We start from the raw sequence: 272,135 nt of genomic DNA on the forward strand, positions 1-272,135 counted from the left end.
CAATAATTTGACTTCAAATTAAGTTCACCTATAAACGTTTTTTTTTGTTTATTTTTAGATTCAACCTTAAGTTCTCACCCAAAAGACGAAACATGCTTGCCATACCCTTGATTGTTTGCATAGTGTATGTGTGACATCCTGCACATTGTTGGTTTGCCGGGCTTGTCCTCCTACACCCTCGCGGTGGCCAAGTGCTGACGTATCTGGAAGCCTCCTCACTCATTGACTCCACTGTCGCCTTCCTCCCACGGGCTCCCTTTGTAGAATCCCGCTATTGTCCCGTCAAGGACAGCCTGTGGCATGCACAAGCTCGAGCCTAGCCCTGCACGCACTATCACGCACCGCATGGCATGCAATGGCTGCTGCAGTTTGAACTACTATTTTTACTATAATATGGCGAAAATAAATCCTGGCAAAATCTCAACACTGCACATGACATTTTGGCAAATATCTTATGGAGCGCCATGGAAGTTGACAAACGCAATTTGCTTTTTTGGGACACATAAAATGATGTGGTGGGCCGAATCTGGCCCCCGAGGCTTATATTTGAGACCAGTGGCCTCTTGACCCAGCCAGCACCACTGTAATAAAAAAAAGCACTTCACAAATCATGACATCATTCGGATCAGACGATATCCCGTCCGATGTAACTACTCCACTCGGGAGCAGGAGTTCAGAAATGTGTCAGTCGAGAAATGTAGACCAAGTCCAGCCACAGATGAGCCATGACCAGGAATCAAGTGATTTTCACAGATTTTGCTGAAAGGGTATAGCATGAGCCAAGGAAGAAGAGCTCATCAACTTTTGTGAGTGATCCATAAATATCCTGCTTTTATAGGCTATGCACGCTTTGCCTGAAATGTGGCTTTCTCGGATGTTAAACATTCCTGCTTGGCCTGAGTGAGGCGTGGGATTATTGGTGAAATATAACGGGTGAGCAAGGAAAGATGAGAGCAATGGAGAGTTAAAAGAGACACCTGGGGGTTGAACAAAGCAGCAGCTGGTGAGGCTTTACTTCTCCAAAACGTCTTTGCAAGTCTTTGTCAGAGGTTCAACGTTGTTAGTCGATGAACTCCTTCATATGCAATCACACCTGGGAATTCACATGGACGCTCTTGCTTCCTTATGCTGGAGTAAAAAGGGGAGTAAATGCCCCTGTCATCTTAAAACGGAGACACTTTGTCTTCAGTGTAAAGTGCTGAATGGTAAACATAACTGACCACATATTCACCTTTTATTTATTGTTCAACTCTACAGTCCCATTTTTTTTGTCTCAAAGTATGACCAAAAGCAACATTTTCAAACTATCCTAATATCTCCTCTTACAAAGCTAAACATCAGCTTCAGCCAGAGGTAATTATGTAATTTTAATCAACTGGAAGGTAAACGAGTTAGCCCTTGTTAGCTTGTTTACCTGCTAGCTCGTTTGTTTGATTAAAAGCACCATTGGCATATTGTGGCAGGGTTTCTTCTTTCTTGACACCTCTGTCATCACGTTCCGTCACCCTTAAGATATCTAAATAACTTTACCTTAATTGTGATTGTAATAAATACTTTTTTTTTTTTTTTTTTAGTTACCGTATTTTCCGGACTATAAGTCGCTCCGGAGTATAAGTCGCACCAGCCATAAAATGCCCCAAAAAGTGAAAAAAAAGATATATAAGTCGCTCCGGAGTATAAGTCGCATTTTGGGGGCAGTTTATTCGACAAAATCCCACACCAAAAACAGTCATGAACGAGCAACAACAGGCTAAACGATAGCAACAACAGGCTAAACGATAGGTATGCTAACGTGACAAACACAAACAAAGAGCTGAGAACGGGCCTGACGTAACATATAGAGTGATTAAGGACAACTATTACATAAATAACATGTTTATAAAACCATCAGTGTCACTCCAATTCATTAAATAGCAACAACAGGCTAAACGATAGGTATGCTAACGTGACAAACTCAAACAAAGAGCTGAGAACGGGCCTGACGTAACATATAGAGTGATTAAGGACAACTATTACATGAATAACATGTTTATAAAACCATCGGTGTCACTCCAATTCATCAAATAGCAACAACAGGCTAAACGATAGGTATGCTAACGTGACAAACTCAAACAAAGAGCTGAGAACGGGCCTGACGTAACATATAGAGTGATTAAGGACAACTATTACATGAATAACATGTTTATAAAACCATCGGTGTCACTCCAATTCATTAAATAGCAACAACAGGCTAAACGATAGGTGTGCTAACGTGACAAACACAAACAAAGAGCTGAGAACGGGCCTGACGTAACATATAGAGTGATTAAGGACAACTATTACATGAATAACATGTTTATAAAACCATCGGTGTCACTTCAATTCATTAAATCCATCGATCGTTCTTTGTCAACAATGGGTGCGCACGGCTGAGGACGCTTGCATTTCAAAATATTCCACATATTCCACAGGCTCATATAACGATAGATAAACTATATTTCAAATAACTATAATACAAGCCAATAATATTATCAAACCATCCGTGCATTTTAATTCCATTAAATCCATCGATCAAATTCCTCGTCCTTTGTCAACATCGCCGCGCGTGCGCCCTGACGTCAGCCTCGTCTTTATTCCACAGATCTACTATATAACTAACTATATTGTAGCGTTAACAAAGTACAAGGATAGACGTGGGTTTGGTAAACGGCTCTTTATTAAACAAAACAAACTTCCAAGCGTGTGGCGGCGTGGACTTCCAGACAGATCGGGCGTGCGTAATGGCCATGTCCGAGCCCCGCGCACCGTTCGCGGACAACCACTCGGCCGAGCGCCGGCCCCCGACTCAGTAGAGTCGGACCGGGCGTGCGTAAAAGCCATAATAGTTTTTCAAACCTTCTATGTCACTCCAAATCCTTAATTCCTTCAAACTCTTTGTCCTCCGTGTCACTTAGAAATGATCACCGCTAATGATGTCCTTGTGTGGGCACGTTTGTATGTAAACAACCGCCGCGCCGCGCTACTGACGTCACTTGAAATAGTAATCCATTGGTACATCACGGTTCTCCAAACTTTCTTTCTGCTGCTCGATTACTGTTTTCAGCTGCATATTTTACAACTTGAAGTTTGGAACGTGCAAAATATGAGTTTCTTTTTGGTGCCATTTTTCTTAAGCCCACCCAGTTGATGAGTCACGGCCAACGGTGAAATTTAGAGCGCCCTCATCCAGTTTCGTCTGAAAATATAATTTTTTTTGGTTGTTTTATCAAAGCCCCTCCGCGAGTCGTCACCTTATCGTGGTGGAGGGGTTTGCGTGCCCCTATGATCCTAGGAGCCATGTTGTCGGGGGCTTCATGCCCCTGGTAGGGTCACCCATGGCAAACGGGTCCTAGGTGAGGGGTCAGACAAAGCACGGCTCACCCAAGCCCCTTATGAAGAAAACCATAAATGGACTTTGTTTTCCCTCGCCCGGACGCGGGTCACCGGGGCCCCCCTCTGGAGCCAGGCCTGGAGGCGGGGCTCGAAGGCGAGCGTCTGGTGGCCGGGTCTTCGCCCATGGGGCCCGGCCGGGCATAGCCCGAAATGGAAACGTGGGTCCCCCTTCTCATGGGCTCACCACCTGTGGGAGGGGCCGAAGGGGTCGGGTGCAATGTGAGCTGGGCGGCAGCCAAAGGCAGGGACCTTGGCGGTCTGATCCCCGGCTGCAGAAGCTGGCTCTTGGGACATGGAATGTCACCTCTCTGGCTGGAAAGGAGCCCGAGCTGGTGTGCGAGGCAGAAAGATTCCGACTAGATATAGTCGGACTAGCCTCCACACACAGTTTGGGTTCCGGTACAAGCCCTCTCGAGAGGGGCTGGACTCTCTTCCACTCTGGAGTTGCCCACGGTGAGAGGCGTCGAGCAGGTGTGGGTATACTTATTGCCCCCCGGCTGGGCGCCTGCACATTGGGGTTCACCCCGGTGAACGAGAGGGTAGCCTCCCTCCGCCTTCGGGTGGGGGGACGGGTCCTGACTGTTGTTTGTGTCTATGCACCAAACGGCAGCTCAGAGTACCCACCCTTCTTGGGGTCCCTGGTGCTGGAGAGCGCTCCTTCTGGGGACTCCATCGTTCTACTGGGTGACTTCAATGCTCACGTGGGCAATGACAGTGAGACCTGGAAGGGCGTGATTGGGAGGAACGGCCCCCCTGATCTGAACCCGAGCGGTGTTCTATTGTTGGACTTCTGTGCTCGACACGGATTTTCAATAATGAACACCATGTTCAAACATAAGGGTGTCCATGTGTGCACTTGGCACCAGGACACCCTAGGCCGCAGTTCGATGATCGACTTTGTAGTCGTGTCATCGGATTTGCGGCCGCATGTTTTGGACACTCGGGTGAAGAGAGGGGCGGAGCTGTCAACTGATCACCACCTGGTGGTGGGTTGGCTCCGATGGTGGGGGAAGATGCCGGTCCGACCTGGCAGACCCAAACGCTCTGTGAGGGTCTGCTGGGAACGTCTGGCAGAATCTCCTGTCAGGAAGAGCTTCAACTCCCACCTCCGGCAGAGCTTTTCCCACGTCCCGGGGGAGGCGGGGGACATTGAGTCTGAGTGGACCATGTTCCGCGCCTCCATTGTTGAGGCGGCCGACCGGAGCTGTGGCCGTAAGGTCGTTGGTGCCTGTCGTGGCGGCAATCCCCGAACCCGCTGGTGGACACCGGCGGTAAGGGATGCCGTCAAGCTGAAGAAGGAGTCCTATCGGGCCGTTTTGGCCTGCGGGACTCCGGAGGCAGCTGACAGGTACCGGATGGCCAAGCGGAACGCGGCTTCGGCGGTTGCTGAGGCAAAAACCCGGGCGTGGGAGGAGTTCGGTGAGGCCATGGAGAATGACTTTCGGACGGCTTCGAGGAAATTCTGGTCCACCATCCGGCGTCTCAGGAGGGGGAAGCAGTGCAACGTCAACACTGTTTACAGTGGGGATGGCGTGCTGCTGACCTCGACTCGGGACGTCGTGAGTCGGTGGGGAGAATACTTCGAAGACCTCCTCAATTCCACCTACACGCCTTCCATTGAGGAAGCAGGGCCTGGAGACTCTGAGGCGGATTCTCCAATCTCTGGGGCCGAAGTCACTGAGGTAGTCAAAAAACTCCTCGGTGGCAAGGCCCCGGGGGTGGATGAGATCCGCCCGGAGTTCTTAAAGGCTCTGGATGTTGTGGGGCTGTCATGGCTGACACGCCTCTACAACGTTGCGTGGACATCGGGGACAGTGCCTCTGGATTGGCAGACTGGGGTGGTGGTTCCCCTCTTTAAGAAGGGGGACCGGAGGGTGTGTTCCAATTACAGGGGAATCACACTCCTCAGCCTCCCTGGTAAGGTCTATTCAGGGGTGCTGGAGAGGAGGGTCCGTCGGGAGGTCGAACCTCGGATTCAGGAGGAGCAGTGTGGCTTTCGTCCTGGCCGTGGAACAGTGGACCAGCTCTACACCCTCGGCAGGATCCTCGAGGGTGCATGGGAGTTCGCCCAACCAGTCCACATGTGTTTTGTGGACTTGGAGAAGGCGTTCGACCGTGTCCCTCGGGAGGTTCTGTGGAGGGTGCTTCGGGAGTACGGGGTGCCGAGCCAACTGATAAGGGCGGTTCGGTCCCTGTATCACCGATGCCAGAGTCTGGTCCGCATTTCCGGCAGTAAGACGGATTCGTTCCCAGTGAGGGTTGGACTCCGCCAAGGCTGCCCTTTGTCACCGATTCTGTTCATAATTTTTATGGACAGAATTTCTAGGCGCAGCCGAGGCGTTGAGGGGGTCCGGTTTGGGGACCTCAGCATCGCGTCTCTGCTTTTTGCAGATGACGTGGTGCTGTTGGCTTCTTCAGGCCGTGATCTCCAGCTCTCGCTGGAACGATTCGCAGCCGAGTGTGAAGCGGTCGGGATGAGGGTCAGCACCTCCAAATCCGAGTCCATGGTCCTCGATCGGAAAAGGGTGGAATGCCCTCTCCGGATCGGGGATGAGATCCTGCCCCAAGTGGAGGAGTTCAAGTATCTTGGAGTCTTGTTCACGAGTGAGGGGAGGATGGAGCGTGAGATCGACAGGCGGATCGGTGCAGCGTCGGCAGTAATGCGGACCCTGTACCGGTCCGTTGTGGTGAAGAGAGAGCTGAGCCAAAAGGCAAAGCTCTCAATTTACCGGTCGATTTACGCTCCTACCCTCACCTATGGTCACGAGCTATGGGTCGTGACCGAAAGAACGAGATCTCGGATACAAGCGGCCGAAATGAGTTTTCTCCGCAGGATGTCCGGGCTCTCCCTTAGAGATAGGGTGAGAAGCTCGGTCATCCGGGAGAGACTCGGAGTAGAGTCGCTACTCCTCCACGTTGAGAGGAGCCAGATGAGGTGGCTCGGGCATCTTATCAGGATGCCTCCTGGACGCCTCCCTGGGGAGGTGTTCCGGGCATGTCCCACCGGTAGGAGACCCCGGGGACGACCCAGGACGCGCTGGAGAGACTATGTCTCTCAGCTGGCCTGGGAACGCCTTGGGATCCCCCGGGATGAGCTGGATGAAGTGGCTGGGGAGAGGGAAGTCTGGGAGTCCCTCCTAAAGCTGCTGCCCCCGCGACCCGACCCCGGATAAGCGGAAGAAGATGGATGGATGGATGGATGGATGTTTTATCAAAGTCAAAGTCTGCTTTATCGTTGATTTTTTTTTTTTTTATATACTAAGACACGCAAAGAGATTGAAATTACGTTTCCACTATCCCTTGGTGAGATAGTACACATGTGCATACAAGCAACACAAAAAAAACAAGAAGGCACAAACAATGAATAAATAAGAGTGTTGAATAAATGATAAATAAACAAATAATAATAAATAATAATAATAAATATAATAGGAGCAAAAATGGAGCAAGTGTACATACAGCAGACAGTGGACTTGGATATGGTGCTTTAAAGTGTTAATTGCTTTATTTGATGTTTTCTCTATTTTTTATGTTTTGAATATGTTCAAGATAAAGATATAAAAGCATGTGAAGTGATCAACTATACTAAAAATAACATGGGAAGTGGTCAACTATACTTGTAAGTGATGTCTTAATGATCAAGTAAAAATTTGTGAAAAAAACATATATAAGTCGCTCCTGAGTATAAGTCGCCCCCCCACCCAAACTATGAAAAAAACCGCGACTTATAGTCCGGAAATTACGGTAGCTCCCGCTAGTTTGTTTACTGGCTTGTTTGTTTGATTAAAAGCACCGTTGGCAAACTGTGGCAGGGTTTCTTCTTTCTTGACTTGGATTTGACACCTCTGTCATCACGTTACGTCACCTTTTAGATATCGATATTTTTACATTTATTGCGATTCATTCTAATTTAGACCCAGTGTTGAAAATGTTTTGGGAAAACCTAATCTAATGACTCAAAACAACAGCAAAAGTAACGAACCGCTAAATATTTAGAGAGAAGAAAGCATTATCAAAAGCTTTTATTGGCTTTTAGGCTCGTTCTTTTTCCTGAGCTGTCCTTTGATGTGCTTAGACTAATGGAGATCAATCTCCGAGTGAGTATGCACAAGGGATTAGATTAGAAAATAGCGTTGTCACATTCAACACGTCATGAAAATGAGCTCAGCCGGCTCGAGATTTCATGGGCCCGAGTGCATAAAAAAGGTTACACGTGAACTCTAACATGATCCACCTTGAGCGAACTCGTTTTTGTTGTTTACCTACCCGTAACCAAAACACACTGTTTCCTGGAAAAGGCCAAATGCAATGCAGTCATAAACAGAGACATGTAGAATATTCTGTAGAATTTTTCAGATGCTCATGTTGGGCCTGCTTTAGAAACATGCACTCGGAATTACTCTGGAGAGTCTCATAGCAACTTTTTTGGTTCAAATGGCTTTTGTTTGGTGCTGCACTGTATCATGAGCAAAAATCTTTATTTTGCCGCTTATCCTGGTCAGGGTGGTGTGTACGCTGGAGTCTAATGCTGTTGACTCTGGCCAAGAAGCAGCATAAACATTGGACTGCTCGCCAGACAACTCGATGTTTTTTTCCCAGCTAATCATCTTCAATTTTGACATGGAAAGGATTTGTTTGGACTGTGAGAGAAAACCAGAGCATTTACGGCCTGAACTACAACTGCTCAATGGAACACCTTAGAGCAAAAAGTTGAGGAAATGCAGAAAGAAAGAAAATGCGTATCGTATCGCCGGCTGACTGAGCTCATCACGTATATAAAGTCAAGAGATAACTTTAAGAGGGTTATTTATTTGGTCCATCCCGTGAGAGACATCTTCTTTGAATTTTATTGTATCTGGCACTTGACTTGACGCCACGGTAAGCTGTGGACAGATGTTCCCTTCACACATAATACAGTTCAGTCGTCTGGTTTTCTTTGGGGCAATTTGCTGTAGCGGACAGCACCAGTGAGCTTTCTCAAATGGCTGGAGTGAAGGTGAGTGAAACAAGTAATTGGAAAAAAATATGGGTGATGAGTGGGGAAGACCTTTCCAATCCGTGGGATATTGAATAAAGACATTTATGGCTCTAGGTTGATTACAGTCTGTCAACACTGACCATGTGTCACCAGATGAGCTTCGCCTTATTGAAAACCAGACAAAGTGAAGGAAATATCCCTTGTCTGGCCTGCAAGTATATTCTAGTATTCTGGAATTGTATTGAAAGATTGGTTAAAAATCTTCACGATAAGAAATAGAAATGTACAGTATGTATAAAAAGTCTACACACCCCAGTTTGAATACAAGGGTTTGTAATATTAAAATATGAGACGAGATCATTTATTATAAGTGGAAAAATGTTTTTAATTTTTTTTCTTTTACTTCCTAACAGGCGGCTCGGTGGCGCACTGGGTAGCACGTCCGCCTCACAGTTAGGAGGGTGCTTAGGACTTTACTTCTCTGTAACAAATTAGGTCCATAAATGCACAGTAGAGCTTTAGCAGTACATTTTACTACCTAACTGACCTGTGGTGTAAAACAAAACTGACCCTGTCCCCATGAAGGAACTTTTTGAATAAATGTATAAAAATTTCACCACAAATCAAAGCTCTAGTCAAAAGTCTTCCCAGAAGAATGAAAGGTGCGATAGCAACAGTGTCAAATAATTTAATTAACTCTTTGTCTGATTTGTAATCGTTCCCTGAAATATCAAATTAATTATCAAAATAGGAAACGTCACTGTAAAATGTGAAAATGATGTGAACATTTTTGCATGATCCCAGTTGAGACTTTAGTCATGAATTCTTCAAACTAAGGGTGTAACTGTATATTATGGGCCAAAATATATTTGTGTATTTGTGTGTGTGTCTGTGTGTGTGATTAGGACTGGGCAAACACACCCTTCCTCAGTACCAAACATTTCTCCAATCAGTGAAGGTCGCTGGAGTTCGATAGCTGCTGTGTAAGCCTCTCTAAGTGAGAAAAGATGTGGTGGCTTCGTGCTCGGCACAGCACTTTGGTCTAAGATGGAGACAATTCACAGTCATTTTTCGGGAAACACTACTGGATTCCAATGTCTGACAGAGTCTGACTCCTTGCAGTGAAGGTGACGCTTCTCAACTTACTCCGATGATGTTGGTTTATAAAACAGTTTGCGATTAAAGTAATTGCTGCAGAATTTTCTATTTGGCTTTTTTTCCACTATAAGGTGATATTCATTGATACAACTTATAGAATCAACTTAGCGATGGCTTATTTTTTTTCTTATTCTTATCAGAGGAGTTAAAAATAGTGGATGCGCTCACACATTAAAGTGCATATAAAGAACTGGGGGTGGTAGGTCCTGGTGGTCTGCTAGGCCAAGTTCTGCTGGTGTTTAGTGTTGTGACGTGAGCGCTGGCCTCAGAGTAATAAAGATGTCTCCCCAACTTCAAACTTAAAGGTCTGACTAACATAGTCTGACTTCAGACCACACAGGAAAGCCACTGGCGGAGCGGGCGGGTGGGTTGGGGTGGGGGGGGGCTGTGGGGTTACTGGCCCCCTATAAAATATTTCTTTCCAGGAATTTGTTTCCACATTTCCAGCCGTCCCCTGTCGGGGACACAAAATTTGTCTTTATTTATGTCTTTATATTTTTTTGAAGACTTAATTATTTTTTTTATTCTTGGCCCCCCAAGGAAAAATATCTAGCTCCGCCAATGACAACAAGATCACAGTAGGATTGGACTGCAAGTGATTGGACTGCAAGCCTTTCTGCTTATGGACAAGGTGGATACTTTTTGAATGACATCACATTTAACCATATCTCATAAAACTGAGTCTGTTTCACATATTTTATTGACGTCATCCACAGCAAGGGCCTTAATTTTTTTCCAAACTACTTTATCAGCTGGTACTTGTGGGCTCTATTACGGAAAATAACTGAGAAGCACTGATTTACAGTAACACAATTAATGACAAACACAGAGCAGAAGGACCAGAGGCAGAAAATTGGTGTATTTGTCTTAGTCACAATTATACAGCAGCCTCGTTTTTTACATAGTAGTTTTTATTGGCGATGCCGAAATGAGTGGTTTATGTCAGTGAACGTTTTCATCAAACACGATACACGACAACATTTTCCTCTTTGAGATTCCAAGACACTTTTGTGTACAAAGGAACATCTGGCTTGAAGTGGTTCACCCATTTTGGAAATCTGGTGCATGCCGATGCCCCACTTTATAGGGAGCAATCGAGACTCGGGCCAAGAAAGAAAATGTTGGAGGAAGTTCCGCAAATATTAACCGCACAAAACAGTGTCTGAATGATGGATGTCCTGTTTGCATTATGTCCAGCGACTCATTAATGATGTCACGTGTTGCCATTGCCACATCGCAGGTCTGCACAATGTTGGCCGAGGCTGAGGCAGTGACAGCACATAGCCTCGGTCTCGGAATCCGACAACAAACCAGGGAGCATCTTCCATGACACCACAACAATGACCCCAGTCAGTCTTGCTGTTTAATCTCATCCACATATTGCAGAGTCTCTGTCTGGCAGGTAAATGTTATGCAAAGACGGATCCGGTTGTTACTACTTCTCAACCTCATCCTGCTACTGACAGGAAATGGGCAAACCAAACTCAAATAATGGTTCGAGCTGTCAAACTGTTTAGAAGACTCACTTTGGCTTTAACAGATTCTAAAGCCTGCTCTTACTTGGAAACTGAAACGGACACGTTTAACTGTGCAGCACGTGCGCTAAGCAAGTTGGGTGACAACTCTATATGTTTATCTTTTTAGACTTCCTGTTGGTGTCATTTACAGCTACCCCCATGCTTTTGTCCAAATTGGGCATGATTTAAATTTGTGTTTGTCAAACTTTACGGACACGTTAAACTGTGCGGCACGTGCGCTAAGCAAGTTGGGTAACAGCTCTACATGTTTATCTTTTTGGACTTCCTGTTGGTGTCATTTCTAGCTACTCCCATGCTTTTGTCCAAATTGGCCATGATTTAAATGTGTGTTTGTCAAACTTTATTGAGCCAAGGGGCCCGTTTTTCACAAAGAAATTCTAACCTTACACGACCAAAAATAAGTAGCAATTAAAATTCTAACTGTTAATACAGCACAGAATAGTATAGATTTTTTGTCAAACACAAAATGTGAGAGGTAAAACCAGTCATTACCTTCCAAAACAAAACTAGGTCATCATTCCTTATGTAAACCGGCAGGTCCAAATCGCCTGGTAGTGATGGATGGAGTGACACAGGTCATGCTGCCAGGGTCTGAATGCCTTCACGTTATATTTGTGAAAGATTTGTGTTTATGTTTGTGCGTGTTTACAGGAATGTATAAATGGGACTTGCCTTTCAGCCAAAGGGCCGGCGGTTGTTTGGATTGACCTCCACAGTTGCCATCTTTGTTCTAGTGTCTGCTGCTGTCAGTGTCGGTCCGCTGGCTCGCTCTTCAAATTGTTTGATAGACAAAGAAAGTGAGAAGGAATTCCAAATGTTTGTATTTTACTATGTTAGCGGACAGCTGATGATGATTATCCGGAGATCCGGAGATCGGTCGTGCAAAGATCATATGAGGTGTGTGTGGCTTTAGCATTACATTCCAGAGTTAAAGGTCAGCTATAAGATGTCTTGCCAAGAGGCTGGGCATAGGATCACTTGAATTGATTTTGTGGCATAAAATGGCATCCTGATTACAAGATTTGTCTTTTTCTATTGTGTCATAAATCTCCGTAGTGTTTGGAATCCTTCTGGAATTTCCATCCATTTAATGCCCACCTGCACAAGTTGTATCAAGAGTAGTTTAGAGTTACACCGTATGTCCAAGTGTTTGCCTACAAAGTGTACACAAAAATGTGTTAGAAAAAAAATCACATCTGTGTGAGAAACTACATTTTTTAAAAGAAAAGCGAATTTGAGTCTATAATCAAAACCATAAATTCTGATGGTGATCTAATCTGAGCAATTTTTACTGGAAAGAGATTCAAGCTGTACTGGTATGACCACAACATTTCCCAGATGATCAATTAGGCCTTAAATACTATTGACTTGGCACCATCTGACGTTTGGACAAAAGGAAACGGTGATTCGATTCTTGTCTAAACATTCCAAACAAACTAATTTCCGACAAAAGGCATCGCGGCATTCCCAAAATTGCCTAGACTGTATTTCCAATCAGTCTTGTGGTCATTCAAAAAATTTTCTTTTCTATATTAGTCTCATATTATCCTGACATTTTAGTCACAGTAGTCAGCATTAATTAAGGAAAACTGTTTTAGAAAGTTCCAACCTTTTTATAATCCAAGTCCAGCTTCCTTCCTGCTTCCCTAGGCCCTCCAAGCAACGTTTTTTCCCCCCCACACTAAAGACAATCATTTTATCCCCTGGCCTTGACAGATTGCGACCAGGTGCTCTGCATCACCGTCTGACTGTAGCAGGCGTCGACTTTTCAGAGCGAGACCGCATGTGTGTGTGTATCTCACAGTGAAGTATTAACAGGTGTCCGTGGCTATTAGCAGGTGTTTATAGACGTGTCCCACACGGAGGTGGAAGTCTCCCAATGATCATGGAAAATTACTGAGACAAAATTCACGCTGGTGATTAACTAAATAAGACTTCGCTGCCAAGAGCCCTGAAAGAGACGAATCATATGCTCTAATAATGTATGTGCATGTTTATATACTAGTGTGTATCTATAGATGTCAGTGCTTCAATTATTTACTGTTCCCCCCCCCCATCGCAGAAAGAAGAAAATATGTTATGCCTCATCCAACTCAATGCCACAGCTATAAATAAGATCATTTGTCTTTAAAAGCTGTTATAAATACACCTTGTCATTAGATTTTTATTAACACTAAAGACAAACTGAAATATAAAACTGCTGAATAACTTTATTAACACCGTTCGTACTCCCTTCGCAAGTTCTGATGATGAGAGCACCACTGCCATCTACTGTTGTGGATGTGAAAGGACACTCTTCTAGTACAGGAAAAAATAAAAAATAAAAAAGATCATGTTCTCTGAGGTTGCACCTCAACCTCACAACCCTTCGACGTTTCACAAAAAAAGAAATATTTATATTCCAAAGAAATAGTTAGGGCTACTCAGCTTTTGGCTGAAATATCTGAAGATGAACCCAAAATATGCAATAATTTAGTTTTGACCTCTTAACGTTTGAATAAATTCCAACCTTTCAATGTTTTGTCTTGTTTTGTTTTGTTTTGTTTTGTTTTGTTTTGTTTTGTTTTGTTTTGTTCAACCAGCTAAATTTACAGCATGCGTTTGATCCATGAACGGACCAATATATTCCAAAGTTTGATGCCTTTCTCTAACTTTTCTGGTTTCTCTATTGCAACCTGCTCATGGAATTGTGAGGCTGACCACAGTCACAACTCCCCTCTCATTCAAAAGTTCAGAAAGGGTCAACTAAAGTTCACCTGTAAAGATGAATTTTCACCTGAATGCCAAATAGCCCTCCGTCTGTAAGTAGAGTACAAATATTCACCACGACTCCATAATGAGTGTTAAACATCTATCAGAGTTGTGAAGTGGATAGTGAGATAAACACAACAGAGTTGACAACCCAGGGAGATAAACTTGGCCCGATACCAGAGCACCGAGATCAAATTCTCTATTGGTTTCCTGATTATTGATGTCAACAGATTGGGTTGCACAACATACACTGCTCCAAAAAATTAAATGAACAGTTTTTTTTATCAGGGTATAGCAAGAATTAAATTAGACTTTTCTGATAAGGTTTTGGTCGGGTACGTGGCAGAGGGGGTTGTTAATCAGTTTCAGCTGCGTTGGTGTTGATGGAATTAACAACAGGTGCACTAGAAGGGCAACAACGAGATGGTCCCCAAAACAGGACTGGTTTTGCAGGTGGAGGCCATTTCAAGTTCCTCCCTCTTGATCTTTTTTAACTGGTTTTCCACAAGTGTTGGCTTTAGCTAGAGTCATTATCATGAGTGGGAGCATGAGGCAATTTGTTAACCCTCCTGCAGTTGAGCAGATTGTCCAACTCCTCCAGGATGGCACATCCATGCGTGCTGTTGCAAGAAGATTTGATGTATCTCCCAGTACAATCTCCAGAGCATGGAGGAGATTCCAGGAGACAGCCAGTTACTCTAGGAGAGCTGGACAGGGCCGTAGACGGGCCTCATCCCATCAGCAGGACCAATATCTGCTGCTTTGTGCAAGGAGGAACAGGTTGAGCACTGCCTGAGACCTACAGAATGACCTCCAGCAGGTTACTGGTGTGAATGTCTCTGCCCAAACAGTCAGAAACAGACTTCACGAGGGTGGCCTCAGGGCACGACGTCCTGTAGTGTGCCCTGTGCTCAATTGGCATTTGCCATAGTACACCAGAATTGGCAAGTCCGCCACTGGCGCCCTATGCTTTTCACAGATGAGAGCAGGTTTACCCTGAGCACCTGTGATAGACGTGAAAGGGTCTGGAGAAGCCAAGGAGAGCGCTATGCTGCCTGCAACATCATTCAGCATGACCGGTTTGGTGGTGGGTTAGTGATGGTCTCGGGAGGCATTTCCATGGAGGGACGAACAGACCTCTACAGGCTAGAGAACGGCAGTCTGACTGCCGTTAGGTATTGGGATGAAATCCTTGCACCCATGGTCAGACCCTACGCTGGTGCAGTAGGTCCTGGGTTCCTCCTGATCCACAACAATGCCCGGCCTATTGTGGCAAGAGTTTGCGGACAGTATCTGGAGGATGAAGGAATTGACACAATTGAATGGCCCTCACGATCACCTGATCTAAACCCGTTAGAACACCTCTGGGACAAAATGTTTTGGTCCCTCATACGCCGCCAGGTTGCTCCTCAGACTTTACAGCTCACTGATGCCCTTCCAAACCTGGGCAAATTACGGCCCGCGGGCCACATCCGGCCCTTTGTTCGTCCCTGTCCGGCCCGCATGAGGCCAATCGTAATTTAAAAAAATAATAATAATAAAATTGTGTCGTGCGTATAATACAACTGTTTCGCTTTTATTTTGAAAGGCGTCGCACTTCCGTGTAGCGTGCGTGCATGTGAGCTGTGCGTGTAAGTGAACAGCGCGAAGTAATGCTGCCCAAAATATGTGTGCTAACGCGAAGAAAAGAAAAGTTGACAAGGAGCGCCGTGTTTTCAACAAGACATGGACTGCCAAGTATTTCTTTACAGAAATGAAAGGTAAAGCCATGTGCCTGATTTGTGGTACACTGGTCGCTGTGTTTAAAGAATATAATTTGAGTCGCCACTACACGACCAAGCATGAGAAAAAATACATCTGTCTGGTAAACAGGGCGCATCAGAGACTGATGCATTGCTAGCAAAAACTGCAAGCCCAACAAGGACTTTTTTATCAAACTTCACACCCAGAGATGGAGTGGCTTTGTCATTTGAGGAAAAGTTAAAGAAGTTAAGAATAAATTGTACTGATTAATGATTGTTTTTTTTTAATTCACCTTTACATCACAATTTCACATAGCTTAATATAAATATAAACAGAATAATTGTATTCTTCTAATTAGCAGTACCAACTATTTAAAATAAATAATTTAGTGCATTTTACAATGGAAGAAAATTGAGCAGGTTTAAGTTATTGTAGGTGTGGCCCTCTGACACAACTCAGGTTTTTCATGTGGCCCCTTGTAAAAATTAATTGCCCACCCCTGCTTTAGACAGATCTGGGAGGATAACTCACAAGACACCATCTGTCGTCTCATTAGGAGCATGGCGCGACGTTGTCAAGCATGCATACAAGCACGTGGGGGCCACACAAGATATTGGAAATAATTTTGAGTTGCAGAAATTGAATATAGGCAAAATGGATGAGCCTCCCACATCATTTTTTCACTTTGATTTTTGGGGTGTCTGTATACTGAGCCCTCTGTAGGCTGAAAACTTTTATTTCCATCAAAAGATGTGGCATCCTTTTGTTCCTGAGACATTAAACTGTCCATATCAGTATAGATATCCTAAAAAAAAAAAAAAAATCACCACTGAAATCTGATGTATTTTCAAAGTGTTCCTTTAATTTTTTTGAGCAGTGTATTTACAACTTTACAACCAAATAAACATTTGTCCATATGTGTTTGCTTTCAAATGTCACTTGTGACTGGATATGCTCTGGCAAACACTCACAGCTCACTACATGTGACTGACGGAGGCCGACTCTGATAAGTAGTAATTGCCATGTTGCCTTTTCATTTTTAATGATGTCAGGGTTATTACAAGAGAGCCATTCAACCCTTTGGTGTCATGTTGCATCCTTGTTCAGATGAGTGTGACCGAGGCGGTGACATCTACTGAATAAGAGATCATGCATATGCACACGCTGATGTGCTCCATATGTTCATGCGTCATTATCAGATTTTGCCAAAAGTTTCTCAGTGACGTTCAGAATATTGTACATTGTCGATCCCTCTGTGGTTCTTTACAGACAGGGGTCAGTGCGTTTGTGACACACCCACACCCGCCACACAAGCGCTTTGACACGTGCTAAATAAAACATTGCGCTCGTAAACTAATCCAGCCCACATATGCGGAGCACAGCATGGGTAGTGTGCTGCTTTGTATGGCTGTATGACATTAGGAGGGATTGAGTTTCAATTTGGAAAGGCTAACAAAGCATTTGTATTTCCCAAAACCTCTGTTGATCGAAATCATGTGGGTTCTTCATTTCCGCCAGCAGGTGTACCATCCATCCACAAGAAATTTTGGGGGGTCTAAGAGTGAGAATAATAGTCTAAAACCAGGTTCTTTGATATGCCAGATGATGGACTGAAGATGAAAAAACTTGGAGAGCAGATGGAAAACATCTGGAAGGATGTGGCTGGAAATCAGGAGATATAGCAGAATCGTTTTTCAAAAGTGACTAAATTGACAGACTGGATTGTAGTCACTGGCGGCGAAAGAGGGGAGGCACAGGGGCACTGAAGCCCCCCCCCCCCCTTTGAAATATGCTTGGACTGTCTGGGTGCCAGGACAGATAATTGACTTAGGCATTTTCTAATTTTACCTGTGCCCCCTTAAATATGCTTGGGACTGTCTGGGTGGTTTGGTGGTGCACTGAGTAGCCCCTTCGCCTCACAGTTAGGAGGGTGCGGGTTCGATTCCTCTCTGTCTGGAGTTTGCATGTTCTCCCCGTGTCTGGTTAACCCCATGGCCTTGTCACCAGCGCAGCAAAACCCAAATTCTGCCTTTAGCTGACAGTGCAGAATCTATTGGGCCTCAAGGTGCTATACAGTCATATACAGCAACTGTAATGAATGGGAGAGGATGTCATAAAGTCACAACTCTGACTGCTGGACCACAGAAATGCCAGGCTACAGCAAGAGTCAAACGAGAAAAGATGTGTGGGATGTGTACCACAGCCACAATCCGCTGTACAGTACGTGACTGATATGCTACTAGCATTTTTAAAATTCATTTGTGGTGTTTAAATTGAATTAATTCCTTCTTGATAAAATTTTGTTATGTGTAGATTTGATGTCTGCGACTGACCGTCTCACATATGTGCACAAAGATTCTTGTGTCATATGTTTGATTCTCGGACGAAAGCATAGAATATTTACAAGTCAAGAGAATACAGTTTACGTACAGTCCACATAGCATCTGTGTTTGTGTGCGAGCAAACACGTAATCATCTGTTTACGGACGGCGTCGGGCAGACCATACAAGCACTTGAGATTACTGCGGCGAGGCCACAATCAGAGCCGCGGTAGTTTTTTGGAATTCATGAAGCTGGAGAGCAAAAAAAAAAAAAAGCCGCATCCGGTGATTGGAATTCCATATGCTTGGAAGTTTGTGTTAAAACTGTAAAAATTCCTACTGAACACATTTGGCCTCCGGGGTGCGTGAGTATTACATGGACCAACCTGACCTCACAGTGACTCATTAAAATGCTTTGTACATACCAAAAGAATGTAACCAAAAAAAGAGAGCAGAAGCAAAGAATAAAGCAAAGGGAACAACTTGAAACATATGACGGCGCTTTAGAGCCTGAGTATCATTTATACAACCCAAATCATCCAGTGTTGGCATTGATGAATTTTTTTCTTTTGTTTTGCAATGCGCTCAATAATAAATTCTATTTTTTTATGAAAAAAATACTGATGATGCCAAAACAAGACATTTCTAAGAAGTGTTAAATTTCCAAAGTTGTGAAATGAATGGCACAAAATATTTAAGAGGTTTGGCATGCTCAATCTTGGTAAGCAAAAACGCTAACCATATCAAAGCTGCAGTTAATAGCTTGGCTTTGATTCATCAAACTTCCATTTTTTTCATTACCGTATTTGCCGGTGTATAAGTCGACTCGGTGTATAAGTCGACCCCCTAAAATTCGACGGAAATTTACGATTTTATGATATATCCTTTGTATAAGTCGAGCTCAATTATTGCATTATATTAAACTTCAAAATTCAATCAGAAATATGCGAAATTTATTGACGAAATGTGTTCAAATTCCGGGAGGCCGTGCGCATGCGCAGTGGCCGGAAATAACTCCAGCCGAGCGGATCGGCTGTTTATAAGCACCGCGGAGGAGATCGCGGAGCCTCATTCGACTTCCAGCGGCCGGCGAGCTCGCGCACGCCGCCCGGCACCAACGGGAGGCCGGAAATAGCTCCAAGCCGAGCGGATCGGCACTTTATAAGCACCGCGGAGGAGATCGCGGAGCCTCATTCGACTTCCAGCGGCCAGCGCACTCGCGCACGCCGCCTGGCACCACCGGGAGGCCATGTGCACGCGCCAAGTGGCCGGAAATAGCTCCCGCCGAGCGGATCGGCTCTTTATAAGCACCGCGGAGGAGATCGCGGAGCCTCATTCGACTTCCAGCGGCCGGCGAGCTCGCGCACGCCGCCCGGCACATCCGGGAGGCCGTGCGCACGCGCCAAGTGGCCGAAAATAGCTCCCGCCGAGCGGATCGGCTGTTTATAAGCACCGCGGAGGAGATCGCGGAGCCTCATTCGACTTCCAGCGGCCGGCGAGCTCGCGCACCCGCCCGGCACATCCGGGAGGCCGTGCGCACGCGCCAAGTGGCCGAAAATAGCTCCCGCCCAGCGGATCGGCACTTTAGAAGCACCGCGGATGAAATCGCGGAGCCTCGTTCGACTTCCAGCGGCCGGCGAGCTCGCGCACGCCGCCCGGCACATCCGGGAGGCCGTGCGCACGCGCCAAGTGGCCGAAAATAGCTTCCGCCGAGCGGATCGGCTGTTTATAAGCACCGCAGAGGAGATCGCGGAGCCTCATTCGACTTCCAGCGGCCGGCGAGCTCGCGCACGCCGCCCGGCACATCCGGGAGGCCGTGCGCACGCGCCAAGTGGCCGAAAATGGCTCCCGCCGAGCGGATCGGCACTTTATAAGCACCGCGGATGAAATCGCGGAGCCTCATTCGACTTCCAGTGGGCCGCCCGGTTTTCTAAGTGCCAACGGCTCTTGCGCCATAAAGAGTCCGCCTCGGCTGGTTCCCCATGTCGGCCAGAACAAGTGAAAATTCGGCCTCTTCCCCTGGAAGTCTGGCCAAGTTTGGCGAATATTTTCTAAGTGCCAACGACTCAACCGCCGTAAAGTGTCCGCCTCGGCTGGTTCCCCATGTCGGCCACCACAAGTAAAAATTCGGCCTCTTCCCCTGGAAGTCTGGCCAAGTTTGGCAAATATTTTCAAAGTGCGAATGACTCAACCGCCGTAAAGTGTCCGCCTCGGCTGGTTCCCCGTGTCGGCCACCACAAGTGAAAATTCGGCCTCTTCCCCTGGAAGTCCGGCCAAGTTTGGCGAATATTTTCTAAGTGCCAACGACTCAACCGCCGTAAAGTGTCCGCCTCGGCTGGTTCCCCGTGTCGGCCACCACAAGTGAAAATTCGGCCTCTTCCCCTGGAAGTCCGGCCAAGTTTGGCGAATATTTTCTAAGTGCTAACGACTCAACCGCCGTAAAGTGTCCGCCTCGGCTGGTTCCTCCAGTCGGCCAGAACAAGTGAAAATTCGGCCTCTTCCCCTGGAAGTCTGGCCAAGTTTGGCAAATATTTTCTAAGTGCCAACGACATTCATTTAGACATGGCGATTGAATGTTTACGTACCGGTAGTTATTGTCGTTGCTTGACGCGCGATGACTCGCACATTCGCTCAATACCCAGTACTTCCCCCTAGCAGTCATCGTCGCTGCCTGGCTTTCGATGTCCGTTATTGAGGTGAGAATATTTGAAATTGTTGCTGAGGATGCGTGTTAATGCGACGAACGCTTTATAATGATTCAGTTTCTCGCTGTTTGATGAGCCTGACGGACGCACACCCACGCACAATGAGATGCATGAGAAACGGCCTTGGTTACCATCACATTTGAAGCGATGAATACGAAGTTAAATTTTATGACTCGGTGTATAAGTCAAGGTCGATTTTGGATCGAAAAAGGTCGACCAATACACCGGCAAATACGGTATTTTACAGCTTTGCTCACAGCTAACTTGACATATGAGAGGGCCACTCGCTCCACCTTGCCTTACCTGCATGAAGAAACAAGATCCTTGTGGTGGTGGTGGTGGGGAGGGGGGAGGGACGCAAGAAAAAAAAAGGGGCCGCAAAAAAACTGCACTGCCCACTGTCCTTCACCTGCCTCACCCGAAATGAGGATACGGTGTCCCCCTTTTGAAAGGGACAATCAAACAACACGCAGGCGCCTTCTTAACCGCACTGACCCTTTCTGGACCTGGGCCAAGACAAAACCAAATTTGCAGATCGGTGCTGCACAGTGGCGCATGAATGGTGTGTCAGGGGTGTGTTTGTTTGTCATCTGATAAGGAGGCTGCCATCTGCTCACTCACTACTCACACACACCAAAAAACTTAAGTTCTGGCAGAGCAAGGATTCTTTATAGGGCGGGGGGGGGGTTGTTGATATGTCCGGTGATCCGCCAAACTTTTTTTTTTTTTTTACCAACCCCTCAAATTCTTCAGAAATTTGAGACAAGAGAAAACGAAAAAAAAAAATCCAGAAAAATCTAAAAATACCCAAAAGTCAAGCATATTTTTTGGGGGGGCAGAGCTCCTTGGCTTACCCTCTAGCTCCGCCAATGAAGTCAAACTATGTTGGCTTTCTGCACTTCATGATGTTGTCCAGCAAAGTTAAAAGAAAAACTGGGTATTACCTTTCTTGTCTTTCTGCTGTCTTCTCAATTGTTTTCAAATTCCAAAATGTGAGAAAACATTTTTCAGTTTGTACAGTCAGTGCTTGAGTCTGCAAAAAATGCTGACACAGGCGAAATTAATTTTCTCTACTTTCAAGAATAACAGATTTGATGGATTCATTTTCTTCTTTTTTTCTTTTTTTCAAGCAGAAGAGAATGTGCAATGCATTTGAGTGCAAATAAAATAAGCCACTTCCTTACACACTCTGCCATTATTCTGGACACAACGTACTGCACTATATGCATGTTGTGATTTATACGCCCGCATGTTATTTGGCATTCTTCACTTGTATTGTTCCTTTCAAGCAGATGCCTACATCATTTTTTTTTATCCTTCAGCCTTGATTCTAAACCGCTAAAGTCGTGTTTATCTGCTTGCCAAGACACAATAGCATCGGACCGCACAGTGGCCAATTATATTCAAACTCTTTATTTGACATAGGAAAACATTTCCCTCGAACACACTGGGGAGTTGTTAGCGTGTTTTTGTAAACAACCAGTATGATTTTGTTGATATGGAGTTTTGCTGATGAGAGACTCAGATATTGTGGATCCTTATTTTTATACCCGTTAGTATAAATAAGCAAAAACTACCACATGCATGAAAAAGATTCTTAGAGAGTAAGCTAAGGAGCGTCAAATATAAATCGCCGCGTTGTGGTCAATTAAGGTCTTAAACCTGACTGATCTGGCGGTGGCGGTGACCAAGACAACAGAAATCTTGCAAGCAGTTCAAAACAAGCACAGGCCAACTTCCCAAATGCTCACATTCCATTTCTGGTGTACACTGTGCTGGTGTCGGCCTGCACAGTTGACATATTCACACCAAGTTGGGATTACAAAGGAACATCCAAGATATACACTGGTTTGAATCAGATGCCCCCCTTCCCCTCCCACCCCTCCCAATTGTCTCACTTGGGTTCTGTTTCAGTTATTTCTTTACATGCCCTTGAATAACCTTGTGAAACCTGAATTGTATTGACAACAGAACTGCACATGCTGTTTTTTTTTTTTTCAAGCATAAATTCGAAAAGCTCTGCATGAGATGAGTGCTTGCAAGGGAGCATTTCATCACTTCCCTGCTGGCAGAGTACCGCTGAGTACCGACAGCTTCCTAATTCATTATACAAAACACATAAGCGCACATGTTAGGGACAGTGAATCTCTCATCGCCATGCTATTACTGTTTTCAGTCTGTCAAAAACAACATGCATATGTTTTTTGTGTTATTGTTGAGAAGACGAATTCATGGAGAAGTAATTAGTGTGAAGGCGAAGGCCTTCATACTTATGTTATTCTACACCATTCATTTTATTAGTGTGAAGGCGAAGGCCTTCACACTTGTTATTCTACACCATTTACTTTCTTCTTCTTCTATTTTATTCTCCTCACTGTTTTGTGCTGCTACTACTTCCACATCCCGTAATATTCGGACTATAAGTCGCTCCGGAGTATAAATCGCACCAGCCATAAAATGCCCCAAAAAGTGAAAAAAAACATATATAAGTCGCTCCGGAGTATAAGTCGCATTTTGGGGGGCAATTTATTCGACAAAATCCCACACCAAGAACAGTCATGAACGAGCAACAACAGGCTAAGCGATAGCAACAACAGGCTAAACGATAGGTATGCTAATGTGACAAAAACAAACAAAGAGCTGAGAACGGGCCTGATGTAGTTATTAAAGACAACTATTGCATAAATAACATGTTTATAAAACCATCTGTGTCACTCCAATTCATTAAATCCATCGATCATTCGATGAGATAGCAACAACAGGCTAAACGATAGGTATGCTAACGTGACAAACACAAACAAAGAGCTGAGAATGGGCCTGACGTAACATATAGAGTTATTAAAGAGAACTATTACATAAATAACACATTTATAAAACCATCGGTGTCACTCCAATTCATTAACCTTCTGCCCTCTGGAGCCTGCGCTACCGCACCACCAGACTCGCCAACAGCTTTTTTCTCCAGGCTGTTAGGACCCTGAACTACCCCCTTCTGCGTAGCGTGCGGCACTGACAGCGCTTGCAATTCAAAATATTCCACAGGCCCTTATAACGATATATAAATTATATTTCAAATAACTATTATATAAGCAATATTATCAAACCATCTGTGCACTTTAAATCATGAAATTCATCGATCAAATTCCTCGTCCTTTGTCAACAACGCCGCGCGTGCGTCCTGACGTCAGCCTCGTCGTTATTCCACAGATCTACTATATAACTATATTGTAGCGTTAACAAAGTACAAGGAAAGACGTGAGTTTGGTAAACGGCTCTTTATTTAACAAAACAAACTTCCAAGCGTGTGGCGGCGTGGACTTCCAGCCACCGATGTGGAAGAGAGCTCCATACAATAGGAACAGGCGTGCGTAAAAGCCATGTCCGAGCCCCATGCACCGTCCGCGGACAGCCACCCGGCCGAGCGCCGGCCCCCAACTTCGATCCACGGAGGTGAACGAGAGCTCAGAGGAGGAGGACCGGGCGTTCGTAAAAGCCATCATAGTTTTTCAAATCTTCTATGTCACTCCAAATCCTTAATTCCTTCAATCTCTGCGTCCTCCGTGTCACTTAGAAACAAAGCCGCTAATGATGCCGGTACGTTTGTCCTTTATGTAAACAACCGCCGCGCCGCGCCATGCCACTGACGTCACTTGAAATTCAAATTACAGTAATGCTTTGGTACATCACGGTTCTCCAAACTTTCTTTCTGCTGCTTGATTACTGTTTTCGGCTGTATATTTTACAACTTGAAGTTTGTTACCTGCAAAATATGAGTTACTTTTTGGTGCCATTTTTCTTACATAAGCCCTTCCCATTTAGAGCGCCCTCATCCAGTTTCGTCTGAAAATATATATTTTTTCATATGTAGTTTTTTTGTTTTGTGTATTTGGTTGTTTCATCAAAGTCAAAGTCTGCTTTATTGTCGATTTCTTCATATGCCAAGACACACAAAGAGATTGAAATTACGTTTCCACTATCCCATGGTGACAAGACATAGTACACAATAGGCATACTAGTAAACAACACAAAAAAAAACAAGAAGGCACAAACAATGAATAAATAAGAGTGATGAATAAATAAAAAATAAACAAATAACATAATAAATATAAGAGGAGCAAAAATGGAGCAAGTGTGCATACAGCAGACAGTGGACTTGGATATGGTGCTTCAAAGTGTTAATTGCTTTATTTGATTTTTTCTCTATTTTTTATGTTTTGAATATGTTCAAGATAAAGACATAAAAGCATGTGAAGTGATCAACTATACTAAAAATAACATGTGAAGTGGTCAACTATACTTGTTAGTAAGTGATGTGTTAATGATCAAGTAAAAATTTGTGAAAAAAAACATACCGTAATTTCCGGACTATAAGTCGCGGTTTTTTTCATAGTTTGGGTGGGGGGGCGACTTATACTCAGGAGCGACTTATATATGTTTTTTTTCACAAATTTTTACTTGATCATTAACACATCACTTACTTACAAGTATAGTTGACCACTTCCCATTTTTGCTCCTATTATATTTATTATTATTATTTATTATTATTTGTTTATTTATCATTTATTCAACACTCTTATTTATTCATTGTTTGTGCCTTCTTGTTTTTTTTTGTGTTGCTTGTATGCACATGTGTACTATCTCACCAAGGGATAGTGGAAACGTAATTTCAATCTCTTTGCGTATCTTAGTATATAAAAAAAAAAAATCAATGATAAAGCAGACTTTGACTTTGATAAAACAACCAAAAAAAATTATATTTTCAGACGAAACTGGATGAGGGCGCTCTAAATTTCACCGTTGGCCGTGACTCATCAACTGGGTGGGCTTGAGAAAAATGGCACCAAAAAGAAACTCATATTTTGCACGTTCCAAACTTCAAGTTGTAAAATATGCAGCTGAAAACAGTAATCGAGCAGCAGAAAGAAAGTTTGGAGAACCGTGATGTACCAATGGATTACTATTTCAAGTGACGTCAGTAGCGCGGCGCGGCGGTTGTTTACATACAAACGTGCCCACACAAGGACATCATTAGCGGTGATCATTTCTAAGTGACACGGAGGACAAAGAGTTTGAAGGAATTAAGGATTTGGAGTGACATAGAAGGTTTGAAAAACTATTATGGCTTTTACGCACGCCCGGTCCGACTCTACTGAGTCGGGGGCCGGCGCTCGGCCGAGTGGTTGTCCGCGAACGGTGCGCGGGGCTCGGACATGGCCATTACGCACGCCCGGTCTGTCTGGAAGTCCACGCCGCCACACGCTTGGAAGTTTGTTTTGTTTAATAAAGAGCCGTTTACCAAACCCACGTCTATCCTTGTACTTTGTTAACGCTACAATATAGTTAGTTATATAGTAGATCTGTGGAATAAAGACGAGGCTGACGTCAGGGCACACGCGCGGCGATGTTGACAAAGGACGAGGAATTTCATCGATGGATTTAATGGAATTAAAATGCACGGATGGTTTGATAATATTATTGGCTTGTATTATAGTTATTTGAAATATAGTTTATCTATCGTTATATGAGCCTGTGGAATATGTGGAATATTTTGAAATGCAAGCGTCCTCAGCCGTGCGCACCCATTGTTGACAAAGAACGATCGATGGATTTAATGAATTGAAGTGACACCGATGGTTTTATAAACATGTTATTCATGTAATAGTTGTCCTTAATCACTCTATATGTTACGTCAGGCCCGTTCTCAGCTCTTTGTTTGTGTTTGTCACGTTAGCACACCTATCGTTTAGCCTGTTGTTGCTATTTAATGAATTGGAGTGACACCGATGGTTTTATAAACATGTTATTCATGTAATAGTTGTCCTTAATCACTCTATATGTTACGTCAGGCCCGTTCTCAGCTCTTTGTTTGAGTTTGTCACGTTAGCATACCTATCGTTTAGCCTGTTGTTGCTATTTAATGAATTGGAGTGACACCGATGGTTTTATAAACATGTTATTCATGTAATAGTTGTCCTTAATCACTCTATATGTTACGTCAGGCCCGTTCTCAGCTCTTTGTTTGAGTTTGTCACGTTAGCATACCTATCGTTTAGCCTGTTGTTGCTATTTAATGAATTGGAGTGACACTGATGGTTTTATAAACATGTTATTTATGTAATAGTTGTCCTTAATCACTCTATATGTTACGTCAGGCCCATTCTCAGCTCTTTGTTTGTGTTTGTCACGTTAGCATACCTATCGTTTAGCCTGTTGTTGCTATCGTTTAGCCTGTTGTTGCTCGTTCATGACTGTTTTTGGTGTTGGATTTTGTCGAATAAATTGCCCCCAAAATGCGACTTATACTCCGGAGCGACTTATATATCTTTTTTTTTCACTTTTTGGGGCATTTTATGGCTTGTGCGACTTATACTCCGGAGCGACTTATAGTCCGGAAAATACGGTATATAAGTCGCTCCTGAGTATAAGTTGCCCCCCCCACCCAAACTGTGAAAAAAAACGCGACCTATAGTCCGAAAATTACGGTAATTCAACCGATTCACTCCATTCCATTTTTGACGTATTTTAAATATTCACGAGATTTTTCTCATTTCGAAAATTTTCCGTTTTCGCAAAATTCGCAAATTTACGACAAATTTACGACAAAATTTTCCCCGTTCATTCTTAATGGTACATTCAACATTTCACATTTATGTCGTTCCAGCTGAAAATTCACATCATTCAGCACATTCAAATCACATTCGGGAAGATTTTTGACACGCCCAAAATTGCTAAATTCAAAAACCTAACCTTTTAATCGTGTAGTTTTCGTTTCGTTCCAACTTCCCAAAAATTATGGCGCAATTTTTTTTTTTTAAATTCCCATTCATTCTCTACGGGGCATTCAACATTTGCTCTAATTTCTACATTTTTCAACCGATTCCACCCATTCCAACTTTAAACTTTTGCCTACCTATTCCACAACTTCCCACTTACCATAAATTCCAAATCTTCAATTTTGAAATTCGCACCAAATTCTCCAAAGTTAGTTTTTTCCCTTCTAATTTCGAAATATTTTCACCAATTCAACCCGTTCAAACTTTCAACTGTTCATCTTTTGCCTACCTATTCCACAACTTCCCACTTACCAAAAGTTCCACAATTTCAATTTTGAAATTCATGCCAAATTCTCCAAAATTTGGTTTTTCCTTTCTAATTTCTAAATTTTTTAACCAATTCAACCCGTTCCAACTTTGAACTGTTCACCTTATGCTTACCATATTCACCCCTTCACCCCCACTTCCACAGTGGGGCGGCCATCTTGGATTGACCCAGAAGTGCCCCAAAAGGAACACAAACTGAACCTGAAATGCCCCAAAACAAACAGGAAGGGCCCCAAAATGAACAGTATGTGCCCCAACATGAACAGGAAGTGAACCGGAAGTGCTCCAATTTTAACAGAAAGTGAACCGGAAATGCCCCAAATCAAACCGGAAGTGACCTATATTGAACCAGAAGTGCCTCAAATCAAACCAGAAGTGATCTAAATTAATCTGAAAGTGACCCAATTAAACAGGAAATGACCTAAAATAAACCGGATTTGCCCCAAATAAACCGGAAGTGACCTAAATTAAACCGTAAGTGCCCCAAATCAAACCAGAAGTGACCTAAATCAAACCAGAAGTGACCCAATTAAACCAGAAATGACCTACAATAAACCGGATGTGCCCCAAATAAACCAGAAGTTTTTGCACCTCAATCGTTACAGCAAATCTTTACAACACCCATCGTATGGCATTCGGAAACTGCAAGCCTAGTTTTAACTTCGACATTGAAACTATAACACGAGTTTCAAAGCTATATTGTCTGGTGTCATCCATACCACTGTAGTTCCGTCTTTTACCGCTAGAGTGCTGACCATGTACAGTGAATAAAGAGGCTGGCTCCGTGTGAAATCAAAGCAGCAGTCATTATTTGTAAAAGAACCCAACACAACACATTGCGCTTCCATGTAGGCGTTTTCCCCCTTCTAACCCTGACATTTACTTTGATACAGCAAAATGTAGGTCGCAATGGCAAATTCAGGCTAGCACGTAAAAAGCTGTCAAACACTTTTTTCTTTTTGTCACTTACACACACATTCACACCATCACTCACACACACTCACATGTGGGAATCAAACTCAATAACTTTTCATAATAGCCATGTTTCCATGAAACGCCAAAAGTCTTGGGAAAAAAAGCTGAGTTTTTAGGGGCGATTTCATCTATAAAATGCAAAGTTTTCACAACCACTGTAGCTACTCCCGGTCGAAAGATCCACGCCTCGTATTGATGTTGAAAATATTTAATCTTCTCATACATGAACAGACTTTGACTTTGACTTTAGACACCATGAAAACTAGACAAATGAAATGAAACAAATTAATATTTGACATTACAGAACTTTCACATATACATCACCGTGTACTTCACAAACACGTTACAAGCACACATTGCACAATAGACGTTACAATCAACAACTTGAGTCAACAACACAAAGTTATTCTTCAAAACACAGCTACCGTGTGCGCCGTTGACCAGGTATAGCCAAATTAACTTTCGTCGTTCAATCGCTCCTCTCGCTATTTCGCTCGTCACTCTCGCTCCTATCGCTCCTCAACTTCTTTGTTCCTTGTTCCGCGCGTGCTACGCAATCTCCCATACATAACATCCGGTTATGAACAAAACACAAATTAGAGAAAAACAGCAGAATAAATAATGACAAATTAGAGGAAACAGCAAAATAAATTATATTTCTTCTGCAAATGTATGCAGTCATTTATACTCCCACCAAATTAGCCATTGATTTAACAACATACCAATGATGAGCAACACACTTCTCGGTAACTAAATCAATGGTAATTTTAACGCTACATCTAAACGATTGTCAAATTTGAAAGGCAGGAAGTTGTGTTTTCCACTAAAACAACTAATTTCTAGATGGGACGTTCAACAACAGATGGCTTGTTAGGACGTTCGCCTCTTCTGCCGAGTCTTCGTTCACCTATCTGCACAGTTGCTTTGCGAACAAGTCCATCTGCATCCTCACACACGACTACCACCCTTGCAAGCTTCCATTCGTTGCGAGGATCATCTTTTCATTTCAATATTTTCTATGCTCTTAAGGTCACTGACCCAGCACTCTCACCTTGGCTTTATCTCATCTGGAAGTGGCTCATCCCAGCTGATGCCTTTCTCACACATTTTCTGAAGGACCTGTTGCCTGAGAGAATAAATGAGGCTAAAAACCCCAAAGGGTCATACATGGAGGCTACAATTGAGAGAATTGCACGTCGTGTCCATGGTTTCTCTTCGAGTATGACCTTGAAGAAGAAAGTGTCCATTTCTACATTCCATCTCACTCCAAGAACTGGCTGAACTGGTAGCTCAACATGGCTAATCTGTACATCTTTCACTCCCTTGGCTCTTTCACTCTCCCAGATTGATTCTAGAACTGCTCGATCATTGGAGATGAATTTGTGGAGACGGAGTTGTGCTTTGGCACACAGAGCATGGGCTTCCTTCACCAGTTTAATGGCTGCGTCCACAGATTCAACACTTGTAAAGCCATCATCAACATAAATCATCTTTATGATGAATTCAGCGGCCAGGGGCTATTTCACCTTATTCTGCTTCGCAAGATACTTCAAGCCATACTTTGCACAGCCTGGAAATGACAATGCGCCGAACAGGTGAACCCTCATGCGATACTCTTTTTGCTCTGATTTTGTATCCCCACCTTTCCACCACAAAAAAAACACAGCAGACCTTTCGCGGTCTTCCTTGCTGACGTGGAATCGGTGGAACATTTTTTGTATGTCACACATGACAGCTATAGGGTGCTTACGAAATCGACATAGCACACCGCGCAAACAGTTGGTGAGATCAGGTCCGGTCAGAAGATGATCGTTTAACGCACTTCCTTCATACTTAGCAGAGCAGTCGAAAACGACTTTGATATTATCTGGTTTCCTTTGTGATAGACCCCTTGATGCGGGATATACCACACATTTCCTAGCTCAGGGTTGCTATCTGCCTCTTCGGCCTCTCCATTTTTTAAAACACCTTCCATGAAATTCACATAATCACATTTAAACTTGATATTTCTTCCAAACTTGTTCTTCAAGTGCCTCAGTCGGACCATTGCAAGCTTCTTGTTGTCTGGGAGACACAGTTGTGCTTTGAAAGGTAAAGGCATCTCAATGTGATTACGTTCATTTCTCTGAATTCTTCCTTTCATAATTTGGAGAAATTGGATATCTTCCTGAGATGCGTTCTTTTCACCTCGGTCGGTGTCGGCAAAATCAGACTCAAGTGCCTTAATCACGGCAGTTGGTGTCACAAGAGGCATCTCTCTGATCGCTATGCGATTACAAAGGCCTGTCACATCTTTGGAGTTTGCACTCTGACATTCGCTACCTACGATGCTCCAGCCCAAGTCAGTCCTTATAGCAAAAGGCTCGCTGTCATTTCCTGTAATAACTTGGCGTGGTGCTAGTGCTCTAGAGCAGTCATAGCCAATCAGTAATCCGACCCCACAATCCAACAATGGGGGCATTTCATGGGCGATGGCTGCAAGGTGATTCCACTTGTTTGCAGTTGTGCAGGTAGGAATGTGTGCTCGCTCAAGTGGAATGAAGTCCCTTGAATAGGCAGGGGGTAGGCTGATGATGGTCTCTGATATATAGCCTCTGATTTTAAGTCCACTAATTTTTCCACTTTTAATTGTTGATTCCTTTCCCATCATGGTGGAAACGTTGAGTTTCACCGTTTCTCCTGCTGCTTGCAGCTTTCCGCACACCTCTTGGTCGACAAATGTTTTACTGCTCTGGGTGTCAAGCAAAGCATATGCCAGGATCTCTGGTCCAGTAGTGGTCAATGAGGAGATCCAGACTGGAACTATCATTGATGTGCTACTGTTAGCACCTCCACTCACAGTGCATGATTGTACAGCTGTATCCTTTTCTGCATTGTGCGCAACTTGTGAAGGTGATCTTCATGTAACATAGTGGAATGGCTTCTTTTACATTTGCTGCACGTAGCTTTTACTTTACAGTCTTTTGACAGATGACCTCTCCTCAGGCATGCGAAACACAACTTATTGTCTCTTACGAACTTTTGCTTTTCTTCTACAGATTTTTCCATTAGATTATGGCATTTTTGAATGGAATGATCTTCTTACAGAACATACACTTGAAAGGACCCACTTTCTGTGTGGTTGCAATCTCTTTTTTGGGTTCGGGTTCAACACTACTGTGTGTTTTGTCTTTGATGCTTGCAGCTTGTGAGGACTGCGCGTTCGTGACACAGGGTTGACCCCATTTTCTCTCGTCTGCTTTTTTTCGCTGGGTTTCAGGGCATAGAGTGAAGAAACTGGGTTGCACGCTATACGTGCTTCTTTTGAGATGAAGGCCGCAAACCCCTTAAAGCCGGGGTAGTCATTACCATGGTCCAGCTGTTAGGTAACATGACGATTCCACATTACCGTTATCCACTCAGGCCGGCAACTTTTGATTCTCTTCACAGTCATTAAGTACCTGCAGACCTTTGACATGGGGCATAGCCGAGTCACATGCTTCTAGGAAGTCACCAATTCTCTAAATTTTATGTACTCTCTTGTTCCAATCTTGGGCCATCCCTTCAGCTTCTCTCTGTATGCTCTCTGGACAACAAAGGAGTGCCCATATCTTGCGTTTAGCTTATCGCATGCTTGCTGATAGGCCTCTGTATCTGTTATGTAAAAAAAAACACCTTCTAGAACTGACCTTGCCTCTCCAGCTACATACCTTTGTAGGTAAAACAGCTTGCCGGCCGGATTGGGACAGCACTGGTCTATAAGCGCTTTAAAACTAGTGCTCCATTGTAGTAATGCTAATGGGTCGCCAGAAAATACTCCAGGTTCTGGAACTGGGAGTCGATTGAGTATTATTGAATCATTCAATGCTTGCTGTAATGATGGTTCTATTTTGGGGGAATGTTGACTTTGCTGTCCATCACAAGCAGAGCTTTGCTCACTCTGAAGAAGCCATCCGGACGCCTAGTGTAGCACTTCGGAAGCCACAAGTTCATCATTTCTTGATCCATCCACCCTTTCTCATTTACGGCGACAGTAACTGAGGGGGATTGGATTTTTGGCATAGTGTTTAGTTTAAAAATGACCATTGGTGGCAATCTCCGCAACATGCCAGCACCATTGTCAAGTGTGATTTTTCATGACCAGTTGTTAGTATATTAACACGCTTCTGCCCTTTTTCTGCTACACTTCGGCCCATGGGAATGTCAAACGTGAAAGGGATCTCGTTCATGTTAATAATATGATCCAGTGTCACGTTGTGCTCACTTACATGCTTCTTAATGAACTCACAGAAACGGTCGATCTTTACTTGGAAGTCTGCTGCGAGTGTTTCGGACATCGATGTTCTTGTTCTGATAGAGAGGCGATTACGTTGCATGAAACGATAACACCAAGAAGGTCCTCCTTGAAAATCTTTTCAATTCATCTCCTTGCCAAGCACCCGGGCATGGATTGAGAGGCGATTGCGTTGCATGAAGCGATAACAACAAGAAGATCCTCCCACTACAAAGTCATTTACTGCACTGTTGATAAGCCTCTCCCAGCAGCATGTTGTTCAAGCACCCATTTACGAACTCGTTCTTCGAGCTGTGGCCACCTAGCTTTTAGCCCGTGATTAGTTTTTTTGTTTTCTTCATTTCGCTAAGAGTAACCTCCGCTTTTCGCCAATTCCATACAAGTTTCTCACTAACTCCAAACTTTCTTTCTGCTGCTCGATTACTGTTTTCGGCTGCATGTTATACTACTTGCAGTTTGTAACTTGCAGAGTATGTGTTTCCTTTTGGTGCCATTTTTGTTAAGCCCTTCCCAGTTGTTGAGTTACGCCAATGGTGAAATTTAGCGCACTCTCATCCGGTTTAGTCTGAAAATAACTTTATGTATTTCTTTTTTCAGTTGTTTTTTGTTTTGTTTTGTTTGTTTGTTTCATGGCGCTTTAAAGTGTCAGTTGCTTTATTTGTTTATTTCTCTATTTTTCATGTTTTGAATATGTTCAAGATAAAGATAAAATAACATGTGAAGTGATCAACTATACTAAAAATAACGTGAAGTGATCAACTATACTAGTAAGTAATGTGTTAATGATCAAGTAAATATTTGTGAATAATTTCACATATAAGTCACTCCTGAGTATAAGTAGCCCCCCATCCAAACTATGAAAAAAAAAAAAACGTGATTTATAGTCTGAAAAATGCGGTAAATTTGCTGTTGGGGAGAATATTTTTCCATAATCTTTCCCATGTTTTGACTGTGACCTTTTGCCAAAAATCTTGCTTTGAATTTGTCTTTACCTTCCATGTCAGTCTTTACAGCATAGACCCATTTTCCCCCCACTGTTTTTGTGCCATTTGGCAGATTACCGTATTTTTCGCACCAAAAGGCGCACTGGATTATAAGGCGCACCCTCATTGAATTTATTATTTTAGAAATTATTTCATATATAGGGTGCACCAGATTAAAAGGCGCATAAAATAGAAGCTATACTGCAACAAACTGAGGTTGACTAGGGTTGCGGTATGCATCCACTAGCCAATAACCAATGAGCTCTCTGTAAACAATCGCTTTTCTCAAACTATCGCCTATAAAATGATCGGAACTGACTAAAGTTCGATCTAACACCTTGGTACTACTTACTTATGTTTCTCTTCCATATCGATTCGTAAATTTACTCGAAACATTAACAGAGCAGCCTATTTTGAAATGAAATAGCCTCGTGCATATAGCAGCTATCATTATAGCATTAGCCATCCGCAAACTCCCATGAGCCTCTGCTCACAGACTCCCATGAGCCTCAGCAGAGTGTCGTGGCAGCCCTCTGTAAACAATGGCATTTCTCAAACTATCTCCTATAAAATGATCGGAACTGACTAAAGTTTGATCTAACACATTGGTACTGCTTACCTATGTTTCCCTTCCATATCGATCCGTAAATTTACTTGAAACATTAACGGAGCAGCCTATTTTGAAATGAAATAGCCTCGTGCGTATAGCAGCTATCATTATAGCATTAGCCACCCGCAAACTTCTATGAGCCTCAGCTCGCAGACTCCCATGAGCCTCAGCAAAGTGTCGTGGCAGTCCCCTGTAAACAATCACGTTTCTCAAACTCTCTCCCATAAGACTGATTTAACACATTGGTGCTGCTTATTTATGTTTCCGTTGAATATTGATCCATAAACGTGCTCGAAAACATCAACGGAAAAGCCTATTTTGAAATGAAATAGCCTCGCGGGTGCAACAGCTATTCAGTGACGCCCCCTTACCATGGTTGCCGTAATGCTGGGAAGCGATGCGACCTTGTAATTTACTCGTCGTACTAAAACAGGGGTGCCCAAACATTTTCAGCTCGCGAGCTACTTTTGAAATGACCAAGTCACAAAGATCTACCCACTAAAAGAATATATATATATATATATATATATATATATATATATATATATATATATATATATATATATATATATATAGTATACATATATGCTATCATGAAAAAAAAGTCCTCCCATTCCCTATGAAAGTGATACTTTTTTTTTTATCTATGTCCAGCTGCCCCACACATTTTTATACCCTTTCTTAAGTTTAAGAGAAAAAACAGGGTTCTGACAATTGGAGGGAACTCGCGAGCTAGTGTGTTAGTGTTGTGTTGTTAGCGCCGTTGTTTGCGCACGCGTCAAGTGCGAAAAAACCCCCAAAACATTTTAATGTCACACGATCGACCAGTAGTGGCCAGGCGATCGACCGGTCGATCGCGATCGATGTATTGGGCACCCCTGTACTAAAACGTACTGAAACATTTTGGCAGAGCGCTGTGTACAACCAGTATGGATCAACAAATTCATCCGTTGATCCATATATAAGGTGCTCTGCATTATAAGGCGCACTGTGGGGTTTTTCAGCAAATTTTAAGTTTTTAAGTGCGCCTAATAGTGCAGAAAATACGGTAGTTAGAGTAAATGTGTTGTTTTCTCTTCATGACTGTATTTCTTCATCCATAGCTTTAACCCAGTGTTTTAAGTTAGCTGACCTCATTCCTTCTGCGTATGTGTTTGGGATACCACACATTGCTCTGGAGCAGTAATCAATTGTGAGTTTAACCTCATCACTATCATTGCTGTCTGTTACGAAATCTTTTAAGAGACTGGGCTTTCTCCTCTCTCTTCCAGGATATCTCCCACTGACAGGTTCACTACTTGTCTCTTTTTGATCACATACATCAGATGTACCACCTTGTGGATTTTTGTCTTTTACACTTGACTCCTGAGACTTCTCCCTGTTCTTGTTAGTCTCTTGTGTACTTATGTCCTCCATCGGGTGTCTCCATCTGCCCTCATCGTTTGGTTGTATTAGCGTTGGCTGGTGAGTGAACGATTCGTTCAAAAGAACGAATCGTTTCAGTGAACGAGAGTAAACGAATCACTTCCTAAAGTGATTCGTTCTTTTTTCCTTTCATATATAACTTCAACCAGTAGATGTCAGTAATGTCCGTTGAAGCTGGTGCTACCCCGCTGTAAAACAAAACGAAGAAGAAAATCATCCAATCAGCAGCGCCAGCGAGCGTTACGTCATCTGATGGCGCCGTGGATGGCTGCCACGGTGATTCGCTCTCTGTTTCTTTGTCTTATTTTGTGTGTTTTCTGTGTCTTCTGCTGTCCATCCCGGATCACTTTTACTAGAGAAGCACTGTTAAACATCGGTCAGTCTTCTTCTGGTATTTTCTCCCCTGTTCTCTCTGATTCAGACTGTTTGTCGGAGATTTTAGCCGGAGCGGCGGTGCTATACAAGCTAGCGCGACGGCGGCGACGCGGAAAACGAGCCGGAGCCCTCGTAAAGCTGAGGCAGAGAGGGTTCCGTTCTACCCTACCGTCAATTCATCTGGCGAATGTCCGCTCCCTGGCGAACAAGACGGACGAACTGCTGCTCCTCACTTCAAGGAACACGGACTTCAGCAGATCTGCCGCGCTGTGTTTTGTTGAAACGTGGCTTAGCGAACGAACCCCCCACAACGCCATGGAGTTAGCTGGGTTTCGGCTAACGCGTGCAGATCGCAGCGCGGAGCTCTCCGGAAAATCAAAGGGAGGTGGTCTCTGTTTCTACATTAATGAACGTTGGTGTACCGATGTCATGGTGTTGAAAGAGTTTTGCAGCCCTCTCCTAGAAACACTTTTCATAAACTGCCGGCCGTTGTATTCACCACGGGAGTTCTCCTCGATCGTCATGGCGGCTGTTTACATTCCACCACACGCACGTGCGAGTGAAGCCACGCAGATGCTGGCTGACCAGGTGACAGACATGGAGAAACTTCTACCAAATTCACTAATCATTGTTCTGGGTGATCTTAACAGGGCGAACCTCGCACACGAACTCCCCAGATACAGACAGCACATAACGTGTCCCACCAGAGGGGCACAGACACTGGACCACTGCTACACCGTAATTAAGGATGCATACCACTCTGTGGCTCGTGCAGCTTTAGGACTCTCGGACCACTGTCTAGTTCATCTGATCCCTGCCTACAGACAGAAACTAGAAACTTCTAAGCCTGTGGTGAGGACTGTAAGGAAGTGGACAGTGGAGTCAAGGCAGGACCTCCAAGCCTGCTTTGACTGCACCGATTGGAGAGTTTTTGAAGCTGCAACTTCAGACCTGCATGAACTCACTGACACTGTCACATCATACATCAGTTTTTGTGAGGATCTGTGTGTGCAGACTAAGACCTTCTGCACGTACAACAACGACAAACCTTGGTTTACACCGAACCTTAGGAGGCTGCGCAAAGTCAAGGAGGAGGCCTACAGGAGCGGCGACCGGGACCTGTTCAAGCAGACCAGAAACACACTGAACCGAGAGGTCAGGAAAGCCAGGAGGTGTTACGGGGAGAGCCTGGAGAGACACCTCTCTGCCAATCCTGATCACTCATCAGTGTGGAAAGGTCTGCAGAGCATCACGGGCTTCAAGAAACGAACCCCCCGTCCTGTGGAGAGCCCAAGGCTCGCTAACCAGCTAAATAGGTTCTACTGCAGGTTTGATCGGTCCTCCCACACAACGGGACCTCCTGCAGCACAATCCACATACTCACCTCCCCCCACAACTGCTCTGTCCACACCTCCATCACCGTGGTCACCGACTCTCTCTCTTGCAGAGGCCGCGCCCGCACTCCAGATTCGCGAGGAGGAAGTGCGCCAGATGTTCCGGAGACAAAAGATCAGGAAGGCACCGGTCCCAGACGGCGTGTCACCTTCCTGCTTGAAAGTCTGCGCTGAGCAGCTGGCGCCCACCTTTGCACGGATCTTCAACCGTTCCCTGGAGCTGTGTGAGGTGCCCTCGTGCTTCAAGAGCCCCACCATCATTCCAGTGGCCAAGAAGCCCGCCATCACAGGTCTGAATGACTATAGACCTGTTGCACTGACATCTGTGGTCATGAAATCTTTCGAGAGGTTAGTGCTGAACCACCTGAAGGATGTTACGGGCCCCCTGCTGGACCCCCTCCAGTTTGCCGCACCAGTGGATGATGCGGTCAACATGGGACTGCACTACATCCTGCAACACCTGGACACCCCAGGAAAGTACGCCAGGATCCTGTTTGTGGACTTCAGCTCGGCGTTCAACACCATCGCTCCTGACATCCTCCAACAGAAGCTCATCCAGCTCGCGGTGCCTGCCTCCACCTGTCAGTGGATCACCAGCTTCCTGACCAACAGGAGACAGCGTGTGAGGCTGGGGAGCATCACATCTGACACCCTGACCACCAATACTGGAGCCCCTCAGGGGTGCGTCCTCTCCCCACTGCTCTTCTCCCTCTACACCAACGATTTCTCCGCAAGTGACTCTTCTGTGAAGCTCCTGAAGTATGCAGACGACACCACTCTCATCGGACTGATCCAGAACGGTGATGAGACTGCGTACAGACAGGAGGTGGAGCGGCTGGTCCACTGGTGCAGCCAAAACCACCTGAACCCGCTCAAGACCGTGGAGATGACAGTGGACTTCAGGCGAGGCCCTTCACCACTTTCACCCCTCACTATCCGCAGTAATACTATTCTCTCATCAGACACCTTCAAGTTCCTGGGAACCACAATCTCTCGGGACCTGAAATGGACCGGCCACATAGACTCTGTCCGGAAGAAGGCCCAGCAGAGGCTGTACTTCCTGAGACAGCTCAAGAAGTTCAACCTGCTCCAGGAGCTGCTGAAGACCTTCTACACTGCCATCATCCAGTCTGTCCTCTGCACCTCCATCACTGTCTGGTTTGGATCGGCCTCCAAACAAGACAAGCACAGACTGCAACGGACAATAAGGACGGCAGAAAAGATAACTGGAATCAACCTCCCATCTATCCAAGACTTGTACCTGTCCAGGACCAGGAAACGTGCAAGTAACATCTCAACAGACCCTTCGCACCCAGGTTGCAGCTTGTTTGAACTACTCCCCTCCGGACGCCGTTATAGAGCTCTGTACACTAAAACCAGCAGACACAGAGACAGCTTCTTCCCCCAGGCTGTCGCTCTGATGAACTCACACCACTCTTAGAGTCTCAGCGTCATTACTGTGCAATAACATCCCGCTTTCCACACCTTTTTTGTCTACACTGTTTGTACTATGTGTCCTCTCTGCATCCATTGCAGCCTGGTCATCCTAGAAGAGGGACCCTCCCATCTGTGGTCTCTTCTCAAGGTTTCTCATTTCCCCTAGCTGGAGTTTTGAGTTTTTCCTTGCCCTCTTGGGAGTTTAAGATCAGTTTAAGATCAGGGGATGTTTGAGAATATCTTTCATTTTTCACATATACTGAGTGTTGTTTTTAGTCACCTAAATGTTTAACAGAGGCTGTGATTTACCCAAGTCAAATTCCTTGTTTGGCACGCTCAAACATGGCGAATAAAAAAACTCTTGAATCTTGAATGGAGGAGGGACTTTACGAGTCAGTGACGTAACTTCCCGTTCACGAACGAGTCGTGAATTTATTATTATTTTTAATAAACATTTATTTTAAAATTTATCTAGTTTTTTATTTCTTGTTTTTATACTCGCCTATTAAAACATAAAAATCAGACATTTGGTTAACAGGTTTATCTGACTATGGATGTGTTTTACGTTGTTATGAGTTGGTGCCCCCCAAAATAACAAATGTCGGCAAAACGGGCTTTTTTTCAGCTTTTTATTAAAACACAAACACATTCGGGATAATAACACCATCAACTACAAGCCAACAAACACAAAATTAAAACATCAATGTCGGCATAACGTGTGTCGGCTGTAAATGGTTTTAGCAGCAATGCTGTCACTCACTCGTGCAGACCAATCAGCAGCGCCAGCGAGCGCTAGATGGAGGAGGGACTTTACGAGTCATTGACGTAACTTCCCGTTCACGAACGAATCGTCAATTGCATTTCCCGTTCACCAACGAACGAATCTGTGAGTGAACGAATCACTCACTAAGTGAATCGCTCACTGAGTGAATCACTCACTGAGTGAATCACTCACTGAGTGAATCACTCACTGAGTGAATCACTCACTGAGTGAATCGTATTTCCAGTTCACCGCGAGAATGGATGAGTGAGGGAAAGAATCATGGCTTTCCCGTATGCGAGACAATAAGTGAACTGCCTTCCTGTGCATCAACGGATCAGTCAGTGAATATGTTCCGTCTCTTGGCGTAAACTATGGAAGCCAGAATGTAGATTTACTTATAGTAGGTTTTAAATAACGTGTATGCATATATATGCCTATATGTTGTTATTCAATATATCGACTGCAGTTTCGCATTAGATTGCTGGTTTGAGATGTACTTTTATTATTATTATTATTATTTTAATAAACATATGTTTATTAAAATAATATATGTTATAACTTGTCTGGTGTTTTATTCCTTGTTTTTATATTCGCCAATCAAAACATAAAAATCAGACATTTGGTTAACTGCTTTATATGACAATATGTGTTTTACGTTGTTATATGAGTTGGTGTCCCCCAAAATAACAAATGTCGGCATAAGTTTTTTTTTCAACCTTTTATTCAAACACCAACACATTTGGTGTAATAACACCATCAACTACAAGCCAACAAATACAAAATTAAAATATCAATGTCGGCATAACGTCTTTCGGGTGGCAATTGCATAGCAGCAATGCTGTCTGTCACTCACTCGTGAATCTACGCGAACGACCAATCAGCAGCGCCAGCGAGGGTTAGATGGAGGAGGGACTTTACGAGTCAGTGACGTAATTTCCCGTTCACGAACGAGTCAGGGACGCAACTTCCCGTTCGCGACCGGGTGAGAGACTATTGCCAACGAGTCAGTGTGTAAGTGTTGTATTATAGAAAGAAATGTGTTAATTACCCGAGACAATTATTATCATATATAATAATTTTGGGGTAGTTATATTGTTTGATGTGTATGGGTTATTTCCACTGGATGTTATTAAAAAAAAAAAGCCGTACCATTGCGTGTGTGTGTGTGTGGGGGGGGGGGGGGGGGGGGGGGGGGGGGGGGGGGGTAGATGTTAACATCTGGTAAGGGGTTTTCCCTGTACGCTTCTTAAAACACCTGTTTCTCACTATGGCTGCTGTTTGAACTGCATAGTTCCTTAGACATTTAGGTACATTACGTTCAACTAGCACGCATCTGCTCGTCTCAATAAGTGTATGCCAGCCCCTTTCAGCAGTCCCGATTTGGTGGGGTGAGTATGGCGCTGATGTCTCATGTCTGATACAGTTCTTCCTCAACAGAGTTTGAAACTCTCTGCACATGAATTCTGTACCATTGTCTGACATCATACACTTTACTTTTCTATAAGGTGCTGTATCCGCAGTTGCCTGCACAGTATGAGTTTTGCTTTAAGAAAGTATACAAACACTGCGTTTGAATAGTTATCTGTGAATGACTGCACATATGTGTAACCATCAATAGAATTCATTAGCAATTGGACCTGCTAGGTCTGTATGCACCATTTGTAAAGGAGCCTCTGCTCTTGTATCAGGGTTTCTATTTCGCGTTTGTGCAAACTTTCCCTGGATACATACTTTACACTCTCGATTTGGCTTTACAGTATCTCGCTTAATTTTCATACCATTCACCACATTCTGTAGTCTGAGCACATCCTCGTAGTTGCAGTGGCCTAATAATTCGTGCCATGTCTGCATGTCATGACAAGTATTACATTGGTCAACATCATCACTCTGTGTGTAGATAATACAACTTGCCGTATACATAGATGTTGAATTTTGTACCGTCTTTATAGATCAGCACGCTCTGTCCTTACTTGAAAATGACTGTTCATGACTGAGGCTTCACAGGCGGCGGCTGAATTGACCGAAAATATGTCTTGCGGGTAGGAGGGTATGAACAACGCATCCCTCAGTGTTGCCCTGTGTTGTCCACCAGGATCACCTCTGCAATCCCCTTGCGCTGAGCAACACCTCTGCACAAGGTGCCATCTGCCTGCTCAACACAGCGCGTATCCGGCTTGAATGAGTCATCAAAACTTTTAAACTTGGATATATCCGTGACAATATGGGAAGTAGCTCCAGTATCGACCATCATCCTTTTCTTCGTGATGATGCGCGCTGGGTGCTGGTCTCTCCCGATGTCCGCGTCCTTGATCCTAAAGGCGTAGTCCGCTGCTTCCGATCCTGATCCGTTGCCGCTCTCATCTGCGACTTTCCTTGGCCATCTTGCTTCTCCTTACGTCTACATGTGGCGTCGTTGTGGGTGTCTTTCTTGCAATGGCAGGTAAAAGACGGAACTACAATTGATTGGATGACACCACACAATATAGCTTTGAAACTCGGGTTATAGTTTCAATGTCGAAGTTAAAACTAGGCTTGCAGTTTCCAAATGCCATACATGATGGGTATAAAATTTGCTTTAACAATTAAAGTGCAAACAAATAAAAAAGCTTACAGCACCTGGTATTCCCAGGCAGTCTCCGTTCCAAGTACTAACCAGACACGACCCTGCTTAGATTACAAGATCGGACGAGATCGGGCGTTTTCAGGGTAGTATGGCCCTAAGCAGTGGTCAATGTAAAAATTTTCATGTAAACATGGTGAAGGAATGGGGTCGAAATACAAAAAGTCCTGCCTCGCTACAAAAACAGATATGCTCAAACTTCATTGAATAAAGTACATAAGCAGACAAGTATATTCACATATTAAGTAAATAAAAGAAACATTTTAAGCATATAATTATACCTACACACCAAATCAATAAAGAAGACATAACTAGACATTTTTGATAAGTGGTGATGAGAAAGGTTTTTATAACTTTATGATCTGATATATATTTCTGAGCACTTTGAAATAACAAATGACTTTTGATATATTGCCTAAATAGCTTAATGACCCTTAAGGAACTGTGTAATGCATGCCTGATGTTTTTTCTCTAAATTATGGACACGGCCAGAGTTGTCTTGACCGTTCAGTACTTGATTGTATCTTATGTTTTGACTAATGCTAGACGCCAGTTTTTGATTACTACTGAACGCTCTGCACAGAGGGAAATATTTTGCCTAACAAAGAAAAGATACGGTTGGAAGCATGATTAAACTAAGAATAAGCAAGGACATGAAGTATCAAAAGAACAGCAATAGATTAATGATGTCACAGCCAAAAGCTAACATAATTTCGTACAAAATGACAAAATTGAAAGAATGAGGTACGACAGTGTATGTCCAAGATTAGAGAAGAATGTTCACAGGAAGGTCACGTGGAGATAATACCAGCAGGTGCCAGAGGGAGCCAGCCAAGGACTCGGCCAAAGATGATCGCCAAGGCCGAAAGACGGGATGGAAGACAACAGCCCCCACACACACTGAATCGCCCATAACCAGCACCCACTCCCATGGCGAACTTGCCCCACCCCAAAGACTCGTCACCCATCAAACTCGGCCCACACTGGCATGTGCAACTGATATAAGCTAACCAAAGAACCTTGAACGTTGCCTTTTCTGAATGGAGACTTTCCGCTCTTGAAGGGCCCAGCGCTGTATTGTACTCTCCTGAAAACAGAGCTCTCTGAACAAGAATTGTGATTGAACTCAACCAACCTGTGTAAGTCTAATTTGTGCTTCAGTGTCTTAGCATTTTCCTAAATCTGAAGAAATCAAACGAGCATGCATTGAGTAAATTGGATAACAGGTGATTGGCAATGGCTTTTGCCGTGAGGCGCAGATAACGCGCTCCCTAAATTGTGGACAAAATCCAACAATGGCCATGATAAAAAGTTCTTGAGGGAGTGGCTGATGGTGTAGGGGTACATTTGCTTGTCTTGTGTGTTGACATCGTGAGTTTGATTCCTACATGTGAATGCGTGTGTGAATGTGTGTGTGACTGACAAAAAGAAAAGTTTTTGACAGCTTTTTATGTGGTAGCCTGAATTTGCCATTGCGACCTGCATTTTTCTGTATCAAAGTAAATGTCAGGGTTAAAAGGGGGAAAATGCCTACATGGAACTGCAATGTGTTGTGTTGGATTCTTTTACAAATAATGCCTGCTGCTTTGAGTTCACAGGGAGCCAGCCTCTGTATTCACTGTACATAGTCTGTCCTCTAGCGGCAAAAGACAGCACTACAATGCTATGGATGACACCACGCAATATAGGTTTGAAACTCGGGTTATAGTTTCAATGTTGGAGTTAAAACTAGGCTTGCAATTTCCGAATGCCATACGTGATGGGTGTTGTAAATATTAGCTTTAACGATTGAGGTGCAAAAAAAAATGCTTACAGCATCTGGCATTTCCAGGCGGTCTCCCATCAAAGTATTAAGCAGGCTCGACCCTGCTTTGCTTCCAAGACGGAACGAGATGTGGTAGTCTCAGGGTAGTATGGCCATAAGCGGTGACAGATAAGATCATTATAGATAAAATCGCCCTGAAAACCCAGTTTTTTTCTAAGACTTTTCGTGTTTCATGGAAACATGGCTATCATGAAAAGTTATTCAGGGAGTGACTGATGGTGTAGGGGTACACTTGCTTGTCTTGTGTGCTGACACCGTGAGTTTGATTCCCACATCTGAGTGTGTGAATGTGTGTGCATTCAACATTTGTTCTAACTTTATCAATTTTTGTTCAATTCAACCCGTTTCAACTTTAGAATTCCAAAGTGAATCTTTTAAACCTGTAGTTTTCGTTTTTTTCCAAATTCCCAAAATCTTGACGCAATTTTTTTTTTTTTAATTCCAATTCATTCTCTATGGGACATTCAACATTTGCTCTAACTTCTACGTTTTTCAACCGATTCAACCCATTTCAACTTTCAACTGTTCATCATTTGCCTACCTATTCCACAACTTCCCACTTACCAAAAATTCACGCCAAATTCTCCAAAATTTCCCTTTGTACTTCTCATTTCTACATTTCTCAAGTAGTTCAACTCGTTCCAACATCAATCTGCAGCATTTCCCAAGAATTTATTCAGCTTCTTCGCCTTCACACGCAATTTCTCCAGAAATTGCAGGGGGGGGGGGGGGCTTAATTGTAAAACTGTCCACAGTGTACAAATGATACATTTCTCACTTTGTCTCCTTGTCAGTGGGAAACTCGACTAATACTTTTTAGCTCCCCAGTATTGCCAGAAACCTTGATGCAGAACAGTTTCATGCTGCCCTCTGGCCTCTAGTGGGTAATAACAATATTACATGTTCACGTGCAAAAACAACTAAACAAAGTCCATTTCTCAAAACCATATTTGAGTCATACAAATACACTGCTCAAAAAAAATTAAAGGAACACTTTGAAAACACATCTGATTTCAATGTTGAAATTTTTTGGGCGGGGTATCTATACTGATATGGACAGTTTAATGTCTCAGGAACAAAAGGATGCCACATCTTTTGATGGAAATAAAGGTTTTCAGCCTACAGGGGGCTCAGTAAATAGACACACCAAAAATCCAAGTGAAAAAATGATGTGGCAGGCTCATCCATTTTGCCTATATTCAATTTCTGCAACTCAAAAGTCTTTTCAATATGTTATGTGGCCCCCACGTGCTTGTATGCATGCTTGACAATGTCTCGGCATGCTCCTAATGAGACAACGGAGGGTGTCTTGTGGCATGTCCTCCCAGATCTGTCCTGTAAAGTCTGAGGAGCAACCTGGCGGCGTCTGATGGACCGAAACATTATGTCCCAGAGGTGTTCTATCCGGTTTAGATCAGGTGATCGTGAGGGCCATTCAATTGTGTCAATTCCTTCATCCTCCAGATACTGTCTGCATATTCTTGCCACATGAGGCCGGGCATTGTCGTGGATCAGGAGGAACCCAGGACCTACTGCACCAGCGTAGGGTCTGACCATGAGTGCAAGGATTTCATCCCAATACCTAATGGCAGTCAGACTATAGCCTGTAGAGGTATGTTCGTCGCTCCATGGAAATGCCTCCCCAGACCATCACCGACCCACCACCGAACCGGTCATGCTGAATGATGTTGCCCTGTCCAGCTCTCCTAGAGTAACTGCCTGTCTTCTGGAATCTCTTCCATGCTCTGGAGATTGTACTGGGAGACACATCAAATCTTCTTGCAACAGCACGCATGGATGTGCCATCCTGGAGGAGTTGGACAATCTGCGCAACTTCATTAAGGTTAAGAAATCGCCTTATGCTCCCAGTCGTGATAATGACTCTTGCTAAAGCCAACAGTTGTGGAAAACCAGTTAAAAATTATCAAGAGAGAGGAACTTGAAATGGCCTCCACCTGCAAACCCAGTCCTGTTTTGGAGACCATCTTGTTGTTGCCCCTCTCGTGCACCTATTGTTAATTCCATCAACACCAAGGCAGCTGAAACTGATTAACAACCCCCTCTGCCACGTACCTGACCAAAACCTTATCAGAAAAGTCGAATTGAATTCATGCCATACCCTGATAGAAAAAAAACAGTTCCTTTAATTTTTTGGAGCAGTGTAGTATGGTTAGTGTGGAATCACTAGCTCCCCTCCACCGGGCCACCGCACACGCAACAGGCAGCTCTGGAAACCCAAAGCCTCATTCCAGCCGTCATCCGTAAAAGCTGCACAATGGGGACCTGCTCACCATTGCTCTCACAGTCCCCAGATAGAACGTGCAGACACACATGCACTTCATGCCCTCGTGGCTGTCTCTCTCTCTGGGCTGATCAGGTGTCTGAGGCTCTTTCTATTCTCTTTTGTAGTGTGATACAAAGAGCAGTTCTTTACCTCTCGCCGTTTATCTTTTTACATTATCCGCTCATCTTACCTGCATGCATCTCCTATTTAAATCTCCTTGCCCTCATATGAAGAGCAGATTTTTCTCAGTTTACTTTAAAGACCACCGGGGAGCAGCAGCGGCTGGCTGTCATTTGAATGGAAAATTAAAGATGTAATGAAAAAAAGGGGGCGCGGGGCAACAGTTCGTCTGAGTGCCTCGTTTAGCACCAGTGAAGCTCTGCCATGCTGCTAAATGATTAATTGAGATTACTAGATTGACTGAAGTTGCATTTGGAGTATAGCTTTCAAATGATGGCTGCATGATTAGAAGCAGTACAAAAAGTAGAACATTCCTTCCTTCCTTCCTTCCTTCCTTCCTTCCTTCCTTCCTTCCTTCCTTCCTGCCTTCCTTCCTTCCTTCCTTCCTTCCTTCCTTCCTTCCTTCCTTCCTTCCTTCCTTCCTTCCTTCCTTCCTTCCTTCCTTCCTTCCTTCCTTCCTTCCTTCCTTCCTTCCTTCCTTCATTATATTGCGCAATGATGTACAGAACATTGTTCTGGTATGTTAGCAATGAATAAACAATAGACAGTGAAGAGGAATTGAATCGTTAAGCTCTCACAGCGAGAGTCTCCATCTGGTTTCCTGAGGCGCAATTCCATCATGTGGCAAAAAAACTCAACAAAGCGCAGCAACGTCTTGCCGTTCTAAACACACACACAAGCACCACACTCATTCGTGCACACTTATATTCACATTCACAATTATTACTTTCCCTTGAAAAAGAACACTGCACTATCTGTAAAGACCCTGTTATGTTTCGGGCCTACTGTGCTGCATCCGGAGCAGATTGTCTTGAATCTGTGCAAGGTCCAATAAAATCCCAAGACTACAAAGGCATTTTGGAGCAAATTGTGTTGCCCAGGGTCACACAGCTACTATTATTATTGTTATCATTATTATTATTATTATTATTATTAGTGATTTGGGGTAAAAGTGCAAACTCGCCTTTTAACGGAAGGATGCCAAAGATTTTATCCTCAGGTGTTGATGATGCACATGTGCAAAGAGGATGTTTGATCACCCACAACGATGGGAAGAAAAAAAAACAAGTGGGTCATGATGGAAAGACTGCAGAGTGTGTTTACAGTCCCAGCACATATCGACTGCTGCGTTTTCACACTCGCTACAGCGACCAATTGAAATATTTGCACTTTGAAAAATGTGTTAATGACATTTTCATCAGTTTTCTTTCCAAAGAAACATGCTATACAGCACATACAAAAAGAAACCACAGGCCTGTTCCAACATTCCCCACTGATGACTGGAAAGAACATTCTTGACCTCTTACCGTGGAAAAGCCCCTTGTGCGCACAACCTGCATGTCAAGAGCCTGCACGTGCTGATGATGTGGCTTTCCATTGCTGCAGCGCATTTACAGACACAAAGCATATTGAGGCAACACTTTACTCAATGACTCATAATGACTCGCACTTTCCCAGGAAATGAACAAACCACGTTTCTTTGCTAAATGAAATAACAGGAAATGGTAGCAAAGACAAGAACTGTGCCTCAGTAAGCAGTTGCAGTGCACTTTTTACAGTGTATTTTATGTCTGCCAACACACAGACACACACACACACACACACACACACACACACACAACCTTTCACTTGTATTTTGTCATGTCATGAGCTGTTTGCAACCTGCAGCTCGCTCCTTCCTCTTGTGCATTACATAACAAGCAAATACCTTTCTTTCCTCCACACATTTTTTCTGGCTCACTCGCATGCAGTGAATGACATCAGCCTCAGCTTTGTCATGCTCTTTCCACACTTTTTTTGTCATTGGCTTTCTCCACCCTATCTTTCCTGTTCCAATCAGTGCCTGTGATGAATAATTCACCGGGAGTCGCGGCGATCGGAGCGCTATGATTGGCAGTTTTATTCTCTTGTCTGTTTTATTATTAATGCACTTCTAATAGGCCTTCGTTCTACGGTGGACGCCATTTCAGACAAGAGGACAGTGGGCTGTGAGGAGAGCAACCCCCACCATCTCCGATCACACACCTATTTTCTCCCCTACCTTCCGGCCCACCATCCTTCACGTCGTTCCATATTTAGTTCTCCTGAAGGTCAGTGGCGTACAGAGAGTCCTGTGGCCTTTTTGTCTGTGCTGCCTAATCGACATGGAAGTCATGAATATTTGGGAGCCTCGATGAAGGAAGAGCACTGACATTTAAAATGAACCAGTTAACCTGAAAAGTAATGCATGTTAATATTAGAAGTGGCCAGGAAACCGGTTATTGATTGTTGAAAGATTAACTTAAAGCACACACACACACACACACACACACACACACACACACACACACACACACACACACACACACACACACACACACACACACACACACACACACACTCACACACTCACACACTCACACACTCACACACTCACACACAAACACGTGTACACTCCGAGTAGTGGTTTCATTTTTAGCTCCGTCTTCATCATGACACACTGATACAGGGATCCACTATAAAATGAAAAAAAAATGAAAATGAAAAAAAAAACAATAAACAAATGCAGATTACAGAAAAGACGACAAAATGAAATAACTGGAGGAAGGAAAATTCCTCTCAAGCAAAAAAATTAAGTCTATTTCACACTACCGTGAACTAGCAAATTGCTCGTCAAGAGCAGTTGCACCCACTTTGTGGCGATTTGTTGCTGCTGAGATTTCAAACCTCAAGCCTAAGAACTATGAACCAAAGGTGCTAACCGCTAGCCCACACACTCATGCCACAAAGGAGCTACAACTTCTGTTACTCTTCTGGTTGGTTACACAAGCTAAAAAATTTGGCTGCCGAACATGATGCAACATTTGGCAGCTAACGTGCTAAATATTTTCCTCAGCAGCTGTTCAAGATGTGTTATTTCTGCCACTGTGACAGAAAAGCACCCGACTTTAAAATAAATATTTTCCCTTCAAAAATGTGAAAAATAAACGAAGAGAATAATAACTTAAAATACAATTTCCCAGATGTATTTCCACCTTAAAGTCACCACACACTGGCTGTCACTTTAGCTGCTGTCTGATGTTATAAATAAGGTCAGGCATAGGTGGGACGCTGGGAATTGCATTTATTTCTCCTCCAAGGTTCAGAAATAAGTTCCCCAAGAACAATATTGCTCACTTAGCCTGAGCCACAGATTGCTTTTTCCCCCCCTCCATAGAGTATTTCAAATGCAGCTCTTCCCCGAAGACACATTATCACATGCGCGTAAAATACACGTACACAAAAAAAATAGGCGAGGTGAAGGGCATACTGTAGCTTCAATATCTTCTGTATCTACATTTGCAGTCAAGGTGAGCCCACGCTGAATTGCATTCCGAGTCATCAGTCAAAGTTTGGAGCTACAGAGGGAGGTCGCCGGCTAGCGTGTGAGACTTGATATATTTATGTGCTTCAATTTCTTTGGTGGTTATCATTAATTTTATTCTGAAGCGATGACAGAATCCGCGTGGTAGCACTATTTGATAGAAATATTGTGATGTACTTGAAACAATCAGGTGATGAATGCTTCAGCAGCAATGGAGATGGCAGATCGTCAGAATGGAATTTTATGTAACCGCCTTATGTTACGGGTTACATTCAAGTATTGGTACTTGATATGGCTAAAAGAAAAAATGGTATCCCTGACATTAACGTTGGATGTACATGTTTCCCCTTCTGCTCTTCTGTCCTCCTTTCTCCAAGAATAGAATGAGCATGGGGTCCCAGCAGCGGGCAGCAGAGGTGAGTGAAAAGCACAGATGTACTCACTTTGTAGTCTCAGACAGGGGAGGGAGGAGGACTTGAGGACACTGTATATGAAGTTGTTGTGATTTTTTAAAGAAAAAGAAAAAACAATGATTACAATTCGGCGGCGCACTGGTTAGCACGTCTGCCTCACAGTGAGGAGGGTGCCGGATCGATTCCACCTCCGACCCTCCCTGTGTGGAGTTTGCAGGTTTTCCCCTTGCCCATGTGCGTTTTCTCCAGGCACTCCTGTTCCCTCCCACATCCCAAAAACATGCTTGGTAGGCCGATTGAGCACTCCTAATTGCTCGTAGGTGTGAGTGCGAGTGCGTAAATGTTGTTCGTCTCTGTGTGCGAAATGTTGTTCGTCTCTGTGTGCCCTGCGATCAATTGTCAACCGATTCAGGGTGTCCCACGCCTACTGCCCGATGACTGCTGGGATAGGCTCCAGCACGCCCGCGACCCCCGTGGAGACAAGCAGTATAGAAAATAGATGGATGGATGATTCCAATTCATTTGTCAATCCAATTATTTAATTTTTGTTCTCAAGTCTGTGCTGTGATTTTATTTTTCAATCTAATAATGTCAACAATGCCATAAAATAGCCAAATTTGTATCATTCCTGTTGAAGTAGATTGGGGAGAAGGAAAGGGCGGCTGCTTGAGGCATCGAGCCTCACTTGGTGCCTCAAGTGACGGCGTACACATTAAAGCAAGCAGGCATTTATTAACAGGAGCCCTCAAACAAGATACTTTTACAGTCAGTCTAATATACCGTATTTATTCTGATTATCGCCCATATTCTAATAATCGCCCAATGTGTGTTAGCGGTGACATAAATAAAAAACATTGATACCTCTAACTATCGTCCATGCTGCTAAAAATTCCCCCCAAAACTTACGTTTTCCTCCGCGACCGCATGCCGACGTCATTGCCCAAGTTTAAATATGACTGATTTGACAGCATGTCGAATGTCCCTTTTGAATTGTTTTTCTCCATAAACTATGATACAATTACACTCGTCACTCCGCTACAATATCTTCACACAATTACGTTATCGGGCGTGGGCTCGAACAAGACGATCACGATAACGACGTGCGCAACAAGTGATGTGCGACGGTAACGTGTCGCATCGATGGAGCGTCAATTGACGCACCCCGCTCTTAGTTGTAGATCAAAACAGCCGCTGTTCTAGTGTTAAGAACACCAGTGAGATGCAGGTATTGCATACTACATAAGATAAATGTAGTACATATTATCGCCCATTTCAGTGCCCCTTGGCGATCGGACAAAAAGTGTTCTCTATTAATCGCCCACCACCCCTGTTGGACATAAACCTTCTCTAATTATCGCCCTGGGCGATAATTAGAATAAATACCGTATTTGATGAATGCGTGTGATATTATTTAGCCTTTCTGATTAGCCAAAAAAGCGAGTGAATGTTCTGAACATCTGGAAAGTACAATGCCGCTTTGACAGTGGGCAAAACACAAAGAAGAAGCAAAGGGCTCTTCCACTATAGTTGGTGCTTTCCTTCTTCCTCTTTTATTATTTGGGATTTGCGCACCAGTCCAATTGACCTCACTTGTCTGTGGCAAAGCCCGAACTGCAATCGGCGGCAACTCTGGAGACACGAACCGCAATCGGCGGCAACTCTGGAAACACGAACCGCAATCGGCGGCAACTCTGGAGACACGAACCGTAATCGGCGGCAACTCTGGAGACACGAACCGCAATCGGCGGCAACTCTGGAGACACGAACTGCAATCGGCGGAAACTCTGAACCACGAACCGCAATCGGCGGAAACTCGGGAGCAACGAACCGCAATCGGCGGAAACTCTGGAACCACGAACCGCAATCGGCGCCAACTCTGGAACCACGAACCGCAATCGGCGGCAACTCTGGAACCACGAACCGCAATCGGCGGCAACTCTGGAACCACAAACCCCAATCGGCGGCAACTCTGGAACCACGAACCGCAATGGGCGGCAACTCTGGAACACGAACCGCAATCGGCGGCAACTCTGGAACACGAACCGTAATCTGCAGCAACTCTGGAACACGAACCGTAATCGGCAGCAACTCTGGAACACGAACCGTAATCGGCGGCAACTCTGGAAGTCCGTACCGCAATCGGCGGAAACTCTGGAACACGAACCGTAATCGGCGGCAACTCTGGAAGTCCGTACCGCAATCGGCGGCAACTCTGAAAGTCCGTACCGCAATCGGCGGCAACTCTGAAAGTCCGTACCGCAATCGGCGGCAACTCTGGAAGTCCGTACCGCAATCGGCGGGGCTGTGCGCAGCAGCAAGAGCCATCACGCGCTACAGCAGTGGGAGTGGGGCCAGGGACGATCGCTGGTCCGGCGCAGCTGGGTCGAAGTCTGACGACGGTCACGGGTCCAGCGACGCTGGGGTGGGGCCCGATGGTGGCCGCGAGTCCTGATGGCGCTGGCAGGAACTCCGATTGCGGCCGCAGGTACGGCGTCGCGGGTGCGAAGTCCGATGACGGTCGCGGAGCCGATGGCGCCGGGAGGAACTCCGATGGCGGCCGTGGAGCCCATGGCGCTGGAACAGGCTCGGAAGACGGACGTTGATCGGACGTCGCAGACGGGAGCTGGTGGTGGAGGGGGTCCAAGCGCTGGTCCCTGTAGTGGTCGGATCATTCTGTCACGGGTCGGATGGAGCAGGGCGACCAAGTGCAGCTTGGACCAGGGTTTATTGAAGCAAACTCAAAAGGCAAACTGACATGATTTAACAAACAATAACTTGACTGACCGACCGGGACGTGAAACAAGAAGACAGCAGGACATGACGACTTCAAGACAGTACGACAACAACAATCTGACGGGGCATGAGGGGCAGACTGGACTTAAATACACGACAGGTAACAAGAGGCAGGCGAGAATGATCACAATCATGGGCAAACAGGAGGGGAAGGGCGAGCACATAGGCACACGGACAAAAACTAAGACAATATGCACATAATAAACAAACCGGGGACGAGACGTGACAACTGATGTCAAAATAATGCCAGAATTCCAAACTCATAATCTTCAAGTTCTTATATAGTTTGGAAAGTTTTGTAATAGAAGTGTCCTGCTCTCTAAGTACTCAAGCTATCAACCCTATTAAAATGAGAGATAAATCATCAGTGTGCTTGGGTGAGGGTGTGTGTCCTTTTACGGGATGCTGTGAGAAAATTGGGTTAGAACTCTTATCACATTACCCTCCTTTACAACAGGGACCCAAAAGCTAATTAACAAGGAGAGCATCACGAACCTAAATTGTTCCAAGGAATTATAAAAAAAAAAAATGCAGCTATGAAAAATACAGTACAGTAAGAGCTTGAATGTTTTTTTTTCTTCTTTCTAAAATTGAAATGGTGCGTGTCATTCATGCACCAGTTTCCCGACATCCGAGGACACGGTGTTAAGATCGCCTTCTGCGTCTTGTAGTAGGTGATAAAAGTTTGCCAGCACAATCATGTGGTTGGATTGGATTTCCATGTATGAAGGTTCTGGATCTGAAAGTGAGCACAGGTGTTTCGTTTAGTCTTGTCACCTGTCTGGTGTTTGTGTCCTGTCTCAATCCTTGGACGGCGCAACGAGGGAGGTTACATTCATTGTAATGGTTTGATCTTAGCCTGTTAGCAACTGGTTTGAAGGCATAATGTGTTTTTGCTAACAGGTGGTGCCCACGCATGACTCCAATCTAAATGGGAGCCCACCCTAATGTGGGTAATGTTGCCGACGGCAACCACAAGCTGACCCACTTACCAAGATGCGCGCAAGCCGGCTCCCGAGGATCTCCGGCCGTATATATAGCATATATATTTGTAGGTCTCAGCTGGAGTCTTTCAGTGCTGAGTTAGCACTGAGCAGTGCCGAGTTAGCAGAGCTTGTGCTCTTTGAGTACTCTGTCGACGACCACAGGGAATGTTAGGTCACTTACCGTATTTGCCCGAATAAAAGATGACCCTGATTATAAGACGACCCCCTCTTTTTCAATTTTGAAAAAAGACTTTTTGAACACCAAATTTAATTTTTATACAGAAAATAATTACAGTGCATTTGAAACAAATGATTATAACAATATATTCGAGAGAAAAAGTATGTTATTTTGCCTCATTCAAATCATGCACATACTGTCTATCACATCTTAATATCTGAACATTTAAATATGTAAACTAAAGTGCAATCACATTTGTAAATGAATGGTTTCTGGTTTTTGAAATGTAAAAATACACCGTCTTATATTCGGGCCGATACGGCATTTGAACACTGTAACGTGGCAAGGTGTGAATGGGAGTGTAAATGGTTTTCTGTCTATGTGCCAACAGTGCGTTGGACCGCTGTCGTCTATGAGGCAATCCGCCATTCAAAATGCCACTCACCACTGTTATTGACGCTTTTACCTTGGTTAAAAGTTGACGCTATCCTTTCATTTATTTACTGTGAAACTTGAATGTTTCGGGTTATCACCAACTTGTACTTTGAAAGAGGGTATCTGTTTGTGTTCTTTGTGTCTGCATCTAGAGTTGCCTCCATGCAGATCTGAGTCCTTTAAGAGAAAAGCTGTTTTTGATTCGCATTGAATGGCTGTGTTCACGCCCTCAATGCTCAAGCCACCTATTTTTTTCTTTAAAAGAAAAAAGAAAAGAGGCCAACATTTTTTCACAATTAAACGGATAGACTTGAATGGCTATTTTATATCTTGTTGTGAAAAGCTCACTTCTTCATTTGTATAATTATTTTTCCAAGTTGCCTTTAAAGTGATAACTGAAATTTTGAGGTGAGATCAAAGAAGAAAGACAGAAGAAGACAAGAGAACCTGAGATTTTTTTATTTTTATTTTTTTTTTACTCCTGGATCATCCATCCATTTTCTTGACTTATCCTCATAAGTGGGTGAACTGGAGCCTTTCCCATTAGAGGATGAGGCTGGGTATGCTTGGCTAATCGCCCGCCAATCGCAAAGCACCCAGACCAGCAACTATTCACACTCACAAGACAGTTTAGACTGTTGAACGAACCGAAGAAGCACTTTCAGGTGGAGCATTCAAACTCCATCACAGAAATTTGAACCCAAGCCTCAGAAAAGTGACGCAGCTGAGCTAGCCACTTTGCTGCCTCTTTACAATTAAAATCATGATGTATTTTTACTTCTTGCATTAGTCTTCTGAATGTGTCTGATATGTGTGATTAATTACTGTTCCTCCTCCATTTTGTCCTCATGTGCTCCGACACCACAAACAAAACAAACTGGGTCAGCCATTGTGTCTAATGGATAATTAAGAGGTTTTATGATTCATCAAAGTCTTCTAGTGTCCGAATGGCCACATTATCAGCCACACTGTCTTGTCCTGATGGCTCCTTCATATGGCGATTTTTTTTTTTTCGGCTGTCATTCGGTGTATGAATGGAATCGGCAGGTTGAAATAGGGTCATGCCTCTCTGTCTTGTCCTGCTTCAGCTGAAATATTCTGGCAGGATGTCATTTATTATGCACACATATAACGGCCTAATGTTCATATTCATTACAGTCAAAGTCAGTCTGAAGCTCTTGATAAGCAAGGACGTCGTCAGTACTTGCATGGCCGCTCTTTGTTTATGTCCAGCCCAAACAATAATAGTAGTGTCACAGCCTGGCCGACTTCCTCCTCCCCATCCCCCGTTGCCGGGGTTACAGCAGGATGTGATGCAGCTCCTGTCCAGTCGGGCTTTTGTTCTACATATGTCTCGGTCCTTTCTGATTTTCTTCCGCTTCATCTTTGCCTCTTCTGTCATGTGCAGCTGGATGACACATGAGATGGCCTGGCGAATAGTTGAGCGGTTGATTCATTATTAGTCCAGGTGGTTTTTTTTGTTTGTTTTTTTTTTGTTTTTTATCATTATGACATCATGAGGAGAATGCTGGGTGGTGAAAGCATGTCACGGCAAAGATGTTGTAATTAAAATCTGGATCTGATTATGACATTCAGCCTTTTGGGTAATATTAAATGAAACATATAATTCAGACACCCACTCATAAGTGTGGACCACAACACCGAGATGCCTTGTTATCCACCTTATTAACATCCTGTAAATTAACTGGAACCTCATCCTTTTCCAGGAATTGTCTGAGTGAACTCAGGAGGGATCCAAAGCAAGGCATTTTCCCAAGTGCAACCAGATGTCCATGACCTCAGCCAGCTGGAGTTATCCTTCCTACATAATGAGCCCCCCCCCCCCCCCCCCCCCATATATGATTCCAGGCCTGTTTTTTTTGTCATTCAAGTTGAACGAGCCAGAGTACGGCACAGCTTTGTAGGCCGGCTTAGGAGTTGAAGTTGTTCTATATTTATCGTGGAAAGTAGAAGCCACGTTTTGAGGGCCTTTAGCTGTCTCTGAGCTCCGTCCCAGTGGAGCAACTGGCCCTTTAATGCAAGACTTATTCAGTGTGGCCTCAATCGGCAAATGGTCTCTTTCACTGTCCCAGTCTCACTTATCAGCAGAATGAGCATTTTGAGGTGACACTTGAAATGCCCTCATTTGAAATTCATAAACACGCTATGAATTAAATGGAACATATAAAACATTTTAGTGAAATGTTGATTGGCGCACGGAGTTACTCAGTTAAATTACAATTCTGCTCACTGCCGCAATTGGGTTGGCAATCTAATACAATCCAACGCAAGAGCTGCTTAAGAAAGCAGCTGTCGAAAAAAATATTTTCTTCATGAAGTTGTTGCCAGACGTCATACGATGCTCATCTGGTAAAAGCAGACCAAGGTCAAGGTCGTTTTGCTTCCTTTCTCCATTAGAAAATTATTTTCACTTGTTGCTCTCTGTGTGTATGAACACAGAATGTGATGATGAAATTTTGAAGAGAGCTACAGATTCGGCATGCTTCAATGTTTTTATTCTCCGCTCACAAATCTACAACCACCCACTTGACTACACCCACACACACGCAGGGGTGCACACAGAAGGGGTCAGCATTGTGACACTTATACTTTCTGTTATGCCCGTTTCCCACGTGAGGAAAAGCCATACAGAAAATGGATGGATGAACTTTCTATTCTTGTTTTCTTCACGTGAGGATTAGCATTTATTGCGTTTTCTTTGTGATCTCACCGGGGATGATCATCCGGTGCACATTACACAGCCAGCAAATATTTTTCAAAACAGCCTCAGTAAAAACCGAGTTGAATAAAAACATATATACATATACGTATTTTTAGAGCACTTTTGCAGTTTCCCTTTTTCCCTTTTCATTTCAGAACCCTGGACAGCAACTGTTCTGAACATTTCTGCAACCAGACTGGAAAAATCCAAATAATGTGTTATTTGGATCAATACATACGTACGCTCTGAGGAAGGGATTTTTTTTTTTACTTTTTACCAGCCTATAACTGCTCGTTGTCTGTCGAAGTGAATGGGACTGTTTTATTTAAAATTGCTTTCCATTCAGCATTTAGCTTTTCACGTCCAAAGCAATTACGTCTTAAATCATCATCTAATAACTGGGAACGATTGGTATATTTGTGGGCACCACCGCCTCGGGTTCTATCTATGAGCAACGACCTTGTTTGAAAAGCAGATTGATGCGTGCGTGCATGCAGGCGTGCGTTGGGGCGTCCGGCGTAACAAAGACGAGAGCGCGACGGGGAGGTGGGCACGCCCAAAAAACGGAGCTTGTTGAATGACGGCTGACTGTTGCTTTCGACGTGCGTCCTTGCGCGCCGCTATTGGCCGAAGAGGAGAGACATGCACCCATGCGCTTCGTGCTGTGGGCGGGTAGAAAGCTTGTTTATAACCTCCACGTCTCCGAGGATGGGCGGGAACAGCAGCCACGGAGTGGAGTGAGAGTGAAGGAGGACGAAGAAGACGCCAGGCACCAAGCTGTAGTGGCGGCGGGGTTCGCGGAGGGGGCGAGGCGGCCGTCCCTGGATGCGTAGTGAGCCGCGCATGGACGACCACCTGAGCCTCCTGCGATCACCCCCACCGAGCGTGTGCAAAACACGGGACGACAACCTGGTGAACCACGGCTACACCGAGACGGAGCAGGACGTCATGACCGTTGCGGCATGTGACAACATGTTGGAGGAGTCGGTGGCTCTCCCCGGCCACCACTCTCTGGATCGATACGAGCCGGACCACGAGTGCTGCGAGAGGGTGGTCATCAACATATCTGGCTTGCGCTTCGAGACGCAGCTCAAGACACTCTCGCAGTTCCCAGAGACCCTGCTGGGGGACCCCAAGAAGAGGATGAGGTACTTTGATCCCCTCAGGAACGAGTACTTCTTCGATCGGAACCGACCCAGTTTTGATGCCATTCTGTATTACTACCAGTCAGGAGGGCGCATCAGGAGACCCGTCAATGTCCCCATTGATATCTTCTCAGAGGAGATTCGCTTCTACGAGCTGGGCGAGGAGGCTATGGAGAAGTTCCGGGAGGATGAGGGCTTCATTAAGGAGGAGGAGCGGCCCTTGCCGGAGAATGAGTTCCAGAGACAGGTGTGGCTGCTGTTTGAGTACCCGGAGAGCTCGGGGCCAGCGCGGGGCATCGCCATAGTCTCCGTCCTAGTCATCCTCATCTCCATCGTCATCTTCTGCTTGGAGACGCTGCCTGAATTCAGAGATGAGAACCGCGATTCAATTCCTGTGGCGCCGGTGATTAACGGCACCCTGCCCTATTTCATCAGCCCCTTCTCAGACCCCTTCTTTGTGGTGGAGACACTGTGCATCATCTGGTTCTCCTTCGAGCTCCTGGTGCGCTTCTTTGCGTGTCCGAGCAAAGCCACGTTCTCCAAGAACATCATGAATATTATTGACATTGTGGCCATCATCCCGTACTTCATCACTCTGGGGACGGAGCTGGCGGAGCGACAAGGCAATGGACAGCAGGCCATGTCACTGGCCATCCTGCGCGTCATTCGCCTTGTGCGCGTCTTCCGCATCTTCAAACTCTCGCGTCATTCCAAAGGCTTGCAGATTTTGGGTCAGACCCTCAAGGCCAGCATGCGAGAATTGGGCCTGCTCATCTTCTTCCTCTTCATCGGCGTCATCCTCTTCTCCAGCGCCGTGTACTTCGCGGAGGCCGACGACCCAGACTCGGGATTCAACAGCATCCCGGACGCTTTCTGGTGGGCCGTTGTCACCATGACCACCGTTGGCTACGGGGACATGCATCCTGTCACCATAGGGGGCAAGATCGTGGGCTCTTTGTGCGCCATCGCCGGCGTGCTGACCATCGCGCTGCCTGTGCCAGTCATCGTGTCCAATTTCAACTACTTCTACCACCGGGAGACAGAAGGTGAAGAGCAGGCCCAGTATCTGCACGTGGGCAGCTGTCAGCCTCTGCCCGAGCCCGAGGAACTGAGGAAGACGCGCTCGTCTTCATCACTCAGCAAGAGCGAGTACATGGTGATAGAGGAGCATGGCATCAACAGCGCCTTCAAGCAGCAGCCAAACTTTCCCACCAGCACTCTGAACAACTCGCAGAACTGCATCAACATCAACAAGAAGATCTTCACCGACGTGTAGTCGGTTCTGGTGTCACGCGCGTCAAGAGAGGACGCGCCAAGGGTCGGATGTCATGGAAGCGATGCAAGATCAGTGAGGGGTTAAAAAAAAACAAGAGAGAGAGAGAGAGAGAGAGAGAGAGAGAGAGAGAGAGAGAGAGAGAGAGAGAGAGAGCAAGTCCCGTCGACTCAGAAAATTAGTTTGTTTCAGTCCTTACAATTAAAAAAAAAACCAAATTAAATAAAATCACGTATCCGGAGGAAAGGCACTCCATAAAAGCCTGCAATAGAAAGCGAACCCGTTGTAGCCGTTAAGGGAAGCTTTAAAACTGTGAAAGACTACAAATGTATACTCCAATGACTTTCACCTTGTATTAACCAGAGTTGTGATTCGTCAGTCGTAGCCGATGTGCATTATCCAGGATCGTTTCGATGTGTTCAATGTGTCTTTAAACACACGTAGTGTCTGAAAAAAACAACCAAGTTGACATAAATCTATTAGACTGTGCTATGCCTTTATTATGCGTTAAAGTCTAGTCCAAAGTGCTACATGTGTTAAAAATCAACCCCCGTGTAGAGTAGAGGCTTTTAGCCGTGCCGCGTGGGGCCAGTGGACCACCACGCTGTCTCATCACCCACTCAAGACACATGTAAGATAAAGAGAGGCAGAGCTCTTCCACGCGCGCTTCTCTTTGGATGCCTCAAATATAGCCTGCTGTGATGCAATCTCCATGGCGACGGCCGTTTCCAGGGCAACCCCAACCACCGTTGCCATGGCGCCCCTGTTTCCACAGAAACCTCCCAGATGGCTTGGAAAGCTATATTAAAGATTAGCATCTGAATAGCATGTCCTTAAGGACAGCTGTTGATGACGTTAGGTGTGTTTGCGCGTAAACACCAACGCGTTCATCAAAATTCGACTGTGATTCTCCAAATGGTGCCAACTTTAATTATTGGACCAGTCTCAAAACAAGGAAGTGGATGGAGAGGGAGGCGGCCTTCAAGGAATTCTGAATGGACTGTCTGGCTATCCTGGTTGCAATACTGATAGCACCCAGCAGGAGTTGCTCTTTACCCACCGATGGCACCCGTAAGTACTCGCGCGTTTCCTTTCCATAATTGCACGTTTCCCTTTCACCACTAAAAATGTCGGCGGATTTGCCACTGCTCTGTGGACCTGCCAATGCTGACATCCTGTTTGTTTGGACTGGTCCCAAAGAGGACGCGTTCAACACTTGGTGTCGTTTACTGGTGTTTTTTGTTTCTTTGTCTATGGCGTGTTTTCACCTTCAGTTGACTTTGTGTATGAACAACATGCCCACTTTGCTGCTCTCGCCAGTGCCCCCTGGCGGCCATCATCGCTAGCCAGCAGAACAGGTGGCTCGTTTCCATTTGTGACCTTGTTGTTTTCCAAGAGAGAGACGTGACTGAAAAGGGAGAGCTCCCCACACATGCATAAGCTAGGGTTTTTATTCTGAATAGAATATAGTTGGCATCCTTAGAGACCGTACCTTGTCAAATGGTATCAGCTAAAATGTGAGATAGTTCTACAGGTCCATAAATATTGGGACATCAACTGAATTCTCATCTTTTTGCTTTCAAACGCCACCATATTAGATTTAAAATGAAACAAGGTGTGCTTTACCTGCAAATATTCATCTTTAATTTGAGGGGATTTGTTTCCAAATTATTATGAAATTAGCACAGTTGTTTATATTCATGCCTTACATATTTTTAGGAAACTAAAGGAATGAGACAGTTTAGCTGGTCAGTTGTTCCATGGACGGATTCCCTTGTATTTATTGCTGACAAAGCATCAGGATGAATTCTGAAATAGGCAATGAGATCATCTTATATTCGGCCAAATGCTTCACACTGCAGATGGACACTGACACAAAGCATAATGTGGAAACAACCAAAGAGTTTGTGAAGTCACAGAAGTGGAATGACCACTGGCAATGGCCAAGAAGCCCATCTTTTGTCCGTGTCCCAATATTTATGGCCCTGGCTGTATGCAGCCAGGTCACTTTCACTAAGACAAATGAGAGGGAGTCTCACAGAATGACCCACATTACTGATTATTCTTTTGTGACCTTGCTTTTCAAATCTTCTTGTGAAAACCTCATCAGCAAAATGGCATCCTCACTTCTCAGGTCACATAAAAGCTCCACTGAGGGGCAATTGTACTTGTTTACCCTCTAATCTGATTGGTCAGGCTGTTGAAATGGGAATCAGCTGGATGGCTTGGCCAGAATACAAATCCAGTGGCGCTCACAGGTCTTCTCCCTTGCCTTTTCTTTTCTTTCCTTTCTTTTTTTTTTTTTGCAACAGTCATGCACTTGCTATGAGTGAACAGGGCGTCTGCTTTTCTGAATGGCAACTTGGCAAGCGAGCTTCGCCTCTCATCTTCTCTTTTGACACATTTGGGAGACACAATTTGGTGACAGTGTCTGTGTTTTTTTTTCTCTCTAGTCTGGGGAAACACTGCGAAATACTTGTCTCAGTTGTTCAAGACCAACATTTCTTTCTTTGCTCCAGCAGTTAGCAACTATTATTATTATTATTGTTATCGTTATTATTATTATTATTATTATTATTATTATAATATTTCATTTATTTATTTACAGAAAATGATCAGTGTCTTACAAGCAGCACTCATTTTACATTCACAAAGGCAAAAATTTGTATGAGCATATGCCTTTGCATCAGGATTGTAAATTCAGGGTTTGGGTTTGTTCATGTTCAGAAGGAGAAAGTGGAATTTCTTACTACCACCACATGACTATTAACAATATTGCCTTCCATGTCAGTTTCTCAGGTGGAAGCTGTCCAGGCCGCCTGGAAGACTTGATGCTCCCTCGTGGACTGTCTCTCGTGCAGGTATATTCCAAAATCAACCTGAGAACATAAAGATAGTGACTGAATGGTATTTTGCTTGCCTTTTTAAAAATCATCTTTTTCTCTCTGCAGGGATCTAAGACAGTATTTCTGCAGACCAAATGGAGTAAACTTGATTGACAAAGAATTCCCCCTGGAGGAGAATTTCCGTCTCTGCCTTCTCGCTGGCATCCTCTTACTCGGTGCCTATATAGAAGCTCCACCCTGCCGCTTGATCATCTTGCAGACCAAGAGTCAGGAAAATCGCAAGAATTATAAAAACAAACAAACAAACAAACAAACAAACAAACAAACAAACAAACAAACAAAAAAAAAACATCAGTACAATTGATGACATTTTTTTCCTATTGAACGCTGCAACAAAATAAGAGGCCAAACTTTTTGAGTGATAAGAAACTGTGATACAAATGAAAGACTGTTAACCACATGCCTTTGTTAGCTCTGTGTGCTCTGTATTGCTAACATTTAAACTACATGTATGTTACATGTGATGTCTGCTGCTATTCCCCAGGCCTGAATGATTTAAAAAAAAAAAGTGCACGCAGCACAGACATGCAAGCACACAAAGCTTGCATCTGTCCTTGAGTGCTCTGCTGCAGAATGTTGACAAGGGGAGGCTGCGTATGTCACTATTTGTTCTATGTTACTCTGTGCTGTCTTTAAACATGACCCATTTAACCAGATCATAACTAGCACTGTCTTTATTTCAAACAACACATCGTCAGTGAATGATTTATGGACCATATTAACACACTTAAAATGTTACAAATCAAATTGAAGGTCAGAGCTGACATTGTTTTGAATTTGTTACAGAATATTCTATACTGCCAAAAACTATTGTGACAGCCATATGCAATGATACCAAACTGTGGAAAAATATGCATGATGCCAATAAAATGCACAGCTTGCCAAAGGAGTACAGCAGGAAATCACCATAGCAACAAGAGCGAGCTCTTGCTCACGACGAATATATGCACAGAAGGAGAAACCACCGAACGTCTCACATTCTGACCTGTTTGCACTTTCTGACATGAAGATGGTTGACTGCGTGTGTGTGGGTGAATGTGTGTGCGTATGTGTTTACCTCCTGGCAGAGAAACAGTGCGTGATCCCGCAAGCAGACATCGACTCCATTTGAACGGGAGTTAAACACCATCCATGGACCACATTGGTGAGCCAGAATTGAGCAGGTTGTTCAGCTTGCGGTAAATTATGAAACCGTAACTGACAGTGTTTAGAGATAGCAAGAGAAATTAGGTCATTGTAAAATAAAATACAAAATATGTATTTTAAGGCGCAATGCAAACAAATCAAATCAACAGCCGTCCATCCATTTTCTCACTGGGGTGAGTTGGAGCCTGTCCGAGGTGATATCAGGTAAGAGGCAAGAAAGACTTTGCCATCCAATCAGATGGCACGATAAGCAGTCATACTCACATTTACGCCTAAGGAGTCATAGAATCAAATCATACATGCCGTGTGACATAAAGATGACCGGATTTATGTCAGATTAAACTGATTCTTGTTTTCTATATGGACCAATAGAGCTCTGAGTGATTTATTGTTTCCAGGAAAGATGATGCTGTTGCGCATGTTATGATGCATGTTAGCTCAGTACCGCATTGTTACAAAAAAAAAGCGCTGTCACTTGAAACACAAACAATCACGCTTGATTAATGCGGTTGTCAGACCACAGCGAGGGTGCATTAACTGTTGATTTGATTGTACTGTCCAGACGGAGAGCACTTAAGTACTACCCACAGCCTGAGGAGCAAACATTTGCCGTGGGAATGATTTCTTCACTTCATACTTGATTCAGAGTCACATTAAGTCCAGTGACTATTTTGTAAATAGTGCAAAGATTGGCTTGCTAACATGTGACCCTTCTTGGCCTTTTCTGGCACTATCTGAAGTATGCACTGGGGGAGGTAGGGGGGGCATGGGGGCAGTGGCCCTCCCTGAAATATGCTTGGACAGCCCCAGGTGCCAGGCTAGATTTTTGAAAAAGGTTTACTTTTGCGGACCCACCAAAAATATATTTCAGTAACTGATAGGTGAATGAGCTTTGCAAATATTGCACCATCTCGCGTGTAACACATCAGCCAATTCAACAAAGACGATACAAAATACACAAACAACTTTTAATCCTACCTGTAGAATTCTTTTAAACGGGGTTTCTGTTTAAGGCAGGAAAGATGACTAAAAGGTAATTAAAAATATTTTTTTCAACATATTATTACATGTGCTAATATTGTTTCTCTATATGACAGTATCCGCTAAGTTTCTTTTTCGACCTCCACAGCAGTTGACGCATCGATTGCTCTGTCTGAGTCCAGGACTAACAACTGCCAGTGAAAGCGCATCCAGAATCAATAAAGTGCCTTGCCTGTGATGGTAAGGACATATCTCACCATGAGAGCAATGATGGCTGTTCTCAACAGTAGTAGACTGGACTTGTACTTCCAAGGACAGTGTCTAAATATATGGAGCTGAGGTCTTGATGATAAACATATTAAGCATTGTTTTGAAATGAAATGAAAAAGCAACATTAAACAAATTCCAAGGTAATAATAATAATCAATAATTGGACAGTGTGTGCATGTCTTGTTATTTAATGTTCACCTGCTGCAGCAGCAGTAGAGGTCATCCAGAACTCCTCCCCAGCAGTGTGCTGTCATAAGTTGGATCAGCGCCCTCTTCTCACCTTTTCCATGTCTCCCTCCTCCTCCTCCTCCTCCTCCTCCTCCTCCTCCTCCTCTCCTCCAAATGTCCTCCTCTGTTAATGAAGGAGGAGAGGAACTGCACAACCATCATTAAGATTATTTATTACTCATGCTATACTCTTAGCATGTGTAACGCCCTCATATGCCCGCAACAGCAACATTAAATAAATGTGCAACATTAAAGACATAAAACAGTATTTAGACAATCTGTCAAAAGACAAAATTGGACGGCTGCCAAAAATAAGAGTCTGAGCCATCATCATTAATTTTCTACTGCCTCTCCTTGTCAGGGTACAAACAGGTGTGGCCAAATAACCATTCACACTCACATTCAGAATTTAGACTCAAATGAGGCTAAAATGTATTTTTGGATAGGAAATTGGAGGAAAGGACATTCAAAGTCCACACAAAAGAATTTCACCTCGGTCCTCATGCATAGTGGGCCATCGATCATCTCAATGACCCTTTTGAAAGGACAATGAATTGGACATTGGCATGCAGGCTCCATTGACCCTCCATTTAAAGATGAGCTTTTTATTCATTGACATTCAAGGATGGTGCTGGTTTAAGAGTTTCTGCACATCAATCAGTCCTCATATGTGAAGTGGCACCTGCTCTCCACATACACCTTCAGTCTTAGTGCAAAACTGATTGCTAGTGATCAATGAGCTAATGTTACATCTTTGCCGGTCCTATATGTCATCATCCTGATCAGGGTAATGACACGTTGATTGAAGCAGGGTTGCCTGTGCTTGGATTGTGCAGAACAGCAGAGCAAGGAAGAAGGCAGGAACATGATGTAGCCCTCGAGGGAAACTATAATTGCAATGTGGCCCACAACAACAATGATCTTGAGTTTTGAGAAACACTTTAAAAAAAACTAACTACATATTCTATGTTCCTTCTTTTATATTAAGTAAAGTTGAGTACTAAGCCCACAAATAATTGTATTTAAATTGGTTGATACATTATCAGGGCTGTCAAACTCATTTTTGTCCCAGGCCGCATCATAGTTATAGTTTCCTTCAGAGGGCCATTATGGCTGTCAACCCAAATAAATTTATGACTGTCTAATATTATATACAGCAGGGGCTCTCGAGGACCAGACTTGGGCTCCGCTGATATACAGTACACAACAAACAAATACGTAGTTTTGAAATCAGAGATTAGTAAAAACTGCTCAATTCCCCCCCCCACCCCCCAAAAAAATATAATGGCAATAAAACGTGCTAGTGTTAGAGAAGACAATTTGTAATTATAATATTGACACATCAATGCAAATTTGTCTATCCATCCATCTTCTTTAGGAGGTACTCCCAGACTTCCCTCTCCCCAGCCACTTCATCCAGCTCATCCCGGGGGATCCCAAGGCGTTCCCAGGCCAGCTGAGAGACATAGTCTCTCCAGCGCGTCCTGGGTCATCACCGGGGTCTCGTACCGGTGGGACATGCCCGGAACACCTCCCAGGGAGGCGTCCAGGAGGCATTCTGATGAGATGCCCGAGCCACCTCATCTGGCTCCTCTCAACGTGGACGAGTAGCGACTCTACTCCGAGTCTCTCCCGGATGACCGAGCTTCTCACCCTATCTCTAAGGGAGAGCCCGGACATCCTGCAGAGAAAACTCATTTCAGCCGCTTGTATCCGGGATCTCGTTCTTTCGGTCATGACCCATAGCTCGTGACCATAGGTGAGGGTAGGAGTGTAAATCGACCGGTAAATTGAGAGCTTTGCCTTTTGGCTCAGCTCTCTCTTCACCACGACGGAACGGTACAGAGTCCGCATTACTGCCATTATTGCGCTCCATCCTCGCCTCACTCGTGAACAAGACTCCAAGATACTTGAACTCCTCCACTTGGGGCAGGATCTCATCCCCGATCTGGAGAGGGCATTCCACCCTTTTCCGACCGAGGACCATGGACTCGGATTTGGAGGTGCTGACCCTCATCCCGACCGCTTCACACTCGGCTGCGAACCGTTCCAGTGAGAGCTGGAGATTACGGCCTGAAGAAGCCAACAGCACCATGTCACCTGCAAAAAGAAGAGACAAGATGCTGAGGTCCCCAAACCGACTTACTGCCAGAAATGCGGACCAAACTCTGGCATCGGTGATACAGGGACCGAACCGCCCTTATCAGTTGGCTCGGCACCCCGTACTCCCGAAGCACCCTCCACAGAACCTCCCGAGGGACATGGTCGAACGCCTTCTCCAAGTTCACAAAACACATGCGGACTGGTCGGGCGAACTCCCATGCACCCTCGAGGATCCTGCCGAGGGTGTAGAGCTGGTCCACTGTTCCACGGCCAGGACGAAAGCCACACTGCTCCTCTTGAATCCGAGGTTCAACCTCCCGACGGACCCTCCTCTCCAGCACCCCTGAATAGACCTTACCAGGGAGGCTGAGGAGTGTGATTCCCCTGTAATTGGAACACACCCTCCGGTCCCCCTTCTTAAAGAGGGGAACCACCACCCCAGTCTGCCAATCCAGAGGCACTGTCCCCGATGTCCACGCAACGTTGTAGAGGCGTGTCAGCCATGACAGCCCCACAACATCCAGAGCCTTTAAGAACTCCGGGCGGATCTCATCCACCCCCGGGGCCTTGCCACCGAGGAATTTTTTCAACTACCTCAGTGACTTCGACCCCAGAGATTGGAGACTCCGCCTCAGAGTCTCCAGGCCCTGCTTCCTCAATGGAAGGCGTGTAGGTGGAATTGAGGAGGTCTTCGACGTATTCTCCCCACCGACTCACGACGTCTTGAGTCGAGGTCAGCAGCACACCATCCCCACTGTAAACAGTGTTGACGTTGCACTGCTTCCCCCTCCTGAGACGCCGGATGGTGGACCAGAATTTCCTCGAAGCCTTCCGGAAGTCATTCTCCATGGCCTCACCAAACTCCCACGCCCGGGTTTTTGCCTCAGCAACCGCCGAAGCCGCGTTCCGCTTGGCCATCCGGTACCTGTCAGCTGCCTCCGGAGTCCCGCAGACCAAAACAGCCCGACAGGACTCCTTCTTCAGCCGGTGTCCACCAGTGGGTTCAGGGATTGCCGCCACGACAGGCACCAACGACCTTACGACCATAGCTCCGGTCGGCCGCCTCAACAATGGAGGCGCAGAACATGATCCACTCAGACTCAATGTCCCGCGCCTCCCCCGGGACGTGGGAAAAGCTCTGCCGGAGGTGGGAGTTGAAGCTCTTCCTGACAGGGAATTCTGCCAGACGTTCCCAGCAGACCCTCACAGAGCGTTTGGGTCTGCCAGGTCGGACCGGCATCCTCCCCCACCATCTGAGCCGACCCACTACCAGGTGGTGATCAGTTGACAGCTCCGCCCCTCTCTTCGCCCGAGTGTCCAAAACATGCGGCTGCAAATCCAATGACACGACTACAAAGTCGATCATAGAACTGCGGCCTAGGGTGTCCTGGTGCCTAGTGCACACATGGACTCCCTTATGCTTGAACATGGTGTTCATTAAAGAAAATCCGTGTCGAGCACAGAAGTCCAATAATAGAACACTGCTCGGGTTCAGATCGGGGGGGCTGTTCCTCCCAATCACGCCCTTCCAGGTCTCACTGTCATTGCCCACGTGAGCATTGAAGTCACCCAGTAGAACGATGGAGTCCCCAGAAGGAGCGCTCTCCAGCACTTCCTCCAGGGACCCCAAGAAGGGTGGGTACCCTGAGCTGCTGTTTGGTGCATAGACACAAACAACAGTCAGGACCCGTCCCCCCACCCGAGGGCGGAGGGAGGCTACCCTCTCGTTCATCGGGGTGAACCCCAATGTACAGGCGTCCAGCTGGGGGGCAATAAGTATACCCACACCTGCTCGACGCATCTCACCGTGGGCAACTCCAGAGTGGAAGAGAGTCCAGCCCCTCTCGAGAGGGTTAGTACCGGAACCCAAACTGTGTGTGGAGGCAAGTCTGACTATATCTAGTCGGAACTTTTCTGCCCCACACACCAGTTCGGGCTCCTTTCCAGCCAGAGAGGTGACATTCCATGTCCCAAGAGCCAGCTTCTGCAGCCGGGGATCGGACCGCCAAGGTCCCTGCCTTTGGCCGCTGCCCAGCTCACAATGCACTCGACCCCTTTGGCCCCTCCCACAGGTGGTGAGCCCATGGAAAGGGGGACCCACGTTTCCTTTTCGGGCTGTGCCCGGCCGGGCCCCATTTTGTCTTTGTGGCCAAATATAATTACACTGTTATGTGGCATAACATTTGTTCTTAATTTATAATTTAGATGTAGTAATTTTGCCTTAAACGTGACTCAATGCCACCATGTACATTTTGAGTAAAATACCCAGAGGTTATACTCTCATTTTACTCTGAACAATGCAATTTGCTGAGTTGCTGACAATGTTCTGATTATTTACAGACCTCCTCACTGTATCACAGTCCACTAATTACTGGCCAGACCTGTAAGGCACATGCAGGCATACACACAAGTCTCTAATGCAATCATGAAGTACAGTTGCTGGAATTCATGTGCACATGCAGCGATTGCATCTTTCATCCCCTGCTTGGAAATGCGGCAACTGGAAATCCGAATACACTACAAGTCAAAGTGCTATTAAATGAGAATGTGTTTGTCCAAAAACTAAGATTTAATTGGCTCATTAATCTGACATCCAATTTAATCCAGCCAATACTACCTTTTTCATATTTGTGAAAATCTGAGAGAGCGAGAGAGAGAGAGAGAGAGAGAGAGAGAGAGAGAGAGAGAGAGAAAGAGAGAGAGAGAGACAGACAGAGAGAGAGAGAGAGAGAGAGAGAGAGAGACAGACAGAGAGAGAGAGAGAGAGAGAGAGAGAGAGAGAGAGAGAGAGAGAGAGAGAGAGAGAGAGAGAGAGAGAGAGAGAGAGAGAGAGAGAGAGCGAAACCTTGAGAAAGGACTGCAGATGGGGGAATCCCCGTTCCAATATGTCGCTATAAAATGTTAGTTGCAATAATGTAAGAGCCCATTTAATGAAATTGTTGAAACAGTAATCCAAAAAAAGTAATTTTCCAGCCTGCACATTGTACTTAGAAATGGCGTGGATGAAAACATAAAATGATTAATGTTATATCAGTTTTTGTGCATACAGTACAGAATAAAATCAACAATTTGTTTCCCCTCTGGATTTAGCGACGCTTCCCCTTTAACTTGAGCCACTTGAGTGTCGGGAAAGCGGGGTGGGTAAGTGGGTGGGGGCGCAGCAGTGTGGGGCGAGGCGCGCCATGCAGAAGCTCTTAGTATGCGCCGCGATGCCCAACTGCAGCCCACGCAATTCCATGGTGGTGGATGTAAATGACAGATGAGAGACGCGGGTCGAGCAGGCAACTCCACACGACTGCGACAAGATGGCACAATCGATGGACATGCGAATCAAATAAGGAAAGAAAAGAAAAGAGATGACCACTCACCGCCGTCACTTTAAGAGGAGTCAAACTGGATACAATCTCGTTCATCTGCGCATCAAGCGAATCACGGTGAATTCCTGCATGCGTTTAAGCTGAAACGATAACAAATAAAGCTTAGCTCTGCTTTGATTAGTGCACGGACATGGCTGGATCAATAGAAAAGGGCTGCAAATGGCTTAAGCATGTTGGGCACCTGTCACTTCCAACTCATTCTCCCTGCTTCCGTGTGCCAATAATCAACTATCACATTTGGCATTTAATGTGGAAGTGACCCAGTGCATGAACTTGGGTAGTAAACATTTTAACCTTAGTGACGTGCAACCATATGTGTTGTCATACGGACATCCACATGCAGAAAATTTCAGCGGAGGATACAGTTTATGGATTTGCTCTCGATTGCAATCACAGGTATCCATAATGACATCAGCATGGGGGGGGGGGGGGTTCAAGTCTGCCGGTATGATGCTTGAAGAGTAGTTCTGCCGCTGCACCTTTCGCCACGCTGAATAATAAACTCTCTGAAGTGACATGCCTGAATTTGAATGTCACCATCAGCACTCCAACCTGTAGACTGCATCTCGGCATGTATCCGTGAAAAGAGGTGAGGGCGGTAATTCCTGCGTCCTCATCCCTCATTCCCCTCACTGCCTTGCTGCAGAGTGCAAGATTTGGGTGATGTATGGCTGGAAGAAAAGGGAAGCTGCTGGCTGGACGGCGAGGGGTGACTTTGGACACTTCTGCTGGTCCTGTTGTGTTTCGCCACCGTCGATTGTAAGCCAGTCTTACAAAGGCACAGATATTGGACTTTTTTATAGCACACAAAATGCAGATAAAATTAAAACTGATACACATGAGCAGAGAGGGGAAAATAATCTGAGAGATTGTATGGAGCACTCAGCATATAATCGGATCTATTGGTTGTAATTGCAGCCTGTGAAAGCTGATACGATATTACTGGCTGGCATATTGATCCAACTGCACGCTCATGCAAGAGAGAACTCATAACCCAATACTCAGAGACAAAGTGGAGCCGATGTGCTCAAATGGTTAGGCCCCACCTTGCTTGTGTCTTTCAAATGTCCCCACAGACTTGCTTGCCTGCAGGAATGTTTGACAAATGCCGTCTTTCGGGGCGTTACTGTCAATATTAGCTGGCAACTATCAAACCAAAATGACATTTGTTTTCTTTTTCCTACCTTCTAGATCTTTATAGGTGTATCTCCTGTGGCCAAACGTGGCCCCGCCCCATTTAAAAGCTGCAGGTTCCATCGACCTCCAGCATGACGGTTGCGACCAGCGACCCGGCAGACGAAGCGGCCGCGCATCTCGGTCAGCCGCACGACCATTATGACCCGGAGCCAGATCATGAGTGCTGCGAGAGGGTCGTTATCAACATCTCGGGCTTACGCTTTGAGACGCAGCTCAAGACCCTGTCTCAGTTTCCAGAGACGCTTCTCGGCGATCCTAAGAAACGGATGAGGTACTTTGATCCACTTCGGAACGAGTACTTTTTTGACCGCAATCGTCCAAGCTTTGATGCCATTCTTTACTATTACCAATCTGGAGGGAGGCTGCGCAGGCCCGTTAACGTCACTCTTGATATTTTTTCCGAAGAGATTCGCTTCTATGAACTGGGTGAGGAAGCTATGGAAATCTTCAGGGAGGATGAAGGTTTCATAAAGGAAGAGGAGCGACCGTTGCCAGAGAATGAGTTTCAGCGACAGGTGTGGCTGCTCTTTGAGTACCCCGAGAGCTCAGGTCCAGCTCGGATCATCGCCATCATCTCCGTCATGGTGATTCTCATCTCTATCGTTAGCTTCTGTCTAGAAACACTGCCAGTTTTCCGAAATGAAGACGAGGAGTACAATTATCCCTTCCAACCCAATTCCAACATCAGCACCACCTACGAGACCTCGCCGTATTTTACTGATCCTTTCTTCATTGTGGAGACCCTGTGTATCATCTGGTTCTCGTTTGAGTTCCTTGTTAGATTCTTTGCTTGTCCCAGCAAAGCTGGATTTTTTGGCAACATAATGAACATCATCGACATCGTGGCAATTATTCCTTACTTCATTACCCTTGGCACAGAGCTGGCGGAGAGGCCGGAGGATCGAGAGGCGGGACAGCAGGCTATGTCCTTGGCTATCCTCCGTGTTATTCGTTTGGTCAGAGTCTTTCGCATTTTCAAACTCTCCCGCCACTCCAAGGGGCTGCAGATTTTGGGACAGACTCTGAAGGCCAGTATGCGTGAGCTGGGACTCCTCATCTTCTTCCTCTTCATTGGCGTCATCCTTTTCTCCAGCGCTGTTTACTTTGCTGAAGCAGATGAGCCCCAATCCCAGTTCAGCAGCATCCCAGAGGCCTTTTGGTGGGCAGTGGTATCCATGACGACCGTGGGCTATGGAGACATGGTCCCGACAACCATCGGAGGAAAGATCGTGGGCTCTCTTTGCGCTATCGCCGGCGTTTTGACCATCGCGCTACCAGTGCCGGTCATCGTGTCAAACTTCAACTACTTCTACCACAGAGAGACGGAGGGCGAAGAACAGGCTCAGTATCTAAATATCCCGAGTGTGCCTAAAGCCAGCTCAGTTGATGACCTGAAGAAGACCGGTCGGAGTGGCAGCGGGTCAACGCTCAGTAAGTCTGACTATGTGGAGATTCAGGAAGCTGTCAACCACAGCGCTGAGGACTTCCGACCCGAAGGCATGAAAACGGGCAACTGCACTCTCGCCAACACCAACTATGTCAACATCACCAAGATGGGCACGGATGTATAATGTCAGTTATAGGTGTTGATTCGCCTGATGTGGAGTCTGCAGAGACTGGGAATGGGAGAAAAAGTATGGCCATAGATGACCGGTATTTGGAAGGCCAGAGCAGATGATTTGGCGCAAAGGTCAACAGGAGAAGACCTCACGATCGCCCGTATCGAAGGGACCTGGACCACATCGGGATATCATCGGCTTCTGCATGGTGATAGTCTTACTTTCCTGACAGTAGTTATCCAGCTGGCAAAAGTAGCCAAATAGTAGCCTAAGAAGTAATAATCATTAGAAACCATCGAATGAGACGAAGACGACAACGCTCAATCAGATCATCGTAATGTTAATTTCAATGTAAATTAGGGATTACTTGAGTCCAAACTGGTTGTTCCGACTGGCCAGAGCACAGCAACCCTGTCATGGGAACAACCGAGAAAGATCCTCATACCTGATTACTTGACGATTAAAATCTGTAGGGCACTAACATTCCCCCTTGGTCTCGTCCAGACCACTGGCCTCTGCTGAGCCCAACACAATGGACCACAAGGAAGTGCTGAATCTGCGAACCGCAACAACGCATTACCTTTCCCCACTTTTCCTCAGTGCTGCGTTAGTGGGTATGCAGTCGTGATGCATTACCAAGCCTGGTTTGATTTTTAGTCAATGCAAACGTCTCTTCTAAGAGTGAATGTCTCATACGTGAATCACATTTCATCAGGTGATATTTTGGCCTGATTCTATGAAATGAACAATACGGAATACAAAAGTATGTAAAGCGCATTCAACATTAGTGCCTATTTGCGTATTTTGTGTTTTGTTTGTTTATCGTTGTACCTTTAAGTGTCTCTTTAACTGCCACACAGATCAATTGCTACAGAAATACTGCGTAGTTTAACACCACTGCCCAACAAAAACAAAGCTGTTCTTAACTTCATAGCATTCCATCCTTGTAGAAATGGACACAATGTGAAATTGCAACAATGTGGTGATATTTTTGCATTTTTTTTAGTAATGCTTGCGGCAGCTGAGGTAACTACTTAAATGTATCACTCGTTAAGACGCTCAGTGTATTAACCCTACAAGCCCAAGGACGATGAGTGACAAATGATTAATAATAGAAGAAAAATTAGCAAGCTTTGTAGTAGTATGCTTTGGCATTCAATACAGAATAATGAAATTATTTGATTTGCTCGCTGTTATATATTGGAAGAACGCATATGTCCATAAATTGGTCATATAAAGTATAAAGCGCTGGAAAAATTTACAAGATGAGATTTGGCTATATATAAATAAATGTTTGAGTAAAACGAAATTTTTCTGAGTGATTTTAAAAAGTTATGATGACCTAGCTCCCAAATTCACTCCAAATAATCTGATTATTTGCAGAAAATTTGAAATGGTGAAAAAAGAGAAAAACATTCTTTTGATCTCTCAATTTTTCTACAGCATATATACTGTATACATACTACATAAGGATTAACAAGAAACCAAAGACAATCATAGCGCCACCTAGATTGGCATCTTGGGTTGTAAAATAGATGCAAGTTCAGCACTTCTAAAGTACACTTCAATGTTTGTACCCGTGCACTTTGAACAATCGTTCCGATGGTGCCCATGAGCTTTTGCAAAACTAACTTACATTTTTCATCAGCGTTGATCAAATTTATGCTTTCCTGCTTTTGTAGTGCTGCATGTCTTTGGACGTTATCATTGTAGCATGCATCAATAGGAATAATATTAGCAGATGGACTCAAATATACTCCAATGTATTTATGGGCACCGGCGTAATATGCAGAATGTGGAAGACATGAATGTTTTGTTTCATGATTTCAGTGTGGAATGCGTCTTTGCTTTCGTTCAGTGACATGAGCTTCGAACCACGTGAAAGCACTCATTTTGCCAATTCAGGAAGACAAAGGTCGACGAGCATTATGGCAGAAAACACAATTGCCGATGTCATTGTTTTTCTTCAGTCAGGTGTGTCTCCATCAAAAAGAGTCTGTCAATGAGGGGAAAATATTGCGCAGCTTGCATACGGCGGTACAAAATGCCCAATGCTGTTCTTTACTCTTCAAATTCATCGCAGCGCACTGTTGACAGCGCGAATGTCATCATTTGGCACAAGTACACATACAGAGCACAATAAAGTAGTGGTGCAATGGTTAGCTAACTGGGGATCAGGTGCGGATTCATCAAAATGAAGTACCAGGAATTAATATGAGGATAAATGAATGAGACTAACTGCCCATATACGTTTTTCTGCCCGATCGGCATTTTTATAGCATTATGCTCCTGTGTGTCTCTATGTTAACATTTGCTGTCGAGACTGACACTAAAATTGAGTGGCAATCAAAGATCAACACTCACAAGATGGCGGCGCGTGCACACGCAGCGGCCACTCTCTGTCCCGTTCGGTGTTTTGTGAGTGTTTACTGAGTGTTTGTCCGGCAGTTTTGTGTGTGTTCGTTTCGTGTGATACGTCGTGCTACTAGTGCAGCGGGCATGTTCTGCTCAACATCGGCGGAAGTGGGTTTTATGGCGTTCTGGACTTTGGTGCGGAGAGATTAAGGGCGCTCGGACTGCTTCGTCATGGAGCGACGCCGGACTGGCCTGCTCTTCCTCCCCCGGTTGGACTGCGTCGTGAGCTCGTACTGCTCCGTCCTGGAGCATTGTTGGGATGCGTCGGCAGCGAGTCTGCGAGGCAGCGGAAGAGGGGCCAGCGCGAAGACGTCGGGCCAGGCTTGCGGCCAACCCAGCTCGCCCAGCCGTGCCTTCCATTCTCCTGGCGTACGTTCGTTCGCGGGACGACAAGATGGGTTGCGTTCGCCTGATAGGATCCACGAACCGGACAGTGCGTGCCTGCTGTGTGCTCGTGTTCGCAGTGGCCTGGTTGACTGTCATCTTTCCGGACTCTGCTGTGCATCGGGAGCGGCTAGCGTGCTATCACTCTTATATGTTCATCTTCTTGTTTTATTTTTCCTGTGTTGTTTACTTGTATGCGCGTTGTGAACTCTGTCTTGTCACCCTGGGATAGTGAGAAACGTAATTTCGATCTCTTTGTGTGTCTTGACATGCGGAGGAATTGACAATAAAGGAGACTTTGACTTTGACATACACAATTGTTGCTTTCAATGATATCAAAATGTCCTAAGCTTCAAATTTACATTGATTTCTTCTATGTAAATAAGGGATTGAAGTGGGTGCTCTCACAACTTTATCCAACATATAGTACATGCGGTTAAAGTGTATTTTGTACATTTAGAATGCTCTGTTATAGGAACCTCTTGAAAAAAAATATTTGGGAGGCATAGCTTCAAGGGGAATATACATATTCATGAGGCACTGCATTGTTTTGCACAATTTGTTATTGTTTGCTTTTCTGTGTGTGCGTGCGTGTGTGTGTGTGTGATGTGCGTGTGTGTGTGTGTGTATGTGAGTGTGTGTGTGTGTGTGATGTGCAGACTGTTGATTATATGTGAATCAGCATTCATCATGCCCTTCACAAGGACTTCCAGTGAATAACTACAAACGCACTATACATATGTCTAGAAAAATATTCAGTCATTCAAAATGAAAATCGACCTTTTAAATGTATTATTGGTCTTGATGATAAAACAATAACAATATCCTCAAGCTATTGTGTCTTTTTTTTTCTTCTGACGTTTCACACCCTCTGATGTGACGAAATTGTTAGCGTTATTAAGAAGTGAATTATTCCAATGGTCAAGATCTAAATATAGTGTCTTGTCATCAATTCGATTTATTTTCCTACAAGATGGACGAATCTTTCAGTACAGTATTGATGAAATCCCCACTGTCCATTAGAGAAGGATCGTTTTAGTCAACTGGAGAACTTCACCTTGGCTTTGTCATGCACTTTTTTTAAATGAGTCTTTATGCTGCTTGTCTGTGATTTACAGCAAACACAAAGTGCTCTATTTATAAACTGCAATACAGTAAACCAAAAAAGGAAGGTTTGGTATAGGGGAGAGCAAAATGTTCAGGTGTGTCTGCGGTAAATGGGACAAGTACAAACAAGTTCACAACCTGTGTGAACCGGTGGTCGGCTTCCTGTAGTGACCAAAAAAGCTTGTTTATTTTGTTGACGCTTGCTAAGTACGACGCTCTTCCGCTCTGTCCGTCCTTCTCACATTTCATTAAGCACACATTTCCTCTCATGTTTCTCTTTGTGGCAGCTTCCTAAACACAAGAGTAGACGCGCATGCACATTATCCGGAGTGATGCACCCCCTGTCCATCACATTTGGCTGCTTTCCAAAAAGTCAGCTAAAGAGAGCTGTCAGGGCAGTAAGTGGAAGTTGACTCAATCCGTTTTCAAATGTCCTTGAGCAAGACATTGGACACGACGTGGCCCCACTGACTTTTACACATCTTGCTGGCGGGACAATATGGTGCGAGAACCACAAATCACTATATGACTTTGAATTGGAGTAAATAAAAATAGAAAAAATATATGTCTATTTTCCTTTTATTTCCATCAAGGTTGACTTAGTTGTGATGTGTTCCCCCATGTTGGGCCACAGAGCTGCATACCACAGGTTGAGCTGAGAAGTTGGAGAAAAATTGATAAAAATGTAAATGTATATATATATATATATATATATATATATATATATATATATGTATGTACTGGAGACTAATTTTAATATGTGCAAGCAGACCATCAAATCGGAATAAATATGGAAATATGGTGTACATCTTCTGTCTTTTTTAATGGACACAAGTGTGCCGGTGATTGCGTGTTCCATGAGGCAATCCCCAATGGACCCAGCAAATGCCTCACATGTTGGCAACATTAGATCAGTGTCGTAAATGCTGATTTATAACCTCATACGTGAGCCTTTTAATGAGCTGTCAAGATTTACTTTCTTTACAGCAGAGCTGGTTCCAAGGGGGAGACCTGTACCATTTATGTGTGTCCACATGGAGGAGAGCGATGGAGAGGGGGGCATTTGTCATCATTCCTGTCGCAACAGTGGAAGCCCCCTTGCAGTTATGTTCTATTTATAGCGCATTCTGCTAATTCCCCCCCTACCTTGCTTGAAATAGATTAAAGACTGTGATGTATTCTATATCAATTTGGTCAAGTGACCTGAAAAACATTGGAGTAGCCTATTTCTTTTTTCAAACTAGTTATGCAGAAAGGATACACTGATAAAAGAGCCAAGGAGTGATAAGATGCAGCGATGGACTGGAGAAGTAGGTGGGCAATGAAAAAAAGAAAAATGTCGCACGGGAATTCCAACCTGACACTTCGTATAATGAGCCCAATTGATTAATGGGTTTGGTCTACATTCTTATGACTGCTTGCAATTATACACATATACTTACATCTTAACACAGGAGTGTATCTGAGATTAGACTGAGCTGGTGTGTTTTTTTTTGTCTGTTTGGCGTGTGTTTGGCATGTGTCTGACTGTGCGCATGGGTGACGTTTTCCTACTTTTGATACTTTTATAGACAGCCGCAATTAGAAAGAAGTGTTTGCGCCATTGTGGGAATGAACACAGCCGATTTGTTTCCGGGACAATCAAAGCTGCTCGTCTCATTTGCTTTATATTCAGTGTAGTTGAGAAGCTTTTGCCTTTGACATTGTGGATTATTATTATTTTATTATTATTATTATTATTATTATTTATTGTTATTATTATAACAAAAAAGTGCTCTTTTGCAGTTAGACTGTGGTTATGTACAAGTATATGACAGTGTTGGGCTTTCCTCAAGGATTCCTGGTCCGTGAATCTTAATTCGCATTTCATTCCATGGATCATAAACTCAACAAGGGAATAAATCACGTATCATGGTCTTTCTTCTGAACGTAATCTATTCTGCCCTCTGGCGGCCATGAGTAAGTCTAAGCATTTAAGTATGTGTTGCTTTACTTCATATTAATGTTTGTATATCATTCCACATACAATATTATTTCCAACAAAGGCATCCTCATAATTAGCACTGCCATGGCAGTTAATGTACATTTTAATGAAGTTTCAATGAAATATAAATGAGCTATTCAATCTGAGCATGTTCAATTGCATCTGTGTGTTTTGTTCCATGTGTTCCGGGAGTCATTACAGACACAAGTCCTTCTTTTGCACCCGGCTTGCCTTCTCCCACTCACGCCTCCCAAACATGATATAGAGAGCTTTAAATATCTGAGGCACATGAATAATTCATGAGCTCTAAAATCGTGTTGCATGAGGCCCCTCAGGTCTCTCGTGCTCTTTCCATCTTTTTAACCTACTCTATACTGTTGGCAGGTGTGCTTTATTGTTTATAGTGTACCCGCATCAGCCTTTATACTCTTACGTAGAGTATTGATCAAGTAGGCATTACATAATGGATCGGTGACTGCATACAGCATTAGTAGTCAGTATAATTGTATCTCAAACTCAAGTGCTCAATGTCTTGCACTCCATTAGCTTCCTCCATCCCAAAGAGCATTCCCTCACCTCACCCAATGTCAATAATAATCATAACATTGATTAATAATAATAATAATAATAATAATAATAATAATAATAATAATAATAATAATAATAATATGAAAAAAATGTGGAAATTATACCAGTATATGTGCTTAATGTATATCTCTTTATTTCTTCATCCAATTAATTAAATTTAAAGTTGAACAATGTCAAAGTGGCCCTTTTATCCTCAGGGTCACAAATGGTTTGGACAGCCCTGGGTTAGAGAGTCATGCAATTCATCACTATCGGGGTGAGGCCCCAACAAACGTCAGCAGAGAGCAGCATCTCCTCACTCTACAGTGTCGTCTGATCAGGCTGAGGCTTCAAGTATGGCTCATTAGTGTTACTATAAACACGTACTTGACAATGAAGTGAATGGCTCTTCCTGACTTACAAATACTGGGCGCGTGGGGGCCGCGGGGCACTGCCCCCCTCCCCTTCTGAAATATGCCTCGATTCCATATTCTGCCATTTTGTTATCAAGTCAAGTCAAGTTTATTTGTATAGCCCTAAATCACAAACAGTCTCAAAGGGCTTCACATAGACAAAAATTGACAATTATTCTCAAAGCATCCCCTGATCTTAAGCTCCCAAAAGGGCAAGGAAAAACTCAAAAACCCCTACCAGGGGAAAATGAGAAACCTTGAGAAGGGACCACAGATGGAAGGATCCCCCTTTCAGGATCACCAGGTTAATTGTTGTTATGTTGTTGGTTGCTTTGGTTTGGCATCACAGACTACTGACAAAAACAGACTAAGAAATGACGATAACAGAACAAAGCTAGGTCTCACGTTCAAGCAGTTTTTCTTTGGGGGGGGTCCATATCTCATTCACCCTGTTCGTAGAAATGGTATTAAACTCACAAATGAGTTTTTTGCGTGCACGTGGCCACAATAAAATATTTCCAACCTATATCACGTCTAACAAATGACTTTTTGTCTTAATTAGAGATGTGAATGAGGAGAGAGTCATCATGATGGAGTGCAGCCAAGAGAGCAGGGGGCAGCTTATGACCGAGGTTAGGAAAGAACCTTTTTTTTAATCTCCTTAGTCTCTCTCTCTCTCTCTCTCTCTCTCTCTCTCACTCACTCACTCTCTCTTCATCTCTCTCACTTGCTCACTATTGACCACAGTTGTTGTTGTTGTTTTTTTTTTTTTTTGTTTAACGTGGGTGAAGAGGAGTGGAGAATCGGCCAAATAATACGTCATTATGTTCTCGTTATATCACTATGACATCTGGCCCCGTCGTGACCTCCACCTGTACGCGGGGGGTGAAGTTGTGCCACTGGTGCAACAATGCAAGCTGTGGATGTGCTGGCTGGGTGCAGTGTGCACTCAATGTGCCTCCGGTTCGGCCCGGAGAGCCAGGAGAGCTGGACCTATGCTAGCCAGGTGGAGGAATTTTAAAGGTCTCTGCGGAAATTAAGGTGAGTTGTTGAGTAGTGACTTTTCCATCCTGACACGCAATCTGTATGACAAGTGCAACAAACTCTGTAAGTGAGGGGAATGTGCAATAAGATTAGCAACTTGATGAAAATGAAAACACACCAGTGGATGACATCATTATCAGATACATCATCAATTAACTCTCCACAACGTGATGCTTGACCAAAATATCTTTCAATCGCAACAAATTTGCAAAATTTTATCTGCCTTTATTCTCATTTGTTTGTCTTGTTTTTGTGATTTATTACCAGGTTTATAATTATGACATACAGATAATATTTGAATAATCATATATGTACAGTATATAACTATAATGTTGGAATGTTGTTATCTTATAATATAATTTCAGGAAAAAACAATTTCAAATGACCATTCAAGGATCGCACAAGACTGCTGAATAAGAAAACGACATTAAGTGCCAGAGCTCATTGAATTATTTTTGTTTCCGCCAAAATACACTCAAACTGTTCCAAAGCAGCCCAGAAATATTTATCCCTACCTACGTTCTGATTTGGGCATGAGACCTACTGTAAGTGCAACTGAGACTTTTTTGCTGTCTAATGGTATAATTGAAACTTAAAACTGTTTGGCGTCATGGATTTGCATATTTTTTCCCCCTCCACATTTCCCACATATTTGAATGGAAAATGTATACTGAATGTTTTTCGGGAGTTTTCTTTTTTTATTTTCAAAATTAATCAAGGAGCCAATCAGTGTGGTCGTCATTTGCCCATTCCTGTTGTAGGCGAGTAATTATCGGAACCCAAGGTGACTGTTTACATTTGGATCTATTTGAGTGCCAAAACAATGCAACTACAATTTACTGTTCATGAAAGTAAAGATTGATGGGTACAAATAATACTTTATGATTACCAATCACACGTGTGTTGAGTTATTATGTCCTTAACGTTAGATTTTCTTTTGAGCGTGCACTCCAATTGTACAGTACTTAAGAAGAAGTGACAGCATGGGGAAAAAAGCAGTAAAAGTCCTTAATCTTTTAAGTAGTGTTAAACAACTTGATTTGTTGCGGGTTTGTTGAGTTAATGAATGTTTTATTCAGTCCTATCATGTTAGCATCTTTGTGTGTGTGTGTGTGTGTGTGTGTGTGTGTGTGTGTGTGTGTGTGCGTGTGTGCGTATGTGCGTGTTTGTGTGTGTGTGTGTGTGTGTGTGTGTGTGTGTGTGTGTGTGTGTGTGCGTGTGTGTGTGTGTGTGTGTGTGTGCGTGCGCGTGTGTGCGCGTGTGTGTGTGTGCGTGTGTGTGTGTGTGTGCGTGCATGCGTGTGTTTGTGGGTGTTTGTGTGTGCGGCTGGCTACTTTATACGATTCTGGGGCACCTGGGATTAGTGTAATAGTCAGTCCAGATGGCTAGATTTCCCTGTCTGGCATAAAAAGTAGAGTTCTGGAAAATAATGTAACATTTCTGTAAATGAGACAGACTTAATCTCCTTTGGAGGAGGGCGGGGGGTTGTTGTTGGCAGTCGGGTTGGTGTGTTTTGTAGTTAGGGAAATGCATCCAGATTAACTAATTTTGCCTTTTGACTTTTGTGCAAATGTTTTCTTCGAGATTACAATAGATTTGTGTTGTACATTGATCACAAAAAGGAAGTGATATGGCAAAAAGATTTACGCTAAATGGGGTTACGTCATGATACACTATTATTCTAGTATTATCCTCATTTAGAAATGTAATATACCGTAATTTCCGTACTATAAACCGCACCGGACTACAAACTGCACCAGCTAAAATTCAGGGATATTTTAGTTTTTTTCTTACATAAACCGCACCGGACTACAAAGCCGCACGTGCACACAAGTTTTTTTTGCAAAGAAAGACAGTACAAAGAAAGCCTTTTTAAAGTTTGAATAACATAACATGTCTTTCTAAACATTGCCTGTGACGCAGCAGTAGTACCGCAGCAACACGGAAGTGTGCACGCGAGTTATTAACAAAGAAAGACTGGACACAGAAAGCTTTTTTAAAGTTTTAATAACATACCTTAACATTTCTTTCCAAACGCTGCCTGTGACGCGGCAGTAATACCGCAGCAACACGGAAGTAACACAGCACTAATAGGGTTTGATTAAATAAAACATACCGGTAAAAGTCACTGAGACGCAGCGGTAACACGGCAGCACCACGGTAGCACAGCACTAACAGGGCTGATTAATAAAAGTAAAAGTAAAATAAAGAGCTTCATCGTCTTCATCTTCCTCCTGTGCACTGAAACCATCGAAGTCTTCCTCAGTGTCCGATTGGAATAGCGTTAGATATCCTTGGCCTCACACTTTCTCAGTCTCTCTTTTGTCGTCGCTTTTATGCATTTCTTCGAGTGTGATGAGGGTCTGTTCATGCTAATCTTATTCATGCACGAAGCGCTAAATTACATTAAACTAGCGAGCGACACGTATAGCTCCAGAGTAGACGGGACCACGAAATAAAGAAAAGGGTGCCGCAACACAATGTCATCAACATCGACTGCCTTTAGCTTAAAAGCGGCATCATATGCATTTCTTTTGTCCCCCATAATGACGGTTTGTGTATAAAAGCTTCCTTTCAGTAATGTCCGTCTTGATCGCGTTCTGTGTGATGCGCAAAATGTTCAAAACACAAACTAGCACGTCTTCTTCGGCGCATTATCTCTTCTTCGTCTGTCTTGCTCTTGCTTCCTGCTGGAGGCTGTAAAAATCCATAAATACACCGCGCCACCATTTAAGCCTCAGGGTTCAAAGTAACCTTCTGAATAAAATGCATTAAAAGTTCACATTCATTACAACTTGTTTTTGGTGAGCGAAATCACGAAAAAAATCTTATATAAGCTGCACCTGACTATAAGCCGCAGGGTTCAAAATTTTGGGAAAAAATCGCGGCTTATAGTCCGGAAATTACGGTAGTCGTTTATCCATCCGGCCAATCGGTCCATCCGGCCAATCGGTCCATCCGTCCATCCATCCATCCATCCATCCATCCATCCATCCATCCATCCATCCATCCATCCATCCATCCATCCATCCATCCATCCATCCATCCATCCATCCATCCATCCATCCTTTATTGCAACTCTGATGATTGACAAATTAATAACCACAGTACGCTTCCTACACTGTTTAGGGTGTTTTAACAGGGAGTTTTTGATTAATTGGAAAAAGGATTTCGTTTTGCTCTGGTTGTTGTTTCTGTGTTTGCAAACGCGCGTGCATGTGTGCGTGTGTGTGTGTGTTTGTGTGTGTTTGTGTGTGTGTGTGTGTGTGTGTGTGTGTGTGTGTGTGTGTGTGTGTGTGTGTGTGTGTGTGTGTGTGTGTGTGTGTGTGTGTGTGTGTGTGTGTGTGTGTGTGTGTGTGTGTGTAAAGGCCAAAGACGGATTTTGGACCCAGCTGCTGTGCACAGGATCTTGGCCTGGAGCCTGCTGACACACCCCTGTCAGCTTGGATCTTCTAAATACCTCGCGGGGACTGCACATCAACAACACATGTGCACCACACGTGGATGGGGGGGAAGCAGTGAGGTGCAGTGTGTTATCCGTGAAAGATAGCTAAGGTCTTTCACAAATGGAAGTTTGGTTCCATTTTCTTTTAATTGCGGTTGTGGTGGTGTGAACGAGCCGCATGCAAGTTTTGGGCTGTATTGTACTTTGTTCAGATACGTATGTTGCTCATATGTCATATGTTTATATGCTCATGTCATATGTTTACATCCATTGTCAATTTAGTGTCCCCATTGAACCAGTCTGCATGTTTGCAAATCTTGCAAACAGAACTTGACTCAAGATTTTAAATCTGAAATCCCTAACTGTGAGGCAGACTCGCTAACCGCATGTGCTGTGCACACGGATACTTCTCTCCTTATTTGCTCAATTTTGAAAACGATTATATTTTTTTATCACCATCACAACTATTTATATCTACAGTATTGAGGTAGTGTGCATTGAAAATAAGCATCTAAACGGTCTTTATTTTGGCATAGTTTAGGAGGGCCCTCCCTCTAGCTCCACCACTGCCTTCTGGTGAAAATAGAAAGTTTTTGGTTCATTTGAATAATTTCGTTCAGTGCTGTGGTGATTCGTGATACAAGTGTTTTTTAGATTCGAGCGTTACTGTGTTATTATTAAATTATTAAATTACCTCAAGCCATTGTATTTGATTCATTTAAACATGTCTTGGTTCCTTTAAAAACTAAACAAGTGGTGTGTCTCCTGGTCAGGTTTTGTATAATTACAAGTTTTATTCATGCTTTTGTGTGTATGTGCATGTGTGTGGGAGGCTACTTTCTGTATCTATGACAGCTAGCTGGCATCTGGCACGATCTGACACAAATGATCCCTCGGCTTATGGCACTGCGCTGCCCAGCCTGCATTAATCCCAAAAAGCTTGTCCAAAAATATCACCTCTACCAACGAAGCCCCTCCCACAACCAAAAACACCCCTGCCGCCAAATCATAACAAAGAGTGGACAATGTTCAAGGTCGCGCATCTGAGTTGACATTAGCTCATTGCGCGCAAAAGATACCGTACATATAATAATGACCAATATTTAGTATGCTCATACAAGCCCGGCAAAATGCAAACCCAAAATGAGTTTCAAGAGGAATTGGCTTTCTTTGATTAAACTCAGCGGGTACAACCTCGACGATACATGTTCAGCATATGTAGGTCAGGACCGCCCTTGTGCGCCATCTGTTATTTGTTGTTCCAACAGTATATGAACACTCATTTATTCCTTTGCCCTAATCCACTCCACATAGCATATAAACTATAACTATGGGTAACAAGTTGACATTTGACAGTTCAGTGGCCTAGTGGTAGAGTGTCCGCCCTGAGACTGAGAAGGTTGTAGGTTCAAACCCTGGCGGGTCATACCAAAGACTATAAAAATGGGACCCATTGCCTCCCTGCTTGGCACTCAGCATTAAGGGTTGGAATTGGGGGGTTAGATCACCAAATAATTCCCGGGCGCGGCACCGCTGCTGCCCACTGCTCCCTTCGGGGATGGGTTAAATGCAGAGACAAAATTTCACCGCACCCAGTTGTGTGTGTGACAATCTTTGGGACTTCAACTTTTTGACATTTTATCTACCCTGTGAAGCAAAACCAGATCTAGCTGAACATCTGTTGATGTTTACACACATCTGGTGAAGTCACAGGGGTTAGCTCACGACAAATGTGACGTTTCGCAAATCAGCTGGCCACACCGTATTTCCGTTGCTACATCCAATATTTCACTTTCTATTTTTTTCTGTATATTTGTGTCACATGTGGTCGCATGCTATGAACCTGCGTCTTTCTCTTTCAATGTTGTGTATTATTAGAATGGCAGGAATAGACAGAGTGCCAGGCGTTCACATGGGCCCCATGTGACACCTCTGTTTTAAGCTGTCAAGGTCATGCGCTTTCTTTACAATGAAATTCAACTCCATCACATTTATTGTATGGCAACAAACTTAACTATTAGTTTGTTCTCAATATTCTAGTTTTGTGATTCACAATTCTGGCAACCCTGAAATAAATTTGACCGACTTTTCCTTTTTTTTCTCTGATGCACGTTTTAACCTGGGAAGGGGAACGATTATAAAATGAGAGTGACAAAAAGACACAGCAATTAAAAGCTTGCAGAGGTTGTTCAGGCATGCGCTTGTAACAACCTTCTTCACATGCCAAAGTGTTTTACAGTGTGTGGACAAAATGGTATGCCAATGTGATTTGTGCATTCCGGAATGTGACATTTGATCATCCATAAGCTCTGCCGTTACGTTGTAATGAGGGAAGATTGTTTGGACAGGACAGCTAAGAGCGATAAAGGGTCAATCTCATTTCTCATAAGACTGCATGGAGATGACTATAAAATATGGGGATGTAATGAATGGATCATGAAAAATGTATGGCAAGTTGAAAATAGAGGATAGGAAACATGAGGTGAAAAAGTGTACATACGTTCATCTCCCTTTGTCATAATGTGTATATAAATATGCTCAGTCTTACTTAACAAAGCACAAATCAAATTTGCATAAAAAAATGACATTTAATCAAAATGAGTGTCGATTCAATCTTGTTTCCCTTGATCTCGTCCTTGTCGGTAATTGAGCTTGTCATAACAATTAGGACCAAGCCTTTGCGCTATTATTAGTGTTCACGTGTTACATTATGTGAGTGTGTACTGTTGTTTACTGCAGGTCGCTGTAGGCACAAAAGAACAGAAAGTAAAAATGAATTGATATTTCACAACCATTTCATGAGGTTCGATGCACACAGTTGATGATTTAAATCAGTAGATTTGTGAAAATCAACATTAATGTCGGCGGCTCGGTGGCGCACTGGGTAGCACGTCCGCCTCACAGTTAGGAGGGTGCGGGTTCGATTCCACCTCCAGCCCTCCCTGTGTGGAGTTTGCATGTTCTCCCCGGGCCCGCGTGGGTTTTCTCCGGGCACTCCGGTTTCCTCCCACATTCCAAAAACATGCTTGGTAGGCCGATTGAAGACTCCAAATTGTCCCTAGGTGTGAGTGTGAGTGCGATTGGTTGTCTGTCTCTGTGTGCCCTGTGATTGGCTGGCAACCAGTTCAGGGTGGTCCCCGCCTACTGCCCGATGACGGCTGGGATAGGCTCCAGCACGTCCGCGACCCCTGTGGGGACTAAGCGGTTCAGAAAATGGATGGATGGAACATTAATGTCCGCTCCAAAATAGTCACAATTACCTCGATCAAAAGAGATAAAAATTTCCGTAAGCACTATTTTACGATAATAATAACAGTGTGAAGAAAGAAACATAAGTGGGGAGTCTTTTTTGGTCTTTCAATCTCTCTTTTGGGTCTAACATACTACTTTATACCTTGCTGAGGATTTTCAAATAATTGTTATCATTTGTTTGTCAACGTGACTAACTTCTTGTGTCTCTCATTTCACAGGTGTAGAAGAAAAAAGAAAAAAGGGTCTGTCTACTCCAGCTCTGCATGGTGATTTTTATCCTGGGTTCTGTTGATCTGCTTTGGCTGAACTGGAGCCATGAACATGGCTTTGGTAGACTTTGGGAGCCTAGATGAGTTGGGCCTTGAGGATGAGGACACTTCTGCGGATGAGACCACGGCTCTTAGCATGGACATACCCGCAATAGCGGACATGCCTGTCGGCAACCGTCGATTTCAAGCCCCACCATACCACAACAGTCCTGTTCCGTCGTGCATGTGGGAATCCACATCGTCAACACCCCTCCGACTTCTACAGACACTGGATGTACCTCATTCCCCAATGATAACTCAAAGCGTTGAGCACACAGGTAGTCATTCGAGTATGATCTCCAACTGGAAGCTGCTCCTAAGCAGCGAAGGCACGAAGGAAAGCGAGACAATCTTCAGCCAACTCGCTAAGGAGTGTTGCGAGGACCTTTTTGTCGATAAAAGAGGACTGGAGGACGGGGATCAAAAAGTTATTATAAACATTGCTGGTCTTCGCTTTGAGACTCAGCTCAAAACCTTAGACCAGTTTCCCGATACACTGCTAGGAGACCCTCAGAAAAGGATGGACTATTTCGATCCCATGAGGAACGAATATTTCTTCGACCGGAACCGACCCAGCTTTGACGGGATTTTGTATTACTACCAGTCCGGGGGCAAGGTCAGACGTCCAGCAAATGTTCCTCTGGATGTGTTTGCCGATGAAATAATATTCTACCAGCTTGGGAACGAAGCTATGGAGCAGTTTCGGGATGAAGAAGGATTTCTTAGAGATGTCGACATACCGCTACCAAATAACGACATCTCCAGACAATTCTGGCTGCTGATGGAGTACCCAGAGAGCTCCAACGCGGCTCGATGTGTTGCGCTAGTGTCCGTGCTTGTTATCGTCATATCCATTATTATTTTCTGCATGGAGACGTTGCCGGAATTTAGAGATGACACCGATATTGTCTTGCCTTCGACCCTAAAGCCCGTCAACCTATCTGACATTCACAGTTCTGTGGCTACTCCTGATGTCACACTATTTTCCGATCCCTTCTTCGTGATTGAGACCGCCTGTATCGGCTGGTTCTTCTTCGAGCTATGTACAAGATTCCTAGTCTGCCCAAGCAAAAGAGAATTTTTCCACAATCTTATGAATATTATTGATATTATATCCATCATCCCCTATTTTGTCACCGTGGTGACAGAACTGGTCACGAAACCCGAAGAGAGCTCCGGACAAAACATGTCTTTGGCTATCCTTCGCATTATACGTTTGGTCAGAGTGTTTCGTATCTTTAAATTGTCACGCCACTCCAAGGGACTGCAGATCCTGGGGCAGACCCTCAAGGCCAGCATGAGAGAGCTTGGCCTGCTCATCTTCTTCCTGTTTATTGGAGTTATCCTTTTCTCCAGCGCTATTTACTTTGCGGAGGTCGACGAGCCCAACACGCAGTTTGTCAGCATTCCTGATGGCTTCTGGTGGGCGGTGGTAACCATGACGACCGTGGGCTACGGGGACATGTGTCCCATTACCTTGGCGGGCAAAATGGTTGGGACCTTATGCGCCATTGCAGGCGTATTGACCATTGCTCTACCTGTTCCTGTCATAGTCTCCAATTTCAACTACTTCTATCACAGAGAAACAGAAGCGGAGGACAAGCTGACCTTGTCAGATGCTGTCGAGCAAGCCATCATGGCGGACATGGGTGTGAAACAAAAAAGCAGCTCCTCGCTCAATAAGGTCAATGGCATTTGACTTATTTTCACATATAAATGGTAAAAAAAAATTGGACGAACTGCCTTCCTACTCGCACATGTTCAGAATGAGCTGAAGTGTCTTGTGTATTCTTTCAAATTACGTTGCAGTTTTTCCAAAGCTAACTCAATTCCTGTTTGGAAAATATATTTGATTTCATTTATTCAGTTCTGATATTTAATTCTCTATCGGCCTCGTACCGCATGATAAAGATTGTTCATGTTGTTCTTATTCTGGATCTTCTCAGGTGTTGCAAACGTGGCTAATATGGGCTAACTTCTGTAACGTTTGGCCAAAAGTGATACATCGAGGTTTCAGATTGAATGTGAACCCATGCTAATGCTATAATCCCCCCCCCCCGACACCCTAAAATAACAACCTACGAGAACTAGCAGTAGAGAGTTCAGACTAGTTTTAATACCATGTACACAAACAAAAAGCATTCAAACAAAACAATAAACTGATGGAAATAATTTGTAGGTGGAGCATTCCTTGAATTCATCCATCCATCCATCCATCCATCCATCCATCCATCCATCCATCCATCCATCCATCCATCCATCCATCCATCCATCCATCCATCCATCCATCCATCCACTGCTTACCACTAAACCTAAACCTTTAAGACTTTGACCCCCCCCCAAAAAAAATGGACGCAACTTTTTTTTAAATGTTAAATAAATTACCTTTCAACCCTGGATTCTAATGTATTTATAAAATGGAAAACTGTAACAAGAAAGCCATTGATAATACCAATCAAAGAATACCAACGATTTGTTCCAGATTAAAAAAGAAAAAAAAATTCTCTGAAAGCAAAGTCATGTTTCTTCGTGAACGGGAACAAAAAAAAATATGATTACCCTTTTCCGTCACCACACAAATGTCCTGAAGCACCGGATCCATCTGTGGGTACACAGTATGAATCTGTACTACTTTCAGAATATTGGCTATTAATTGAAGGAGTCAAAAAATAGTTACCAAACCTGTCTGAGCAGTAAAAAAAAAAAACACTCAACTCAATTGTGCATTGGGACTTTTATTATAAATATACTGAATATATAACTTCCCAACATGAAGAGAACTTTTACACAGAAGTAGCAGTTACAATGAATCCTTGTGAGACCAATTCGTAGCAAAACTGCAATTCATCTCATGAAGTCATCGGAAATACTACACATAGAAAGTGACTGAAGACCCCAAATACAACCCAATATTGGAAAAGTACAGTATGTGAAAAACATCTGTTTGAAAATGGACTCTAATTGGATGATAGTCCGGATCAGCTCATCAAAGCTGAAACATATCATTATTGAGCAAGAAGAGGAGAATATTCCTTAAAAAACGTATAAGGTCAAATGAGGTATTTTTTTGTACTATTTAGGCTGTTGCCATGTTTGATAAATTTGCCCAGCCCGGTAGGCTGGGCAAATTTGTTTGGCCTCTATTCCAAACCCCGAAGCAAATTTTTAGAATGCTGAGAATCTGAAGCATCAATGACACAAAAACTCATAATCTTGCCAAAGAAGCCACAAATTGATTTATTCTTTAAAAGGAATGGGTTCATCTTTATTATGCAAATTGAGTAATTAGCATGGCCTTGGCTCTGAGAAATACTGGACAAACTGAGAATTACTGTTTTGAATGAGTCCACACGCACACACACAGTGTATTCTCTTCAAGGACTTAATTGAACTTCTCCAAAGTGAATGGCTCATCTGTTTGATAACTGCGTGACTCTTGAGGCAGGTTGGTTTCCGAATTGTGTGACCTTTGGAGTTCCAAGGATGCAGTGGCGGGCTGTGCATTTCACACGTAGGTGTGTAGGGGTAGTGTGTTTCAGTTCCATCAAGAAGTCCTTTTCTATCGCCATCGAAACTAATGCTGAAAGTCGAGCCTGCCCTGTCGTATTTCTGGCATAAGTTTTAATTCGCTTTAGGGCTGAGAATGTCCTTTCAACAGAAGCATGCTTTTCTTGAAAAGTCCATCTTGAAAATGGCTTTGACAGTAAATCTGCAACCAAATCCATTTCTTCTCTTCCTTCAGCCATTGTGGGTTGACAAAACAGCTATTAAATCAACACAACAATATCTTTGCTTGTGGAGATGCAGTTTGGTAGCTCTGGCTAGTACACTCTCTGACTATCCAACCAATCAGAATCAGCTTTCTTGGCCAAGGTTGTGCATGCCAAACAAGGAATTTGTCTCCGGTTGAGCTCAGCCTCTGTACAACATTTAAGTGACATTCAGGTGACTAACAACAAAGCGTGTAAATACGCTGAAACAACAGTTTGATCAACATGTATTTTATGCTACAGGGCCTGCAGAACTGATTGTGAAGGCCTCCAGGCAGATTTCTTTGACCCTTGCAACAAATAGTGGCTGAAATGTGATTGGTTAAATGCTTAAATATGAAAATACACATCTGGAAGCAGCGCAACCAGGGGGCTCGCAATGAAAGGAAGCGGACAGATCATTTGGTATATTTAATTCGTATTCATGGACAAAATATAATGCAGCCATAAGGGGGTACAAGCCAGTGTCTTTCCTGTGCCGGTCCCAAGCTCGGGTAAATGCAGAGGGTTGCGTCACGGGGGGCATCCGGCGTATAAATCTGCCAAAATTACATATGACGCAAACTCAGTCTGTTAATTCCATACCGGATCGGTCGAGGCCTGGGTTAACAACGGCCGCCATCAGTGCTGTTAACCTACAGGGCATTGGTGGAAATTTGACTACTCTAGGTCGAAAAAGGAGGAGGAAGGCGTGCCAAAACAGGAAAGAGACTAAGACTGAGAGTTGGGACTTTGAATGTTGGGACTGTGACAGGAAAAGCTAGAGAGTTAATGGACATGATGCAAAGGAGGAAGGTGGACATACTGTGTGTTCAAGAGACCAGGTGGGAAGGTAGCAAGGCCAGAAGCATAGGAGCAGGATTCACGCTGTTCTACCATGGTGTGGATGGAAAGAGAAATGGAGTAGGAGTTATCCTGAAAGAGAGGTTTGTGAGGAATGTTCTGGAGGTGAAAAGAATGTCAGACAGAGTAATGAGTTTGAAGCTGGAAATCCAAGGTGTGATGCTCAATGTTGTCAGTGGTTATGCCCCACATGAAGGGTGTGAAATAGAAGAAAAGGAGAAATTCTGGAGTGAGCTGAATGAAGTGATGCAGAGTATCCCCAGAGATGAGAGGGTAGTGATTGGTGCAGACTTGAACGGACATGTTGGTGCAGGCATCAGAGGTGATGAGGAAGTGGTATCTGTCAGGGTTTTCCAGGTTATCTTTATCGTAGGATTATGTTGGAATGCAACCTGTAATAAATAACCTACCTAGATTACTTTTATGCTTATGTTGGAATGCAACAGTTAATAAATAACCTACCTTGTCCTCTCCTACACAAGGTCGTAAAACATCCCCTGATATGTTTGGACTAGAGGCCAAGGGCTTTCTATTCAGCCTACTCATACCCCCACTCTGTTTCTCTTAATAAATATGCCCTTGCAGGGTGGAGAGTTCAGACCTCCATTCGAACATTGCTGCACGCACAGCGACGAATGGACTCTCCACCTGCAGGTGTCTAAAAGGACTTACTTGTCTCCCGTGTGGTTCTTGCAAAATAAATTGGAGTGAGCAAATCTCTAACAGTATCCAGTATCGGGACGCAGAAGGACAGATGATGGTTGACTTTGCAAAAAGAATGAATACGGCTGTAGTGAATACTTTCTTTCAGAACAGGCAGGAACATTTGGGGACATACAAGAGCGGAGGTAGGAGCACACAGGTGGATTACATGTTGTGTAGACGATATAATCTGAAGGATATCAGAGACTGCAAAGTGGTGGCAGGTGAAAGTGTAGCTAGACAGCATAGATTGGTGGTGTGTAGCATGACCCTGGTGGTGAGGAAGAGGAAGATGAAGACAGCAAAGGCGCAACAGAGGACGAAGTGGCGGAAACTAAAAAAGGAAGCGTTTTGTGTAACTTTCAGGGAGGGGTTGAGACAGGCTCTGGGTTGGCAGGAGTCGCTTTCAAATGACTGGAGGACGACAGCTAAGGTGATCAGGGAGGCAGGAGAGTACTTGGTGTGTCTTCTGGACGGAAAGTCGATAAGGAGACTTGGTGGTGGAACGAGGAAGTGCAGGAGTGCATACGTGGCAAGAAGTTAGCTAAGAGGAAATGGGACAGACTGAAGAGCGTAAACAGGGATGCACGGAAATACAGCTTGAGGCGAAAGCAGAAGTGGCAAAGGCCAAACAAAGAGCATACGATGACCTGTATGCCAGGTTGGATGGTGAAGAACGAGAGAAGGATTTATACAGGATGGCGAGACAGAGAGACAGAGATGGGAAGGATGTGCAGCAGGTTAGGATGATTAAAGATAGAGATGGAAATGTTTTTACAGATAATGGAAGTGTGATAGGAAGTTGGAAGGAGTACTTTGAAGAGTTGATGAATGAGGAAAACGAGAGTGAGCGAAGCGTGGAAGAGGTGGCCAGTGTGAACCAGGATGTTGTGATGATCAGTAGGAGTGAAGTAAGGAGGGTACTGACGAGGATGAAGAGTGGAAAGGCAGTTGGGCCGGATGGTACCTGTGGAGGTATTGAAGTGTCTTGGAGAGGTGTCTGTAAAGTTTTTGACCAGACAGTTCAATGACATCATAGAGAATGAGAGGATGCCGGAGGAATGGAGGAGAAGTGTGTTGATACCAATCTATAAGAACAAGGGGGGTGCGCAGAGTTGTGGCAACTACAGAGGAATAAAGTTAATGAGCTACACAATGAAGTTATGGGAAAGAGTGGTGGAAGCTCGACTAAGACCAGAAGTATCTGCGAGCAGCAGTATGGTTTCATATCCAGAAAGAGTACTACAGATGCAGTTTGCTTTGATGATTCTGATGGAGAAGTACAGAGAGGGGCAGAAGGAGCGGCATTGTGTCTTTGTAGATCTGCAGAAAGCATATGACAGGGTGCCCAGAGAGAAACTGTGGTATTGTATGAAGAAATCTGGAGTGGCAGAGAAGTATGTGAGAGTGGTACAGGATATGTATGAAAGTTGCAGGACAGGAGTGAGATGTGCTGTAGGAATGACAGAGGAGTTCAAGGTGGAGGTGGGCCTGCATCAAGGATCAGCTCTGAGCCCCTTCTTATCTGCTATGGTGATGGACAGGCTGACAGATGAGGTCACACAGGAATCTCCATGGACCACGATGCTCGCGGATGACATTGTGATCTGTAGTGAGAGCAGGGAGCAGGTGGAAGGAAATCTAGAGAGGTGGAGGTATGCCCTGGAAAGGAGGGGAATGAGGATTAACCGAAAGAAGACAATACATGTGTGTAAATGAGAGGGATCCAAGTGGAATAGTGAGGCTACAGGGAGTAGAGCTCCAGAAGGTAGAGGATTTTAAGTTCTTAGGGTCAACAGTCCAGAGCAACGGAGAGAGCGGAAAAGAGGTGAAGAGGCAAATCCAAGCAGGGTGGAACGGGTGGAGAAAAGTATCTGGAGTGATGTGTGATAAAAGAGTATCAGCAAAAATGAAGGGAAAGATGTACCTACAAGATAGTGGTGAGACCAGCGATGCTGTATGGTTTAGAAACAGTAGCACTGGGGAAAAGACAGAAGGCAGAGCTGAAGGTGGCAGAGATGAAGATGCTGAAGTTCTCTTTGGAAGTGACGCGCTTAGATAAGATCAGGAACAAGTGCATCAGAGGGACAGCGCATGTTAGGTGTTTCGGGTATAAAGCCAGAGAGGCCAGACTGGGATGGTTCGGACATGTTCAGAGGAGGGATACTGAATATGTTGGAAGAAGGATGCTCGGGATGGAACCACCAGGCAGGAGGTCAAGAGGAAGACCAAAGAGGAGATTTATGGATGGAGTGAAAGAGGACATGAAGTTAGTTGGGGTGAGAGAAGAGGATTCACAAGATAGGGTGAGATGGAAACAGATGGTTTGCTGTGGTTCGGAAATGACGAAAGGAAAAGAAGATTCATGGACAAAATAAGTTTTTAGGCCAGTAGAGAAGGCCTTGCAGGCCCTGACGGCCCACCACTGCAGGAATGATATGCTACTAACGGGAAAACAACAAAAGACCGTGGACTCATAACTGGAAAGAGTTGCCACGTGAGGAGGACATCTGCCATGATGATTTACTATTGGTATCACCTAATTAATATTTTTTTATTAGGATTTTGGATTGATGATGATGAAGATGATGATGTCGAGGGGGACCAGAAGGGGGAATGTCCATCCATCCATCCATCCATCTTCTTCCGCTTATCCGGGGTCGGGTCGAGGGGGCAGCAGCTTTAGGAGGGACTCCCAGGCTTCCCTCTCCCCAGCCACTTCATCCAGCTCATCCCGGGGGATCCCAAGGCGTTCCCAGGCCAGCTGAGAGACATAGTCTCTCCAGCGCGTCCGGGGTCGTCCCCCGAGGGGGAATGTCAAGTACTTTTTATTTTTCAGCCTCACACCATCCTGAATCAAATCTAAAAGATCCATACACATCCTAAAAAAAAAAACCAACAACAACACTTAATCATGAAAATGTTAATGGTGCCCCCCCCCCGGTAAAATCTGACATCTGTTTCACTCTGGTGATTGCGTGAACAGGATTAATGAGAATTATCCCCATCGGACCTCACAGATTACCCAACTTCAAGATAGATAAACATTCAGGGTAGGTCACATACATTCTGAGACTCCTAAAGCGGCACAGTTTTGACCACATTTCCCTTTTTTTTAGTATTAATTCACTTTCTGCAGTCCAAGGTCACTTACTTCATAAATGAAACCAAAATCAAACGTAAACTTTGAATTGATCAAACAATTCACCCAAACGAGAAACTGTTGCCAAATTTTCCATCAGGTTAAAACTTGTTGATGCTCACCAAGCTCGCCACACAAATCCTCACATGCAAAGAAGCACTTGTATGTATAATGTTGCACATCTCCTGCCATAAATGAAGTGAGCTAATGGTATATGTAAGGCTTTACACAACATCAGGCACACAACATGGCGTTAATGCCTCTCAAGTGGAATCAGAGGATAAAGTTTACACAAACACAAGCTTGCATGTATGAGAACAGAAATGTAGCTTTGGGTGAAGAGCAAGAAAAACCTCCATCTGATTTTAAGGTGTCTTTTGGGCCCACAAAGTAGCATAGTACATTCATCTTAATTCAGTATTATCACAATATTGATTGATTAATTCAATATACAGAGGCCGAGATCTACCGGAGTCAAATTCCTTGTTTGGCATGCTCAAACTTGGCAAATAAAAGATTGATTGATTGATTGATTGGTTGATTGATTGATTGATTGATTGATTGATTGATTGATTGATTGATTGATTGATTGATTGATTGATTGATTGATTGATTGATTGATTGATATTATTTATAAACATGTTTGCTCCAGCATGTTACTAATGGTGTGTGTTGCTGTACTGAGGTGGCCATATTGTAAAATCACACAATCCATCCATTATCATGGGTTTATCTAGCTTCAGGTCACAAGGGCAGCAGCTTGAGCAAGGAAGCCCAGACTACCTTATATTTATGGGGTACTTTTTTGTTTTAATAGTATACTCTAGTGGCTGTGTCCCTGAAGGATGATTATGAATGAATTTAGTGCCACGTTATTTATTTTTTTTATCATGTTTTCCAGTGGGGTATGTGGGTATGGATATGATTGCGTCTTTTAAAATCTTTTTTCCATTCACAATATGTGTGCATAGATTGAGCAATAAAAATACACTCAACTTACAACTCAATCCTCTCTCTCTCTCTCTTTCTCTCTCTCTCTCTCTCTCTCTCTCTCTCTCTCTCTCTCTCTCTCTCTCTCTCTCTCTCTCTCTCTCTCTCTCTCTCTCTCTCTCTCTCTCTCTCTCTCTCTCTCTCTCCTCTGTTTTTCCAAAAGCAGCTGCTTTCCGGCTGAATGGCTGGATCAATGGCTTGCATAGAAGAGCAGCAGATGTGTGTGTTATCCGTATGATCCGCCCACACATTATATAAAAGGATACAGCAGCAGGTAATAGACCATCTGTGTGACATGAGACCAGATCTCAAACAGTTGGTTGCCGACCAATGCCAACACAGTCATTCAGGCAGGGCTTAAAAGGTAACTAGTGGGACAGGAAATCCTTGCAAAAAATCCACAGGTCAACGACCACACAGTCGAGTTATGATGTTTGCAAAAAACAATGGGGTATAAAAACAAATCATTTTCATTTTTATATTGTATGCTTTAAGTCCAGGCGGCTCGGTGGTGCACTGGTTTGCACGTCCGCCTCACAGTTAGGAGGGTGCGGGTTCGATTCCACCTCCGGCCCTCCCTGGGTGGAGTTTGCATGTTCTCCCCGGGCCTGCGTGGGTTTTCTCAGGGCACTCCAGTTTCCTCCCACATCCCAAAAACATGCTTGGTAGGCCGATTGGGCACTCCATATTGTCCCTAGGTGCGAGTGTGAGTGCGTATGGTTGTTTGTCTCTGTGTACCCTGCGATTGGCTGGCAACCGGTTCAGGGTGTCCCCCGCCTACTGCCCGATGACGGCTGGGATAGGCTCCAACACGCCCGCGACCCCCGTGGGGACTAAGCGGTACAGAAAATGGATGGATGGATGCTTTAAGTCCACCCCTGTCAAGGTTTTGAAAGAAATATATAAATTATAATTAAATGTATATTTTTTTTAATACACATTTACTGCATATGTATTTCATAGGCATGTATTTCATAGGCTTTGAAGTGGGTGCTTCCTTTGTGCTCAATACTCCACTCAGTGGTTCTCTCATGAAACTACATCCAAAAGAATTTTATACAGGAAGTCATTCTAGAAAAACGCAAGAAAACAAGCAAAGAGGAGATGGATGCATTTGAGCGTGGGGCTACTAGCCATTGCTTTATTGGTGACTAATAAGTGTAAGAAGCTAAAAGAAACAACAGCTCATGGGATGACAAGATGCACAAACAGTCCATTTTCTTGACACAGTTCTCCTAATTGTAAAATCAGGAAGCAAATGTTTTTTGTGCCAAATAAGCCATAACATACTCAAGTTCAATATAATGACAAGAATCTTAAGACATTTCTGAAAGGAATTGCTTTAACTTGTGAGGTCAGCACTGATTTATTTTTATTTTGTGGCAGCACGTTTGTTGTGCAAATTATATCTCCACATGGCTTGGCAAAACTACGAGAGACACACACACACACACACATAGGCATGAGGAGCATTTACGAGGTTGGAAAGCTGGTGGTGAGCAGAAAAGAGACTTCTTACTACAGAGACTACAGTGACAAAGATTTTCTGCATAATTTGCTTAAATAAGGCCTGCCTTCCTTCACTGAACTGTAAACTCAAACACGAGGCTGCTGGTTGAGAATACGCACACAACGGCCTGCGTCATTACTCTTTCCATGTCAAGCACAGATTTTCAAACATGCTAGGCTTTGTTAAAAAAAATAAAAATCTCCATTTTACAAGCCTCGTAATGGAAGTATGGGCCGCGAACTCGCAAACGTGATATTTTCAGAGAGAGCAGGACGAGATGACTCTTTGTGACTTGGAGGGATGGTGTGCTTCAGCGGAACCTCATTTTGAGCTTCTTCCAACAACTGCAACTTAAGCATGATGGGCAACAGCCTAGATGTTAAAAAAAAAAGCAGAAGGAAGGAAGGAAGGAAGGAAGGAAGGAAGGAAGGAAGGAAGGAAGGAAGGAAGGAAGGAAGGAAGGAAGGAAGGATAAGTCCACACTCAATTGAAAAGCAAAAACCTTAAATATCATTTGTAAAAATTCAAAAAAAGATGTCAAACCTGTTCTTTACGTTCTTCATGAAGGTACAGAGCAGTATACCAAAAAAGAAAACTGCCAACTGTCTCAGGCTACACCAAGTCCAAAACATCAACCCTGGAGACCCTCGGGACACTGACTCGATTCTGTGTGGGACAGCATGGGCGGGTCGGATAATTCAAGTGTATCAGGTGGCGTCAAAGCACAAAGCTCTTATCGATACATTTTGCAGTTAAAATATCACATGATGCGAGAGCCATTTTAAAATAGCATTCACATGTCAGCCCTCAGGCATTACACTCAAGTTCACAAAATTGCAGTACCACAACATTCTTACATTTCTTTGGTCTCAAGCAGAGTCTGGAACAACAGCATCATAGGTAGCACCAAGTAGGTCAAGAATCCAGAAGGTCCCATCATGCTCCCATACATCGTCACATTGCCGGTCAGAACTGGAACGCAAACGCTCACATTTGACTGAAGGGCTCTTGAATGGATTTTAGCAAAGTGCTAAGTAAGGAAGAGAAATGCACACTGTTTTTTGCCGTTTCAAAAGTGAAAGGAAGATCCGCAACCGTCAGCTTTAAGGACTGAAGTTCAGTCGAAGTGTTTGTCTGCGCGTTTTGGTTGCCTCGAAGAAAACACAATATTGTTGTTTCCATTTCATCATCATCCTCTTCTTCCTCTGGAGTGGTCTCTTGGAATGTCAGCATTTTAGTGCGACAGTTGAGCGTGCTCTTGAGTTTTTGAATTGTCATCATTTTCATGTTTGGCACAAGCTCTGCATATAAGGGGACAAAAAAGGATAACATTTACATTAAATAAAAGCTTCGTTTGGTGTGTGCTTTCCTTCAAGGTGTAGTTGACCAACCGTTGTTGAGAAGAAAATAAAAGGCGTCTTTGTAGCCATTGTGGTAAGCTTGCTCCACAATCTGAATAAAGAACACACGCTTATAAAAGGAATTGCCAGTTAACTGAGCTACTGGCTGAGTTTAAATATAAAGTCCAAAGTAAAAGAAATTGTCATACACAGGCAGAAAGGAATCTGCTCGGGGCATTGAAATGGATAACTTGCTGATTCAGCAAAAAATACAAATAATAATTTTAAAAAAATAAAAAATATTTTAAAAAAAAAACTCACCTCTGGCTTTATTGGGTAGAGCGCATTCCAGAACCTGAGCCCATTGGCCAAATTGCCCTTCAAGGTAACCCCGGTCACCACCATGTCCAGCATGCTGGGTTGGTCTCGTGGACATATGTCCATCTCGCCGGAGAAAGGAGACACTGTTAATGTGCGACTGGGTAGCTCCAGAACTGGCTGCATCTGACTGAAACCGCCATCCATGTAGTGCTACAAGATGGGACGACAGATATCAGAGAGGGAGACGCCACATGTGTTTCCTCAATGCTGAAAAATACTCACCACGCCGTTGAGGGATGGCGGAAGCATACCGCAATATCCTGGAACAAAGCAGCTACAAAGCAGAGCCTGAGAATTTGAATTAAAAATGCTTAGATAAAAAATTCTCTAATTGCTTAGAATCAACTCATCTGCCTCACCTGCACGACATCATCTTTGGACCGGTATTTTGTTATAATTGTGGGTTCACCATCATCCAGACGGGTTGCGGCCACGGCGAGACGTCCGTTTGCAAGGAGATGCGCATCAGAAGGAAGATATTTGTTCAAAACAAACTTTAACCAGTTGAGAATTTCAACAGAGGGGTTGAATGGTCCAAATGTAAAGGCCTTCATCGCTTTGGAGAAGTTTAGCATCTCATTTTGCATGGTAACTGAGCATGAGGTTAAGGGGGGGCGGGGAGAAATAATCAGAAATTACTTCCAAACACAAAAACAACAGATTTCTAAAAAGTGAGAAAGATACTTACTCAGGTTTACTTCACAAGCAACAGCGGCAGCTACCAAAGACCCCGCAGACGCACCGAGAATAAACGGTGCCTTGCGAAGAAGCCATGGTGCGTTATGTACAAAACATTGGGCAACCCCTAACTGGTAGGTGGCCAGAAAGCCCGATCCAGAGAAGGAAATAGATGAAGGAGCTTCACGAAAATGAACGCAGGACTCCTCGAGAACCATGGTAAGACTGTCAGGACAAGAACTCAATTTCAGTGGCGCCTCACACAAAAAACATGAATTCGCTAAGAGGTGTTATCCAGTGACAAGTGAGAGAAGGTTTTATAATGAAACCTTCTAAAAAGATCTCAATTAGCCACAGCATGTTAGTCAAGCACATGTGATGAGAGCATACAACACTCTTACTGTCCGTCTGCTCCAGTTTGATTGATTTTTTTGAAACCACATTTCCATGTGATAATGTGAGAGGAAATGCTTGTATTTGAGTCAAAGGAAGGTGTACAAATATACCAAAACATGTTTACTTCTTTGCCAGAGCAAAAGACACCTTGGCAATGTGGCTTGTTGCTCTAGTTGCACTGGGCGATACACAAATGAAAAAAAGAATAATAATAATCAACCACTTTATACACAAATGAATTGTTTTATGTATTTATGATAGCTTCACCTGTATTTTGGATTTTTGCTTTAAATCCACCAATGCAACGTTCTAAAAAAGTTCCACAAATCTGGAAAGATTCTGATCTTTTGATACTAAACCTTTTAGTGATCTTCCTCTTTGGCCATTGTTTAATGCTAGTTTGTTATAAGATAGTTTAACTTTCTATTTTCATTTGTAAACTCTTCTCCATATAGTTGTCTTATATTAGTAAAGATTCAATATTATTTCACAGGCTAATTTTAGAGCATTTTTAGAGAATTTTCTTTTCTTTTTGTTTACCTGCAATTATTATAGATCTACAGCAGAGGTCACACTTGAGTGACCAACGCAGTTCAGTGTCAAATGTCAATACAATCGTTAAGGTATCAACACATCACTAGAGCAAGGCACTTTGTAACCAGAAAAACAGCTAAAGTCATGAAAGTTCCCCAAATATTGATTCAAAGAAACAAAAACAACAACAAACAGAACTCACCATAAGAGGACAACAGACCGGAAAGGAGGCAAATAATTTAACAAAGAGTGAAAGGAGGCGGGCAACTAAATACAAGGAAACTGACGGTGACAATCAGGAACACCTGGAGAAGACCCAAGTGGCTGAGGGAGCTAAAACCGGTTGGACGAGAAAGGTCAAGTCACGAAACACACACACACACACACACACACACACACACACACACACACACACACACACACACACACACACACACACACACACACACACACACACACACACACACACACACACACATGAAATTGCATGAAATGCAAATGCAAATCTAAACCAAAACAAGTATCATATGAGTAGTAACGCAGAGATTTAGTTTTTGTTGCAACGTGCGTCTAAGTAGATACATAGCAACAAGTAGCTTAACTAAAAATACTAATAACAAAATGAATAAACCATTGTGATAGGCTTGAGAAATATACCAAAATAATGGAGATACACTGTTGGTGCTGTTCAAATTATAATATTTATTTTAAAGAAAACAGGGATTGCATTTAATGATTAAAATGAGCATTATTGATGAAAAGGGGTTGTGTAGTGTATAAAATGTATCACACAACAAACATTCAATATAATTCTCGTACAATATAGTTACAAATTTAATACATTCAAAAAAAATAGATTGTTATTTTTCTCAACAGTGTTTGGTCTAATTAAAATAAAAGTATTGATTCACAATAAAGGTCAAAGAAGAGGAAGCATAAAGTAAAAAAGTCAACTATGATTGACAATCATAGTTAGAACCAAGATGATTCTTGTTGCACAACACTTGTTTCATCTCAGCGGTGGGGCAGATGGCGAGCATTCAGGAGAGGTACGATAAGGGGAAACCTCAAAATGTTCCTTGTTCCGTTCAGATAAAGGACTACTGTCTGAAACGTTCCTGTCCTGAAGGGGAGAGTGTGCCGGAGACTCCAGAGTGTCATCCAGCTGTTTGCTGATGTCTTGTGGTGTTTTCAGAAACCTGATAAGCGACAAAAATAAGACGATAATGAACAATGAGACTCAAATAAAAGAAAGATGGCAAAAAATTGTGACAAATAGAAGTAAAATGAGACCTGAAGAGGAGTTTTTGTCCGTGCTCCTTTTTGATGATGTTGAGTTTGTAATAGTGTCTTAAAGCACGAGACATTTTTTCATAGGTCATATTGTCTCGATTCTATAGAGGACATGTGTCATCATTAGTGCGGGCGGCAGTGTGCAACTTGTCAATATTTAATTGGCACAGAACTTGGTGCTAACCTTGTGATGTCCCCACAGACGTGCGAGGCCGTTGGGATCCACCACCCTGAACACCAGGCTGCCACGGTTTTCCCATCGGATGTATTCTTGATATTGGTCATCACACAGCAGGTTGTAGACATAATCTGACAGAAACCTGCATTCTGCTCATACAAAGGGATTAAAAAAACAAAGTCAATTAAATATGCGCAAGTATCATCACTGCAGGCAAAACAGTTTGGACGGGGTATTTATTTATTTACTTAAATTTGTATTGTTTCTGTATTGAGGTTATGACTTACAAGTGAACTTCAGCGGAACAGGTTAGATATCAACATACACCAACGTACATATTACGATTATCATCTGTTATCATCATAAAGCTGACTTTGACTTTGACTTTTCTGTTTGGTCATGTGACATTCGCAAGCTGACACGTGGTTGGCTGTTACCTGAGCCCTGAGCAACTGTGTTGTCATTTTCAACCAAGCGGCAAAATTGAGGTCTTCTGGGATGGAACAAAAAAGGTGGATTTTGTGGTTTAATTTATATTCCACAAAAGCAATATTAATCTGAAGACTGTTTAGACTACAAAAAAATGTGTTGACTTTTTTTTTTTAATTATAGTGGTGTAGTAGTTCTGTGTTCATAAAATTTAAGTAGAGGTTTTATTCCTAAAAAAAAAAAAAATATATATATATATATATATATATATATATATATATATATATATATATATATATATATATATATATATATATATATATATACCGCATAATATTACTGTTTAGCATCTTAAAAATATATATATATACGTATATATATACTATATATATATATATATATATATATATATACGTATATATATATTTTTTAAACATTTCCTATGAATATAAATCCACTGTAATAAAAAAATATTACTAATTTTGTATTTAGAATGCTATTTTTAAAATTTCAACAGGCCTGTATATATGCACGTAGCTAAGAGTAAAAATTTTCATTGTATCCAATACATCAATGACTGCTTTCTAAAAACGAAACATACGCAAGTGAAAACAAATCTTTCTTTCACAGCTAAACTGAAAACAAGTGAAACCAAACATGGTGGTGTCTTACGACGACCCACCCATCCCCCACGTACTGTACAATGCTGTCCTTTCATCCTTTCCAAAGAGACTCTATAATTTTGCCTTGGTGAAATAAAATGATGACAATTTCTAAAATACCCGATTTAAAACATGTTTTCGTATGAGCAAGTTAAGCTTCACCTGGCAAGCGGCCGTCGGGCGTGTGCGTTTGTTGTTGAGGTTTCTCTTGGCAGGTCAAATCAAGAGGTTCCTCCTTGAGTGTTTCAGGTTCATCTTGTTTTTGTGGAGCTACAGAAACAGAGCGGGACAAAAGTCACAAACATGTCACAAGCGCTGCTGAAATTGAAACTGTGAAAGTGCTGAGTGTGTGAGAAATGTGAACAGATGGAGAGTAAAACTGAAAACAAAAGTGTGTTGAATAACGATGAGCAGTTTTTTTTGGGGGGGGGGTGAAAAAGGGTACAGCACTATTAGCTCTGAAGTCAATTCTGTCTTGTAAAGTTGCAACAATACTGGTTTCAAAACCATAGGCCAATTCCACTACCTACAATGGAAACCACATTTTCGATTTTTTTTTTACAGACCATTGATAGTGAATGTGTAAAAGTCAACATGTGAGTGTGTACGGACGTGCAGGTTTATGGTGAGTTATAAAGACAAGACCATTTAGACAGTTTGCCATCCTGACAGTTTTACTTGTTAATAATCAAACGGCAACCATATTCCTTAAGCCACTAAGACAATAACAAGCTTGGGTTTTGCGTGTTAAGGGTATGACTTAAATTTAGCAAAAGTGCACAACATACCATTTAAAAACACAGATTTTTTTTTTCTGCTTGCTCAGGAAGTACTTTATAAACCTTTCGAGTTCAAAGGGGACATTTTGCTGTCATGATTGTACCGTATTAATACTATGTGTGTTTTTGGAGGTAAATAAAATGTATGTCTGACCTCGCGTGTTGTCAAAGGAAGGAGACAGGGACTCTTCAATTTTTGGGACTTGCATCTGAGGCCTGTCTGTGCTTTGGATGTGAGACCTCTTTGGGGGTTGACATACAACATTCCTCCGTTGCTTTATCACACACTGCAGGATCTCATACAGAACGTCACCTACAGACAACCAAGATAATGTAAGAGATGTCAGTATTGCCTGGAGTTCCTGGGTACAGCTATACCTGAGCTAGGGCAGCGGTGTCTGAAGTCCTCCTTGGTCAGCAGGCACAGGGCCCGGCCATTCATCTCAAAGTGAGCCTTCTCAGGTCGCCGAAGTGAGTATTCCTTGTGAGCCCAGTGAAGCCAGAGGGAAACATCGTTCCTATCCCACAAAGATGGATTTATTCCTGGAAGCATAAGATGTACAAAAGAGTTGATTCAAAACAGTTGCTTGACTTCTTGTCTATGAAAAACGGACCATTTTGTCTTTTTTTTGTGCTGTCATAACAAAATAGGTAAGAAAATCATTATGTAATGATTTGATTTGTTCAGGTTTCCTCAGGGAACAATCCCAAGGAATGAATAAAGTTGAGTCTAAGCCTATTCGGGAATATTTTTTACTATAGCTTCATTTTGTTTTAGGATATTATAATGTATACAAGTGTCTGTTTCTGTAATTTGTGCATGGTTTTTATTCATGTAGAGGAGGTGTTGGAAGAGACAGAAAACGTTCTCACGATTCTGAAATAGGCATGTAAGTAAAGTAAAGTAAAAATAACTCACGTAGCTGTCCAGGAAGATGCCACAGGTCATCTTGTGAAGGAGTGCTGACTTTTGGTATCTTGTCTGGTGGGAGGTGATGCCCACTGATTTGTGTTTCAAGCATTAAAGTAGGAGCACGTCTTTTTTGACGCTCTCCCTAAAACAAAATTCACATGTCCATAAATACACACAATGACACAGGTAATTTACCAAAATCAACACGTTGCCATATGTGTCCCCTGAGAGGATCTTACTCACCTTCACCAACATTGACATATCCGTTTGCGGCTCTCCCCAAATAATAAAAAATATATATTTGCCTTAAAGTGAACAAGTACACAGATGAAAAGACCGAACGCAACTTATTTGTTTCTAGTGTTTTCGTATTCAACTCTTCCGGGAAATGAAAAACGAAAGAAAGCTCATCCTGTGGCGTGTGCGCAAAACATCCTGATTGGACAATTCATTGCGTCCGAGCAATATGATAATGGACGAAAAACATGACGGATGCTTTCTTTTATCCCACCATCCATGTGAATAATAACTTTCACCACGCTGGAATACACAGTTTAGAGCAGATTAGTGGTTTTTTGTTTTGTTTTTTTAAACGACGGTGAAGACGACTTTGACCAGAGGAAGGCGCTCTTGTTCATCCAGCTGACAACCATTCCTCCCAATCAGAAATCGAAGAAGTGATGACCTTTTTGTGGGAAATATAAACAGAGCATCGCTTGTCCTCTTCATACAATCGTCAAAACGAGACAAAGAATTGAGGAAAAGGAGGGATCAAAGTAATAATTTATTGTCGCAAGGAGTTTTATTCCCAATCTCGTTATTTGTGGCGGGATAACAAATTAATGTGACTTCGGTCACGTCATTAGCAAGCAGCGCTTTGCTAGCTAGTTAAAGTATGCAACCTGTCTGCAGCTGAATATTAATTCTAAGCAACTTTTCTTAGTGTCTTTCAGGAGTGATTTTGTCTCTAAGAAGCAACAGTCGTCGATTTAATACTGAAACGCATATACAATACACATTTGATCAGATTGACCCCCATTATGAATCCCAATATTTAGTGTACGGTAAACCTGATGTTTTTATCAACATTTACCCACAATTAGTGCATAAATCCTTCCAATGGTGACTGAATGACGGCAAAAACAGGAAATGTGTGTTGAGGGCTTACACTCCCTTAACCACCAGGTGGCTTCAACGACTTTTCCATGCACCGCCATGACTGCACATTACAACAATTTTACGCCATGAAAAAGGGTCTGATTGCTAGAAGGTGCGTGTGCGTGCGCAGCAAAGTTATCTTGTATTAGCATAAAAATGGTAATGTCCACAAATGGCATCAAAAGTAATTAAACAATTGAAAAACTATACATTGTGGATGGGTCTGATGCCACTGAACAGTTGGACTGATTGAAAGTATAACAATATTTAGAAATGACATATCACACCTCAAAAGCACTGCCCAACTTGGGACAAATTTTGCGTTTAGGGTTTTTTTTTTCCTCAAAAGCTACCGTCGTCACAAAAACAGGTATTCACAAAAACAATTCATGATTCAATTCAACAATTCAACATTCAAAATCAATTCTGTTGCTACGACATATTGACTTATTTAATGTTGTAACTATGTCATAGGAAATATTCCATTGTATTTTGTTTTAATACAGCATAGTTAAGTTTTATGTTAGCATAAAAATGCTAGTATTGCTCTCAGATGGCATAAAAATAATTAAATAATTCAAACTATACATATATGGATAGGTCTGATGCCATTGAAATTTCTAGTGGTTGAAAGTAAAAAAATATCCAGAAATTACCAAATTATTACATATTACATTATATGTATGTATATAAATAAATAAAAGGGCATTAAAAAAATCCTATTGCCATGACTTATTGACTTATTCAATGCTCTAATTATGTCATGAAATATTAAAATTAGACTTTAGTTTAGTGTGCATGTATATTTTATATGTATATATATTTATATATATATATATATATAAATAAAGAACTGGGGCAACAACTTGGCAGTTTATAACCAACTTGACTGTTGAGAAACAACTTGAGAATTACTTGCACCTCTCTAACAATGATGCTTTGGTCATGATGCCTTTGTCTGTATTGAATGACTTGAGGCTGCCTGACTAACTTTTGTGATAAATAAAAGGTATGCAAAAGACTGTGTTTCAATCCTTTTATTCGTTCTCAGTATAGTACACACTAAGCTCTGTTGTCCAAGGTGAAAAGCTAGCATCAAGATCCAGAATGCAGGACTTGGTGAAACTTGCACTAGGAAATAAACTAGTTTCATTAAAGCTTAAGTGTCGTGTGATGCAATTTCTTGTTTCTGAACCTACTGTTTCATGCTTAATGATTTTGAGCATTTTGTTGTCTATGTTGCTTGTCACATTTTCCACTCCAGTTATCAAGATATTGGGCATGAACAAAACTTTGCAGATTTTTTTTCATTCTTTGATCTTCCGAACCTCATGCCTACGTGGGTTGCGGGTGTTCCTATCCCAACCGTCTTTGGGTGGTAGGCAGGAGACACCTTGAACTGGTCGCCAGCCAATTACCGCGCACACATCGACAAACAAGCATTCACACTCACGATCACACTTACGGACAGTTTGGAGTGCTCAATAGGCATCTCGTTATTTAATATTTGGGATGTGGGGGGAATCCGGAGTACCTGGAGAAAACTCACGCTGCCCCGGCGAGAAAATGCAAATTCCACACAGGAAGGCCAGAACTGGAATCATACCCTGCACCTCTGAACTGTGAAGTGGATGCGCGAACCAGTGTGTCACCGTGCCGCCCTACTTTGCAGATGTATACCGGCTCATGAATAATCACATTAAAAACCCTGTCCGAAGCATTTTAACAATTAAGCTCCTCCTTTAAAGATACAAGTAAAATATAAAAACACCGCAACCTAAAATGGCACTTCTGAATCTTCCACTCAACATCTGAATCGGACTGAAACAAAAGAAAGACAGCTTTTCACTCGGTCTCTGCACCGTTGTATAAAAGAATACAAGAGTATTTGATTAGCCCAGACTTACAATTACAAATACAGAAAGTGCTATGGAGTGCCGTGAATAGAATCAGCGATAGCCCAATTAAAGGAAAATCAAGAATGATCACTGTTGGCAACATTTGACATGTGTTTAAAGGATGGTGCCCGCAGGCCTTTACACATATCTCTTGCGCGGGGCAATTTTTTTAGTTTGGTGTCACCTCAGTAACCAAACTTGTTTGTTTGACCAACTAAGTGTTGAGGGGTGACTAATGTTGTCCAGCCATATCATTCAAAAAGAACTTGGTAAACTTAAAAAATATGTCAACACGCAAATGGTGCATGTTCTCTCCAGCAACCCCAGGGCCATCAGAGGTATTTTAACTGCTGATGTTGCCCACTCAACTAATCAGATGCTGCCAACCAAGTAAGTCGTGGCACTGCTACATACTAATGATTGAAAAAAATTATACAAAAGGTGAGTGAACTATTCTTGCACACATTTTTAGTGAAGCAAAAATACAAATCTTTTTTTTTTTTTTTTTTTTTAAATAGCATTTTTCCCCCCCCTACAGGTTCCTATTGATAAACAGTTGAACTAGAGGCCAGAGGGGCTTCTCTAGGAGGCTGGTTTCTTAAGATCCCTGATCTGTTTGATAAGGTAGGTTTTCTCGTCATTGAACTGCTCGTCGTCCGTGCGGTCCTTCTGGAAATTGCTCAGGAAGTCAATCAATTTGGTCTGGTTCTTGAGGAGGATGTCAACGATGGGCTGCGTCTTGTTTGGATTGGCCACAAACACCTGAGGACGAGCACATATGCACAGTCAACTTTGAACACGCAAGTTTTGATGGACATATGGAACGGTTCCAGGTTCCAATGGAACCTCAGAAGTCCAACGGCCCTGTGGTTAAAACAAAAGTGGTCGAAAAAATAATCCCAAACAAGACTACGCCGTGTATAAATGTTACATGTCCAGTTGTGCCACATATAGCATAAACCCAGGCTTCCTGGCTACCTACTGGGCAGGGAATGAGTGGGCATGGGTGACCAGCTACCCATGTCTGTTGACCATAAAGCAGAGGTAGGCGATTTACAGTACGAAATGTTGCCAGTCCGTCATACATCAGCGGCTTGGGCACCTATTCGTCATCATCAGTCCCTCATTTTTCAAGATGTACCAAACTATAATCTGTAATGTTATTTTCACCACGTTTCCGTCATTGCGTCCATTTTTTTAGTGCATAGGTTAAGGGTTGTTCTGATTCGCGAATGACCCCGGTTCTCAAATATAATTGAAGACAGGATGTCTGTTTGTAAGAATCTTCTCGCCCAGAAGAGCACCAACAACTAACTACCCATAAGCATTGTTCTTTACTGACTACATTAGTCATTAAGAACCAGCGCCTTATAATCAGCGAGTATTTTGAGTAGAATAATTATTTTTAAACTGTTTATATAGTATATGTGTTATACTATTGCGGGGGTGCCAGAGCCTATCCCAGCAGTCATCGGCCAGTAGGCGGGTGACACCCTGAACTGGTTGCCAGCCAATCACAGGGCACACAGAGACAAACAACCGTTCACACTCACACCTGAGGGCAATTTAGAGTGCTCAATTGGCCTACCAAGCATGTTTTTGGGACATGGGAGAGAACCTTCTTTTGCACTATACGTATTTGTTGACATGTCTGTCTGACACATCTCACGAAAGCATACATTTCTTTACGATATTTCAGAGGTTTTTCAACAGATCTAGGTTTCCATTAGCAGTTTTCTATTGCATAGTTTGCATTTTGCGCAATTAGCCCGACTTCATCCAATTCTTCATCTTCTAACAATTGCATTTTCCAGATGCCCTCAGTCACTGTGATGCTCTTCACCAGTCAGCGTTGAAGGAACTATTTGTCGAGAGAGCCAACTCTCTCTGGTGTGTTGTGTGGGGCTTCTCGAGTACACCACACACTATAGGGGCAGTATGAACACATTTTTCATTATCGAGAGTGGGTTCTCTCACATGTTCAAAATATAAGATATTAACAATTGCTACAGGTGTGCCTAGCTTTAAAGGGACGCTTCGACAAATACCATAATTTCCGCACTATAAGCCGCGACTTTTTTCCAAAATTTTGAACCCTGCGGCTTATAGTCAGGTGCGGCTTATATAAGATTTTTTTTCGTGATTTTTGTGATGACTTGATCACTTTTATACACTCGTAAAAAGGCCGTGGACCACTGTTGTGCGGTATCTTGAAGGAAAAAACAACAACAAAAATACTATTTTGAAACACTACTATGACTGCTGCTTATTCTGGCTGTCTTGCTTGTGACTATTATGAGCTTTAGTAGGAATGCACGCTAGGTGACCTGCGTCAAAGGGCTCTAAACCAGGGGTGTCAAACTCATTTCTTTCGCGGACCGCATTGTAGTCATAGCTTCTTTCGGAGGGCCATTATGACTGTATTATATATTATATACAGTAAAAGCTACAAAACAAACTGACAAATAACTCGTTTTCAAATCAGATGAGTAAAAACTGGTCAAATATTTTTAAAAAAAGATATTAAAAGTGAAGACAATTTGCAATTCTAGTAATGACACACGAATCTGATGCACAATTTGTCTTTGCGGGCCACATAGAATGATGTGGCGGGCCGTATCTGACCCCGGGCCTTGACTTTGACACCTGTGCTCTAAACCCTTTCTCTTAGTCAGCCATGTGACTCAGAGATTACACAAAGCAGTGGCGCTGTTTGGACCATCTGCATTGTATTAAAACCCAATCAATCAGCATTTAAATTCAATTCTTCTGACATTTTGCTCACCAAAAACAAGTTGTAATGAATGTGAACTTTTAATGCATTTTATTCAGAAGGTTACTTTGAACCCTGAGGCTTAAATGGCGGCGCAGTGTATTTATGGATTTTTGCGGCCTCCAGGGGGCGCTCTAGCAGGAAGCAAGAGCGAGACAGACGAAGAAGAGATAATGCACCGAAGAAGACGTGCTAGTTTGTGTTTTGAACATTTCGCGCATCACGCAGAACGCGATCAAGACGGACATTACTGAAAGGAAGCTTTTATACACAAACCGTCATTATGGGGGACAAAAGAAATGCATATGATGCCGCTTTTAAGCTAAAGGCAGTCGATGTTGATGACATTGTGTTGCGGCACCCTTTCCTTTATTTCGTGGTCCCGTCTACTCTGGAACTATACGTGTTGCTCACTAGTTTAATGTAATTTAGCGCTTCGTGCATGAATAAGATTAGCATGAACAGACCCTCATCACACTCGAAGAAATGCATAAAAGCGACGACGAAAGAGAGACTGAGAAAGTGTGAGGCCAAGGATATCTAACGCTATTCCAATCGGACACTGAGGAAGACTTCGATGGTTTCAGTGCACAGGAGGAAGATGAAGACGATGAAGCTCTTTATTTTACTTTTACTTTTTTTAATCAGCCCTGTTAGTGCTGTGCTACCGTGTTGCTGCTGTGTTACTGCTGCGTTTCAGTGACTTTTACCGGTATGTTTTATTTAATCAAACCCTATGAGTGCTGTGTTACTTCCGTGTTGCTGCGGTATTACTGCTGCGTCACAGGCAGTGTTTGGAAAGAAATGTTAAGGTATGTTATTAAAACTTTAAAAAAGCTTTGTGTGTCCAGTCTTTCTTTGTTAATAACTCGTTAATAACACTTCCGTGTTGCTGCGGTACTACTGCTGCGTCACAGCCAATGTTTAGAAAGACATGTTAAAGTATGTTATTGAAACTTTAATAAGGCAGTCTGTGTACTGTCTTTCTTTGTAAAAAACTCTTGTGCACGTGCGGCTTATGTGAGAAAAAAACTAAAATATCCCCGAATTTTAGCTGGTGCGCCTTATAGTCCGGTGCGGCTTATAGTACGGAAATTACGGTATATCTATACTTAGTGTATTGTGGTCTTAATTTTACCTTAAAGACATGGAAGGCCTCAAACTGGATGTTGGCACTCTTGTCTCTTAGCAGGTTCATCATCATCTTGAGATTTTCCGGCTTGCTGATGTACCGCGTCATCACCGTAAAGTTGTGTCGGTCCAGCAATAGCTCGCCCAGAAGCTGCAGGGGAGGCCCACGTGTCACACGATGACCCGCAGCCACTAGGAAGACTGGGTTGCCCGACCACCCGTGAGTTTACAAACCTTGAGCGACTGCCTCTTGGTGACGTAGTTCTCAGAGTGCAGAAGCTTCTCGTAGTTTGTAAACACCTGCAGTGACACAAAAGTTCAACGCAGGTCATATTTAGCCCCAAAACAGTCTCCATCCGTCGGACGGCGCTGGTGCACAATCACTCACTGCATCGTAGTTCTCTTCGAGATACTTCGCTACAAGTACTTTGTGCCTTGTCAGGAGATCCTACAACAACACAGTAACTTTGACGTTTGGTTAGGTATAAACAAGCCACTGAATTGACTTTAGGAAAGGCCAGGGGTACCTTGAAGGTGGCAAAGGCGTCAGAGGCGATGTCGAAGGTGGACATCTCTACATAGCCGAAGAACGTGTGGAAATGATCCGAATACAGAACAGCCTTGGCAAGCGGCTCGTGGCGGATGCACTCCCTCAGCATGATCCCACAGTTGAGAGCCACCTGGGGTGCCTCGTACCTTTAAAACCAATGTGGACATGAGTCACTGAAGGCCATTGAAGACCCAGGCTGCGTGTGCGTGCGCATGTGTGTGTGTGAGAAAGAGAGAGAGTTACCCTTTCAACAGAATAAAGAGAACTTCTTGATGGGAGCAGAAGTACTCCACAGTGGGGCTCCTGGTTCCGATCTGCCTCCTTAAGATGTTGTTAAAGATTTGACACACGTCCTTCTTGCCCTGAAAGTGCATGCATCAAATCAGACTCAAGCGAGCATCTATTTTTAAAAATAAAAGATATTGCTAGCAATTTTTCTTATCATTTATCTTTTTAAACTATTTGAACAGTTTTTACTCATCTCTGATTTCAAACCTAGTTATTCATCACTGATGAACTAACTGATGAATCATCAGTTTGTTGTGTGGCCTATATTGTATGCATATCGAAGACGTTGACAGTCATAATGGCCTCCCGAGGGAAACTATGACTACAATGCGGCCCGCGACAAAAAGGAGTTTGACACCCCTGATCTATGCTGTCTAATTTTATGTTTGACACTTTATTCCCTTCTACTACGCACCAAAGGAGCCATATTTTGTTATATGACAAATAAAGGCATTCTAACTAACTGCATCCTGTATCCTTTTCTCACCTCAAAGTCAATGACCTGCAGGTTTTCCACCAGCGTGATCAGTAGGCCGCTGTTGTAGAGCTCCTGAGCCAACTGGGCCACCGTCTCTGTGTGCGGCTCCTTATCGTTGCTCCCGTATAGAATCTCCTTCATGGATACCAGACACTTGGACACCTCCTCAGATGCCTGCAGAACAGAGCAGGGGGAGATGGCCAAATGGAACTTCAACCTGGACAGCCAGTTGTAAGGGTGGGGCATCAAATTGGCTCACAATTGCCTGCACCTACCTTTTCTGTTTTCTTGTCCTGTTTAACCAGCACAGCCAAGTTCTCCTTGAGGGTCTTGACGAGTTCCACCGGAGTCTTGTGGGATTTACCAAACAGAGGCATGATGTCTGCACACTCGCCTCAAGTCCTAAGAGGTGTGCATGTACGTTAATTCCAAGAAAAAGCTAATTTTAAACTTGTACTAAATACATATAGCGGTGCCTTGAGATACGAGTGGAGATGGCATGGGTTGTCCCCACCCAAAAGGGACCATATTTGTACAATTTTGCTTACATGTAAGGGTACAAACAAGTGCTCAACTTATGTGTATGCTTTTCAAAGTAGCTGTTGTACGGAATGCAGTTTTGAGACAAACAGTAGTAGAACACCAGGGATGCACATCAATGCATTGATACACAAACTGTCAACAGTTCTTGCTGTTGTCAGAACTTATTCTATCATGAGGTAGTCAATAAGGATGCAATAATAAAATTTTTACAGATACTTATGAAATAAGGCGTAGATTTGACGCAAAGCAATATTTTGCCTTTTGGTAATGATACAATTTAATGAGATAAGATTATTTTGATACACCAATGGCATTTCTGCAAATAATTCTACAATAAGAATCACCCACGAAAAACAGAATTCTGCAACATACAAAAGGTATATATGGTAAATTTCTAATTATAGTATATACTATAATTAGAAATTTAAACACCACTAGATGGACGCACGCACACACGCAAAGTAGTTACCCAAGGGAAAAAAAAGAATCCCCTTTACATTTCCTCCCGTCTTCCAGAGAAAACACAAGGAATATTTGTCAGTGTTTTCTTAAGAATTTTGAGGGTTTTTTTTACAATTTTTTTTAGATTTAGTGACATCCATGTGTAACAGCGTCTAGTTCAGTGGTTCTTAACCTGGGTTCGGTCGAACCCTAGGGGTTCGGTGAATCAGGGGTTCGGCAGAGCCTTCACTGCGGAGATCTGAACACACCTGAATTATTGTGTAAATTTGTGACAACGCATATCTGAACTGGTCTCGCAAAGGCAACAGCAGAAGTCACGCAGATTTGCAGGTATGTAATTTGTTTTGAGTTCATGCATTGTATTGGTTATGTTCTTTGAACAAGGTGATGTTCTGCAAAGCTCATTTAGTGCACCTGTAATAAATAAACAATGATGTCTTGAATTTGAAAAAAATAATTTGTTCACTAAAGAGGGGTTCGGTGAACGCGCACATGAAACTGGTGGGGTTCGATACCTCCAATACGGTTAAGAATCACTGGTCGAGTCGATGTCACGCTCTGGACATCATTATGGAATTGTGAATACAAGTACCGTAATTTATATAGGTCGCACCAGAGTATAAGTCGCACCAGCCATAAAATGCACAATACAGTGAAAAAAACATATATAAGTCGCACCGGAGTATAAGTCGCACTTTTGGGGCAAATTTGTCAAAATCCAACACCAAGAACAGACATGAACCAGCAACAACAGGCTAAATGATACGGTATGCTAACGTGACATATACACAAACGAGGAGCTGAGAACGGGCCTGAGTAACATTCAGAGTTATTCAAATAAGTATTACATAAATAACACGCTTATCAAACCATCTGTGTCACTCCAATTCATTAAATCCATCGATCGTCCTTTATGTAAACAATGCCGCGTATGCGCCACATATGCGCCGCTGATGTCGGACTCGTAAGTTGCATTTCTAATTATTCCACAGACCCATATAACGATATATAAAGTATATTTCAAATAATTATCAAATAACAACAATATTATCAAACCATCTGTGTCACTCCTAATCATTAAATCCATCGATCAAATTCCTCGTCCTTTATGTCAACAACGCCGCGTGCACACCGCACAGATCTAGTATACAACTATATTGTAGCGTTAACAAAGTACCAGGAAACACGTGGGTTTGGTAAACGGCTCTTTATTTAACAAAACAAGAGTTCAACGAACCAACAACTACTGAACTGTAACGATGAAAACATATACAAGTTGCTACACAAAATAAAATATATCAAATAACTATAACATAATTAAGTTTTTCAAACTTTGTGTCACTCCAAATCATTAAATCCTTCAAACGTGGGGCCCTTCGTCATCTTCGTCATCCCGTGATAGAATCCTTTGTCCTTATGTAAACAACCGCCGCGCTGCTGACGTCACTTGCAGGTCAAATGACAGTAATCCCTTGCTATATCGCGGTTTCACTCCATCATGGATTTTTGAATTTTGAAAATTTGAGAAAGAAATTCACATACAAGTCGCCCCCCCCACCTAAACTATGAAAAAACCTGCGACTTACAGTCCGAAAATTACAGTAGTCGCTACTACAATCAAGTATGATGATAGCGATAACCGAGTGTGCCTTCTTGTGCAGCACAACCCCGTATATTTACACTGCGTTGCCATTCGTGATTTTTAAATGTTGCTTGCTGGGTCCAACATGAATGAAGTAACAAGTGTATTCTTGGGGATGTCATATACGAGGATAGACTGAAAAGACAGATTTATTTTTAAGGCATATTTTCTTTCCAGAAAATTTCCCACAAACCAGTCAGTTTCCATAGTGTAAGGTGGATCTTGTGACCTTCCATTCCTCCATTCCACATCAGCTTACATTGTGATCAATAGCAACGTCAGCCAAGATGATAACAGCTGGCCAAAGATAACTCAGCCGTTCGTATGCAGGTTTTCAGGGCGACTGTGCAGTCCTTTAAAGTTAAAGTTAAAGTCCCAATGATTGTCACACACACACAACTGGGTGCAGTGAAATTTGTCTCTGCATTTAACCCATCCCCGAAGGGAACAGTGAGCAGCAGCAGTGCCGCGCCCGGGAATCATTTGGTGATCTAACCCCCCAATTCCAACCCTTAATGCTGAGTGCCAAGCAGGGAGGCAATGGGTCCCATTTTTATAGTCTTTGGTATGACCCGGCCAGGGTTTGAACCCACAACCTTCCAGTCTCAGGGCGGACACTCTACCACTAGGCCACTGAGCTGGTGCACCTGCAAGAGACATTCCAGAACCGCCTGCGCAACGGAGCTAAGCTTCTGACACACGGCTGCCTTCACAGAAGGGGGCATCGTGGAAGCTTGTTACACTACCATTGCGGCCTTAATGTGTCAGACTGGTCAACATGGGAGCGCCTGCTTTTCATGTGAGGACAAGAGACACGCTGAATTACACACAGGTGAGTGATTGATGAAAGGCTTGAGCACTTGCTCCTTTTTTTTTTTGCTCCTCTTATTTATTTATTTATTTATTTATTTATTTATATATTTATTTATTTATTTGTTGTGTTATTTATTCATTATTTATTCAGCGCGCTTTTGTTATACTTGTTTACTTGTTTGTCTGTTGTGGGCCATGTCTTGTCACCGTGGGATAGGGGGGAACGAAATTTCGGTTTCTTTGTGTGTCTTTGGCATGTGGAGAAATTGACAATAAAGCTGACTTTGACTTGACTTTGACTTTGACTTAAGAGAATACAAAGTTTGAGGTCCATGAAGAGCATCCCATGCACTTGTCTGTCAACAGCATTGCCATAGAATCAGAGCATAGTGTGATATGTATGTAACAGTGCTCCCCAGTGCGGTTGTGATTTCACCTGTGTGCCAGTTATTTTGGAACGTATCCTCAAAACAACTACTGTTTTGTGTCCAAGCAAAAATGAAAGTTTTGTCTTTGATGCCATCATCTTGCAGCAACTTAGTGCCAACAGACTATGTTGCAGTCAGGGGAGGAGCTTCATTCAGCCAGGTCATAGCTTGATGTAACACAAAAGATCTATGGGTAGTTTTCCAAAGGTCTGGTCCAATTACATGAACAAACACTGACTCACTTTGAGAGTGATTCTTTCCTTCCCTTTACAACCAATCGCCAGATTTCATTGCTACATTGCTATTGCAGAGATAAAATAAAGAACTTTGACAAACCTGTCGTTTGTGTGTGAATAAATTTGAGTGACGAAAAATAGCCGTCGCGGCCACTTCCTGTTCATAACCTAACACAGCCATTCAATTAAGACCTCATTCTATTCTTAAAATGCTAAGATGGCAGAATGATGTCAATACAACAAAATACCGTTTAATCGAGTGCAATTCTGTCCGTAATTCATGATACGTTGTCATTATAAAAAAGGTTCTGCTTGTTAACACATTGCTTCCACAAGGTGCCATTCACCACCTACGACACTAACTCTGTATCCTTGCAGTCGGAGTGCATCAGTATGCTTACCCAGAATTTCAATTTGTTCATAGCAAAACAATGTAATTTTTTTTTATATTTTTTATTGTATAATGGCTAAAAAGCTGTATGTCAAGCATGGGATCTTTTTTTATTATTATTGGTAATGAGCATAACATCAACCGGTTAGATCACTTATTTCACACTAGTTGTACCCACATTTAATTGCCGTTCTGAGCGTGGTTACGCAGAAAGGCAAGCAGGTAAGCTGCTGACATGTAGTCATTGGCGAAGGCATGCAGGTAAGTTGCGGACATGTAGTCATTGGCGAAGGGAACAATGGAAATTTTATGGTGTTAACTGTGCCTTCAAAGTTATAAGCAAGCTTCAACCACTTCAGAGATTGGGGGCTCAGCGATAGCCTGAAATTCATATCATGTTATTAATTGAATCTGTTGGTCCTGACAGCAATGGCAAGTGTAAAAGCGTAAAATTCATAATGGAATATTGCTTACTGTGTTATTCAAATGTGGTAAGGTAAATATTTCCAGGTAAAAGGGTCAGAAAGTATCATATTCATTATTCACTCTGCTTCTTTTCATTAAAACTTTGTATTTTCATGGAAAGATGTCGGTTTTTCTTTTATGTGTAGAAATCTAGTTAACAAATAAAAAATAGCCCCTTAGCAAAGCTAAATTGAATGGTAATAATTTTCTGAGATTAAAAGTACATTAATAGTATGATAATAATCAGTAATGTTATTTGTTTGTTTTCACAATTGAATCCGGAGTTTTGAATTGGACCTTTGAGGTCTGCACAATAAATGTTCTCAAAATTACAATACAGCACATTTGGCGTTGCTTCTAGACAATAAAATAAAATGTTTTCTGCTATAAACAAAGAGAATTTAAGAAATAAAAACTGCTGATTCAAGAAAATTAAACCAATTATTCATTCATTATATTGTCATATTCTTACTCTGAAAGAAATGCAGTAACAAAAGAAACAATGGATCAATACTTAATGAAGACATTTTTGAAAAAAGTAAAACATCAAAAAGGGCTCAACATGCAAATGCTTCATTTATGTTTTTCATTTATGTTCGACATTACCCCTTGGCTTCTCTCTAAAACTGAAAACATGATTACAACTTCCGGGTTTTACATTGGAAATGACCGGAAGCTGTTTTATGTCATGGTGGTTAACCTGACAACTGACGTCTAAAGTAAGAGCAGGTTGGAAACGAGCAAAACAAAATAAACAGCCGTCGCACATCAACTAATTGATATTTAAATGTGCCAACGGCGTCTCAAATGAATCGTGCTTGTGAGACATTTGGGAAGCAGACCGTATATACAAAGAGTGCCAGACAACATGATTTGACAAGGCTACACCCCTCTCACCCTGTGGCTCAAGTCGCTTTCTGTCGGACGGATTTCCAAAGCTAAGCACAGTTGTCTCCATGTACCACAAACAGGTGATGAAAGGATAGGAACAAATCCACGAGTTGACCCCGAGTGACGCTACACAAGACGGCCAAGGGCCATAAAGCATACAATTACGTTTACAAGCAGCTATTCTCGAAAGGATACTTACAGTGTAAAGAATCGGTATCGTTGAGTTTCGGTCTCGCTTCACAGCCGCTCTGGTGGACTTTGGTTTTCACACCAGGGCTGTTAGTCCACTGGGCCGCCAGTTAAAAAGTGTGCCAAACAATTTAAAACGAGAGAAATCAGTGAAGAAAGGAGCGCAGAATTCCATCTGGTTACGTTCCAGCCCTTTGTCGAGCTAGCAAGGGCAAACCACGCGACTTCCGGTGTAAACCGGTTTAAAGGTTTTCATATAAAAATGAATTTTCAGTCCAAACGCTAACCTATTGCTGAAGTATTGGAAAGAAAAGAACAAAAATGGAAACCCGTTGAAAACGCGAACATTTTCTGGGTCAAATTAAAAACAATAACTACAAGTATGATTTGCTATGCTATTACAATATAATGATACAAAATAATTTTACTGTGCGCCACTTTTGGTTACATTTTGCATGGCAGCAGTAGCTTTCCAACCGTATAGGTCTCATGCAATTAAGCTCAGCAGTACACCTTTTCTGCACTTGTGCAGATTTTTATTGTCTTAGTTACACATAGGAAATACAGTTTAAAAATAATTTATTTATTTTCCATTTTTGCAAGCTTTCTTGATTCGTATCTTCCATGTGGACCAGTATACGCTATCGAGATGATTAGGTTTCGCATGTAGAAAGTACTGTACTTTAAGTTGATTTAACGTCTGTTCCATTTAATGTAATGCCTGTTCTATGGTGATAGTTCAACACACACGCGAACACACAGATATCATAGTTATACTGTACGTTCTGTTAATCTTTTTTTAGTCATTAAGCAAATGTTGACTGTGGTCGGTCATACAGCATGTTGTGGCCAGCGGTAGGGGTTTGGATCCAGGCTCCTGTTTGGAGTTTGCATGTTGTCCTGCTTTCTCCCACATTCCAAACACGTTTCTAAGTTAAGTGAAGGCACTATACTGTCCTTGGATGCAAAAATCAATGTTAAAGTGAATGCCAGTCCTGTACCCTGCATTTCATGCAAAGCCAGTTGAGGTAGTTTCCAGCTCAACCACAAACCAAATAAAAGTAATAATAAATTTAAAAAAATATGATGGATGGATGGATGGATGGATGGATGGATGGATGGATGGATGGATGGATGGATGGATGGATGGATGGATGGATGGATGGATGGATGGATGGATGGATGGATGGGTAATTGTGGTTAGCTGGCATCAATGGTGATTCTCCAGTAACAAAATAAATGTAAAAGAGGAAACCATCTGACTATTAAAGCTGCTTCTGATTTTACATATACAATACACAATTACATATTTACAAATATACAGAGATAATAGCTTTATATCAATGCCATAACCCGTAGCTATACAGTAGGAAAATAAAGATTGTGGGGGCTGCAATGTGCTGTGTAAAAAGAAAGTACAAAATATAAACCAAATCTTCGCCCTCCATGTTGACAGTACAAATTGCCTGACTGTGATCAAACACTAACAACTAGTGCATGTGACAGCATTCATATGAGGGCAGAAAATAAACACGCACAACAATGGCTGGTAACATGTTTTCCTGGGGGAGACACTCACAAAAATATTCTCGACTATTCACGCCTAGCAATTGAGGTGAGGTATTTGTCAGAAGACAGTACAAGAGCGACATTTCTGCATTAGAATTACCAACACACAGTGACAGCCACAGATTAGCATGTGAGACGTCAACAAGTCCATATACAGAGAAGACATGCATTCTGTGGTGGACAATTACATTGGACTGAGGAAAAAAATCACTTTATGTGATTCTCAACAAAAACAGGGAGACTACATTATCAAGAACGCTGATTAACTGTCACACGGGCTTGTCACAAGACAGATAGACCTGATTCCAAGCAAGAAACAGGTGGGGCTGCTTTTACTGCCAGTGAGCTGCATTGGATTTGGGTGCCTCACATAACACGGATGGTAAACAAACGTGCGAGTACAATAAATGTAGCGGGTTGGGGGAAAAAATGGTTGTCAAACAAGGTAGGAGGCATTTTCATTGTTGAGACTAGGAAAGTTTCCTTTCTCACAATGGTTGTCCCAAGTTGAGGTGCATCGTAACCGACCTCCTCAGAACCAACCGTGTTTGTATGTAGTATGTATATCTCATATTGTTTGCACCTTCCTGTCTGTGACATGACAGGACTGTAGTAAAGAAATAAGATGTTTGTCAGGCTGATGGGACAAACAAGCTGAGCCGGTCTGGGTCTCGTTGCTTTAAGAGAAGTGACGACTATCACATGCCTGAGTTGGGCTGGGAGCAGCACAATGTGAGAAAGCCTGTTATTTTGATAAGTAGTGCAAACCGGAGATGGATAAGCAGTATTTGAAACAAATCCTTGAGTGTTCCTAATGAAGCTATACATTTAAATCCGATACCAAGCATGTACGATTTGTTCTGAAAAGCAAATTGCATGTAGATGTGCAAGAACGTGCACACATAAGTCCAAGCGGGGCTGGAATGTAGTCACACCTGCCAGCCCTGTGCTGCCTCAGAGGTTAATCCAGAGCAGCTGAGAGGTGAGCCCGGCAAGCTCTCTCCAAGGAACAATGTCCACATCCTCTCAGATTACTTTGTGGAAAGTAGAGAAGTGTCTGACCACTAGATGGTGCTGGTGATTCCAGCAGCGTAGCATTCAGTATTGATAGGAACAGCTGCAAATGTATCAGAGAAGCCTATTCGGATACGTTTTGCGGACTCTTCGTGCCCTTGAGCTGCAAGTCAGTAGATGCTAGTTGCAGCTCATTGGCAGTTTTCCCAGTGCAGATCAAAATGGAACACTAAATGCCACCTCTGCTATTCTCAGGAGAATTGTGTTTGCCATGACTCACTGTCAGCAGTAAGTTTTAAATATCCAGCGCAGACATTCTTGAGACGTGTCCATGTCAATGCTACATAATTGAACAGATAGAGACTGTAATGAGCATATAACACTCAGCAAAAACACTGGTGACGATCGTTGATGTCGCAGCACTTGGTTGCCTGTGGTGCTGGATAGGTCAAGGTTTGATGTCTGAGAAGCTGGTGTAGGTCTCACTGCAGCTGGAGGAAGTGCTCAGGTTTCCAGAGACACTGTCATCTGCGGGACAAATTAAACTTGAACTCAGAATGCACAATGAAATGTGCAAACTCATTGCTGAGCCTGACCTGAGCTGCTGATTGACTGAGATGACTTGGAGTCAGAAATTAGGCTGAGTAGGTTTGCATGGGCCATCCAGCCCTCCTTGCTGCTGCGAAGGTTCCTCACAAACCTGTACAAGAGCGCATTTGCTGTGACGGTGTGACAAAAAAAAAAAAAAACTCTATTCTGTGAGCATAACAAGACTTTTACCACTGGCCCTCCTCTCCCTCTCTGATGAGCTGCACCATGTCTCCGCTCTTGACTGACAGCTCCTGAGGTCCTGCCTTCTCAGAGTGTGCCACCGCCGTGTACTTTCCTGGAATCTAAAAGCCAAACCACTTTGAGCATTACTTGACTCAAATGCTAATAAGCAAGTCTTTGTCCATTTCATACAGTGGAACCTCTCAATTAAAAAAACCCTGAGGCCTTTGAAGTACAGTACAACCAAAATCTTTAGTGAAACACAAAAGTGCTCTATGAGCATCAGAGGTTCCCCTGTTGGGCAATTAATTTTTGCAACTCTCACCAGCTTCTGTCCTGCATCTTCCTCCGTGTCAGAGTTCAATGGCTCCTCACCACTGGAGTATCCATCATTCTCTTCAGAGGCATCCACCGAGAGCGACACTTTAGTCCAGCCTGTAAGACGACATGAGCATTAGAGATGTGTATGGGGGGGGGGTGACAGAATTGAAAGAAGTGACAGAATGGCACACAGATGTGTGTGGAGCATTTGCCAGAAGCCAGCAGTATGCCTCTTGGAACCAAAAAACTATGATCCACACAAGAGCCCAAAATCTGGACTACCATTTACCAAGCCAACCCAAAGAACAAGCACAGCAAACTACAGTAAAAGCCCACAATGGTTGCGCTGTACCTCGCCGCTTGTTCTGTAACAGACTAGAGGCGCTGGCCCATTTGACTTTGCTCAGACTGATGTGAGAGGCTGGATAAGGACAAAAAGCCAGCAATCATTGAGAGAGACATTCTCTGTGGAAAAGGGACAAACTCCACAAATAGCAGAAGACCCGATGAGGATGATGATGATTACGACTTGTGGATAATACTAGGTAGTTCCACCAATGACAATGTCAACTGTAATGCTCAGGATCGCTCCCTCTAGTATTAATGAATGGATATCCATTCCATCAGCTCAGCCTGTCACCACTGCACTGTGTTAATAACACACAAAGCAAGAAGACGTTGGGATGGTTGAAGAATGGAAAGACAGATGAGAAATGGTAGGTAGACTGACACCCTGTTGAATAATGAAGACAACATTACGTATACCTTTGAACCCAAATGGAGTCGGGTCACTCTTGACCAAGTGGCGCTTGGCAATGTGCTCTGGGCTCATGTCCGAGCCTGGCCACACGGGCAAGGAGAGTCAAGAGAGGGGGAGGAGGGGGGGAGAACAGACATAGAGGCAAACAAGATTCACACGCTTTTCTTAAGAGCTCCACAGACTCGTGCAATTCTGCACTATGGCCGCTAGGAGACAGTGTTCACATCACATATGAGCAAGGCATGACTAACTACGCTGCCAAATAGGTCATTTTAGTTATCTTTGAAGATTCAATACATCTATTATTTGTTTTTAAATTTCAATGAGGGTTTTGTCATTTTCATGATACAGTCAAGCCACGCCATTTGCGATGGATATGGACCGGGCCCGCCAGCGAATTGCAAAAATCAACATAATCTTCTTTCTTTCAAATGCACGCGTGTTCCACATACAAATAACATTGTAAATATCGAGAACCAAATGTCTTTTTTTATTCTAGCATACGTGTCAAATCAGAACAGATTCGAACAAGTGTACTGTATACGGATGGTCAGAAAGTGTAATGTCAAACCAATATCCATCTGGATCCGATCCAGACTGAACCCTTGAAATCAAAATAGATTTAACACCATAACAGATATCGTTATTGCATTTTTCTTGTTGCTGATTTATTGTTTGCTTTCTGCCTCAGCATGATTTCTAGTTGAAATGCTAGATGGCAGCAATACTGCATGTTCCTGTTTCTCAGTTCTGATCTCCCAATGAGACTAACTTCATGAGGTGGGCCAGGGCCAGAATGTTCCATTTCGGAGAGTCGCCCATTTTGCAGATGAAGGAAGAGGAACAAGTAGAAAAAAAATGACGGATTGAAGACAGATGGAAGTGGTTTTTGGTCTGTGTAATTGTCCCTATCGGGTCAAGTGCCAGCTAAACTCTCAGCCCGTCCGACCGACCATTTCGGCACGCTAACATGGAAGTCTTCCAAAGATAGGGGTTTCGTTTCCGTTTTGTTTTGGGTGTGCAATCCATATGTTCAGAACAAATGTGAACGTGACAGAGAAAGAAAAGCATTTGCCTCAAGAGATGACGTCTGCTCAGCTTTAGGATGCCCCCCCAGATAACAATTTGCACGACAACACAATAACTAGCTTGGATTTGATTCTACGCTTGGTTAGTGAGGGATCCTGGTTAAAGTGAGCCATTTTTTGGGGCGTTTTAAGGTTGCAAAATAAGTGAAAGTGAGGCTTTGTAAAGCACTTTGGCAGCCACCGTATGGTGTAGATATACAATCTGCCATTTCAATTCATTTGGGTTTCTCATCTTTTGGACTGGGACACTGACTGACAATGAGCGAGGGGCGGACTGGTGATGGAAGGCCTGTCAAGTGAAAATAGTGGACGGAGACAGAGGGATGATTATATGAATAGGACTGAGGATGAGGACGCCTCTCTCTCCTCCTAATAGTAGGAGGCGGCCGTGCTTGGAAAGGTGCAGCCCAAAAATTGGCACCTCTGTCTCTCAAGTGATGGAGGCAGACAAGCGCCCCAAACTGAGCCTCGGTTTTGCTTGAGCTTCCTTCTTAAAAAAGATTAATTTTTCCTTGTGTTTGCTGCTTAATGCTTGTTCATGTGAGGTTCTGTTTGAATAAGTGAAGTGTGTGGTCTTAGAATTGCTCTATGTGAAAGGTGCTGAGACAACTTCTGTTGTGATTTGGCACTATATAACTAAAACAGAATTTTTACAGCTTCTGCAGCACTTCTGTGAATAGTCCTGTCAAGATTGATCATGTTACCTTTTGGACTCTTGAGATTGCTGAAGCCCTGCAAAGTAAAACGCTTTTTAGCCACTGAGGACCTGTCCGCGGTTGGGCTTGTCACCGTCTCATCTAGAAGCAATGAGTTGATATGTGGGAAACAAGAAGAGTAGACACCGGTCGTAAAGGCACAAAAAAGTGCCCAAAAGATGACAGATGAGGGTGGTGAAGAGAAGAGCAGGATAACAGGATCAGTGACAGATTATAAAGCATCTTTAAAGTGGAACCTTGACGCTTGAAAGCGTATTCACCTTTGTGTTTGGCAAGCATAGAATTGCTGTCGGACACGGGGATGGCCTCTGCCTTCTTTTCCTCCTGCTTTTTCTGGTTCTTTTGACTGCTGCTCCGAAAAGGACTGCGTTTAGACAACAAAACAGTCACCACCGCAATATATAAAGGTCTAATGGTTTGTCATGAAGAGAACTGCCCAAAAGAGCAACCTGAGGGAGATGGAGCAGTTGGCGGTGTGGTTTGGGGAATCGCTCTTCTGCTGGCTGGCATCTACAAATGTTTCAACCAAAAGGTTACAAACCAACAGCTTTTGCCATTGGCTGAAGTGTTGATGATTACCTCTGCAGGCTTTGAGCTGTTGGGTGAGAACTTTGCGAATCTCATTCACCCACAATGTTTTGATATCAGATGTTGGAGCCTAAACAAAAATAAAACATAAGAGCCGAGTGAAACATGTATGGTCATAAAGTGATGATCCATCTGTTTGCATCATTTATTAATGGTTTAAAAAGAGTTTGATTGAAACTTTTACTTTTTCTAATGTAAAATGTATTATTGTTGTGAATAACACATAATAAAATTGTATGCATGCACGCCCCCCACACATATATGCGCATTGACTGCAAGTTAAGTCACAAGGGTTTCCAGATCTTACTAGAGCAATAAAGCATACCTGGACAATAAAAACTTCCTCTCGTGAATTGCACCAAACCTCAAACTTCTTGCTGTCTCCTTTAGCACTCTCTGTAATTCCTACTGCACTCATCTGATGGGGAAATCACAGCAGGAGTTTTACAACATTGAATATGTGGTATCGTGTAGCAAAGATGGCTGTGCCTCACGTTGAGAGAGTGTTTGAAACTGTAAGATGGAGCTTTTTCATATCCCTCGCCGTTCTCTTCCCTCTTCTTGCAGAAGAGCAGAGCCTTCTCATGCAAGAACAGATGCCGCTGCATGGGCTTGAACCTGGCTAGGTCCTTGACCTTGGCATGTCCTTTCTTGTGCTCCGTCCACACGCTAAAGGAGCCTTGCATCAGCAAGCGACCCAGCTCTGACAGGTTACCCTGTCAGCAAAAAGCAAAAAGATTCACGGCACAGAAAGTCAAAGGCAAAATAAGAAAAACTGTAGATACAAAAACAAGTGCAATCGGACCTCGTATCCTGTGATGGCAATGAGGTGCATGGAGTCATTGACAGCTTTCAGGATGCCCAAAATGGAGGAGAGAGCTTCCTGAAGGTCATCACAGCCATCACAACCTTTACTGTATTTTAACAATTCCTGAAAGGTAAAACGGGGGAAAAAAGCCAGTCTACTCTGTCCTCACACATTGACTCCACGCCATCACGTCCACTTGAATGCAGCATACCTTTAGCAACAGCTGGTATTTGGTGATTCTCTGGACAGGTTTAAGGAGGTAGGAGTCCAATCCAAGCTTATGTTCCAACTTCTTCTGACACTCCTGATGAAACAAAAAAAGAAAATAAATCGTAAAACTGTGCCAAAATCAATTATTTATTTGTTGCTGTTATAGAACGTTAGAATGTTCTGATTCATCATTGTGAAAATGGATCCACAGACAAAGATGGACACTAGCACCGTCTAGAGGACATTTTCCTAAGTGCCCCTTTTTTGTAAAGATAGAACTTCATGTCTATGGTACTGTACATTACAGTAAGCAAGTAAAATGACAACATCAGACTTTGGTTTCAATAACTGAAAGAACCTGGAAGAAGGCACAATCCGAGCACTGCCGCCATAAACTCTCAGAGCGAGGTTTATTCTGGCAGTAAGCCTCGTAGATCTGTAGGTCCTTCATCTGAAAAGAGAAAACATTCAGTTTGCTTTTGCGCAACAACGATCATTGAATCAACCTTCTTGGTGAAACACAAAGCGCTTACTCGTTCTAAAAAGCAGTGCCCCACAAGTTCAGGACAGTTTGTGTAAGCCTCAAGTTCTTTCAAAAATGTCCTGAAAGTTGAATTTAGTCAAGGTTAAGATATATATATAGATATATATATCTATATAGATATATATATAGATATATATATCTATATATATATAGATATATATATATACAAAATACACGAATACCAGTTCTTTTCTCTAGAATAGAACATACCTCTTGTGAAACTGGTAGATTTCTGACATGTTCCCAAACAGGATGTCCTTCTTACTCAGCAGCATACTAGGAATGAGGTGCGCCATGGAGGGATTGTCCATTTCTGCCGCGTAGCCCTGGAGCGACATGACCGCCGTCATTCAAAGACTGTGTCTGTGTGTGTGTGTGTGTGTGTGTGTGTGTGTGTGTGTGTGTGTGTGTGTGTGTGTGTGTGTGTGTGTGTGTGTGTGTGTGTGTGCCATCAGCAAACGTGTGAAGACTGTGGTGAAGGCGCACCAGTAACAAACCAGACCATAAGTAAACTTACCTCTAAAACGCACAGGAGCTCCTCCACATATGCTCTCTCAGTCTCCAGCAGTTCGTTCATCACGTGACTAGAAAATACAAGCGCACAAATATGATTTATTTTTTTAGTCACCTGTCGTTATATGTAAATGAAAGAGCGAAGGCCCTCACCGTCGCAGCACTGCCAAGTTTTCGTCTTCCTCGGAGAGGGAGGCATGTCTCGTGCCACCGTTGGGTATGGGAGACTCCACCTGGACAAATATACTTTCTTAGTTGCGTGTCAAAAGTTTCCAACATGTAACGTTGAGTCTTGATGGGACAACAGCATTTACCTTTCTGCAGAGGGCATTATCTGCCGAGTATCTCCTCTCTTTTCTCTGTTGATCTGACACACAGAAAGGTTTGAAGGTCTTAGCAAAATGGATCCGTGTCTTTGATCACATTTGCTTGAAAACATACTGGGAGATGCCTGTGGAGATTTGACTTCCGGTCTTGGAGCCACTGGCTGAACTGGTCGTGTCTGTTTGGCAGCAAGCTTTTTCAGACTGACGCGTCTCTTCTCAAACATCTCCTGGACAGAACCTTGCTTCTGGAAAACTCTCTCTACCTGGTCCTGATGGAAGACATCAAAATGCGTCACAGTGATCACAATAAAGATTTTTTTTATTCTGATTTCTTTTCAAGTTCATTTGTCTTTTTTTTTTTTTTTTTTTTTAGTGTCACCGCATTCTTGGAATAACACCAAGTATATAATTGACCGACCCTGAGCTGAGTGGTGAGCACCGCTTCATACTGGCAGCAGATAGCGCTGCAGTCGATGAGGGTGTGCAGCGGTGCAGTTTCCAGGTAGCGTTCTAATTCTCGGAGAGCAGCCTCAGCTCCATCTTGAGACTGACATCGGTCCACTGGCTGGCTCGCCAGCAGATAAATTCCCTCTTCGCACCAATGGGAGGCCTGATAAAACAAACCTGTTAAACACTTTGATATGTTTGCATAGAAATACATCTTGTATGCCATAAAGACGAACACCTTCTCCAAGGCATGGTGGAGTTCCATGGCCGTTAGAAGAAAGCTCTTCTTGTCCCTCAGAGTCGAACTGATCACCTCACATACTGCCCTTAATTCACAGCACTTGGGCCGTATGGAGTCCTCCGCATAGTGAGCATTCTCGATCAATCCGTCGCCTTCGCTGGCAAGCGACAAGGCATAATCCAGAACATCCTGTTGGAGCATCGCATTAGCATCTGACTCTCACATGTCAAAAACATATTTGTTAGGTTCATTGAACAGTTTGGCTATACACTACTGTATGTATCCTGCAATTGACTAGTTACCAGTCCAGTGTGTGTGTGTGTGTGTGTGTGTGTACTATGTGTGTGCATGTGAGTGTGTGAGTGTGTCCTTACACAGGCCTTTTCTTCATGACTACTGAGCTCATGGAGGACGTGCTCAGCATGGGAGGGATTTACGCTGACCTCTGAGAAACCACATAACCGTTCTGACGTTGCATCAAGTTGGGAGCGCACCTGTGAGTGACATCACAACAACAAAGCATAGTTTTAGAGAATATGTCCTTGCCAAGCAAGCATGGGCTTGAATTTTGCTCAACTCACTTCACGGAAGTGCTGCTCAAATCGTCGAAGTTGCAAACATTGTTCCAGCTTGGAACGGTGGCGTTCCCAGAAATCGTCAAATGCCGTCTCTGTCTCGTCCAGTTGACCCAAGAGTCTGAGAGTGGAAAGAGGAACATGTTGCAGACAATCCGACTTGCATACCTAGTGCACAAGCCCTTACCGCTGTACAGTGGCTAAGTTTTCCAGTTCATCATGGGTCATAAGGTATTCCGTATCAGTCTGAAAAGGCTCATTAATATAATCCAAGAGACTGGCGCCTTGTGACTGCGACACCCGTAGGTCCTCCTGGAAAATACAAATGATACAAAATGAGTCATTTCCTCTTACTATATCAATCACGTGACCATATGACAACAGGTCTCTTTAATAGTGTATAAACATCGGAAATTCACCTTAGGGAAAGTTCCGACCAGCATGGTGTAGATTTAGGCAGATAATTCATGTTTCTTGAGTATTTTTGGCCAAAACTGCTTTGTGGTTCTGGATTATTGCACTAGCTCTCGTTTAATCTTGGCTCGTCTTTCTCTGTTTTTAGTTCTTAAAATTATACAACATACACAACAGAAAACAAATCAAAAAGCCCCCAAAACATAGATGTACCTACGTATTTGATGATCACAATGAGTAACCAAATGATCAAAAATCTTAAATAAGTGCTTGCCCTAAGTATGAGACAAGCTTTACTTCCCATAACAGAGCAAGAAAGAGACCTTCATTTGGTCTTTTTTGAGAGAATGTGAGTGCAGCAGACTGGTGGTAGCCTCAGCATCATTGGGCAATTCGGTTTCTGCAAGCTCGGTGCCAAAGTTCTGTAGAGTGTGAGCCGTCGTTTTCACCATCAGTGCAAATGCTTCAATTGCCTGTATCGGAAATGCAGAAACACAGACACGATCAGTCCCTAAAACCGATAAGGTGTGTTTCATAAAAGATGTAATCCTGATGAGTGTGTGTGTGTGTGTGTGTGTGTGTGTGTGTGTGTGTGTGCGCATGTGTGTGTGTGTGCGTGCGTGCGTGCATGCTTACAGTGCGGTGTGATATCCAGCTTTCATGGCAGTATTCTTGTGCGCCCCCCAATTCTGTGGTTAGTTGTCCTGGGTCGATATAGGCATGGAGCTCGGTCACCGAACTCAGCATGACCACCTGTGATGACACGTAATGGATTTTGGAACAGGGGGGGGGGGGGGGGGGGTGTTGCGGCATGTGAGTCAAGCAGTAGAAATAAATTGACCCAATTAATATGAGGGAAGCCACGGAAATAACAATTACAGGAAGGAAAACCCCACCTTCATTTTGAACTCATCCTTGTTGAACTTCAAGAGGAAGTCTGACAGTGCCCGCTGCAGCAAAGTAGTGGGACGCAACACCAGAACCAAGTTTACAGTCGCTGGGAAGGATCCCTGGAGGAGCATTGTTATTATTATTAGGTCTCACAATGTAAAATTCATCACAATTACATTACATTATATGATCATTTTCTCATGTATCTACTATTTAAGTGAACCTGTTCAAAGTAATTGCATTTTATGAGTTCAACAACAATATTGAGGCGATCCAACCTCATCATAATTTTTTGTTTACTAAAATCCAGATGCAGTTAGCATGTCTGCCTCACAGTTAGGAGGGTACGGGTTCCATTCCACCTCCCTGTGTGGCGTTTGCGTGTTCTCCCTGTGCCTGCATGAGTTTTACCCGGAGCTCCGATTTCCTCCCACATTCCAAAAACATGCTTTGTAGGCCAATTGAGCACTCCAAATTGCTCATAGGTGTTAGTGCGAGTATGGATAGTTGTTCATCTCTGTGTGCCATGCAATTGGCTGGCAACCAGTTCACTACTGCCCGATGACTGCTGGGACAGGCACATGACAGGAGAGGGGGACAAGTGGTACAGAAAATGGATGTATGTATAAACGTACCGTAATTTTCGGATTACAAGTCGCTCCGGAGTATAAATCGCACCAGACATAAAATGCCCCAAAAAGTGAAAAAAACATATATGTCGCTCCGGAGTATGAGTCGCATTTTGGGGGGCAATTTATTCGACAAAATCCCACACTATGAACGAGCAACAACAGGCTAAACGATAGCAACAACATGCTAAACGATAGGTATGCTAACATGACAAACACAAACAAAGACCTGAGAACGGGCCTGACGTAACATATAAAGTTATTAAAGACAACTATTACATAAATAACATGTTTATAAAACCATCTGTGTCACTCCAATTCATTAAATCCATCGATCGTTCGATACGATAGCAACAACAGGCTAAACGATAGGTATGCTAACGTGACAAACACAAACGAAGAGCTGAGAATGGGCCTGATGTAACAGAGTTATTAAAGAGAACTATTACATAAATAACACGTTTATAAAACCATCGGTGTCACTCCAATTCATTAAATCCATCGATCGTTCTTTGTCAACAATGGGTGCGCGCGGCTGACGGCGCTTGCAATTCAAAATATTCCACAGGCCCTTATAATGATATATAAATTATATTTCAAATAACTATTATATAAGCAATATTATCAAACCATCTGTGCACTTTAAATCATTAAATCCATCGATCAAATTCCTCGTCCTTTGTCAACAACGTCGCGCGTGCGTCCTGACGTCAGCCTCGTCGTTATTCCACAGATCTACTATATAACTATATTGTAGCGTTATCAAAGTACAAGGAAAGACGTGGGTTTGGTAAACGGCTCTTTATTTAACAAAACAAACTTCCAAGCGTGTGGCGGCGTGGACTTCCAGCCACCGATGTGGAAGAGAGCTCCATACAATAGGCCCAGGCGTGCGTAAAAGCCATGTCCGAGCCCCATGCACCGTCCGCGGACAGCCACCCGGCCGAGCACCGCCCCCGACTTCGACCCACAGAGGTGAACGAGAGCTCAGTAGAGTAGGACCGGGCGTCCGTAAAAGCCATAATACTTTTTCAAACCTTCTATGTCACTCCAAATCCTTAATTCCTTCAATCTCTGTGTCCTCCGTGTCACTTAGAAACAAAGCCGCTAATGATGCCTGTACGTTTGTCCTTTATGTAAACAACCGCCGCGTCGCGCCGCGCCGCGCCACTGACGTCACTTGAAATTCAAATTACAGTAATGCTTTGGTACATCACGGTTCTCCAAACTTTCTTTCTGCTGCTCGATTACTGTTTTCGGCTGCATATTTTACAACTTGAAGTTTGTTACCTGCAAAATATGAGTTTCTTTTTAGTGCAATTTTTCTTACATAAGCCCTTCCCATTTAGAGCGCCCTCATCCAGTTTCGTCTGAAAATATATTTTTTTCAGATGTAGTTTTTTGTTTAGTTTATTTGGTTGTTTCATCAAAGTCAAAGTCTGCTTTATTGTCGATTTCTTCATATGCCAAGACACACAAAGAGATCGAAATTACGTTCCCACTATCCCACGGTGACAAGACATAGTACACAATATGCATACAAGTAAACAACACAAAAAAAACAAGAAGGCACAAACAATGAATAAATAAGAGTGATGAATAAATAATAAATAAACAAATAACATAATAAATATAAGAGGAGCAAAAATAGAGCAAGATATGCATACAGCAGACAGTGGACTTGGATATGGCGCTTTAAAGTGTTAATTGCTTGATTTGATTTGTTTTGAATATGTTCAAGATAAAGATATAAAAGCATGTGAAGTGATCAACTATACTAAAAATAACATGTGAAGTGGTCAACTATACTTGTAAGTAAGTGATGTGTTAATGATCAAGTAAAAATGTGTGAAAAAAAAAACATACGTCGCTCCTGAGTATAAGTCGCCCCCCCACCCAAACTATGAAAAAAACGCGATTTATAGTCCGAAAATTACGGTATATAATATATAACCATATGTAAATAAAATACAGTAAACGCTTGTTGAAAATACACATGTAATGAGACAACATTGGAAATAATGCTAGCATTTGTCTGGAGTAAAGTAGACACTGAGAGTGGCCATTGGGCTGGAGTGCTTTCTTTAGTACTATTGCTTCCTTGAAAAAGAAAAGACATACATCTTCGACACATTGCCGAGAATAGCACTCGTGTGCTACCACAGGAGCACACGTAGCTGCAACTGAGTCAAAAAGATGACCAACACATTCATAGACATGAAATGCATGAAGTTGCCATGGAAACCAATCTCCATGTGAAAAAAGGGGTACAGAGTGGGGGATAACAGAGAGCGTTACACACACAAAAAAAACAAAAAATATTGGTTTGTCATTTTGCGAAGATGAACTAAGCGTTACAATAACCCTAAAGCACAGTTCACAATACGGTTTAGGCAAGTGGAATTGCTTCAAAGTAATAAATACTGAGTGGCCTTGTTGCATTAGCATGACAATGCAAAGTGTGTGCCACAACATGCTAATGAAGACCCATAGAGTACATCCCTTGATACACACTTTCACAGTCAAATGATGTGCACAACTCACAAGACAAACAATCAGATTACCAGATCAAAGGTGCTTATAAATAAATGATAAGATTTAGAATAGCATTCTCTACAGGCCAGGCCGATTTATATTCATCCAGGGACAAGATCTAGTCCCGTCTTCCAAACAATGTGCTTGTCGCTCTCCAAGGAGCAGTATAGCTACGAGCTAATCCACAAGCTAGCCTTTGTGACAAAGGGGGCTGCGATTTCTGAGCTCCCCAAAATACATGACACACACTTCCATCTTTAATATTGATGTACTTCCCAATCAGGCATCCTTTGATTGTTCCTTTCACCTAATGATTTTGAAATTCTTATCTTACCAAGACCTTTTGGACAAATCTGTGCTTTCAGCTTTGTAGTGATAGCGGGGAAGGCCATTTTTTGTTCTAACGTGACAAAACAAGATATGGTTATATGGAGTAGTGGAAGTTCTTAACAGCCTCGAACGCAACCACATCTATCAGTTTTCAGATGAACTACAACAGTCAATATACTGTAAATTCATTTTCTCCTTTCCGTGAATTGATCTTCAGTTGTGATTCCTGTCTGACCCAGACTTTCCTGTCTTTTCCTGTCAGCTCCCTTCATCCTCTCCCCTGGCCACAAGGTTCACCTTGGAATGTTTTCATGTGCTCATGGCTGGTGTTTGTCTGCTCAAAAGTGAATTTCAACCATTTCTGTAGTCCACCACACCTGTACAGTACTGCATTTAGGCTCTACACATGCCTGTGTCAGCGTGTCCAACTTGTGCCCTGGGACTTGGGACTTACTTGAGACTTGAAGGTTAAGACTTGAAACTTACTTGAGACTTGCACATGTGTGACTTGGTCTCATCTCTGGTAAAGGGAACAGAAAAGTTCCTGTTGCTTTTAAGATTCTAATCCGCACAGTCTTTGATAAATGGAAGCTATTCAGGACTTCCCGGACTCTTGTTAGAGCTCGCTGTTGAGGATAGCGACCTCTAATGCTGGACTTTAACGTGATTGACCACTACAGGGCTTCTGTCAAAAAGCACGCTGGACATCAAGGAAAATTTGTTGGTTTAATTTAGAATGATGCACTCCAGTACAAGGCCATGCAGTTATGCAGTGGAGTTGAACGAAAGATTATTTAGGTAAGCAACAAGCAGTTTATCGTCAATGACTGCTGTACCACTGTAACCGACATGTATGTGCAAGAACGTGAAACAGGAACTGGTATCGCCTGAAAACGGCCTTCAAAATAAAGCACCCTACCTCAAATCAAAGCACGGCTGAATGACATAAATGACATGGAGAATTCTTAACACTTGCTGTCCAAACTGAGGGTGTTTAGTCAGAGGGTGGCCAAGAACCTGATGGAGTTCTAGCATTACACCATCTCTGGACCAATCCACCAATGAATCTTGTGTGGGCCAGTGGCCAAACCGAAACACTCTTGCGTAACAGGCACATGGGAGCCCACCAGAAGTTTGGCCAAAGGCACATGAAGGACCCTCACAAAATGAAATAGTTTGATGAGACAAAGATTGAATTCTTTGATGGTGGTGTCAGATGTCATGTTACAGCTCATAGTCTGGTCTATAGTCAAAGTCAAAGTCAAAGTCTCCTTTATTGTCAATTCCTCCGCATGTCAAGACACACAAAGAGATCGAAATTACGTTTCTCACTATCCCAGGGTGACAAGACAGAGTTCACAACGCACATACAAGTAAACAACACAGGAAAAATAAAACAAGAAGATGAACAATAAGAGTGATAGCACGCTAGCTGCTCCCGATGCACAGCAGAGTCTGGAAAGATGACAGTCAACCAGGCCACTGTGAACACGAGCACACAGCAGGCACGCACTGTCCGGTTCGTGGATCCTATCAGGCGAACGCAACCCATCTTGTCGTCCCGCGAACGAACGTACGCCAGGACAATGGAAGGCACGGCTGGGCGAGCTGGGTTGGCCGCAAGCCTGGCCCGACGTCTCCGCGCTGGCCCCTCTTCCGCTGCCTCGCAGACCCGCTGCCGATGCATCCCAACAATGCTCCAGGACGAAGCAGTCCGAGCTCACAACGCAGTCCAACCGGGGGAGGAAGAGCAGGCCAGTCCTGCGTCGCTCCATGACGAAGTAGTCTGAGCGCACTTAATCTCTCCGCAGCAAAGTCCAGAACGCCATAAAACCCACTTCCGCCGATGTTGAGCAGAACATGCCCGCCGCACTAGTAGCACGACGTATCACACGAGACGAACACACACAAAACTGCCGGACAAACACTCAGTAAACACTCACAAAACACCGAACGGGACAGAGAGTGGCCGCTGCGTGTGCACGCGCCGCCATCTTGAACCAAGCTATAGCACACCTATCCTAGTGAAGGATGGTGGTGGCAGCATCGTGCTATGGGGATGTTTTTCAGCAGTAAGAACTGGGAGATCATTTAGCAATATACAGACACCCAGCATGAAAACAAGGCCCAGAATGCTCATGGGGTTACGGTTCATATTTCAGCAGGACAATGACCCGAAACACATTGTTCAAATATGAAAGGAGCGGCTTCAGATCTACTGCGATTGTCCTGGAGTGGGATTGCAGGGACCATATCCACTCTCAAGACATGGACTTCAATGGCAAGCATTTTCCTTGAGCTTCATCATCTTTGGTTTGAACAAAAATTGGCATATTGTGACACAAGCAACATGGCAGAAAGAAGTCATTAGCGTTTTCACGCTGTTGCCTATATCTACATGTCAACACTGGGCTCTCCTGATTTTTTACCTCCAGCCGGATAGCAGCAGGTGACCTTGAGGAGTGGAGGTTCTCATGGGACAACGACAGACCTTCCCTTAGCAATAAATCGCCTTGCTCTTGGCTAATTGGTCAAACAGCACGCACGCATGCACACACACGCGCACACACACGTATACACATTCACACACATACACATTCACATACACATACACACACATACACATTCACATACACACACATACACCTACACACACGCATACACAAACACACGCATACACAAACACACACACACATACACACACACACACACACACACTCACACACACACACACACACACACACACACACACACACACACACACACACACACACACACACACTTAAAGATATCATCAGGACACTGATGAAATCTTACAAAAAAATAATCTGATTACTATTTTATACACAAACATAATAGACCAGTAAAAATCCTCCTATGTGCAGACTGAGGGCCTGATGAGCCTGGTGTCCAATTAGCATATATTAGCATACATTATGCACACACCTATCAAGCTCAAGAGTGTTGCACAGGATAAACATATTGGCAACAGATGTATTGGATGTGCTATGCTAAAGATGCATCTCTTGAGGGGCGGGTGCTGCTTAACGATAGCTAACACAGTCAAGCAGACTTTGACTTTGATACATCTCCCTATTGGTTCTCTATTCTAGTGCCCACTGAAGGTTGGGGATCTGCAGATGAAGTAGGCTAGCAGGCTAAAGGAATGCATGCAGATACAAGAGACAAGTGAGAAGAGCAAAGACTGCTGACTATTTCTCAGCTAACACACATGCTGAGACTGACAGATGAAACAGCATGTGTAGGCCTGCCCTATGACATGAACATGACTTGCATATAGTGTCTTACTGCGATTCGAAGCAGGGTAGCCCTTACAGCAGCCCATCGGTCCAGTCGCCTGTCGATGACTAGAATGAATCCTATTCCTGATCCGGCAATGCTAGAAGAGAGAAGAGCATGATGATTGGTTATTTGTTTCTTCCTTCATTTTGTATAAAAGAGAGTCCTTTTACAAGTACACAAGATTCTAAATATTTTATGTGGTCATTTTATTTTGGCTTTTTGTTCGTGCGTGCGTGCGTGCGTGCGTGTGTGTGTTGGGAGTCAAGGCTTTAAGAGCAGTGGTTTTAATAACTTGCTATCAGCAATGTTTGCAGTGAGTGAGAGCACCCAAATAACCTTGGCAACCTTGGCTCTGCCTTTTTGTGTATGCAACAATATCTCATATCAGTTGCAGGGACAGTGCCATATGCAGAAATCTCATTAAGATAATGCATGTGTCAGTGTGTGCGTGAGTGCATGCATGTGTGCATGTAAAAGTCTGGCTGGACCTTGGCATTTCTGCTTCCATCCCACATGCACAAAACAAGGAAAAACAAAACACAGCACACAATGCGAACATGAAATGTGAATATTATTGGTTTCTTGTAGGGTGCCTGATGAATTTGAAATGAGCACATAAAGAGATGTTAGCGAAATGCTACCTAGCGAATGTAGCAGCAGCGGCAAATCTTCAATCCATCCCAACAATGATAAAAATTCAAACCAGCTAGATGAATTACAATAATCCATCTAATTACAGTCTTTTAAAAAAAATCATATAACTTCAATATCCCAACGTTATCATCCGTATATATTCCTTTAATTTTCGTTATTCCATTTTGTCCTGCATCACTGATCATCCGTTTGCTGCCAGCAGATGAAGAGGGGACTGCTTTCATCCTTAAAGAGACCCCCACCGCCCCCTCCAACTCCTCCTCCACCAGCATCCCATCTCAGCCAATTAGAGACACGCTCTGCATCTTACCGTTCTCCCACAGCCAATCGGTGCTCGAGAGAGGAGCCAGATCGGCAGTTGGGTGTAAAGAGCAAGTGAGAAAAAGGGAGGGGACTCGGAGAGGGGTGCAGGATATAAAAAAAAACAACAGCCGCAAGAAAAAAAAAAAAAAAAACATACATAGAAAGTGTGCCATGAAACACACAAACGCATATGTGTGTACTACGTTGTTGTTTTACGCTTCTTACGCAAAATTCTTTCATGTCTATGTTCTCCTTTCTTATGCTAGCGCTAGGATCTATTTTTAAATCATGAGTGATGTCATCCGTCAGGCAGCACTGTGGTTTTGTGCTGTCCTCTGCTGTTGACAAAGAGTATTAACGGCGGACAAAATTTGAACCTGACCTGGACACAGTAGTGAGGTAGTTAAGCACATTTTTGATTTCGTCCTCTTCCAGTTCGCTGAAAGTTGGGAATTCTGGGAAGATGATGATAGGGCTGCCATCAGTCCCGCGGCCTCCTGCGGGCAGAGTAAACTCAGTAACACTTGCATTCACAATGAACGTTTGCTGGACAGAAAGTTGAGCATTCAGCAGGTGGAGAGGCAAGAGCAAACGTACAATAAAAGATCCCACCTTTTCCCTGTACGCAACTAAAGGATATCATTAGACTTGATTGTGACACAATTCATACTTCTATCACCTATACCTACAGTATCACTAGTGCGCATAAAGGAAAATTGCAAAATCAAGAAAAGCCAAGTACACAGATGGATTCTTCATTTCCTGGTCGCTCAAGTTGCAAAGCAGATAATCACAGTGATTAATTATTCACATAGTGTCACGAAGCAGCCATTATCGTCATGGCAACCCAATGCACAGTGTCATTGTGTGGTGCTTGTGCACGTCTTGAGTGCAAAAGTTTGAAACATTGTGCAAGAGGAAGACCTTTGTCTGGATGAGACAATATGATTGTGCAGTGTAGAAGACCAAGAAAACAGACAAACCTGGCAGGGTGGCAAACTGCTTCTGGAGTTCGGTGCCAATTTGTGCAGCACACAGAGGAAAATCGTCTGTCTGCAAAATTTTATCTGGGAAGAGACATTTATACACTTGTTTTTATGGATTGAAGGCTTCAACATGCATGTCAGGCATTAGAACTGCTGTATTATGCATTTTAAATAAATGGCGTGATTAATTGGGATTTCACTAATTTGTTGTCTATTTTTTATGATGGCTTTGTGAGAATGAATAGCACACCTAGCTTTTGCTTTCTCTGTGCAGAAGGCTGTGTCAGGTTGAAATCAGACTTTTATCATAGTTTTTCAAACACACTGCAGGGATTCAAACATGAAAGTACGGATATTCAATGTGTTTACTGTATTTACTCTAAACATTAAAACAAACAGAAAACAGTTTCATGCCCCCCCCCAATCATTTCTGGGCGGTATATGGGAATTAGAATTACAATTTGGGGCAGGGCGTCACATGCCGAAACATAATTGCGATGCTAGTTGCCATTGCGCTGCTAAATGAAATCGTAGACGGAGAGTTGCGGGCAGCTCTACGTCTTCGTTCTCGTAATTTCATTCTGCCTTCTTTCCAGTTTACTTGTGTCTTCACTCAGGCTGTTGGCAAAGTGAACTACAGTAATTATCTCCGTTTTCTACTGTGAAAGTGTGGAAGTTGCAGAATAGTCTTCTTGTTTTGGAAGGAGTTTGCAAGTTGATTATTTAGAAATTGAGTCTATGTAGTGAGTTGTGTTCGCAAGTCTGCAAAATGAGTGCTGGGTACTCAAAGTGTGTGTTACAAAATTGCAAATTAAGCAGTGTTTGTGCTTGGAGTTTTGTAAACTGCGAGTGGTTTTGCGAGAGTTATTAACATTTTTAGAAATTGTGGCTCACGAATCACTCTTAGAGTTTAAGGTTTTTAATAATGGCAAGACCATTACTGTTTCTTTTATTAGAACAATGGAGCTATTTTTATCAGCCCTGCAGGATCTCTGAACTGGGAGGCTTTTTTTGTTTTGTTTTTAATTATAACAGTTTTGTCTTTCACGGCCATAAACACAGAATGAGATGAAAACTGTGCCATACAACCAAAACAAATGAAGCTTGATTCTGAGATTCTGCAGCCTTTAAGACCAAGGTTAATAAATTGGCAGCACATGTATAATATAGGAGACATGCTTTCATTGACCTCCTGTGAGTCAGACTCATCACCATGCCAAACTACTGGGCAGAGTAGGGTTACTATGCATGTCCTCAAAATACAACATGCAAATGCTCAATAAAGTGCAAATAAGATCAAAAGTCCCTAAACATCTATTGTGTCATTTTTTATTGATGTGGTTTGTAAACATAGTCATTTTATCTGCTGTATTAGCACATTTAGGCTGCACTCACATTGGATATCGATATCAGCAACATATCAGATTTTGATCTTTACGCTGCCATGACACATGTTCCATTTGTGCCACTTAAGACTACAAAATCTGAATTGTGTCACTCAATCCACAGTGTCATCCAGCTAAGGATTCAAATTTGCAACCTAACCCTGCACAGTGTGGAATTATAGTGTACTCAGCAAGCCACTCTGTAATCCCACATCTCCCGGCCCCCTGACGTCAATATGGAACATACCTCCCACGAGTTCGGGAATCAACCCAAAGGGTATACTAGGGCGGTGAAGGAATGAGGTCGAAATACAAAAAGTCCTGCCTAGCTACAAAAACAGATATGCTCAAACCTCATTGAATAAAGTACATAAGCAGACAAGTATATTCACATATTAAATAAATACAAGAAACATTTTAAGCATATAATTATACCTACACACCAAATCAATAAAGAAGACATAACTAGACATTTTTGATAAGTGGTAATGAGAAACGTTTTTATAACTTTATGATCTGATATATATTTCTGAGCACTTTGAAATAACAAATGTCTTTTGATATGTTGCCTAAATAGCTTAATGACCCTTAAGGAACTTTGTAATGCATGCCTGATGATTTTCTAAATCACGGACACTGCCAAAGTCGTCTAAAAATGTTCAGTACTTGACTGTATCTTATGTTTTGACTAATGCTAGACGCCAGTTTTCGATTACTACTGAACGTTCTGGACAGAGGGAAATATTTTGCCTAACAAAGAAAAGATATGGTTGAAAGCATGAATAAACTAAGAATATGATGATGTAAGCAAGTACATGGAGATCAAAAGAACGAACTTTGCATAGTCAGGGAACAGTAATAGATTAATGATGTCACTGCCAAAAGCTCACATAATTTCGTACAAAATGACAAAATTGAAAGAATGATGAAAGAATTAGGTGAGACAGTGTATGTGCAAAAATGGAGGAGAATGTTTACAGGAAGGTCACTGGAGACAGCCCATCCAAAGATGATCGTCAAGGCTGAAAGACGGAAAGGAAAACAACAGCCCCCACACATCGAATCGCCCATAATCAGCACCCAACCCCACGGAACCAGCTCTCACCGAACCAGCACCCACTCCCATGGAATCGGACTCTCCTGCGAACTTGCCCCGCCCCAAAGACTCATCACCCATGAAACTCGGCCCACACTGGCATGTGCAACTAAATATAAGCTGACCAAAAAACATTGAATGTTGCCTTTTCTGAATGGAGACTTTCCGCTCTTGAAAGGCCTAGCGCTGTATTGTACTTTCCTGAAGACAGAGCTTTTTGAACAAGAATTGTGATTGAACTCAACCAACCTGTGTAAGTCTAATTTCTGCTTTAGTGTCTTAGCATTTTCCTAAATCTGAAGAAATCAAATGAACATGCAGTGAGTAAATTGGATAACAGGTGATTGGCAATGGCTTTTGCCGTGAGGCGCAGATAACGCGCTCCCTAAACTGTGGACAAAATCCAACAGCGGATTGCACCTTGAGGGACACAAATAATAACTCTTGTACATTTCTGATTTTGTAGAGGGCTGAAGAACCTGCAATTTTCAAGTCAACGGGGCCAAACAGAGGTACTACCTGTCTCTTTTTTAGAAAATAAATTATAGCGTGCTGAAACCCTTTAGAAGGCAAAGGAGAAACAGAAGGAAAAACATGCAGCAAAACGTATGGACAATGGTAAAATGGAGACGTGGCATAGCCGCAGGGCCACTCGGCAGAGTTAGACCTCAAGCATTCCAGCAAAGCCCAGAAGCCTCTAATTTGACCAAAAACAACCATTCTGTTATAATTATCTGCTACTACATGAGTGAAACAAATTTCCACAACGAAGAGCAACTTATGAAGATTTTTTTTTTTTAAATTCCAACACAAGCTTTGCATGCATGCATTTGTTTGTTGGCTACATGTTAGCTCAAAGCAGCTGTTAGCGAGTCTGTTCGACATGCTCCCAGTGTGGTGGGCAACCACACATGTCTTGTCTCACACATGTACCAAGTACGCATATGAATTTTTGCTGGTTGTGACTTTCAGTTTGACTTTTACATGCACTGATTGGTGTTTAAGGTGACTTTGTTTTTTTGGGACAGCTTACTTGGCTCTCTGAAGTTACTTAAAATATTTTGAAGAGACCAACACCAATACAGGTCAAATACAGCATTCTGCAGAAAGAATTCAGACGTAAAGGTTGATCCGTGTGAGGAAAGATGTCAGCCATGCTGGCGTCTTTTTTAACTGCTGCTTAACTGTCTGCTTTCAGCCCAATGAATGACAAACTGACTGCTCTGCTCTGCTGTGAGTTAAACCCTTTAGAGAACACACATTCACAGTGGAAGTGGGGCACACACAAATAGTGAGGAAAGAATGTCCTTCACCTTATTCATACCCTTACCCCCCAACCGGACACCCCTTCCTCCTTTCATGCTTTTTCATAGACTTAGTAGCAAGAAATAGGCATGCGTAAAAAGGAAATTGATCCTCATACCTAAATAACCCATCATGTCATGTTAATTCAACAAGGATGTGGAGAATGTCGGGCCATTAATTGTTTTTCTTTTTTGTTGTTGTTTTGCCGGAGACTGTGTGGTATTACGGCTGAGAAAGTGAAGCGGAGGAGGAGAGCACGAAGGTGCTTGTCTCAACTGGGTGACCCAGGAAGGGATTTCTTTACACATACCTACATATTTAATGTGTTGGCCCACTGCTTGTCCACACTTGTGATGTGTTCCCACTATATATGGCTCAACAACACCATAAATTTGTACCAGCTCAGTGGCCTAGTAGTAGCGTGTCCGCCCTGAGACCTGGAAGGTTGTGGGTTCAAACCCCGGCCGGGTCATATCAAAGACTATAAAAATGGGACCCATTGCCTCCCTGCTTGGCACTCAGCATTTAAGGGTCGAAACTGGGGGGTTAGATCACCAATTGATTCCCGAGCGCGGCACCGCTGCTGCTCACTGCTCCCCTCTCCCCCAGGGGATGGATCAAAATCACATGGGGATGGGTTAAATGCAGAGGACAAATTTCACCACACCCAGATGTGTGTGTGACAATGATCATTGGGGGGGACTTTTAAAACTTTCCAACACACTTGTGATGTGTTCCCACTACGTATGGCTCAACAACACTATCAAACTTTCCAACACTCGACAAGCATCTACCCTCAACTGACAGAAAAAACACTAAAATCCATGTTTTGGCAGTGATTAGAACTAAAACATAGGCTACTTGACACCATAGTTTTTTTTTGTGATTTTTATACAGTTGTAAATCTTTTTCCAACCGAATCATTTATTCAAGATCAATTTGTTGTATCCGGCAATAAAGGCCCAGTTAATACTTTTAATTACAGCATCAAACCACATGGACACACACCCAACTCTCTGTTACCCGCAGCATTTATTTTTGCTAAACACACACTGCCAGTTCAAACATAACAGCCAGCTGTTAATGGCTCCAACCACTTATGGCCAGTCAAAGTTCAAAGACCCAGGAAGCAGGAGTGTGTCGAGCACTGTGTACGCATGCACAGACGAGCAAAAAACCCTGCTTGAGGGCAATGCAAACAAACAAATGCATGTAAGTTCGTGTGGATGATGTGTACACCCCACCGGAGTTGGCTCATTGAGTTCCAACAGAGAAATGGACAGTTGTAGTTCAACACACACGTGCATGCATGAAGAGATGCCAGGATTTACCCGCCACTGTGCAGCTTGTGTATGTGTGCGTGTGCGTGTCATAAGTGAAGCAGAGCTCTATTATCGGGCATTATAGTGAGGCTTTACCAAAATGCCATCTGTCACTGATACATGAACACATGCACACACAAAATGCTTGACAAAAAAATTAGGTCACCCAGTGATCTGGAATGTGTATGTGTTGTCCAGTCCTCATCCCAAAGATAGAATTAGGGATCAAGGAAAACTGCATCTAAAAAGGCTGGTCACAAAAGAACAAAAAAACATGCAGAGTATCAAGCTGCAATTTCGATTTTGGTTGAGTTAAATAATTTGGCTGCTGTTGGTGGAAGTACTTCTCGTCAAACCATTAAGGAGGAGGGAAAAAAATACAAAAATAGAACACAAAGGCTTTAAACTTTGGCTTAGGCCTTTTTAAGTATACTGGGCTTTGAATGTATATTTTCATGTACAAGCGTGCACTTCGAAGAAAATGATGGTTATAACAATGCGAAAACTGATGTTAACTGCAGTCGAAAGCCAAATATGCCAACTGAGAAGGAACTGGACAAGAGCTGACTATTGGTACACAGGGCTGATCTGTAGCCATTAAAAAAAGGATATCCAAATATTACCTTCCACATGCGGCTGACACCATGTGGGGTAGTGCTAAAGTTAACTGGGTCCCAATCAAAAGGGCAACTATTGCCTGAGGGAGGGAAGGAGATCCGTTGGCTGAAAGGTCACTACCTTAATGTGAAATTCATTCTGACTCTAAAAAAATCAGAGCTATCCGATGCACTTTATGCTTGAATTGTTTTCAATTTGTCATCTTTAATTCAAATTCCTTCCTATTTTGTTCTCATCCACATAGCAGGCGTCTCTATTTTTCCTCACTCCTAAACAAGAACTTGTTCCTGCTTCCATGTCTAAGAATCATGGGAAATGTAGTCCTGCTAGCCTAATGCTGCTACCAAACCGGACACAAACAGTGTTTTTTGGGCTGTGTGTTCTTACTGTTACAATGCGAGATAATATCATTACGGTATGTGGCACCGGAAGGTAAACCTAAATTTATATTCTTTTCTATTTACTTTCAAATTCATGTACCGCATCTAATCGTTACAATCCTCAATGAAGTCTACACTCGGTGGAAGTGCGCTTAGTGTTCAAGCTCATGCCAGTTTAGCAGTTCATAATCTTGACTTGGCTAAACTAAGTGGTAATTTAACTGTCTTTATGTGTGAGTGAGGGTTAGGCCACCTGCCTGCACAGCAAACCCCCCCCCACACACACAAACGAGAACTTGACATCCAAACACAAAGTGGAGTGTGCTCTAACCTTTTCCCCAAGAGAACAATTGGAAGCACTCTAGGTTAATAGGACAAAAAAAAATCTGCACACAGTCTAAGACACACACACGCGCGCACGCACGCACGCACGCACGCACAAACACACACACTTCTTCAATATGCGCATCTAACCTCGGGACAAAATGCATGTCTTGCATTATGTAAGGCAGATGAACAGTGAGTGATGCTTTCAGAAGGAGAAGCATCTTGCTTTCATCAGACACAATCGATGATGATGACAAAGTCAAACCATGATATTTCATTCATGTCATACAGAACATCCTTGAGCCTTAAGGGAAGAGTGAGCAGTGATCAGCTGATTCAAGAAGATGACAATGTCTCATGGAACAACATGACCTCATTTGTGGCTCTATCTAATCCATTTCCCTACAAATAATCTGTATAAGGTGTTTAAGTAGGAAGATGTTCCTCTCAACAACTTTAGCAAGTACAGTCAAACCTCTACATTACGATTTGGAACCAAAGAGTCATGGTTTGAGTCCGGGCAACTAGATTACTAGACTAGCCTGCTTCCTTACAACTGCATCAACATAATAGCCTGTAATGTCATCTCTAGAAATGTTCTACATTTACGCAATGAAACATTCATTTCAATTAATCAGCTTGGTTTAATGCTAGCCACAATTGTTTTTCCCCTCCAAAATATTAAACAAAGAAACTGTGACTATGACACTACTATTTGTGGACACATTCAATATTGTTGCTAATATTCATTCCTTTGCTAGTTATTCCAGGGAAACACGCACTTTTATCAGAAGCACAACTAAAACTATCAAAAAGGCTTACACAAACATAATCCAACAAACCACATCATAGAACACTGATGTTACAGCGGTGCACTTAATAGGACGAAAAGAAGCTGCAAAACAACAAACAACAAATGAACGCTTGAGAAGTCACTCTACCTGTCATCATCTTCAGCTGCAGCCAAAGCCTGGTGATGTCAAAGCACAGTTGAGACACTCGGTTGACAGCCATGATTGCCGTTACCTATTTGACCCTCTCTCCGATGCATATACACACAAACGCACGCTCGTGCACACATACTAGAACACGCTCACACACAGCCGCATGTTGTCAGAGAGCATCCCAATGGAAGTTCCGGCATTGGCAGTCCATTTCTGCACAGCTGAGGACTGAGGCGGCTCACTGACCTGTCACCACACAGTGGTGAACACACTCACACATGCACGCACACACTTGAATACATAGTCTCCCCATGGTAGGAGGAGCTTTAGAAGTTCCGCCCCCAGTTTCACATTTCACACTGTTTCTGCACAAAGGATATCTCTAATGCTTGACAAGCTCCACACAAGTCTGTAACTGCTTCTATCACACTCAGTGGGCACCAAGCACAGGCATAAATCGTACATACATACACATGATGTAAAAAAATTAGACAGCAGGGGGAACCATTGTGCCAAAATTACGTGGTAAGAAACCTCATTTGAAAACTAAAGGGGGGTGGAGGGGGCGGAACTAAGGACATCAATTAATTAAAGTGATTATCATTGCTTGAATTATGCAACAATGATAAAAAAAAACGTTCTTTGAACCAATTTATATGATCGTTCAGCAAATAATATACGTATATATATATATACACACATACATACATATATATACACACTGCTCAAAAAATTAAAGGAACACTTTGAAAATACATCAGATTTCAATGGTGAAATTTTTTGGGGGGGATATCTATACTGACATGGACAGTTTAATGTCTCAGGAACAAAAGGATGCCACATCTTTTGATGGAAATAAAAGTTTTCAGCCTACAGAGGGCTCAGTATATAGACACCCCAAAAATCAAAGTGAAAAAATGATATGGCAGGCTTGTCCATTTTGCCTAAATTCAATTTCTGCAACTCAAAATTCTATTAAATATCTTGTGTGGCCCCCACGAGCTTGTATGCATGCTTGACAATGTCGCGGTATGCTCCTAATGAGACGACGGATGGTGTCTTGTGAGATGTCCTCCCAGATCTGTCTAAGGCAGGGGTGGGTAATTAATTTTTACAAGGGGTCACATGAAAAACCTGAGTTGTGTCAGAGGGCCACACCCACGATAACTTAAACCTCCTCAATTTTCTTCCATTGTAAAATGCACTAAATTATTTATTTTAAATAGCTGGTACTGGTAATTAGAAGAATACAATTATTCTGTTTATATTTATATTAAGCTATGTGAAATTGTGGTGTATAGGTCAAATAAAAAAACAATCATTAATCCGTACAATTTATTCTTAACTTCTTTAACTTTTCCTCAAATGACAAAGCCGCTGTATCTCTAGGTGTGAAGTTTGATAAAAAGTCCTTGTCGGGCTTGCAGTTTTGCTAGCAATGCATCAGCCTCTGTTGCGCGCTGTTTATCAGACAGATGTATTTTTTCTCATGCTTGGTCGTGTAGTGACGACTCAAATATATTTTTTAAACACAGCGACCACACGGCTTGACCCTTTCATTTCTGTAAAGAAATACTTGGCAGTCCATGTCTTGTTGAAAACACGGCACTCCTTGTGGACTTTTCTTTTCTGAGGGTCAGCACACATTTCAAGGGCAGCATTACATCGCACTGTTCACCTTCACGCACAGCTCACATACACGTACGCTACACGGAAGTGCGATGCCTTTCAAAATAAAAGCAAAACAGTTGTATTGCACGCACGACAGTTTTTTTTTTTTTGTTTGTTTTTTTAATTAAGTTGTAATCAAATATAATTTACGATTGGCCTCATGCGGGCCGGACAGGGACGCACAAAGGGCCGGATGTGGCCCGCGGGCCGTATTTTGCCAGGTCTGGTCTAAGGGTATCAGTGAGCTCCTGTAAAGTCTGAGGAGCAACCTGGCGGCATATGATGGATCGAAACATTATGTCCCAGAGGTGTTCTATCTGGTTTAGATCAGGTGATCGTGGGGGCCATTCATTTGTGTCAATTCCTTCATCCTCCAGATACTGTCTGCATACTCTTGCCACAATAGGTCGGGCATTGTTGTGGATCAGGAGCAACCCAGGACCTACTGCACCAACGTAGGGTCTGACCATGGATGCAAGGATTTCATCCCGATACCTAATGGCAGTCAGACTGCCGTTCTCTAGCCTGTAGAGGTCTGTTCGTCCCTCCATGCAAATGCCTCCCCAGACCATCACCGACCCACCACCGAACCGGTCATGCTGAATGATGTTGCAGGCAGCATAGCGCTCTCCTTGGCTTCTCCAGACCCTTTCACGTCTATCACAGGTGCTCAGGGTAAACCTGCTCTCATCTGTGAAAAGCACAGGGTGCCAGTGGCGGACTTGCCAATTGTGGTGTTCTATGGCAAATGCCACTCGAGCCCCACGGTGCTGAGCAATGAGCACAGGGCACACTACAGGACGTCCTGCCCTGAGGCCACCCTCGTGAAGTCTGTTTCTGACTGACATTCACACCAGTAGCCTGCTGTAGGTCATTCTGTAGGGCTCGGGCAGTGCTCAACCTGTTCCTCCTTGCACAAACAGCAGATATCGGTCCTGCTGAAGGAATGAGGACCGTCGACGGCCCTGTCCAGCTCTCCTAGAGTAACTGCCTGTCTCCTGGATTCTCCTCCATGCTCTGGAGATCATACTGGGAGACATATCAAATCTTCTTGCAACAGTACGCATGAATGTGCCATCCTGGAGGAGTTGGACAATCTGTGCAACTTCAGGAGGGTTAAAAAATTGCCTCATGCTCCTAGTCGTGATAATGACTCCAGCTAAAGCCAACACTTGTGGAAAAAACTGTTAAAAAAGATCAAGAGGAGGAACTTGAAATGGCCTCCACCTGCAAAACCAGTCTTGTTTTGGGGACCATCTTGTTGCCTCTCTAGTGCACCTGTTGTTAATTCCATCAACACCAATGCAGCTGAAACTGATTAACAACCCCCTCTGCCACGTACCTGACCAAAACCTTATCAGAAAAGTCTAATTGAATTCATGCCATACCCTGATAAAAAACTGTTCCTTTAATTTTTTGAGCAGTGTATATATATATATACTATATATATACACATCTATATATACATATGTGTATACATATATATACATCTATATATACATATATACACATATATATATATATACATATATATATATATATATATATATATATATACATACATACATATATACACAGGGTATCTGATTACTGGTAGGGCGTAGCTGTTCTACCACACCAGACAAGACCCCAGGTGCAGATTGTGCAAAGAAGGTCCTGAGACAATCCAGCACATAACTGCAGGGTGTAAGATGCTGGCAGGTAAAGCATACATGGAGCGCAATAACCAAGTAGCTGGAATAGTGTACAGGAACATCTGTGCAGAGTATGGACTGGAAGTCCCAAGATCCAAGTGGGAAACACCTCCAAAGGTGGTAGAGAATGACCAAGCCAAGATCCTCTGGGACTTCCAGATCCAGACAGACAGAATGGTAATGGCGAACCAACCGGACATTGTGGTGGTGGACAAAGAGCAGAGGAAAGCCGTTGTGGTTGACATAGCCATCCCAAATGATGGTAACATTAGGAAAAAGGAACATGAGAAACTTGAGAAATATCAAGGGCTCAGAGAAGAGCTGGAGAAGGCCTGGAGAGTGAAGACTTCAGTGGTACCTGTGGTCATTGGAGCACTAGGGGCAGTAACCCCCAAACTGGAGGAGTGGCTGAAACAGATCCCAGGAAAAACATCTGACATCTCAGTCCAGAAAAGTGCAGTACTAGGAACAGCAAAGATACTGCGTAGAACCCTCAAGCTCCCAGGCCTCTGGTAGAGGACCCGAGCTTGAAGGGAAAAAGAGACCACCCACGGGGGGTGAGGAGTTAATTATTATTTACACATATATATACATATATACATATGCATATATACATATATATATACATATATACATATATACATATATACATATATATATATATATATATATATATATATATATATATATATATATATATATATATATATATATACATACATATGCATACCGTATTTGCCGGTGTATATGTCGACTCGGTGTATAAGTCGACCCCCTAAAATTCGAGGGAAATTTACGATTTTATGATATATCCTTTGTATAAGTCGAGCTCAATTGTTGCATTATATTAAACTTCAAAATTCGATCAGAAATATGCGAAATTTATTGACGAAATGTGTTCAAATTCCGGGAGGCCGTGCACATGCGCAGTGGCCGGAAATAGCTCCAGCCGAGCGGATCGGCTGTTTATAAGCACCGCGGAGGAGATCGCGGAGCCTCATTCGACTTCCAGGGGCCAGCGAGCTCGCGCACGCCGCCCGGCACCACCGGGAGGCCGGAAATGGCTCCAAGCCGAGCGGATCGGCACTTTATAAGCACCGCGGAGGAGATCGCGGAGCCTCATTCGACTTCCAGCGGCCAGCGCACTCGCGCACGCCGCCCAGCTCCACCGGGAGGCCGTGCACACGCGCCAAGTGGCCGGAAATAGCTCCCGCCGAGGGGATCGGCTCTTTATAAGCACCGCGGAGGGGATCGCAGAGCCTCATTCGACTTCCAGCAGCCGGCGAGCTCGCGCACGCCGGCCAGTTCAAATTTTCTAAGTGCCAACGGCTCTTGCGCCATAAAGAGTCCGCCTCGGCTGGTTCCCCATGTCGGCCAGAACAAGTAAAAATTTGGCCTCTTCCCCTGGAAGTCCGGCCAAGTTTGGCGAATATTTTCTAAGTGCCAACGACTCAACCGCTGTAAAGTGTCCGCCTCGGCTGGTTCCCCAGGTCGGCCACCACAAGTGAAAATTCGGCCTCTTACGCTGGAAGTCCGGCCAAGTTTGGCGAATATATTCTAAGTGCCAACGACTCAACCGCCGTAAAGTGTCCGCCTCGGCTGGTTCCTCCGGTCGGCCAGAACAAGTGAAAATTCGGCCTCTTCCCCTGAAAGTCCGGCCAAGTTTGGCGAATATATTCTAAGTGCCAACGACTCAACCGCCGTAAAGTGTCCGCCTCGGCTGGTTCCTCCGGTCGGCCAGAACAAGTGAAAATTCGGCCTCTTCCCCTGGAAGTCTGGCCAAGTTTGGCGAATATTTTCTAAGTGCCAACGACATTCATTTAGACATGGCGATTGAATGTTTACGTACCGGTAGTTATTGTCGTTGCTTGACGCGCGATGACTCGCACATTCGCTCAATACCCAGTATTTCTCCCTAGCAGTCATCATCGCTGCCTGGCTTTCGATGTCCGTTATTGAGGTGAGAATATTTGAAATTGTTACTGAGGATGCGTGTTAATGCGACGAACGCTTTATAATGATTCAGTTTCTCGCTGTTTGATGAGCCTGACGGACGCACACCCACGCACAATGAGATGCATGAGAAACGGCCTTGGTTACCATCACATTTGAAGCGATGAATACGAAGTTAAATTTTATGACTCGGTGTATAAGTCGAGGTCGATTTTTTTCGGTCGATTTTGGATCGAAAAAGGTCGACTAATACACCGGCAAATACGGTATATACATATACATAGTATATACATATATACATATACATATATACATATATATATATAATATTTATATATACATATATACGTATATATACTATATATACATATATATATTAAAGGAAAATGTGTTTTTGGGAGTTTGCAAACATATTTTTTAAGGTTGTGTTAAACTTACAATCATATTAATATCTAGTATTGAAGTGCTCGTGTGGATTGGTGGGGGCCGAGGAATGTGCAGGCAAACTGCATGAACTTGTTTTCTTCGAAGTGTTGTGTATAGGCCCAGACAGGGAGTACCGGACGAGATAATCTCAAGGTCGGTGAGAAACGAGAACAACAGCACATCTATGGGACTGGGCATCGAGGGGAAAACCCAACCGCCTGACCTCACCGACACCTGGACGGGGAGGAGATGGCCATCCACCAATCATCTCACAATATTTTGCATGCTTTAATATTCATATTGTGTTTCTTTAAAACTGGGCAACCCGGAAGAATGTGTCGTCTTTTGGTGGTCACAAAAACGCACGAGTTTTAGTGTGAGGGACCCGGGACCCAGGCCTGTATTAGTGCGCTTTGTCAGGAATAAATAATTGGTAAATTTGGTCTGATTGATCTACTGGTCTTCTCTTTGACAGAACGAACTCGCAAAATTGTTAGGTGCGCCAGTGTGTGGATTAGGACATAGCAATTTATGTGTTAAGTGTTGATCGCAATTTGGAGTCAGATCAATAACTAGAATCCGTAACCTAACAATATACACATATATACATATATACGTATATATACTATAATTACACATATACGTATATATACTATATATACATATATACATATATACACATATATACATATATATATATACATACATATATATACATATATATACATACATATATACATATATATACATATATATACATACATACATACATACATACATTAGTTGTATAGCCTACTAGTATACTTTTTCACGATATTCTAATATTTTGAGATAGGATATTTGAGTTTTCTTAAGCTGTATGCCTTAATCAGCATTATTAAAATAATAAAAAGCATGTTTCAATTGCATTACAGAAAATAAAGAACTTTATCACAATATTCTAATATTCCGAGACAGTCCTGTATATGTATATATATATATATATATATATATATATATATATATATATATATATATATATATATATATACATACAGTATTTTCCAGACTATAAGTCGCTTCGGAGTATAAGTCGCACCACCAGTAAAATGCCCCAAAAAGTGAAAAAAAACATATATAATTCGCTCCGGAGTATAAGTCGCATTTTGGGGGCAATTTATTCGACAAAATCCCACACCAAAAACAGTCATGAACGAGCAACAACAGGCTAAACGATAGCAACAACAGGCTAAACGATAGGTATGCTAACATGACAAACACAAACAAAGAGCTGAGAACGGGCCTGACGTAACATATAGAGTGATTAAGGACAACTATTACATGAATAACATGTTTATAAAACCATCGGTGTCACTCCAATTCATTAAATAGCAACAACAGGCTAAACGACAGGTATGCTAACGTGACAAACTGAAACAAAGAGCTGAGAACGGGCCTGACGTAACATATAGAGTGATTAAGGACAACTATTACATGAATAACATGTTTATAGAACCATCGGTGTCACTCTAATTCATTAAATAGCAACAACAGGCTAAACAATAGGTATGCTAACGTGACAAACACAAACAAAGAGCTGAGAACGGGCCTGACGTAACATATACAGTGATTAAGGACAACTATTACATGAATAACATGTTTATAAAACCATCGGTGTCACTCCAATTCATTAAATAGCAACAACAGGCTAAACGATAGGTATGCTAATGTGACAAACACAAACAAAGAGCTGAGAACGGGCCTGACGTAACATATAGAGCAGGGGTGTCAAACTCATTTTGGTCTGGGGGCTGCATACAACTTAATTGGATCTCAAGGGGGCCAGACCAGTAAACTCATTCCAAAATTACATAGAACTAACAATAAGTCCACTTTTTTTCTTTGTATTAGTGCAAAGAAGAAGACATAAATTATAAAAATCTTTATATGAAATGAATTGTCCCTTTTACTAAATATATTATGAACAACCTAAGAGTTTTTAAGAAAAGTATGTGCAATATCAACAACACTTTTACTCACTTTAACATTTATTCAAGTGCATTATGCATAAAAATTGATCATTGTACAATGTTGCAAAACATCTATTCGCAGTTTTGTGGAACTTAAAAACACTGTCCTGCATGTTAAACTACATCAAACACATATAAATTTAGAAATTATTTAAACTTATCTAAATTATGTATTATTTATTTCCACATCTGGGAAGCAATTCTGAACACATGAACTGACTCCACACACTTGAAATCTTAAGTGGCAGTTCTTTTAAACAGACATTTGATGAAGTAAATTTTCCTATTCCTTGTTAATGCATAAAATGTATACATGTACAAAAAACTCACAACATATATGGCATGCATAAGAAATAATGCAAAGAAAACTGACTAACACTGACTTTTCCAGCAATTACAACAGCAAATATTCAGAGCTGTTTATTTTTATAGTGCAATGTTGAAAGCAGCATTCCATAGGATTTAGTCTTGCTCAATATTTGCCCCTGAAACTTGGCATCTTTTAGCCTGCACAAGTCCATCAATGTCAGGCATCATATCCTGAGAAGCAGCCAGTTTCAGAATCTCATTTAAGTGCTTATGTGTGAGCTTTGAGCGAAGCTTTGTTTTATTAATGTTCATTACTGAGAAGACCTGCTCACAAATGTAGGTAGTCCCAAACATGGACAAAATGTTTGCAGCCAGTGCTGTCAATTTAGGATAGCCTGGTAGGAGATACTTGTAAAATGTGTCCAAGCCCACAGAAGCAAATTTGTCCTTCAATTCTACATCACACTGCAAATCAATGATTTCAAGTTGCATTTCAACAGGCACATCAGAAGCTCTGACTGTGAATGGTGAGCGAAAAATTGCAAATTCTGTCTCAAGTTCGCTAAAGACCTGAAATCGCTTCTCAAACTCCCTCAGCAACCCTGAAATCTTGTCTTTGTACTGCGTCACTTCAGGATTAACGCTTGCAGCGCACACATCTCTGAGACAGGGAAAATGAGCAGGGTCACCACTTGCCATCTGCGTCTCCCATAACGCGAGCTTCAACTTGAATGCACATATGCTGTCATAATACTGTGTTACAATTTTTTTGCGTCCTTGCAACATTTTGTTCAGATTATTCAAGTGCTCTGTAATATCAACCATAAATGCAAGGTCCTGCAGCCAAAGTGGGCAAGTCAATTCCTTAACAGGTTTTCCTTTTTTCTCCATGAATTGTCCGATTTCCCCACGTAGATCAAAGAAGCGCTTCAGCACAGCACCTCTGCTTAATCATCTTACTTCAGTGTGGTATGGCAGACCATGGGTAATGTTACAGCCACTGAGAAAGTTGTCAAACTGACGATGATTGAGACCTCTGGCTCGGATGAAATTAACAGTTCGGACAATCACCTCCATGACGTGATCCATTTTTAGCGACTTGCAACATAATGCCTCCTGATGCAAAATGCAATGAAATGTCCAAAAATCACCTCTTCCATTTGCGGCTTGTACTTTCTCTCTGAACTTTGTCACAACACCTGCCTTTTTCCCGATCATTGACGGCGCACCATCAGTAGCCAGGCTTACGGCGCAGGACCAGTCTGCCCCGACTCTGTCCAGCGCTCCAACAACGGAGCGGAAAATGTCATCAGCTGTTGTGGTGTCGGTCATAGGCACCAACTCGAGAAACTCTTCTGTGACAGTCAAAGTCTCGTCAACTCCACAAATGAATATGGCCAGTTGAGCAACGTCCGTAATATCAGTACTCTCATCAATTGCAATGGAAAATGCCAGAAATGACTCCCCTTTACGTTTCAGTTGGCTGTCCAAGTCTGCCGATAGTTCCGAAATCCTGTCTGCCACGGTATTTCTCGTCAAGCTAATATTGGCAAACGCTTGTCGCTTTTCAGGACACACGATTTCGGCAGCCTTCAGCATACAGTTTTTGACGAACTCCCCGTCACAGTACAGCTTTGACGCTAGTGCTATTTGGCTAGCAATTACGTAGCTGGCCTTCACCGCAGCATCACTGACCTCTCGGCTCCGGGTGAAAACAGATTGCTGTTTCCTCAGACCCACCAGCATTTCATTTACATTTTGTTTTCTCAGTTCTCCGTGCAAGCTGTTGTATTTTCATCCATGCTGAGTTTCATAGTGGCGCCGAATATTGTATTCCTTAAGCACCAAAACTTGCTGCATGCACACCAGGCACACGGGTTTCCCATTCACCTCCGTGAACATATAGGAAGAGGTCCATTTTTCTTGAAAAATCCGACACTCTGTGTCCACTTTTCTCTTTTTTGACAAAGACATTTCACTGAAGAGGGTGCCAGTGTCAACAGAAATAGCGGGTAAAGCGATAGAACTGACTAAAACAGCGCCCCCAGCGGACAATATAGGAACTGCAAATTTTAATGAAAACTAAGTTTATTCTTCCCTAATAATGCAGATTTAACCTGCGGGCCAGACTGAACCCACCGGCGGGCCGGTTCCGGCCCGCGGGCCGTACGTTTGACACCCCTGATATAGAGTGATAAAGGACAACTATTACATGAATAACATGTTTATAAAACCATCGGTGTCACTCCAATTCATTAAATCCATCGATCGTTCTTTGTCAACAATGGGTGCGCGCGGCTGAGGGCGCTTGCACTTCAAAATATTCCACAGGCTCATATAACGATAGATAAACTATATTTCAAATAACTATAATATAAGCCAATAATATTATCAAACCATCCGTGCACTTTAAATCCATTAAATCCATCGACCAAATTCCTCGTCCTTTGTCAACAACGCCGCGCGTGCGCCCTGACGTCAGCCTCGTCTTTATTCCACAGAGCTAGTATATAACTATATTGTAGCGTTAACAAAGTACAAGGATAGACGTGGGTTTGGTAAACGGCTCTTTATTAAACAAAACAAACTTCCAAGCGTGTGGCGGCGTGGACTTCCACACACGAGAGCTCCATGGCATAGGACCGGGCGTGCGTAGTGGCCATGTCCGAGCCCCATGCACCGTTCGCGGACAGCCACTCGGCCGAGCGCCGGCCCCCGACTCAGTAGAGTAGGACCTTTTAGGACGTGCGTAAAAGCCATAATAGTTTTTCAAACCTTCTATGTCACTCCAAATCCTTAATTCCTTCAAACTCTCCGTGTCACTTAGAAATGATCACCGCTAATGATGCCGGGAGTCCTTACGTGGGTACGTTTGTCCTTTATGTAAACAACCGCTGCGCCGCGCCGTGCCGTGCCACTGACGTCATTTGAAATAGTAATGCATTGGTACATCACGGTTCTCCAAACTTTCTTTCTGCTGCTCGATTACTGTTTTCAGCTGCATATTTTACAACTTGAAGTTTGTAACCTGCAAAATATGAGTTTCTTTTTGGTGCCATTTTTCTTAAGCCCACCCAGTTGATGAGTCACGGCCAACGGTGAAATTTAGAGCGCCCTCATCCGATTTCGTCTGAAAATATAATTTTTTTCAGATGTAGTTTTTTGTTTTGTTTATTTGGTTGTTTTATCAAAGTCTGCTTTATCGTCGATTTTTTTTCATATACTAAGACACATAAAGAGATTGAAATTACGTTCCCACTATCCCTCGGTGAGATAGTACACGTATGCATACAAGCAACACAAAAAAACCCAAGAAGGCACAAACAATGAATAAATAAGAGTGTTGAATAAATGATAAATAAACAAATAATAATAAATAATAATAATAAATATAAGAGGAGCAAAAATTGAGCAAGTGTACACACAGCAGACAGTGGACTTGGATATGGTGCTTTAAAGTGTTAATTGCTTTATTTGATGTTTTCTCTATTTTTATGTTTTGAATATGTTCAAGATAAAGATATAAAAGCATGTGAAGTGATCAACTATACTAAAAATAACATGGGAACTATAGTTGTAAGTAAGTGATGTCTTAATGATCAAGTAAAAATTTGTGAAGTCGCTCCTGAGTATAAGTCGCCCCCCCCCACCCAAACTATGAAAAACAACGCAACTTATAGTCCGGAAATTACGGTATATATATAGATAGATTTATGTATATATCTATATATATATAGAGAGAGAGAGAGAGAGCGAGAGAGAGAGAAAGAGGGAGAGAGAGAGAGAGAGAGAGAGAGAGAGAGAGAGAGAGAGAGAGAGAGAGAGAGAGAGAGAGAGAGAGATAGTATGTATATATAGTATGTAGATAGATAGATAGATAGATAGATAGATAGATAGATAGATAGATAGATAGATAGATAGATAGATAGATAGATAGATAGATAGATAGATAGATAGATAGATAGATAGATAGATAGATAGATAGATAGATAGACAGACACTGTTACTTTTTTGCCAATAATTCAGTAAAGCAATCAAAACCGAACCACATCTTCCCTCCTGTGTTCTGACTGACACCCGGGGGCGAAAAGAGCATAACCATCCGAGCCAACCCCCTATACAGTCCTCAGGCTCCCCAATATAATAGCGGTAGCAATTTGCATTATTTTATTGCAATGTTTTTGCTTATTCAGATTTGTTTCAAGACTACAGTTACAGTTAGACTTCACTTTGATGGTTAATGCAGTTATTGCAATTTTGTTGTTTTATCACAGTAGATTTGTTTATTTACATTTCAAAAATCAGAAGCCATTCATTTACAAATGTGATTGCACTTTAGTTTACACATTTAAATGTTCAGATATTAAGATGTGATAGACATTTTTTGCATGATTTGAATGAGGCAAAATAACATGCTTTTTCTCTTGAATATATTGTCATAATCATTTGTTTTAGATGTACTGCAATTATTTTCTGTATAAGATGTACTGTAATTATTTTCTGTATAAAAATTAAATTTGGTGTTCAAAAAGTCTTTTTTCAAACTTGAGTCTTGAAAAAGAGGGGGTCGTCTTATAATCAGGGTCATCTTATATTCGGGCCAATACGGTAATATATATACATTTATTATATGTAATTTATGTGTATATATAAATGTATGTGTATATATATATACACACACACATATGCATATATACATCCATCCATTTTCCATACATTATATATATATATATATATATATATATATATATATATATATATATATATATATATATATATATATATATATAGACACATACAGTCGTATGCAAAAGTTTGAGCACCATGATCATTTTCAAGATTTTTATTCATAAATCATTGGTTGTTCGAATCAGCAATTTCAGTTAAATATACCATATAGCAGACAAACAGTGATATTTGAGAAGTGAAATGAAGTTTATAGGATTTAAAGAAAGTGTGCAATCATTACTTAAACAAAAGTAGGCAGGTGCACACAGATATGCATCGACAGGATGTAAATGAGACGCGTGTGTGTGCGTGTACGTGTGCATATGTGCATATGTGTGTGTTGGGTGGGTAGCAGACGAGACAAAATGTATTTATTTGTTGCACTATCGACTCTTTCCGTTGCTGGTAGATGGAGAGTAAACAGGAAGACGCCAATTGAGAGGCGACTCAGGAAGAAAGAAGTGACAGTAGGATATACACTCATGGCACTTTTATTACTCACTTGCTTTTTACATCTGCCAAGTGCAGAACCAGAAAGAGCAGGTTAAGTTTTGCGTTCCTTGGTTTGCTGCTGTGTTTTCACTTAATCACCTGCCAAACTGACACACAAAACATTTTGGAATGGCGTGGTGTGGTAATGGGAGAAACCTTCACAGAGGCGCTCGCTTGATATTAGTGTTGACTGTGTTATTTCAAAATAACTAATGTAGGGGGGGGGGGGGAAATAATTAAAACAAAGCACTTGAAGATCGTCAAAGCCTTTTGCACCTTACGGAACATAATAAAACCACATCAGATTACATAACTGAAATAATGAATAACAGTGTGATAAATCTTGTGATTTTCTTTTTGGTTAAAGAGGAAGTATCCCCCCCCCCCCACACACACACACACACACCACAAATGAACACACATGCTGATTTGTTATGAGCAGCTGATCAACACGCTTTGTTTGTGCAAATCCCACGCAATTAAAATATCCTGTTGCAATTTTAATTTAACCAGGTGACTGCATGTGGAAAAGAATTAGTTTGTATTATTTGAGATTTAAAGAATAAGGACAATTGATTTTTCTTCAACGGCATGTGTATAAGAAATGTTATTGACTTTCAAGCCATTGTGGCAAATACAAAGAGGCAAAGAAAGTGAAAGGTTTAACACCTTCGCAAAAAAATGTTGAACATATATCATTTAATGTTCTACGTTCTAACCAGGGTTGTAGTAGATGTGGTTAAGTCCGGATTTGACACGTCTTTTGTTGTTATTGCCTTGACTCCAACTCCTTGGCATTTGATTTATTGTTAGAGTTCAACCATGACATTGACACTTGCAGAGACACCACAAAAACAGCTGTTCTTTAAGTGGCAAGCTCTGTCTTCACATTTTGCACTTATACTAGGGCAGTGGCTCTTAACCTGGGTTGGATCGAACCCTAGGGGTTCGGTGGGTCGGGCTCAAGGGTTCGGTAGAGCCCCCACTGCGGAGGGCCAAACACACCTGATTTATCATTTAAATTTGTGATGACGTATATCTGAACTGGTCTCACAAAGGCAACAGCAGAAGTCACACTGATTTGCAGGTATGTCATTTGTCGTGAGTTCATTCACTGTTGTTCTTTGAACAAGGTGATGTTCATGCACGGCTCATTTTGTGTACTAGTAAAAAAAAAAACATCAACGTCTTGAATTTGAAAAAAAGAATTTTATTTTTCACTAAAGAGGGGTTCGGTGAATGCGCATATGAAACTGGTGGGGTTCAGTACCTCCAACAAGGTTAAGAACCACTGTACTAGGGGAAAAAAAGTATACCACCCGTTTTCCTCTCACCTTTTCAGTCTGGCTGCTCCATAACATGTTTTCCATGTATTGACAGAATCAATCATTTTTTATCTAAGTGTGAATTGGATACAGCAAACACTGCCATGGAAACACGTTGCTGTTAATTCATTGGCATTGAGTTCGGCACTGTTTTGTAATCGCTTAAGTTTGCTGCTCCCCGGTGCCCGAGCTCCTCCTTGTCTCTCCCCTGAGGTCGAGCACATTTAATAAAGCAACATTGTTTTTCAAATTGTTTTTGTTGTTTATTGGCACACACTGAGTATTAAGCAAAGAAGAGTGGTGAACATAATGACATTTTCTGATCGTAAAAATTGAAAATTGTCCCTAAGTGTGATTGTGAGTGCGGACGGTTATATGTCTCTGTATGCCCTGTGATTGGCTGGCAACCAGTTCAGGGTCTCCCCTGCCTACCACCCAGAGACCGCTGAGATAGGCTCCAGCACCCCCGCACCCCTATGAAAATAAACGGTTCAGAAAATGAATGGATGGATGGTCGGACAGACGGACTAAATTGGAATTTGGCATTTGAGCCTGCACTACTCTGGCCAGCCAGCGCACTATACAGTATGGTAGCAACAGAGATGCCAGTGCACCACTAAAATGAGTCAGAAGCCGTTATCTTTAGGTTAATTTACTACATGTTGCTTCAATTCAAATTAATACCAAACTAATTAGGGTAAATGCAATAATCAGTAAGAGGGAGATATGTAATGACAACTGTCTGAAAGGCAACACATGTAGTAGAGTAGTATTACTGCCGTAGTCTTCTTCTTCTTTTCCTTTCAGCTTTTAAATACTAAAAATAAACGGATTGGCTCTAAATAAAGACCAAAGAAAATGGATCAGAACCAGGCAATAAGGTCCAAAAATATACTCATCAATCGTCACGTGCGTGCGTGCACACACGCACGCTATTTATGCAAATGTCATTGCGAACCACCTTGAATAAATAAGGATATGGCACTTTCGCCGAACCAGCTGCTCTCTTCCCTGGATGTAAAATTATGTAAAGTAATCTGTGGCACAGAAGCAACACCTTCACAAAACAAAATTGTTCACTTTAAAGGCCACAGCAATGTCTCACATTGAGGAGTAGCACACAAAAAGGGCCGACAGAGTTTTTAAGGGTGCCCGCACTTTGGCAAATTGTTTTTCAAATTCAATAAGCACATCCTAAAGACCTTTAAAACCGGACAAGTAAAGCTTCTCAAACCACCGGGTGACAGATTATGTCAGTAATTCCAAGAAAGTAGCTCATAACTTCGCCAATATTGTTCACTTGTCAATGCTTCTTCTATGCTTGCATGCATGCCAAGCACATTGAGGTAACAGTGGAAGTAGGCGAAATAAGACAAAAGGTAAACACACACACTTACAATGCAGCTGTTGACAGCACTGGGTGTATCTGTAGTAGCGCTCCATCTCTGGCAGTGAGATACAGACAAAACGCTCACCTTCATGCTCCTTCCAACCCTTCTCCTGTTTATTCTCCATCTCCACAGGTAAAGAAACAAGTACCAGCAACCTTAACCTGCACTTCTCATTTTATTTGATTCGTCTGGATGTCTCTCCCTCTCCATACACATGTACACCTGTCAATTCACATGATCACTCCTCCTTTTCCTGCCCCTCCCCTCTGCTGCTCTACAGATAGGTATCGGTCTGACAAAGACACACACACGCGCGCGCGTGTGCACGCACACACACACACACACACACACCACAGACACACAATCTGAATTGCTCATTGCACAGCCAATGACAAGCATTCATTATTTCCATGTAATCTTGTGCTCAACTCACAGAAATTGAACAGGGACAAGCAAATGTTAAGTATTAGCATTAGCATTAGCATAGCTCCACAAAGTTGGCTCTCTAACTAATAATACTGGTACAGAATCAGCCGCCTGCGCCTTCAAAAGACACATATCAGTGCCCCAAGGGGCTCACACAGTTTGCTTAGAAATGCTCAAATACAAAATGTTCACAAAACAAGGCAAGTCCTCTGACCTTTCATGTTCTTTGAGTGAAAATGGATTAGGTGCAATAAACGTTCCGACGTAAACACAATTCAGCTTCTGTTGAAGTCATAAACTACCAAAAACAACTGTAAGTCAACACTCACCTGTGTTGTCTATCTGTGAATACTTAAGGTTCTTTTTTTGACCTACTCCTCGACAGTAAAGACAGGTAGCCATGACAAAGTACAAACACTCTTGCCTGTGCGGCTGGATTGATAATTTGCTGACCTTGTTCTTCTCTTATAGTCAGTTCATTGCTCAACCTGTGGTGGCAAGTCAGTGGAGCCACAAATTTGCATGCGGGCGTATGGAGGCATAAAGTCTGTTAGAAATTACCCACATGCAAAAGCTAATCAGTTACTAGGGTCAAGCTGCCACGTACTACTGCAGTCAGTAAAAGTATTACATACTGTAAGAAGCCTAATTTGTAGGTGTTCATTTATGTTCATTACTGTACAGTATGAACAGTACATGCTAAAGAGAACACTGACCTGAGGTGGGACGATGGCCGCCACTGATATTTGATGCACATCGAGGGGGGGTGCCAAAAGACAAATTATGAAACAATTGACTCAACAAAGTTTGAACTTCTTGAATCAAGTCCACCAGAGACATGATCCGAGCCGACTGATGTTGTATGAATACGACTCAGCTGGCCCAATACAACCCCACCGCTTGCTGTTTGCGCATGTTTATTTTTCGTAATGTCTGGGTTGCTTTATCAGAGGAAGAAAGAGGAGGAGGTTGTCCTCTGACATCACCCTCTCCTTTCAACTTAACGTGCTGAATGAATTTACAAAGCAAGCTTGAGTATCCACTTATTTACAACACGCCCTTCTGGGTTTGACTCAAAATTAACTGGCACCTTCAAAAAAAGGCAAATTACCGCCTAGTTCCACTCGATTCCTGTGTGTATGTTTACTGACACTACTTGTGTTCGCCAAGGTAATAAAACATACCAACTCTATCATGGAAGTATTAATAATGTGATTATCATTAGAATTATTATTACTTTAATTGATTTTGTTAAATCAAAAGCGTATGACTTCTTATATTGTCTTTTACAAACATGAGCGCATGTCTGAGCAATAGACTTGACTTCAGATGCTCATAATTGAGTAACCAAGTGAAGCGCAAAACACTCCACGACGAGAAAGGAAGAAGAGTGGCCAGCATGTCAGTCAGTGTAGGAGGTTTAACGCTTAAATCTTAATTTTTAAGCAGCTTCATAATAGCAGCAATTTAGTTTGGGAAATAGACTTTACTGAACCAACAATTCAACATTCAGATTCCACTCACTGATTTCTGCCTTTATAAACTTTCAGCAGGTATGTTTTGTTTTGCTACTACTATCCGGTTTCCCAGTCTACTGACCAATCAGTGGAAAGGCCTTGTATAATCGTCAATGAATAGCATTGTTTTTATGAAACTACCAGCTAAGGGAAATCATTAAAGGTGCCATGTTTGAGCAGTTGACACCTGTCAGAAGTGGTTGGCAAGACATTTGTTCCCATGTTTTTCACCCAGTGAGATACAAATACACGCAAAAGCAAACCGAATAAACGATGCTACCTTAATTATGTATATTTACAGTATACACATATGTAAGTGAAGTGTAAAAGTCAATTCATTGCGTAGTTTGGTTTCATATCACCAGTGTCGGGCAGAGTACTGACATCTACCAAACCATCACTTTTAAAGACAAAAAAGCTGCATGCTTCTTTAGACTTTCAGACTGATTAGTTTGTCGAACACAGCAAGCCATCTTCAATATTTGGTTAATAATTTGTAAAAATAACAGACAGACATGTGAACTGACCATCCATCCATCCATTTTCTGAACCGCTTAGTCCCCACGGGGGTCGCGGGCGTGCTGGAGCCTATCCCAGCCGTCATCGGGCAGTAGGCGGGGGACACCCTGAACTGGTTGCCAGCCAATCGCAGGGCACACAGAGACAGACAACCAATCGCACTCACACTCACACCTAGGGACAATTTGGAGTCTTCAATCGGCCTACCAAGCATGTTTTTGGAATGTGGGAGGAAACCGGAGTGCCCGGAGAAAACCCACGCGGGCCCGGGGAGAACATGCAAACTCCACACAGGGAGGGCCGGAGGTGGAATCGAACCCGCACCCTCCTAACTGTGAGGCAGACGTGGTACCCAGTGTACCACCGAGCCGCATGTGAACTGACCAATTGTACAAATTTGCGACAAAAAAAATAACGCATGCTAACGCGCGCTCGCGCGCGCACATACACGCACACGTACACATGTACACACGTACACACACACAAACAGTAGTTGAGGTCTTTGAACCTTCATTTGTATTTATTTATTCTAGTCGCTTTTTTGCAACAGCTGATGACAATGTGACAGTCTGACCCCAGTGGCCACTTCCCTCTGAGAAGATCCTGTTTCGTAATGTTGGTCATTTGTCAGAAGTTGTCTTGGTCTTGTGAGGTCAAAATGCAAAAAGCATGATGAAGATGAGATTTTAATGCCAACTGTAACTGCACCAGGTATGTATCAAACGCACGCTGTGAATTTGGTTGTTCAGCACCTTGTTTGTGAACTGCCAGTTTTGCAAAAAAAAAAAATACTGAAGCACTGAAAGAGTCTAAAAAGTCCATTCAAAAGTTTAAAGACAGTCAAATTAAACTTACCTGCAAAGAAAGAAAAGAAAACAAGAAAGAAAACAAGAAAGAAAGAAACCAAGAATGAAACAAAAAAGAAAGAAAACATCAAAAAAGAAAGAAACACAGACACAAAGAAAGAGAAATAAAATAAGACCGTAAGCAGGAAAGAAATAAAAGCAAAACAAAGAACAAAAGAAAACTTGTTTTGAGGATTGTGCGTCTGCCCACCCATCAATTATTAAAACATTCTTTTATTTACCAACCTATTTCCTAAAATTTGCCCAAGCCACCCGTTCAGCACTTCCACTGAACAGCTGAAACAATAGGGTGACCAGACATCCTCTTTTTTTCAGCCATATCCTACTTTTGAGCCCTAATAAAACGTCCAGGGTCAATTTTAAAATTGTTTGGGATTTTGTTGGACTGCCTCAAACATAATACATGTACAGTACTTTGTCAATAGAATTGCCACTCCGTTCCATTTCACTCAGAAACCCAAATCTGGTGACCCTAAAAAAACAATGTGGCATAACTACTTGCACACCGGCTGGCCGTAGTCACAGAGCAAAAGAGAAGCATGGCGAAAGGTAAATAGATCTTAGTACAGATTATATTTAGCTAACAGTCGCAGCAGCATTAGCTTCTGATAACCAAGACACACTTGCTCGGCTAAGTTGTAGACAGACGGGTGGGGATGCAAGGGGATTTGTGTTTGGCAAAGACATGTGGCACACTTGTTTTTTTCCCCACATCCTGCCAGGCCACCATTCATCGTCTAAGGTAGGCAGCAGCATGCCAGCAAGATTCAGTCAACTGGTCATTCGAGTGAAACCTGCGCTCACCATTGACCCGGCAAAGCATAGGGTGAGTGAGATAAGATTACTTACATGAGACTGCCCCTAAAACAGCTTAATAGGTAAGAGGATGAATAAAATGTGATGATATTCCAGATCCGCTTGGTTTGACAAAAGCATGTAATAGATGCAATTTTGAAGGAGACACTTTTTTTTCCCACACTTTAAAAGAAATCATTTGCTTTGATAATGAATGTCAACTAATGGAATGGATCTTACCAGCCCACAATGTAGAAAACAAATGTGCAAGCTTAAACGAAAAGGTTAGCTGGATGTTAGAGACACCTCGTAGAAGTAATCTCATCAGACGTTTGCAATGCAATGAAGCAATGAGGTTTCCTACCACTGATTGTTGACAGCACCTCCGGCGTTTGCTCCAGCTCATCTTCCACAGACAGCGTTGCTCCCATCCCGGTGCTATGAAAAGGACCTAACCTAGTGGACCGTCTTCCTCATATGCGTCTCACGGCCTGAAAGAGGCAAACCGCAGCGACAGCAGTAAACAACTACAAGAAACGCTCAACTTCTGCTTCATTTGGGGGACAGCATCATTAACCCCCCTATGGGGTTTGTCTCTTAGGTACACCCAAAACGCTAGTGGGTAAAAATGACTGCATTTACTTTTAACCCTAATTTTCTTTAAGGAATATACGGACAAGTCTGTGGCATGCTCAGCTTTGAAGCCAAAATGATTATCAGTGGAGGAAATAGTCTCCACAACTCTGTCGCTTTCAAAAACCTTACAGTACACCGGCAAGGGTTGCTGGTGTATAGTTATCGGAACAACAAACTTTATCTTATTTATCCTTGATCACCGGAACTGGTATCACGTACCATATTAACTGGCAAAAATCCGTGAAGTAGGAAAGCATTATAGCAGATGACAAAAATAAGGAATAAGCTCCCACACGGTCGTCAAAATTAGACAAGCGGTATTTACAGCGCGAGTGTATCTGTGAATTTAAATATATAGACTATTTATTTACTTACATGAGGAGGGTTTAACTGACTGACATGTGTCACAGATGGGCTTCGGCCTTTGTGTGACAATAGATGCGCTACGCGGCAGCCTTGTCAGAGTTGGAGCACTTTGGCTGATGATTATGTTTTCATTTTTTAGTGTTTTAAAGGGCCGGTGTTTGGGAATTATGGTATTGTGTCATTTTTACCAGCTGAAATTCAGACTACTGGTGCAACACTACACTATACATAAGGTGCATTGTAAATAAGCCACATGTTCTTACTACAGCAAATCTCCTGAAACCCAAGGAAAAAATTCTGTGATATGGCTGTGAGTGGAAGGCAAATAAAACCTGGTGGTAATTTCTGTCCCTGACAGGGTTGTGGTTTCTTAAAATTTCTCATATAAGTAGCACAGGATGGAGCCTGAAAGTGATGTTTTTTTTTCCTTCTATTGTATTGTTATTTTATGTTCTGTAAGGCGCTTTGCTACTGTGAAACCTAATGTGAAAGCGCTATATCGATGTATTTTTCAGAGACCTTTTCACTAATTATACTCATGTAAGGTTTCTACTGACCAGTTCAACAAACCTTACATAAAGACTGTATTTTAGGGTAAAGAAGAACCTGATGGTCACTTTGTTAGAGCTCCACCCTTCCCATAAGGAAAGAGGGAAAACTTCCAGAAGTCATTCTTGCAAGTCTCTTATCAGGCCTTTAGGGTAGAGTGGCCTTCAAAAAGACACATAGCCACCAGCCTGGAGTTGGCCAAAAGTCACTTGAAGGACTCAGACGATGAGATTGAATTCGATGGTCTGATGAACAAAGACTGAATTCTTTGGCTTTAATGCTAGACGTCATGTATGTGGGGAACCAAGCAACACGCATCACCTGGCGAACAACACCCCTACAGTAAAAAATGGTGGCAGTTAGCAGCAACTGAGAGACTAGACAGGATTAAGGGAAAGACAAATAAAGCAAAGTACAGAAACATCCTGGAGGAAAGCTTGATCCAGCGCTCTTGACCTTAGACTGGTTCATCTTTCAGCAGGACAACGACCCTATACACACAGCCAAGATATTTAGGGATGACTTCAAGGCAAATCTGTGAATGTCCAGACAGAGCCAGGAATTGAATTCAACTGAACATCTTGATGGAGATCTGAAAATGTTTGTACACTGATATTTCCCATCCAACATTAAGGGGCTTGACATTGCTGCAACTTTGTCATATCTATTTCCCCCCACTGCATCCAAAGATTAGCTTAACTGTTACCTTTCATCTTAACACATCCAAGAAAATTGGAACATTTAGAACATAGGTGAATTACCTGATTTGAATTACCGTAATTTCCGGACTATAAGTCGCGGTTTTTTTTCATAGTTTGGGTGGGGGGGGCGACTTATACTCAGGAGCGACTTATATATGTTTTTTTTCACAAATTTTTACTTGATCATTAAGACATCACTTACAAGTATAGTTGACTTTATAGATCACTTCACATGCTTTTTATATCTATATCTTGAACATATTCAAAACATAAAAAATAGAGAAACCATCAAATAAAGCAATTAACATTTTAAAGCACCATATCCAAGCCCACTGTCTGCTGTATGTACACTTGCTCCATTTTTGCTCCTCTTATATTTATTATTATTATTTATTTATTTATCATTTATTCAACACTCTTATTTATTCATTGTTTATGCCTTCTTGGGTTTTTTTGTGTTGCTTGTATGCATATGTGTACTATCTCACCGAGGGATGGTGGGAACGTAATTTCAATCTCTTTGTGTGTCTTGGTATATGAAAAAAACTCGACAATAAAGCAGACTTTGACTTGGATAAAACAACCAAATAAACAAAACAAAAAACTACATCTGAAAAAAATTATATTTTCAGACGAAACTGGATGAGGGCGCTCTAAATTTCACCGTTGACCGTGACTCATCAACTGGGTGGGCTTAAGAAAAATGGCACCAAAAAGAAACTCATATTTTGCAGGTTACAAACTTCAAGTTGTAAAATGTGCAACTGAAAACAGTAATCGAGCAGCAGAAAGAAAGTTTGGAGAACCGTGATGTACCGATGGATTACTATTTCAAGTGACGTCAGTGGCACGGCGCGGCGCGGCACAGCGCGGCGCGGCGGTTGTTTACAAAAAGAACAAACGTACCCACGAAAGGACTACCGGCATCATTAGCGGTGATCATTTCTAAGTGACACGGAGGACAAAAAGTTTGAAGGAATTAAGGATTTGGAGTGACATAGACGGTTTGAAAAACTATTATGGCTTTTACGCACGCCCGGTCCTACTCTACTGAGTCGGGGGCCGGCGCTCGGCCGAGTGGCTGTCCGCGAACGGTGCATGGGGCTCGGACATGGCCATTACGCACGCCCGGTCCTATGCCATGGAGCTCTCGTGTCTGGAAGTCCACGCCACCACACGCTTGGAAGTTTGTTTTGTTTAATAAAGAGCCGTTTACCAAACCCACGCCTATCCTTGTACTTTGTTAACGCTACAATATAGTTATATACTAGACCTGTGGAATAAAGATGAGGCTGACGTCAGGGCGCACGCGCGACGATGTTGACAAAGGACGAGGAATTTGATTGATGGATTTAATGGATTTAAAGTGCACCGATGGTTTGATAATATTATTGCTTATATATTAGTTATTTTAAATATAGTTTATCTATCGTTATATGAGCCTGTGGAATATTTTGAAGTGCAAGCGGCCTCAGCCGCGCGCACCCATTGTTGACAAAGAACGATCGATGGATTTAATGAATTGGAGTGACACCGATGATTTTATAAACGTGTTATTCATGTAATCGTTTTCTTTAATAACTCTATATGTTACATCAGGCCCATTCTTAGCTCTCCATTTGTGTTTGTCACGTTAGCATACCTATCGTTTAGCCTGTTGTTATCGTATCAAACGATCGATGGATTTAATGAATTGGAGTGACACCGATGGTTTTATAAACATGTTATTTATGTAATAGTTGTCCTGAATCACTCTATATGTTACGTCAGGCCCATTCTCAGCTCCTCATTTGTGTTTGTCACGTTAGCATACCTATCGTTTAGCCTGTTGCTATCGTATCGAACGATCGATGGATTTAATGAATTGGAGTGACACCGATGGTTTTATAAGCATGTTATCCGTGTAATAGTTGTCCTTAATCACTCTATATGTTACATCAGGCCCGTTCTCAGCTCTTTGTTTGTGTTTGTCACGTTAGCATACCTATCGTTTAGCCTGTTGTTGCTCGTTCATGACTGTTTTTGGTGTGGGATTTTGTCGAATAAATTGCCCCCCAAAATGCGACTTATAGCCCGGAGCGACTTATATATGTTTTTTTTTTCACTTTTTGGGGTATTTTATGGCTGGTGCGACTTATACTCCGGAGCGATTTATAGTCCGGAAAATACGGTATAAAAAATATACAAACGAGACAAAAAAAAGACTAGTTAGTCTCTGTCTTTCCCGGTTGGTTTATCTTCCCAATCTCGGAGAAACACTTCCAATCAGATGATCAAAAACAAATTAAGGATGCCACATTGAAAATTTAGAACTGAAAATACCGTTTTGATTAAAAGTTAAACATCTATCAGCAAAATTAAGTGATAAAACGGCCAAAGTTTGATATCGATACACAAGACCCATCAGCTTAACTGAATTGTCCCTATCGAATTGAATTGCTTTCGAATCTGCGTCATCTTGCAAGGTTAAATTGGTTGGTCGTGACGTACATTACACACACAAAGTCTCATCTACTGATGATTTAAGTGACAGCATGTGCCGCATGACGTTGCTTATCGTTAAACGTTGGTTCCACTGTCCAATTGAGACAGTGAAAATAAACTCTACCCATCCCAAATATAGCATTAACAGTAAAGTTATGTTTGGACTCGTTTAGTAGTTACCCGCGTTTAGTTGGAAGTCTCAAAACAATATTGAATCTAAATAAATGTATGCGATTTCCTCCGTGCATAAATCAAAGAATCATTCATGCGATCACATTTACACTTTTATGCAAAAGCAAATAAGTACATGCATCCATCTACCATTAGTAGTAAATGAAAACAAAGCATATGATATGTACGCCGTGGGAATGGATTGAATTACCTTTAGAGTTTAGAAAGCTTTGATGCTCAGTGCACAACAAAAGACAAAGAGGTTCCAACATTATGTCGAAAACATGTTGGTTTGGCTGCTCAGAGAAGCGTGTCTGAACAGCTGAAAGAGAAAGTTCATCAAGCGTTCAAGACAGCGTTGATGTGTTGTGAGCTGTCACCACCCCTAGACGGCAGTAATGCATAAGGCATAGCGTTTCCACAGCTGGTCGTCTCTATTGCACTAAACCACACGAGCCTCGTGTATTTGGAGAAAACAACTCAATCGGGATTAACAAAGGAAATTCACAGGAGTGGTGTATTCCTTTTGCAGACTGTCACTGGACGCAGCTTGTTTACAGGCGTCACGTAAACAAGCTGCGTCCAGTCTGCGCATGATCTGTCTCCTTGGCATTGATGCGTAGTGACCACGGCAGACTGCATTCAAGAAAGGTCGGAAATCTGACTTATTCCGCTCAGATTTTCCCAGGTTTGACTAAGCGTTCGAGGCGAATGTAAACAAACATGGCTGATTCCCATAGCTTGGTTGCTGTTCTCGTTTATCTCAACACGTTTACCTTCAGTAAACCTTCATAATTTCCTTAATTCATTTAATTATCATATCTTCAAAGCATTTCATTCATTTCAACAATAACTTCATGCAATGTCTTGAGCCATGCCTTGACTGGGATTGTAATTTTCTATTTCTAGCCGATCTAAGATATCTCCTCCAAGAAGTCCTATTAGTCCTAAACCACTCATCCATAACTAACAGAAGCCAGGTACAATGTACATCGTGTGATTCTGATATAAATGTCTGAAGACACTGCGTCGGTGGAAGAATTTTATTTTTTCTGAAACATGAGTGAAATAAATAGAGGTGTGTGACTGTTGGAAGTCATTATTAGCTGCTATCAAATACATAATTTGCACCTGTATTGCATTATATGGCCTATAAATTTCAGGTCTTTAGCATGGCAAAAAGATTTTTGCAGTTAACATTGTTATAGTTTTGAAAAAAGGAATGTCTTCCTTGTCTGCTGGCAATGTTCCATGTGATCCAGGTCAAGTATACAAAAAAACAAAATCAAAACAGGATCGAATATGAAAAACAACATTAACAAAATTATTTTGTGAATTGCATAATTGGCATCGTAAAAATCATCGCTTGTATTGCTTTGGTTTAGAGACCACACAAACCAATTACCCGACTCTGTGATTATTTCCTTTAGCTGTATAAAAAAAAATAATCTGTCAGTTGTCAGTTCAGTCAGCTGCCTGATGAAGGCCGTTCTAACAAGGATGCAATGTCATCTTCCTCGTTCTATGGCTGAAAACCTATAAGGTAATTTGGGAGAGGGACGCCTCATTTCCCTCCATGATATTAGCTCATGGAGAGAGTCCAAGTATCAAAGTGATGTCAGTTTCAGAGGTTCGTCTCATCCCAGGTTGGGTCGTTCATGTTCTTCAAAACTCTTCTGATGATCCTTTCGAGTTCCTTCCTAGCTCGTTGCTCTTCCTCTAGTGTCCTTTTCATTCTCTTGTTGTCCTGCAGGACCAGAAAAACGTGTTTCTCACAAATACTGTCCACTATCTTAGGAAAGCGCACACTCACCTGTTTGAGTTCCTGAACCTCATCTCTCAAACTGTATACAGTGTCTACCAGGCTCCTGCAGCAGCAAAGCAACACCGCATTGCATTGACATGAACACAGCGACCAATCCTCACACTTTGTGTGACCACTTCTGAATCACAAGCCACACACTCGTCTCACCTCTCTTCTACTACGGTTTGTCCGTTGCTCCTGGTTTCCTCCACTATGATCTTCTCTTCCTCTGGGAACAACATGTGAACATCCCTCCTGCTGGAACCTGATCAAAACAAGCCAACAGCGACAGCTATGCTCTCTCTAATTCAAAGATCATGTGATAATATCCAAACAAAACAGCAAGGCGATTTATACACACACAACCAAACACAGAAGATGCGGATACTAAAGGGCTCACTATTGGCAAGCTAGCCAGTTTGCCATAGAGTATATTCTGACTTGTTACACCAAAATCTTACAAGAAAATGAGGCAGTCCTGTAACTAGTGGCGGTCCAGATACTGTCATAATCCGAGTCTTCTGATTGGTCGGAACACGGCATGGTGTCCGGGATGCCAGCAACGACGAAACTGGAGTCAGCGAGCACATGGTTGTGCATGAGGTCAGTGCCTTGCCAGGCTGCACCAGCAATCAGCAGTGGGAATACAGATGGCAATGGTGCGGGAAAACACAAACCGCAGAAGTTGGGGTACAAAACAAAATTAAATAAAGGTGTGGGCCCAAAACAAATTAGAATATAAAGGTTAAAAAACAGGAGGGGGGGGGGGGGTAATCCATTTGAATTTGAGGAAAAATAGAGAAATTATAACAATTATAATGAGGACAGTGGTTGTTGAACATAAAGCAGTCATGTACAAAATGCAAAGGAAGTGGAGAATGGAGGAATCAATGGATGGAAAAAGTTTGGAGCAGAGAGAAAAGCCTTGTTAGAGTTGAAAGCTGAGAAGAAAAAGACTTAAAAGGTGAGCATGCATATTCACAACACTCTATAGACGTAAAGTGTGCGGGGACTCACTGGAGTTGAGGGTCTGTCGTGTCTTGGCACTGGTGCAGTACGCCTCAATCACTTTCAATATCTGAGCGTCCTCCTCGAGAGCTGCTGTGCCTGAAAAACAATGATTCGTCAACCCAACAAGCTTTTTTTACATACACATCTCTGATTACATTAACTTTCTTACTCTTTCTGCAAGTGAAGTCTTCTTCAGAGGGTTTCCTCTCAGGTTTCCTCTTCGGAAGCAGCTTCTTCATATTCTTTGGACTCTTGTTAAGGTCCTGTAAACAATGAATGTACATTGTAGGGGAGTGGTTTTACATGACAGAACAAAATGTTCACAAACGCAAAGTGTTGAGTGGCTTGTTTTAAATCAGCCATTGAATGCACACCTCCTTGTACAGGGCGGCAGACGGCCGGAGAGGAGGCGCAGGCCGAAGACAGCTCATGCTCCAGGGTTTTGGGGGACTAGGTGGCTCCAGGGCCCCCCACATGGGGCTGGCACCATATGAGGAAAGATGAGGGAGGGTGTGGAAGGCACTGCTCCCGCCACAAGACTCTGAGTGCCGGGAAGGGGTGACAGGCAGGGTGGGCAACTTGGAGGGAAAGACAGGAGAGCAGTCCATTATGAACTTCAGTTGGGTTGTAGTAGAGAAGAAAGGCAGACCTACTGTGTGACACACCGACTGAGTCTTGTGAGTGTTTGCAGCAGGGGCGTGCGTGTGTTTGGTGAGAAGGTCCAGCCACTCCAGCAGATCCTGCTGATTGTTGCATGCCACTTGCATACGGTCACATTGGGCACCTGTGCAGCACACAATATGCATACAAGACCTGTAAATGATGTCCTACATTTTCTATACGCTTTTTGAAAACCAATGACACATTTAGAGCAGCTCCAAGCCATGGGCACAAGAGCAAAGAAGAGATTAAAGGCTATGATTATCAGAACAAGGACAGACCAGAAATTTCAAAAGCATTCTTCATGGTTTCCCCATCTTCTATTCTGGAGATCAGCATGCCTGACAATGGCATTTTCCCCTGCAAAGACAATGTTATTTGTTTAACATTCCAGCAACACTTCAAGACCCTGTAAGAGGTTTATTGTAATTATTACTTGATTGAATATCAATGCCGGAAATAGTGTTCAAGCAAACCTGGTAGATGAACCCACTCATCCTCATGCTTGCAGAGAGGAAGAGCAGCGTATGAGGGAAGAGGACAAGGTAGCGTTCACTTGATTCCTAAAAAACAAAGTGTCTTTCACACACAGTGCTCTGTTGCAACTCAGTGTGTGATCAAAATGCTCCAGAAGATCACCTGACAGATCTGAGAGCAGACAGAAGCTAGGGACATGTGAAGGACAGGGCCAAGGGTCTTGATGTCATCCCCCTCCCAGTTCCTGATTGGCTCGGTCAAAATCTGTAACTCCAGGTCCTTCTTCTTCCTCACTTCCTGGCACTGGACCTGAAGAAAGAGGCAGGGCTCGGCACTCCATGAACCATTTCACAGCTTGGTCAGGAATACTTGAGTGGACTGGTGGCCACGTGTTTGTCTTACAGCAAGGCTTTGAAATGATGCCATACAAGTTTGGAGGTCAACTCTGTCAGGGTGTTGGTCCTGAGAACAAGAAGATTTTTGTTCCCCCGAGAAAGGTATTTAATGTGGCTTTATGTTTCCTCAGTAACAGATCATCGGATGAAATCAACAGGACAGAAGTACCTCCATGTGTCTGTCCATTTCTTTGAGCAAGGTTGGGTATTTCTCCAGTCGAGTGAAGGGTTTACTCAAACTGGTGGTCAGTGCCAAAATACCCGGACTAGATGCCCCCTTGGTTTCCATGTACTCCCCGAGTTCCTCCCTGCAAAAGAGGCAACATGTTTCTGAAACCTCTTTCCATCTTTCTCTGTCCGAGGATTATGAGTTACCCCTAAAATGCTCTTATAAAAGGAGTTTCTGACCTTTGCTGAGTGAGTACACTGACAGCAGATGGATGGTTTGAGCAGTAGGCCACATAAAGATTCTTCATCTGGGGTATTAGACTCAGGAAGAAGCCTCCTATCCTCTGCTGATTTTCTGGAAGCCTATATAAAAAATACATACGGATATCATAGCACATTGGCTATATTTGATTAAACCACGTTTATTGATAAAGCATTACATTGCTTAAATCTAACATCAGATATCACGCACCATAACACAAAAAGTTTAAAACATTATTACATTATAGGGAGACCGATGGACGGACCAGTGGACGGCGGGGTGGATGGATGATACTAGATGTTAAATTAGAGTCAGTACACGTGTATCACCATTCGCTTCTGATTAACTACATACATCTGTAGGCTTTTCCTGATATTTCTGTAGTCACATCAGACGCATAATTCGTAGTCTGCATAGAGCTTCTAAGGCAGGGGTGTCAAACTCATTTTTTTCGCGAGCCGCATTGTAGTCATAGCTTCTTTCGGAGGGCCATTATGACTGTAAACCCAAATAAATGTATGAGCACCTCATATTATATCCAGTAAAAGCTACAAAACAAACTGACAAATAACTCGTTTTCAAATCAGATGAGTAAAAACTGGTTATATATTTAAAAAAAAAGTTATTATTAAAAGTGAAAACAATTTGCAATTCGAATAATGACACGAATTTGATGTACAACTTGTCTTTGTGGGCCACATAAAATGATATGGCATCTAAGGCATCAGCAGGATACCACAGATGAAAGGCTTATCATTCAGAAGCATACACAAGAATTTTCAAGGTATTATAATATGAATGAAGACATCAAGTGAGGAAGAAAATATGGCACAAAGGCAGCGCTGGACTGGCCAGTGGGCATACATATACATATGCCTGCCTGGCCAGCTGTTTTCTAAGGCAGATGTGGTGCTATTGATTTTTTTTCTTCATCTTCTTTAACCAAAGTGACTAACCCAAAAAGAGACAGTAAACTGAACTAATGCACATAGCCTATGAAACCTGCTTAACCTCTTCCCTAAGATTCTATTGGTCAAACTTTAGAATAGAGTGTGCGCTGAATCAGCAATCAGGACAAAGTGGTTTGCTAGTTTCATGCATGAAAAGATGAGGGCCATGTATTGAACCAAAGGAAACAGCAGCTACAGGTGAGGCAGGCTTTTGAAAGCGCAGGACAGAGTGAGTGGGAACGTGTAAATGCTAGCGCAGGTAACGTTAGCTGACTTCCATTCCTCCTTCAACAATGGCTATCGCTTAATATTAGTAAATAATAGTGATAGGTCACAATCACCATTGCATACTTCCCCAAATTCTGCAATCACCCCTCCTTATTCTAAGAATATAGCAGATTTTCAAGGTATGAAATTGTTACCGTAATTTTCGGACTAAAAGTCGCTCCGGAATATAGGTCGCATTAGCCATAAAATGCACAATAACTTGAAAAAAAACATATAAGTCGCTCCAGAGTATAAGTCGCATTTTGGGGGGAAATGTATGACAAAATCCAACACCAAGAACAGACATGAACGAGCAACAACAGGCTAAACGATAGGTATGCTAACGTGACATAAACACAAACGAAGAGCTGAGAACGGGCCTGACATAACATTCAGAGTTATTTTAAAAAACTATTACATAAATAACACGTTTATAAAACCATCTGTGTCACTCCAATTCATTAAATCCATCGATCGTCCTTTGTCAACAATGGGTGCGTACCGCTGACGGCGCTTGCATTTAAAAATATTCCACAGGCCCATATAACGATATATAAATTAGATATCAAATAACTATTATATAAGCAATAATATTATCAAACCATCTGTGAACTCTAAATCATTAAATCCATTGCTCAAATTCCTCGTCCTTTGTCAACAACGATGCGCCTGCGCCCTGACGTCAGCCTCGTCGTTATTCCACAGATCTAGTATATAACTATATTGTAGCGTTAACAAAGTACAAGGAAAGACGTGGGTTTGGTAAACGGCTCTTTATTTAACAAAACAAACTTCCAGGCGTGTGGCGCCGTGGACTTCCAGCCACGGAGGTGGAAGAGAGATCCATAGAATAGGACTGGGCGTGCGTAAAAGACATGACCGAGCCCCATCCACCGTCCCTAGACAGCCACCCGGCCGAGCGCCGGCCCCCGACTTCTATCCACGGAGGTGAAAGAGAGCTCCGTGGAGTAGGAGCGGGCATGCGTAAAAGCCATAATAGTTTTTCAAACCTTCTGTGTTACTCCAAATCCTTAAATCCTTCAAACTCTTCGTCCTCCGTGTCACTTAGAAACAAAGCCGCTAATGATGCCGGTAGTACGTGGGGCCCTTCGTCATCTTCGTCATCCCGTAATCAATCTTTGTCCTTTTTGTAACCAACTGCCGCGCCGCGCTGCTGATGTCACTTCAAATTAAAATTACAGTAATCTCTTGCTACACTGCGGTTCCACTTTTTTGGGGGGAAAATTTTTGAAAAAATTCACATATAAGTCACTCCTCATTATAAGTCGCCCCCCACCCAAACTATGAAAAAAAAATGCGACTTATAGTCTGAAAATTACGGTATAAAGGAAAATGTGTTTTTGGGAGTTTGCAAACGTATTTTTTAAGGTTGTGTTAAACTTATAATCATATTCATATCTAGTATTGGAGTGCTCGTGTGGATTGGTGGGGGCCGAGGAATGTGCAGGCAAACTGCATGAACTTGTTTTCTTCGAAGTGTTGTGGAATAGGCCCGGATAGGGAGTACCGGAGGAGACCATCTCAAGGTCGGTGAAGGAACGAGAACAACAGCACGTCTATGAGACCGGACTTCGAGGGGAAAACCCAACCGCCTGACCTCAGCGACACCTGGACGGGGAGGAGATGGCCATCCACCAATCATCTCACAATATTTTGCATGCTTTAATATTCATATTGTGTTTCTTTAAAACTGGGCAACTCGGAAGAATGTGTCGTCTTTTGGTGGTCACAAAAACGCACGAGTTTTAGTGTGAGGGACCCGGGACCCAGGCCTGTATTAGTGCGCTTTGTCAGGAATAAATAATTGGTAAATTTGGTCTAATTGATCTACTGGTCTTCTCTTTGACAGAACGAACTCGCAAAATTGTTAGGTGCGCCAGTGTGTGGATTAGGACATAGCAATTTATGTGTTAAGTGTTGATCGCAATTTGGAGTCAGATCAATAACTAGAATCCGTAACCTAACAATTTCTTGGTGACCGCGGACGTGATGTCAAGAGAAGGGTAATTGACAACTCGTGGTCTTTAGCCAAGACACCGGACAGTGTCAGGGACACTGTCTCCCGGTCGGCGAACCGTTTGGAATAAGCGCACAACGTTGAGCTGGTACGACGTCTCCTAAACCCTGAGCTCATCACCGATAAGGTAAGCAGAATACCTGTTACTATAAGTCGAAATGCTGCAAATTGAAAGAGGAAATTTAAGAGGAGACTGTCGTTCAGATCAAATAAGTAAATATGTGCATGAAGTGAAGATACATACGGTGAATAAGTTTGGAACTTACGTGTGTAACGTGTACGGTAAAGTCAGGGACTTACGCGTACTACGGATAGGTCAGGGACCTAGTTCTTCGTCGTGGCGGACAAGGGTGCGGTGACGATCGTATTCAGATAGCTGGGGTTTTTCAGAGATCCCCGGGGGGAAGTGAGGCCTCCCCAAAAAATATCCGGTGGTAACAGTTTCTCCTGTGAGAGATCAGACCGCTAAAATATCCAAAATGAACCAAATTGGGGGGAGAGTGTGTGTGCGCGCAGAGGATCCTCATGAGTGGGTGTGTATATGAGTGTGTGTGAGTGAGATGTGTGTTCTATGGAAGAAATCAGTAATGGAGAATGTTTAGGAGGCTTTTGAGCGATAATAGGGAAATTGAGAAGTGTACAATGGTGTGTTTAAGTTGGTTAGAGAAACTAAGATGAGCAAGGTGTGGCAGTAGAGAAAATAGGGCGTGTGTGCAATAGAGAAAATAAGACGTGTGTGGCAGAAAGTTACTAGAACGGTGGCTTGATAGGATGAGAATAAGAGACAACAAATGTTGTGTAGAAGACATTGAAAGATGTCGAATGTGAACATGATGAAGGGCGCAACAGCAAAGTTGGCCTGCCCTTTGAGAAGTTGAGACTGATGAGCGTGCCTGCACTCGCGCGTAGTCGCGGGTCTGGGCTGTGCGCGTGGGCCTGTGCTATGCTCGTGCGGGCGGTGGGCCGGCATCATGATTGTTGCAGGAAATGGCCAGCCTGTAACCGGTCAACATTGATGCCGCGACCCCCCCCTCGCACGGGGGGGTGCTATGGCCCGGGCGGGGCAGGGACAGTGTGAGTTTCTCAGTGAATGTTTGAAGCAGTGAGATTGAAGGAATGTATATACTGATGTGGATGCGCAAATTGTGAGTGGTATTGACCGATAGAAAGTGGCAAAGAAGCTACATGAGAGATGGATTCGAATCCCTTTGTATGTGTGTGTGTACGTGCGGTTTTGTGCGCGCTCGGTGTGTGCGTTTATGTGCACACCCTGTGTGGGTGCGGCGTGTGAGGACGAAGACAGCATGAATCAGAGAATGTTCAAGAAAGGGGGGCTAACTCGTAAATAATGAGGAGCTATTGGGAGTAATCTGTTTGTCCTTTCTTTAAGGTTAGGTTAGGTTAGGTTAGCAACACGAGCGATTTAGAGGTTCAAAAGAAAGACAGTTAAAAGAAAATAACATTTTTGATTTGGACAATTGCAGGCTAACAGGAGCATGAGAAAGAAGAGCTGAGAAGCGGGATCCAATTTGATTGGGGAGATTAGAAATTCACAGCACCATATTCTAAGGCACATTTTTGAGCAAGCATGACACAGGTAATAACGTTTGAGAGGTCAAGACATAGGTCAGGGACAGATGACACAGGCCGAGGTGCAGAAAAATGAATTGATGTGTCCGCTGGTGACCACATCGGGCGGTCAGCACTACGAGCCCATGATGCTCCGTGATGTGACCGCGATGATGGAAAAGATGCCCCCACTTCACAGAGGAGGCAAGGTGTGGCTAAACAAATTTTTGGCTCTGATGAGTGGGCAGAGCTGTACACTCGGTGACATGCGCCAGATGTTGGCAGGAGCATGCTCTCTCGTGCAACTGCAGGCGATTGAGGAAGCAGCAGGCACAGCGAGACTGGGGAGGGAGGTGCCCTTGCCACAAGTAGCAGCGCCCCTGTTTGAAAACATTAAATTGACTTTCCCACAACCCACCGATCTGGCCCCCACTATGTTTCCTTATGATGCGAAAATGTCACCTGCACAACATTATGTAACATGTGTGGAGAGTTGGATTGAAACCACAGGTCGCCATCCGGCTCTCACGCACGAGGCGGAGGTGCTCTTCCGAACGGCGCTGCTGGATGGACTTCCGCCAGATGTGAAGAAGCAGCTAATGTCAGATCCTGACATTCTGGTTTGTGCCGAAGAACGATTTAAACGTCATCTTTTGCATCACTGCAGAATGTTCACTGAGTCACAAGCTAAAGTTGAAAACGAGACAGACGCATTGTCTAAACAGTTGTTGAAATTACAGTTGGCAAAAATGCATGGTGAAGCTAAACAGTCTAAATCACAGAAAAAGGAAATGCAAATGTCACAGGCTCTTCAGGTGGTGGGGCGCGGAAGGGGCCAGTTCCGGGGCGGATACAGAGGCCGGGGAGGGAGTGCACCTGCTTACCCGGGGAGGGCAGCATACAAACCCCATTCGCCCAACGCATGTTTCATCTGCGGCGAAACCGACCACTGGGCAAAAGAATGCCCACAGTATCGACCACGCGGAGCCACCCGCCCACAAATGCACGAAGGTCAGTACTACCAACATGATGATCTCTGGTGTGGACAATTTGAATAAGGCTGCCCGGGGAGCCAGGAAAGCAGTGGCTCGGCGGAAAACATGTGACAGTGGAAGGAAAACCTGTGAAGATGCTGGTGGACACAGGAGAAACTTATTCATCAATAAACACTGCCCTTCCTGTATCCTCACTGTCAAAGAAAACAACGACTTTAGTCGGCTTCTCGGGACAACCACGTACTCTGCCTTTTACCAAACCACTTGAAACTGTGATCACCCGGACAGGGTGTAGACTGTGGCACAAATACATCCATTCCACAGACACTCCGATCAATTTGATGGGAAGGGACTTGCTGTCAGCCGTTCAAGCCAGAATTCTGTGTGGGCCAGAGGGAGTGATTATTCAATTTCCAGATGGCGTCAGCATCCAGTGCTCACAGCAGCTACATCAACATGGTCAGTGGCTGATGGCGCCCCTACCGGCAGAAGCAGAAACTGCAACCATCTACTGGGCCAGGCTGGAGCCAGAGACCCCTGCTGGTGGCGGTGTGTTCTCGACCTACCTACTGTGGAAGCCCTGGATCTGCTCACTGGCGCCATACCACCCACCTGTTGATCCTTTGCATTGCACTCTATATTATGACCGAAAAAGTGATGATTTGTTTGAAGAAATTGAAGGGCACATGTGGGATTTAACTTCATCATCCATTTTGATTGGTAAAGAGGGAGTCGCAGCGGCAACTGAATTGACATATGAACAAATGCAGTGGTTCAAAATCACAGAGAAAGGGGTGCCACACATTTCGCTGGCTCTTGCCCCAGGACACGAGGCCAGACAATTGGGCTCAATGGTCAAGCAGTTGTTGCAACAGACCGATAGGCGGAAAACTCACATTCCTAATTTGTACTGGTCTGAGTCTCAGAATGCATACCAAATTAAACAACCCATGGCAGACACAGGATTGCTGGAGATGATGTTGGTGTCCCGCACACACGGTAGGGAGTTAACTGATCATGAGGACGCTGAAGTAATGCTGGCGGCCTTGCCCGACACACTGTGGTCCCAGGGTCCATTTGATGTCGGGTTTTGTCATTCGGTGGCTCCTATTGATCTCCAAATAGATGAGACGCAGCCTATCAAACGGCCTCAATATCGTTGGCCGAAAGAGGCGGACCAAGGCATGGAAGACACTCTGTGTGGCCTCTGGGACGCAGGGGTGTTGGAAGTGTCCGACGGCCAAATCGCACTCCTTGCTGTGGCGTTACCAAACTGGGTGGAGCTTGGGTCAAGGTGGACAAGAGCTTCATTGTGCACTGAGTTTGACAGAACTGAGGAGATTTGATAAAAAATTGAATAATGCGTAGAGCTACAGAGAAAAGCATCATAGTCAGAGATTGAACAGATTTGGATAAAACAAATAGGCTAAAACGGTAAGAAACAAGAGGGAGATCTGATATTTTGGCTCGTCAGGCTTAAGAAGTAGAAGTTGAGTTAGATACATTTTAGAATAGGACATTTGGACTAAAGTGGATTCAGTCAAGAGGAAGAGGGGCATTTTGGCATTTTAACAGGGATTGACAGCAAGGGAGATTGAGGATAGAAGATCTGGACAGCAATGACGTAAATTACATTAAAAACTGCCCATTCTAGGGAGAGGTGCTGGATGGTGTGACAGGCAGGATTTTTAGGAAGAGAAAAAGGGGGGAGTTAGACTCGCCAAGAGGGGCAATAAAGAGAAGCAGACTGAGAAACATATTTGAGCTAGACAACAGGAAAAAGGGGGAGAGCCAAATGATGATGTAAAAATCCAGAGGGAATAGTCGGACCCATCTTTATTGAATTTAATTAGGATAATTAATAGAGATCGAGTTTGTAGGAGCAATCTGAGGTTATGGAGGCTCCCCTGACACGCGGGTCCCACAGTCGTCCCCCCCCAGATAGACATATATGACAATTTGCGATGAATCTGATGGGCGAGTTTATGGAAAATTGAATTGGAGATTTTACAATAGGTCATGTTGACAAGTATGTCCAAATGTGAAGAGTTACTATTAGGAGTCAATGTTTGCCTGCACACTAACATACTAACTTTGCTTAGTGTGGGAGGAGAGCTGAGTGATAGAGACGGATGTGTGTGTCTGCGAGTGTGTGGATGGGTGCGTGCGCATGAGATCATCTATGACTGTGTGTGCGCAGTATGATTGGCCAGAGAGGTCTGAAGTTGGGGTGATGTGTTTGCAATTGAGGATAAAATTCCTCTCACCTGAAGGGGTGGTACAGACTGGAGGGTCTGGAACTGGTAAGTGATGAGTTCTGACCGGAACCATGGCTCAATGATCAATCAGGGGCACCATCGACAACAAAACGGTGTGATGGAGAAGGCCCATTTCAGTGATATGGTCAGACAAGACAGAACTAGTATCGAACAGCAAAACTTTGGACGATTTGACGTGTGACGACTTTGAGCTCACCCGACGGGGTGACGGACTAGGTGGACAGTGACCAATTGTTTGACGCTTGAACGTGTTTGCGACAATAGCACGCTCTGCTTTGTTTTTCTGTGTGACTTGATTTTTTTGCAGCATCAGCCACCAGCTAAGGAGCGGATTGCGCGTTGCTTGCGTAACTTGTTTTCATTCTTGCAGGTTGTCGATTGCATTCGTGGAAAGTTTGTGTTGGATTTACAAGAATATGTTAACCCTTGCCCTTTTGGTTTTTATGATAAACTTGTTGATGACGTGGTTTTCAGGACATGATCCGCGGGCGCCAGGATTCATTTTATGACTGTTTTTATTTTGATACTTGATGTCTGTTTTTGTGTGTACAAATGTCCGCTGTCAGCCGGGCTATAAGCTCACTGACACGAGTGCGATGACTTTTGTTTGTGTTGCCGAGTGTGTGTGGTGGACAGTCAAGTTTCAAGGACTTGGGGTGATGGTCCCGGGGCCCAGATGGTACCTAGAGGTTCCGCGGGCCTGGCTACAATGAGTGTGGTGATGAGAGGGGACGCTTTGCAGGTTCCTTTTGATACGTAATGACACATTGGGTGAATGTGTCAAAGGGGGGAGTGGTAAAATAGAAATGGGTGAGTAGGTTTCAATTTGTAATTGTGATATACAAAGTTTTTTCCAAATTTACTTGTTTTCAAGCTTTAACAGGACATGCCAGAATTCACCCAGCAGTGATGGAAGGACCAGAGGAAGACCAGTGACATCTGGTTGTGGTGTGGCGATGACAAATTATAGGATCGCTTGCCGAAGAATGCATCAGGTATCTGTGCCCTGTGGTGGTTGTCCCCATTGAAATACAGAATCTCAATTGGAACCTGGAGTCCCCACTGGCGGGGCTCCTGAAGCAAGCCAAAAGAGACGTTTTGCCCCCGTGGTTGAGCGACGACGATCCAACATATATTGACACTATAGGAGTGTCCAGTGGTGTGCCAGAGAAGTATAAACTCGTTAATCAAGTGTCCTCGGGATTCGAAAGTATCTTCCTATGGATCACTCCCAATAAAAATATAGACCGTACTAATTACTTTCATTACAATGTCCAACGACTGGGTAATTATACAGCTGAATCATTTGCCGCAGTTCATGAACAATTGGCTGCAACGTCGTTAATGGCGTTCCAAAATAGAATTGTGTTGGACATGCTATTGGCTAAGGAACATGGTGTGTGTGGAATGTTTGGTGATGCATGTTGTACTTTCATCCCAAACAACACGGCACCAGGAGGCCGACTGACCAAGGCGTTGGAAGGACTAAGGACACTGAACAAAAAGATGAAAGATCATTCAGGCCTACACACCGATATTTGGTCTGATTGGATGAAAACGTTCGGAAGCTGGAAAGGCCTCATCATGTCTGTGCTTGTTGCTGTGGCTATTTTTACTACAGTTATGATTTTATGCGATTGTTGTTGTATTCCATGTATTAGGTCACTCACTGTCCGGTTGATCGAGAAAACCGTTGGCCCGTTGCCACCGATGGGCCAATATACCCTGGTGACTCAACATGAGCAGCGGGGGGAAGGAAGGACCGACAGCGCGCTGGTAGCTGTTTGCTAGAGTAACGGGTGATGACCTCATAAATGAGGTCATGAGAGGGAATAAAGGAAAATGTGTTTTTGGGAGTTTGCAAACGTATTTTTTAAGGTTGTGTTAAACTTACAATCATATTCATATCTAGTATTGGAGTGCTCGTGTGGATTGGTGGGGGCCGAGGAATGTGCAGGCAAACTGCATGAACTTGTTTTCTTCGAAGTGTTGTGGAATAGGCCCGGATAGGGAGTACCGGAGGAGACCATCTCAAGGTCGGTGAAGGAACGAGAACAACAGCACGTCTATGAGACCGGACTTCGAGGGGAAAACCCAACCGCCTGACCTCAGCGACACCTGGACGGGGAGGAGATGGCCATCGACCAATCATCTCACAATATTTTGCATGCTTTAATATTCATATTGTGTTTCTTTAAAACTGGGCAACCCGGAAGAATGTGTCGTCTTTTGGTGGTCACAAAAACGCACGAGTTTTAGTGTGAGGGACCCGGGACCCAGGCCTGTATTAGTGCGCTTTGTCAGGAATAAATAATTGGTAAATTTGGTCTAATTGATCTACTGGTCTTCTCTTTGACAGAACGAACTCGCAAAATTGTTAGGTGCGCCAGTGTGTGGATTAGGACATAGCAATTTATGTGTTAAGTGTTGATCGCAATTTGGAGTCAGATCAATAACTAGAATCCGTAACCTAACAGGTATTAGAGCACAAACCCTTCAAGCACAAACAAAAAAAAGAAGGCTCTTTGAAGATCCGAAGCACTTGAAATGGTGGAGCTGCATGCTGACTCCCATATAACATGAGTTCAACTGCGACTGGATAATTCTGAACACGGCCACATATAGTTAAGAGGGTGTGCACACTTGTGCTATTAACATTGAGTTGTATAGGTTATAGGTCGCATTAACAGTGGAATAATCTTAATAATTTATCTTGGTCTCATTTGTTTCTACCACTAAATCCTGGCATTTTAACTGGGTTATGTAGACTTTTTATCTGCACTACATATGATTGAACATCGATGGTAACATCGGTGCATACTCAGCACACAATACAGATGTAGCTACTAACTTTGTATGCTCCTCCAAGGACTGAACCAGCATCTGCTGGAAGGTTGAAATCTCCTCCAGATTGCCTTGAATGTGGCTGATGTCAACAGCACTCAGCCTGCAGAGGAATCGGTGGGGGTGTCATTCATAATTCAGAACTTCTCTTTTGGTCCTATTTCCAGTCATTGTGTCTTCATTGGTGTTGCATTCTGTAGCATAATGTTGATTTACTTGAAATTAATGAAAAAGTAGCTAACCTGTCTGTCGGCTGTAGAGAGCGTAGGTAGGATCCCAAAAGACTTTGAAGTTCCCTGGAATACTCACTCTCTGCTTCCAAAATGTTCTGGAGGACCTTCACAACACAAAATTTAAAGCTGAGAAACAAGATAAAAGCTAAAAGCCTCTCAGCACTTCATTGTTTTAAGAGGAATCCATTAGAGGACAGGCAGAAATTTCGTTGACATTTTACTCAAGGCAGGTTCATCTAATTGTTAGTAAAGTAGATTCAGCCACCCCCAACTGAAGATGGGAAGCCTGGGGAGACTGGGGCAGCTTGCATTTTTAAAACACATGCACACACAGAGAGGCGCAGCGACCCTAAGGCAATGCTGTCCCAGAAACCAATGGAACGGAAGAAATAACCTACATTATTACAGACATACATATACAAGCACGCACGCACACACATATACATACGCGAGCACACACAAAAGGATTGATTGTGACATTTTACGAGATCACAAGTTACGACATATATGGGCTGACAGAGACACTAAAAATAGATACACGGCGAAAGTCATGAGTTTGACACTGTTGTCTCACAGTCATAGATTTCTATGTTTGAAAGTTATCTCGGGCCTTTCTTTGTAAGCAGCTGTTCTCCATGAGCTCATGTGACTTCTCCCAGTCAGTCCAGCATCCACCAACCATGCAAAATCATGTGTTTCATGTTATATTCAATGATGGCTACGTACCAAAAAGGTGTGAATGTCAGCAAGAATGCCTTGTCTGTATGTGTCCTGCTAAATACTAGCAAACATGGAAATACTTCTCTTCCCTCTCATGGTTTGGAAGCTCTGAGGATCATGTATTGTGTTGTAAAATGTGAGTAGACTAATATCAGGAAAGTCTATTTGAACATCTAACATTTATTTGGGTTTAATCAGAGGCAACTGAAATAATAGCAGGTTTGTGCCGACTTCCACTTAACATGAATTTGAATGCGATTAGTAGTTAATTCTGATTTAACTACAATCCACTCGGTTATTTATTTTTACTTTTCTGCTCTAAAAGATTTTTTATTATCAATTGTACAGGATACAGGCCCCATTAATTTTAAAAAAAAATTTGAAATGGTTTATAGTGATGTCATTTATTTTCTTTTTTTTAATTGAATCCAAAACCCTATTATTTTAACACCGCCTAACCTTAACCCCTAACCCTTTATTCAGCCACTATAGACTTTATGTTGAATTTACTCAATTTAATTTTGTCATGAGGTGCACTAAATAAAGATCACATACAGGGCATGATGCCCAATTCATCTTTTGTTAAATCTATTTTTTTTTACTCATTCGTATTATAAAATCAATAATGACTTATAATATGAATGCAATGCGCTGGCAAGCGCACAAAGCATGACCTCGAGTGACATGCACAAAAAAAAAAACCTCACATGGCACAGTGTTTATTTCTATATTTAGTAAATATAGTAGTCCCAAGTGTACAAGTAGGGGCTCATTTTATCATTTCACATCACTAGAGTGGCGAGATGAGAAAAGATAAAATAAATGGGGGGGACGGCGATGCTACTCGATGTCCTCATTTAATGGAGACGTCTACTTAAAAGGGGAAGTCACTCCAAAAATTTCCTTTACAATATGTTGCATGTACCCGACTAGTTTAAACCTGCCATTCAAATTAACATTGTGTTTGTTTAAAGTGAGTTAGGCAGCAAAATTCACTTGTTTTTATCCATCTCAGGGGCACCTATTTTGTCAGCTTTAGTGTAAGTATCAGTCCTGTGATTGACAAGAGATCAGTTCACGCCACTTCTGACAATAGCTTCTATGACTATAGGATACTAACCACATTGTAGTAGGTCTTGCTGATAATAGAAGTGTCAAAACCTTTTGGGGGACTTCTCAGCGTCACAGACTTTGGTTTGTCAAATGGCTTGTCTGCAAAGTAAGGAAATGGGAGAAAAATAATCAGCGCAGAAGTGCACTTAGCAGAATTTCAGACTTTCAGTATTGAATTGACGTTTTATCGGATCCATTATACCGTAATCCTGTAGTGTGTGTGTGTGTGCGTGTGTGCGTGTGTGCGTGTGTGCGCGTGTGTGTGTGTGTGTGTTTCAGGAGGCTGGCTATAAACTGCGTTTGGTGTCTGTCAATGACAATGTATGACGATAACCTACAGCCTCACAGCAAAAACAAGTTATGTTAGTCACAGCCTCCCACCCCCTCCACTAATCGCAGTTCTCTACACTGGACTAGGTTCCTTTCCGACCAGCATCCGTGGAACGTCCTGGCTTTGTTTGTCAGTCCAGTTTCCTTCCTTTTCTTCCTGCCTTTCTTTTCTCCCAAAAGAACAACACAACTTCCAACTGTATCATCTCGCTTGAGAATGGGTGTGTTTGAGCCTTCACTGTTTCGAACATCTTTGCATAATCTCAGATGAGATGATAGAGGTGTCGTGACATTGCTGCACCCACCGCTTCCTTTCAATTCCCTCACATAGTTACTGGGGAACCAGCCGGTCTTGCCGTTGAGGGAGCCTTCCCACCAGCCCCCCTCCTCCTGCCTGCTCACATTAATGATGTCGCCCTTGGAGAAAGAGAGTTCGTCCTCATTTGTCTGCTGGAAAGGGAAGCGTGCCTTGAAAAGAAAATGGCCACACCCACTGCCCTCAGTCATGTCCTGTGAGAGAGAAAAATGCACATGCACCATAGGGGGACAGAATGTGAAATTGTCTCTGTTTGTTAATCAAGTGAGCACTATTTGCTGTAATAACTTACAAGGCTGTGATACTGAGGCGGTTGCAGTTTGGACGAACGACTTTGACTGTTTACGGAATCAAACGATTTAATCCTCAATGTGGCGGAGTGAGGCACGCAAATAGAAACACATGGATCTGGACAACAAAGAGCCATTTTAAATTAAAATAATAGTTTTACAATACATTTAGGAGTATCTATGTAAACACTGTTACCTTCAGTGGCTTTGTTCAGTGCAACCAAGCAGTTTAGGACCTTGGTGAAGTTCAGCCCCTGAAGGATGTCATTAACCTCAAAAGGCTGCAGAATTTAGAAGATGGAATCATTATATGCAACATCATGATCTTTTTGGGATGCACAATCACACAATTGCATTTTCTTCTCAGAATACACATCAAACTATGGCTTGCACAGTGTTTAGGTTGGGGTTTAGCATGCCGTTCCATCTACAGTCTGAGGCGGGATTACTCCAAGTCTGAGCTCCCCCTGGTAATCTCTCCATTACACACAAAACATGCGCGCACACATGCAGAGACACAGTCAAAATACCTAATCTTGTGAAAAAACACACTGACATTCCCAAGGTGTGACTGGAGCACTTAATGTATATTGCATTTGGTTTATGAATATTATGTATTTAATAGCACTTTGAATTTGTTCAAATAAAACAGAACCCCAGTGCTGTGCACTCCAGTGTAGTGCTCATTGATTAATGTAGCCTGGTTGAGTAGTAGTTAGAGTGCTGCATTTGATTGCTCTGCGTTACAACATATTCCCCCGCTTTAAACACAAAACAATTGAAGAGTAGCCATAAAACACATTACTTTAATTTATCACCATTTCCATTAGCACAGGAAGCCATAATAAAGACTCAATATTGACGGTTTAATTGAAAAGAGCATAAAGGTACAATTTAGAGGCCGGACAGCTATTCTCGTGAGACCTTAATTTAGTAATTCGAATAATTTACCAAAGGGCCAAAATATATGATTGCAATTGCTATTTAATCAATCAGTCCCTGCAGATATTAGAAGTCCTCCACTACTGGAGACAGATAGAATTGTACGAATTACCACACTGATGTCAGCCAGGCTGCCACTAATGGAGCACTTGGCATCCAGCATCATGGTCGACTTTTAATCAACTTGATTGGAAAATCCACTAGCTGCATGACATGTAGCATTACATCAGCCTCCTCTCCTTCATCTTTTGTTGTTCACATTGAGCACGCCCCAACACACCCAACCCTATCACACCCCTCATCTTTCCCACAATGCGGTTATCCTCCCCGTTTCTGACGTTATGGACTTCCGCAGTGGACCCTGTATTATTCAATTTGCACTTTTCCATTATCTCTGGCGACTTTATTAGTGCTTAGTGCTGTTAATTCTATCTCTGTCTCAAATTTTCATTAAACGGAAACCCTGGAAATAATTATTGACATTATTTGTAATTCACATTATACTGAATGAGTACATTCAATGTGCTATTTCCGCGTTTAGGTGACATTTCCTGCCAAACAGTGCGTACCTATCCGTTACCTGAAGAGCATGCAGGCACACCTGAATACCAAAATATTCGGAAACCGGGTATTTGAAAATGGTGGGAATTATAATGAAATGTCATTTCAGCATGTTAATAAAATTATTAATACAAGTAACCCACCTTCACGCCGAAAGTCCCGATGCCTTTGATGAATTCGCTAATGTTGAGTTGATACTCGCTGTCACTTCTCGGTTCCTGAAAAAACTATACATAAGAAGTCACCCAATTAGAGCAGAATACAACCCACATTTTCCCCGCACTTACAAACAGATAAAAATTGTTCTACACGGAAATAGCTTTTAATTCAAGCGTGGTTTGTTGCACTTGCCACTTCGCTGGTAGTGATCACTAGCATGAGTGCCTAGCCACAGTTCCGGTTGAGGTTTCAAAGTACAGACTTAATTAGACGTAATTTTATTTCGTTTCACTGTGATTTTTATGTAATTTATTTCCTGATCGCAACACCGTTAAATACAATACATTGATTCGCTACAAACGAGACGCTTCTGTCGATCATAATACCACACATGCGGATGATGCAGTTGGACGCCTTTATTTCGAAATAAATATTTTTAGATGTCTTTTAAAACAATTGACACCTAGTAGTTCATTTACGGATCTTCATGACATAAAGCCATAGCGTTTCCCCAGTAAACAAAGGTTATTTATGTTCGTGGTAATTTGTTTTTATGTTTAAATTGTGTATGATATTGAAATATGTTTGCATTGTTTGTATTTCCACATACTTTTTCTGTCGTCCCGGGTTTCAGTCGCTCCAGCAGTTTGCATAGCACCACCCCGTCCTGGAGAGATGTCCGGAGGAAAGCGTCCGGATCAGAGATGCTCTTCTTGGGAGACTCCAGCACCCCGAGCGTAATGAGCCACGTTACCGTCTGCTCAGCTGCGTTCATGGTTGACAGTGTATGGTCGTGGGACGATAAAATGTGTCTTTTTAGAAAAGCGCACAATTGTAGGATAGGTGACCTAACTTACACCTCATTGTTGAATCAACTGATACCGCGTATTCTCTCGCTTGCTCGCTTGCCCTCGCTCGCTCGCTCTACACGCCCCCCACCCACCCACCCATTACCTCCCTGCTTGGCACTCAGCATCAAGCGTTGGAATTGAGGGTTAGATCACCAAATGATTCCCGAGCGCGGCACCGCAGCTGCTCACTGCTCCCCACTCCCCCAGGGAATGGATCAAAATCACACGGGGATGGGTTAAATGCAGAGGACAAATTTCCTCACACCCAGATGTCTGTGTGCCGATCATTGGGACTTTAACTTAACTGTGGTAAGGACCATCACCAGACGCTTGTCGCCTTACCTCATTCGGCGGTTGCACGCTGGGACTGACCATAGGGAGAACAGGTGTTATATTCCCAAAGCGCCGGCCTAGGATTGGTCTGCTGGCCTGCGTCTCTGTTTTTTTTAATTCTGCCGGTGCGGCGGCGCGCCTATCAGAGAGACAGGCCAGGCCACTTAAGCCACTCGGGCCAGGAGCGTGTGAGGAGGGAAGAACGATTGGTTTATATCAATTAACACCCGCCCCCTCCGTATCAACCACACAGAGTGCGTGTGGAGGAAGGGGCGTTATGTATGTCAGATGCCGGCTGCTGTGGTGTGTGTAGCTAGCGAGCGGTGCAAGTGAGGATTATGGACTTCGAACGTGGTAATAAGAAAAGGAAAGGCGGTGCAGAGAGGGAAAGGGACAAAAAAAGAATGGCGCTGGAAATGCTTGGCCATCACTCTGTTTAATTTGTAAATGATGGGCAGAGCGGGTCTCAAACCCCAGAGATGGGACCAAGTCACACATGTGCAAGTCTCAAGTAAGTCTCAAGTCTTAACCTTCAAGTCTCAAGTAAGTCCCAAGTCATTTTTTTCTTGGGCAAGTCAAGTCAAGTCCTTAAATAGGTCAAGTCCAAGTCAAGTCACCTTATTATTGCAATTTTACCCACAGAATCCGATCTTCAAAGTCAAAGTCAAAGTCAGCTTTATTGTCAATTTCTCCACATGCCAAAGACACACAAAGAAACCAAAATTTCGTTCCCCCCTATCCCACGGTGACAAGACATGGCCCACAATAGACAATCAAGTAAACAAGTCAACAACAGCATGCTGAATAAATAATGAATAAATAACACAACAAATAAATAAATAAGAGGAGCAAAAAGGAGCAAGTGAGCGTACACCAGACAGTCCAGAAAATAGTGCAACAGTGCCGCACGCTACGCAGAAGGGGGTAGCGAGTTCAGGGTCCTAACAGCCTGGACAAAGAAGCTGTTGGCGAGTCTGGTGGTGCGGGAGCGCAGGCTCCTGTACCTCTTCCCAGAGGGCAGAAGGTCAAACAAAGAGTGAGCTGGGTGACTCATATCACTCGCAATCGAGGTTGCCTTGGGGGCGAGATGGGAGGTGTAAATGTCTTTCAGGGAGGGGAGCGAAGCACCAATAATCTTACCAGCTGTATTCACTGTGCGCTGCAGGGCCTTCAAGTTCTGTTCAGTGCAGTTTCCACCCCAGACAGCGATGCAACTGGTGAGGACGCTCTCAATGGTGCCACGGTAGAATGTAGACAGGACTGCCTGAGGAGCACATGCATGCCTGAGCTTCCGCAGGAAGTACAGGCGGCGCTGAGCTTTCTTTGCCAGTGACGCAGTGTTTTCGGGCCAGGAGAGGTCCTCACTGATGTGCACCCCCAGGAACTTGGTGCAGCTCACCCTCTCCACCACAGCACCGTCGATGATCAGCGGCAGGTGTTTTGTGTGACCCTTCCGGAAGTCAACAACAATTTCCTTGGTCTTGTTTACGTTCAGCAGGAGGTTGTTGTCCCTGCACCACGTGGTCAGAAGGTCAACTTCCGACCTGTACCGAGTCTCGTCGTCCTTCGTGATGAGACCCACCAGAGTCGTGTCGTCAGCAAACTTCACTATGCGGTTGTCGCTGTAGGTCGCAGTGCAGTCATGCGTCAGCAGGGTGAAGAGCAATGGACTGAGCACGCAGCCCTGGGGGGCCCCCGTGCTCAGCGTGATGCTGGCGGAGATTTTGTCGCCAACACGCACCACCTGAGGCCTCTGACAGAGGAAGTCCAGTAGCCAGTTGCAGAGGGAGGTACTGAGGCCCAGCTCGTCGAGTTTGCAGATGAGTCGCTGCGGCACAATGGTGTTGAAGGCAGAGCTGAAGTCCACAAACAGCAACCTCACATATGAGTCCTTTCTCTCCAGGTGGGTGAGGGCCGAGTGGAGGGCAGAGCAGATGGCATCCTCAGAGGACCGTTTGGCACGGTACGCAAACTGGAAAGGGTCAATGGTGGGGGAGAGAACGGATTTGATGTGCTCCATGACAAGCCGCTCAAAGCACTTCATGATGATGGGCGTCAGTGCCACGGGGCGGTAGTCATTGAAGCAGGACGGTGCAGGTTTCTTCGGCACAGGAACGATGGTGGCAGCCTTGAAACACGAGGGGACGATGGCCTGCTGCAGGGAAACGTTAAAGATGTCCGTGAAGACACCCGACAGCTCCCCAGCGCAGTCCTTCAGAGCTCGACCCGGGATGTTGTCAGGGCCCGCCGCCTTACGGGTGTCAATAGCGGCAAGCGCCCTCCTCACTCCGTCGGCAGAGAGGCGCAGGGGCTGCTCGTGTGGGGGGGGAGTGGTCTTCAGCGGGCAAGTGCTGTTCTGGGCGTCGAAGCGAGCAAAGAAGCGGTTAAGATCGTTCAGCAGACAGACATCGCCCTCACAGCTCCTCGGCGCGGGCTTGTAGTCTGTGATGGTCTGAATGCCCTGCCAAAGGCTATGTGCGTCCTTGCTGTCCTTGAAGTGGGTGGAGACCTTGCACGAGAACGCCTTTTTCGCTTCTTTGATGCCCCGGGACAGGTCGGCCCTCGCTGTCCTCAAGCCAGCGTCATCCCCCGCCCTGAAAGCCTTGTCCCTGGCCCTCAGCAGTCTGAGGACAGCCCCTGTCAGCCACGGCTTCCAGTTCGCGCGAGTGACGACGGATTTTGAGCAAGTCACATCATCGATGCACTTCGTGATGTAAGAGGAAACAGAGTCAGTATACTCCTCTATGTCCGTCCGATCGTTGTAGGTGGCCGCCTGCTTAAACAAGTCCCAGTCAGTGGTGTCGAAGCAGTCACGAAGTGCATCGGAGGCACCCTCAGGCCACACCCGAACCCGCCCCCGAACCGGCCTGGATGCCTTTACCAATTGTCTGTATGCGGGCAAAAGCAAAACGGTGAGATGGTCAGAAAGCCCAAGATGGGGGAGGGGGGTGGCTTTGAAAGCTCCCTTATGCGCAGAGTAGACTAGGTCCAGGAAGCTGTCTCCACGTGTCGGAAAAGTAACATGCTGGTGAAGCCTCGGGAAAACAGACTTCAGGTTGGCATGATTAAAGTCTCCAGCGAAGATGGTGAAACCGTCAGGGTGCGCTGTCTGCTGTTCACTGACAGCCTGGTACAGTTCACCAAGCGCCGCGATCCTGTCGCCTTCGATGTTGGAAGGCGGGATGTATACCGCGACTAGCAGAATCGCGGTAAATTCCCTCGGCAGGTAAAAAGGGCGGCACTTGATGATCACAAACTCCGCAAGTGGCGAGCAGTGCTTACATACCACCACAGAGTCCCGGCACTATTCTTCTCGGATGTAGACGCATATTCCACCTCCTCGCGACTTTCCCCCTCGTACAATGGCACGGTCCGCCCGATAGCACGCTAGCCGCTCCAGATGCACGGCAGAGTCCGGAATGTTATCAGTCAACCAGGTCTCGGTGAACACGAGCACACAGCAGTTCCGCACCGTCCGGTTCGTAGACCTCAGCAGGCGAACGTAATCCATTTTGTTGTCCAGCGATCGAACATTCGCCAGAAGAATGGAGGGCACCGCTGGGCGAGCTGGGTTGGCCGCCAGCCTGGCCCGGACGCCTCCGCGCTTGCCCTTCTTCTGCCTCCTCGCACACCGTTTCCGACGGCTCCCAACCGGGGGAGGAATAGTGGGCGAGGTCGGCGACGTTTCAGGACGTAGCAGTCCGAGCACCTTTAATGTCGCCGCTTCAAAGTCCAGAACGCCACAAAACCCACTTCTGCCGATGTCGAGCAGAACCGGCCTGCTGTACTTGTAGCACGATATAGCACGACGAGACGAACACATAAGACTGTCGGACGAACACTCATTAGACGAACAAATCACCGTACTGACGGGACAGAGAGTGGCCGCTGCGTGTGCACGCGCCGCCATCTTGAATTTCATTAGTTTTAATTAATGAAACTTGATGATTAATTAAATTAATTAATTTAATCTTAGTAGTGAAAAGACAAGATATCAGTAACTTTAAGTAATCATCATTGTCTAATGTGTCGAACCTGTTTAAAAAATATGACAATAATTTGGATTTGCACTGTAATTACTGATATTCAGTAAAATCCACCATGGAATCAAACAAAAAAGAAATTACCTCACACAATGATTTATTGACAGCTCAATCTAAACAAATGAACGTCTGCCGACAGTGTCTGACACATTTGAGTTGCAAATTTTGCTTGGCAGAATGGCTCTTTGAATGACGGACAAAGTTTGAAGTTGTCGTCTGGCTGCATATCATATTTTTGTTGCATATCTCGCACTGTGCTGTCCGTCTTTTGCCGTCATAAAAGTAATCGCGATAGCCAAAGGTGATGACTCGCGGTGCTGTTCCCGCTGCCGCTCACATGTTTGCACGTCTGACATAAAGGGGCGTGATTCTCCAATAAACACGTTCGGTAGGTAGAGAGGGCATGACTGATTGATTGACAGGGTAGTGATCCAATCATGACAACGCCATTCTCAGCCTACGCTCCTACCGTGTTATCGATATTATTTTTTAAAATGTATTATTAATTTTATATTCAAACTGAAAACATAAACTAAATAACACTGAAGTCATTCAAGTCATCGTGTCTCAAGTCAAGCCTGGAGTCTTTAACTTCCAAGTCCAAGTCGAGTCTCAAGTTTTTTCATTTTTTGTCAAGTCAAGTCACAAGTCATCAAAACAGCGACTCGAGTTCAAGTCACAGTGACTCGAGTACCCATCTCTGTCAAACCCGCATTGCCTGATCACCAGTCGAATATGTTACCCGTCGGCCGACATGCCGTCGTTTCGAGGATGAATATTTGTTTCCAGTGTATGTCCACAGTATTAGCCCAATACAGATAACTGCCGTTCTGAGAGTGAGTTCTCACTGTCTTGTAGTTACCGTATTTGCCGATGTATTGGTCGACCTTTTTCGATCCAAAATCGACCGAAAAAAATCGACCTCGACATAAAATTTAACTTCGTATTCATTGCTTCAAATGTGATGGTAACCAAGGCCGTTTCTCATGCATCTCATTGTGCGGCCCGCTGGAAGTCGAATGAGGCTCCGCGATCTCCTCCGCGGTGCTTATAAACAGCCGATCCGCTCGGCGGGGGCTATTTTCGGCCACTTGGCGTGTGCGCATGGCCTCCCGGAAGTGCCGGGCGGGTGCGCGAGCTCTCCGGCCGCTGGAAGTCGAATGAGGCTCCGCGATCTCCTCCGCGGTGCTTATAAACAGCCGATCCGCTCGGCGGGGGCTATTTTTGGCCACTTGGCGCGTGCGCACGGCCTCCCGGATGTGCCGGGCGGCGTGCGCGAGCTCGCCGGCCGCTGGAAGTCGAATGAGGCTCCGCGATCTCCTCCGCGGTGCTTATAAAGTGCCGATCCGCTCGGCTTGGAGCTATTTCCGGCCTCCCGTTGGTGCCGGGCGGCGTGCGCGAGCTCGCCGGCCGCTGGAAGTCGAATGAGGCTCCGCGATCTCCTCCGCGGTGCTTATAAAGTGCCGATCTGCTCGGCTTGGAGCTATTTCCGGCCTCCTGTTGGTGCCGGGCGGCGTGCGCGAGCTCGCCGGCCGCTGGAAGTCGAATGAGGCTCCGCGATCTACTCCGCGGTGCTTATAAAGTGCCGATCCGCTCGGCTTGGAGCTATTTCCGGCCTCCCGATGGTGCCGGGCGGCGTGCGCGAGCTCGCCGGCCGCTGGAAGTCGAATGAGGCTCCGCGATCTCCTCCGCGGTGCTTATAAACAGCCGATCCGCTCGGCTGGAGTTATTTCCGGCCACTGCGCATGTGCACGGCCTCCCGGAATTTGAACACATTTCGTCAATAAATTTCGCATATTTCTGATTGAATTTTGAAGTTTAATATAATGCAACAATTGAGCTCGACTTATACAAAGGATATATCATAAAATCGTAAATTTCCGTCGAATTTTAGGGGGTCGACTTATACACCGAGTCGACTTATACACCGGCAAATACGGTAGTTTCTGTCTCGTGATCAGGAAAACCGGGTTCGCGTCCTACACATTCCATTCTTCTGTGTAAATGGTCAATGTTACAGAAAGCAGAACTCGAACATGGGTCTCATGAACACCATACCAAATCTCAAACCTTTTTCCGTGGAAATCTAAATTTTTATTTTTGAAGGTGTACCTCACAACCAACTGACAATCCTATGATTTTTTTGCTCGTCAATTGTGAAAGGAACATTTTACAACAGCCATCAAGTACCGTCGCCACTTGGCATGGGTTTTCAGGGGTGATAGTGACTATAGAATGCTAAATTAACAATCCAATCCCAGTTTATGACCATACTATCCTGAGTACGGACAATCTCTGAAGCTAAGCAGGGTCCTTGTTAGTACCTGGATGAGAGAAAGGGGAAAAACCCTACATTGTCACGACTCGTCCCCGGTTGTTTTATTATATGTAGGTTGTCATGGTTTCTGTCGGTCTGTGTACTCGCCCCTCCCTTCCTGTGTCAACTCACAATCCATGTACCGTAATTGCCGGACTATAAACCGCACCGGATTATAAGGCGCACCAGCTAAAATTTAGGGATATTTCTTTTTTTCTTCTTACATAAGCCGCACCGGAGTATAAGCCGCACGTGCACACGAGTTTTTTACAAAGAAAGACAGTACATAGAAAGCCTTTTTAACGTTTTAATAACATACTTGAACATTTCTTTCTAAACATTGCCTGTGACGCAGCAGTAGTACCGCAGCAACGCGGAAGTGTGCACGCGAGTTATTAGCGAAGAAAGACTGGACACAGAAAGTTTTTTTAAAGCTTTAATAACATACCTTAACATTTCTTTCCAAACACTGCCTGTGACGCGGCAGTAATACCGCAACAACACGGAAGTAACACACCAAAGTCACTGAGACGCGGCGGTAACGCGGCGGTAATACAGCAGCAACACAGCAGCAACACGGTAGCACAGCACGAACAGGGCTGGTTAAAAAAAACATACCAGTAAAAGTAAAAAAAAAGAGCCGTCTTCATCTTCCTCCTGTGCACTGAAACTATCTAAGTCTTCCTCCTTAGAGTCCGATTGGAATAGCGTTAGATATCCTTCGCCTCACACTTTCTCAGTCTCTCTTTCGTCGTCGGTTTTATGCATTTCTTCGAGTGTGAAGAGGTTCTGTTCATGCTAATCTTATTCATGCACGAAGCGCTAAATTATATTAAACTAGCGAGCGACACGTATTGCTTAAAAGCGGCATCATATGCATTTCTTTTATCCCCCATAATGACGGTTTGTGTATAAAAGCTTCCTGTCTTTGTGTGAATGCGGGTGTGTGCGTGATGCGCGTGATGCGCGAGACGATCACGTCTTCTTCGGCGCATTATCTCTTCTTCGTCTGTCTCGCTCTTACTTCCTGCTAGAGCGCCCCCTGGAGACCGGAGGCCGTAAAAATCCATAAGTACGCTCCAGAGTAGACACAAGATAATGTCATCAACATCGACTGCCTTTGGCTTAAAAGCGGCATCATATGCATTTCTTTTGTCCCCCATGATGACGGTTTGTGTATAAAGGCTTCCTTTCAGTAATGTCCGTCTTGATCACGTGATGCGCGAAATGTAAACACAAACTAGCGGGTCTTCTTCGGCGCATTATCTCTTCTTCGCCTGTCTCGCTCTTGCTTCCTGGTAGAGCGCCCCCTAAAGGCCGGAGGCCGTAAAAATCCATAAGTACGCCACGCCGCCGTTTAAGGTTCAAAGTAACCTTCTGAATAAAATGCATTAAAAGTTCACATTCATTACAACTTGTTTTTGGTGAGCAAAATGTCAGAAGAATTGAATTTAAATGCTGATTGATTGGGTTTTAATACAATGCAGATTACTTCACTGGTTTCTTTTATATCAAACAAGTTATCAAACAACTTGTTTGATTGAAAAGAAACCAGTGAAGTGATTAAAAAAAGGAAAAACAAGATGAATTTAGTACAATTACAATGCAGATTGTCCAAACAGCGCCACTGCTTTGTGTAATCTCTGAGTGATATGGCAGAGTAAGAGAAAGGGTTTAGAGCACAGGTGTCAAACTCAAGGCCCTCAAGGCCAGATACGGCCCGCCACATCATTCTATGTGGCCCGCGAAGACAAATTGTGCATCAAATTCGTGTGTCATTACTAGAATTGCAAATTGTCTTCACTTTTAATAATAGCTTTTTTTAAAATATTTGACCAGATAAAATATTTTTCCCCTCCGCGAGTCGTCACCTTATCGTGGTGGAGGGGTTTGCGTGCCCCTATGATCCTAGGAGCCATGTTGTCGGGGGCTTCATGCCCCTGGTAGGGTCACCCATGGCAAACGGGTCCTAGGTGAGGGGTCAGACAAAGCACGGCTCATCCAAGCCCCTTATGATGAAAAACATAAATGGACTTTGTTTTCCCTCGCCCGGACGTGGGTCACCGGGGCCTCCCTCTGGAGCCAGGCCTGGAGGCGGGGCTCGAAGGCGAGCGTCTGGTGGCCGGGCCTTCGCCCATGGGGCCCGGCCGGGCATAGCCCGAAATGGAAACGTGGGTCCCCCTTCCCATGGGCTCACCACCTGTGGGGGGGGGCCGAAGGGGTCGGGTGCAATGTGAGCTGGGCGGCAGCCAAAGGCAGGGATCTTGGCGGTCTGATCCCCGGCTGCAGAAGCTGGCTCTTGGGACATGGAATGTCACCTCTCTGGCTGGAAAGGAGCCCGAGCTGGTGTGCGAGGCAGAAAAATTCCGACTCGATATAGTCGGACTAGCCTCCACGCACAGTTTGGGTTCCGGTACAAGCCCTCTCGAGAGGGGCTGGACTCTCTTCCACTCTGGAGTTGCCCACGGTGAGAGGCGTCGAGCAGGTGTGGGTATACTTATTGCCCCCGGGCTGGGCGCCTGCACATTGGGGTTCACCCCGGTGAACGAGAGGGTAGCCTCCCTCCGCCTTCGGGTGGGGGGACGGGTCCTGACTGTTGTTTGTGTCTATGCACCAAACGGCAGCTCAGAGTACCCACCCTTCTTGGGGTCCCTGGAGGAAGTGCTGGAGAGCGCTCCTTCTGGGGACTCCATCGTTCTACTGGGTGACTTCAATGCTCACGTGGGCAATGACAGTGAGACCTGGAAGGGCGTGATTGGGAGGAACGGCCCCCCTGATCTGAACCCGAGCGGTGTTCTATTGTTGGACTTCTGTGCTCGACACGGATTTTCAATAATGAACACCATGTTCAAACATAAGGGTGTCCATGTGTGCACTTGGCACCAGGACACCCTAGGCCGCAGTTCGATGATCGACTTTGTAGTCGTGTCATCGGATTTACGGCCGCATGTTTTGGACACTAGGGTGAAGAGAGGGGCGGAGGTGTCAACTGATCACCACCTGGTGGTGGGTTGGCTCCGATGGTGGGGGAAGATGCCGGTCCGACCTGGCAGACCCAAACGCTCTGTGAGGGTCTGCTGGGAACGTCTGGCAGAATCTCCTGTCAGGAAGAGCTTCAACTCCCACCTCCGGCAGAGCTTTTCCCACGTCCCGGGGGAGGCGGGGGACATTGAGACTGAGTGGACCATGTTCCGCGCCTCCATTGTTGAGGCGGCCGACCGGAGCTGTGGCCGTAAGGTCGTTGGTGCCTGTCGTGGCGGCAATCCCCGAACCCGCTGGTGGACACCGGCGGTAAGGGATGCCGTCAAGCTGAAGAAGGAGTCCTATCGGGCCGTTTTGGCCTGCGGGACTCCGGAGGCAGCTGACAGGTACCGGATGGCCAAGCGGAACGCGGCTTTGGCGGTTGCTGAGGCAAAAACCCGGGCGTGGGAGAAGTTCGGTGAGGCCATGGAGAATGACTTTCGGACGGCTTCGAGGAAATTCTGGTCCACCATCCGGCGTCTCAGGAGGGGGAAGCAGTGCAATGTCAACACTGTTTACAGTGGGGATGGCGTGCTGCTGACCTCGACTCGGGACGTCGTGAGTCGTTGGGGAGAATACTTCGAAGACCTCCTCAATTCCACCTACACGCCTTCCATTGAGGAAGCAGGGCCTGGAGACTCTGAGGCGGATTCTCCAATCTCTGGGGTCGAAGTCACTGAGGTAGTTAAAAAACTCCTCGGTGGCAAGGCCCCGGGGGTGGATGAGATCCGCCCAGAGTTCTTAAAGGCTCTGGATGTTGTGGGGCTGTCATGGCTGACACGCCTCTACAGCGTTGCGTGGACATCGGGGACAGTGCCTCTGGATTGGCAGACTGGGGTGGTGGTTCCCCTCTTTAAGAAGGGGGACCGGAGGGTGTGTTCCAATTACAGGGGAATCACACTCCTCAGCCTCCCTGGTAAGGTCTATTCAGGGGTGCTGGAGAGGAGGGTCCGTCAGGAGGTCGAACCTCGGATTCAGGAGGAGCAGTGTGGCTTTCGTCCTGGCCGTGGAACAGTGGACCAGCTCTACACCCTCGGCAGGATCCTCGAGGGTACATGGGAGTTCGCCCAACCAGTCCACATGTGTTTTGTGGACTTGGAGAAGGCGTTCGACCGTGTCCCTCGGGAGGTTCTGTGGAGGGTGCTTCGGGAGTACGGGGTGCCGAGCCAACTGATAAGGGCGGTTCGGTCCCTGTATCACCGATGCCAGAGTCTGGTCCGCATTTCCGGCAGTAAGTCGGATTCGTTCCCAGTGAGGGTTGGACTCCGCCAAGGCTGCCCTTTGTCACCGATTCTGTTCATAATTTTTATGGACAGAATTTCTAGGCGCAGCCGAGGCGTTGAGGGGGTCCGGTTTGGGGACCTCAGCATCGCGTCTCTGCTTTTTGCAGATGACGTGGTGCTGTTGGCTTCTTCAGGCCGTGATCTCCAGCTCTCGCTGGAACGGTTCGCAGCCGAGTGTGAAGCGGTCGGGATGAGGGTCAGCACCTCCAAATCCGAGTCCATGGTCCTCGATCGGAAAAGGGTGGAATGCCCTCTCCGGATCGGGGATGAGATCCTGCCCCAAGTGGAGGAGTTCAAGTATCTTGGAGTCTTGTTCACGAGTGAGGGGAGGATGGAGCGTGAGATCGACAGGCGGATCGGTGCAGCGTCGGCAGTAATGCGGACCCTGTACCGGTCCGTTGTGGTGAAGAGGCAAAGCTCTCAATTTACCGGTCGATTTACGCTCCTACCCTCACCTATGGTCACGAGCTATGGGTCGTGACCGAAAGAACGAGATCTCGGATACAAGCGGCCGAAATGAGTTTTCTCCGCAGGATGTCCGGGCTCTCCCTTAGAGATAGGGTCAGAAGCGCGGTCATCCGGGAGAGACTCGGAGTAGAGTCGCTACTCCTCCACGTTGAGAGGAGCCAGATGAGGTGGCTCGGGCATCTGATCAGGATGCCTCCTGGACGCCTCCCTGGGGAGGTGTTCCGGGCATGTCCCACCGATAGGAGACCCCGGGGACGACCCAGGACGCGCTGGAGGGACTATGTCTCTCAGCTGGCCTGGGAACGCCTTGGGATCCCCCGGGATGAGCTGGATGAAGTGGCTGGGGAGAGGGAAGTCTGGGAGTCCCTCCTAAAGCTGCTGCCCCCGCGACCTGACCCCGGATAAGCGGAAGAAGATGGATGGATGGATGGATGGATGACCAGTTTTTACTCGTCTGATTTGAAAACGAGTTATTTGTGAGTTTGTTTTGTAGCTTTTACTGTATATAATAGTGTTAAGAGTAAAAGTGATCAAGTCATCACAAAAATCTCAAAAAAAATCTTGTATAAGCCGCACCTGACTATAAGCCGCAGGGTCCAAAATTTTGGGAAAAAGTCACGGCTTATAGTCCGGAAATTACGGTACTAATCACAGTCACCTGCCTCTCGTTACCTGTCTCGTATTTAAGTCCTGTCTGGCCCTCACTCCGTTGGATCATTGTTAATGTCTTTATGTCTTTTTGTTTCATGTCTTTGTCGGTCAGTACTGTTGTTGGTTTTGTTTGTAAGTTATGTCACTTTACCGAGTCTGTTAGTTTGTTTTCTTCAATAAACCCTGGTCCAAGCTGCACTTGGTCGCCCTGCTCCATCCGATCCATGACATACGTGGAAGCGCAATGTGTTGTTTTGGGTTCTTTTACAAATAAAGACTGCTGGTTTGAGTTAACAGGGAGCCAGGCTCTTTATCACTGTACATTTTTTCAATGCAAACAGTATCTAAGGCAGCATTTTAAAGGCATTAGTCTCGTCTGGACTTGTTTTTGTTCCAGATACTTGGCATCTTTTGGCCTGTCCAAGTGCACCAATACCAGGTGCCATGTCCTGACAACCTGTCACTTTCAGAATGCAATTTAAGTGCTTGTTTGTGAGCCTTGAACGCATTTTTGTTGTATTGATATTAATTACTGAGAAAACTTGTTCACAAAAGTAGGTTGTCCCAAACATGCACATAATTTTAGCAGCCAGGGCTGTTAATTTGGGGTACCCTGATAGTAGATACTGATTAAATTTGTTCAGATCTACAGAGGCAAATTTGACCTTCAAATCTGCATGTCTTCGGCTGTTGTGGTGTCCATCATTGTCACCAACTCAAGAAACTCTTCAGTAACAGTCAATGTTTCATCAACTTCACGAATAAATAAGGCCAGTTGTGCCACATCTGCGATGTCGGTTCTTGTCAATTGCAACGGAAAATGCAATAAATGACTTGACCCTGTTTCAATTGGCTGTCTAAATCTGCCGATAGGTCCGAAATCCTCTTTGCTATAGTATTCCTCGTCAGGCTGATGTTAGGAAAAGCTTATCGCTTCTCGGGACATACCAGTTCAGCCACCTTCATCATGCATCGTTTAACAAAGTCACCATCGGAATACAGCTTTGATGCTCATGCTATTTCGCTGGCAATTAGGTAGCTGGTTTTTACCGCTGCTTCACTGACTTGTCGGCTCTGGATGAAAGCTGACCCACCTGCAACTCGTTGATCAGTTGTCCTTGCAAGCCATCATATTTTTCGCTGTGAAGAATCTCTTAGTGGTGTCGAATATTATTTTCCTTCAATACCGAAACTTGTTGCAAATGCTCAAAGGTTTTCCGTGCATTTCTATAAATAAATAGGACGTGGTCCATTTTTCATTGAAAATTCTGCACTCCGTATCTACTTTTCTCTGTTTGGATAATGACATTTTGGCTAATGAGGGTGTAGGGGAGGGGTAGAGACCAGGGTAGAAACAACATCTTAACAAGCAGCAATTGGCACATTGCTACTGTCTGCTGTGTTGGGTCTGTCTTCTCTGATCAAAACAATGTTGTCTTCTACTCTGATCAAAACAGTGTGCCCCATAGCGGATAATCCATGAATTGCATATTATTAAAAACATTAATTCCGTGTCTTTTATGACTTTTTCACTTTAAAAATATCCTGCGGGCCTGATCAAACATGAGCCTGGTCGAACCTCCTTGTGGGCTGGTTCCGGCCTGCGGGCCGTATGTTTGACACCTCTAGGCCCTAGGGGAAAGGGCACCCAAACATTATCACCCCGCCCAGAGAGTTGCAAGGGTTCTAGCCAGAATTGTCGTGCTGGCTCATCAAATCGGCAGAGGTACTGACACGGGAAGGGGCTGCACTGCTCGGGCAACCTTGCTGACCCGAAAGGTGATCTCACCTAAGCGCTCTAGGGTGCTTGTGTAGTTGTCTCCGCCACGCATGTGCATCCCGACTAAGTGATCACTTGATTGGGTTTGTACCGCTGTGTGATTGGTTTCCACAGGAAACGGGGACAGTGGCGTCTCATAATGATTACAATTGCGGATTGTGGCTGATAGCATATATGGTGCAGATGAGGAATCCGCAGATATGCAGTGCTCAGATTAGATGGCATCTTGACGAGCAAGTTTAAAATTCGAAAAGCTGCGCCAGCGCCACAAAACAGGAGCCAAATGCCTCATCTAATTAGTGACGCGCATAAATGGATGAACGAGATTCCCACTGTCACGACCAACCATCTAGTGAAACCACAGCCAAGGGAAAAGGCTTGGCAGAATCAGCGGGAAAAGAAGACTCTGCTGAGCTTGACTCTTGTCTGTCACTGTGAAGAGACATGAGGGGTGGAGAATAAGTGGGAGGACGCGCCACCAAAAACGGACCTCAACACTCCGCCGTCGCGGCCGCAGGTGAAATATCACTACTTTTATCGTTTCCTCACTTACGTGATGAGGGGGGAAGGCGAGCGACCCCGCGCAGTGTGCTCTCGGTTCTGGTTCCAAGCGCATGACAAATAAGGCAAGTGGAGGTGCGGGTCACTGGCGTCGCTCCCTTCGCGTGGTAGCGGCGGCGACCCGCTCCGTGGACAGTGGCAGGTGGGGAGTTTGACTGGGGCGGTACACCTGTCAAACAGTAATGCAGACGTCCTAAGCCGAGCTCAGGGAGGACAGAAACCTCCCGCAGAACAGAAGGGCAAAAGCTCGCTTGATCTTGATTTTCAGTACGGACCGTGAAAGCTTGGCCTCACAATCCTTCTGGCTGTTTGGGTTTTAAGCAGGAGGTGTCAGAAAAGTTGCCACAGGGATAACTGGCTTGTGGCGGCCAAGCGTTCATAGCGATGTCGCTTTTTGATCCTTCGATGTCGGCTCTTCCTATCATTGTGACGCAGAATTCACCAAGCGTTGGATTGTTCACCCACTAGTAGGGAATGTGAGCTGGGTTTAAACCGTTGTGAGACAGGTTAGTTTTACCATACATATATACATACATATTCATTTGTGTTATTGACTTTGTACTAGTTATCAAAATGTTTGTTTTCAAGTTTCATTGCTGAGGCAAACAATAAACTTTTTGCAGCTGAAGCACCAACGCCTCAGACTCCAAATATGTCCCGTTGGTCACGTCTAAAGCTCAACACATTTATTGGTGTCATGAATAACATTTCCTTTCAATAAGGACTCACCCTGCTACACCCACCATTGTTCAAAAAGGCCTCGTTCGGGCAGGGTTCGAATATGGAGGGGCGTTTCTGCTCTGTAGTCCTGGTATACAGGGCGTTTATGGTGTCAGGCTTGTGAACCCCTCCCAAACACACATTTCCAATGATCACCCATCCAAGGTCGAGTTTCTGGGCAAATGGAGCATCTCTTGGACCGTTCACCTGCTTGCGGACTTTATGGGCAATGATGATGTCTCGCCCAAGGAGAAGCATTATGGGAGTGCTCTGTTCAAGTTCTGGGATGAGATGAGCGATTGATTTCAGGTGAGGGTGGTTGGATGCAGCATTTGGAGTTGGTATCTCGGATCTGTTGTTTGGGATGTCGTTGCATTCTACAAGACTTGGTAGGAGAAGCCTAACTTTGCCGTCCATGGATTCGATTTGGTAGCCCGGAGCTCTTCTCCCCATGGTTTCTGTCACTCCAGAGCATGTGCGGAGAGAGTATGGAGAAGGGCATCCTTAGACATTGAAGGTGTCGAAGAACTCGGAACGAGCCAAGGATCTGTTGCTGTGTTCATCGATGATTGCGTAGACCTTTGTCGCTTTCTTACGATGGTTGACAGGGTAGATCCTGACAAGGCAGATTTTAGAGCATGATCTGTTGCTCTGACATCGGTACAATTGCTTGTGACCTCCGAAGAAGCTGTAGGTGCTAGCTCCCCGCCATGCTCTGTAGTGGGGGCTGGCTCCTTGGTCTGCGATACTGGTCCAGGGTGAAGTGCAGTTATGTTTCTCACTCCCGCATTCAATACATGTGGCTGTATACTTGCAGTCCTGGGCCATGTGCTTAGTAGACGTGCAACATTTAAAGCAGATTCTGTGTTCTTTCAGGAATGCTCCCCTCTCCTCTATGGGTTTCTCCCGGAAAGCCCGACATTTCCTTAACAGGTGGGGCTTTTTGTGAATAGGGCACTGGCGATCGGGGCTCTCGGCTCCAGCGCTGCGCTCCGCAGCACCGACGTCCGTCTTGTGGACTGAAATCTCCCTTTGTCTGTGCATTTTCGTGTTCTTGCTTGGTTCAGAAATGTCTGTTTGCTAATGGCCTTGAAGCTCGGGTCATTCATGATTTTAGCCTGATGGAAGATGAAGTCCATGAAAATTCCGAAGGGGGGGGAATGAAACTCCATAACGTTGTTTGTAGCTGAATCCGTTAGTCCGCCACTTATCTTGCAGGCTAAAGGGCAGCCTTTGAACCAGGGGACTTATTCCTTTGGCTGTGTTTCGGTACTGAAGGCCTGGAAGGGTTCCGTCTGCCTTGGCTGCTCTTAATTCCATCAAGATGTCACTTAGCTCATGGAGCTTTGCACAGTCTTTGTTGGTGATTTTTGGGAAATTGTTGTGTTGGAAGAGAGCCTCTTCGACTACTTCAGGGGCTACGTAGCATGCGTCCAGTCTGTCCCATGTCATCTGGAGTCCTCGTTGGGGGTGATTGGCATTGACATCCCTGATACGCTTTGCATGCTCTCCCGACTCTTTCCTGAGCCACTTGACCAGTAGATCCATCTCCTTGCTGGGAGTGAGATTGAATCCTCTCACTGAGTTTTGAAAGGACAGTCGCCAAGCTCTGTAGCTTGCAGGCTTGTCGTTGAATTTAGTCATACTTGTAGTGACCAGCTCGCGACGGGCGAAATATCTGACAACGTCGTTGATACCTGATTGGTCGTGATGGTTGCTTTGGGGTGTGTAGTTGGGCACGGTAGGACGTGATGGACCCCTTATTCTGGGTGTAGCTGTATATGTGCCCTGATGGCTCTGTGTATCTCTTGGGATAAGAGATGTGATAGGGGCATGTTGTTGTGGCCAATGAGCTGGTAGTCTGTTCGCTGATATATAGGTGAGGTTGGCATCGGCTGGACCATTCTCTGATATGGGCCGTGGAGCTGTAATAGAGTTACCTGGCAAGGTATCTGCACTTAGATATGAATCATCACCTTGCGGGGGAAGATAAGGTGCTGATGCAGACTCTACGTGTAGAGTCTTGCCTCGTCGTGAGAGTGTAGATGTGGTGCCATTGTTGGCTCTGTGAATCGCTGTCCAGGCTTGTCTTGAGAAACTGGTTGTGATGCCAAGGTTAGCTGAGTACGTAGCTGAACAGGCTCATCCTGGGAGAGTACACGTGGCGGCGCTGGGGTCTCTGTGTATAGCCGGTTAGTGTCATCTTGAGTGAGAAAGTGCAGAGGCGGGTTGGATAATATGTTTAGCGGGTCAGTTTTGGTAGGAGCGTATTCTTCCCGCGCGGCGGTTGAATGTTCCTTGGACTGCTGAGCGACATATTCTCTGGTCCATTCCAGTGGGTTAAAGGGATTCTCATCGAGTTGAATCTTCCTGCTACCTCGCTCACTACCGTTGATGCAAGCCTCTGCTTCTAGAGCCTCTGCTTTGGCCTCAGCTGCAGCCACGTTTTTCTCTAATGAGAGCTTCGCCATGCGTGCCACTAACTGTGCCTTTTCCATCTCCATGCGTGCCTCTAATTGTCTTTTCCATTTTCAGAATCATTTCTTTATCTGTGAAGGAAAGAGTACTTTCGCTGCCTCGGCTTCGGCGCGGACCATGGCAGCAGCATTGCCAGAGGACGCTTTTGTAGAACATCATTTGTAATATCTGGACTTCAGTGACTGTTCTTTTTGTCCATCCATAGTCTGAGTTTGGCATTTAACTTTGTTACCTTCTGCGATGAAGACGTTGTTTCACTATCCTGCCCTCCAAATATGTTGAATATCCGAAGACAGTAAACTCAACCACTTTCACTCATCAAGACTCTGAAGGCCAGGTTGAAGGTTGACTCCAGGTTTAATAACAAGGGAAAGGGTGAAACTGGGAGAATACAAACCACATTGTATAAACAGTCATACGAACCAAATGATCTAAATCGACACGAAATCTCAATCATGCTTTTATCCTATCGTTTAACATCACAGAAAACTATCATTTCAGAACTCAAAAGATCTATTTCGATCCATAATAACTTAAACAAAGATACATACCAACGATGCCTTGTATAACACAAAATGTAGGTAGTTGTTTTGTCGAACTGCAGGAGAGAATTGAACAAGCAGCGTGCTCTTTCAACACTGTGCTGAAACATGCCCTTACTTCCTGATTCTAGTCACGTGGCCTACTCTATCTTAACACTGATCAGAGACTACAAAGACATGAGAGACATGACAATAACAAAATTAACAATTTCATGAAAGTTGAATGAATTTTTTATTAGGTGTATTAAGTTTGTTTTATTGTTGTTATTGTTGTATGAATAACAAGGGTGGTATTGGTGTTTGTGACAGCAGTCAACAGGCCAGGTTGCATCATGTCAGATTTTTAATCCAAATCAAATCATTCTCCATTTTATCTTTTTTATTTCAACTTCAGACGCAACTAATTACTTTATAATCACAAAATAATGATCCATAGTCTGTTTGATTCATGATTCATAGTCTTCAGCGGGCCACTTATGATTGATTCTTTGACACAATGCTTCGGGCCAGTTTAAATTTAGACGCGGGTCGCATTTGGCCCGCAGGTTGGAATTTGGTCCATATATAAGGGGCACCGGACTATAAGGCGCACTGTTGGCTTTTGAGAAAATTTGAGGTTTTTAAGTGCGCCTTATAGTCCGGAAAATACGGTACTCTTCAAGATGACTGACGGCCTCTGGAAGGTGCTCAATTTACTGGTCTGTCACAATCTGATACTCATTTGGGTGATGTGCATATTTTCTTCTCCTTAATGAATATAGTGTTTCTTCACTTCTCAATAGGCGCTGCTGTTTTAATGCTGTAATTTTACCAATAGATGATGCTGTTGAACCGTAATAGCTACGCAATGAGGACGCGCAGTCTCTTCCTACAAAACGGCCTTCCTTACAGGCCAGGACAGTCATCTTGGGGAGACCCCGCCAGGAAGATGGCAACCAACCCCAGGGACTGAGTGAGACCCACCAGCCTCGGCAAATTAGTAAAAGCCGTAGCCCTGCAAAACGCAGTTATTTTGTCAGAAGACAGACACTACAATTCCAAGAGTGCCTACTTGGGCACTATTACTGATATTAGCTGTATTAAAGTTTATCAGTCATCTTAAAACCATGAGTTTGATGCATCTTTTTATGAAAACTAGTAGCACAAGAAGTAAATTGTGGGCAATACAGCAATTCATCAATTCTGTCAGTTGTTCGGTCAATGGCTCTTCAACTTCCTTGTTTCTCTGTAAATGTTGCTTCCTCTTTCGCTTATTGGCATGAATGTTTTTCAGGAAGAGGCTTCAAAAAGACTTGGGTAACAGTTAACACTGACAAATTAGACAGAAAATAATTCTCCTATAACGGACTGTGTGGAACGGAGCGGCCGATTTAAGTCAGTTTGGTTTCAGCTTAGAAAGATTGCGTGAGACTTGCACAAGATGGGTGAGTACAAGAGCGAAAGTAATCTACTTGCTCAACTACATCAACTTCTTATGATTTCCTATCTCTTTGCAGCACTGGTGTCTTCATTCATGGATGTTTAACAAAACTGTGCTATTTGTGGCCAGAACTGTCGATGTAGTGTAGCTACACGCTGTCTGCACATGAAATGTCGGGAGACACCAGCACCCTGTCTTGGAGGAGCATGTCTCCCACGGGCCAATCTAAGACCCTGGACATGTCCCCCACAGGAATTACCTGCGGGAGCAGCATCTTTCCGGTGAAGATTATCAAAGTGTGTTTCCTCAGCAACAGTTTCAACCTCGGCAAGAACTTCAAACTGGTTCGGTGCGACGAAGGAATGACAGTCAGGGTATTTTACAACTATTTATGCTAACTAACTAATACTACTGTAGTTTTGTTCTGTGTTGTGGGGTGGTGGGCACACGTCAAAAAGAAGCAACCTAAGAGAAGAGTCACACGCAGAACCTTCTTGCTCTGTGGTACCAACACTGACCACTTTTCTGCAGCGTATTGCTAATATTGACGTTTATATACAATACTTGGCAAAAAACAAACCTACATGTGATAATAATACTGCTCAAGATAATGGAAGCAAGTACCTGCTAGCATGATAAACTAGTGGTTAGTATTTCTATATCACTGGTTCCAGGATTCCTCCCGCTGTCCAAAAAGATGCAACTTGGCTTATTGAAATCTTTATGCTTTCCACAGATGTTAAAACACAATGACAGTGAACCACAATATTCAATATACCGTATTTTCCGCACTATAAGGCGCACCGGATTATAAGGCACACATTCAATGAATAGCCCATTTTAAAACTTTGTCCATATATAAGGCGCACCGGATTATAAGGCGCACCTTCAATGAATGGCCCATTTTAAAACTTTGTCCATATATAAGATATATATATTTGCCCCGCGGGCCGGACTTTGGACACGCCTGTTGTAGTGGCTCAATATTGCTCCATATATAAGGCACACCTGATTATAAGGCGCACAGTCGGCTTTTGAAAAAATTGGAAGTTTTTCGGCGTGCCTTATAATGCGGAAAATACGGTACTTTAACGCCAAATGGTAAAACAACCATAGCATAGCCCGAAATGGAAACGTGGGTCCCCCTTCCCATGGGCTCACCACCTGTGGGAGGGGCCGAAGGGGTCGGGTGCAATGTGAGCTGGGCGGCAGCCAAAGGCAGGGACCTTGGCGGTCTGATCCCCGGCTGCAGAAGCTGGCTCTTGGGACATGGAATGTCACCTCTCTGGCTGGAAAGGAGCCCGAGCTGGTGTGCGAGGCAGAAAAATTCCGACTAGATATAGTCGGACTAGCCTCCACGCACAGTTTGGGTTCCGGTACAAGCCCTCTCGAGAGGGGCTGGACTTTCTTCCACTCTGGAGTTGCCCACGGTGAGAGGCGTCGAGCAGGTGTGGGTATACTTAGTGCCCCCCGGCTGGGCGCCTGCACATTGGGGTTCACCCCGGTGAACGAGAGGGTAGCCTCCCTCCGCCTTCGGGTGGGGGGACGGGTCCTGACTGTTGTTTGTGTTTATGCACCAAACGGCAGCTCAGAGTACCCACCCTTCTTGGGGTCCCTGGAGGAAGTGCTGGAGAGCGCTCCTTCTGGGGACTCCATCGTTCTACTGGGTGACTTCAATGCTCACGTGGGCAATGACAGTGAGACCTGGAAGGGCGTGATTGGGAGGAACGGCCCCCCCGATCTGAACCCGAGCGGTGTTCTATTGTTGGACTTCTGTGCTCGTCACGGATTTTCAATAATGAACACCATGTTCAAGCATAAGGGTCCATGTGTGCACTTGGCACCAGGACACCCTAGGCCGCAGTTCGATGATCGACTTTGTAGTCGTGTCGTCGGATTTGCGGCCGCATGTTTTGGACACTCGGGTGAAGAGAGGGGCGGAGCTGTCAACTGATCACCACCTGGTGGTGGGTTGGCTCCGATGGTGGGGGAAAATGCCGGTCCGACCTGGCAGACCCAAACGCTCTGTGAGGGTCTGCTGGGAACGTCTGGCAGAATCTCCTGTCAGGAAGAGCTTCAACTCCCACCTCCGGCCGAGCTTTTCCCACGTCCCGGGGGAGGCGGGGGACATTGAGTCTGAGTGGACCATGTTCCGCGCCTCCATTGTTGAGGCGGCCGACCGGAGCTGTGGCCGTAAGGTCGTTGGTGCCTGTCGTGGCGGCAATCCCCGAACCCGCTGGTGGACACCGGCGGTAAGGGATGCCGTCAAGCTGAAGAAGGAGTCCTATCGGGCCGTTTTGGCCTGCGGGACTCCGGAGGTAGCTGACAGGTACCGGATGGCCAAGCGGAACGCGGCTTCGGCGGTTGCTGAGGCAAAAACCCGGGCGTGGGAGGAGTTTGGTGAGGCCATGAAGAATGACTTTCGGACGGCTTCGAGGAAATTCTGGTCCACCATCCGGCGTCTCAGGAGGGGGAAGCAGTGCAACGTCAACACTGTTTACAGTGGGGATGGCGTGCTGCTGACCTCGACTCGGGACGTCGTGAGTCGGTGGGGAGAATACTTCGAAGACCTCCTCAATTCCACCTACACGCCTTCCATTGAGGAAGCAGGGCCTGGAGACTCTGAGGCGGATTCTCCAATCTCTGGGGTCGAAGTCACTGAGGTAGTTAAAAAACTCCTCGGTGGCAAGGCCCCGGGGTGGATGAGATCCGCCCGGAGTTCTTAAAGGCTCTGGATGTTGTGGGGCTGTCATGGCTGACACGCCTCTGCAACGTTGCGTGGACGTCAGGGACAGTGCCTCTGGATTGGCAGACTGGGGTGGTGGTTCCCTCTTTAAGAAGGGGGACCGGAGGGTGTGTTCCAATTACAGGGGAATCACACTCCTCAGCCTCCCTGGTAAGGTCTATTCAGGAGTGCTGGAGAGGAGGGTCCGTCGGGAGGTCGAACCTCGGATTCAGGAGGAGCAGTGTGGCTTTCGTCCTGGCCGTGGAACAGTGGACCAGCTCTACACCCTCGGCAGGATCCTCGAGGGTGCATGGGAGTTCGCCCAACCAGTCCACATGTGTTTTGTGGACTTGGAGAAGGCGTTCGACCGTGTCCCTCGGGAGGTTCTGTGGAGGGTGCTTCGGGAGTACGGGGTGCCGAGCCAACTGATAAGGGCGGTTCGGTCCCTGTATCACCGATGCCAGAGTCTGGTCCGCATTTCCGGCAGTAAGTCAGATTCGTTCCCAGTGAGGGTTGGACTCCGCCAAGGCTGCCCTTTGTCACCGATTCTGTTCATAATTTTTATGGACAGAATTTCTAGGCGCAGCCGAGGCGTTGAGGGGGTCCGGTTTGGGGACCTCAGCATCGCGTCTCTGCTTTTTGCAGATGACGTGGTGCTGTTGGCTTCTTCAGGCCGTGATCTCCAGCTCTCGCTGGAACGGTTCGCAGCAGAGTGTGAAGTGGTAGGGATGAGGGTCAGCACCTCCAAATCCGAGTCCATGGTCCTTGATCGGAAAAGGGTGGAATGCCCTCTCCGGATCGGGGATGAAATCCTGCCCCAAGTGGAGGAGTTCAAGTATCTTGGAGTCTTGTTCCCGAGTGAGGGGAGGGTGGAGCGTGAGATCGACAGGCGGATCGGTGCAGCGTCGGCAGTAATGCGGACCCTGTACCGGTCCGTTGTGGTGAAGAGAGAACTGAGCCAAAAGGCAAAGCTCTCAATTTACCGGTCGATATACGCTCCTACCCTCACCTATGGTCACGAGCTATGGGTCGTGACCGAAAGAACGAGATCTCGGATACAAGCGGCCGAAATGAGTTTTCTCCGGAGGATGTCCGGGCTCTCCCTTAGAGATAGGGTGAGAAGCGCGGTCATCCGGGAGAGACTCGGAGTAGAGTCGCTACTCCTCCACGTTGAGAGGAGCCAGATGAGGTGGCTCGGGCATCTTATCAGGATGCCTCCTGGCCGCCTCCCTGGGGAGGTGTTCCGGGCATGTCCCACCGGTAGGAGACCCCGGGGACGACCCAGGACGCGCTGGAGAGACTATGTCTCTCAGCTGGCCTGGGAACGCCTTGGGATACCCCGGGATGAGCTGGACGAAGTGGCTGGGGAGAGGGAAGTCTGGGAGTCCCTCCTGAAGCTGCTGCCCCCGCGACCCGACCCCGGATAAGCGGAAGAAGATGGATGGATGGATGGATGGTAAAACAACCAAAAAAAAAAACATTGTTGCCACTAAGTTTATCTCACATGAACTTGAAAGAAAGAAACGTTTTTTAGCTATATTACTAAAAATATTAAACAGCAATTTGAAAAGAGCCATCGATGCTTGTTTGCACTTGTTTTTTTTAGTTTGTTTTTAACCCTTTATTTAGAAAAGAAAGAATCAAGTGACGAGTTGAGAAAACGCCATCTTCTGTCATAGGATGTCATCAACATTGTGCTGTCTAGTGGCCGCTTGGGTCCTGGCATAATACACACCCAGTGTTACGGTCTCCTTCTCAAGCACCTCAAGTCATCTGAGATACACTGGTTGCACCCGGACCTGACCATGACTGAACTCACACAGCGTTATGAACAGCAGCACCTGGAGGCCGAGTGGAGGTTTATATGCCTTAATGATTGTGGTGGAGCACATTTGTTTAAAATGAAACAAGGCAACGTTTCTGTGAATATTACATTTTCAGATATGACTTAAGGATCAGATGCATTCCATCAGACTTCTTGGCAAAATTTCAAGAGGACAGAACCACTATGCTCTACTTTTACCAGCAGGTCAGTTATATATATATTTTTTTAAAACCTTGAACTGATTAAAAAAATAATAGTACAATGCTTTTAAGGCACCTAAGCATGAGTGTGTTTAAAGGTACGCAGTGACTATATGCAGAAGTTTGCCTCTAAAGTCAGTGATGGGATGGCTCTTCAGCTTGGTTGCCTGGAGATTAGGTAGTGCATACTTCCAAGTACACACACCTCTATCAATTTTGTTTTACATGATTAAAGAATCCCTGTCTGCACTCTTATTGTGTTGGCAGGAGATTCTGCAAAGACATGAATCCAAATGGACTGGAGAAAAAATCCAACTTTGAGCTACTAGAGTAAGTCAGTGCCCTGTGATTTGTGTATAATCTCTGACAATCTGGACGATTAACAAACACATTTATGGATCAATTTCAGAGAGGGTCTGATATTCTGGAATTGAGACCATTTCTCTTCTAACCTCACACAGACAGTTTTGCTGCCGTGCACTATCAACTGCCTGTAACAATAAGTTTAATATTGTCTGTCCAGTCTGAATCTTCGACTCAACTGTTTAAGAATAAAAGCCATCATTTAGAGCACAGTGGGCAAATATTTGTGCTCTAGGGCCACATTTGATTTTTAAAGTGGACCGTTAGGATAATTTGGAGATAGGGATAGTTGCGTATATATGTATACCACAAATATCTTGTCATATAGCGTATTCAATTAAATATATCTTTGCAAATCATTGTTTTCTGTTTTCACATTTGCCACAACATCCTACCTTCAATGTATTTGGTATTTGCAGGTCATTCATGACCAACAAGTTTCGGGGTAATTTATCATGATCTGACTTTTCTCCATTAGGAAAGATGTGGGACTTGACTTGTTCTTTCCAAAAGAGCTTATCAACAGTATGAAGGTAGAGATGCATCTTTCATACATCCATAACCCTAACCCGCCATCCAATGCTAATTTGTGATTTTTGACACTTGTAAGCCAAAGAAGCTGCGTCGCATGATCCGGCAGACATTTCAAGGCTACGGCACTCTGGACCAGGAACAGTGCATGGTCAAATTCTTCAGCACGCTGGCTCAGTGTTACAGCTATACACAGGAGAGGTTTGCCTGTCAGCTGGTGGTAAGTCAATGCGGAATGGAAGTGAGAACGTATGCAACCTTCCATGGGGTATATTGTGACAACATTTACCCACCACATTAGGTACACCTTTATCAGTTCTATCAAACATTCAGAAACATGCACAAATCAGCCTTACATATCATTATTATTGTTAATGCAATTGTGTTTGTGCACATTGCTTCACATCCTTTCTGTGATCCCTTTGTGCTGGCAATATTTTTTTTTTTGTGAAGGATTGTTTAATCAGATTTTGGTGTATGAAGTGTACCTTATGATGTGGCTGTTGAGCGTCACATTAAAACCTTCTATTGATTCTTTTAGCTGATGTTATGAAACAACTTAAACCACTGACCCCATTTTTGCAAGTTTTGGTCTGTCGCTCATGATCCCGTTTATCATATCATGTGCAAGTTAGATTGTTGTATGTGACTGTGTGCTTCCCTAAAGCATGGTTGGCATGTAACAATAGACCTGGTCATTGGATCTGAAGGTATCAGTCAGCAAACTGATAATTCAACAGTAAGCTCAATCTTTTTCAGTAAAACAATTTCCTGTTTTGTTCATCCATCTTGATAAAAAAAAAAAAAAAAAAATGTTTTTTTTCCCCCAGCCTGTCCGCCTGGCCACATTCTCTCAGGTGAGCAGTATCTCATTCTCTGCAGAGAGCCATGGCCGAGCTCTGCTCACTGTGCACATAGAGGGCACCAAGCAGGTAAATTTCCTATGAAAGTCTGGATGCTAAGTAATAGTGTGATTTGCCTAAAACAACAGTTGAGTGGTGGGAAATAATGAAATCCAAATGCTTTGTACCTATACTTAAGTAGATTTTTCTTGTATTACACTATTGTTTGGGGTCACTTAGAAATGTCTTTATTTTCAAAATAAAATCGCTATTTTCTCAATGAAGACAACATTAAATTAATCAGGAATACACTCTATACTTTGTTAATGTGGTAGATGACAAATCTAGCTGCAAACGTCTGTTTTTTCGTACAATATTTACATTTCCAGCAACCATCTCTCCAGTGTTCTAATGGTCCATTGTGTTTGCTAATTGCGTTGGAAGGTTAATATATGATTAGAAAACCCTTGTGTAATTATGTTAGTTTTCATGGGGAATACTAAATTGTCTGGGTGACCCCTAACCTTTGAACGGTAGTGTATTTATTTGTCTGACATTTTAGCTTTTCCTCCTTACTTTTGAAAACAGAAACTATGTCTGTGCTTCCTAGTCCTTTGTTAAAATAGGCTATTACTTTCTTCAACTTCTGTGGATGACATTTTAAAAACGATACAAAAGTAAAGTCAACCACTTTTGAGGTCAGGCATGAAAGAGGTTATTACCCCGCCGACCACCAAAGGAGCATATAACAGCTCCAGCACGTCAAGACATAAGTGACGAAAAGCCGTTCATAAGCTGGGCAGATGGATGGATGGCAGTGGTTGGACAGCAATGACTTTGAACCAGGGAATGTTTTAATCTGAAAACTGAAAGTATTGTGTTTCCCCCCATTATTTATTTATTTATTTATTTATTTATTTATTTATTTATTTATTTGTTTGTTTGTTTGTTTGTTTGTTTGTAAGATAATTTCCAGATTTTTGCATATTGCATTTCTGCAATATTTGTAAATCCATGGGAACTTATTGTTTTGATAGCATAAGTCAAGCCAAACCTAGGCATGGCTTTTCTCTTTTCTTTATGTCAGTACGAGCAATCGAGTGCTATTAAGTTATTGAAAAAGATAAAGTCATTTGAATGCATATTTTTGTTGATGTGCCAAGTTCCTTCCTTCCACCTGTCCATCCATCCATCCATCCATCCATCCATCCATCCATCCATCCATCCATCCATCCATCCATCCATCCATCCATCCATCCATCCATCCATCCATCCATCCATCCATCCATCCATCCATCCATCCATCCATCCATCCATCCATCCATCCATCCATCCATCCATCCACCGCTTGTGGTCGCTTGGGCAGCAGCTTCAACAGAGAGTTGTGTTAAGTTATCAAATAATAATTGATTAATTATTTTGTTACATCTTACTTTTGAACTTATGTACATTTCAGAGTTTGTACTTGTAAAATTTATTTCAGTTCTGGAGTTTGAGTTTATTATTTAGTCTTCTTTTGTGTCTGCACCTTTTTAAAATGCTTTTCATCTTGCTTTTCATTTTTCAACACACTGCGAGCGTTGCAGGACTTGACAGGCACACAGCCAAAGTGCTTTGGCCTCCAAGTGTTAAGCACTAAATATCCTGTTCCACCCCACAGCCTCTGTCAGTGAGTACGGAGTCAATGGCTGTTGCAGAAAACATGGCCAACCTAATTGATGGCTTCTGTCAGATCGAGTGCTCTCCCCCTCAGGGTTCGCTCATTAGCAGGCCTAGAAAAGGTACACATTTGAAATAGTGGCCAAAAATGAAGTCATTCAAAAGCATGTGGCACATTTGATAAACTCATTTACCATTTATTCTTGCAGTGAGATCGAAACTGCCTGACATTCCAGAACAGTGAGTTAAACCTTTTTCAGCTGTTGTAAAATAAAGGTGCATTGTATTGAGAAAGACTGTTTTTACTTTTCTGGCTGATATTTTAAATTGCTACAGTATATAACATCAGTTTAATTAAATTAATTACACCCTATTTTTTTGGGTGAGGGCTCATTTTAATTACAAGCAAATGCATAAGAAAAAACACTTACTAGCTGAATTTTCAGTGGTCTTTATTTGACATCTCGTCCTAATAAATGCTTTTCAATCTCCTTTAGCATTGATTCGAATGGACCCAATAGAGGTTTGATACTAAACTTGAACACTTGCAATAAATTAGTATGCATACGCAGTAAACATACACAAGCACACTTTGACATTTCTGTCTTCTGTCTACAGGTTCAGACATTTATGTTGAGATTCCTGAGAATACAACAGACCCATGTGGTGAGTCAGGTTCCCCCAAATAATACCAGAAAATAAGAATGTGGGCCAATCATTAAAAAAAAACATATTTGTACATTCAGAGAAGCATAGGATCTCCCGAGCTGATGTAAATGTAGGTCAGATCCTAGGTGAGGGTTTCTTTGGAGAAGTTCATGATGGTGTGTATAAAAGCAAGGTAAGTTGAGCCGCGCTGAATGACCACACTGCATAGCCTGCGTTTTGCAATCAATTCATTGCGTTTACTGTGTCTGTGTTTAAAGAAAGGCGAGACGATCCAAGTAGCCATCAAAACCTGTAAGGACTGCTCAGCAGATGTGAAGGATAAGTTTCTCAGTGAAGCTGGTTCGCTTGTTCACATTCCCAGATACATACAAACAAATAAATCACATACATAAATGCCTGAATTGTTTATTAAATTGCAGGGCTGATGAAAAATTTGGACCACCCCCACATTGTGCGCCTGATTGGAGTAATTAATATTGATCCAGTCTGGATTGTGATGGAACTCTGTCAATATGGAGAGGTGAGCATGCATGCTTAGACCTTGATGTTGGATTTCCTCACAAATTGCATGTTAATGCTGGAAGATTTATTGATTATGGTCATGGCATGTAATGGGCACGTTATAGTATATTTCCCGATCATACCATGAGGACAAACTTGTGAATTCAAAGGCTAGATTTGATTTTTAAAGCAAAACAGATGTGCCAAGTATTTTTTAGATAGGGTTGGAAAAAAGATTGAAACATGTATGTAAAATAGTTGATTTAATAATAATACAGAAATACACCATTCTCATTGGATGGTTTAACAAATGGATAAACATTATCAAAATGCTCTTGATAATGTAAATGCTCAGATTAAAGAACCAAAAAAGTCCAAGATGGAAAATCACCTTACCAATCTGTTGTTAAATACTTATGGGCAGAATAAGGGAGCTCTCAATAGACATGTTGATGAACTAAAGATAAAGGGAGCGGTGATGGGCAGGTTTGGTGTCTGAAGGCCGGATGGCGGTGGAGTTTGCAAACAGGAAGGAAATGGCTGTGGCGAACAGTGACGTCAGACGAAAACGAACAGAGGCAGGTGCCCACATGTTGACTATATTCATTGAAGTGTTGAAAGAGCAAAGAATCAAGCGGCAGAAGTTAAGAAATGCCTAATATTGTCAGGACTTAAAGGGTAGAGTAAAAAAAAGCTTTGGGTTTTCTTGTGGCGATGGCAGATGATTGGACTGATAGCATAACAGTGATTTGGGCAACAGGCAGAAAGATCACCGTGCAGACAAAAGAAGACAAAGAGCTCTTGAGAGAGCTGAAGAGGAACACAAGGAGAGGAGACGGGCGATAAAGGAGGAGGCGGCTAAAGCCACAAAGAGAGTGGGTGATGAGTTGGTCTAAAAGTAGCCGAAAGGGAGTTCCAAAGATTGGCTAGTGTCGAGCTTGGAAGGATTTTCAACAGGTTAGGGTGATTAAAAGCAGTGATGGAAATGTAATAATGTCATAAGTGATCAGAGCGTGTCATGTAGCTGGAAAGATGAATTTTTGGATTTGATGAATGTGGAAAATGAAAGACAAATGAGAATAGGGCGGTGGAAACTGAAACATGATGAAGTGAGGAAAGTCGTGAAGAGAATCAACAAGAGAAATTCCTCAGGGGAAATGCCTGAGGAGGTGTGGAAAAAATTGTAGAACAGGGCAAACATGCACAGCAACTGTTCTGTTGTGTGTATTTAGTACGAGACAGTATCAACTCCAGCTTGAGTGTGAGACTACATCAAGGAAAGGCTCTAAGGCTCTTCTTGTGTTCTTCTTGTGCTTCAGTGATGGACAGATTGACTAATGAGGATAAGTATACACTGGAATTTTTGGACACAAAGTTGGAGAAGCCAGAATGAGAAGTTTTGGAACATCTGCAGAGGCGAGGCAGTGGCTATAATAGTAGAAAAATTCTGGAAATGGAGTCGTTAGATTGAACCAAAGAGGAAGACCAAAGAGGAGCTTCATGAATGGTGTCTTGCAAATGGGTAGAGTTTGAGCAGAAGATTCGGAGGATGGGGAGGAATGGAATAAAATGATTTTCTGTGGCAAACGCTAAATAGCGTTAAGATGAAAGGGAAAGAAGAGGGTAAATGGACAATTTTCAGAATAAAGTGGACACACTGCACATGACTCTCAAAGACAGCCATGGTAATGAACCATTATCTGGTTTAAAGCAATAGTTTTCAGATTGTGTTACGTAAAACTCAGCGTAATGATCTCTAATCAATTTTTTTGTGGAAAGAAATTTGCCTAATCCAGAAACAATGTCCTGAAAAAGTATCAAAGACTCACCTTTGAGGCTACTCACTATTATACACTGGCGTGCATGGCTTGAATTTGAAATTGTATTTGTCCCACCTGAGTACTGGGGGATGCTCTATTCTCTATGAGGTGGGCCACCTATCTGCAGAACTCTACCCAATAAACTAAGAACAAATCTTAGTTTCATTTCATGTTTGTCTGTCTTTATGATGTCAGCTGGGGAAATACCTGAAGGAGCAGAAATATATCTTGACAACTGAAACATTAATCCTATACTGTCTGCAAATCTGCAAAGCATTGTGTTATCTTGAGGGCCTCAACATGGTGCACAGGTACGTGCAGATGACCTTTTCCCCTCTGTGCGGCCTGTTGAATTTATTGTGCATTCCACCATGCTTATGTAGAGATATAGCAGTGAGAAACATCCTTGTGGCATCTTCTGACTGTGTCAAGCTTGGTGACTTTGGTCTGTCTCGCTACATGGATGACCAAGAGTACTACAAAGGTACACACATATTCACAAGCGTAAATATTTAGTCTGCCATTCTTCCATCGTTTGAAATTTCTCTCCTTTATTTCACAGCATCTGTTTCGCGAATGCCAATCAAGTGGATGGCGCCAGAATCCATCAACTTTCGTCGGTTCACCATTGCCAGTGATGTCTGGATGTTTGGTTAGAGACCCCCTCATGCAACTTTTATTGATAAACACAAATGTTTAAAATACATTATTTAGATATCTAATTCTGTGTTGTAGATGAAATAGTATACGTCGACCATTTGGTTTACCATTACTATGACCAAAATGATCAGTGTTGCATTATCACGACCCTAATAAGGACAAGCGATTAAGAGGATGAATGAATGATTGAATGAATGAATGCATGAATGAATGCATGAATGAATGAATGAATGAATGAATGAATGAATGTTGTTCTATTCTGAAATAGTATGTCACCAGCAACTCTATGCACATTGCACGTTAGCAACCAAACCGAATTTTCATGCTTGCAAAATCCCCTTCCTGAGTCCATTGTAGTGGATGAGTTTGTGAGTCCCAAGCCAAAGAAGGACTCCTATTACTGGTCACTCGGGCATGGAAGAAGTTCTTCAAGGTCATGCACTAGAATGACTTGAAGAAATTCTGGTCTGTCAATCACCTAAATTCCACTGACATGCTTTCCCATGGAGAGAGCTCTGAGTGACGAGCCGTACAGATCAGCCAAAATATTTCCAGATATGATCTGTCCGTAATCGGTTTACAGAGCCATATCAGAATCAGAATAATCTTTATTGTGCATGCCAAACAGGAAATTTGACTCCGGTTGAGCTCACCCTCTGTACAACATTCAGGTAACTAACAACATTTAAGTGACGAGAGCAGAATGTTATTGCACAGTGATGACTCTGAGTCTCTATGAGTGGTGTGAGTTCATCAGAGCGACAGCCTGGGGAAAGAAGCTGTGTCTGCTGGTTTTGACGTACAGTGCTCCGTAACGCCATTAGTTGGACAGACTGTGTCCTGGGTGAGAAGGGTCTGCAGATGTTACTTGCACGTTTCCTGGTCCTGGACAGGTACAAGTCTTGGATAGATGGGAGGTTCGTCCCAATTATCTTTTCCGCAGACCTGATTGTCCGTTGCAGTCTGTGCTTGTCTTGTTTGGTAGCCGATCCAAACCAGACAGTGATGGAGGTGCAGAGGATAGACTGGATGATGGCAGGTTGAACTTCCTGAGCTGTCTCAGAAAGTACAACCTCTGCTGGGCCTTCTTCCGGATGGAGTCTATGTGGCCGGTCCATTTCAGGTCCCGGGAGATTGTAGAGCCCAGGAACTTGAAGGTGTCTGTGGTGGGAATAGCATTACTGAGGATGGTGAGGGGTGAAGTCCACTGTCATCTCCACGGTCTTGAGTGGGTTCAGCTCCAGGTGGTTTTGGCTGCACCAGTGGACTAGCTGCTCCACCTCCTGTCTATACGCAGTCTCGTCACCGTCCCGGATTAGTCCTATGAGAGTGGTGTCGTCCGCATACTTCTGGAGCTTCACAGGAGAGTTGCCTGAGGAGTAATCGTTGGTGTAGAAAGAGAAGAGCAATAGGGAGAGTACACACCCCTAGGGGTTGCCAGTGCTGGTGGTCCAGGTGTCGGCCGGATGTGATGGTCCCCAGCCTCACCTGCTGTCTCCTGTTGGTCAGGAAGCTGGTGATCCACTGACATGTGGAGGCAGGCACCGCGAGATGGGTGAGCTTCTGGTGGAGGATATTGGGAGCGATGGTGTTGAACGCCGAGCTGAAGTCCACAAACAGGATCCTGGCGTACTGTCTAGGTGTAGTGCAGTCCTATGTTGACAGCATCATCCACCGACCTGTTTGCCCGGTAGGCAACCTGCAGGGGGTCGAGCAGGGGTCCTGTGATGTCCTTCAGGTGGCTCAATACTAGCCTCTCAAAGGATTTCATGACCACAGATGTCAGGGCGACGGGTCTTAATCATTCAATCCTGTTATGGCGGGCTTCTTGGCCACCGGTACGATGGTGTAGCTTTTGAAGCACGAGGGCACCTCACGCAGGTTCAGGGAATGGTTGAAGATCCGTGTAAAGGTGGGTGCCAGCTGTTCAGCACAGACTTCCAGGCAGGAGGGGGACACGCTGTCTGGGCTTGGTGCCTTCCTGACCTTCTGTCTCCAAAACATCTGACACGCCAAAACTTGTTTGTTGTGTAGACTATACTGTATATCATGTATGACGTTGACAGTCATAATGGCCCTCCGAAGGAAACTACGATTACGATGCGGCCCGTGACAAAAATGAGTTTGAGTTTATTTAGCGTAGCAACTTGTATGTCATACAAGTTGCTACGCTAAATAAACTATATATCAAATAGCTATAACATAAATAACAAGTTTATCGAACCATCTGTGTCAATCCAAATCATTAAATCTCCTGACTCCGGAAGTCAGTGAATAGAACTCATTGTCGGTGAGGCTCTAATTATTCCACAGCCATAGTGCGCCCTCATGCGTTTTAAAGTGAAAATACATGTGAAGTGATCAACTATACTAGTAAGTATGTAATGTGCTAATGATCAAGTAAAAATTTGTGAATAATTACACATATAAGTCACTCCTGAGTATAAGTCGCCCCCCCCCCAAACTATGAAAAAAACACGACTTATAGTCCGGAAAATACGGTATTTAAATTTAGAACTGTCTTTCTAAGGTCAAACTCCTCAATTTGTCGTTTGACATAAAATATACTTCCACAGAAAATTCTAATGTCTGTAAAGTTTTTCATGTCAAACCATAAAGAACAAAAGGAATGTACAGTAAGAGACATCACTGCTTATTTGCTCTGAGGTGTAAAAGAACTCTCAAACTTCAATGTGCCCATTTAATGCCATTGGGGCCTTCGGCTTTCCTGAGCAGTCACTGGAGTGTTTGCCACAGGATCCAGGAGCAACTGAATTGGTTCCGTTTAAACAGCCGTAAAAACACACCTGGGGAGCTTATGCATATTCGTTGTTCTTTTTAAAAGAAAGTACTTGGGGAACATGTTTGGCAACAGTTGTACCAGCTCAAGGAGCCAGGGAAGAACTGTTTAGAATCCCTTTTGTTTCTTTGAGATATGATCAGTGTCATCAGTCCAGCAGGAAATGTGGAAATGTGATTTTGGCAACAGCGGTGCTGAACATCCCATTGTCTGAGTGGAATGTGTCCACCCTCATGCCTCTCACTGAAACTGTCACGTGTTATATCTCAGCCAAATGCAGAATGAGCACAAGTCCCTTGCTGAACGCCCTTCAGCCATAGCTGGAATGGAGCTAGCTAAACATGTGTTCCAGCCGGATGATAATCTTCAACAGGAAGAAGTTGCAGCCATGTCCTTATGAACATTTTGAGTGACCATCTTGATAAATTAACTAATCATCCATGTTTGAGTGTTTGCTCATGGAAGCTCTTAAGACCTGGGACAGGAAAAGAGTTAAATTCTATATTCTGTGTTACTGCTAGGAAAACGGAAATGCAATCTGAATAATTCAAAACAATGTAAATAAAAGTTTTAACCACGATCAGGTGAAGCATTGTTGAAACATGTGCCTTAGCACATAGTGGAAAAAAAGCACTGTTTGAAATTACAGCTTTTTTATGTCTAAAAGTCCCTGCAGTCCCTCGACACAAGTAAACCAGGATGTGTGTGTGTGTGTCCTGTACAGGTGTGTGTGTGTGGGAGATCTTCTCCATGGGCCAACAACCATTCTTCTGGTTGGAAAATGGACAGGTGATCATCCAGCTGGAGTCCGGCACCCGACTTCCCAAGCCGTTGTCGTGCCCGCCCATTGTCTACTCTCTACTGACCAGCTGCTGGGCCTATGAGCCGTGCCTCCGTCCCAGCTTCAGCCAGCTCATGTGCTCCCTGAGGTACTAAGTTTCTTACTACAACTCACTGCTGGACATTATAACAAAAGCTGGAATTGCCTTTTGGCCCTCGCAGTATACAGGGTGGAATGAGAGCTGACTCACTGCATGACACCGAAAAACAAGCTTATTCAAGCAGAAGTAAATTTATGTTGTAAAAGTGTGGATATAATCAGGGCCCAGAGTACACATAAGTGGCACGCAGAAGCGCTGAAATATTGAGCTCCTGTTTAAATTTGTCATTGCAAAGTCAAGTCAGCCAGCACAAGGGTGGCTTCAGAGGGCCAAATTCAAAATGAATGCTAAGTAAAGCTTTGCTATCCATGTACAGTCCTACTTGCTGTGCTTTTATTTTATTTCATAGAGCGTGTGCTTCAACATGCATGCATGTCGAAGGTTTTTACATTCTATTGGTTGACCATGAGATTCTATACGGTGTCTCTTGAAGCTCATCCAGGATGTCAGTGGGTCAGAAAAGAAAATAAGCACTAAACAGCAACCTCAGACGTTTGAAATTGTTGAAAACTGTTTTTCCTTCAAATTACTGGCGGAGCTAGGATTTCTCCTTGGGGGGGGGGGGCAATTGGAGGAGGCCAATGACATTTTTACATAACGTATTTGCCGGTGTATTGGTCGACCTTTTTCGATCCAAAATCGACCGAAAAAAATCGACCTCGACTTATACACCGAGTCATAAAATTTAACTTCGTATTCATCGCTTCAGATGTGATGGTAACCAAGGCTGTTTCTCATGCATCTCATTGTGCGTTGCACTTAGAAAATTTGAACCGGGCGGCGTGCGCGAGTGCGCGGCCCGCTGGAAGTCGAATGAGGCTCTGCGATTTCATCCGCGGTGCTTATAAAGTGCCGATCCGCTCGGCGGGAGCTATTTTCGGCCACTTGGCGCGTGCGCACGGCCTCCCGGATGTGCCGGGCGGCGTGCGCGAGCTCGCCGGCCGCTGGAAGTCGAATGAGGCCCCGCCATCTCCTCCGCCGTGCTTATAAACAGCCGATCCGCTCGGCGGGAGCTATTTTCGGCCACTTGGCGCGTGCGCACGGCCTCCCGGATGTGCCGGGCGGCGTGCGTGAGCTCGCCGGCCGCTGGAAGTCGAATGAGGCTCCGCGATCTCCTCCGCGGTGCTTATAAACAGCCGATCCGCTCGGCGGGAGCTATTTTCGGCCACTTGGCACGTGCGCACGGCCTCCCGGATGTGCCGGACGGCGTGCGCGAGCTCGCCGGCCGCTGGAAGTCGAATGAGGTTCCGCAATCTCCTCCGCGGTGCTTATAAACAGCCGATCCGCTTGGCGGGAGCTATTTTCGGCCACTTGGCGCGTGCGCACAGCCTCCCGGATGTGCCGGGCGGCGTGCGCGAGCTCGCCGGCCGCTGGAACTCGAATGAGGCTCCGCGATCTCCTCCCGGTGCTTATAAAGAGCCAATCCGCTCGGTGGGAGCTATTTCCGGCCACTTGGCGCGTGCGCACGGCCTCCCGGTGGTGCCAGGCGGCGTGCGCGAGTGCGCTGGCCGCTGGAAGTTGAATGAGGCTCCGCGATCTCCTCCGCAGTGCTTATAAAGTGCCGATCCGCTCGGCTTGAAGCTATTTCCGGCCTCCCGGTGGTGCCGGGTGGCGTGCGCGAGCTCGCCGGCCGCTGGAAGTCGAATGAGGCTCCGCGATCTCCTCCGCGGTGCTTATAAACAGCCGATCCGCTCGGCTGGAGCTATTTCCGGCCACTGCGCATGCGCACGGCCTCCCGGAATTTGAACACATTTCGTCAATAAATTTCGCATATTTCTGATTGAATTTTGAAGTTTAATATAATGCAACAATTGTGCTCGACTTATACAAAGGATATATCATAAAATCTTAAATTTCCGTCGAATTTTAGGGGGTCGACTTATACACCGGCAAATACGGTATTCAAAAAATTCTTAAAAAAAACCCTAATCAAGATTCAGTATATGCTCCCTTCCGGACTTGGGTGGAAGTGTGGAAAAAAAATTCAGAAAAATCATGAACTACATAAATATCAATTACTATCTGGTCTGGCACCAAGCATAATTTAGGGGCGACCAGTGCCCCAACGCCACCCCTCTAGTTCTGCCACTGTTGATATGACCTAAGGTGAATCGTACAAAAGATTTATTATGAAAACTCATTGTGCTTGGATGAAAGGGACATTCTCAAAATTGAAGAGGCAGGAACACTTCACTGCATCACTTCTAGCTCGCCACTGGACTATGACCACGCTGAGCCTCCCCCAAAGGTGTTATATCGACACGAGAAGGCACATTTACATCAATCAGTGCTTTAAACAACTAATAAATCATCTCATGTGATCTCTCATCAGCCGTCCAGAGTACGCCCCAACTGGTGCCATATCTCACATGTTCAGGTTTGCTCCACACGTGTCCATAAATTGCAGTGCGTTGCTCACTCACACACACTGTTATGCGCAAACAGTATTGTGCATCGCGTTGCACTGTGTGTGTGTGTGTGTGTGTGTGTGTGTGTGTGCGTGTGTGTGGGTGTGGGTGTGGGTCTGTGCGTGCGTGCGTGTGTGTGTGTGTGTGTGTGTGCAGGGAACCTGGGATGTGCCATTTATGGAGAAAGAGCAGGAACAAATTGATGACACTCTACAAAGGCAAAAAAGAGAGATGGTCGCGGATAGACAGTGGCTAGAGCAGGAGGAGCAACAACTGGTGATGCACTCACACGCACGCACACACACACGCACGCACACACATACATATTCACACACACATATTCAAATGGATGTTATGTTTGTCTTGCAGAATCCTGCTGTGCGACAAGCCTCAAATGCAAAGGTATAATATTTGTTTTGACTATCCATCCATCCATTTTCTGTACCGCTTTGTCCCCACGGGGGTTGCGGGCGTGCTGGAGCCTATCCCAGCGGTCATTGGGCAGTAGGCGGGGGACACCCTGAACAGGTTGCTAGCCAATCGCAGGGCACAGAGAGACAAACAACCAGTCGCACTTGCACTCACACCTAGGGGCAATTTGGAGTGCTCAATTGGCCTACCATGCATGTTTTTGGAATGTGGGAGGAAACCGGAGTGCCCGAAGAAAACCCACATGGGCACGGGGAGGACATGCAAACTCCACACAGGGAGGGTCGGAGGTGGAATCGAACCCACAACCTCCTAACTGTGAGGCGGACGGCTCCTCCAAAAGTGTTGTTCTAAATAGTATCGTGCTCAACAATTAAACCTGTTGAAATTCAAACGCACCCTCTGTATTATTTTAATGAGTAAACAGTTCAAGCTGCTTTGCAAAACACACAAGTCAACCGCCTGATCAGATATCTCATGTGATCTCTCATCAGCTGTCCAGAGTACGCCCCGACTGGTGCCATATCTCACATGTTCAGGTTTGCTCCACACGTCTCCATAAATTGCAGTGCGTTGCTCACTCAAAGTCAAAGTCAAAGTCTGCTTTATTGTCAATGTCTTCACATGCCAAGACACACAAAGAGATTGAAATTACGTTCCCACTATCCCACGGTGACAAGACATAGTACACAATATACATACAAGTAAACAACACAAAAAACAAAAACAAGAAGGCACAAACAATGAATAAATAAGAGTGATGAATAAATAACAAATAAACAAATAACATGATCAATAAGAGGAGCAAAAATGGAGCAAGTGTGCATACAGCAGACAGTCAGAATATAGCGCGAAAGTACAGGACGCTACGCAGAAGGGGGTAGAGAGTTCAGGATCCTAACAGCCTGGAGTATGAAGCTGTTGGTGAGTCTGGTGGTGCGGGAGCGCAGGCTCCTGCACCTCTTCCCAGAGGGCAGAAGAGCAAACAAAGAGTGAGCGGGGTGACACACATCACTCACAATCGTGGCCGCCTTGCGGGTGAGACGGGAGGTGTAAATGTCCTTCAGGGAGGGGAGTGAAGCACCAATAACACACTGTTATGCGCAAACAGTATTGTGCATCGTGTTGCATTGTGTGTGTGTGTGTGTGTGTGTGTGTCTGTGTGTGTGTGCGTGTGTATGTGTGTGTGTGTGTGTGTGTGTGTGTGTGTGTGTGTGTGTGTGTGTGTGTGTGTGTGTGTGTGTGTGTGTGTGTGCGTGCGTGCGCGTGCGTGTGTGTGCAGGGAACCTGGGATGTGCCATTTTTGGAGAAAGAGCAGGAACAAATTGATGACACTCTATACAGGCAAAAAAGAGAGATGGTCGCGGATAGACAGTGGCTAGAGCAGGAGGAGCAACAACTGGTGATGCACTCACACGCACACACGCACACACACACATGTTCACACACACATATTAAAATGGATGTTATGTTTGTCTTGCAGGATCCTGCTGTCCGACAAGCCTCAAATGCAAAGGTGTAATAATTGTTTTGACTATCCATCCATCCATCTTCTGTACCGCTTTGTCCCCACGGGGGTCGCGGGCGTGCTGGAGCCTATCCCAGTGGTCATTGGGCAGTAGGCGGGGGACACCCTGAACAGGTTGCTAGCCAATCGCAGGGCACAGAGAGACAAACAACCAGCCGCACTTGCACTCACACCTAGGGCAATTTGGAGTGCTCAATCAGCCTACCATGCATGTTTTTGGGATGTGGGAGGAAACCGGAGTGCCCGCAGAAAACCCACATGGGCACGGGGAGGACATGCAAGCTCCAGACAGGGAGGGTCGGAGATGGAATCGAACCCGCAACCTCCTAACTGTGAGGCGGACGGCTCCTCCAAAAGCGTTGTTCTAAATAGTATCGTGCTCAACAGTTAAACCTGTTGGAATTCAAGCGCACCCTCTGTATTATTTTAATGAGTAAACAGTTCAAGCTGCTTTGCAAAACACACAAGTCAACCGCCTGATCAAATATTTTTTTATTTTCAGCTTCCAGTGAAAAATCCGTCTGATAGTAAGTGTTCTTGCTGTTCATAAATGGTAATCGGAAGGTAGGTAGTATGTAAAATAAATAACGTGTGTGCTGTGTTGAAGGTTCTCCACCAACAACCCCGGTGTCTCCTGACGTGACATTGGTAAACCATAATCTCCTCTCTCAGTTGGCCCAATGATTGAATTGAATTTTTATTCTGATTGGATTACACAGTCAATTGCAACAGAAGATCTGTGTTTTAGTGTTGTCCCACAGCTGAACTGGACCGATCAGATGATCAGGTTTACTCAAGTGTCATGGCTCTAGTCAGACAGGTGGTGCAGCTGAAGAATGAGGTCAACATGCTGCCTGCCACAGAGTACCCCAACGCTGTCAGAGTAAGTGTGCTCTGTGAGTCGCTTTACATTGACGTAACTTGGAAGCCCCCTCGGTATTTACCCCCTGCTCGTTCCGCACCATCCAGGCGGTTGGTGTCACTCTGCGAAGCCTCATCCAACACGTTGATGATGTCATGCCTTCCCTGGACGGCTCAGTTGCAAACGAGGTAGTGTGTCTCTTGGTTTCCCTTCTGTCAGTCAAACTGCTGACAAATACATTTTTCAATGTAAAATGCCCACATTTAGACATGTCTTGTCCTCATTTTTGTGCTCATCTTGTTGACCTTTCCCAGATCACAGGCACAAAGAAGCTGCTGAACAAGGATTTGGGGGAATTGATCAATAAAATGAGATTGGCCCAGCAGAACTCAGTGACAACGCTGAAACAGGAGTGCCAACGACAGATGCTGGCTGCCGCACACACGCTGGCACTGAACTCCAAGAACCTACTGGATGCAGTGGACCAGGCCCGTGCCAGGGCCAACCTGGTCAAGCAGAGACAGGATGAAAACAGATCAGGGGATTAAGGGGTGGTCCACTATTTTAGTCTCGAATATGAGGCCCATAGTACATTAAAAAAGAGAAGTATGTGATGTAGAAATGAACATTTGTCTGAACTGAATTTTAATGTTTGATTAAAATTGGATATTGCCACAAAAGTTAGGTTCCGAAATCAATGTGCTCGCTGATTGTGACCTGAAACGGAACGGCACTCAGTTAGCCTCGAAAACGTACTGTTGCCGGACAAAAGAAAAGGAGCAAGTCTTTGTGTTAAACGTTTGTACGGCATGCTCAGTCACCACCGTAAAACTGGCACAGACATGTTTGCAAAACTCTTCCGTCCCTACTCAGTCTGTCCTTTTCTTAGTAACTTTCTCCTTCCTCGTTCTTCGTCCACAAAATGGGCGTCACTCTTAGTCATGCACACAGCAGAAACATTTCGTAGTAGGCAATGGAATTATTTTGCTTGTTTGTCTCCCTAGTGAAACTATACTTCAAAAGCAAAAGACTAAATGTGCATTTAAACAGTTGCATCTGTGAGAGTCACTGATTATACTGTATAAGAGTCTTGTGGCCTGGAGCTAGGCTTGGTACTACGACAGACTCCTAGTTTGTGAAAGGAGGTTCACACGGCGGCTGCAGAACGTACACCTATCGCCATATAAATAATGGGACTGCAATTTTCAAAGGCTGAATCTGTACTCAGAGTCAAGCAGAATGTGTGAAATGTCAGTCACCAGAGTCAAGCAATATGTGCTGCCAAAATAAGGTTGTATGCTAGCTGTACTTGCCAGGATGTGAACACATGACTAGATACGCTCTCCATCCGGTTGGGATGAGAAGAGATTGCTGGCACAGCGGTTCCTGCTGCCGAGTCAGTACAAGGTTTAGATGTAGTCGCTGGGTTAGTATAGGATCCACGATTGATCACGGAGCTGGAACATAGACTTTGAGCTACCACACATTCAGAACTGTCATCACCTTGATCAGCTTGGCATCGCAGGAGTTGAGGGACACCAGAAATAATTGTGGCAGATTGTGCAGTCACTGGAATGGTGAACTCAGTGGACCAGGCTTGCACCATAGAAGGTGAAAAGACAGGGACAGATGAAGTGAGGAAAATGCAGCCGTGGGATAACACTAGAGAAACAGGTGCACTGAACATTTAAAAAAAAAAAAAGAACAAATAAATAAATATATTAATAAATAAATAAATAAGCGGGGGGAAGCAGCGTCGCTACGTGTCTCCATTTCAAGCAACCTTGACAGCACCAAGCTAAGAAATTGTGACCCGTATTGGTTCGATGCAGAACATAACAGATAATGACCACATAAGGAACGATTCCGTATTGTACCAGACGATTGGCAACCCCACATGGAGCTCTCCTGATTGAGAAGTGGTCTTCAGCTACAAGGACCTTGGCATCGGCCTTTCCGAGGAGCTCACCTGGAGTCAAAACATTTCATTTAATCAGATGCAGGGGTGCCAATTTTCCACTTTCTCCGTAGGCTGCGATGCGTCACACTGAGGGTGGGGGTGTCTTGGGGAGCTTCTACACTGTCTGGGCGTCTTGGCTCAGTAGTAGATTGTTGGCCTCTTGACTCAGGTTGTGGGGTTGATCCTCAACCCTGGTAACCATGTCGAAGTGTGAGCAAGACACTGAGCGATCCAGGGTGGACCTGAAAGTGCCTTGCATAGCAGCAACCTCCCATTGATGTATGAATGTGTGTGTGTGTGGATGGGTGAATTGTGAAGCATTTTAAAGTGCTTTGGGCACCATGTGGTGTAGATAAAAGCGCTATATAAGTACAGGCCATGGCATAGTTTTACATGGCCTATAGTTCTGTAGTGATACGAGAGGTGGGACTAAGTCACAAATGCGCACGTCCCAGGTAAGTAGCCTTATAAGTTAGTCACAAGATCAATTTCATAGCCTGGCAAACTACACCCACTAAGTGGGTCCGGGGCACAAGCCTTTCATTGTAGTGGCATCACTGGGAGGAATATGCCATTGTTCATCTGGTTGAGATGGTACAATGTCACTCTTCTGTGTAGGAAATCCATCCAAGTTCAAAATGACGCATGGGAGAGGTGATAGTTGGTTTCATTCAGCATTAAACTCATTTTTCAATGACCAGAAACACATCATTAAATCCCCAGAAGCTGACGGCACTGGAAGCATTTATTTAAAAAGAAATATATTTTCTGATGTCTCTTCTACTCTTTTCTGATTGGTTCATTTCACTGTCCATTTGCTCAGGTTTGTCCCACCTCAGAAATGCATACTTACCATACTCAATTGCCAGGCTTCGAAGTTCAAGCAAGTCGATTCAAGTTATTACTTAGCTCGAAAAGGACTAAAATGTAATTTACGTTTATGACAAAATTTGCAGATGCGCCAGGGGACGTGTAATAAAAAACGCTCTCGGTCCCCTGAGCGCCCATAGCAGCGCAGTTTATTAAACTACAAACATGCTAAACAAGACTTGCTCTGGCATGAAAATTAAGATGTGCCTGTTTTTACGCCAACCGCAGTCTACTTTCTGTGATGATACATTGGGGGTGATGCAACTGGGTGTGTTGTAACACCCAGAGAAAGTGTGATACGGCACCAAATATGGTAGAACTACACTTGTGCGAACAGCAATATGAAGTCACGCCCATTCTTGCACTAAGCGCACCTGCTTACAAAATAGGGCCAGAGAGTCCAAGTCAAAGTCAAGTACGACAAAAAGAAGATGAACAACAATCATTGTCATTCACTGGCAGGCATCGATGGTACTCAAGGGAGAACGTGTTTGCACACCTTCTATAAGCAGTCAGTGTTCAAGTGGGTTTGTAATCAAGATGCAGTATTTAAAATAGCATAATGTCCTTCTGTAATATTCCACATGGAAAATACGCATCACCACCCAAATAATCTGGAATGAATTTGATAACTCCCAAGGGGTTTAGTGTTGGGACACAGTGGTGGCTGAAGTACTGCAGCACTCCAAAAGAATGTAATCAATCCATCCATTCATTTTCTATCATATATGTCAGATTTAAGTTGCATATACTATAACCATTTATGAACAATTCAACATCCAAAAAGCCTCTTGGTACACATTGTGTTTGTGTATCTTGTTTATATTCTTTGAATTTTGTTTATATTTGTTTTTATTTTCACTTTCATTCATTTTTGGTTTTAGAAGTTTTGGTCCGCCATAAAGAAGTACGACACGTTCTGAAACATTGGAGTTTTTGTAAGGAACCAAAATTAGACTCCTCCAGGAGTGGGCGGTGGCTGTTGCGTAAGAAACTCCCTCAAGTTAGATACTTAAAAAGAGGCTCTGCAGGTTTTGCCCCTCAGTGGGTCTTTCACATTAACAAGCAACAACTGCAGATCACCTTGCAACAACTTCTACCCAGGTGAGCATTCCCGTCATATGAATAAATCTTGATTTTTAGATTACATTGTGACTCTGTATTACGCACAACGGCAAAAAAGAGAGCTGGTCGCTGATAAACACTATCACAATCATTGTATAAAATTGTTTTTAGGTTGGTCTTAATAGCTCGGAGCGGGTGCATTCCAAGGTGGAAATGTCATCCAAACATGTGAGCTTTAAAAGTCAAAGGAATGCCTCCTTCAGTCAACTCTGTGGTGTGCCAAATGGATATTGGATAGACATATACAGCAAGATTTAACTTTTGCAACATTTCCAGTATAGCATAATAATCTTTTTACAGTCACAGAGACAGATTTCCTCTGTTAAGGTTTCAGTTCTCTTTTCAATGACTTTCTTTGTTCCACTTTTTTTCCCCCCACTGAGCTTGCACACTTAATACATGCATGCATGTTTTTTTTCCCCAAACCTTGTCATAACTTGACAAGGTCAGATGTTCTGACACTTACCGTATTTGCCGGTGTATAAGTCGACTCGGTGTATAAGTCGACCCCCTAAAATTCGACGGAAATTTACGATTTTATGATATATCCTTTGTATAAGTCGAGCTCAATTGTTGCATTATATTAAACTTCAAAATTCAATCAGAAATATGCGAAATTTATCGACGAAATGTGTTCAAATTCGCGAGTTTGTAGCGAGCGATCTATACGCCATTTTAAATATTATTTACTTCACAACCCTGTGATATTACGCGCCGAGAGAGACTAACAACAATGAACACTCTTAGAAACTGGTTTATTTTTAGTTAAAAAACAACAAATTATAATTATAAAGTGATTGCCGGTACATAGAGTTCAAAATTCGTCTTCATCGTCGCTATTTCCGAAAAGCTCGTTCCATTCGTTTTCGTTTAGTTTGTCGTCATAAAGGGCATCTTCTTGGTCTTCTCTATCCTCAGTTTCCTCCTCCTCTTCCCAGATAAGGTCGTCTTCTGTCCCATCGAGAGCGTTTGGCGAATATTTTCTAAGTGCCAACGGCTCTTGCGCCATAAAGTGCCCGCCTCGGCCGGTTCCCCGTGTCGGCCACCACAAGTGAAATTCGGCCTCTTCCCCTGGAAGTCCGGCCAAGTTTGGTGAATATTTTCTAAGTGCCAACGACTCAACCGCCGTAAAGTGTCCGCCTCGGCTGGTTCCCCATGTCGGCCACCACAAGTGAAAATTCGGCCTCTTCCCCTGGAAGTCTGGCCAAGTTTGGCGAATATTTTCTAAGTGCCAACGTCATTCATTTAGACATGGCGATTGAATGTTTACGTACCGGTAGTTATTGTCGTTGCTTGACGCGCGATGACTCGCACATTCGCTCAACACCCAGTACTTCCCCCTAGCAGTCATCGTCGCTGCCTGGCTTTCGATGTCCGTTATTGAGGTGAGAATATTTGAAATTGTTGCTGAGGATGTGTGTTAATGCGACGAACGCTTTATAATGATTCGGTTTCTCGCTGTTTGATGAGCCTGACGGACGCACACCCACGCACAATGAGATGCATGAGAAACGGCCTTGGTTACTATCACATTTGAAGCGATGAATACGAAGTTAAATTTTATGACTCTGTGTATAAGTCGAGGTCGATTTTTTTCGGTCAATATTGGATCGAAAAAGATCGACTAATACACCGGCAAATACGGTAACTTTTATTAACAATAATTGTGTTTGTATGCAGGATGAAAAGAAAGATAATCCTTGATGTGGACACCGGGGTGGATGATGCTCAGGCCATCATGATGGCCTTGTCAGCGCCCGATGTGGAGATACTGGGAATCACCTGTTGCCATGGGAACACCCCCCTTGAGAGAGTCCTGAAGAACACTCTCCGGGTTCTGAAGGTGTGCAACAGGCTGGATGTAAGTATCTACATGTTTCATTCCTCATTGAACGACACACACGCATTGGAGCTTTGATCACCTATCGAATTTCAAGATCCCAGTGTACGCGGGCTGCTCACAGCCCCTCCTGTCCAACAAACAACACGCCAGCGATTACCATGGGAAGGATGGGCTGGGTGACGTGCCAGATCCAGATGCTCCAGGGTTGGAACTGGTGCAGAAGAAAAAAGGTGTCCAGGCCTTGATCAAAATGGTCAAGCAAAACCAGGGAGAGGTAAGACAGGCAAGTCTAGTTTACATGCCTGGGCGGGAGTCATAGCAGGACTTAACTACATTTTTCTGTAGGTGACCCTGGTGGCGACCGCACCTCTGACCAACCTTGCAGTCGCAGTGCAACTGGATCCTTCCCTTCCCAAGAAGCTGAAGGCTTTGTACATCATGGGAGGCAACATTGAGTGTACCAGTCTATTCTTTCCAGACATGCATTTTAATCAACTTCTTTTCCTCAGTGCTGTCTTGCATGACATGCTGTGTGATGTGTTCAGCCAGGGGTAACACCACAACATGCGGCGAGTTTAACTTTGTCGCCGACACGGAGGCTGCCTACATCGTGCTGGAACGCTACACTTGCCCCACCACCATCACCTCCTGGGAGTTCACCTGCAGTAACAGCCTGCCATGGGTATGAAGTTAATTGTTAAACTTTTTTTTTTTCTTCTTTGACTTTTTTTTGCCTTTTGTCTACCCCTCAGTCTTTTTGTGACCAGTGGCTTTCTGTGAAGACTGAGAAAGCCGCCTTCATGAAGAAGATTTCATCCCTTTCCATGACGGTAAGAGTCAGCCAGGGCTTCATGGTAGCATGTAACGTTTAAACTCGCAGGGGTGTCAAACTCATTTTTGTCGCGGGCATCATTGTAGCCAAAGGTTCCTTCTTAGGGCCGATATGCTAGTTTTGAAATCAGTAAAAATTATTCAAATATTTTAAAAAGCTTGCTAGCAATATCTTTATTTTTTGAAGTGAAGACAATTTGTAGTTGATGCACAATTTGCCTTTGCGATGTGGCGGGCCGTATCTGGCCCCCGGCCCTTGAGTTTGATGCCCATGGTTCGAAGGGGCATAAAATATTACACAGACATATAACATTATGACCCCTTTGAGGTGAAACAATTCAAGTTTACTCATCTTCCGAGCCAAATTTGATTGCTGTGTTAATGCATTTTCTGAAGGCATTGATACGATTGCAGATGGACAGTTGTCTTAAAAAGTTGCAATCGATTCGTTGCCCTGAGAATGAAATGATCTGGATGAATGAGAATGTTCACAAACATCAAAATGAAAGTCGTTATCACTCTTTATGCAATGGCAGAAAGCTCGGTCAGAGGAATACCAGAAGGAAATCACAGCAGGACAAGGGTTCAATGCTTGTGACACCTATGCCCTGGCCGCTGCTATCAATGACTCACTCATCACCGAGAGTGAGCAGGTAAATGACAGTTGTTTTTCATAACCTTGTAAAATGGAAACAAATCTACCTGGTCTCTGCTTGTGCTGGACCTTCAGGTCGCTGTGACTGTAGAGCTAGATGGGACCTGTACCCGAGGCATGATGGTGTTGGATTACATGGACCTGTTGAAGAAGAAACACAAGGTAACCATTATGAAGAAAGTTGACTTGGAGAAGTTCAAGCAGATGCTCATCGATGCACTAAAATAGGATGATTTGTAACAGCCAAGATTGGAACTTAACTCAATCATTCAAATAAATTTTTTATTCAAAACAGATTTTTTTTTTTTTTAACGTCTGTTCACGTGCAATTTTTCGATCGGCTTAAGGACATTTTTCACATGTTTGTTCTTGGCTGTCCTTCTCCTGCTGTTTCCCTCTGTCTCCTCTGCTGGTTTATCTCCAGGGTCTCGCCACTTCCTGTAAATATTTTCCCTCTAGTGTTGGACTTATCAAACTCTTGCACACATCATCTACTCAACATCTTGCCAATTTTGTCATTTTGTACAGACTTATAAGGCCATGATTTTTTCTACTGGCTTATCAGGACATGAACTGTTCTACGGAATTATAAGGACATGAACTTGTGATCATGCTCTGATTAGCAGTTTCATTAGCACTCCACAATGTTTCCTTGCTGTGTTTGTCTGTTTTCCATGCAAAAATTTTATTCCCCACATTCCATCCATCCATCCATCCATCCATCCATCCATCCATCCATCCATCCATCCATCCATCCATCCATCCATCCATCCATCCATCCATCCATCCATTTTCTGTACCGCTTGTCCCCACGAGGGTCACGGGGGTGCTGGAGCCTATCCCAACTGTCATTGGGCAGTCGGCGGAACAGGTTGCCAGCCCATCGCAGGGCATACAGAGACGAACACCCATTCACACTTGCTCTCACACCTATGGGCAATTTGGAGTGCTCAATCGTTTGTTTTTGGGATCTGGGAGGAAACCGGAAGACCCAGAGAAAACCCACGCAGGCACGGGGAGAACACGCAGGTGGAAACGAACCCACACCATGCTTCCAACCACAGCTTTCATTGTTAGGCAAAACATCTTCCATTTTCAAATGAGCCAAGGCTAACGTCAAGTGTCAGGCAACATACGGGATAGGTTGCTTTACAACCTTTGTGAGTTCTTCTTCAGTGGGGAGGTTGTCCAGGTGAAGGTTGGGTTCTTCTTGAGGCAGGCAGCTTATGGCTCCATCGTTGACTGCAGCTGGGCGGTCAAGGACGCTGTTGAAATGTTCAGCTCGTCTCTCTAGTATCTGATTCTTCTCAATCAGCAGCTGAGTCCCATCTGCATTGAGGAGGGGCAAGGATCCAGAGGACTGAGGTTCGTACAGCTCCATGTTTGCAGAAATTTTTGTGCATCAAGTCTATAATAAATTTTTTACAGTACCTTCTGCAATGTGCTCAAGTACTAGCTATTTGTGCATCATATGAACTTTTTTCAACATAACTATCAGATGTCCTAGTGTGTGAGTCTACCGACAAACATTTACGTTTGTACAGCAAAGGCAGAGTTTTAGTAAACCAAGCATCTTAATTCTGAAAAATAGCCACTAAAATAACTCTTGTGAGAAATTAGATCACCAATGTGCTTCAGGTCATATGTAAGTATATAATGACTATAATTAACTGTGGAAAGCTTAAAATAGCATGATTCAGCTCTTTAAAAGTGATTCTTTGGCTTTGGAATTCCATCCAGCCTCACTTCCGTCGTTAACAAAATTTTGTGTGGGTGTGGTTGTTATGTGCGCAGAACAGATGTGTGCTCATTCTTGGCTTGCCTTGTGTTTTTTTGCACTTGAGCTGGGCAGCATTTTTTACAGCCCCGTTTCGTTCAGTGGTAATGTCATTGGGGATGAAAAGAGAGGAGCTTCGGCACGGAACGCGGGTGTGTCCTGAGAACTGCAAGTCGGCGCTTGGAATTGAAATGTCTCTAATGGGACAGGAGACCTGAGACTGAACTCTCTCAGTGTTTCTATTCATCAATGGACGCCACAGCTGATTGTTTCCTTTTCAATTTTAGCTTGTTACAGACCTTTGTGATGTCATGCACACTGTGATCATGACACCTCTGATCCATTGTTGAAAGGACACTGCTCTTTCATCATAACCACTTCGACTATCGAAATTGTATCAACTATTTCGGCAGACTATGCCGAAATAGTCGAATAATGTTTAATGCATAAATAAATGGCTTTAATTTTAAGTGTTCTTTTCCATTGTTTTTTTTTTATTTTGATACAGTACTTGTGAAAGATATTTAAATAAAGGTATTTTGAATTGTACTGTATTGGCTGCACACAAACAGCTGTGGAATGAGTTTGCCTGAGGAAAAGCTCTCCTGTCATGCAAAGACAAAAATATGTGGCAGGTATGTATCGTGAAAGCGTCTTGTAACCATACAAGTCGAGCCGTGCAGAGGTGCTCCCATCAAACATGTCAGCATGTGTATTCCATTTTTTAAAGCATTTGCCTAATTAGAAGCACTGGGGTCTATCTGAGCTGACTCTGGGCAAGAAAGAGCGAGGTACACTAACCAACATTGCCACAGAGGATAATTTCTAATATCCTCTCAAATCCTCGGTTGATGCTCTGGAAGTGCAATAACTAATTGGCTCCAGATTGTGAATACTTTAGTTCAGTGAAAATGGTGAATGCAAGCCAGGTCTTGCATGCTGATGTGGCAGTCTGGCAGAGGCAATGGGCCTTTACTGAAAAGTCCCAAATCCAGCTGCTTGCCGCCTTCTCTGGTCAGAGGCAGCATAATAGTCACATGAGAACTCAGAAGAATCAAAGTTTTGTGGCTTTGCAGCAAAACAGGGTGCCTCGCAGAACCACATGTTTAACAGATATGACATTACTCACTTTTTTTCTAACACCAGCAGAGCATCCAAACAGAACATAGTGTTCAACTTAGAGTATATTGTTTTCGAACCAACATCCAGATAGGGGAGAAAACTGTGTGGTTTTAAGGAATGACAAACTGTACATGTGCTCAGTTACCTCTTCATTCCTATGCATCAGTGTTTTTATGGTGTGTTTATTCATATGACTTCCAAAGTTAAAGCCTAGCAATTCTGATGGGAAGACAAAAGGTAGAGTCTCAATTTATGTAACTTAAACTGTTTCAGGCATCATTTGTTGGGCCAAACACGTCTCGAATAACCAGCAGACATTGTTTACGAGTGGATGTTATGTAACCTCCCATTTTTCCACATGCTAACTCCACCCTATATATAAAAAGCAGCATGAAGCACAGGCAAGTGTTACTTCACTTCCTGACTGAAAGGCATTATATTGAGAAACCCTGTCTGGCAGGTAAGTTGATTTTTGTAGAGCTCTTTCTAAAACCTACGAAGTAACTTACCGTAATTTCCGGTGTATAAGCCGCACCAGCTAAAATTTTGGAATTTTTAAAATGTTTTCTTACATAAGCCGCTCCGGACTATAAGCCGCACGTGCACACACGTTTTTTACAACAAAAGACAGTACACAGAAAAAGTTTTAACATACTTTAACATGTCTTTCTAAACATTGCCTGTGACGCAGCAGTAGTACCGCAGCAACACGGAAGTTTGCACGCGAGTTATTAACAAAGAAATACTGGACACAGAAAGCTTTTTTAAAGTTTTAATAACGTACATTAACATTTCTTTCCAAACACTGCCTGTGACGCAGCAGTAATACCGCAGCAACACAGAAGTAACACAGCACTAATAGGGTTTGATTAAACCCAACACAATGTCATCAACATCAACTGCCTTTAGCTTAAAAGCGGCATCATGTGCATTTCTTTTGTCCCCCATAATGACGGTTTGTGTATAAAAGCTTCCTTTCAGTAATGTCCGTCTTGATCGCGTTCTGCGTGATGCGCGAAATGTTGTAAACACAAACTTGCACGTCTTCTTCGGCGCATTGTCTCTTCTTCGTCTGTCTCGCTCTTGCTTCCTGCTAGAGCGCCCCCTGGAGGCCCTGGAGCTCCAGAGTAGACAGGACCACGAAATAAAGAAAAGGGTGACGCAACACAATGTCATCAACATCAACTGCCTTTAGCTTAAAAGCGACATCATATGCATTTCTTTTGTCCCCCATAATGACGGTTTGTGTATAAAAGCTTCCTTTCAGTAATGTCCGTCTTGATCGCGTTCGGCGTGATGTGCGAAATGTTGTAAACACAAACTAGCACGTCTTCTTCGGCGCATTATCTCTTCTTCGCCTGTCTCGCTCTTGCTTCCTGCTAGAGCGCCCCCTGGAGGCCGGAGGCCGTAAAAATCCATAAGTACGCCGCGCCGCCAATTAAGCCTCAGGGTTCAAAGTAACATTCTGAATAAAATGCATTAAAAGTTCACATTCATTACAACTTGTTTTTGGTGAGCAAAATTTAAATGCTGATTGATTGGGTTTTAATACAATGCAGATGGTCCAAACAGCGCCACTGCTTTGTGTAATCTCTAAATCACATGGCAGAGTAAGAGAAAGGGTTTAGAGCACAGGTGTCAAACTCAAGGCCCAGGGGCCAGATACGGCCCGCCACATCATTCTATGTGGCCCGCGAAGACAAATTGTCTTCACTTCTAATATCTTTTTTCAAAAATATTTTACCAGTTTTTACTTGTCTGATTTGAAAACGAGTTATTTGTCAGTTTGCTTTGTAGCTTTTACTGTATATAATAGTGTTAAGAGTAAAAGTGATCAAGTCATCACAAAAATCACGAAAAAAATCTTATATAAGCCGCACCTGACTATAAGCCGCAGGGTTCAAAATTTTGGAAAAAAGTTGCGGCTTATACACCGGAAATTACGGTAGTTGTACTAAATTCATCTTGTTTTTCCTTTTTTAATCACTTCACTGGTTTCTTTTATATCAAACAAATTATTTTAGGTGCATTACCTGACATGTTTCGGCGGTTTCTTCCGCCTTCATCAAATGCACCTACACTCTGATGAAGGCGGAAGAAACCGCCGAAACATGTCAGGTAATGCACCTAAAATAATTTGTTTGATATAAAAGAAACCAGTGAAGTGATTAAAATATGGAGTAACTTCTTATCATTTTCTTTCTTGACTAATCACATTAGTCTAAATTAGATTTTATTGAAATTCATTTGAAAAAAAAATTCTGGTAAACTTGTTTTTCTTTTAAACTTATTGTGATTGAGCCACATTGTGGTTGCTTCATAGTCTGTAGGACTCATGAGGTTTTGAGATGAAAAGTTGCACTAGGCTGTTTTCCGCCAATGCTTATAGGTCTAAAGCAATTGTGAGATGGTGTAAAATTTCTGCCTGAAGATAAAGCAGAACTCTTGCTTTGGTAATCAACTAAACACAAATGGGACACAGAGAAGCCATAGCATAGGTAAACATCTCACCTGCATTAAAGCTCACTTAATTGGTGGATTTTTTCTTACCTCACGGCCTCGGGTTGTTGCCACGTCTCCTCCCTCTACTGCCTCCAGATACGATGAAGAGGCTGATCCTTGATGTGGACACAGGGGTGGATGATGCGCAGGCCATCATGATGGCCCTGGCAGCCCCCAATGTGGAGATATTGGGGATCACCTGCACTCACGGCAATACTCCCCTACAGAACGCCCTGAAGAACACCCTGCGTGTCTTGAAAATGTGCAACAGGCTGGATGTGAGCATTTACTGTACTTGCATAAAAGCTAAATGGTTGCCTCTTCTTGGGGTCAAACTTTGGAATGTCATGCATCACAGATAAAGGTGTACCCCGGCTTTGACGAGCCCCTACTGGGCAACAAAATACATGCAGGAGACTTTCATGGGAAAGATGGGCTGGGTGATGCCCCTGATCCAGATGCTCCTGGCCTAGAACTGGTGCAGAAGACAAATGCCGTGGAGGCCATCATTTCCATTTCCAACCAAAATCCCGGGCAGGTGAGTAGATGAGAAATCACAAGGAATTCCCTCTGCGTCAGTGTTACATTTGCATTATGATGACATTGATAAAGCTGTTGCTGATGATTATTATTACTATTTTAATTGTTTGACACTGTTCTGGATGGATGGATGGATGGATGGATGGATGGATGGATGGATGGATGGATGGATGGATGGATGCTGAAGGCCCACGTGTGTTGCTGAAGTTCTAAAAATGGGGATGACCCAAAAGAAAAAGTCACTCAATTGCGTACAAAACCATTTAAAAAGAAGTATAGCTGACAGGGAGCTAGAGTCATTGTAATGTGCTTCAAAGTTGAGATATTCTTGTTTGAAATCACAGCCCAGGTCTTCCAGTATGGAGTTAAATGTTCCCTCAAAGCTTGTGTTTATTGTCGTATATTATAGTATATTATATTATATCCATCCATCAATTTTCTATACCACTTGTCCCCACGGGTGTCGCAGGCGTATGGAGCCTATCCCAGCGGTCACTGGGCAGTCGGCGGGGGAAACCCTGAACCGGTTGCCAGACGATCGCAGGGCACACAGAGACGAACATCCGCATTCACACTCACACCTAGGGTCAATTTGGAACACTCAATTGGCCTACCAAGCATGTTTTTGGGAAGTGGGAGGAAACCGGAGTGCCCGGAAAAACCCCACGCGGGCATGGGGAAAACATGCAAGCTCCACACAGGGAGGGTCGGAGGTAGAATCGAACCAGTACCCTCCTAACTGTGACGTGCTAAACAGTGCTCCACCGAGCCAGCGCTGCCCTATTATATTATGTTTAATTAAAATAGATTTTTAATTATTATTATTATCATTATTATTGTTATTATCATTATTATTAGGGTATTAGGGAACTTAGTTTAGTTTACTTTATTAGGGAAAGTACAGTATTTTCCGGACTATAAGTCGCAGTTTATTTCATAGATTGGTCGGGGGTGCGACTTATATGTGAAATTATTAACACATTATTACTTGATTTTGAACACATTATACATACTTACTATAATATAATTGATCACTTCACGTTATTTTCACTTTAAATCGCATGAAGGCGCACTAGGCTTGTAGAATAATTGGAGCCGCCACTGACAATGAGACCGCAGCGTCAGCAGCAGCATTGCTTACGCAGAAGACGAAGATTTCAATGGATTTAATGATTTGGAGTGACACAGATGGTTTGATAACCGTGTTATTTATGTTATAGTTATTTGAATAACTGTGAATATGTTACGTCAGGCACGTTCTCAGTTCCTCGTTTGTGTTTATGTAACGTTAGCATACCGTATCGTTTAAGCCTGTTGTTGCCTATTCATGCCTGTTCTTGGTGTTGGATTTTGTCAAATAAAGTCCCCCCCAATGCGACTTGTACTCCGGTGCGACTTACATATGTTTTTTCTTCTTTATTATGCATTTTATGGCCGGTGCGACTTGTACTCGGGAGCGATTTATAGTCTGAAAAAATACGATACTCTATAATTAAAGATGAGTAAAACTAATCCTCTAAATTATTCACTTACTTTCTTCTTACTTTGTCGATACTGTACGTGCCCTACAATTAACTGGCAATAAGACCAGCCAGGTTGCCTCACATCCATAGTCAGCTGGGATAGGATTAAGCTCACCCGTGACCCTAACGACGCCTAACGATTTAAACAATGGATGGATGATTATTAGATAGGAGCCTCTCGCCAAATGTAATCCAGGTCTGCCCTCCTTTTATGTTTTTTTTTTATTATTACAACCCAATTCAGCATTTCTATGATTGAACCCTGCCTTTTTCCAACCATGCATCAATATTTCAAGAAAAAAATCATTGATAATTTGTCTGAGTCGTGCAATGTAAATTTGTGAAATGTAATGCAACTTGTGTGTGTGCAGGTGATCTTGGTTTCAACAGGACCCCTCACCAACTTGGCCCTAGCTGTCAAAATGGACCCCTCTTTGCCCGCCAGACTGAAGGGCCTCTACATCATGGGGGGCAACATAGAATGCAAGAGGCCTTTTTGAACCGTTTGCAATTTACATTGCCCATCAAGATGTTTCGCATAATGAACTCCTGTGTTTTGTGGCGCATGCAGCAAGAGGAAACACGACCGTGTGTGGAGAATTTAACTTTCTGGCTGACCCCGAGGCTGCCTTTATAGTTCTAGAACGCTACACATGTCCCACCACCATCGCCTCCTGGGAGTTCAGCTGCAGGAACAGCCTGCCATGGGTGAGGAACATATGTCACTTCTGATTTTTGTATGACTGCTCCATTGTCCAGTCATATCTCACTAGATTTGTGTTCTCCAGTCCTTTTGCGATTCCTGGCTAGCCCAAAACACTCCAAAGGCTCATTTTATGGAGACTATCTATGCTCACACCCGCAAGGTAAAGAGGATTTTATGGAGCGATCATTTACTCTCCTGTGTAAAGCAGGTTTAAGCTTGGGAACTAAGGACATGGAAGAGACCGCTACAGATCTCTACTTTTCCATGTTATTCCGTTGGCCCTGCAGATGGTTCAGACAGATCGATATCAAAAGGAACTGGTGTCAGGATCTGGATTCAACACGTGCGACACCTACGCTGTGGCAGCAGCCATCAGTGACAACTTGGTGACAGAAAGCGAGGAGGTAAGTTGTTCTTTTCCATTCTTACAGAAGGTGGAGTAGGGCTCCACGGGGAAGATGAGGTGAACATACTACATCTGTGGTGTTGCAGGTGCCTGTTACCGTGGAGTTGGAGGGAAAAAACACCAGAGGCATGATGGTCCTGGACTACCTTGATGTGCTGCACAAGGAGCATAAGGTCACCATCCTCAAGAAAATTGACGTTGAAGTGTTCAAGCAACTGCTGATGAATGCACTCAAGTAGCAGAAGCGAAGGCATCCTTTTAGAAGTGTTTTCTGGTTGCTATGTTTGTGTAATCCAGTTACTAGTTCTTTGGAGCGATCGGAAAATGGTCAACAGTGGTGAGCCACCTCTGCAAACTAAGTTTGCTAAAGATGATGTATATTAACACATAACTGAGTTTAAAGTAAAAATGTCCGTGTTAAACTTCAAATGAGCCAAGGTCTGGCATTACGGTTTCTTGCCGACTCATAGGCCCCTTGTAGCTGTCAATGGCTCCTTCAATGGCCCACTGTCAGTGGACGTGAGAAAGACTGAAATAAAAATCCTGGCATGACCATCAACACTTGCCTGCTCTTTAATTATTTTTCATAAACAAGCATTCAATCACTGCATAGAGAGGCGTTGATAAGGACTGTCGTGTGCCTACACCGTGACTCAATTCCCGCATATGGAGGTGTGTGTGTGTGTGTGTGTGTGTGTGTATGTGTGTGTGTGTGTGTGTGTGTGTGCGTAAAAAAAAAGGGAAGTCAGCAGTAAACACTGCTACGTTTTTTTTTTTTTTAGCTCGTTCTGGTTTAGGTAAGCAGCTCGGTGGCACACTGGGTAGCACGTCTGCCTCACAGTTAGGAGGGTGCGGGTTTGATTCCACCTCCGGCCCTCCCTGTGTGGAGTTTGCATGTTCTCCCCGGGCCTGCGTGGGTTTTCTCCAGGCACTCCGGTTTCCTCCAACATCCCAAAAACATGCTTGGTAGGCCGATTGAGGGCTCCAAATTGTCCCTGGGTGTGAGTGCGAGTGCAAATGGTTGTTTGTCTCTGTGTGCCCTGCGATTGGCTGGCAATCGGTTCACAGTGTCCCCTGCCTACTGACCGTTGACGGCTGGGATAGGCTCCGGCACACCCGCGACCCCCGTGGGGACTAAGCGGTTCAGAAGATGGATGGTTTAGGTAGCCAAACTGTCAAAGAAAATTTTTTAATTGTATCACATCTCCACATCTGCCAGTTATGAAATGTTGAAATGGAGGTTTAGTACCCTTTCTCTCAAGTCTGGCTGTTCTATGCAAACACAATTTGTTCCAAGAGGCTTTTTGTAAGATGAATTGTTCATAGACAGTTAAAATATAGTGTTGAAATATGTGAGGGAATATTTGACTTTGATTTCTACGTATGGGGTGTTCCCTCCGCCATCTATCGGAAAACCAGATGCTTTAAGCAGCCACACTCTGCTGGCCACACTGTAGTATATTTTCATTCCACTCTTATTCCATTTGTCAGCCTGGGTTGTGAACCAAGTCAGGCGACGGCCATGTTCGTGCGTCTTGCCTTCAGTAATGTGGACCTACTGACGCCAGAAGGTAGAGAGAGGTACAGCTGTTTGCAACCAGGAAAGAACATAGGGTCTGCAGGACGGACTAGCAAGTCATATATCAAGCAACAGCCGTCATGCAGACCTCTGGGAAAAGAAGCGCTGGGTATAAAGCATGGAGACTAGAAGACTCGGCGCATATACTCGACATTTTTTCTGGGCGTGAGACACTTCACTCAGACATCAGTTGACTAAATTCTGACAGTGCGACATGTATGGCAGGCAGCGGAGCATGCAGTCGGCAGCAGGCAGGGAGCTCCTTCACTTTCGTGGGTGGCTGGGCCACGTGTAGGGTGACCAGATGGTTACACAGGTTAGTTTGGTCAACATTTTTTCATCAGTTTCTGCTGTGACGGATTGTCCACCAAGTGACTATTCATGCACCTCGGCAAAATGTGTTCCATGTGAAAAATCCCGTGACGTTTCAATTCCCCCAAAATTGTGTGAAGGGTGACAGATACAGAAAATGGTGTGCCTGTGTTTGTTCTTCCCTCAACAGCACCCCTGTGAAGTAGCAGGGACTGATGAACATGAATTATAATTTATCTGTTATGACGATACATGAGAAGACATAATTCCTACCAATTCAAACGGGTTATTAAAGTCCAGAAAACATTTTATTGAAAAAGCATTGGAATGTGCACTGTTTCATGTTTTCATTTGAAGTTAGTGTTTTTCTCTCACTCCAATAAAAACAGAAGCACAGCAAATGTTTTCACGATTCTTTGTGTGTATATATTACAACCTCACAGAATTCTATTTACAAATCATACAAAATGAACTAGAAGCTGTAGCTCTTCTCCTCCTTTGTTCTTGCAATTTCACTGCTAACAGAGGCATTCAAACTCAAACAGAAAACAAAGCGTCATTCCAGAGTCAGAATCAGTCCTGCCAAGTGATACGCTGTCAATTTGACGTGTGCAAATCAGTGTCCAGCTTCCATCCCACCTCGCTTATTGGACTCTGTACTTGTAAAACCAGCAGAGACCTTGAGTAAAGTTCCAGCCAAGTGAGATGGAGAGGATGTAAAGGAGTGCCAGGGGGGCAAAGGGGTAGAGCAGCACCACAGTATTCTTCAGGAAGGGCAGAGCTGTTTGGACACATTACACACATAGCAGTAGCACTGACAGATAGACGTCATAGAATTTAGAACTCTGATGTTTAGACGTCTACAACAGAGGTTAAAAGAAAGTCCATGGCGTGATATTGCTCACAACTTCAACTTCTGCTGCACTTGACAGTCACAAGGCTTCCATCACTTCCAATATAGAATTTTAATCTGGGGCCATATTGATAATGACTCTTAGTGCAAATTCGAAGAAAATTGCCCTAGAAGTAAAATGTAGATCCTAGTAAAGACAAAAGCGTGTGATTTGTTAAAAGAAGGCAAGAGGACTTTTAAGCCACTAAGGAGTTCCCTTGGCAGAGGACAAAATGAATGAGGCAGGAGATATTCTCCCAAAAAACGGGATGACAGTGCCTTAACGAAATGCGCTTTATAGGAGTATTTGAGGGAATGGATATAATCGCTAGGATAATTAATTATTCATTCATTTTTCTCTTATTCGAGCTATCGTCAACTGGTGGTCTGCCGTCCTCTAGCGGTCAAGGGCGGTATTGTAGATGGTCCACGAAATTAGAAATGCAAAATAATTGTAATATATTTTTTTAATAAAATAGATTCATTATTTCGACTTGATTTTTTTCCCAGCTAATTTTGTGAATAATTTACCCAATCCAAATTATGTCAAATGTAGCTTAGATTCCCAAAATAGACATTCAGATGCAAATAGATAGCCTGAATAGGTCTATCCTTCTTCAGTGTAAAATAAATAATATTCCGCCAAAGCAGTGGTCCCCGAGTTTCTTCTTGGTTATAATGGTGGACAAAAATCAGTTCAAAACCCCTGTCTTATTCTTTGTAGATTGTGTGAAATCAGTATCCACATTCCATACTAGTTACATCGCTCATTTGACAACTGCCAAGTGAAAACAAATTAAGGAAGATGAACCAATAATCTTTCAATCCATTATCTGTACCACTTGTCCCCACGGGGGTCGCGGGCGTGCTGGAGCCTATCCCAGCCGTCATCGGGCAGTCGGCGGGGACATCCTGAACTTGTTGCCAGCCAACCAAAAAGACGAGCAACCATTCGCACTCACATCTATGGGCAATTTGGAGTGCTCCATCGGCCTACCGTGCATGTCTTTGGAATGTGGGAGGAAACCGGAGTACCCGGAGGAAACCCACGCAAGCACAGGGAGAACATGCAAACTCCATACAGGGAAGGCCGGAGGGCGACTCAAACCAGCAACCTCCGAACTGTGAGGCGGGTGTGCTAACCAGTGTTGCCCTAGAACCAATCATATGACCTTCTAAAATGATTTATCCCTAGCAACAGGGGTTAACCACACCTCAGTAAGATAGGAGCTTCTGTCCATTCCTTGCACAGAATTGCCTAAGAGTGTTCTTAAAACACTAAAACTAACGCTAAAGCTAAGCTGAAACTCTAGGAATTTTTAGGTTAGATTCTCTGAATCTTTAGGAATACTGGCCCATGGTGTTGTATATTTCCAATGCCACAATTCAAAACACGCGTTTGTTCCTCTTCACGTGTATTAGCAAGTCATACATGCGGCTATTTTAGAGAAAAAAACCCCACTAGTACCACAATCATTTTCTGAGTGTATTTAAAAAATTAAAGAGGTCTCACCATTGTACCCCAGGAAGGTGATGTAGAGATAATAACTGATGGCAATCAGCCACAAAGTGTTCCCCACAAAGTATCCGACGAACCAGTCAGATTTAATCATCATCAAATCTGAAACACACAACGCCACAAATAATTTTTAAGCTCCTTTCGCACTGCTGAGTTTTTATGGGGGTGGGGGGGGGGGGGGGGGCGGGGGGGATAGGGGGGGCACTGAGATGGGTGAAAATTCACATTTAATTAATATTCCACAAACGAAACATTGATCAGAACACTGTGTTTTGACTACTTGGGCTGCACAGACATACTACAAAATTTGGGAGGTGACTTCCTTTTTAAGACAAACTGTCTCGAGGAAATCAAAGGCTATATACCACAGAATTTTCTAAATATCAATGAAAAACCAGAAACAATGGTTTTTAGGAGCCCGTGTACATACTACCCTGTTGACCCGGGCCCCTGGAGTCTCAAACATGGGTTTTAAATTGGGCAGTGCTTTAAATTGGCCCGCCAAGTCAGTGCTGTTGTTTGGTTAGGGTGTGTAGTTGTATTAATTCCAATTGTTTTTATGGATCATTTAGAATAAAATTATAGTTCTTTTGTGACGACAATAAGTACATTTCACCAAGGATCATTTCACTGATTCACTTACGGTTGATGAAAAAGAGCTGCAGGAAGTGCAGAATGACAAGGAGCGGGTAGAAAGCATTGAGGTGGACATCAAACGCGTAACCCCACTCGACATCAAACTCACGGCTTGGGTGTTTCAGCAAGTATTTGTTGCTTATTACCCTGAAAAGAGAACCAATTTGTTTTACTTGTCAGCAATCGTTTTTTTACAATAGCAGTTATTGCATCGGCATATCTCACCACATGAGGGTTGATATGAGGAGACCCACTCCTATGCAATCAATGAAGACAACCCACAGCAGAAGCTTCAATGTCTCAAGACTGCCCATGTCCAGCACCAAACCAAAGCCTAATGTTGAAACTGCATATACATATAAAAGGATATCAAAGATAAATCATTCCATCTTTACATTGAAACATCATCATGATGACACCAAACTTGCCGCATAACCAGATGCTGAGCAGCACCAGGAAAGCTGGGTCATCCCGGGCCCATTGGTCCTTGGTCTGTTTCCGGTAGTGGAAGTTGCGGTAGACTCTCTGCGGTGATGTGAACAAATAGAGCATCTGCCACGCGGCAAATTCAAAGTCCATCTGCCTGAAGTGGAGCAGTCTTCGCAGGTACTTGTAGCGCTTGGCACCTGCTGTGTGACGTGCGGCATCCCTCGAACCAAGGGAACCATTGCTGTGTTGGCTGATGGTTGGCAACATGGACCTAAATATGGCAGAAACACCTTCTTGGAGCATGGAGGGCTTAGGTGTGCATGTGTGGCCTGAGTGTGTGGCCTGCGTGTGTGGCGTGCTTGCGTGTGCTGTATGCGTGTGTGTGGCTTGAGTGTGCGCCGTGCGTGATGTGCCTGAGTGTTTTATATACATTGTACCATATTGCCAAAAACATTTCGCATGAAACAATATGCGGGTAGAATGCGTGTGGGTGGATCTAGTCATGTAAAACTTTAGTTAGACATACACAACTGCTTTCGTAAAGCATTTGAAATAAACAACCACAGTTCATTGTTTTACATAAAGGACAATATAACACATTCATTAATATTATAAAATATTTTTCTTCTTTTTGAATAACATCAAAAAGACTTTAAAAAGTGCGTTTCCACTTTAATGTACATTTACTGTAGCACAATCTCTCACAATAGAGTCTCTTAAATTCAACAAATGTGTTCACTAAATTATTCACTGACTAAGCGAAAGAGGAGCTACGAATGAATGCTAATTTGCAACATCACCATGTACAATGTTTTACAGAAATAAAATCATGCTAATATGTTGTTGCTAACAGACACATTTAGCTTCTTGCTAACTATACCAACATTCATCAATGTTCTAATGATGCCAACAGAAGCTGATTGGACTTAAGTAAAAAAATGTTCATTTCCACTGCATGGATTTACCTTTTTGTTTATGTCCTTTCCTCAAAAAAGGCAAGTTTTTGTTGGTTGTTCGTGGAGCTGTTTATACTTCAAGTGTCGTGAAACTGAACACGTAGAAGTTTCCGGTAATAATAGCGAGAGGCATTATGGGTAATGTAGTTGATGGCTGATGACTAAACACCAGGGTACGTGACCGATCAATTTAAGGACCAATATACACAAGTTAACTTGAAATATTAAAATAATCTGTCCGTATAATGGTTGGATATAATTATCCGATACTGCTTTCAACATATTATGGTTGAGTAACGTTTTCTCGATTCGTCCACTAGATGGCAAAGTTACTTTTAATGTGAATTTCACATTTTATCTTGAACGGAAGTTAAAGGGCTAGCCACTTCCGCTCATTACGTCGTTCCTTGTGGATTGCAAGAATATAATCACCGCTGTTCTGGTCCAGAAGGCCAAATAGCGACAGGTAATCTGATATATTTGTAAATATTGGAATCTTGGTTGTAACAGAAGTAGAAAATGACGTGATATCTTGTGCAGTCCCCGGAGAAGCCCTTATAACACTCGTATGTCCTTGAATAGTGCGTTTAGCTAATGCCATTCTCCTTCCAGCAAGGAGTCATTTGGCTGCTTCGTGTCACCTATTAGCTTCCAAAGAACGGCAAGTTTTACATAATTCAATATTAGCAGCTACTTGAATTACATATTCTCCCCAGATCTCTCTCTGAAAGGTTGTTGTACGTCTTGTCAGTAACGCTAGTTTTTGTTGCTATTGTTGGCAGCAAACGTAGTGAATTAATAGAAACACAACTTTTCGTGAGATCATCCGAGCTGAAATTATCCCAAGTTCATTTAATTAGTCCAGAAATGATTACTTATTTACGCCACATTTATCCATGTTTATTGATCTAAGCCAGCTCCTTAAGAGTGACAAGAAAACAACGATGCTCTTCCATGAGATGGCAGATGGTAAACTCAACGTGTCTTCACGTGTACTGTGACATTTTTGGAATGCCTTGTCTCCATAAATGATAATGTGACTTTTCTATCTATCTATCTATCTATCTATCTATCTATCTATCTATCTATCTATCTATCTATCTATCTATCCATCTATCCATCTATCCATCCATCCATCCATCCATCCATCCATCCATCCATCCATACATACACACACACACACACACACACACACACACACACACACACACACACGCACACACACATATTGTTGTTTTTTTATTCATGAAGGATCATGTTGCGCCTGCCAAATGTTGGCCGAGCTTTGGCCGGAGCCACCAAGGGCAGCTTGGCTCCATCCTATTCTAGTAAGTTGTTTCTTTTTATGCGTGAGTTGGTCTGTGTTACATTCGCATGTAAATGGTATTGACGTAAACATGTATTTGTTTTAGTGCGGGTTAACGTACGTGCTGCTAGCAACATGGTGGAGGTGTTTGTTGACGGGAAGCCAGTGGAAGTGGAGTCTGGTACTACTGTTCTACAGGTAAAATGAACTTATTTGCCTAGTCACAATAATTGAATAAAAATATGATAATGCATCAATATTCATAATATTTGAATTGAAATCAAACTAAGTAAACTAAGTTAAACTAGGTACATTTGGACAACTACAGTATGTGTGTTCATATTCTTATTTTCTTGTTACTGTTCCTGATCAGGCCTGTGAAAAGGCAGGAATCCAGATCCCACGGTTCTGCTACCATGAGCGCCTCTCAGTGGCCGGAAATTGCCGCATGTGTCTAGTCGAGATTGAGAAAGCTCCAAAGGTATGATAGTCCACTTCATCTTACAGAAATCAGGCTCTTGACAACAGTATGGCTGCTGTGAATTTGTTTCTGCTTCTAGCCCGTGGCAGCCTGTGCTATGCCTGTCATGAAGGGCTGGAATATCCTCACAAACTCAGAAAAGACTCGCAAAGCCAGGTGCAAACCTTGATGCTTGTCAAAAATCAGTCCAACTGTAGCTTCTGTCTTCAAGGTGTTGGTAACATTTCAAACACATTTCTTTTGTGTTACCAGAGAGGGAGTGATGGAATTTCTCTTAGCCAACCACCCATTGGACTGCCCAATTTGTGATCAGGGAGGAGAGTGCGACTTGCAGGTAGTTATTGTCTAGAAAACAAGAAGAGAAGAAATCATATTTACTACTCAGCATTTTGGACCGCTGTGCTTTCAGGATCAGTCCATGCAGTTTGGCTCCGACCGCAGTCGTTTCACAGAGCAGAAACGAGCAGTGGAAGACAAAAACATTGGACCGCTCATCAAAACAATCATGACTCGTTGCATCCAGTGCACACGCTGCGTCCGGTAACAGAGATATATGAAATTATGTGATGATATCCAAGTATCAACTCCAAACAAATACATTTAATCTTGTTTTCTTGCAGATTTGCCAGCGAAATTGCTGGAGTTGAAGACTTGGGAACAACCGGAAGAGGAAACAACTTGCAAATCGGGACTTATGTGGAGAAGATGTTCATGTCTGAGTTGTCTGGAAATGTTATTGATATTTGCCCCGTTGGCGCTCTCACTTCCAAGCCGTATGCCTTCACCGCACGGCCTTGGGAAACCAGGTAGATGAAATTACAGGTTAACTGATCCAAAAGAAGGCTTGCATTTGAAATGTTTACCACATTGCAGGAAAACGGAGTCAATTGATGTGTTGGATGCCGTGGGCAGTAACATTGTAGTGAGCACAAGAGGGGGTGAAGTGATGAGGGTGCTGCCCAGGCTGCATGAAGACATTAATGAAGAATGGATCTCTGACAAGACCAGGTAAAATCCCTGCTGCATCAAGCTTTTAGCATATTTGTATCACAAAAAAAAAATTGAGAAATAGTTTTTTGGGTGTTGTAGGTTTGCTTACGATGGTCTGAAGAGGCAGCGGTTGACGCAGCCGATGGTAAAAGATGAATCGGGTCAACTTACCCCAGTCAGTTGGGAGGATGCACTGACTCGTGTGGCTGGAGCTGTAAGTATGATTGCTTGCTGAGCACCCCTAGAAGAGACATTTGAAAAGGACTGAGATGCCTTAGTATTAGGGCATGGGAACGACTTGGTTGCAGTCAAAACGGCGGGCAGCTTAGAACGTTGCGATTAACAGACATGAAATCCACCCTGTGTTTGTGTGTTTAGCTGCAAGGTGTACAGGGCAGCGAAGTGGCAGCAATCGCAGGAGGCTTGGCAGATGCTGAAGCTCTGGTCTCCCTTAAAGACCTCCTCAACAGGTTGAACTCAGAAAGCCTCTGCACTGAGGAGATCTTCCCCATGGCTGGAGCTGGGTATGTAGAAGAAGAAAAAAGGCTACTAGCCTACCATGCGTCTCCATCTATTTCCCTCTGTTCTAACTCCCTCTTCAGCACCGATTTGCGGTCCAACTACTTGTTGAACTCGCGCATTGCTGGCATTGAGGACTGTGACCTGCTTCTACTGGTTGGGACTAATCCACGTTACGAAGCTCCGTTGTTCAACGCCAGAATTCGCAAGAGGTAAAACAGCATTACCTGCATGTTCATTTAACCTGCATCGTTCAATTCAATTGTTGGGTGTTCAATTCGATTGTATCCAAAATTCTGCCCTTTCAAAGATTGAGCATTGGTATTAAAAATTTCACTCTACAACCAATTGAAAGTACTACTCGCAAAAACTCAGGCTGAACTTAAAATGCACTAGAACATTTAAAGGTGAACTTAATTTGCTCTTCTCTAAACCTTTGAATCCCCACGACCAAATGTACACTGTTTCAGTTTTTTTTTACACTTTCCAACAAGAAACTGAGCATCAATATTACAGCAGATGTTTTGTCTTTTCCAAGAATGTTCACACCAGGGCTGTGGACTCGGTCGGATTTTTGCACCGAGTCCGAGTCCGGCCTCTTGAACACCGAGTCCGGCTGTCCATTTTTTCTGTTAATTCATTTGACTGCTTAGTCTTTATTCAAGGCTAATTTAGATCAAAATCTAAATAATTACAACAGTTTTGTGATGGCTTTGTCTTTATTAAACATATAAACGAATACAATAAACAGATACTTTCAAGTTTCAATTCAACGACTTGAGTTTGTTCTTAGGAACAAAATCGCCTCAACCAAGTCAGCCTTCATCGCGCCGCGCTGATCAGACATGATAAACTTGAGCTCGGAAAACAGGCGCTCTACGCTGACTTGGCTGATTGGCATTGCTGTTAGTGTCTGAGTCGCTGCCTTGAGGCCGGACACATTCTCAGCAGCATGATGAAAATAAAATTGAACGTATTTTTTTTTTATTGTCGGACTCGGTGGACTCGGTCAAAATCAGCACCGAGTCCGAGTCCGGCAAAAATGACCGAGTCCCCGAGTCCGAGTCCACAGCCCTGGTACACACTAAAATTCACTGGCCTCGTTTGTCCAAGAACAGCGTCTGGTTTAAAAGCTTTATGGGTAGTGGTTGCCAGTTGCATATTCATAATATTACACGTTACGTTTTAGTGATTATTTCATGTTTAGTGTCTTTGTACTCTACAACTGTATTCAGGACTATAACTGTAGTAACATCTCTCAAATCAATCAATCAAAGCATTACAGTTGCACAAATTATAATTCACACTTCAAAGAATAAATCAACAATAGATTAATCAGACTATTTACTTGGCACTGACGTTTCGACAGTGCACAACAGTCCTAAAGCTTCTATGATGAATATAGTTCTCTTGAGCTCACAATCAAGAAGAGTCACTTTGCAACGCATTTCAACAGTGCACAACAGTCTTAAAGCTTCTATTATGACTAAAGTTCTCTTGAGCAAACAGGCAAGAAGAGTCGCTTTGCATTACTGCCCTCCGGTCCCGCTACCACTGGTGTGAATCCATTAAAGCTCACGATAGGATTTACCAAAGCTAGCCACATCAAACTAACCTCAATACATGCTGTCAAGTCAACCGTCTCCGGGTCGCTTTTTTTAACCCCCTTGCGTCATCATAATATCTTGCTTCTGTTGAGTTTTTTTCTGCACCTTTAGGGCCATTTTCGACAGCCGTGATAAGGACAGTTACCGAGATCTGAAGTTGGGTAGTGGCCTGACATGAACCATCCATCTCTTATTTGCAGCCTTGCAACGACGAGGAACTGTTGATGAATCAAGCACTTTTTAAATGAAAGTTAACATGTCTCTTCCATCCCTTAATGTCTCTACCTGATTCAGCTGGCTTCATAATGAGCTGCGTGTTGCCCTGGTTGGTCACAATATTGACCTGAGTTACACCTATGACCATCTTGGAGAAGAGACATCTGTGCTGAAAGAACTGGCTGATGGAACACATGCATTCTGCCAGGTAACATCTGCCCTAACTTGACATTGGAGTTGCAAACATCACCAAGCTGTATACTTTCCTCACTGGCTATTTTCTCCGCGCGCAGGTCCTCGCAGCTGCAAAGCGTCCGGTCGTCATAGTTGGAAGTAGCGCTTTACAAAGAGAAGACGGTGCTGCTATTTTGAGTACAGTCTCCTCAATCGCTCAGAATGCCAGAAGCAGTAGCGGAGTGGAGGAAGGGTGGAAAGTGCTCAATGTCTTGCACAGGTATGAAAGGCAGCTATGGTGAATTGGTTGTCAAGTTTCAGTTTCTCTGGGTTTGAGCAGAGTGGCCAGTCAAGTAGCAGCTCTGGACTTGGGCTACAAGGCCGGTGTGGATGCCATCAGGACAAACCCACCCAAAGTCTTGTTCTTGCTGGGAGCTGATAGTGGGTGTATCACCCGAGCTGATCTTCCTAAGGACAGCCTCATCATCTACCAGGGTAAATGCACACTCACAGTACCTGTGTGTCCCTAAGTGATGCCAGAGTATACTTGAGTTCCTTTTTCAATTCCTCCAGGTCATCATGGTGATCTTGGCGCAACCATGGCGGATATAATCCTCCCCGGTGCTGCGTACACAGAGAAAAATGCCACATATGTCAATACGGAGGGGAGGAGCCAACACACCCGTGTAGCTGTGACAGCGCCAGGAATGGCCCGAGAAGACTGGAAGATTATCAGAGCTGTGGCGGAGGTGAGCAAAAGATTGCACCAGACGCCATACAACAAAACGTTGACAGCCACGAAGAGATACGCCTTTGTGCCTGCAGCTGGCAGGTGTGACGCTCCCCTACGACTCGTTGGACGAGGTTCGATCCAGACTTGCTGAGGTGTCTCCAAACCTGGTGCGATATGATGACGTGGAAGAGGCAAACTATTTTAAGCAAGCAAATGAACTTGTCAAGGTAAAATTACATTTTATTGTGTTTCACAGTTTTCTTAGCTTTGTTTTTCTGAGCCACAGTAGTCAGTGCGACAATGACAGCCAGTTGCATTTCACCAATTGCAGTTTAACTTCATCCATTTTTGTGGATGATGGTAGATTTTTTTTGTATTATATCAATCAGTGTAATTTGGAAGTTTTCAACTCTTACAATCACATTGGCACCTTCTGTCAGTTCCCGGTTCTCTATTAACCAGTACGTAGCCGACTCACTGACAATGGGACAAACCAACCCAAATGCAAAGCTCTATGAGTATTTTTCACATTGATTAATAGTATAGTTTATTCTTGCTGTTCCAAAATGTACACACATTCGCTTGGATGCCATCATTCCTTTCTCCACCAGGGGATAAAACAAGACCTAATTGCGGCGCCTCTGATTCCGCCTCAGCTTTCAGTAAAGGACTTCTACATGACGGGTATGAGCAATACTCACAGTTGGAAGGGCCTAAGAAGACTCCAGCTGCCGAAGTCAATATATTTTCTTCTGTTTCCTTTCTTGTTCAGATGCCATCAGCAGAGCCTCGCAGACAATGGCCAAGTGTGTGAAAGCCAGCACAGAGGGCGCCACCGCTGTCGATGAGCCCTCCATTTGTTAAACAGCAATTCGCGTCCATAGACTTTTAGGTCTACTGAAACAATCCACACTTCTCTAAACACAGTTTTGCAGCAAATAAATTTAAATATGTCATAGTTGTTGTTGTAGCCACCTCAATGACTTTAACTCCTGAAGAACAAGCTTTGTTGGGGTGAGGCTTTAATGTACAAAATGAATAAAATATTATCCAAATGGCTTCATGAGGAATGTATTTAATGGAAATGTTATTATACAATATGTAAGCATTTAAATTTAAAGAATTGACATGTATGCTCACCATGCAGACACGTTAGTTAACTTAGTACTGCTTGGAATAATTGCTTTTCATTTCTCATTCACTGAGAAGGTCTGGGGAGGTTCGTGTGATCTCAGGTGGAGCTGTGGCAGGAAACCCCCCACTTCAGAGGAGAGGTCAATTTCACGCAGAAGACAAGGCAACTTCTTTGTTGGCAGTCCAGCCAAAGGACAACAAACCGTACTGTGTCACTGAGTGCTGACACCTGCTGGACCTTAAAAATGTTACAGGCAAACCTATTTGGCAACCCGATTGATTGATTGATTGATATCTTTATTTCGAACATCCAAAACAAAAAAGAAAAAACAAAACAAATCACACTCAAAAGTGCCACATATAAGTCCATACAACAAACAAAATATAAACCAACAAACAGAAAAAATACATAAATAAATAATAATAATAATAATACATAAGGAAATAAATCAATAAAGAATGCTCAAAAAGGAGTAGGAAGAAGCATAGCTTTTTAGATTCCTACCCCTTTCTCACTTTATCCATTAAACCAATGATTCAACATATACTGTAATTCTACAACAGAACACAAGTAGATACACTTTCACACTTATTTTTCTGTTTCATTTTAACTTGTGTGTAGCCCTTTGGCACTTTTAGCCTTTGTACCCGCTAAACAACATATTTTTGTACATTCTTTTAAACTGGTGGATATTTGGACTTTGCTTGAGTTCCTCACTTAGATTGTTCCATAGTTTGACCCCAGTTATAGTGATGCAGAAACTTTTTAAGGTTGTTCTTATGTTTAAGATTTTGAAGTTGTGATTCCCCCTTAACTTATAACCTCCCTCCCGATTCCTAAATAAGTTTTGGATATTTTCTGGTAGTTGTTTTGCTTTTGCCCTATACATGATGATTGCTGTTTGGTAAGATACTATGTTAGATAAATTGTATATATATGTTATCATGCGTTCCCTAATGCGTACTTATTAATAAAGTTATTGCGCAGAATGCTTGCTGTTTTTTCTTGCAGACATCACCCAGTCCACAACAAGTCAGACGATGCTGTCTGGAGTTTCCTGACCTTCTACACATCTGGGAATCCAAGAAAGTTGTTGATGTCTGCACATGTCATTTTGTCTATGCACTCTTTTCACATGACTACTTTGTTTCCCATAACATTCACTTTTCGTTTCTCGTGGGATCCTGTCCGCGACTTCTAGTTTCACATAGAATCTCGTTTCTTCACTCCTGAGACAAAGCCCACGCTTTCCCCCCCACCTATCAGGGGCTAGTCTCACATTGTAGGTAGGGCATTCCTAAATAAAAAGAGAGGAGTGTAAACAAGACCTTTAGTGTATTTTGGATTGATGTAAGTCTGTTTGCACTCCTCGCGAGAAAAGACTCAACATTCTGTCTCACTAGTTTTGTCTGCTGATCCTTTTGCTGAATCTGAACCTAACAGATTTTTGGGGGCTCGTTCCGGAATCTCAATAGGACTATTTCTGGCTCCGGCCGACTTTTCGACGCAGGACAAGTCCTTGGCCAAGGCATATTGAGGAAACCCTTTTCACGGGGCTGACTCGATCAGTTGGCTGGACGCTGGAGTGGTTGACGAGAACATCCGGGGAAAGGCCCAGCAGACTGTGAGTATGAATATTGATTCTGTTGAAGTAATGAAAGTGCAGTGACAAGAGGTCACTTAAAACCTTGACAATTCTAGACCCTATCAAGTGCAATTAGAAACAGTAAATTCCGCTGGGATGTTGGAGTCCCCTGACTGATAAGTCAGTTAAATTCCATGGGAAAGCGGACCCATCTGTTTTCTAGAGAAGTACAGGTAATTTGGAGCAGTTAAATTCCGCTGAGGTGTCGTGGGCCTCCTAATTATCCTTCCTAATGTGTTAGTGTTAGCTTTCTGCTGCCATCTGTGGTGTTTTCTTAACTCTGGTTTAGCTGGTTTGGCTTCTTTATCCGTGAAAAGATCGGTTTTATATTGACTTTGGGGAAAAAGCAAAAATAGGGTTTTTCTTACACAATAGGAAGGTTGAAGAGTTTAGATTTTGTTAAGTTCCACGGGAGGGCGGACTCCCCTGCTTGCCTGTGGGAAGATAAGAGTGCGCATTGTGTGTGTGTGTGTGTGTGTGTGTGTGTGTGTGCGTGTGTGTGTGTGTGATTTGACTGAGAGTGATCTCCTTTGAGCTCTCCTTTGTGTAAAATACACGGGGCTGTAAACCGTGGCTTTGTGTGGATGAGGGCAGGGATTCTCCGTTTCCTCCGGAGACTCACCACACATCGAACATTTAAACACTGTCCTGTGAATAAAGTCAAAACTGAGATTTAGAAAATAAACCATGGGGACAGCGAATAGCAAACAAAAACCGCTACCCCGACATGAATTAAAATGCAAAGATTGGAAATTGATGGAAGAAGGCGACCCCGAAAGTGTAAGATATCTTGATAAATGGATAACTGATTACAAATTTGATGGTCAGCTGAAAACGAATTCGTTGAATAACCTAAAGCAAGCAATTGATGCTAAATGTGGTGTAAAGAAGAATAGAGACGGGTATCATCTGATAGTACAATGGGAATTAGAAGCGGAAAAGAGAAAATGTGGGCAGATAAGAGAAAAATTGAGAGATAAGGAAGACGAAGAAAAGATAAAAAAGAACTTGCTGTTGCACAGGCAGGAGGATGATGAGACAGTGTCAGCTCGGACCCGCTTGAAGGCCGAGGCTGACAATGCGATGAATGAGGATGAAAACAATGATCAAATTGTCAAGGCGGAGATTGCGGCACGCCAAGGCGAACCAACTTTTCCGTCTTTATACCCCAAATTACCAAACACAGATCATCCTCCTGAGTATAGTGCTTCTGCTCGTGGTATGTTGGCGCGGAGCCGTGCTCGTGGTATGTTGACGCGGAGCCGTGCTAAGTTGGATCCTTCGGCTGACGCATACCCGATGATTGAAGTGGCAAATCCTCATGATGATGGAGGACCCACAATTTTAGTGTACAGAACATGGACCAGTGCTGATATAAAATCGGCAATTGAGGGTATAGCGTTGCCCACTGAAGATGTTGATCAATACTGTACTGACGTGAAACAACTCATTGCTTCGTATAATTTGAGAGGCGATGAAGTACAGCAGGTTTTCATGGCATCCTTAACCAAACATTGGGCAAGCGTTAAAGGCACCTGGGATCCTTTTGATTCCCGGGGCCGTCCATTGGAATGTCACGGGGTGCCATTGCAGACAGAAATTGACCGCCTATTGGGCAGGATAAAAATAAAATTCGAACGTAGAGCAAATTACACAGACATTGGTCGAACCAAACAAAAAGAAGATGAGTTGTTTGAAGACTTTAGACACAGGCTCGAAAGAGTGTTCAAAGCCAATAGTGGCTTGGAGCATGGAACTGATGTTTATGACCAACAACTCAAAAATGCTCTACATGCAAATTCGCATCCAGCAATCCAAACCTGGATCACTAAACATATGATCACTTTCCCGACATCTACCTTGCCACAGTTCATTGATCATGCAATACACGCCGAAAAAGTTGTCAATTCAAAAAGAGCAAAAGATAAGGGGAAAAAAGACACCGTGTTTTTTGTTGAAGGAGGGCAGTCTGAAGTGTTCTATCAAAATAAGACCTTCGAACCACGCCTAGGGGGGCGTGGTCGTAACAAATTCCGTGGCAGAGGTAGCGGGGGGTACAGTCGTGATTCTCCCAATTATGGAACAAATGACCAGCCCGCTTCAGGTCAGTCAAAGCGGTACAATTCTGAACCTATTTGCTGGTCGTGTGGGAAGAAAGGCCATATAGCAAGAAACTGCCCGGTAATTACAAGGGCGGGAGTAGACCTCCCTTATGACTAGGCACCGATCAAAATACAGTTGGAACAACTGTCTCGTCAACAGCTCCCCCTGTTGATGTCGATTTGAACATTCAAGATTTGTTGATGAACAATATTGAGAAGCCAGTGATAACTCTAATGGTAAACGGGACTCCAATAACCTTTTTGTGTGACTCAGGGGCATGTGTGACCACATGTCGTGACATACCTGAAGGTGTGCAACCAAACGGTAAATCCTTTTGGGTGAGAGCAGCAAATGGGCTGGCAACCCCAGTTCCCCAGTCTCGACCAGTTTGGATACGGGACCTGGAAGGGGGAAGTTGTTGCATTCCCATTTTGCTGATGCCCAGTTGCCCTATTAATTTGCTAGGTAGAGATGCTCTCACTGCCCTTGGGCTTTCCCTTGTGTCTCTTGACGGTCAAATTGTTGTCAAAAGGCGACACCAGTTACAGATTTATAGTCAATTTCACTGCTACTATTTTTATTCATTGGATTTGGCTGATACGGAAGTGATGGAATTTGGTTCCCCTCTTTTGGCCCGTGTGGCCACTCTTTTGCGTTGCCCTGAACAGGCAATGGAGGCCGATAAACTGCACCTAACTATGTGGCATAAAGACACACCTGGTCCTGATCACAACTACGAGAACATGCTTGAGGCTGCTACACCTGCCACTTTGACGGCATCTTTCCTTCTGCATGATGGTGAAAGCCGTGCTTGTGTGGTTATACAAACGGCTCCCCCTGCTATTCAAAGATTGCACATGTCTCCCACTCCGTTCCACATCTCTCTCTACAGGCCTCACACCGCAGCGTGGCAATGTTTGGGATTTATGGCTGGTGATGCCTTGGCAGCTTCTGACTGGACTCAGGTTAATCCTGACTCCTTTTATAGTCCTTCCACCAAGCTTTTCAAACAAAATATGGCTCGAGACTTGTCATTCATTAGTGGAATCCATGCTGATCCTGGTGTTGAGCAAACACCTTCATTTTGAGATTTTGTGCTGACGTCAGATGACGAGCACGTCCTCGCTGAGGTCCCGAGTCATCTTTGGTCTGCGGGTCCTTCTGACGTTGGTTTAGTGAAAGGTGCGCTTCCTGTTGTCATAAGACCTAAAACTGAATACCGCCCTTGTGTGAGGCAATATCCTTTAAAATCTGATGCCTTACAGGGGATCGCACCTGTTATTTCTGATTTATTAAAAGCAGGTGTCATTGTTCCTTGCCCGGATTCTCCTTGCAATACTCCAATTTTCCCTGTGAAGAAGGCACTCCCTTCTGTTGGGTGGAGACTGGTGCAAGACTTGCAAGCTGTAAACAATGCGGTTATTCAGAGGGCACCTTGTGTCCCTGACCCGCATACCTTATTAAATTCATTGACACCTGATGCAAAATTCTTCACAGTGATTGACATTAGCAATGCTTTTTTCTCTGTCCCTATTGCGGAAGAAAGTCAGTTTTGGTTTGCGTTTACATATGCTGGCTCCAGGTACACCTTTACGAGGTTGCCACAGGGGTATTGTGAAAGCCCGACAATTTACTCACAGGTGATGGCAGCCAGCATGGCTAAATTTGTCCCGCCGATGGGGAGTCAAATCTTGCTCTATGTTGATGACATTTTGATAGCGTCTCCTGATTTGGCCTCTTGCCAGAAAGACACGCTTGCTGTGCTGCATCACTTGGCAGGTGAAGGCCACAAGGTCAGCAAGAACAAGCTTCAACTGTGGTCCGCTGAAATTAAGTATCTAGGCCACAATCTGAGTTCCCAAGGTCGCTCCATAATTGAGAGCAGAAAGGTCTCTATTTTACAAGCTCCTAAGCCGCTAACAAAGAAGCAAATGATGTCTTTTTTGGGTCTCACGGGTTATTGTAGAAGCTGGATACTGGATTATGCCCAAATTGTTGCTCCTCTGTCCAAATTGATGTATGTGGAGGACATCTCGATGTCTACTCACTTAAAATGGACTCCTGAAGCTGAGGATGCTTTTGTTTTGATCAAACAGACTTTGGTCTCCAGCTCCACTCTAGCCTTGCCCAACTATGAAAAGGTGTTTGTCCAAACTGTTGACTGCAAAGGTCATTACATGACCTCCGTTTTGCTCCAATCGCATGGCTCAAGGTTGCGGCCTATTGCTTTTTATTCCTCTAAACTGGACAGTGTTGCATGTGCTCTCCCTCCTTGCGTGAGGGCCGTGGTGGCGGCCTCCATGGCTGTGGAGAGCAGTGCTGGTGTTGTGTTGTTTCATCCTTTGACGCTGAAAGTTCCTCATGCTGTCTCAGCTCTTCTGCTGCAGACTAATATGACCTTCCTGTCGCCTGCGCGTCATCTTTCTTGCATGGCTACGTTGCTGTCTCAGCCACATCTGACCGTTGAAAGATGCGCGACACTCAATCCTGCCACTCTCATTCCCCTTCCTGGCGACGGCGAATTCCATGATTGTGTCGATGCTGCCCAACAAGTTGCTAAGGCTCGGCCTGATTTGGAAGATACGCCTCTGCCAGATGGTCATGTGGTTTTTGTTGATGGGTCTTCTAAGAAAAATGAATCTGGTGTGACCCTTACTGGGTATGCCATTGTTACTGCCGACATGGTTTTGGAGGCTGCTAAACTGCCATCCAATATGTCTGCACAGGCCGCTGAGCTCATTGCTTTGACTGGGGCCTGCAAATTGTTTGCAAACAAATCCGTCACTATC

The 272,135-nt window shown here is 43.7% G+C and overlaps 13 protein-coding genes, 3 long non-coding RNA genes and 3 pseudogenes across 44 annotated transcripts; 10 read left to right on the top strand and 9 right to left on the bottom strand.

Moving 5' to 3' along the window:
• Positions 1-10,417: 10,417 nt before the first annotated feature.
• On the bottom strand, positions 10,418-12,830 carry LOC148401338 (uncharacterized). The gene is made up of 3 exons (XR_015857200.1): positions 12,695-12,830; positions 12,184-12,239; positions 10,418-11,855 (listed from the first exon to the last, which is right to left on the bottom strand). It is a non-coding gene; the product is annotated as an uncharacterized LOC148401338 (long non-coding RNA).
• Positions 12,831-42,544: 29,714 nt separating this feature from the next.
• LOC148401339 (5S ribosomal RNA) lies at positions 42,545-42,663 on the bottom strand (annotated as a pseudogene).
• A 7,619-nt stretch (positions 42,664-50,282) lies between these two features.
• On the bottom strand, positions 50,283-51,625 carry LOC148401340 (uncharacterized). The gene is made up of 2 exons (XR_015857065.1): positions 51,512-51,625; positions 50,283-50,676 (listed from the first exon to the last, which is right to left on the bottom strand). It is a non-coding gene; the product is annotated as an uncharacterized LOC148401340 (long non-coding RNA).
• Positions 51,626-58,279: 6,654 nt separating this feature from the next.
• LOC148401341 (potassium voltage-gated channel subfamily A member 3) lies at positions 58,280-63,699 on the top strand. Its single transcript, XM_088368844.1, has 3 exons — positions 58,280-61,208; positions 62,929-62,998; positions 63,089-63,699. The coding sequence occupies exon 1, from the start codon at positions 58,545-58,547 to the stop codon at positions 60,138-60,140; it is 1,596 nt and encodes a 531-aa protein (XP_088224970.1). The 5' UTR covers positions 58,280-58,544; the 3' UTR covers positions 60,141-61,208; positions 62,929-62,998; positions 63,089-63,699.
• A 7,231-nt stretch (positions 63,700-70,930) lies between these two features.
• On the top strand, positions 70,931-77,538 carry LOC148401342 (potassium voltage-gated channel subfamily A member 2-like). The gene is made up of 2 exons (XM_088368733.1): positions 70,931-71,205; positions 72,340-77,538. The coding sequence occupies exon 2, from the start codon at positions 72,417-72,419 to the stop codon at positions 73,914-73,916; it is 1,500 nt and encodes a 499-aa protein (XP_088224859.1). The 5' UTR covers positions 70,931-71,205; positions 72,340-72,416; the 3' UTR covers positions 73,917-77,538.
• Positions 77,539-79,034: 1,496 nt separating this feature from the next.
• kcna10a (potassium voltage-gated channel, shaker-related subfamily, member 10a) lies at positions 79,035-91,134 on the top strand. Of its 2 annotated transcripts, none has more exons than XM_088369298.1 (4): positions 79,035-79,124; positions 81,337-81,406; positions 81,666-81,815; positions 88,734-91,134. In XM_088369298.1, exon 4 carries the CDS (start codon positions 88,831-88,833, stop codon positions 90,520-90,522), a length of 1,692 nt encoding a protein of 563 aa, XP_088225424.1. In that variant the 5' UTR covers positions 79,035-79,124; positions 81,337-81,406; positions 81,666-81,815; positions 88,734-88,830; the 3' UTR covers positions 90,523-91,134. The 2 variants fall into 2 exon arrangements, with proteins under 2 accessions (XP_088225424.1, XP_088225425.1); XM_088369299.1 differs by lacking the exon at positions 79,035-79,124 and adding an exon at positions 79,571-79,769.
• Positions 91,135-94,325: 3,191 nt separating this feature from the next.
• On the top strand, positions 94,326-96,516 carry LOC148401344 (uncharacterized; annotated as a pseudogene).
• A 2,867-nt stretch (positions 96,517-99,383) lies between these two features.
• LOC148401345 (patatin-like phospholipase domain-containing protein 4) lies at positions 99,384-103,467 on the bottom strand. The gene is made up of 10 exons (XM_088369733.1): positions 103,312-103,467; positions 102,190-102,404; positions 101,861-102,093; positions 101,724-101,789; positions 101,442-101,651; positions 101,172-101,232; positions 100,836-101,081; positions 100,638-100,752; positions 100,324-100,446; positions 99,384-100,152 (listed from the first exon to the last, which is right to left on the bottom strand). Exons 2-10 carry the CDS (start codon positions 102,395-102,397, stop codon positions 99,987-99,989), a joined length of 1,428 nt encoding a protein of 475 aa, XP_088225859.1. The 5' UTR covers positions 102,398-102,404; positions 103,312-103,467; the 3' UTR covers positions 99,384-99,986.
• A 324-nt stretch (positions 103,468-103,791) lies between these two features.
• etv7 (ETS variant transcription factor 7) lies at positions 103,792-107,771 on the bottom strand. The gene is made up of 8 exons (XM_088369468.1): positions 107,607-107,771; positions 107,370-107,505; positions 106,829-106,993; positions 106,605-106,763; positions 105,834-105,941; positions 104,587-104,729; positions 104,403-104,503; positions 103,792-104,308 (listed from the first exon to the last, which is right to left on the bottom strand). The coding sequence occupies exons 1-8, from the start codon at positions 107,622-107,624 to the stop codon at positions 104,119-104,121; spliced, it is 1,020 nt and encodes a 339-aa protein (XP_088225594.1). The 5' UTR covers positions 107,625-107,771; the 3' UTR covers positions 103,792-104,118.
• Positions 107,772-109,543: 1,772 nt separating this feature from the next.
• On the bottom strand, positions 109,544-121,934 carry cab39l (calcium binding protein 39 like). Its single transcript, XM_088369470.1, has 9 exons — positions 121,710-121,934; positions 115,915-116,041; positions 115,649-115,813; positions 115,117-115,235; positions 114,851-115,019; positions 114,712-114,771; positions 114,558-114,623; positions 114,331-114,474; positions 109,544-111,181 (listed from the first exon to the last, which is right to left on the bottom strand). Exons 2-9 carry the CDS (start codon positions 116,014-116,016, stop codon positions 111,002-111,004), a joined length of 1,005 nt encoding a protein of 334 aa, XP_088225596.1. The 5' UTR covers positions 116,017-116,041; positions 121,710-121,934; the 3' UTR covers positions 109,544-111,001.
• Positions 121,935-122,958: 1,024 nt separating this feature from the next.
• mcf2la (mcf.2 cell line derived transforming sequence-like a) lies at positions 122,959-175,173 on the bottom strand. Of its 15 annotated transcripts, none has more exons than XM_088369450.1 (33): positions 174,852-175,011; positions 170,098-170,224; positions 142,233-142,316; positions 141,632-141,746; positions 140,299-140,389; positions 133,501-133,614; positions 133,241-133,357; positions 132,928-133,077; positions 132,378-132,502; positions 132,197-132,311; positions 131,990-132,109; positions 131,613-131,804; positions 131,346-131,537; positions 131,043-131,196; positions 130,916-130,968; positions 130,755-130,834; positions 130,606-130,672; positions 130,299-130,414; positions 130,078-130,147; positions 129,903-129,995; positions 129,546-129,638; positions 129,332-129,457; positions 129,021-129,242; positions 128,852-128,944; positions 128,518-128,596; positions 128,388-128,448; positions 128,199-128,302; positions 127,927-128,019; positions 126,140-126,214; positions 125,379-125,488; positions 125,063-125,175; positions 124,879-124,982; positions 122,959-124,810 (listed from the first exon to the last, which is right to left on the bottom strand). In XM_088369450.1, the coding sequence occupies exons 2-33, from the start codon at positions 170,162-170,164 to the stop codon at positions 124,731-124,733; spliced, it is 3,468 nt and encodes a 1,155-aa protein (XP_088225576.1). In that variant the 5' UTR covers positions 170,165-170,224; positions 174,852-175,011; the 3' UTR covers positions 122,959-124,730. The 15 variants fall into 15 exon arrangements, with proteins under 15 accessions (XP_088225576.1, XP_088225587.1, XP_088225588.1 ...); XM_088369461.1 differs by lacking the exons at positions 170,098-170,224; positions 174,852-175,011 and adding exons at positions 125,727-125,795; positions 166,366-166,509; XM_088369462.1 differs by lacking the exons at positions 170,098-170,224; positions 174,852-175,011 and adding exons at positions 125,727-125,795; positions 165,617-165,844.
• A 496-nt stretch (positions 175,174-175,669) lies between these two features.
• Positions 175,670-195,928, bottom strand: LOC148401349 (rho guanine nucleotide exchange factor 7-like). 6 transcript variants are annotated; one of them, XM_088369464.1, is made up of 22 exons: positions 195,634-195,928; positions 195,008-195,091; positions 193,558-193,642; positions 193,364-193,479; positions 193,061-193,265; positions 192,433-192,524; positions 190,602-190,696; positions 190,367-190,462; positions 179,396-179,518; positions 179,157-179,295; positions 178,995-179,054; positions 178,755-178,901; positions 178,592-178,678; positions 178,397-178,475; positions 178,121-178,239; positions 177,830-178,033; positions 177,625-177,718; positions 177,462-177,551; positions 176,906-177,064; positions 176,613-176,709; positions 176,454-176,508; positions 175,670-176,387 (listed from the first exon to the last, which is right to left on the bottom strand). In XM_088369464.1, the coding sequence occupies exons 1-22, from the start codon at positions 195,796-195,798 to the stop codon at positions 176,265-176,267; spliced, it is 2,514 nt and encodes an 837-aa protein (XP_088225590.1). In that variant the 5' UTR covers positions 195,799-195,928; the 3' UTR covers positions 175,670-176,264. The 6 variants fall into 6 exon arrangements, 5 of the variants coding, with proteins under 5 accessions (XP_088225590.1, XP_088225589.1, XP_088225591.1 ...); XM_088369463.1 differs by having other exon boundaries at positions 178,109-178,239; positions 195,634-195,927; XM_088369465.1 differs by lacking the exon at positions 195,634-195,928 and adding an exon at positions 195,216-195,303 and having other exon boundaries at positions 178,109-178,239.
• Positions 185,397-189,842, top strand: LOC148401350 (uncharacterized). The gene is made up of 2 exons (XR_015857190.1): positions 185,397-188,325; positions 188,390-189,842. It is a non-coding gene; the product is annotated as an uncharacterized LOC148401350 (long non-coding RNA).
• A 14,232-nt stretch (positions 195,929-210,160) lies between the features above and the next one.
• Positions 210,161-210,853, top strand: LOC148401351 (28S ribosomal RNA; annotated as a pseudogene; the record flags this gene model as incomplete).
• A 4,442-nt stretch (positions 210,854-215,295) lies between these two features.
• LOC148401352 (protein-tyrosine kinase 2-beta-like) lies at positions 215,296-236,934 on the top strand. Of its 4 annotated transcripts, none has more exons than XM_088369269.1 (33): positions 215,297-215,495; positions 215,568-215,865; positions 219,896-220,074; positions 220,158-220,245; positions 220,340-220,419; positions 220,509-220,571; positions 221,083-221,137; positions 221,215-221,355; positions 221,803-221,874; positions 221,966-222,067; positions 223,638-223,758; positions 223,846-223,876; positions 224,134-224,159; positions 224,255-224,302; positions 224,383-224,477; positions 224,563-224,644; positions 224,725-224,825; positions 226,822-226,937; positions 227,010-227,110; positions 227,189-227,278; positions 230,811-231,015; positions 233,185-233,275; positions 233,360-233,404; positions 233,592-233,711; positions 233,805-233,837; positions 234,359-234,403; positions 235,147-235,266; positions 235,348-235,380; positions 235,895-235,919; positions 236,000-236,040; positions 236,141-236,275; positions 236,362-236,442; positions 236,569-236,934. In XM_088369269.1, exons 2-33 carry the CDS (start codon positions 215,662-215,664, stop codon positions 236,800-236,802), a joined length of 3,003 nt encoding a protein of 1,000 aa, XP_088225395.1. In that variant the 5' UTR covers positions 215,297-215,495; positions 215,568-215,661; the 3' UTR covers positions 236,803-236,934. The 4 variants fall into 4 exon arrangements, with proteins under 4 accessions (XP_088225397.1, XP_088225395.1, XP_088225396.1 ...); XM_088369270.1 differs by having other exon boundaries at positions 215,621-215,865; XM_088369272.1 differs by having other exon boundaries at positions 215,744-215,865.
• A 3,100-nt stretch (positions 236,935-240,034) lies between these two features.
• LOC148401353 (inosine-uridine preferring nucleoside hydrolase-like) lies at positions 240,035-243,834 on the top strand. The gene is made up of 8 exons (XM_088369282.1): positions 240,035-240,188; positions 241,890-242,070; positions 242,147-242,326; positions 242,398-242,509; positions 242,598-242,734; positions 242,805-242,882; positions 243,420-243,536; positions 243,614-243,834. The coding sequence occupies exons 2-8, from the start codon at positions 241,891-241,893 to the stop codon at positions 243,764-243,766; spliced, it is 957 nt and encodes a 318-aa protein (XP_088225408.1). The 5' UTR covers positions 240,035-240,188; position 241,890; the 3' UTR covers positions 243,767-243,834.
• A 2,096-nt stretch (positions 243,835-245,930) lies between these two features.
• LOC148401354 (inosine-uridine preferring nucleoside hydrolase-like) lies at positions 245,931-252,675 on the top strand. Of its 5 annotated transcripts, none has more exons than XM_088369277.1 (9): positions 245,931-245,950; positions 248,827-248,935; positions 249,036-249,217; positions 249,298-249,477; positions 251,374-251,485; positions 251,574-251,710; positions 251,791-251,868; positions 251,996-252,112; positions 252,201-252,675. In XM_088369277.1, the coding sequence occupies exons 3-9, from the start codon at positions 249,041-249,043 to the stop codon at positions 252,351-252,353; spliced, it is 954 nt and encodes a 317-aa protein (XP_088225403.1). In that variant the 5' UTR covers positions 245,931-245,950; positions 248,827-248,935; positions 249,036-249,040; the 3' UTR covers positions 252,354-252,675. The 5 variants fall into 5 exon arrangements, with proteins under 5 accessions (XP_088225403.1, XP_088225401.1, XP_088225402.1 ...); XM_088369276.1 differs by lacking the exon at positions 245,931-245,950 and adding an exon at positions 246,800-246,897; XM_088369275.1 differs by lacking the exons at positions 245,931-245,950; positions 248,827-248,935 and adding an exon at positions 246,799-246,897.
• unc50 (unc-50 homolog (C. elegans)) lies at positions 249,213-258,604 on the bottom strand. 2 transcript variants are annotated; one of them, XM_088369281.1, is made up of 6 exons: positions 258,447-258,604; positions 257,481-257,752; positions 257,278-257,398; positions 257,060-257,199; positions 256,411-256,518; positions 249,213-249,688 (listed from the first exon to the last, which is right to left on the bottom strand). In XM_088369281.1, the coding sequence occupies exons 2-6, from the start codon at positions 257,746-257,748 to the stop codon at positions 249,579-249,581; spliced, it is 747 nt and encodes a 248-aa protein (XP_088225407.1). In that variant the 5' UTR covers positions 257,749-257,752; positions 258,447-258,604; the 3' UTR covers positions 249,213-249,578. The 2 variants fall into 2 exon arrangements, with proteins under 2 accessions (XP_088225407.1, XP_088225406.1); XM_088369280.1 differs by lacking the exon at positions 249,213-249,688 and adding an exon at positions 254,292-254,786.
• A 137-nt stretch (positions 258,605-258,741) lies between these two features.
• On the top strand, positions 258,742-265,522 carry ndufs1 (NADH:ubiquinone oxidoreductase core subunit S1). The gene is made up of 19 exons (XM_088369274.1): positions 258,742-258,903; positions 259,689-259,765; positions 259,850-259,941; positions 260,117-260,224; positions 260,304-260,380; positions 260,477-260,558; positions 260,634-260,764; positions 260,845-261,030; positions 261,098-261,232; positions 261,314-261,428; positions 261,593-261,738; positions 261,817-261,945; positions 263,635-263,764; positions 263,850-264,010; positions 264,071-264,225; positions 264,304-264,479; positions 264,556-264,690; positions 265,075-265,147; positions 265,236-265,522. Exons 2-19 carry the CDS (start codon positions 259,693-259,695, stop codon positions 265,325-265,327), a joined length of 2,196 nt encoding a protein of 731 aa, XP_088225400.1. The 5' UTR covers positions 258,742-258,903; positions 259,689-259,692; the 3' UTR covers positions 265,328-265,522.
• Positions 265,523-272,135: the final 6,613 nt, after the last annotated feature.

This window comes from Syngnathus floridae, chromosome 2, assembly GCF_059516105.1.
Source record: "Syngnathus floridae isolate MCC-2025c chromosome 2, RoL_Sflo_1.0, whole genome shotgun sequence".
NCBI classification, from domain to species: Eukaryota; Metazoa; Chordata; class Actinopteri; order Syngnathiformes; family Syngnathidae; genus Syngnathus; species Syngnathus floridae.

Bases quoted from the DNA above. Each gene is read 5' to 3' on its own strand.
- ndufs1 (XM_088369274.1), top strand. From the start codon at position 259,693: ATGTTGCGCCTGCCAAATGTTGGCCGAGCTTTGGCCGGAGCCACCAAG. The intron at 260,559-260,633 runs GTAGTTATTGTC...CTGTGCTTTCAG, and splicing joins GAGGAGAGTGCGACTTGCAG to GATCAGTCCATGCAGTTTGG. The intron at 261,946-263,634 runs GTAAAACAGCAT...TACCTGATTCAG, and splicing joins AACGCCAGAATTCGCAAGAG to CTGGCTTCATAATGAGCTGC.
- unc50 (XM_088369280.1), bottom strand. From the start codon at position 257,748: ATGTTGCCAACCATCAGCCAACACAGCAATGGTTCCCTTGGTTCGAGG. The intron at 257,399-257,480 runs GCAAGTTTGGTG...ATGTATATGCAG, and splicing joins GCTCAGCATCTGGTTATGCG to TTTCAACATTAGGCTTTGGT. The intron at 256,519-257,059 runs GTAAGTGAATCA...TGTGTGTTTCAG, and splicing joins GCAGCTCTTTTTCATCAACC to ATTTGATGATGATTAAATCT.
- LOC148401349 (XM_088369463.1), bottom strand. From the start codon at position 195,798: ATGAACGCAGCTGAGCAGACGGTAACGTGGCTCATTACGCTCGGGGTG. The intron at 179,519-190,366 runs GTTAGTAGCTAC...TTTTTTATATAG, and splicing joins TCCTTGGAGGAGCATACAAA to GCTTCCAGAAAATCAGCAGA. The intron at 179,296-179,395 runs GTCAGAAACTCC...CCTCTTTTGCAG, and splicing joins AGTGTACTCACTCAGCAAAG to GGAGGAACTCGGGGAGTACA.
- LOC148401345 (XM_088369733.1), bottom strand. From the start codon at position 102,397: ATGGTTCTCGAGGAGTCCTGCGTTCATTTTCGTGAAGCTCCTTCATCT. The intron at 102,094-102,189 runs GTAAGTATCTTT...CCTCATGCTCAG, and splicing joins TGCTTGTGAAGTAAACCTGA to TTACCATGCAAAATGAGATG. The intron at 100,753-100,835 runs GTGTGCATTTCT...TTTGCGTTCCAG, and splicing joins TTTTGAAACGGCAAAAAACA to TTCTGACCGGCAATGTGACG.
- LOC148401353 (XM_088369282.1), top strand. From the start codon at position 241,891: ATGAAAAGAAAGATAATCCTTGATGTGGACACCGGGGTGGATGATGCT. The intron at 242,327-242,397 runs GTAAGACAGGCA...ATTTTTCTGTAG, and splicing joins TCAAGCAAAACCAGGGAGAG to GTGACCCTGGTGGCGACCGC. The intron at 242,883-243,419 runs GTAAGAGTCAGC...ATGCAATGGCAG, and splicing joins TTTCATCCCTTTCCATGACG to AAAGCTCGGTCAGAGGAATA.
- LOC148401352 (XM_088369269.1), top strand. From the start codon at position 215,662: ATGTCGGGAGACACCAGCACCCTGTCTTGGAGGAGCATGTCTCCCACG. The intron at 220,572-221,082 runs GTAAGTCAGTGC...TTTCTCCATTAG, and splicing joins TCCAACTTTGAGCTACTAGA to GAAAGATGTGGGACTTGACT. The intron at 224,826-226,821 runs GTGAGCATGCAT...TTATGATGTCAG, and splicing joins AACTCTGTCAATATGGAGAG to CTGGGGAAATACCTGAAGGA.
- etv7 (XM_088369468.1), bottom strand. The intron at 106,764-106,828 runs GTATAGCTGTAC...GGTTGTCTGTAG, and splicing joins ACACCGCTGCCCTAGCTCAG to GTGACGTTCTGTATGAGATC. The intron at 105,942-106,604 runs GTCAGACATACA...CTGTTTCTGTAG, and splicing joins TTCCTTTGACAACACGCGAG to CTCCACAAAAACAAGATGAA.
- LOC148401342 (XM_088368733.1), top strand. From the start codon at position 72,417: ATGACGGTTGCGACCAGCGACCCGGCAGACGAAGCGGCCGCGCATCTC.
- mcf2la (XM_088369462.1), bottom strand. From the start codon at position 165,734: ATGGAGAATAAACAGGAGAAGGGTTGGAAGGAGCATGAAGGTGAGCGT. The intron at 132,110-132,196 runs GTGAGTTGAGCA...TGTCACTCACAG, and splicing joins TTGAGCAGCACTTCCGTGAA to GTGCGCTCCCAACTTGATGC. The intron at 126,215-127,926 runs GTAACATGATCA...CCGTGTGGCCAG, and splicing joins CAATCTCAAGAGTCCAAAAG to GCTCGGACATGAGCCCAGAG.
- cab39l (XM_088369470.1), bottom strand. From the start codon at position 116,016: ATGCCTCTGTTTGGTAAATCCCACAAGACTCCGGTGGAACTCGTCAAG. The intron at 115,814-115,914 runs GTAGGTGCAGGC...TCTGTTCTGCAG, and splicing joins AGGACAAGAAAACAGAAAAG to GCATCTGAGGAGGTGTCCAA. The intron at 111,182-114,330 runs GTAAAATTAAGA...GCTCGTCCTCAG, and splicing joins AGGCCTTCCATGTCTTTAAG to GTGTTTGTGGCCAATCCAAA.
- LOC148401354 (XM_088369275.1), top strand. From the start codon at position 246,828: ATGAAGCACAGGCAAGTGTTACTTCACTTCCTGACTGAAAGGCATTAT. The intron at 249,218-249,297 runs GTGAGCATTTAC...CATGCATCACAG, and splicing joins AAATGTGCAACAGGCTGGAT to ATAAAGGTGTACCCCGGCTT. The intron at 251,869-251,995 runs GTAAAGAGGATT...TTGGCCCTGCAG, and splicing joins TCTATGCTCACACCCGCAAG to ATGGTTCAGACAGATCGATA.
- LOC148401341 (XM_088368844.1), top strand. From the start codon at position 58,545: ATGCGTAGTGAGCCGCGCATGGACGACCACCTGAGCCTCCTGCGATCA.
- kcna10a (XM_088369298.1), top strand. From the start codon at position 88,831: ATGAACATGGCTTTGGTAGACTTTGGGAGCCTAGATGAGTTGGGCCTT.